This window comes from Ostrinia furnacalis, unplaced genomic scaffold, assembly GCF_004193835.3.
Source record: "Ostrinia furnacalis isolate ACB-3 unplaced genomic scaffold, ASM419383v2 OfSCF2054, whole genome shotgun sequence".
Classification (NCBI taxonomy): Eukaryota; Metazoa; Arthropoda; class Insecta; order Lepidoptera; family Crambidae; genus Ostrinia; species Ostrinia furnacalis.
Window position 1 is genome coordinate 869,850 of NW_021132293.1, and position 204,067 is coordinate 1,073,916.

The 204,067-nt window shown below is 36.5% G+C and overlaps 5 protein-coding genes across 7 annotated transcripts; 2 read left to right on the plus strand and 3 right to left on the minus strand.

Moving 5' to 3' along the window:
• Window positions 1–10,361: 10,361 nt before the first annotated feature.
• Window positions 10,362–15,036, minus strand: LOC114354576 (activating signal cointegrator 1 complex subunit 1). The gene is made up of 7 exons (XM_028307024.1): window positions 14,859–15,036; window positions 14,486–14,588; window positions 14,153–14,285; window positions 13,863–13,991; window positions 11,643–11,803; window positions 10,972–11,144; window positions 10,362–10,696 (listed from the first exon to the last, which is right to left on the minus strand). Exons 1-7 carry the CDS (start codon window positions 14,968–14,970, stop codon window positions 10,410–10,412), a joined length of 1,098 nt encoding a protein of 365 aa, XP_028162825.1. The 5' UTR covers window positions 14,971–15,036; the 3' UTR covers window positions 10,362–10,409.
• A 2,648-nt stretch (window positions 15,037–17,684) lies between these two features.
• On the plus strand, window positions 17,685–23,966 carry LOC114354571 (uncharacterized). 2 transcript variants are annotated; one of them, XM_028307017.1, is made up of 2 exons: window positions 17,685–17,877; window positions 22,158–23,966. In XM_028307017.1, the coding sequence occupies exons 1-2, from the start codon at window positions 17,793–17,795 to the stop codon at window positions 23,450–23,452; spliced, it is 1,380 nt and encodes a 459-aa protein (XP_028162818.1). In that variant the 5' UTR covers window positions 17,685–17,792; the 3' UTR covers window positions 23,453–23,966. The 2 variants fall into 2 exon arrangements, with proteins under 2 accessions (XP_028162818.1, XP_028162819.1); XM_028307018.1 differs by lacking the exon at window positions 17,685–17,877 and adding an exon at window positions 21,778–21,955.
• A 6,273-nt stretch (window positions 23,967–30,239) lies between these two features.
• On the minus strand, window positions 30,240–33,377 carry eIF4A (eukaryotic translation initiation factor 4A). Of its 2 annotated transcripts, XR_003656024.1 has the most exons (8): window positions 33,147–33,377; window positions 32,372–32,741; window positions 32,053–32,267; window positions 31,694–31,841; window positions 31,474–31,605; window positions 31,091–31,314; window positions 30,779–30,983; window positions 30,240–30,322 (listed from the first exon to the last, which is right to left on the minus strand). XR_003656024.1 is itself a non-coding variant. In XM_028306898.1 (7 exons), exons 1-7 carry the CDS (start codon window positions 33,170–33,172, stop codon window positions 30,839–30,841), a joined length of 1,260 nt encoding a protein of 419 aa, XP_028162699.1. In that variant the 5' UTR covers window positions 33,173–33,377; the 3' UTR covers window positions 30,421–30,838. The 2 variants fall into 2 exon arrangements, 1 of the variants encoding a protein (XP_028162699.1); XM_028306898.1 differs by lacking the exon at window positions 30,240–30,322 and having other exon boundaries at window positions 30,421–30,983.
• Window positions 33,378–36,664: 3,287 nt separating this feature from the next.
• chic (profilin chickadee) lies at window positions 36,665–99,469 on the plus strand. The gene is made up of 4 exons (XM_028306881.1): window positions 36,665–36,946; window positions 98,061–98,232; window positions 98,466–98,565; window positions 98,669–99,469. The coding sequence occupies exons 1-3, from the start codon at window positions 36,836–36,838 to the stop codon at window positions 98,561–98,563; spliced, it is 381 nt and encodes a 126-aa protein (XP_028162682.1). The 5' UTR covers window positions 36,665–36,835; the 3' UTR covers window positions 98,564–98,565; window positions 98,669–99,469.
• A 234-nt stretch (window positions 99,470–99,703) lies between these two features.
• LOC114354501 (uncharacterized) lies at window positions 99,704–197,824 on the minus strand. The gene is made up of 15 exons (XM_028306901.1): window positions 197,789–197,824; window positions 170,585–170,642; window positions 158,511–158,566; window positions 155,748–155,805; window positions 132,584–132,805; window positions 130,726–130,854; window positions 129,570–129,687; window positions 128,610–129,263; window positions 126,683–128,256; window positions 126,050–126,198; window positions 125,388–125,594; window positions 122,295–122,424; window positions 121,429–121,613; window positions 109,070–109,141; window positions 99,704–100,868 (listed from the first exon to the last, which is right to left on the minus strand). The coding sequence occupies exons 4-15, from the start codon at window positions 155,789–155,791 to the stop codon at window positions 100,780–100,782; spliced, it is 3,573 nt and encodes a 1,190-aa protein (XP_028162702.1). The 5' UTR covers window positions 155,792–155,805; window positions 158,511–158,566; window positions 170,585–170,642; window positions 197,789–197,824; the 3' UTR covers window positions 99,704–100,779.
• Window positions 197,825–204,067: the final 6,243 nt, after the last annotated feature.

A 204,067-nucleotide genomic window follows, 5' to 3' on the forward strand; every position in this document is an offset into this window, starting at 1 on the left:
TCAAATTATTGATAGACAGGTAATATTCCAATATTCCTTCATTCATTGTTTAATCTACAATAATGAACAAGCATGTTGTAGTACCTACCTCGTTATAACTCATATTGCTTTATTATTATTCAAAATATTCATGCCCGGAGAATGGAGATGAGTAGGGTAAAATCTTATTAGTAGGTATTATCCTGTCTGTAAGGCACTTATGTCTTGGGAGAACAATGCCTATACGAACACACTAGTAGGTACGTCCCTAATCTGAAAACATGACATGAAGTAAAGTTTTTACGTAGGTAAAGTATGGTTATGATGATAACGTGTACACATAATATGTATGTGTTTAAAGTTAGTTTCAGAAGAGAGTTGTTACAAGGTTAAGTAATTTAACAAAACAAATGATTTGATGAAATTCATCTTCAGAAGATTACTTAGTTTAATTTACCTAACATATTTTGTCTTGATGTCAACAGCAAAGGTTCTCCGGTTTCTGTTTTGTTAAAAAGGTGATTTTCCACAGCAATAAACAATTTGAATTTCGTATTGCGTAGCTACCAATTTAATGACCAAGGTAAACCAATAAAGGGAATACTGCCGCGTCCCGAAGGTAAACAACGTCCTTAATCTGGTTATTCGACAAGACTTATCATACTTAAGTATTGTAATGTAGTAGAAAATAAGTACGTAGCTATGTGGTTACTGGTAAGACTGGTTATTTTAATCCAAGTAGGATATGATGTAGGTACGTGTCTAATCAATATGTAGTTAAACTGTCGTGATCCATTTTAGTAATACCTACCTACACGAAATAGAGCTCCAGTATTATAATCAAATGTTGTATTTGTACAACTAACTACCTCTAAAAATCTGTGAGATAGGTAATGATTTACAAATAAAACTGACAACTTTTGAATGATATTATTGTTCTATGGGGAACTACGAGTATGTTAGAATAGCAATATCCTTCGCGAATAAAGAGGATCCACGTCGCATGACTAGTTCATACGAGCCAAAAGTTTGCGGGCATCGCGGATTACGGCGAAACTCTGCCGTTATTGATGCTGATCCATTACGTGCGTGAAATTGAATCACAAAGTCCTTCGAAATTTATCGAATACGGAGAGTATTCGCTTTGTAGATGAATGTTTCCTCTGGAAATGAAATAGTAGAAAACTATTATTATGTAACTTTGTACCAAAGCTAGATGTGACGCAGACATGTAAAAATGAACTCCGATTGCGGAATATGCTGTCAACATTAATATCGAATTGTCTTTATCTGTCCGTCCCGTCTGATAATAACGCAAACACATCTTAGATACAGCGATTAAATTTTTTCAGGATCACTAGAGTAATTTTACGCTGAAGGAATAGTTACCTAGCGCATTGTTTCATAATAATAAATCATATAAAAATCCCTTACCAAATTGTAACTATCTACGAAACAAACGAATTTACTTTAGCTAAGTTAAACAAGCAATCCTTGAAACCCCAAATCATTCGCTATCTGCAAAATCAGCAAAGGTAAGGGATCGTTTTCTCTGTGAACTTAGGTATTACGTATTACGCAAGCTGCCAGGCGCCTTACGGCTACGCCGACCCGCAAGTTGTTTTGTTAAAATATCGCCTATTATAAATGTTGGGTCTGTTCGCTACTACGCAAAAATCTCTAACGAGCCCGCCTCAGCCTACAGCGGTGAATATTTAACGAAGTTTCAGACAGTAAATCCCGTGATGGCCTGATAATTGCCAATAAATGTCGCCTTTATGGCAGGTGAAGTGTAATAATTATTACTGTTGACATTTTGAAAGTAAATATTTTTCCCAGTTGTTTATGAAGAGACAGGGAGAAAGAGAGTGAGAAAATGGAAGTTCGTTAACTAGTCATTCGTTGAGGATTCTTTGAAGGTGGTACTAAATAGGTAGTAGTAGTAATAGCGTCTAACTATTCATATGAATCTAATTTCAGATTCATTGTGATGCATCCACGGAACAATAAGTAGCTAGATCATAATCGTCGCTTGCCTCTCTAACTGACGTATCAGACATTTTTTTCGAAACTGAGTTATCTACACTATCCTATAGATGACCCACGCTGAACTGTCCCGCCAAACTCAATGACAGGGGGGCGCTACCATCGTTCAACTATATGGTTTCCAACATGGCAAAAATCTGAACCAGCGATCCGGTATTGACGGTGGCGCCCCACTGTCAATGTCATCGACAGGACAGTCCAGTATTTTGGAACTATATCAATTTCGCAAGACGAATCAAACTGTCAAATCACCTGCCCCCCTAGACAAAACGCACTTTTTGATCGAATCGAAAATCGAATCCGTCAAATTCCATACAAAAAAGGGGCTTTTCGACCACTTTTCGACTGGTTTGCGATTATAATTGCACTTTGTCTAGACCCACTGAAAATTTTCCAAAATGTCAGTTACGTCAGTTAGAGAGGCAAGCGACGATATGACAGGTACATAAAGACTATTTCTCCGTAACAATGGTTTCTGTGTCGGCGTGGGATGTTTTGACACGCACGCTTATAAGCGAAGGGCTATTGTGGCGCTCGAGAAACTCCGAGCACATTCACAGTGACACTTGACGCGGCGTAAGTGCCTCTAGACTCTCTAATTGGGTCAGCTTTATACGGGCTATGAAAACAATTAAATAATAAATAAATTAATGCGATCCCTCGCGCTTTTAGAATATTAAGTCATAACTACGAACGCGTAAATCTTCATTTTAACCTCAAAAATGACTAGGTACTATTTTTAAATTCAAATAAACACTTATTATCTTGGGTTTATCGCAAGGCTACGAATGCTAAAACAAACATACGTTATACATATATATTACCACATTTCGCTCTCAATGGACACCCATAATGTATATTTTTGGTAGCACGTACAGTAAAGGCAATCATGGTGAAGGCGTGTTCATAACAAAGAATGGCCTCTTTGCGCCCGTCCCGAATACGACCGAGAGTGGATTGCTCTACACTCCCAAAGGCTGATTCAAATCTACCACACACTTTGAGTACGTTCTCGGCGTAATTATAACAGAGAACGTTAAGATCTACAATATTGACTAAGTTCGTCGGCGAATAGAAAGATAGGAATATTTTACTTTTACGATTACAGTCGGCTCGAGTTCGCAAGTTAGTATTATGTGGTAGCTCTACGATTGGTAGAGAGCTTCACGGCGACGAAGGAATGTAGAGAAAAAAGATCCTGATGGGTCGATATGCAATCATGACCCCTACCAAGGATGGAATAGAATATACCTAATATAATAAATTCCATTTTATTCATTTTTAGAACATGTTTACCTGAGCCAAGTTACTACTAGCTTAGTTGGAAACGATCCAATAAGCACGCATTGATCGACCCCTTCATATGCGTCTCAGTTACAGGCTAAGGTTACAGGCGTAAAGTATGGTATGCAAATAATATGCAGTATCTTACATTATTTCAGTTATTCAAAATAGTTTACTTACCTACCCATTACTCAAAAGAAGGAATTGACTTCAGGTACAAAATCGCGTTCATTTCATTTCTACGAGTAAGTAATGCTCCAAACGACCGACGCGAACCCAACTGCTAAAATATATTCCAAGAATTCATACAACACGAATCTTTCGATTACGACTTCCCAGTAAAACAAACCAAGGCTGTTTACGAATATTTATTCAACATTCAAACCGCGGAAAAAGAAGTAAAATGAGTATTAGAATATAATTTTGCATTTGTAGTTTTATTTTAACTAGTTTTTTAAGATTCTTGTCTATAAAGATTAACACTTATCTTGGTAAATGTACATTACATCCCTTATTAACGTTAACAAAATTAATACCTTTTCCTTCTAACAAATTGTTTGTTACACAATGTTGCCGTTACAATAAACAGTATCCCCTCCCAATGGACCAAATTAACCCGTCCCAAACGTTAATCCAGAAAGAATAGAAATAGGCCGTGCCGGATAATTATTTACCTCGGAGCTTAAGCTGGCTGAAACAACCGATTCTTTGCCCCCGACCGCTACCAGGAGAATTTAATGCTTTGATAAAAACGTCATAAAACAGAACCGGATCGTTAAACGATAATAACTTTTAAAAAAAATAAAACCGACTTCAAATGCGTGAACACAAAAAAAAACTAAAAATTAAAATATTGCGTACAAAAAAGTTCATCCCCAATTTTCCACCCTTGGGGGTGAAATATTTTCTTCAAATTCGCATGAAACCACCCTTTTGATAATACCTATTCAACAAAAAAATAATCGTTCAAATTGATTTATAATCGGCGGAGATATTGCGTATAAAAAAGTTCATCCCCAATTTTCCACCCTTGGGGGTTGTTTTTTCCATTATTAAATTTAAATGGGACCACCCTTGAGGTATTACCTATACGCCGAAAAAAGATTTGTTCAAATCGGTTCATAATTGGCGGAGTTATCGCGTAACAAACATAGAAAAAAAAAAAACATACGGGTCGAATTGAGAACCTCCTCCTTTTTTGAAGTCGGTTGAAAACTGAGGCTGGGCTGTAATAATCGCTAATAAAATTGCCAACCGAAAGATACTATCGCCCCAACCCAACTAATTAGGTATTCATGAAATTCACCCAAGACCGTCTTACTAACAGCGGTGTAAGTAGCAACTACTTACTTATTTGATAGACATTATCCATCAATCGTTTAAGGTCTTGATTAAAAATTTATTAGTAAGATAATTTCGGTAAACACTTAAGATATTTTCAGTAATCGCGTTCAATGAGGTGAATAGTTTACAGAATTCACGAACTATTTTCTATCTTTAGTAAGATGACTAAATTGGTGGTTTAAAACTTGGAACTTCTAATGACTAATCATTAGAAGTTCCAAGTTTTTACAACAATTAGAAGTATTCATTTATTGGCGGCCCACGCACCGGCATCGAATCTACGTCAAGGTGGTGTGCGTCATCTTCCCATTTACATAGGTTGTCTGCTGGAAATTTGGAAAGTTGCCCCTCGAGTGAACGATCGATGCCGCGCCGACCATTCATCATCCGACCCTTCTATACACATTAATTTACAACTTTAATGAGACCCATCCTGCCTGCAACATAAGTTTTACCGTATTTAGATCTTCAGTGTCACGTTCAATAAGTAACATAGAAGTTGCTCAGCTTTTTTAAGAATAAATTGCCACTTTACTAAAGAATGGGAAATATTGTTTCAACTGTAGTCAACTTTTAAGTGCTAGAAGGGAAAGCTTTAGGCTCAGTTGCACCACCTTATTTTAACCGTAAAAATAACAATAACCGGTGCTTTTTGTATGGAGTTTGACAGATTTTTGACTTTTTCAAAGTTAATAAGATGGTGCAACTCAGCCTTACTGTTTTCAATTAAGTAGACTTTGTGTTGATGTCGACTGTAATGGAACTCAAATGATATTTATACCTGCCAGCTTTCATATCTAATTAATGAACATTGCAGCGCTATCAACAACCGGCACGCGTTCGTTGTAGGTATTCACAAGTGCTAAAGTTTTATAGCTTTTAAATGACTTCTTTTACCCAAAGTAGCAAGTGAAAGCATCGCGTGACGACCTGACGTTCCCCATTAATCTGTTTTGAGGTGCGTGCGTATTTTCTTGTCCCATATTCGATACAGACTATTTCCATTACCGGGTACCTGCCTTGGTTATTATTATAGCGCCTACTTTGTCCAAGCCTAAGATCATAGGCATTAATCCGGACATTATCTAAAAATACGAATGATGAAAAAAGTTCAAAATGTTTGTTTTAATATTTGCGTAGGCACTAATACTCTGAAAATAGTTCCCATTAGTTCTTTGTTTCTTAAAGGTCACTTTTATCTCGGGAATATACATACATAATAATGAATTATGATGTCAAAGGATCATAGAGAGACGAGGACTCCTTGTTGACATTATGTACATATGTATTTATTGGTATAGCTAGCTAGATCCGACTAAGTTTGTTTTAGACTCCATTAATTACTGGAATCTGTGGTCGCAATCCTCATCAGTGAGCGACCGAGGAAGAAGAAGAAGACTCCATTATGTCTAATAACTTCACTATATCTGTAAAACGATCCGCCCATCAAATAAAATCTGAGTAAATGTGACTTTTTAGTTTTATTTCAGCGATTGTCCTCAATAAAGATCTATAGAAAGATAGATATAGAAAGTGTAGACTTTTAGGTCAGTCTCACGGGACGCATTACATTAATTCGTTAATCTGATTCTGAGACTGAAATGTAAATTCAGGCTTGCGGACTGCGGATTCAGTTGTTACATTTAATGTAGTAAGACTAAATCAAAGAATCGGAGAAAAGTTTGAACAATCAAAATGTTTTTTATTTAAAAAAAATTGGAGATTTTCATGGCAAACATAAACACAATTGCAAAGACTGAATGAATAACAACTAAAGCGATAAAAATTAAAGAACAGCCCAACATAACAGTTTTCTGCTGCAAAAAAAAATTGTCCACCTTTTCTTAAGAACCACTCACGCACCTTTCATGGGAAGATTCCTTTCTGAATTAGGTGAAAACTTTAAGGGATTATTCAAATTTTATTCGTTAAGTTGTCGAAAGAGGAACGCAAAAATGAGAGGGAGATATCTGAACATAATATCTGGAGAAGAAAACTGTGTTTTAAAATTTTCAGCATATGAATGGAGCAATAAAATAATACTTCTTACGAATAGGATAGGAGATATCTGGGGCTTCCAAATAAGTTTTGACAAACATAGACATCCCATTCAGTCCAATCACAGGCAATTTCATCAGAAACTACTCATTGAATAGGCTTGAAATTAAACAAACATGTAGCTTGATGTCAACGTTAAAAGAGGAATGTGTTGTGATTCGGTATGTAGGAAAAGTAAATCGAGTTTGCCAATAGTTTAAAGACAAGCCTCCATGGTCTGCTATTAGTAAATTTTACAGTGTAGGTATACCTAAATACCAATTTTTATTATTTTTTTAATTGCGAATATAACCTGCTACGACATAAAAAAAACGTTCATTGTCGCCGTTCATTTCAGTCGTTACCTTATCTACGTACCTTACAATCCCCGCATTTATACGCAGACGGGGAATTCACGAACGCCGGCGAAGACAGAGGTAAGTAGTTCATTAAGTTGATAAGTAACTACCGCCCATAACTTATCCGTACGCACACACTGTAGGTACACGTCACACACGCGTGAAACCCTTTATGTGAGGGGACATTATGCGATTTATTTTAACGGACCGCCGTCGCTGCAACTCCCCTCCGTTCCAAGTTATCAGACTTTAGTACCGTATTTGGATTACGTGGGCGGTAAAAAGCAATTTACGTCAAAGAGAACGATTAGTAACCATAACGATTTAATTGTTGCTTGAATAAAATCGATAAGATTTATAGGAACAGAAAATTATTATCATCGCATTTTTAAAATCAGTTATTACTTACCTAGTGTACCAAAAGTTAACTAATAACATGTTTATAAAGCAATTCACTAATTAAAAACCGATTGCTAAGAAAATCACAACGTTATGACAAAAATAATTTAAGCAAATAATAATATCATTCAGCATGGTTTTGCCTGTACCTAAATCAGTTTTTAACATTTTAACATGACTTTGTTTCATAAGAACACTAGACAGAAATAAGAAAAATGTTGCATAAACAAAACCAATGAAACACGAATGCGTGGTTATAATAACAAAACAGTCAACCATAATACATAATGACCGATAACATGCAAGCTACAACTGCAGAAGAAAGCTACTTACAGTACAATCCTTTGCCGGCTTTGAAAACACGTAAACGTTCGCGTTACGTTCGTAGCGGAGTAGTCGCTACACGCTACGGCGTAGACGGCACGGGCGGGCGGCGTAGCCAATGCGCGCCGACTGCCGCGGAACCCCCCGCGTACGGCACTTCTGTTGGGCAAGGAGCTACGAATTCAAGCTACAGGGTTTTCGACAACTGAAATCGTTAAAACAATATAGTAGGTGGTTGAACAAAAAATGTAGTTAAAAAATAAAAAAATATTTTGAAAACATAAATGCATATTAAAAATGTATTTTACTGTAACTAAAACGGCGATAGCAATTATAGCAAAATTACGAAACATATTAACCTAGTTATGTTGTTTTTGTAATTGTTTTGAATTGTATTCTGTGGTGTAATCGTTTTGTATTGTGGTTGTGCCTTTAGATAATTAAATAAATAATATAGTTATAATACGTAGCAATGTAATTATAGATAGTATGAACATAGTACCTAGTAATTTTAATTTTAACGACTCGCACCATGTTTTTGTAATTCTGTTATTTCTATCCATTCATTGTTTTGGCAAGTTGCGGTGGCAACCCTGTAGGTTACGATTATAGCCGTAGAATACTGATATCTACAAAAGGCTGAGTGGAACTCTTAAAACTGATATCAATCATATTACATAGATGCTTACTTGAAAAAGTAAGTACAGTCACGGAATGAAAAGGTTCGTCAGTTTTCAAATTGATTCCTTCAACGAATCGCGATCACATATTACCTTTTGAAACTATGTTACAGAATAATCTCGAGTTAGAGAAAATAATCTTTAACTGTTCGTCAGTAAAGTTCAAAATTATTCAGATCAAAGTTGTTTGACGANAACCCTGTAGGTTACGATTATAGCCGTAGAATACTGATATCTACAAAAGGCTGAGTGGAACTCTTAAAACTGATATCAATCATATTACATAGATGCTTACTTGAAAAAGTAAGTACAATAGGTACACTCAAGTTGTACAATTTGCGACTACTACTAAACACACTATCAATATTTGATCAAATATTGATAGTGTGTTTAGTAGTCGCAAATTAAAAGTATCAATACTTTTCTGGTTCGCCGCCGCGGAGCTCCCTAATTTGGTGGTACACGCACACCTTTTTTAACCAAAGGATACCATTAATCATTAATATTTAACCAGACACCACACTTTTTGTGTTTGATACTGTTTTTTAAAGTTAATCGCTTCTTGGTATTAAATAAACCTGTTTTAAAAATTAAGAATAATATTAATTATTATGTAGACATAAAGCCATTTAAATGTTTTTCTTTATAATAAAGCAATCTTCAAGCAATAAAAGCCCATCGAATTTAAAGTGCCACGTGATGCGGAACATAATTTTATTTACGCAGTAAAAATCTTAAATCTGTTAAAAAGTAAATATTCATCAGACAATTCAGTTTGTTTTAATTCACATTTTATTTTATTTTTATTTTAATATTCATTTTTAGGAAATATACAGTTATAAATTATACAATATAATTTAACTTATCTGAAATCTATTGATGTGGACTGTACGCCCAAGTCTGCTTATTCATAGAAAGACTTGTTATTATTCAAACACGACTCAAAGTATTGAAAACAAATATGGCCTAGCTCGAAAAAATGGACTATTGAAACATGAGCTTTCTTTGTCTTATTGGTAGAGGGAAACATCTTTTTCGGATACCTAATCCAATAAGTAATAGGTATTGATTTGCTTCCTTTTACTTCTCGTGTGATAGTGTAACGTAGTTATATCGGCAATCAAGGCCAGAAGCCACAATCAACGGCTTGTGGCGACTGAACTCTAATGCCCCGGGGTGTGGGAATAGGAAAATAAACGTATGGCCTCGAGGTAGTGATGGGCAACAATAATTGCGCTAACTCATTGTTTCAAAATGTGTTGGCGCGCAATACAGGACTAGGAGGACTCGAAAGAATATGTTTTTACACAATTTGTGTAACTAAGTGACTAAGGTCGGTAACAAACAAGTCATCTTGTGGCTTAATTTTAAAATTCAACCAATCAGAAGCTTCAAACTCGAGATTAATTTAGTTTTGAACGTTGTTCTTTATAAAGTACTTTAGTCTTTTCTGCAGAAAACTAGGACTCCTTTTCCGGGAGGATTATTTCCGGGTTAAAAGCAATCTACAGGAATGTTAACCCTTCGATTGAGGACCGCCTAATAAATATTAATTTATGCTCAATGGTTGTGTTCACATTTTTACAAGACGAAGGCATCTACTAATAAAAATAATATTATGTATAAAAAATATGCAATATATTAACGCGCGCGCCGGATATAATTAAATTCCATATTAGTATTTTTAGATTCCACCATACTTTGTGGTTTTTTTTATGTGTTTGTGGTAGGTACATTATAAGAGGTTGTGTATTTTATTGTGTACTTTTCCTTTTTACAAAATGACATAAAATACCTACCTACATACAAAGGACGAATTTCGCCGAATTCCTGTTTACATCATGAAAACAATATTTTAAACTTTAGCTAGGAGGTACTAACAAATAGAGATAAATAAAATGTAATGTTATTATTTTCAACATTTATTATAAATAAATAACAAAATATAACATCGTAATTACGTACTGCAACAAATAACACAAGTAGGTTGGTAAAACCCGTCGTTGCCTATCGAATGGCGTTGTGAGAGATGAATTTCTTTGAATTCTATGACGCCGAAATCGTAATCTGCGTATTTTCGCAGAATCTCAGAGCCATCAAACGTTACTCGCGGTTGCCTCGAGTTTCTAGAAGTAGATGAGAGCGAATCTTCTCCACCTTGCGCCGCCCGACTTCTGTATTTAGAGTTTATTAAAGTTACGTGCAGTTTCACATTATCTCTACCGTGATCTTTTTCCATGTAACCTGGAAAAAGTAAAAGTTATTTTACTGAATTTAATACGGCTTGATTCATTTCTCACATTTTTTTCGGTGTGGTTCTTTTAATCAAAAGAAGATACAGACATATTGAGTACAGTACTCAAAATGAGATACAAAAATTCAAGCAATGAAAGACTAGTGTAATCCACATCTCCATATTTTTAGATGTTACTATATCTGTGTCCGAAAAGGTAGCTAACATGAGTTAACATGACCACCATGAGTTTTTATTATATTACATACAAAAATCTATAACTCACCTGCTTTATAAAAGTGACTGACTAAGCTATCGGCCAACTTCTGAATGAGACCAGTGCTGGCTCCCTCTTCCTGCACGCGACCGTACAGCACATCGATTTCTCGCGGGTCGTCGTTCATGTATGACAGACCCTTTAGTCTAATTTTAAAAGGTAAATAATCCTCCAGCATAGGTCTGAAATTAAATATGGATAAAATATAGAGCCACTTTTTTCATAAAAAGTAGCTCTATATTCTCACTTAGTGGCGTGTGGAACTGCTCAGTGGTCATACATTAAAAAAATGAGAATAAAAGGTTAAAAAAAAATTGGAAAAGAGGGTTTGATGGGATAATACACCACTACTTTTTTATCACCGGAAAAATTTTAACAGGTTATGTAGTAATGTGTGAAAAAGATAAAGTAAAAAAAAATTTAAAATTTTTATATAGTTAATTTTTTTATTAAATTTTCTTTAGTCCCTATTTTACGCGTCACAGCTGGGCCACTCCGCTGCTCGTTCATTCAGTAGAGTACTCGTACGCGCTCGCACATTGATCTGTCTGTCTCGCTCACGCCTTGACCACGCTTCCAGTGTTATTATTACTAACTTAGACTATTTTAATGCAACATTTCAAGTAATTTTGAGTTCTAATAAGTGTTTCATTACACTTACGTACTTCTTACATACTTACAAAATAATTTTCTCTTTAGCTTCAGTCAACAATTTTGATGCCAAAAGTCTTTCCTCATTGTCCATCAAACACATAACTCCCAATGTAAGATGTAATTTGTTGGGTTTAATAAATAGTGATTCATCCAATCCTCTTCCTGGACAATCACGAAGTACATTGTTCTGAACGAAAAATAGTATACATATAACATTAGCAAATAGGGATAACAAAGTGATCATGACATACAATTTACAGTAAGCAAAAAGTAAAATTAGTACTGTACTGTACATAAAATAATTAAGTATTTCAGGTAAAATAGCACCTATGTATTTACAACAAGATGTCACAGAAATAAAGTATAATGTTAAGCTTGATGTGCCTATACCTATACCGTGATCTACATTATACCTTAAAAGTTTCAAAGTTATTCATTATATCTGGACTATTCATTGGTATAGATATAAAATGTGTAGGTCTCTGTTTCATTCTTGAAGACATCACTATAATATTTATTCTGCGTCTAGCTGCTTTTACACTCTGAAAATAAAAAAAAAATTAAGTTGTTTGTAGCAAATAAAACTTATTATTATAAAGTTTAAAATAAAATTGTCAGTAAAAATAATGCATTATTAAGTCATAAAAATGGGTTAATTAATTTAATATGAACTATTAAATGTAAAAAAGGAGTGTAATTAATAAATACCGATGCACTTGACCCAAATATGACGATATCTCCAGTTTGGCCCTGTTTAGGTATTTTAATGTCAGTTTTTGTGTCTCTTTCAACTCTACATTTTACTGCCCCTTTTTTGCCAATTATTGCGCCGATATAATGCCTGAAATAAGCAAGGACTATGTCTAAGACTTCAAACACAATATTATTGCAGCATCTAAATACATTATCATAATAAAAAAGGTATAGATATAGTTTCCGGCTGTCAAACAGTTCACAACGTAAATTGAGGTTCCTGATTACAATCGTAAATACACAGTGCTAAAGTGCGCGATTAGTGTCGTATACCACTGAAAACTATAGTTAACTGGTGTAACTTTAACCACAAGTGTTATCTTCGCTGAATATCAGGCGCAAACGAGAAAATTCCGCGTGTGAAATATTTGAGAAATCATCCAACAACACAGTGACATAAAAATCACTTGAAAACTACCCACTTAGCCCCAAACAAAATAAAGAGCGGTGAACGATTTCCGGCCGACTGTCACAGGGTCAGTGTTGCCACAGCAAAACTATTGCCAGGAACAAAATAAATCTACCAAATAGTAGAAATGGACTTGAAAGTGATACTAGCAAAAATGGAAGAAATGAAAACAAAAATTCGTGTTTTTTTGGTTATTTGATAAATTTCTCCAAAAAATGCCCCTATAACAGGTGGTTTTTATTGTTGTGTATTATTTTCTATTGTATTACCTTTGTAAAACCAAAAATTGCATGTCTCTATCCCTATCACAACATTTGCTATGATCGTTTGAACTAAGCCTCTCCGGGCGCGCCATTCAACGCTTCGTTAACAACGAAACTGAAAATGGCTCTAGATTTGTAATTTTGATAAAGACAAGTTAGATTTCAAGTAAAATCAAAAGATTTCGAAGTAAAATAAGCATTTTAGTTAAAATTAAAATTGTCCCTACCTGTAGAGGAGAATAATGTTGTGGTAGGCCTTTGTTCAAACTATCATAGCCAATGTTGTGATAGGGATAGAGACATGCAATTTTTGGTTTTACAAAGGTAATACGATAGAGAATAATACACAACAATAAAAACCACCTGTTATAGGGGCATTTTTTGGAGAAATTTATCAAATAACCAAAAAAACACGAATTTTTAAGCAGATTTTTTTCAAAAAGTATCATTTTTTATTACTTGTTGGCATTTTTTGTGCATTGTATGTATTTTTTTAGTATCGTCTGTTATTTAGCATTATTACAGTTTTTATTTTATCAGGATATACCGCTTAGTTTAAAAGTTATTACGTTTTCTTTACAATAAGTAATTGAAAGAAAAAAAATCTATAAAAAATTAAAAAAAAATACTCAAAAATTTTTTGACCTCTTTTTTGTCGATAAAAATAGGTCTAGTTTCATCTATTTTCATATGTACACTTTAACGTGACTCACACTGTATATTTTCAGGTAAAATAGCATCTATGTATTTCCAACAAGATGCCACAGAAATAAAGTATAATGTTAAGCTTGATGTGCCTATACCTATACCGTGATCTATACCTTAAAAGTTTCAAAGTTATTCATTATATCTGGACTATTCATTGGTATAGATATAAAATGTGTAGGTCTCTGTTTCATTCTTGAAGACATCACTATAATATTTATTCTGCGTCTAGCTGCTTTTACACTCTGAAAAAAAAAATTAAGTTGTTTGTAGCAAATAAAACTTATTATTATAAAGTTCAAAATAAAATTGTCAGTAAAAATAATGCATTATTAAGTCATAAAAATGGGTTAATTAATTTAATATGAACTAATAAATGTAAAAAAGGAGTGTAATTAATAAATACCGATGCACTTGACCCAAATATGACGATATCTCCAGTTTGGCCCTGTTTAGGTATTTTAATGTCAGTTTTTGTGTCTCTTTCAACTCTACATTTTACTGCCCCTTTTTTGCCAATTATTGCGCCGATATAATGCCTGAAATAAGCAAGGACTACGTCTAAGACTTCAAACACAATATTATTGCAGCATCTAAATACATTATCATAACAAAAAAGGTAACTACATAAACATAGTAATTTGTAAAATTTACTTATTAATGATAATGAAAATTTGGTCGGGTTAAGCAAGTATAATTTTTTTAAATATTTTTCATCACATTTAATATAATAACTTACTTAGATACATGAAAACTTGTAGTAAATCGGCTGTTATCTAATAACACAACATCAAAATTGTCATCATCGTCATCAGCATCATTCACATCATCATATGGTACATCTGAAAATAATTAGAAATATTTTAAAAGACCTGCTTCACGGTAGTAAAATAGATCTTTTGATTTTACCTACTTTAATTATTACTATATCTACGTACCTACCTATATCTAGTCTAGATTTGGTGTAAGAAAAAAACTATTAGGTATATAGTTCCAACCGAAAGCACTTTTATGCTCCAATTAAAGATGAATCGGGATAAATCTACGGACACTACCTATCTTATTTAGGATTAAATGAATTATGAAAAACAATCAGCAAGTAAACAACAAACCATTTTCATACAAATCGTGTTCTTGAAAAGATGTTAATTCGGTATTGGAATCATTTATTCGGTAACACCTTCCTTCTATCCATAGCAAATCAGGTTTTAGGATGTCAGTCATAGTTTAATTGAAATTTTCAAAAATTGGAAACGAAGAATAAGCTGGAATACGCCACGGGAATCCCAGTGACAGTCAGTGACAGTGACAGTGACGTAATACGAAGTCGCAAAAAGTTGTCATCTGTCATTGATGTCTGTCAATCTCACAGATATGGATTAGAGTAGATACAGCAAGTTGCTAGTCAAAGCGTGCCATTCCGATATGTCCAAATGGACATACATGGTCGAGTGATGTTCATGTAATCCGATTACAACAATCGGATACGATGATTTTACGAGGACAGTAGTACGAACACGGTAGAGAGAAGAAATTATTTACGGATTGAGAATTGTAATTAACAGCAACGAGTAACAAATATGTAATTAATTAGAATAAAGTAGAAGTAGAAGAATTATAAAACAAGTTAGATCAGTGATCGCGGAAGACAGAGTGCAATGTATAACGTCGAAATATACAAATCAAGAAGTTAGGTCAGTGATCGCAGTATACACTATTACTAGTCTATGTATACGACGGCCGAGATTTTGTCGTTTAGAAATATCTTCAAAACTAGGTACCTGACTTAGCTTTATGAAAGAAAACGTATTGGCAAAACTACGCATTTTTACATTTATTAAAAATAAAAAACTTGAGTAAATAGTCTTTATTTTATGAAACTAGGTCATTTATTTACAAGGATATTTAAAAGTATTGAATTACTAGTAGTACTATTTAACATAATGGAATAACGATCATTACTTTCACAAACATTAGGCACAACAAAAATATTATTTGCAAATTAATAATGTCGGTTGAGAATTGTAGAATAACGTCTACCACTACACAATAGGGTATTTGACACCACCAATCAATTGACGTACTTTTTAAAACTGTCAAAACGACACTCTCCCATAGATTTTGTACGGCAATACTAGCATGTGACGTCACAATTTTATCAACTCAATGAAACTACTTTTTTCAATTATAATGCAACCAAAAATCGTAATTTACAGGTAATTAAAAAATATTTAAGTTTTTAAGACCAGAAACAAGTGTCTTTTTTAAAAAGTTGTGGTTTAGAATTATTGGCGAATGGTGTCAAATACCCAATTATTTTAATTCACTTCAATCTACTACTAGTCTGACTGACTAGCTATAAATTTAACAAAATATCAGTTTTATCGGGATTAATTAATTTTCGAATCGAGTCACACGATATCATTCGATGACTTTGCGAATGCAGTACGATGATACGATTACTTTTACGTTGCGGCAATCACTAAAATTCGCTAAAATGACACTAATGACGTTTAAAAAGTGGCACGCTCGGCTTCATACAATTTTTGACACATGCTGCATCTATCCATATCTGTGGTCAATCTGGTATGTCGCTTTTTTTTCTTTTGCAGGAAAAGGCCATTACGATAAGCCGTATGTAAAAAAATATTAAGACTGGGTTGTATCCCAGTCTTAATATTTTTTTACATACGGCTTTCAGCTCCTTGAAAAAATCGTTTTGCCTAAGGCGGGATTCGAACCCAGAGCCCCGATTACGGTAACTTTTAACGTTTCAAAACAGCTGACGTCTGTTGGTCAAAACAGCTGACGTACGCTGTTTTGATCATTGCGCTGACCAATCGTATCGCAGAATCGATGAAGCGCGTCTGGATTGGAAACGTTAAAAGTACAAACAAAAAACGCGCTGAGCTTAAACAGTACAAGAATTGCCGTAGTGAAGTGATTTCTGCACAGTACTTACACCAGTACACCAATATTTATATACCTAAGATAATTTATTTTTAGAGCCAGTTACTGATAATTTTCTGGGTAAATAAATTTTGCAGTGCAGCGCAACTACCTACCTAGTTACGTAAATCGAAACGGTATTTTTTGTTCAGTATTATTAAGTAAATATGTAGTTCTCAACTGACTGATATGAGCTGACGTTGACTGACAGCTGACTGTTTTGACCAATCGCATCGCAGAATCGAAGAAGCGTGTCTGGATTGTAGACGCTAAATATTACCGTAATCGGGGCTCTGGGTCCATAAAGTTAATATTAACTTTATGTCTGGGTCCGAATCCCGCCTTAGGCAAATCGATTTTTTTCAAGGAGCTGAAAGCCGTACCAATCGTATCGCAGAATCGATGAAGCGCGTCTGGATTGGAGACGTTAAAAATTACCGTAATCGGGGCTCAGGACCTTTCTCTTGCTTTCAGCTTCGTCCAAAAGTTTTTTGGTAATAATTATTACGGCAAAAATATTTTTATGGCCAAGTAACGTCACTAGTGATAATAGTGAGGTGCAATGATTAGTTCGATGAATTAATAATTTTGAAGAAAAGTTCACTGTAAAAGTTAAAACTATTGTTGACTGATCAAATAAAGCCGGGTCTCCAGCGCGTGTATTGCCCTGCAATCAACAAAAACATTCAATATTATTTTGTACGCAATTTGTAGGGCAAAAAACGTGCTGAGCTTAAACTACAAGAATTGCCGTAGTGAAGTGATTTCTGCACAGTACTTACACCAGTACACCAATATTTATATACCTAAGATAATTAATTTTTAGAGCCAGTTACTGATAATTTTCTGGGTAAATAAATTTTGCAGTGCAGCGCAACTACCTTTAGTTACGTAAATCGAAACAGTTTTAAATTTTTTGTTCAGTATTATTAAGTAAATAGTTCTCAACTAACTGATATGTGAGATAAGCTTATCTTAAATGTTCAATAACATAACTGGTTCGTTACCTTATTATTAGTTACATTCATTCATAATACCTACGTTGTTGTTAGTGTATGATTTATTTTAAATAAAAAGTGCTAACTTAAATTAGAAAAATGAGTAAACCAGATTTTCGGAGGTCTACAAGTACTTATTATAGTACAAATTACCAATATACATTCGTTCAAAATAAAGAAAACGGTAAGTTATTATGACCTATTTTAGTTGTTGTGTTGATCTAACTTCAAAATCAGAACAAACTAGGATGTGGTAGCTACGAGTGTGGCGCCGATCATGGCTCCGATGCGCACCTTGACAGGGTCGACCTCGACCTCATATTTTGTTTCGAGCCCCTGTTTATAATGGTGCAAATACCATATTATGTAGGAAATTGGTCAAGACTAAGACGTGATAGTGTGAACACCATCTCGGTTGCTTTCTCCTTCCCCCACCCGTGCGTCGCCCATACTTCGGTGTGCGGGCTAGCGTTTCGACTTGGACAAAATTCCGCATAGAAATCTTATGCAAAAATCTCACCTAAAATCTAAAAAATAAGTCCAATGTTTAAATGACCATTCGGGATAGGATGACACCACGATGACACCGTGATAGAGATTGCAACCCGGTATGTTACTCAACCCGGCCGGGCCCGGTTGCATTCGTCGCCAACCCGGCCGGGCCCGGCGGACCCGGCCGGGTTGTGTGTTACCAATGAAAACTTTAAAGTATTTTATGAAAATTTTCTATACGTGTTCCTTTTAATTGCCCGCAACTTTAAGGCTATGCTAAGAATAAAAACTAGTTAAAATGTCTTAAGAACAAGATTGTGTTCCTAATCGCATATTTTCGAAGATACTTATATCAATCTTATTATTAGTTTGTTCCAAAATTGACACCCAGTTCTTTCATGCAGTCTTTAAGTAGGTACATAATTTATTGATAAGTTATTTATCTTTATTAAAGTAATGTAAATAATTTATTTATTTAAGTAAAAATACACGGTTTTACATGGTTATTTAACTATGGCGAATTATTTTATGCGTTCAAGGTAGAATCAAATGACGGCGCATGATTGGGAAAGTCGACCCCGCGTAACGGAATATGGTGAGGCAGAAGAGAGGGAATTATTTTAATATGAAAAAATAAGTAAAAAAAAATTGATGAATGATGAATTTTTTATCTTAATATCCTAGGGTTACAGGATATTATCAGGAGCACGTTGTATATGAATGGAAAAAGACAATGACTCAATACCTAAGTCATAAAATCACACTTAATACAGAATTGAGTACTTTACATGAACGGAAAAGTAACATTAGTATTAGTAATTATTCCTTTTTTATAAGTTTATACAAATAACGCAGCTTAAAATACCAAACAAAACAACTTTGATAGATAGATAAACTTTGTTAGATTTAGAAAAAGTCATAACAACTTTGATACCGAGATTTGCGAGATCGAATCAGAAATGAGGAGATCCGTAAACGAACCAAAGTCGCTGACATCTTAACCCGACGTATTAGCAAGCTGAAGTGGCAATGGGCAGAGCCCCGATTACGGTAACTTTTAACGTCTACAATCCAGACGCGTTTCTGATTCTGCGATACGATTGGTCAAAACAGCTGACGTACGCTGTTGAACGACCAATCGTATCGCAGAATCGAGAAGCGTGTCTGGATTGTTGACGTTAAAAATTACCGTAATCGGGGCTCAGGGCACATAGTACGCAGAACTGACGGCCGATGGGGCAGAAAGGTTCTGGAATGGAGGCCGCGTACCGGAAAACGCAGCGTGGGACGTCCACCTACAAGGTGGACCGACGACATCGTAAAGGTAGCAGGGAAGCGCTGGACGCAGGCCGCTACCAATCGATCAACATGGAAAGCATTGGGGGATGCCTATGTTCAGCAGTGGACGTCCTGTGGCTGAAATGATGATGATGATGAAGAANGTCAAGACTAAGACGTGATAGTGTGAACACCATCTCGGTTGCTTTCTCCTTCCCCCACCCGTGGGTCGCACAGTGGATCGAAATTGCTATAAAGTGGACATAGGGATTTTTTCCGGAAAATCGAATTTTATAAATTGCCAATCGATAGTCCTTTGCTCACTCATCACGACATGTTATATCACATTTTTCTCTAAACCTGATACTTTAGTTAAAAAAAATAATAATTTGTGTTTTTTTTTGTATGAAACGAGACATAAAGTACTAATTTTCTCCGAAGACCTGCTAGATCGTGACTTGAAACAACCTAGGTCGGTATAACTGCATTATTTACTAATATTCTAAGCTATTTCCAGCTGCTCCAAACTGCAACTTGGCCTGTTAAACGATTCCGAAAAAAATTTAAAATTGACTCTTCTTGTAATTGTATTTTGGTCCTTTTTTTAGAAAAAGCGTCGATTACGGTACTAGAAAGTGATTTTATCGTTAGGTGACATTGTTATCTATTCAAACCCTTTCTTTCCTATCAGCACAAATGACTTTAAAACAACAATGAAGTTATATATACCTCGTAATTAACGTGTTTTGCGAATAAGCAGATAATGGTCAGGGGTGGGGGTAAAAAACAGATAAGGATTGTTTATTTTTTTTTTTAATTTAGTTTGGGCTGTGTAACGTCACCAGTAAAATTCAACTTTAAATGCCTTTTTAACATGTAATTACAATGGAAGCTATTGTGAATAATATAGATTTGTTCCTAGTCTTAAGAAATACGTTTGAACCTTTGATAGACAGTGAGGAACTTTATAATCACCTTTTGCAGAAAATGGTACATTTGACAGAAGAAAACAGTGTTAAGTTAAAAAAGTTTTGCCGGAATTTTTGTAGTTACTAATCTTTTAATGGACAATGGACAAATTGTCATCTATCTCTTCCCCAATTTTTAAGAAGAAACAGTGATTGGCTTGAACCTTCAATTAACTGATGGGTCATTATTAAGTAAAAATCCACGGTTTTACATGGTTATTTAACTATGGCGAATTATTTTATGCGTTCAAGGTAGAATCAGATGACGGCGCATGATTGGGAAAGTCGTCCCCGTGTAACGGAATATGGTGAGGCAGAAGAGAGGGAATTATTTTAATATGAAAAAATAAGTAAAAAAAAAATTGATGAATGATGAATTTTTGATCTTAATATCCTAGGGTTACAGGATATTGTCAGGAGCACGTTGTATAAGAATGGAAAAAGACAATGACTCAATACTCAAGTCATAAAATCACACTTAATACAGAATTGAGTATTTTACATGAACGGAATACCAAACAAAACAACTTTGATAGATAGATAAACTTTGGAGATTTAGAAAAAGTCATAACAACTTTGATAGATAAATAAACTTTGGTAGATTTGGTATAAATAAGACAAATTGTTTCACCTACCGGGTCCGGTGACCGGGCCCGGTAAGAATGGCCGGGCCCGGTGGGTGCCTAAAAGGGTACCGGGCCCGGCCGGGCCCTGGGAGGGGGAGGAGGGATTGCAACCCGGCCCGGAGCGGGCCGGGTTGCAATCCCTACACCGTGATAAATCCTATCGAAGATTTTAGACCATAAAATGTATGGGCTTATCGCATTTAATCGATAAAATGGCACGATAAAAACTTATCGCGGCACGCATCCTAGGCCTACAGGTCACTACAGATAGGTCCCCATTACGTGCTCTGTGGGTCCTTAGAAACCGTACCTAATAAACTTTTACTTAATATTACTTTATAAAAACAGAGGACTTTATGCCGTTTGTAGATGTCCGTTTTTCACTGGTCGACGGACCATCAAAAAACGGATATTAATATTATCCTTTGTTTTGTTTGTTGAAAATTTTCTAGCCGGGCCGGACCTATGTCCGAAGCATGTGCACACTGGTGCCCACGTTCTTTATAAACCATACGTGCTATGTGCCATACACCATTGCACCACCGCTAAATCCGGCGAAAAAATCGGGCTGTAGTCCGGCGAAAAAACGGATGTTTACAAGTGGGCCTAACGAAAGAAAAAGCCGTGTGAAGATTACGTTTACGAATGATTAGGCAGCATAGTTTTTTTATCTTAGCCAGTTCCAGTAGGAACGAGTGAAAAAATCTACTCTGCGAAAACTTGTCAAACAAATGTCAAAGCAAGCAAACAAATCTTGAAGATGAAGAAGTTTTTGTAAAAATGTTTGTTTAGTTCTAAGTAAATATGCACGTGATGTGATTCATCTCCCGTAAGCTAACACAACTTGCATTTGCCTTCCGCCATGTAAACCCTTAGTTATGTTACGCACATAAAATACGTAAGTGAATTTGGTGTTACACCAATCTTAAAAAGTATAGGATAGAATTAGATACTCTTAAAATTAGAGATTCCTGTCTTTTCAATAAATTCCTAATATAAACTTAAAGTATTAGGTGTAATGCATACTTTTAAAATACACATCAAACAGTTGCATGAAGCTACCCAAACAAACTTAATCTAATTATCATTTTCTGTTACAGATGGAACTAAAATGCGAGGATCCCGGAGAGTAGTTACATTCTGCATTTTAACAACAATAATGCCTACAATACTTATTGTTCTGCCCTTGTATTTACGGAATATTAAGTATGCAGATGTACTGTATAAGATATCCGACTCTGATGTGATACAAATACACAAAGGGCAGTCGTCGATATTTTGTGCTAAACATTCCTTGAAAATGAATACTTCTTTCAATGCATTCCAAATGAGAGGGAGACCTGAATTATCAGATAGGAAGAAACATATTAGGCTAAGAAAGTCTATGACATTGCCTGATGACACTTTAGAATATTGGGGATTTTATTTGTTCAAAGGTGCAACTGTAGAACTTAAAGCATGTTCCCGACATGAAGGTTCTAAAATACTTGTTGTGAAAGGAGAAAAAATACTTGATACCTGTGGAATATTAGAAGGAAATGGTTATAAGAAATCCCCTTCATTTATAGAAAACAAACATGTTTTAGTGACACTTGAAAATCCTCATGTAAAACAAGAAAATGTGTCTGATAAAATTATAAAACCAGTCAAAGAAAATGATGGTTTTAACAATTCAAGTAATGAGCCTAATATTAGAATAGAAAATAATATTATTGATAATGGAATGTTAGATGAAGCACCAAAATTGAATATTGACATAATGGATAAATTCCAGGATTTGGAAGTAAACATAACTTCTGAGGACAGGAAGCGGAAAAGAAGAGATGTAAAAAGATCAACATTACATAACCCAAACACTGTACTAGATGCTGGAGTTAACCATGGAGGAAATGCTTTTAATAATACTGTTAATACACCACAGGAGAGTGCAATATCAAGTTTTGAAAACAGCTTGCATGAATGCTACCATGATAACATGTTGATGAACAATTACTTTCCCTACTCCATACAGTGCAATAGCACAAAATATTTAGAAAAAACTACAACCCTAAAAGTAACACATCAAGTTTTAGAAGATGGTTATTACTATTATATATTTTATAGTGATAATGATATTGTAATGAATGATATTCATGCAATTTTTGACATATACAAGCCAACATTTCAATACATAAATATGTCTGACTCTAAGATATGTGTAAACAGAACTGAATGTGAATTTGATGTTGGATTATTTAGTGATGAATTAGTTATTGTTGAAGTCCCTACCAAAGATGGGTTGAAGAATGATGATGAATCTTCCATTTTAGTATCTATATGCCATCCACGGATGACTGTATACATATTTTTTCCAATTTCAGTCTTGTTACTGATATTATTATTTGCATTTTTATGATATATACTGAAAGTAACATTCCATTATTTTTTAATTAAAATGAACTTTACCAAAAGTGTGATATTATTTTACTAAAGGCAGCTATAAGAGTTATAAGTATATTATACAATACTTTTTATAGTGTAAGATTAATGTAAAAAATGTGTTACAAACTAACATGATTTAAAAATTGTAATTGTGCCTGTAGATATTATGACATTGCATTGTTGTCTATGTGTGTAGTAATTTCTATTATATTCATTGTTGTGTTAAATCGTTTTATGGTATTAAAAGTTTATCCTAGCCATTACATTCAGCTTTTTTTATTCTGTTTGGTAGTACAGTTTTTTATAGTACTTTATTAAATTACAATAGTTACCACATGTAAAACTAGTGACAGCAATAAAATAAGTAATAGATACCATTGTACTATGATGGGTACCTACCACCAGGCATCTGATATCCCACCAAAAAGATTTTCATGTAAAATGGTGCCAACAAGGCCCAAGATCTCATGTAGAGCTTTTAATTCTACACCTTCCTTAGTCAAAAAATATTAATAGTACATTTTAAATAGTAATTTTATTTAAATATCCTTAAATGCGCCATCTAGTGCCAAACTTTGTACTATAATGGGTTAACCACCAGATATCGTTAACCCACCAAAACATTTCCATGTGAAAAATGATTCCAAGAATAGAGAGCCAAGCTTCTTCTAACTGGCTATGGTGGCCAAAAAATAAATGTGATAAAAACATTTCCATTAATATACAGGGTGGCCAAAACAGTGAGGCCTAAAAGAAAAATTTAGATTCCTTATATCAAGGTGTACCTAAATCACCCCCATGTACATAGAGAAAAGTAATACATAGGAAACCCATGTATACTTAGTTTAGGAGGGAGATAGAGTTAATTTTGTGACATTTTAAAATTTTATGACCTAGTAGGCTTTAAACATTTTTATCTTTTTTTTGGGTTGACTTTTTTCAGATTTATTTTTTTCGACAATTTGTTATAAATTGCAGATGTTTGAAAAAAATAATCACCTTCTGGCTCTCTATTTTCTCTCTATTTTCCTAAGTCTGTCACTATAACAATCATGTTAATAGCATTACTGTATTCCGGCATTTGGAGGTAGGAAACCATAGAATCCTTTGTAGTTGAAGTTCCCTTCCACCTTCAGCCTAATCATCAGTTTCCGGGTATTTCGCCGAAACAGTAAATTTTCTGTGTCCAGGCAGGCGAACACATGTTTTTTTATATTTATATGTATAAAACTATTTTTATGGGAAAGTTAATCAAACGTTTTATTTGTTTTTGCTATTACAATAGCAGAAACTACAAATAATACCGTAGAAAAACTTAATCAAAAGTGTCGCCTACGCCTTACGCCGCCACTGGCCAAAACAGTGAGGCCTAAAAGAAAAATTTAGATTTCTTACATCAAGGTGTACCTAAATCACCCCCATGTATACTTAGTTTAGGAGGGAGATAGAGTTAATTTTGTGACATTTTAAAATTTTATGACAGTAGGCTTAAAACATTTTTATCTTTTTTTTGGGTTGACTTTTTTCAGATTTATTTTTTTCGACTGGAATATATCACGGAATTTAAAGCTGATTGTTTTTATACCATTAGATTAAATATCAGACTATATCTTGCAATTAAAAATGTTTGCATATATTAAGGTATAATTGAGAAAAGAAATAAAAACAAAAATAACTAAAATCATTTTTCCTAATCAACTGAATGCGTTTACGAAGCACTTAATACGCTTATTACGTGTAGTTTTAAGAGCTCTATGAAGTATTATAACAATTCTGAATTAAATGTTATTAGTTAACGAGTGAGAATATTTTTGCATAACTTTTAAGTAAAAAAATAGGTAACTTTGAATTTTTATACCGCGAAAACTACTTGGAATTTTCAAACGGGAGTTTTACTATCATGTTTGTATAACTGAGCTCTATACGGTTCATCAAATAAATGAGAATGTCCGATTATACAGTCTCATAACATACTGTGCCCAGTGCCGGATTAAGCCAGCGCGGGGCCTGTAGCAAATTTCTATCAAGGGGCCCTTGTATTCTGTGCCCTTGGTTTGCTTTAGGTTCTCAAGTTTAGGGTATTAAATGAAACAAAACTGTTACAAATGAACTTTTCTTCATTTAATGTGGGAAAATTTAGAGATAACACTTTCAATATCAACTTCTTTAAGCAAATCATGCTCTATATTCAACAAAGTAAGATGATTAAGACGTTCTTGTCCCATCGTGTTCTTTGATTCATTTTTAATACGTTTTAATGTTGAAAAAGAACGTTCGCCACTGCAGTTAGTGATCATGAGAGACATGTAAATGCGCAAGGCAATTTCTAAGTTTGGAAAACACAATTCTAAAGAATTATTTATTAAAAGTTTTTTAAAATGATTAGTTTTTCAAAAGTTGTTTGTAAAATGATCTTTTGTCATACGTTTTTTGTTAAATAATAGTAAACCTCATTTTTTAATTAACCGCTTTTTTACTTGAGACTCTAAAACACCTTGCTCTTAATCTACCGTCACTAGCTTTCAATAATCTCGAAACATGATCGATATAATAATCGATTAAAAAGGTTAGCTATATTCACTCATAAAATGAATCTATATTTTATAACAAATCAACCAACTATAGTAGATTGGATCGTGACTGAATTAATAAATTTTAANATTAAAAACTTAAATCCCTGTAATTTTGCGATAAATGGGTCAAGCCCCAAATTTGAACTACTTTTATCGATAAAATTATCCCTAGTTTTCCCCCTTAAAGTTTGATCACTACAAGCCCGGACACACTGTATATTTGGTCTTATTTAATGCAGGATTAAATGCCCTTCAACCGTCAGAAAGACCACTTTTCGATAGGGTAAGTCATTTACGCAGTATAACCGGAAAACCGAAAAAGCGCCCCTTTCGGGGGCCCCCACCACTTAAGCACAACTCTGTCGAAGTCGAAAACCTAGGAGAGTCTTTATGGGCAAGTAATGAAGCCATTAAAGCACTAAAATCTTTAGTAGGAATTGTTTCAGATTTAATTCATTTTTGTGTTTAATTCTACTGGCCTATTAGAGAACATTCCGGTTAAAAAGTTCGTAAAATACCTACTTACTTATTTTTATGATTTAACGTGATGATATCGAGTTTTAGATTTTCAAGTGAAAGTAAAGCATATCCTAATGCAAAATATTTTACGCTCCTATCTAAATTAATCTTTTTTTATTTCGGTCAGACAGGCTTTGGAGCGCGGGGCCCCCAAATTCGCGGGGCCCGTAGCATTTGCTACTCTTGCTACGTGGCTAATCCGGCACTGACTGTGCCCCGGGACAAACTTGACCTTCATTGGTTGGGTTTTTGTGGCGGTCAAGCTGTAGATCCTGGCTACACAGGAGTTGCATGGTGGGAACGAGAGGTGGGAATAGTCCCGTTAGCCTTCATCACTGAAGAAGCTTCGGCGTTTCGTTCAATGGAATCTTTGAAGAAGTTTATACAGGGTGGAATTTTGTAATGCCACCTGAAGGGAAAGTACCCTTAATACTGTAAATAGAATATTTTACTCAAAGAAAACATTCCTTCATTTTTTAAAAGAAAAAGAACTGCATTTAAAGATTTCCGAAATTCCACCCTGTAGAAGTTCGAAGAGCGTGTCCACACTCTCGTGCAACCTCCGCGCGCACCAGGCAAGGCAACATGTCATTGTGGTGGTAACATGGTATTCAAGTAGCGGTTGCCATTGCAATTTGCACTCGGACAAAATTCTAGAAATTCGGGCGAGGCGAGAGACAGTATTGTAGGTACTATCCGTTCGCTTAAAGTTTGCCGCTGGCGATATCACGTCACTCGAAGGGTAGCGTCTATAACTTTAAGAAACTATATTTAAAATATTTTTTATTTTATTATTATTGACAAAAATTGTGTATTTGGGTATAATAAGACACATTAATTGCGTTTAATCACTTACTAATTGCGTTTAATCGCGGTTAGACGAGGGGACGCGCATTCCACGGACCGGCAAACTTAGCGCGAACGGGTTGTATTATAATTATGTAGTGCCGTAGTGCGCACAATTCGATCTTTCACTAAATCACTGAACCGATTTCGATGAATTTGTATACCAATACATATTTACATACTTACCAATTTATTGAGATGACCCAGGAAAGGATACGTGTGGAGCATGGACCTATGTGGAGAATATAGGATAGTTTTTATGCCGGTTTGAGCCATACCATTGTTTGCGGTAATAATACTGTTCAGACATAAGCGGTATTTGCTACCGTCTGCGGCAGAAAAAACCCAGTGGGTATACGCTCAGGTCGCTCTAGCCGCGGTACTTGATACTAAATACCCGAGCTAAACCCGCGCGGTTGTACCTCTACCCACAGCGGCAGCGAATATCGCTCAGGTTTGAATAGGCCTTAAGCTATACAGGGTGGAAACGATAAGTGATCTCACTCGATTATTTCTAAACTATACAAGATATCGAAAAAATGGTTATTGAACCTAAAAGTGCTTCACGAGCTCTTTCAAACGGTATCAGTAATAGGTTACAGAATTAACTGGATCTATCCGAAAATNTACATGGGGGTGATTTAGGTACACCTTGATGTAAGGAATCTAAATTTTTCTTTTAGATCTCACTGTTTTGGCCACCCTGTATATTTTTTAGCGGCAATGGGAATAAATAAACCCATGTTTGTAGTACCTACTCATTAAACTATGGTGCGGGTATCGAACCTGCGACCTTTGGCTTAGTAGTCCGGTACGCAAAACGGCAGATAAATTAGGAATCAAAGTTAAAAATAGAAACTTACCTAGCCTTCATCACTGAAGAAGCTTCGGCGTTTCGTTCAATGGAATCTTTGAAGAAGTTTATAGAAGTTTGAAGAGCGTGTCCACACTCTCGTGCAACCTCCGCGCGCACCAGGCAAGGCAACATGTCATTGTGGTGGCAACATGGTATTCAAGTGGCGGTTGCCATTGCAATTTGCACTGGGACAAAATTCTAGAAATTCGGGCGAGGCGAGAGACAGTATTTTAGGTACTATCCGTTCGCTTAAAGTTTGCCGCTGGCGATATCACGTCACTCGAAGGGTAGCGTCTATAACTTTAACAAACTATATTTAAAATATTTTTTATTTTATTATTATTGACAAAAATTGTGTATTTGGGTGTAATAAGACACATTAATTGCGTTTAATCACTTACTAATTGGGGACGCGCATTCCACGGACCGGCAAACTTAGCGCGAACGGGTTGTATTATGTAGTGCGCACAATTCGATCTTTCACTAAATCACTGAACCGATTTTGATGAATTTGTATACCAATACATACATACCAATTTATTGAGATGACCCAGGAAAGGATACGTGTGGAGAATATAGGATAGTTTTTATGCCGGTTTGTGAGTCATTAAAAAAAAATTGTAAATAATATAAATTACTATAAGTCCCATAAAGGCCTATTCAGACCTAAGCGGTATTCGCTACCGTCTGCGGCAGAGAAAACACAGTGGGTATGCGGTAATAATACTGTTCAGACCTAAGCGGTATTTGCTACCGTCTGCGGCAGAGAAAACCCAGTGGGTATGCGCTCAGGTCGCTCTAGCCGCGGTACTTGATACTAAAAAATACCTGAGCTAAACCCGCGCGGTATGTACCTCTACCCACAGCGGCAGCGAATATCGCTCAGGTTTGAATAGGCCTTAAGCAATATAATAATATGCTTGTTACGAGCGTCACGACAAGTGGGTTCGCCCCACTATAGTTAGTTCAAGTGCGGGGATCGATCCCGCGTTCCTCGGACAACAAAAAAAACAACCTTTCCACATAATTATATCTATGCTAATATTATAAATGCGAAAGTAACTCTAGTCTGTCTTGCTTTCACGCCTAAACCACTGAACCGATTTTGATGAAATTTGGCATATTTTATTAATAGTACGAGTCCCGGGAGAGGACAGGATAGTTTTTATCCCGGTTTTTGAAACAGGGACAGGGATTTTTCTATGACAGACAAAATTCCACGCGGGCGGAAAGCTAGATTTGTTATAAAAAGTTACATGGCAGTCCCAAAGTTTGTGTTGTAAAAGAGTTGTTGTTTTATGAAGGCAGTCCCAAAGTTTGTTGTAAGAGTTGTTATTTTATGAATTTGTTATGTTAACAGAGCGCGTAATTGTTTTCTACTCTCCTATCTTACGATTAGTAGAACTGGGGTATTAGGTAATCTGTTCAATGCTCGTATAACTAATACGGGTGTAATAAACGTGTAATTTGTCTGATTTGCAATATCCATTGTAAAAAATCTAGCTATGGTTAAGTAACTATGCACTAACGAAATCTGCGTATTATATTATCTGTGGTATTGTGATAGCAGTATCGATCGGCGGCTGGCTTGGTGGAGTAAACGCCCGTCAGTCTGGCGAGAGGCGTCACCCCCCCTGCCCTGCCGCCGTCTAGCCAACCCACCCCCGTGTCTAGCTAGCTAGGCTGTACTAAAGATCGATTAATATCTGTTTGATAGGCTAATGCACTTCATGTTAGCGCGGTACCATATTGGTTTAATTGTTCCATAAAAAGCCTCAAGAAATAGGAACCTTAATTCAAACTCCTCAAAAGTCGCTAAAATGTTTTGAAACAAAATTTATTCCAAAAATATAAATAATTCGAAATGAACAGAAAAACCATGTAGAAAACATTGTTCAAAATTAAAATGCAAAAGCAATGGATATTATGGATACAGGATACAGTAAGGACCTGTCAAAAGAAAGTAATAACTTATTGAGGAAATTTTGATTTATTATTTCCACATAGTTGTGTCCATAGTGCGTTTCAACAGGCTCAGTAGGTAGATCTTCTGTAAAACAAAATTTACACAATTCAATACAATAATTCAGAAAAATTAAGGTTCCGATCGGGAGTGGAGCGCTACACATCAACATAATAACAATACAATTGGGATATATAATTATATTTATTTACCGTATTACAAAAACAGTTACCATATTATGTACAACTGGAAAAAGAGTTACAATACATTGTTTCCGTCTAGTACTTTTGTGATTGAAATAGCCTCTCCAGTACCCGATGAGACCTCTCTGCAAGCGGCAGAGAGGCCTACGCGGAACGGGGGCCATCCGGCCGGGCCGGTCTTATTCCTACCTATGTATATTAAACTTATATTGATACGTCTATTATAGTATAATGTATTCATTAATTAAACTAAAACAAAATATATCGGTCCAAATTAAAGGAGTTCCAATAAAAAAAGTCGGCACAGCAGTAATTAGGAGATTCCTCCTAATACTCACACCTTATCAATATCGCAATAGAACGCAGGACACAAAGTATAAACGGGAAAAGCGCTGACACCTCAGATGAGGTTGGCCACATCACTGGGCATTTCCGTGATAGTAGTGTGGTAAAAGTCCTCAATATCCTTCAGTGCTCGCTTGTCAGCTTCAGTAACAAAGTTGATAGCAATTCCCTTACGACCGAAACGGCCACCTCTGCCAATTCTGGAATAGAACAAAAATTTTTTCAATCAAACCATAAATGAATAAAACATTTGAAAAGAGCATGGTAGATTCTAATAAAATAGATTATAAGCTTAGACAATGCTTACCGATGAATGTAATTTTCACGGTTTGTAGGCAGATCATAGTTGATGACACAAGAAACTTGTTGAACATCAATGCCTCGAGCCAGCAAGTCAGTGGTAATGAGAACACGAGAGGATCCTGTACGGAACTGTCTCATGATCACCTCGCGCTCACGCTGGTCCATATCACCGTGCATAGCAGACACAGTGAAGTCACGCACTTGCATGGACTCAGTCAGCCAGTCGACCTAAAAAAGATTAGCATTAAATTACAAATTGCTTTAATTTTCATTAATTAACTAGGTATAAAGAGTAATGTAGTGTTACTTAGTACTTTTGGACAGTACTCAATACTTTGAACATTCAATGAGGTGAAACTAGAAGTATAATATTATTGTTTTTATTACCTTGCGGCGAGTATTGCAGAAGATTACAGCTTGAGCAATGGAGAGTGTGTCATACAAGTCACACAGGGTGTCCAGTTTCCATTCCTCCACCTCAATGGCGATGAAAAATTGTTTAATACCTTCCAGGGTAAGCTGTAATCAAACAAAACAGTCGTAAATAAATTGTGAAATTAACTGATTACCAAAAAAAATTGAGTAAATTAAGAAAAAGTGTAATTACCTCTTCCTTCTGCACAAGAATGCGCACCGGATCCCTCATAAAACAGCGGGAGACTTCTAAAACATCATCAGGCATAGTAGCAGACAACAGAATGACCTGTACATCAGCTGACAACATCTTGAACACATCGTGAATTTGATCTTTGAATCTGAAAAGCAATAATAAATGTCATTAAACAATAGCATTGACTTTAAAAAATACCATGCTTAAACATGAATGAAAGCTAATACATTTGAATGCTTCAAGGGACCACAATATTAATTGCCTCAACTTTTGGTGTTAATGAATTCAAGCTTCCACTTTTCAATGAGTACGTAAAGAAGGTTTGAAGTAAAAAATAACATGTTTGAGTGACTCACCCTCTAGACAACATTTCGTCAGCCTCATCAAGAACAAAGAGCTTGATAGTGTTAGCACGAAGAGCGCGGCGGGTGATCATGTCGTACACGCGGCCAGGGGTTCCCACCACCACATGAACCCCACTCTCCAGCTGGCGCATATCTTCGCGCACATTCGTGCCACCAATACACGCATGGCATTTAGCATTCAGATGGTCACCAAGGGCTATCACGACCTAAAATATAAAAGCAAAATTAATCACCACTCAATATACAAAAGATTTCTATGTTTGCACTACTACACTAACAAATGCATGGTATTTTTTACACTGAAACATACCTTTTGAATCTGTTGAGCCAACTCTCTGGTTGGGGCCAAGATTAGAGCTTGGCATTCACGGATACTTGTGTCAATTTGTTGAAGAATTGAAATAGAGAATGTCGCAGTTTTGCCAGTTCCAGACTGGGCTTGGGCTATAACATCGCGTCCTTGGATGCACGGCATAATGGCGCGTTGTTGAATAGCCGATGGCTTTTCGAAACCATAGGCATAAATTCCTCTCAGCAATTCTTCTTTCAAGTTCATATCGTCGAAGCTCTCCACGACTTGATGCCAGTTCGTATCCAGGGCTCCCTCCAAGCCCGGGGCTGACTCGTAACTCCCTTGATCCTTTGGCCCATTTTTGGAGTCCTCCGGCCAATCTTCTGATCTGTGAATTTAATAGAGCGTTTCATACAACATGAATCATGTCTCATACATGAGTCTTGGAAATCATTATTGGCTTCTGTCAAAGTGATGGTATTATTCATTTCAAGATTTGAGCTAAACGCCGCGAGTTACACCATTTGATTTAACCTCAGTTAATTTCTAAGCTCAAGTTTCAAAATCAATGGTTTTATTACATAGAAAATATAACACGTGCGTTTAGCCGAACATCTAAATTTCTGCCAGCGCCATGTTGGCAATCGGCGACAGATAGGCGAGAGTGAAGTCGGCAAATAAAACAAAAAATATGTAGTATTTAGCCCACCGCTGATTTTCCCCATGAAAATTTACAAATGTTTACATGATCTTTCATAAAACAAGCACTAAATTACCACCAAACTAGACTTACCTTCTTTCAGGTGATGAAAAAGACATGTTCCAATCGCGGTAGCTGAACGGAAAAGAACTGGCAAGGTCAAGTTGAGTTTAGCAAAAGCTTTTTTTATATTGATATATAAAATTGTTACTTAAACAAGGCAATGGATTTTATAAAAATAAACTATATTTTTATACGATTTTTAAAAATGCTTAGAATTTTGTAAGCGTTTTGTATCACAAGAACGTGAGTAATACTAAATTATTGGGAAATCAAACATCGGAAGTACGTCACAATGATTTTTTCGAATTGTAATGTTGGTATTACTAAGGCACGTTTCACCAAAATATCCAAAAGAGCTATTGGCTATTTTTTAAAAGTAGTGCCTAACTATTTATAAGGATGAGCTACATAATAATAATATTTTGTCATGGAAACAGATTGCTTTCTGTCGTCACAAGAGAAAAATTAAATGATTTTGTATGAAATCAATAGAAATTAGAGAANGGAATTATGACACCCCTTCTAGATATATTAGCTTAGTTTTTACTACTTAATGCAATGGGAAACTAAAAATAGTTAAAAACAAAAATAAAATTCGTGCCAAGGAAATTAGGCAAAATTGACCATTTTTGGCGAAATACCCATTGCTTTCTGTCGTCACAAGAGAAAAATTAAATGATTTTGTATGAAATCAATAGAAATTAGAGAAAATGTTTTTTAATGGTAGGTAAACAGGGTGGAATTTTGTAATACCACCTGTAGGCCTAGGATATTTAAGCATTTATCGCGCTATTTTATAGATTTTTCACGATAAGCCCATACGTTTGTCGTCTAAAATCATCGATAAGATTTTATCACGGCGCGCATCCTAGCCCGGCTGGAGGGAAAGTATTTTTAATACTGTGGATAGAACATTTTACTCAAAGAAAACATTTCTTTATTTTTTAAAAAGAAAGAGAACTGCATTCCAAGATAACCGATTTTTTTTTTAAAATTCACCACCATATCGTTGGGGATAGTCCAAGTAGCACTTGTAAATACCGCGTAAGTGGCTCACACCACTTTTTACAGGAGAGACAAAAACTGATTATTTCAACAGTGGCGGCGTAGCATGGGTTGGCACCCGGGGCGGGCACCCCCCCCCCCCCGTCATAAGTCCTAAGGCACCCCCAGGTACCCCCCAGGATTTCGGAGTTACCTACCGATTCATATCATATCGTATTAAGCAAGACATAGACCGCAGATTTGCCATACAGATGTACCAGTGAGTACNTAAGGCACCCCCAGGTACCCCCCAGGATTTCGGAGTTACCTACCGATTCATATCATATCGTATTAAGCAAGACATAGACCGCAGATTTGCCATACAGATGTACCAGTGAGTACTAATCTGCGCGACTTGTGTCACCCCCTGATGCTTGGCACCCGGGGCGGACCGCCCCCACCGCCCCCCCCTTACGCCGCTACTGTATTTCAACATTCACCAAACTAAGTTATGTTCTAACTAGAATTTTAGCATCCTTTGGGTCTTTGCTAATGAAAATGTGGTTATTTTGTTAAAAACTATTCATATTATAGTTTTTAATATTTTTTTATAAAAGCAAACAAATTTCAGTAGATACGCGGAATTGAACATATTTGACTGGAAAATCTTTTTATTTCGTAAATTATTATCATTAAAAAAAACAAAACTACAACAAATTCTCGCAAATTAAATAAAGAACTAGATCAAAAATTCCAAAACACTGCTGTCAGTAAAAATATGACTTTCACTATCGGAAATAGGCCTACGCCAAGGATTTCAATAAAGACGGGTTCTGGGCTGCCCGCATCCAGGTACTTTCCGCCACACTGATTATAATGTATGTGTGTGTGAAGTGATTGGTAAGCAAAGAGTCAAATAATTTTAAAATTTAATGAAATTGTGGTATTCCTGGTTTTTTAAGACTAGGTGCAGACCACCGATTTTTAGTTGGCCGATAGTTGGATCCGATTTTAATTTCTATGAAGAATCAGAAATCAAATCTGTGTAATGTGCGCACTTCCATACATGCTCATACGGCCATACTGATCAACTGCATGACTAAACTATCGGCCGATGAAAAATCGATGGTCTGCGCCTAGGCTAAGAGTAGGCGCAGACCATTGATTTTCAATAATTCAAATGAAAATTTTAGAGGTTACGTTTAAAAAAATAAAAAATTTGCTCAATGTAGTGGTGATGTAGTGCGACTAAAGATCATGATCGTTATAAATTATTGTGACATTCTCAGTGAGTAATATGGGGTAGAATATGGTGTAGTAAATTGTGTTTATAACTTTGTAAGTATAGTTAATTATTATAACTCAGACCTACTTTTGTATAAGTTGTAAACAGAAAGTGGGCTTATTTTACTGTAATTAATTTTAATTTTGTTGTTCTAGGTCAATCTAGGTGTGTCTGAAAGTAACAGTGCGAAGAATAGCAAAGCAAGGTTCCGAAAATAATGAATGACACGATTGTGTGTGTTGATTTTTATATGTTGATTATTGTCTTAAATAGAAGACCGTGGTGCTCAAAAGGTTAATAAAAATAAGTTATGAGTACAATAGCTGTTTTAATGCTAGTCTACCTACATACTACTGAATTAAAATAATAGTCGTATAATAAATTATTATACTAAAAAAAATTAAGCATCAAAACCAATCTAGCGCGCTATCAGGGTTGCTTTGTGAACGACAATGGTGCCCTCATTTAATTTCTATTTTTTTATGTCGCAATGTAACTTCTGTTAATAATCAAAATAATTTGTGATATCATGGTTTTCCTTTCATTTGATTTATCACGTTTGTTAGAGAGATTTCATCCTTACACTTAAGTCACTTAACCCTTACATTTGATGTATTAAAAATTCAGGGTGTAATTTTTGACAGATTTTATTTCGGTCGATTTCCAGGTGTGGCAAGCAAATTTTTGGAAATCTTTGAATACAGTTCTATTTCATTTCAAAAATAAAGAAATGTTTTCTTTGAGTAAAATTTTCTATCTACAGTATTAAGAGTACTTGCCACAGTTTCCACCCTGTATACAGTGTAAGCACAGTATATAATATGTATGTTATCTACTGTGGTGTAAGTCTTGATAGGACGGTAGGTCTCATAGTGATATCTGTGAGAATAAGTCTCTAGGTAGTTTATAACGGGGAGGTCCCCTAGCTAAGCGTCCACTTGTCGGTACCGTACGCAACGAACGCATCGTACGAAACACATAGTATCGGATGTGCGATGCGTACGATGCGGACAGGTGGACGCACTTATATGAATTTTCATATAAATAATGCTACGATCCGTTGCGTGCGATACGTCCGATGCGTACGATACCGACATGTGGACGCTTAGCTTTACGGCTCCGCCACTAATTACCAGCCATCCTGTATAAATGTACAGAATAAAGCATTTTTAGTTTTTAAAAAGAAAAGCGTTAGTAACTAAATTAATACGTCTCGTTATTTTTTTGGTGGACCCCTCTTCACGAATTATTGTCTATGATGATCATAGACTTTTGGGATATTATGTGGCAGTGTTGGCAGCAGTGCACTTCCTGTCGTGTCTATGCCTGTGACGCTGCCATTTTGATTTTGAAACGGCAGTGCTTTTTGTTCGTGTGGAGCGTTTGCTCGTTGTGAAGAGTAGATTGTGATTTAGCAAAGTAGTTTTATTTTTAATTGAACTTTATCAAAATGAGCTGGCAAGATTATGTCGATAAACAGTTAATGGCATCCAGATGTGTAACAAAAGCAGCGATTGCCGGTCACGATGGAAATGTCTGGGCCAAGTCAGAAGGTTTCGAAGTAAGTTTCTCGCAGTTTTGGCTTTACGTGGTCAGTGATTGAAAGATCCACTCTAGTGCTCATGTGTTTAAAGTGTCTAGAAATTGTGAACAAAGTGCATTTTTATACAGCAAAAGGATGACGAATTTTATCCGGCAAGTTTGACAAGATGGCGACATGTGGTGGCTGGCAGAGGGTGGCAGCAAATTTGGAATACTCCAACTCATTTTAGATTGACTTCTAAACTTCGAACCGCTGAATTCTTCAACATGCAATTTTGAATTGTGTTCAGGAATCTAATATTTCAGTAACATTTTATTGCTTGAGACCCCTATTTTGCCGGCCGGTGATATCGCAGGAACAGGTTGTAGATCTTCATTGTTCAAATTCAGTTATGTTAGTTTATTATTCTACAAATCCCTCATCTAAGTTTATGATGTAGGTAGGTAGATTTTCTTATTGGTTACATTATTAATCTTATTAAAATTCTATTTGATCCTACATAGAAATCTCAGTCAAAAGCAACCGGATCTCCCAATCTCATTGGTCCAACACTGTATGCTTTACTTATTGGCTCATATTTTTCTAAAATTATTAAAGTATGGGTTCTTAGATCTTTGTCTAAACCTTTCACTATTAAAATGAACCTAACCAGATAAAAGACCCTAAAGTCTAGGGCCTTGTAAGTACCTAGATTATCATGAGGTTAAATTAACAAAAGTTAATAACAAGTTAGTAGTATCACATTTGGATTTTTTGTAATACGGTATTACATAATTTGTTTTACCTAAATTGAGAAACAAACACATTTAGGTACAAACCTAAATAACTATTTCCAATACCTGCATGTTAGTAATATTACATTAATATGATTTAATACACAAATAAAGCTAGATCCCAGCAAATAACAATCTTCTGAAAATTGTTTGATTGTGTAAATGTCTTTAACTTAGCAATTCTCTAAATTAGTGCCCTAACTACCTGCCTACTGTAGGTATTATATTTAGTATTTCACAATCCTTATACAAAATAGACAATAGAATAAGATTATCCAGGAACTATTGTTTCTTATTTGCCTCTGAATCACACACATCTGATCCCAGCCAAGCAAGTAGGTAGAACTTACAATAAAATACATAGATACAATAATATAAAAACTACCAACACGAACATGGAATGCAACTTTGCTTTCTCTTCTGGTTATCCAAAGTTATCCTCTCGCATTAGTACCTAATTCTTGACTTTATCATGAAGTTAAAGCCTCTTGGATTTTTCTGCTGGTTATCCAAAGTTATCCTCTCTCATTAGTTCCTAATTCATTTCACCTTTGAAGGCTTAAGCTTACCCAATGTAGGATTAGATTACTCATCTCTAACTGTGATCAGTTCTGATTATGATGAATGTTGACCAATTTCTGTATTATTATTATTATAAGAATGCATTCATGTATCATTTAGTATTATGGGATTCTCATAAATGATTAAAATACTTATTATGTTTATGAAATACTGTGCGATATTGTATGGTCATAAAAGTCCTATTTTACGACAAAAATGTCTTGTTTGGTGTGCTGTATACTGTACCAATGACTTCTGCGAACTTTTAAAATATAGGTATAATTATGTAGGTATCAAACCGGTGCAGCCGATGTATTTTTAAAACATTTGAATAGTCGAATATCTTATACGCCTGGTGCAGGCGACGTATTATTGAAGCATTACAATTCCAATAAAACTTATACGAATTTTCATAAGTCATTACATAAGGTTCGTGTACCAATTGGATTAAAATGCTATAGGTACCCTTCCATTTTCAATGACGCGTTTTATTTTCTGTTTTTGCTTGTATGGTATTGCCACTATTGTTGAGGGTTCGAGGATATATATCAAGGGATATATATCAAGATATATATCGGATATATATCCGATATATATCAAGCCGGTTTTCATGATATATATCAACTTTTAAAATTTGTTACTGTATTTGTACTTTTTGACATAAGATTTTTATTTTTTTAGTTGATTTTGCCGTATTTCAAAAATATTTTATGTTTTTGCTTTATTTGTCTGATTTTAAGTTTTAAAAACATTAAAAACATGTTTATGTAACACATATGCAATAGTATTCATGAATAATACAATAAAATAATACTATGGCTTTCATACAAAATTGATATATATCAAAGTTGATATATATCGGATATATATCATAAATATCCGATATTTTGATATTTATAATAAATATCGGATATTTTCGAACCCTGCTATTGTTGATCAATAACAATATCACGGCCTAAAAATTACTACACAATTGGTTCTGTATCTACTTTTGTTTTAAATTTACTGAGACTGATGACTGAGAAACTAAACATTGTAAGGCTGAGTTGCACCACCTTACTTTGACGGTACCTTTAATGATAACCGAGGTTTTTTGTATGGAGTTTGACAGATTTTTGACGTTTGTTAAAGTAAGATGATGCAACCCCAACCCAGCCTGACAGTCACAATTTACCTACTCAACTTTGTTGAATTTCAGTTTAGTCTGTGAAAAATTCTTTGGTCTATTTTGAAATTGGTCGAAACTGTTTAGCTAAACTAACGCTCGTATTCACAAACTTTACTATGAGGTCTCACAGTGCGCGTGGACGCACAGCGTGGCACATGAACCAATCACAGAGCTCTATTCAACGCTGTGCATTCGATTTGCTGCTTCTCATGAGCAAGTATCGTTTATGAATACGGGCGTTAAGACACCTATGTCTATCTATGCCTACGCGTTTTTAAAATTGACCATCTATGTTATGATTGCGCGCGATTAGTTTTTTCCAAGAGTGATTAGCGAAAAACATTATTCTAAGTTAAATAAACAAAACCTTCAATTCGCGTCAAGGATAGGCTACTGACAATGATTAAAACAATTTACGTTGGCGACGTTTCATCAAGTTTAGATAATAAAGTTGCCTAGAATAACAAGTGTTGTTCACTATGTAGTTAAATTCGTTTGCATTCAAATTAATATTGACATTAAATAGGTTCGTAATCTTCGTAACATTGTAGGTAGGATACAAATAATATGAAACAAAATAATATATTAAATTTATGTTATCAGAGCCCCGATTACGGTAATTTTTAACTTCTCCAATACAGACGCGCTTGCAGAAGCTGACGTCAGCTGTTTTGACCAATCCGTATCGCAGAATCGAAGAAAACGAAGAAACGCGTCTGTATTGGAGACGTTAAAAATTAGCGTAATCGGGGCACAGGAAACCTTTTAACTATATCAGACTCATCACTATTCTACCTCCCTGACTGACGAGCATTCGCGTGTAATGTGACATTATAGATTTGACTTTGAGAGTATTCACGTGTGATTTAATTAATTGATATGTTACGGCTAAAGATAGATGTGAACATAAACTTAAGATTAGCCGGCTAAACTTAAGTTTATCTTCGACGAGGTGTTAATGTTACTTTCTTCTATCTTTAGCCGGCTAAACTTAAGTGTAACCGCAGGCCCTTGGCTAAAAATGTAGAAGGAAATGGAAAAGGAAACAGTGTAATAATGTTTACTATTTTGACACGAAAACTTTATTAAAAATAATCACTTTCATTACACATGCTTTTATGTACCTATGTAGGTATTCAAAATGACAATTATTACAATAACAAAATATTAATTACTTAAAACAATATCTAGGTACCTAATCATTAAAATAAAATAATAAGGAACCATTTGGTCATTACAGAATCTTCTGTAGGTAGGTATTTAAAATTACAAAATAAAACAAAATAAAACTTCTTCAGTGTTAATTACTTAAAACAATATCTAGTCACAATTGTTAAATAATATGGAGCTATTCGTTGTCTCCCCACCGCCCCCTCAAGCCCTCCGCCGGCCTGGCGCGCCCATCGAATACATTTTTAGCCGTATCGTTTTGGCTAATGTGCACATTAGCCGGCTAAAGATGGAATATCACGACGCAAACTAACATGTTATCGAACTTTAGCTGCTTCTCGAAGCTAAACTTAAGTTTAGCCGGCTAATCTTAAGTTTATGTTCACACATATCTTTAGCCGTAACAGATACATTACAAGGTGCGCATTGTAATGCTCGGTTCTTCTCTTTCGCTGATGTTTTCTCGTTTTTTTATATTACTAGGTACGCGTTGTAATGGTCGGTTTTACTCATTACCTCAGTAAAGCTCGAAACTGTAACGTTACATTTCACGCGAATGCTCCGGTGAGGGAGCACCTTTACTTCATTCTNAAAAAAAAATTTATTTACCTTATCGAAAACAGATGACTGTCTCTTCGCTGACATTTTGTTCGCGACTGACAGATACAGTGTTGCGAACGTCAAAGTTCACTTTCTACAAACTTTTTTCAGAGGTTATAAAAAAATAATATTGTAGAATAAAATAAAAATAACATTTACAACACCCCCTACTTGGTTTCTAAAGTTAGTGTCCGCCCTACCGGACAAATTCAAATTAAGGGTTAAAGAACATTTTTTTCCGTCAATTCCGTCATGAACAGGTTCGTCTAAAAACCAATATCTCCTTATTACAAAAAAGTTAAACCCGGGACGAACACTGGTTTCAAATGACATTTCCATACTAAATGTCAATTTAAACCAGAGTTCAACCAGAGTGCAACTTTTTGTAATAAGGCCTTGTGTGTCTAAAAATATTGCCTAGGTTCGAAATGATACGATTCGGTTTGTATGAACAATGATTCCTGACGAACACTTCCTAAGAACTTATTTGATTAGCATTAATATATCACAGTGATACTGAGGTTTTACTATAACCNATTTCAAATTCAGCACTTGCAAATTTTTAAAATTGTGGCTATTTTTAAAGGACTGGGGTGTGTCACACCCCACCTCGTACAGCGAGGGTTAAAGACAACCCGTTGCAGCAAGCTCTCAAACCGAACTAAACTTTTCAGTGGGGTCTCTGGCGCTCCCATAGTTTAGAAACGCTGACTCGGCGCGACAGCGGCGGGTCAGCCTTATTCTATACAAAGACCGGGTATAACACTACGATAAAATAAGTCTCTCATAACATAACTAACGATGAGTGGAGGAGACCTAATCTATGACTCTACTACTAACCTGATGAGTCAATAGATTGATGAACTAAACAGCTAAAACATGCTTTCAAATTGGAAAAAAATCGACTTACTTCAGTTGAACTCACAAAGACCATTATGTACTTGATCGCCAACTTGCTTAGTTCTTGAAATTATTACTTGCTAGCGGCCGCCCGCGCCTTTGTACGCGTGGATCCCGTTTTACCCCCGTAGGGGTGGAGTTTCGTAAAATTCTTTCTTAGCGGATGCCTACGTCATAACATCTACCTGCATGCCAAATTTCAGCCCGATCCGTCCAGTGGTTTGAGCTGTGCGTTGATAGATCACTATGACAGTCAGTCAGTCACCTTTGAGTAATACTATACAATTTATAAGATTATCAACTGACCTACAACGGTCTGCCACTATAAAAAATTATGATTGCTGTCAATTTTCCCTTTCCGTGTGTCCCAAGATTATCAGACATCTGAAAGAAGTTCGCATCATGAAAAAGGGCGTCCGTCCGCCCATGCCGTTCGCCCAAATGAGGCGCGATAAGAGGTGTGATAACTTTTAAGAGTTGTTCCCTTTATGCCACTACGTTTCCTTTGTCCGATGATAACGGACTCGCAAACTATCCTTGAGGTGCTTGATGGACAAACGACTGGTCTTCTTTTTCTGTCGGGGGAACCTGTAAATGTAGAGTCTTCAGTTTAAACAGTGTAAGATTTAATTTTCATTCAAAAGATTATGTTAAAGATGTAGGAAATTTATCGAAACACATTTTAGATAGATAGATCACTATGACAGTCAGTCAGTCACCTTTGAGTAATACTATACAATTTATAAGATTATCAACTGACCTACAACGGTCTGCCACTATAAAAAATGATGATTGCTGTCAATTTTCCCTTTCCGTGTGTCCCAAGATTATCAGACATCTGAAAGAAGTTCGCATCATGAAAAAGGGCGTCCGTCCGCCCATGCCGTTCGCCCAAATGAGGCGCGATAAGAGGTGTGATAACTTTTAAGAGTTGTTCCCTTTATGCCACTACGTTTCCTTTGTCCGATGATAACGGACTCGCAAACTATCCTTGAGGTGCTTGATGGACAAACGACTGGTCTTCTTTTTCTGTCGGGGGAACCTGTAAATGTAGAGTCTTCAGTTTAAACAGTGTAAGATTTAATTTTCATTCAAAAGATTATGTTAAAGATGTAGGAAATTTATCGAAACACATTTTAGGAAGGAGACCAAGACTCTCGATTTTAAAAGTTTAAAAGAATAAGTACCTGTTTTATCTACTTTGCCTAGTTCCGAAGTAAATTATTAAAATAGTAAAGTTTTGTTTAGGAAAGCTATATTTTTAAAGCATGGAGTCAACTTTTTTCTTGATTTGATTAACACTTTTCAATTCTACTAAAATTTTTGAGCCAAACCCAGGACCTCTAGTTGGAGTTTTTGAGTTGTTTCCTTCATAATAAATCTAACTGGCCATTTAAAAGATTTGCAGCAAAGTCAGATAAATACTTGAGAATTAAATTACCCTATAACGCAATTAGAATGATTATCCCAAGCAGATATAAATGCGCCTCATCACCATAACGCCCTAGTAATACTGTTAACAATTAACCGAACACCCCGGAAGGGTTAAGCCCTTGATTTGTGCAGACGATTTGTTAAGCGTGCCTCAGATCGACCCCGAACCTGGGACTCTATTCTGGTGTCTGATCTATTCGAATCTTATATTCTCTCTCTCTCTCTCTCTCTCTCTCTCTCTCTCTCTCACTCATCATGAAGATTTCTAAAAGTCATTTGTCTAGAATATTATTAAACATCATGAGCAACAGCAACTATCGTTTTTTTAAGGCTGGGATGCACAATCTTACTTTAACAAACATCATAAGTCTGTCAAACTTCCTACACTTAAAATAAGGTGGTGTAACTCAACCTATGAGTTTGTTAGGTTGTCGACTACTACATTAACCTTATCAGGTTTAGCGGTACATTATGTTGATCTTATCGCTTTCCTTCAACTGGCAAAGCTACTTTATTACTGTAGTAGTATATTATTTTATAAATATCTTTGGACATAAATAAATAAATATCTTTGGAAAATACGTGTCGACGCAATGAGGGCTATCGTTTTTATACTTAACAGTTGGCACCCCTGGCGATTGACAGGACCTTACTCTACAGTGGCGCCATCTTGATGAGTGCAAATGCGATAGTCCTCCTACCACTTTCGCGCTCACCAGTTGGTGCCACTGTCTTCGCTACTAGCAAGTGACAGGACCTTACTCTACAGTGGCGCTAACTGGTGAGCGCTAAAACGATAGTCCTCATTCGAGGTAGGTACAGATATTGTTGCATGGTAGACCCCTGTATTATAGATGGCTGAACTTAACACTCCATTTAGTTTTAACTGCCGATCGGTTTACGTTTCGTTCGACCTTTTTTGCGTTGTTATGATTTATGGATCGTTGTTTACCTATAAGTAGACTGTAACTATAGTATAGTCGCCAGTATATTAGTCATTTTTACTGCAAAGTAACACATAAGATACGACAGGGTTTATAGAAAACTAGCGGCCGCCCGCGACTTCGTACGCGTGGATCCCGTTTAACCCCCTTAGGGGTTGAATTTTGCAAAATCCCGTCTTAGTGAGCACCTACATTCTAAAAGGAACTCCCATGCAAAATTTGAGACTTCTAGCACTTGTAGTTTCTGAGATTTCGTGATAAGTGAGTGAGTCAATCAGTGACCTTTCGCTTTTATAGATACGAAGTTTAATGGTGAACCACATACAAACTTCGGCTTAATATGTAAACGTCAACTATGGTCGTAGGTTTGTATCTTACTAAGAGCGGATATTGGGTGGAGCTAGATTATTTAATGGGGTTGAAAAGCTTTATATTCGCTAATAATTTAGGAAATAACAAAAAGTAATCATTTGTTCATGATTTTATCATTTTTGTTTACGGAAAACAGAACCATGTGGCAAACGCGTTCCTTTTTTAAGTCAATTAAAGCAACACTTAAAAAGGGCTCTATTTTACGTCCGTAAACGAAAAATCCAGTCCATAACTCCTAGCAGTAAAGCAAACAATGACAAATGCGTGGTCCGCAACCATCCCTTTGAGATTTTTTAACCCTTGCCCAGTGAAGTCAAAAAACATAGAAGTTACGACCATTTAAAATAATTATTATTTGTTGACGTTTTTCTACTAAATACTAATTTAGCGTGGGACGTCCACCCACAAGGTGGACTGACGACATCATAAAGGTAGCAGGAAGGCGCTGGACACAGGCCGCTACCAACCGGGCAACATGGAAAGTATTGGGGGAGGCCTATGTTCAACAGTGGACGTTCTATGGCTGAGATGATGATGGTGATGATGATAATGATGACCAATTTAGCGAGACTCTTTCGGCGGCACATAAAATCTTAGCACGGTTGTGATCGCAATAGTATAACAATAAAATTAAAAAAGTTTTATCAAAAAAAGAAGGTCCAGTCTACACACCTATTCTTATTATTATATGTAGACTAGGTACTTTTAGAAGTGCTATTTCTTTGGTTGATTCCACATAAAACTAACAACGTTGTTTTGGTGCTAGTTGAGACTTCAAACAAAATTAAGAACTGTTTCTATACTTTTGCCGTACGTATGGTACCCAACCGCAATGAAATATGAGGGTCAGACTTGCGATAATTTTTACTTTCACTAATTGGTGACTGATTTTGACTAATGAATTGGTGGAAGTGAACATTTTGGTACATAAATAATTATGATGATAATTTTACATGGCTTCTAAATCCGTTTACTGAGCGTCAAAACTGAGATAAAACTAAAGGTCTTCTTAGCATACGGGACGTGTTTTTTCTTGTGGCGGACGGAACGGGACGATTTCTTGACATTGTTGAATTTAAAAATGGCAATAAAATATACGTGGCGAGAAACACGGACGGAAAGAGACGCCGTCGCTTCGTCCCGTTTGAGGATTTACCCGTTACGTATGCTAAGACCTTCAGCTTTTGTATAAAAAAGCACGAATTACAAAGGATCACTTTTTCTTTCTTTATATTGTCATGTACTTATGCGTGACGACATACTTCAACCATCTCACCTATTTAATTGCTATTTTATCAACCCCAAGATAGCTTAAGATACCTACTGTAAATGTTCAGGAAACCGCCAAAATAGTATTTTACTTTTTCCCAATATTGAGATATTTTTAGTACTTATATCTAAATAAGCACTTTAGCCATATTCTAGTGAGGTGATAAGGAAAAAGCAAATGGCGTATAGCCAATGCGTTATGGGTGTAAGATGCAAATACCTGCCACTTGCAACTCGTGCTAGCAGTGAGATATTGCAGCCCTTGAATGCTTCTCTAGAGCTTTTATGTCAGCTCAAAGGTTGTAGGATAATATAGCATTCGCACGTAATGTTACAATGTGAGATTCAATTTTGTGCTTTACGTCAAAGCATTATGCATTTTTCTTTGTTACACCACCTTTATAATTCCGATTTTGATCTGATCTATAAATCCAAGAGCACATGAATGAAGTAAGTACAACCTACACATTTTGATCTATCATTTATTTTAGTTTAGATCATTTAGATCTAAACTCATTTAACATCCACATAATAAAATGAACAGAAGAGTTTTTGTTTTCCAGCAAACCCTTTTCAAATGTGTAGTGACAAAACAAGCATTACTAAATCTTGTACCCTAGAAAAACTCTCACATATAATAAAAGAGAAAAACACCCTTATTACGCATCAAATAAATACGATGCTCAAGCAAAGAGGCAAAAACGGTATAATTGCGGTACAAGAGCTCGTTCACATTACATAGAGCCGGCAATTTTACCGGTTGTCTATAGCAAGTGTTTAAGTTCCTTAGTTTCAGACAAAGGACTCATGTCCACTGCTGGACGAAGGCCTTTCATGTGATTCCCGCGACCTTCATCATATAGTCGATCACGTGTATTTCTTCTAACGTGCAAAAAATATCGTGAACGACCTACGTTGCCTGGTGCCTATATAAGAATAGGCTCTACGCTAAGAAAGGTATTTAAGTACGTATGTTTTATCCGTTGTCTAGTACCCATAGTACAAGCTTTGCTTAGTTTGGGACTAGAGGCGCAGAGTAGAATGTCCAAGGGTATTTTTTAATATTTTACTTACTCCTGTAAGGTCTGTCATAATACATTTTTATTCGTCCGATAAATCCTTTAACGATTCTCCAACACCCATGCGACATAGGTACGAGTATTTACCGTCCCAAAAGAACTGTCGGCCGGACAGTGTGCACCCGCTCTAAGGGCACTCTTGTAAAAACGACCTCTGTATGAGACATCCTTACCGCAAAACTTGAGGTATTATTTAGAGAGCTCGTTAGGCGTTAATTGTGCTCGTAATCCTCTATCTCTTACTTACTTTGTCATCTGTTATCCGCTTTGTACTGAATTAATGGTGTCAATATTTACTGGGCTTACAGAGCCTAGAAAAAGACCTCTCTCACTCTCACAATTAGAGAGATGGTTAGAATTTACTTTTATCTACAAGGAAAGATACTCATTGCGTTTTAGATAGGTATATTTAATTGATAGCCAGCGCAAACGATCAGAATCGATCAGCGACGATTGTTTTCATTTGAATACTGATATACTATGCATTTCATAATTTTCTCAACTATTCCTAATAACGTATTGTGATAATATTTCTTATTTGGCTGAAATGATGATAATATTTCAAGTAAATTTTCACACTGCATTTTAGTTATGAAAACATGCCGTTTTGTTTGCGCAGGAATTTATTTATTAAATAACTTTGATGCACATAAAACACATAAGGCGAACTTAATGCCATTTGGCATTCTCCTACAGTTAGCCTTAGAACAAAACTAGAAATAGAGCTTCCTACTCTAGCATTCTATTTATCTCGAAATTTGGCATAAAACAACTACATCTCGAAATTTGGCATAGATACTACGCTACTAGGTATAGATAGACCACCGAATGTTACTTGGGCAATAGTTGAGTCGGGCTGTTGATCCGTATGGAGATGTAAGAAAGTGCGCACAATACACCGATTTGGTATCAGCCGTTTTATAATACAAATTAGAGTCGAACCCAACTATCGGCCAACTAAAAGTCGATGGTCTGCTAGGCTTACTGTATCTATCTTTATTATACCTAAGCCGGCACTAGTAATCCCGCGCGATCGAGCCCGCGATTATGCGCGACTACTGGGCCGTGGAATAGTCAAATTGATTCACTCATTCATTCACTGAATGTAGGTACGAGTGTGATTGAGTCGCGAGTAGTAAATAAATGAATTTTCGCAGAAATTTCCTGGGTACGTAAAAGATTATCTATTTGTGGGATAACCACTCACCTGCTCGGGAAACCGAGAAGAAGAGGCTCCAGCAGTCCAGCAGCCTTGGGATCAAAATAATCTCTAAAAAATCACAATCAAAATCAAAATCAAAAATATTTATTCAGTTTAGACCACAAGTGGCACTTATGAACGTCAATAGAAAATAATAAAAAAAGAAAAAGGTAGCCCTTATGGGGCACTTTACATGTCTCCTTATCTTTTGGGCCCTACCAGCGCTTCGAGACAAACATATGGCAAGTGCTGAGAAGAAACGCCGGAACAAACTCAGTCACCACTTATTGCCAGGAATTATCTAACGGTAAGAATAGTCAAATTTAAGTACATCAAATATGTGCAGACTGAACTGACCACGCATCCTTGTCATCAATATAGTCTCGAACCTTGTCGTACCCTTTGGACATAAGGGTATTTTTTATATGTATCTTAAATTTGTTTATTGGCAATTCGACAAGGTTGTGTGGTATTTTGTTAAATATGGTAATACATTTCCCCAAGAATGAATTACCTATCTTATGCAACCTAAATGATGGAACAGCAAGTTTATTCTTATGTCTCGTGTTAAATGAGTGGACGTCACTTTTCTTAGTAAATAAATGTATATGTTTACGGACATACATAAGAAGTATGCATAAGACGCAGAAGGCACGGGGAAACCACTGCGATCACATTCCCAAGAAAGTCACATGAGAGCACAGAACAACGCCTCAACGTGACCACCACCGCTCTGCCAAGAGCAAAACGATGAAGAAGAAGATTTGATGCGAAAATCGTAGCGTAGGACGTCCACCTACAAGGTGCACAGACGACTTAACAAAGATCAATATGGAAATCATTAGGGGAGGCTTCTATGTATATTCAGCTGTGGACATCTTGTGACTGAAATGATGATGATGACGTTGACCTAGGCTAAATCCTTAATTAAAATTTGCTTCTGGCAAATGTAGTCACCTTAGGGGTCGTGCTCCTACAGTAGATAATTATATAAAGACTAGTGGCCGCCCGCGACTTCGTACGCGTGAATCCTGTTTTACCCCCTTCATCTATCTTACGTGGTTTAGATATACAAATGTTTTTTCCTGCTAACTCCCGTTCCCGTGGGAATTTAGCAATATCCTGTTGTAACTAAGCTTTAAGTTTACTAAGATACTTGACTTGTAAATAAAGACCATTTTGAGTAGGTGGTATAAAGGTAGAAAAATAATTCAATACCACCAAAGTTACGCACCTATCAAAAACACTAAATATTAACAAGAAAAGTAACACAAAAGCCATCTCTCACGGCGCACGCTCATTTGTAACAAAACTTGTTACTCCGCGGAAAATGTTCCCACAAAAACTTATTGGAACGGTTCTTCTTTCGCCAACTTTAATGTGTTACTTGTTCTGTAATAGCTTGGAGAAAAATTGCGGACAGGTGTGAAGCTGCTTTAAGAGAATCCAGCGGGATTATGTTATTATAACGAGAAAAGCGCGCGCAAGATGCGTAGTAAGGCCAAATGTGCGTCATTTTGTATGTAAGTTGTATTTCTTAAATATATTGGGCTTAAGACTCTTTGCACTTCTCTAAAATACATTTATAAGTTAGTATCATCACGAATTTTTCCTGTCTAGCCCAAAAGTTAACTGGCACAGCCCATGCCCAATGGCATTATGTTTTAAGTTCGCCTTATGTGCCAACAACATAGCACAACAGCAAAAATAAATAAAAATCATAAAAATTTACGTTATTTGAATGTGCCTTACACTTTTTACTGCCTATCACAGGAGCACATTAAAACACTGTTTAATCTCGTAACTCAGGCAATATAATATCACCTCTATAAACTCATACAAACATCCATAAAGTACACACTGATCACACAAACTTCACGCGTGATCTGACCCTGTGTACAGACTGACATTTGAACAATTTTGACCTTTTCTAAAACGGGTTACAATGGTGTCTCGCAGAGCCAATATTTGGCAGGATACGGACCGTGAATATCACGTTTCTCATTTTTGAGCCTTCCAATAAAGGGGCTAAAAATAAAAGCACTCCGAATCGTTCGTAGAACAAACATAGTGTACCGATTAAAGGCGTGTTCACACTACGGGTTCATGGCGCCATACTTAAGTGTGACGTTGAAGGGTCATGAAAGCTTAGATTAAAATAAATAACCTAAGTACTAATAGGCATAGCTTAACATTGAAGATAAAAGATGTACTGTATGTATTACGAAGTAATACCTACCTATCAAAATAAATAAAAATAGTAAATACGTACCTACGTCGATTGTCGTACGGGCTGGAAGACGTAGAGTGTGGTCGCGGGAAGAGCCTGGATGCGGGCAGCGTAGGACCGTTCATTGTGTAAAACCTTGGGGGAGGCCTTTGTCCAGCAGTGGACGTCATTTATCTGAAACGAACGAACGTCGAATGAACTAGGTATATTAATTTATTGTGTCGCTTTTAACACGTGCCGGCTTAAGTAAATGACAGGTACTAGAACGAACCAAAAGATTTAATAAAAGTAGAATTTTCGAAACGAACGAAACGAAATCCTCATGAATGGCAACTAACTATACACAGTATTGAGATTATTAAAAAAATCTTAGTTGATGGTTGCACAGAATATGTACGAGTATTAATACATACTCACGGAACTTGACTGGTGCACATTAACAATGTTGCCGTCTAAATCATGAATGTAATGAGGGCTATCGTTTTTATATTTAACAGTTGGGACCCCTGGCGATTGACAGGACCTTACTCTACAGTGGCGCCATCTTGATGAGTGCAAATACGATAGTCCTCCTACCACTTTAGCGCTCACAAGTTGGCGCCACTGTCTTCGCTACTAGCAAGTGACAGGACCTTACTCTACAGTGGCGCTAACTGGTGAGCGCTAAAACGATAGCCCTCATTGTGAACGAGCCTTTACAAGCTCAAATGGCATTCGCAACTTTATTGCGAACATTGAATGTTCGTCGTAACTATGCTCGGTTTGTGTTTGTGTTCGAATGCCGGCGCTGCGGTTTACTGAATAGTAAACCTTTTGTTTGAACTAACTTTTCGAGCGTTAGATAGAATTAACAGATTTGAGACGAAATGCTAAATGCTAATTTCTTTTGGAAACTTTCGACTTTCGTGTGTCCTTCAGTGTACTGTGAATGTAATATTGAAGGTTTTTTCATCGGTTTTTACAAAGATTAAAAGTAATGTAGGTACCTAAAAATTAAAAAAAAATGATGATTCATACGACGGATTTATTCCTAATTTTTAGGCAACAATAAATCTTGTCGACCTTTGTAATCAATTCTAATTAGACCTAAAGAATTGGTAGGTATTTAGACTGACCATAATCTCTCTTTTATAACCTGATTGATTTATTTCCCGAGATTTTCCTAGACATTTTACTTGAGTAAAACCAGTAAATCCAAGCTGATGAGAATACTTAAGCGCTCCCAATCTGTAGTAATACCGTGTAGAGCTAACAAACAAAACATCGGAGCAGCCCTATTGACATAGTCAGACACAGAAGTTGACATAGCATTGTGGACGTACTACACAATACAGCCAAACAAATTCAACCTTAAGCCGTCGATATAAGAGCCTTGTAACTGGCCAAGGCAGACAATGGCAGAACGTGGACATGCCTACGCAAAGCCGTACCTCATTTTCTGGTATTGTAACAGTTACGTAAGAGATAAATAATAGTGTATCGGGTTTCAATGTGCTTTAGTGATGTCCCTTCATAAACGTTATCGAAGTGTACGCAAACTATGTAATTTAACTGCTCTTGTTATTAAATTATTAACTTAACATTTATTTGAGACTACATTATAATAATATGTGGTTTTCGATAAATATAAATGTAAATAAATCACCTAACAGCTAAGACAAGGCTATGCCCTGCAGTAAAACACAAATTATCATAAACTCGCATGTCCTGCTGCTTTTAAATGAGTATAAAACATCTAATACATCGTTGTGAAAGATTCCTTGTTTATATTTCCTTTTAAAGTTCATTGATTGAGGTCTCTAGTGTCCTGTCACCTCTTGCACGTCATCCATCGAAGTTTCGTGTTCCTTTTTTATTTCAAATCAGAAATATCGACAACGATATAAGTAACGGTAGCAGCACTATTGCATGGCCGGAAACGGGCGCGCTTTACGATCGCTGCAACTGCGCGCGGATCCGTTAATGCGTCCGAGTCTGCTACAAGCGGTTGTATTGAGATGTGTGTGTACAGTCGTGCACACTTATCGATAAAACTTTATTTTCCGTTTCCGTTTACGTGCAAATGTAGTCTCATCACTATTATAATTGGTTTGTTATTTAGTAAAGAAAGCCTTTAAAATTATTTTATAAGCGATGAATAAAACTGAGCTATTAGGTTCATCTTGACTGAATAAAAATATTTTTAGAATAGTTCTTGTTACTAATTGAATTTAAGAGATTATAATTTCAAAAAACACATTTTAAAGTAAAATTGTACAGTCAAAAAGGAATTAAACGGATTTTCACAGTAGTTGTTAGAACTCAAAAAGTTTTGATTGCAAGCTTTCGACCATCAATTCCGAACCGGTGAACTATTTCCGTTTTTGACCGTCAATTCGTCGAAAATTCATCATTAATTTCATAGTAACAGTTTGAAAGTGGATTTTTAACATCCAAAGCTGTTTGATATTGTATGTTTTTTTTTTAAGTATGAGGTATTTTGATGTAAAATGTAGCTTTCATTCACCACTAACAATCGTGATAATAAGAGACTTCAAGTACTCAACATAAAACACAAACCTCGCCCCAAAATGTTTTATTTGTGTAATTTATAAACCACGCCAATTCTTTCGGAAACTATTCCTTTAATTAGTGGTCGCTTTGCAGCTTTGTGGCGACACCATTAATTCAGGTACCTAACCTGACTTAATGGTGATCAATTTTTAAAGAGTAGGTAAAACTCTTTAATTTAAACATTTCCTTTACGAGTGCACTTCGTATGATCAATCGAAGGCGGGGGTCTATTCAAAAGTACACGCGTTGTCGTTGAAGCTACCCATATTGTGTAGCTGTATTGTATTTGTTACTTGTAGGATGTGTGTTTGTGTATCTTATCGATAACCTAGCTAAGACACAAGAAAATTATTACGATTTATCATGTTGTAATTAATGTAATTTAGCAACTACTTAACAGTCAGTGACACAAGATTTTTATTAGTTAATAATAACAAGCTTACAATAAATTCAGCGTCAACTCACTATTACAAAATAGCTATAATAACAAGATAATGACTCCCGTTGCGTTGATACCTCGTAAGCTTAATGTTTGTGTAAGGAGTGGGTTCATAACTACTCGTAGAATAGCGGTCGACCGCGAAATCAAACGAAACGTTCACTTGAATCGATAATCCATGGCTAAACCGTTGAACTATTATCACAAATGAAACTATTCGCAATATGAGCTAAACTGTTAGTCCAGTCATTTGGTAGTTTGCCTGGAATGTTTTTCGGGAGTGTTGAAAATTAGATATCGATGTGCTCTTTCTGAATTTTAACTTTGCGACCTTCTAACTGAAACCTTTCCAGGAAACCCCATACGTTCGTTCGTTCGTTTCAGACAAATGACGTCCACAGCTGGACAAAGGCCTCCCCCAATGTTTTCCATAATGAACGGTCCTGCGCTGCCCGCATCCAGGCTCTTCCCGCGACCTTTACCAGATCGTCGGTCCACCTAGTAGGAGGCCTGCCCACTCTACGTCTTCCAGCCCGTGGTCACCACTCGAGAACTTTCCTGCCCCAACGGCCATCGTCTCTACGAGCTATGTGCCCCGCCCACTGCCACTTGATTTTAGCTATTCTGCGAGCTATGTCGGTTACTTTGGTTCTCCTGCGGATCTCCTCATTTCTGATTCGATCACGCAGGGAAACTCCGAGCATAGCCCGCTCCATCGCCCTTTGGGTTACCGTGAGCCTTCTTATGAGGCCCATAGTAAGCGAAACCCCATTATTTTGTACCAAATGACTGGACTTATATCGCAGTAAGTAAAATAAATATTCATAAAATGAGTTTAGCTCCCGGTTTCTGAATTGAAATTTTTAGCTGAGCGTGTTCATTTTCTAAAGTCTGGTCGCCGAGAGTTGATAAAAAAAAAATCAGAGGTTCTAAACTCATTATAAATTGCGGCCCGCTAATTATTTTATCGATATAATGAAAAAGTTGGTAGATTATTTGGCCTGGCCTTTCTTTTTGGCCTGGATTCTCGGCTCGGTTACAATTTAATTTTGGACTACCATTTATAAGAATGTTCTAAAAATACCAATTATCTACCAAAATCTATTAAACGATTTCGCACTACTAAATCATCGTTCTCTTTGCCTCAAATCTACCAAAAAAGTAGAAATCTACTAAAAGTGGTCACGCTGTGGCCGCCGCCGCCCGCCCTCTCGGCGAACAGACTTTAAGTCTGGTCATCATAATTATGTCTATTTAAGTTCATGCTTAAGCCTACGAGTCCATACTCAAGTAGAAGATGAGTACATTCAAGCCAAAAATCTCAATTCATAATCTGTGGGTACGTCTGTTAGAAATGTCTTTTTTGCTGTCCGCGTCCTCAAACTTGTACTAAGTCTTAAAACAATTTCCTTTTTCAGCCCATTGAAACATTTTCACAGGATCAGCAAAAAAGGAATGTTAAAACTTAACAATCTGGAATTAAAGTGTTACTTTCTCAAGATGTAACATCGTTAAAAGTTTGTGACAGTTGTAAGTAACGTAACATAACGTAGCAAATCGAACGCATGGGGTTGAATAGAGCTGGTTCGTGTGTCACCCTGTGCGTCCACGCGCACTGTGACACCTCATAGTAATGTTCGTGAATACGGGCGTTACTCTTAAAAACCAATCGCTCTTCGAAATATCCATTCAACTATTTTCTGATTTATCTACAGCCTATTAAGTGTTACACTACCTTTTGGTCTGTTACTTGATAACATTCACAAATGTCGAGACTAAAATTGTACTTTATCATCGTTCATATTTCCAAAGATCATACTCCCACAAGATATGGATATTAGATATACACGATTATACAATACATATCCCTTTTGTTTCCGAGTTTGGTTCATTTATTACTTTTGAAATATTTTCTTCCATATACAGCCTTAACTGCTACTCCAATTGAGCTACGTCAGATGTTAATATCTAAGAACACACGGCAGTTCTAATATCTTGAAAAACAAAACTAATCTTTTGCACAGACTATGTTCTTGTTACTCACGATACTACGAATACCTCATAGTTGTCACGTGCTTATTGAACTTCGTATAACGTATAAAGCCTTTGAGAGCGCTTCCTTGAACTACTAAGCTGTTATTTCATACCACTAGTCCTTGCTACGCTTACGAGAACATTTTGTAGTAAAAATATATTATCAAGCTTGTCACAGGGATTTGTCGAAAATCAAAATCAAAAATATTTATTCAGTTTAGACCACAAGTGGCACTTATGAACGTCAATAGAAAATAATAAAAAAAGAAAAAGGTAGCCCTTATGTCGGATCAAAATAACAAAATAGTATACACTTTCTAGAAATAAGTTATATAAAATAAATATCTTTTAGAATAATCACTAGCATTTTCATTACACTCGTTCGTTTCAGCCGAAAGACGTCCACTGCTGGACAAAGGCCTCCTCCAAGGATTCCCACATAGACTGGTCCTGCGCCGCTCGCATCCAGGCACCTCCCGCGACCTTCACCAGATCGTCGGTCTACCTAGTGGGAGGCCTGCCCACTCTACGTCTTCCGACTCGTGGTCGACACTCAATCACAATAAAACATTTTCACTGATACATACCTCGACATCAAATAAATCGCAAGTCCCGCGACAAGCACTTTCAAACGTATGCATCACGACTTCCAACCAATATTGGCACCATTTAAAAGCCTAGATCTAAACTTCGTTTCATTAAAGGAAAGGTTTTTACACCAAAAATATGTCTTTAGAAGGATCCAGAGTCACTTCTTCAAAAAATAGATAGTTACGCTTGAGCCAACTTTAATGGCTATAAAACTGTTAAGTTGGGATTAATCACTATCCATCTGCTAAAGAGGACACGTGAGATCATTATTTGGTTTTATAACCATAAAAATTGGTCTAATTGATCCCAGAGGTGAGCCCCAAGTGAGGTCTTTTTTCAAGTCACATTTAAGGTACATGTTAATCGTTTATTAAGAAATTAAATGTGTTTTTCTTTAAAGATATTTATTGGGCTTTCAAATAACACTAATATTGTTGGGGCACCATGATTGTGTTAGAAGAAAATCTTTAAAGTTCGCGTCGCGGAAGGTGCGGTTTATTTGATGTTGAGTATATTATTGTAATCTCTAACAATACTATAGGTCTCTAGTAAAAAACGTAAATCATTTAATTTTTTTTCAATACTGCTAGAGCTGGTTTAACTCAAAGAGGCTCTGCTACGACGTAGCACTTACGTTAGAGGATGTAACTACGAGAAGTGCTACGCCCGTAGTTATCGCGAGTATTGGAACTTCGTGACGTAGCTCGTAGCGTCGTAGTAGTGCATAATTTCTTTGAGCGAAGGGATTCCGTGAACTTTGAAAGCTACAGAGAGCTTTTAATGCTAGTAATATTGAATCGATTCAATTTAAGAAATTGTTAGTAAGTATTTCGAAGTATTGTAATTTTCAGCAAACGCGTTTTTAAAATGAAAAATCAAAATGAAAGTTTTTGTTGCTTGCCTTGGTTAGGCTTATATAGCAATTTGAATTTGAATTTTGAAATATTATGTAAGTTGTAAATGTTACATATTAAATCAAAGTTTAATGTGTGTCGATATTCATTAAAGTTTCCATGTTAAACTAGATACAAACATTCGACGCTTAATTAAGCATTAATAACGATGTCAACACCATTAAAAGCTGTCACCAATATTTGCTTTTGAAATTGGAAAGCTTTGCCACAAACTACGTTGCAAGTTGTTCAATACGTTGACGCACGTTCAACGTGGGAAAATAATGAATGAACAGAAAAAGCTCTATCAGAAATAGGTGCAGACAGGATAATGAAGGCTGTATAGTCTACACTATTGTTGCGCTAAAGCTCGACGAGCTTTGTGGGAAGCCTTTAGAAATTTGCTCTTGCCAACAGGCTGCTTTGAAAGACTGTGAATTTGACTTTACTGTCTCACACCCGTATTCACAAACGATACTTACCTATGCAAAGCAGCAACGCTATGCGAAATGAGAGATTTCTCAATGCGTTCCATATGACAAGCCTTTCAATTCATAAACAATACTTAAACGACCCTTGACTATGCAAAATCAGAGTGTTGACTAGAGTTCTGTGATTGGTTCGCTTATGTTACGCACTTCACACCGCTAACTGACATGACATTCCTGTCATTCAAACGGTGCAACGGTTTATAAGTGTCGTTATTTTGTGGATTTGTGAATTAAATAATATAAATAAATATGGATAAAACTACAACTATCAGGTTAGTATGAATATTTCGATTAATAATAATAGTGAAAATCATGTTTCAATCATTATTTTTCAGATAAAAAGCTGCCGTTTTCTTCTTCCGAAAGAGAGCTGCTGATTGTAGCTTAATAAGAGAAAGGCCTATTATTGAAGACAAGCATATTATTATCCTCTCTAAAATATCGAGTCGACGAAGCAGGCCTGGGAAACTCTAACAGTGGCTTACAATTCTCAACCATATTTTATGTTTCACAAAGGCTCACACATCAACTGAAAAGCTGCTGGAATAATTTAAAGACCCAAAGAATGAAAGAACTTTCTCAGGAATCAATCAAACGTTCTCAACACCCACTAGTAAGTAATGTTTTTAAAATATATAGTACGTAGATTTATGAGGAATAACTAAGCAGAATATACCTACTCAAAGGAATTAAATTCATAATTAATTTGCTTTTCAGGTAGGTATCAAGAAATTAAGATTAGTAGTAGCAAGAATGAAGATTAACAGAAACAAGAATCAAACGCACCACATTGAATAATATACAACAAGACCAGAGCCCCGATTACGGTAATTTTTAACGTCAACAATCCAGACACGCTTCTCGATTCTGCGATACGATTGGTCGTTCAACAGCGCACGTCAGCTGTTTTGACCAATCGTATTGCAGAATCAGAAACGCATCAGAAACGCGTCTGGATTGTAGACGTTAAAAGTTACCGTAATCGGGGCTCTGGCTTTGCACGAGTTGGGGCTACAAAGAGAAAAAATATTGATAGAAAGAGAAAACAATTTGTTAGAACATGAAAAAAAGCTTTATGATTTACAAATACATACAATTAAATTAGACATTGAAGATTGATGAAAATAAAACTTTATTAAAAATTTTATGTTTTATTTGCCACTAGCAACTGATACATTATGTAGGTGGCACTGGAAGGCCTCCTCGCAGTTAATTTCCTCAGGTCTTCTTTTATCAGTGGTAAAAGTATGAAAAGTAGATACCCCATCATTGGAAAACCTAAACTAAATTCGTCTGAATTGTAATAATCAAAGGGATTTTGGTAATCCCGTATCACTTTTCTGGTACTTATTCTACTTTGCTCATTGATATAATTATCAAATTCTTCTTCACTACTGTAATCCATTGTAAGATAATATTACTCGAATACAACCATAAATAAAGCAAACAAACCTCAAAAACGAGAATAACCTAAAAATTTTGACGTAAATAGACACTATGCGTTGCGTAATACAGCTCCTTAGCTTTGCGTTCATTCTAAGGGACGCATAGTGCTTGTCACCACTGAAGTATTGTCTATGAATAGGTTTTTGGGACCCTGTGCGTCCACGCGCACTATGAGGCCTCAAAGTAATGTTTGTGAATACGGGTGTCAGTCACATTTGATCGTCACACAAATTAAGGAAGCTTAAATTGAAAGACGAAGAAGAGTCTAAAAATATATTGGCACAGTGTTTTTTTTAAGGGTGCAGATGCGATCTATGGTAGAGCAAGATAACGAAGAAGATGCCCATTCACTCGTGCGTGCTTGTATAGTTCATTTCATCCACGAAGACGCGCCCCACCAATTTTTGGTCGAGGGAAGCGCGGGGTGCGGGGAGTTTGATCCGAGCAATCCGAGCGTCATTATTGTAGTGTGCGTGTTCAGTTTCACTTATGGATGACTTACGCTCCTATTCACAAACATTACTATGAGGTCTCACAGTGCGCGTGGACGCACAGGGTCACACAGGAACCAATCACAGAGCTCTATTCAACGCTGTGCGTTCGATTTGCTGCTTCACTTAAGCAAGCATCGTTTGTGAATACGGGTGTTAGCGTGTATCGATAATTTATTTATTTAAGGATAGTACACAGAACAATATCAATCTGTAATAACAATGTTTTAGTAGATTTTGTAGGCCAATTATGACTAAATTATAATACTCAAACATTATCGGAAGAATGGTGGGGCGCGTCTTCATGGATGAAACGATCTATAATTATAAAGTGACCCGATCCGGTCTGATATCAGTCTAATATAATTTTGAATAGCTTGCAAAAACATTTGCAGTTTTCCGCTGAAATTCCGCCTTGAATAAACGTGGAACACCTCCACACAGAAAATGCAGTAAAAATCGTCCATTTTGATGGGGCTGCGAAGTGCGACAGCATTGTAGTCGGTTGACGCGACACCTTTGTGCTGGCGACACGTCAGCTGCATGCTGCATTCTGTTCGTCACTTCGTTTGTATGCTTTGGATTGGATTAAAAAAAGGAACGTCAACTTCACATGTTTTTTTTTTTTGTTTTGACGTGATGTTATTTGCAAAATACACACAAGAATTTTGCAACTTGGACATATCATATATCAACCCAGAAAGGGATCGTAACCGTATCAACTCAAGGCGGTCAGTATTCTTTGTATGAAACTCCATACTGCAACGCACACTTATCCGCACCGTAACGTAAACGCCTCGCCTCGCGGTAGACAGCGCACGAAAGGCGATACGGTGTTGATCTTTTCCAAGTTGATAAGTCTGCAATGACCTTTATGCGTAGGTACTTCATTTAATTTTGTGCCTTATGTTTGCATTGGTTCACCTTTAGTCGCCTTTTCCGATAACCACAGAAAAATGAGGGTGGTTCTATTCTTGTCTACCGGAACCACACGTCTAGTGGTTAGGTTGTGGTTTTATTTAAATGTGTCCAATCCAAAGCAATCGTAGACTATGTTGATTCGTCTTTTTGATCGAGTTACTGTCCAAAAAATCTGCTTAGAACGATTATTATTACCGTAAAATACTATTATATTATTTAGTTTTTAAGAGAATTTCATTAATCTTATTAACTCTAATTTCATAATATCATTATAAAGATCTGAATCTACTCGTTATTATGTTTCAACTCTATTCTTGCTCCCGGCTCAGATTAAACTCCTTTGCTAACAAAAAGAAAGGATAAACAAAATTATGAGTACAATTTGTTAGACATGATACTTTTTGTTACTAAACCAGCTTAGATACAAGTATTATTGCTTTTCCATAAGCTTCACACACAAAAAGAGTGCGTATATTTCTTGTATTCGTATTTTATATCTAATACCGCAATAATACCGTCTAATTGAACTATACAAAAAGCTCTGTGCTCTTAGTAAGTTTCTTGTGAAATAAACCAGACTTTTAAATTTTTTTACATTAATCATTTTGAATTAATATGGTTTGTGTATCTTAGATGCCATGGTCCATGATATCCATTGGAAGAGTTAACCTCTAGACTTTTTTTTAATTGACGCAAAGATATTTTGATATTAACAAGTTTTGCAAGATATCATCGCACCATCTTGTTGTGATACATAACTCAAAACTTTAACTTTCTAAACTTGCTTAACTGTTGATAGAAGCATGTGTTCACACCTTTACCTAGGGATAAAGGCGATATTAGCTGTGTAGTTAAGTTAATCTTCTTCGTCGAAGTTCAAAACTTCACGCGGGAGTTAACGAAATCATTCATTTGTGTCGACTTTAGCTCGACAGTAGCTCGGAGAAGTTTCAGGGTTGACAAAAAAAACTTTCTAAAAGTTAGGTAATTGATAATGGAATAAATATGAAGTTATTAGGTATTAAAAACTTCCAAATGGTCAGAAAAAAATGTTTTTTATTCATTCCTATTAAATATTTTGTTACTTTAACCCATTAACCAGTTTCTAGTTACTTTTTCTTTTTTACGCTAGGTGGTTAAAATAAATATTTATTTGTCGAATTGATTTATTTAAAATATGGTGAATATTTTTTATTTAATTTAGAAGGTAAATCGTTTCACCACAATTCATCTAGTATACAAAACTTCAGCCTAAAAATATCTCCCCTCAAAAATTAAATTAGTGTTTGTCCAAGCGTCTTATGACGAAAGTTCGTCTTTTCGTCCCCATTTTACGGCTTTTTAAGTGCCTACCCTACCCAGGGCTTTAAATCTTCCCTGTTATGCGGCCAAGTTGCTTCGAGGTAAGTTTAATAACGTGTGTCTACACCTTCTTACTAGCAATGAACATTCTTCGATGACATTCTTGTTCTTTGGTACTTGGATTATCCAAGAAAACATTAACGACCTCATTGTTTTGTTCTGAGGTGGAATTGTGTAAAGCAATCGTTATCATTTGACAGTTCATAACGTACGATTACTCTGTCAAACGCTTTGTTTAACTGACTTTATCGTACATTATGAACTGTCAAATGATTACGATTGCTTTACACAATTCCACCTCTGATGTCCATATTAAGTATATACCATTAAAAATCAAAAATCAAAATCAAAAATATTTATTCAGTTTAGACCACAAGTGGCACTTACCAGTACTCGTGTATACCAGGTAAATAAACTACATATTTATGTACCTGGTATATAGGAGTACTTAAAAGCGATTTAAATTAATAAAGGCGAAGAACACGGGTACATGTTACGTAATTAAACTATAAAATAAGTAGTCGTTTTATCTAGTTAAATAACTTATTTGGTTGTTCACTTGAATAAATCTTTTATTCTTCGATATTATTAAGATTTCGTGAATAAGACAATACTTTAGTAGGTATCTACTTTAGGGTCCGTATATCTGCTGACGTTTGGTCATCATCATCATCATTTCAGCCATAGGACGTCAACTGCTGAACATAGGCCTCCCCCAATGCTTTCCATGTTGATCGATTGGTAGCGGCCTGCGTCCAGCGTTTCCCTGCTACCTTTACGATGTCGTCAGTCCACTTTCACTGGCACTGACGTTTGGTAGTGAAATGCAAATCGTGCATTATTCGTTCGCGATCCTAAAATTACTCACGTTCATTCGCCGACGTACGGCGAATCCACGTCCCGTGATTCTCACGTACCTACACTCCTAGGAATCTTCAGTTCGATGCCCGTGCACAGACAAGTATTATTTTCAAGTTTTTTTTTACCAAATAAAAGTTTTCCTTATAGCCTTAGTCCATTAACGTTGTTCATATCAAAGTAGGTACGTCACAAACACAAAATCATTTCATGCGTATAAGAGATGCAGTTACACGATAAATGCAAGGCGCATTCAAGATGTCTGCGGTGGCTTCTTGGGCAGAAATTGGAGCAAGTGCATAGCAGGGCTTATAAAAGAACGTCTATGCAGTAACATTTTATCTAATAAGTACCTAAACTTCTTCCTTCTCCTTCTTTTGTAAAGTTAGGAAAAAACACCGATTTTGCCGAATTGTCGGATGTGAAGCAGCGTAGATATATGAAACGTCACAAAAACGTGACAGGCGTGATTTCAGTTGAAATAGTGACGCATATTTAGGTTTTATATTTTACATAACAAGTTTTTGTTTACCAAATTTAGTCAAACATTTGGCTTGAAACTTTTTGTTTTTCATCAAAAATGTTGGTGTCAATTTACCCCCCTATCTATTTATCTACGACATACTAAATACTTTGTCACACGAGAAAAGTATTATGATAAAATATTCATTTTTATCCACAAAAAAGTATGTTCGTTGCGTAATTAATGTACTAGGTACAATCGCGACCAAAAATAGCTAACAATTCGAACTTTATGAACCAAAAAGATCTTGTAGAGACGTCTCATACAAAAGAACTTGAGTGTCTTAAAGATAACTACCTACTTTATTACCCTTTCTCTTGAAGTAAACATGATTTATCATTCACTCTCCTGAAAATTTTCATCATTTCGCAATATTCCTTTCTTGCTCTATTAACTCAGCACTTTGCTTGTTTGTGCACACTATCTTTGTGCCGATACGTAATTCGATTGAAAAGACGACACACGCTTTTCCGCCCGTACTCGAAACGTTCTTTATTTTGCCATCAACTGTACCCGCAGGCACCTTTGCACTGCGACCTGGGATTATACTGCGGATCACGGAAAAAGCGCGTTCATTTTGCGCCAGAGGTCGTTGTGTATGTGTGACTAGTTTGTACAGACAACCGCACATGCCTTTTTATAAAATAACTCTTATTTACATCTAGCTAAGGGCAGTTTAGTTTAGCTTGATTTGCTGATGCTTGTACATGCGCGTAATATGAGTGCTGAGATGAAATGAAATCGCATTTTTCTCTGTAAACACGTTTTTACAGCGGCATTGACGGAATGTGCTTCCTGAAAAATTTGTAAGACTTTTATATAGGATTTCAAGAATTTACAGTGACATAAAATTTCATTTATTTTAATTTACTTCTTTCCGGGCAGCAAAAAAGTGAATCTAAGGTTTTAATTTATACGTACGTATTTCATGCATTTATTATGTCCCTTTCTGAAACTGTAAAGTTTTGAGTTTGTATTAGAGGTTACCCAAAAAATCTATTAGTCTATGTTCTGTTCTTACTAAATAATGTCATTTTATAATAAGTTTACTATGTCACTATCATCATCCAATCCATTGGCCATCACTGCAGGAGCACGATCCTATTTTATTTACCAGGGCAAATAGTCCAGTCATTTCGTCCGAAAAAAAGGCAAATAAAAGAAAATGAATTTGCGCTTCTAATTTTTTAATATGTTGTAGGGGATACCTAGAAAAGCTTAACTTGAGATTGTCGACCAAGCTTTCCTAGGAGCTTTCGCCGCCATCTTGGAAAACGCTTAAAATTTGTTTTTCGGCAATAACTCGGCTATCCGATGAGATTCGAAAATTTTTGTAGGACACTTTTTGTAGCTTTCTTTGTGCTCTACAATAACGCCCGAACCATTTTTAGCGTATCATGCATCGTTATCGAGATATCGATCGATAAAGTCAAAAATTTTGGACACAATTTTTGTTTTTTTCTTTTTTTTTCTTTGGGTCTTAATAAATATGAAAAATTCCGAAATAATTAAATAATTAATTAAAAAGTAAAAAGTAAAATTTAATTACTTTTAATTACTTTTTAATTACTTTTTTTTAAGTAACGGCAAAGCATTTGTATTAGTTGGTTCTTGTTTTGATCCCTTGTGAGAAACTTCTCCTGGCTAACTTTTGGAGTAGTTGTCTCATCGAATGTGAACTCCGGCGATTGGTTTTTTCTCGAACGTCGTACTCTTTCCGAAGTTTTCGTTCCAGCGAGTGTCATATCAGTCGGATAACCGTCGAATATGATTGCAACCTTTCCTTCGAAGTTATGTTGTACGTATCTGACGTTAATTATTTAATTATTCCGAAATAATTTGTGTCCAAAATTTTTGACTTTATCGATCGATATCTCGATAACGATGCATGATACGCTAAAAATGGTTCGGGCGTTATTGTAGAGCACAAAGAAAGCTACAAAAAGTGTCCTACAAAAATTTTCGAGTCTCATCGGATAGCCGAGTTATTGCCGAAAAACAAATTTTACCCCTTTTTTCAACATGGCGGCGAAAGCTCCTAGGAAAGTTTGGTCGACAATCTCAAGTTAAGCTTTTCTAGGCATCCCCTACAACATATTAAAAAATTAGAAGCGCAAATTCATTTTCTTTTTTGAATGTACGTAATGACTGGACTAAAAGAAAGATTTGGCCTACACAAAACTTAAGATATTATTTTACTCATCTATCAGTCTCTAGTGGGCTCTTTTAATTTAGCTATGTTTACTATTCTGCAAAAAGTGAAGTGCTTTACTCTACATTGTAACTTAAATTAGTCACTCTTGTTTATATAAACACTAGCTTTTGCCCGCGGCTTCACCTGCGTGAAATTTACTTGTGCCACAGATTCGCATACATTATAACCTATATGTTAATCTGGGTTACAAATAATCATACTGTAAAGTTTCAACCAAGTCCGATCAGTAGTTTTTGCGTGAAAGAGTAATAAACATCCACACAAACTTTCACGTTTATAAAATTAGTAGGATAGTTCCTTTTCAGGACTTAGTAAATGTACATAATATACACATAGCAAGCCTGGCGACATTATTTTTGCGTCCTGCGCCTGACAGATAGCGGCTTCGCTTAGGATTCCGCGGCAGAACAAAGGCGATTTCACGCGTAGCGCGTCCAGTGTCGTGAATGCACGACTTGCCTTTACAAGTCACTGTTTACATGTCACTTTACAAGTCATAGAATTGTTTTATAAGATATATTTACGAAACAAAGACAATTTTTTTTAATATTTTTAAGGGATCTATAAAAAATCGTTAGTAAGTATACTGAAGTAAATCGCTATATGTCACATTGTTTAGCAATGGCGGCAATTTCAGACGACGGCATTATCAAGGCAGACACTGTGACATTTGAAATAAGTCTTCATCATAATGGTAGGTATGTCATCTTGACAGAGCTCCTTAAATAAAGAGAAAAAAAAGGTTAGTCTCCATAGACGCACGCTCTCTCTACTTTATCAAAAGCAAAAAGGATTTGGCTTGTACTTCTCACGCTATTAATAAGCTATTTGCTATTTTGCAAAGAAATTGTAGTCTGATATTCTTCTTCATTGTCATCATCATCATTTCAGCCGTACGACGTCCATTGCTGAACATAGCCTCCCCCAATGCTTTCCATGTTGATCGATTAGTAGCGGCCTGCATCCAGCGCCTTCCTGCTACCTTTATGATGACGTCGGTCCACGTCGGTGGACGTCTCACGCTGCGTTTTCCGGTACGCGGCCTCCACTCCCGAACCTTGCTGCCCCATTCTTCTTAGCTACAGAATAATTCAACAATCTACCCTCTCTAAAATCCGTTTGCTAGTACTAAAACTGCTTATATTCCTAAAATGTCGGCCACAATAGAATCTCCAATTCCCAATTACCTGGCTATCAGAAATACAAACTCCCGCTAAATGCGCCTCAAAGCCTTTCAAATAGGCTCGTGACGGTGTTTTATTTACTAGGAATATCGATATTTTTATAGACTTGTAATTGAGTTTAGGTGTACGCTTACTAAGACTTGGAAGTCTATTAATAGTTATTAAGATGTATGGAAGAGATGAGATGCTGTTGTTTTTAATCAAATTATTAACTTACATTTTAAGTTTTTGGTATAATTTCATTTCAATGTCAACCTTTTTTAGGAAATCAAAAGCCGATGGATAACTTCAAATTATCAAATTAACTTTAAATACTCTCTATTATGTCCTAACCTTAGATTAATGAAGCCGTCTCAACATAACTTTGAATCATCGTATGAGACTGAAACGAAAGTTTTTAAAGGGTATTCATCATAATCCTGATTGGCTTACTGCTGGATACTTCCAGGGGATTTATGAATAGGGAGGTATGAATTGGGGGAACCCAATGCATACCTCTGAGCTCAATCCTTGCAACTTAAAGGAAGGAGGAACAAAGTTACAAACTTATCAATCATTTAAAAAAAATATTTTTTGCTCAATATAATCCTTAAGTATAAACTATAAATGAATGCACCTTTTTATCGATACCACCCCATAATCCACATCCCTACTCAAAAACTTGGCTCTAGATTCGCAGTCGTAAGCGGCCCTACATAAAATATCCCGCCCACTTGGATGCACATTTCCGCATATAACCGGATGAAAGGAGATTAAACCGGCAAGGGTCCGGGCCGCATGTTATGTGGGAAAATAATCCCCGGAATGAAACAAACTTTGGGGTTAGAGAGTGAGATTTTAAAGGGTTCGTCTATAAGCTGTGTGAAAACTTTTATGATTATTGTAACCACACTAAAATAGTCTTAACGCTAGTATTCACAACGCACACGTATCGAACGCACAGCGTTGAATAGAGCTCTGTGATTGGTTCGTGTGTTACCCTGTTCGTCCACGTGCACTGTGAGACCTCATTTTTGAATACGGGCGTTAGATTTTTTAGAATAATTGGAAAGGATCGCGAATATTCGAACTTTGGATGAATCGTCAAAGATTTGAACCCACCACTGCAAATATTGTAGCCAAGATCTGCAGTTAAAACAATCCGCTAACTAGATTGCTAGGGCTTTGACTGTTGCAATACTAAAATCTGCATCTCAAATAAAATGTGACTAATGAAATCGGACTATCGATTAGAAATACTAATAAAACAACATACCTACGAATTACTTTAGGGAAAGTTGAGAAAACTAGATCCTATATAGCCCACAAAAGTAAAAAGTTATTCTGTAACGTCAGTCACGTTTCCAGTTAGATATTTATTTATCAGATTATTATTTCATTATTCGTTTCACCTATAAAATAAAACAAAATTAAATCATTTTACTCTTTACTTGGGCCATAAATGAAACGCATTTTTAAACAACTTCCTTATCTGTCGTGGGGTAAAAATAGTGGCGCCGTTTACCCTTCATTCAATTTGAGCAAAATAGCGACTTTATTGAATTCTGATTCCATTTTATCGCTTTGTTTGAGGAAAATATCTTGTGAGAAAAATTGGGTAGAGTTTACTTAAAACTAGGTGTACCGCTACTTCTTACAAAATTAGGATTTCAGTATAAGTATTTAGGGTAGTAGTCAAGACCAAAATCTATCCATCAAATCTAAAAAAAACCGGCCAAGTGCGAGTCGGACTCGCGCACCGAGGGTTCCGTACAAACCTGCAAGGTTTACAAAGTTCGTTCATTACGATAATCGAGTCATAACTATGTTTTTTTTTCACGGGTTAAAGGCAATTAGATCTAAGTATTTGATATGAATTTCTCAACTTCATAGCTCTACGCGTTCATGAGGAAAAAAGTAATAAGTTTATGTTTATTAAAAAATATATATTTTGTAATGTAACTAAAAATTAAAGGTTTTCGGAATTTTTCCTTTATGTGTGCTATAAAACGTTGCTTCATGCCAAATTTCAAGATTCTAGGTCGGCTGGAAGTACCCTTTAGGTTTTGATTCCCTTGCGAGTACTTGCGAGTTTCAAAATATGCAGCTTAAATTGCTGTTTCTTTTGATTGCGTTGACATAGAAGTTTGATTTTGTTACAGCTTAAAGGTATTATAGACCTGAGTATTTGATATGAATTTCAATTTAATACCTCTACGCGTTTATGAGGAAATGGGTAGTAAGTTTAAAATTATTAAAAAAATATATATTATGTGATGTAACTAAAAATTTATGGTTTTCGTAATTTTTCCTTTATCTATGCTATAAGACGTTGCTTCGTACCAAATTTCAAGATTCTGAGTTCACGGGAAGCACCCTGTAGGTTTTGATTCCCTTGCAAGTGTCGAAAATTTGCGGCATAAACGGCTGTATCTTTTGATTGCGTTGGCTTAGAAGTTTGATTTTTTCACAGCTTCAAGGGACAGTAGACCTGAGTAATTGATATAAATTTCAGCTTCATACCTCCACGCGTTCCTGAGAAAAAGGGTCTTGACAGACGGACGGACGGACAACAAAGTGATCCTATAAGGGTTCCGTTTTTTCCTTTTGAGGTACGGAACTCTAAAAATAATTCTAAGTAGTCAGAAATATACTAATGAGTTGGATTAGGGGTGTGCATTTCAAGTTACTTTATTTTAATTCATTTAGTATTGGTCCCATTCAAAACGTTGTGTGTGTTGGAGCAATTTAAAGGAAGTAAAATAACAAAACTATATTCCTATAAGTATAACGTTCAAGGAACTATCACCCCTCAGTCTCATGTCTACCACAGAACCACAAAAGAAGTGCAGAAAACTCGTGAGCGCCGCAGTAAAGCTGAGTTCATATAGACGCACATCAACGCAACGTGTGTAAAGACATCATCATCATGGCCATCATCATCAGATCACTTTAATCCTCTGCAGGAGCTCGGCCTTTTCGAATTAATCAGAGGCAAATTAAGATAGGCCTTTCTTCTTTTTATTCGTTACGCTCTTAGCAGAGCGGTCGTGGTCACGTTGAGGCGTTGCTCACATCGGTTGTAGAGGCGGATACAACTCTCCGCACGATCTCCCGCCATCTCTCTCTATTGGCAGACTGTCTGGTGCAGTCACATACGCCATCTCCCACTGCTGATTTTAGATAGGCTTTTACTCCTCTCATTTTGGCCAGTCAGGTAGAGGAGCTCAGCTTAGTCGCCTTTTACAACATCCACGGAAAAATTGGGGGAGGGGGTAGTCCTTACTTTGTCAGAATTCAGAAATTGAGAAAAGAATCTCAGGCATACAGTTTGTATTGTGCGTTTTTTAATCCGATAGCATGTAAATGATCTACAAAATATATAATCTGTTTTTACAAGCATTGACGAGTGTCCGTGTGAAACGAGCCTAACTCTAGAGCGGTTTTTAACGCCGCATAACAATTGAAGCTGCAGATGGAATCGAAATTAATGGTTGGTTTTCCATTGCGGTTTCCTTCACTGTCCGCTAGCTGTGTTTATTTAAATTATTTTCCACTAGTCAGCCAGCGTAAATAGGTATATTTTCTAACTAATTATCACCGAGATGCATCTTTAGAACAGAGAAATATTTTAAGAAGTGTTTTGATAGTCGTTGAAAGGTTATTCATTATGCATCATTTCAAATTAATTTCAATATTTGATACTAAAATGTACATTAAAATTTTATAAACTTTTTCCTTCAAATGCGAGTACTTTCGAAGCTCTTTTATTACCTTAGTACCTTTAATATTCCCACTTTTGTTTTACCATAAACTATTTCGACGATACAATCTACGTAACTCAGCAATGATGCTACATATCAACTATACCAACGAACCAAAATAAAATAACAAATCTCAATTGCGATTGCACCTAACCCTCGAATGCTCACGGCGTATATCACACGGCAACTGCCAGCCGCAGGTTTTCCCGTCACGGCTCACTTCACAGGTGCCGGGAACCGGGAAATTCCCGGACCCCGGCAATTTTTAAAGAAATACATCGCGAACGAAATAGGCAATCATGTGTTGTTTTTGACATTTGCGCGGTCGCGTTGGGTTAACTCGGTATTTTATGGATTTAACGGTTGTCGGTGCTCGTTTCTGTTTATGGCGTATCGATGACATATTGAATGTTTTGTTTATCAGAAAAATACAGTGTTATTATTGGTAACAATACGTATCTACTTATAAACAAAAGACAATTATGTAGATGGTAACATCGGCTACCTTAATGATCAGTTTTTTATCGAGAATATCGTGGGCTAAATGGACTACTACGCTTTGCGCTATCAAACTTTTTATCTTACTATATGGAAAGGTAATTTATTTCAACTCTCTAATCTTAACCACATTATTCAAATCCATGGAATTATTTCCAGCGCAAGTCACAAACTACAAATTCAATTTGATATTGTATCGGCACAGGATCCGATAACAAATTGAAATTGGCATCCGGGAACATTCGATATGCAAAATGTGCAACAGATCGATGGCATTGAGACATGCAACGCGGCAACGTGGTGTTCTCTGATTAAATTGTACTATGCATAACTGAGGGTTAATTTAGGAGAGGAGAGCAAACTTGGTAATTTGTAAGTAGTTTAACATTAATACAATCAACTTATTTACTTTGCTGACAAAAATAAATCTCCCACTTATGCAATAGGTATGTAAAGACTTCTTTAGGTACTATTCAAATATATTGATTTTTAATAAACTAAGGCTGAGTTGCACCACCTAACTTTGACCGTAACTATAACGATAACCGGTGTGTTTTGTATGGAATTTGACAGATTTCTGACGTTTTTCAAAGTTAAAGTAAGATGGTGCAACCCAGCCTAAATAAAGTATGAACAAATAAATTAACTATTTTTATATTGACATCTGCTGTACCGTTTATCAAGCAAATAAATGGATTTTGATTTAATTTGATTAAAATTCTGACAGCCTAAAATTACGTTCAATAACAAAACTTTTGTGGTTATTTTACTACAGTACATATTAATCAAATTGAAATGTGAATTCATTTATAGATCCTTATAAAATACATCTTCAACGCCCCCCTCTTAAGACTCGGCACTCAATACCCTCTGTAATAACTTCTAATGCAACTCTTACGGGTCCAGCTTCCGCACTTAGTGTTATTGTTTGCACTAACCTATTGTAAAGGTGCAGCCATACTGTGCGAAACTGAAGTAGAACTCGAGAAGTTAACGGAAGCGCACGTTATAATGGGTCTTCAAATAAGTATAACTGGAATAAGTATAGTCTTAAGTACCGCACACGGAAAATTGAACAAAAATGTCTTATTTATTATCAACAGTAAGTGAGAGAGTTCTTGGCCTATGGTAAAATGTCGGTCAAAAGGGTCTTGCTCCTGTATAGGAACTGATGAAGATGATGATGATTAAGCGAGTTATCGAGTCAATCATTAACTTTTTTGACTTATGGTCCTACGTCCCCTAGATGGGGCAGAGGGTGTCCACAACAGTTCTCCATCGCGTTCGGTCTTGAGCTTCTTGAGTCAGTCATGAAAGAGTTTCTAAAACAGGACATAATATTGCCATAGTAATTTAAAAAACAGCTTGTCTATCACTATTCTAGATTCCATAACATATTGACTCTACTTACCACTGTATCAGTGTTTCGCCACGCACCGTGTACTAGCTAAGCCCTAAGCAAGCGTTTTCGCATGTAAAATATGAAAATGTTATATTTCTCAACTGAATAATACATGGCGGTAAGCATTTCCTGAGTTGTTGTCCGAGACGATGTTTCCGGGAATGTTTGTAATATTTTATGCGACTTGAAGAGATTGTCAACCCGTTAGGATTTTCATTTTATAGTGGCTATCTTCGCTATTTTACGAGTATTTTCTGTACACCTAAATAATGTTGGGGAAATAGATATTTTAAATTTAAATAACTTGGTTTTTTAATAACCAATAGATAAAAAATGAGATTTTCTCAAGAGATATTATACTAATTATGCTGAAAATCATGCAGTTGTTTTTCCAAACTTAAACTTCCATCTATTTACTTTGGAAAACTTTATAATAACCGAATTTTCCATACTATTTTAATATGGATAATTTAATCTTGATGATTATTATCAATACATAGAACCAACATTCAAATATAGTCTAAATAACTTATAACTTATTTTGTATGTTTGCTATTTCAATTAAAACTCGTTCTGCTTTCTATCACTCACACCACCTTCAATTAAAAATAGTTTTGCAAGAATAGTGTGTAGGGGAGACCTAGGAGAGTTGTGACAGAGGTAAGTTGTGACAAGGACGATTTCTCCTTACTTAATATAGTTAGGAAGCTGGTAAAAACGCTTGTTTGTCGCTTTTAAGACTCTTTTCTTGACTAAGTACCTGCGGGCGGCGCAAGAGGCACGGTTACGTAAATATGACGTCTGTGCACAAAAAAATGCGAGAAGTAAGTTTTTCTTCAAAATTTTGTTTCAATTTATATCATGTTTTAGTATATGTGCACAGTTCTGTTATTTTTTCTCAAGTTGCATGGTTATTCAGGTCTCGAAATGTAGCACTGATCTTTTGTGTGCGCATCGTGTTTAGAAAATAAAAATTATTATTCGAATTAAGTCGTCATTTTAAACACCTAGGAGAGTTGTGACAGGCTGTCACAACTCTCCTAGCTTACTTACTTACTACTACACGATGTTTTAGATGTTTTTTTAGTAGGTGCATAATTTGTATAATTGCATGCTGTTACTTTTTTGATTCAGGATGCCTAATAACTATACATGAAAGCCATATTATTATAGAGGAACTGCTTGCTAGAGCCGAAATCTAGGACGTGGCTTATGATGTGATTAGGTTAAAGGGTTAAAGTTTAAGATAATATGCTGCGACCTCTTACAATCTAAACTTGTCAAGATATATTAGGAATAAGAAAGAGGCATATCAAGTAAACCCAGAAGGCGAAGCTCCGTCTATGGATTATACCACCGCGACTATTTTATTTTTACAGAAGAGGAGGAAATAATTATATTAAGTGACTATTATTAGTTAAAAATATAATTTAAAAAAATCCAGTGTCGTGGGGAGATGAGATGAGAGATGAAGATGATCCAAAGCGAGAAATGTGGCTCAATCTGTGTATCGACATTCTATAACACAGATAATAACTATTTGTTTTAATTAGTACTAAAGGACGATTAAAGTACTTTTTTGCTAAAAAAATCATAATTGATTGAGTATAATAGTATTTTTATATCTAATAGATGAAATACAATGCTGTCACAACTCACCTCGGTACCTGTCACAACTTACCTCGGTGCTAGGAGAGTTGTGACAGAAGGAGTGGTCTAAGATTTTGGTGATTTTCTTAGAAACCCTAATACTTTAGTTAACTTTGGTGATTGTTTTGAAAACAGAAGGAACGACGCTTCATTAATTTGTATGATTCATAGCTGTGGAATGTTTTTTGACCGAGATATGGCCCCTAAAGTAAAAATTGTCACAACTCTCCTAGGTCTCCCCTACGTATAGTCACAGAATACATAATGTATAGTGTAACTAACCTATACGTACTTACTTAACCTCTATGTATCCGATGTCTGTATTATTTTAAATGCGACCTTATTTACTGTTTCCATAAATAAACAATCTTCCTTTAAAGCTTCAAACTTGAAGCACTTTTGGGAATATTCCCATCTAATGACACATTTTTTGATGTCGGCATTACCTTCTTTGTTTGTTTTAGTGTCAGATTTTACAGCCAATCATAAAGAACGCTATAAAATTGCCGTTTTACGTCGCTTCACGGTGTAACTCATTTTGTAAATCTATTTTTAGATCATCTGCAGATAATACACAATCTTTAGTACCTACTCGAGATAAAAATCTAAAGTGAGTTTTAAGTGTATTTTTGAGCAATAAATGGCCCTATTCTAAGAGTAGATGCTCGATTTTCCTCAGTTGAAAAAACTTAGACACTATTAACTAATATTATTTCAAGACACCTTTTCCAAAACACTTCAAAGCCTGAAAAGCGAATTAGCATTTATTTATGAAGAGTAAAGTTGAATTTTCGTTGGTGGGTGATGAATAGTTATTATTCAATTGAATTGGAGAATCGTAGTATAGAAAATCCTAATTGAAATGTTAAAAAATAATAATAAAAATAAACTTTTTTAAAAACAAGCTTTTATTCTGAATTTCGAAAGCTAGTATCGCGCATGGAATTTATTCCTCTTTTTATCTGTTTGCGCTACAAGCTTTCGAAATTCAGAATAAAAGCTTGTTTTTAAAAAAGTTTATTTTTATTATTATTTTATTTCACACTTTTTAGTTATATCTTAATCTCAGGACCCTGGACATTATTTAACACTAAAGTGCTCGAAAAGACAAATCCAACGAACTCAAACACTATGAGTTTCCGCCGTTTTGTTTAGGAGTTCCTATGGCCACCTCCCGACTACATCATCAGACCAGCTCAATGGTACCATAATATTGCATTGTCATCGTACTTACATAAGTATACCAAATTTGATATACAGAGAACTGGTCTTAAATTCAGTTGCAAGATTTGTCCCACACATACTAACAAGTGAAGTCAATATAAAGCTTGTAATAAAGCTTGTAAAAAAAAATAAGTTGATTGGAGAAATCAACTACCTAATTCTTCTGTCATAAGTTTCAGCATTGAGCATTTACCATTAGAGATTTTTAAAGATTTTATCAAAAAACAGTCCCGCAGTCGGGTAAATTAAGATTTAAGAATCACTATGTAATATTATGTAGGTAGGTCTCTACAAACGAGTAAGTAGATACCTACTACAACTCGAACATCCTTTCTTTAAAATCGATTCTTAATCGAATTAATTACGGGTACGCTAATTTCGATGCACATTTCAGCGATCGCGCCCGATCCGCCACTACATCTGGTGCGGTCATAAAACTTAACGACCGCTGGCGCGTGTCCCTACAGCTGGTACTAGCACCTTACACTATACATGGCTGTTGCAATATCGCACCTATTATATCGACATTAAGTGCCAGTGTTTATTGGACAGCTATTAGCTGTGCTTACACGGTCAGTATTGGATACAAGGTCTGCGATGAATATTCAGGCTTGGGGAAGATTGAATCCGATTTGATATTACAAACATCGAGTGACTATAAAGTTTGAGGAATTTAAATTAATTAAACGTGTTAAACTTATATTGTTTCCTAGACATAAAATAATCTTAATTGTGGCTTTCTGATTGCTATAGATATATGACTGTACGGTAGCTTAAACCTAAATTGAACAAAGCCTATTGTGGATTAAATTGTGAGCAAGAGATTGGGTTATGTTTATGGATCAACGATTCTACGTTTCTATTCTATTTTTTAAATCATTTGCATTAACATCAAGAATAACTAACTAATTACTAATCGAATGCTTGTAATTACGGGACTAATCCAGATGCATAACCCACTACATCTGGAGCGGTCGTAAAACTTACGAGCTCACGCGTGTCCAGCTCACGCGTGGTACAGCTGGTACACCATTAGTCAGCGCTGTGTGTGCTACATGGCCAGCATCGGACGCACAGCTTGGAAAGCAGCATAAATATTCAGAGCTTGTTGTAGATTGAATTTGATAACATTCGATTGGGGAAAACTTTAAGGATATGATATCGGTTTAGCAGAGCTTTTTTTGTATTTTTTTATTTCTTGACAATCCTCTCTTTATTGTTTACAGTATGGGGGAAAAAAGAGCAATTTAAAATATTTGTACACAATCATAATGTTTCAAAAGATTTGCGAGTAGGTAAAACTAGTCACAACACAATTACAACGCTTGGTTCCTAATAAGAACATTTATGACCGACCTACTAATCGAATGATTTAATAATAACACCAATTTCAGTACATATGTAGTAGGCATCATGCAGTCGTAAAACTTAACGAGCTCACGCGTGTCGGTACAGCTGGTACACCATTAGTCAGCGCTGTGTGTGCTACATGGCCAGCATCGGACGCACAGCTTGGGAAGCAGCATGAATATTCAGAGCTTGTTTTGAATTGAATTTCATTACTTTGACCAACTTAGATCGGGCGATAGTTTCTGGGTTAGCAGCCTTGCCAAAAGCTATGTAAGCTATGTAGCGATTGTAGAGTAGGTAATTAATTTTGATCTGATTATCAAGACAATACTATCGAGTATTGAATATCACGGGCTATATCTTTTAATTTGTTTACCATATTTTCTTCTTGTGAGTCAATATCATTATATTGACCCGGACTTATGTGTTTGCGATCCCAATTCTTTCTCTGTGGAACTGTCTAGACTCTAGATATTTATAGGAAGACCACAGATTGTTCTGTTCTGGAAGAAAGTAGACGTTAAAATATCACAATACAATTACCTGAAAGACGCGTAGCTGTTGAGCTAGCCTCAAGTTTTGTAAGATCTTCTAAAATCCTATCCTACTAATATTATAAATGCGAAAGTTTGGATGTCATGATGTCTGGATGTTTGGATGTCTGGATGTCTGGATGTTTGTTACTCTTTCACGCAAAAACTACTGAACGGATTTTGTTGAAACTTTACAGTATTACTGTTTATAACCCAGATTAACATATAGGCTATAATTTATGACGATCTGTGACATACTAAATTTCACGCTGGTGAAACCGCGGGCAAAAGCTAGTACATCATAAATTGATTTAGCTATTTGTATAATGCCACAGTTATGTAAGTTCTAATTCTCTGTGTAATCACAAGTGTATTGAATACTGTTGTGCCTAGGTACCTATTTATTTGTGACGTGTGAGGCACACATTGCGTCATCACTACGCTTTGAACCTATGACCCTGGCTGATAGACCAGGGTAATGTTCTACAAGCTATCTTAATGTACCTTGTTGATAAAAAGACTTCTGAGAAGAACGATAATAAACCGGTAATCATGTGATCAAAGAATTGGCCGATGATTTTCGTTTAATGACAATGATGTTATTTTATTATCTTTTTTTATACAATGACAAGCTTTTTATTATAAATTCTACACCTATTTTCGGCATGCGGCTTTGCCCGCATTGATTTTATGTAGGTATCACGCGTTATGTTTACTTAATGATTAATACTTGCCAGATTTTCTTTTTCAATAATAACATCTGCTATTAGCCCCAAGATTTTATGTCTATCACATCACGCGTTTTGTTTACTTAGGCTGGGTTGCACCATCTTACTTTAACTTTGACAAACGTCAAAAATCTGTCAAACTCCATACAAAAAACACCGTTACCGTCAAAGTTACGGTCAAAGTTAGGTGGTGCAACTCAGCTTTAATGATTAATACTTGACAGATTTTCTTTTTCAATAATAAAATCTGCTATTACTACCTAGTCCCAAATTAATTCCCTAAATTAGTGTTATATTATATTTATGTATGTTTTTATCTTATCTTTTCCCTAATCGTTAAGCGAAAAATATTACACACATTTTTTTTGCGTGATTCCCCGATGTATGTAGTAGGTAGATTTATAATACAAGAACGTGATATCGAGGACATTTATCAAGCTTTGTGAGTGAATCATGACTGAATGACTTAGGGCTACCAATTTTTTGGACAAATCAGACAGTAAAAACGAATTAGCATTATTATTTTATTAGCCAAAAAGTTTCATTCGATAATAAATAAAATCAGGGTTATTACTTTACCACTATTGCTGAATCTGATAATCATCCAAGCAATGTAGGTAATTCATAGTTAAAATGAAAATTTTATAAAAGTAAGAAATTATAAAATAATGTAAATTATAATTTTGTGTGAGCATGTAAACCTAGTTGAACGAATTTGTTTCCAAAGTATAACGTATGTAACCCTACGTGAAGGAGACGCGTCACGGGAGCAAAGGTGACATGATATGAACAGATAATTTCTACATTAATATAAATAGTATGCCGCGATGCTCATATTAATTTAATTAACTGTTAAACACGTGACTGGCTCTCCATTTATTTACATGGCTTAGGATTTGTAAGGCTTAGCTTTGTTCTTTGTTACCTATGAAACTAAAATAATTATAATCTTCAATATCTTATGTTGATTTATCAAAATATTTAGGCTAAAGATGTCTTTTCAGAATGTGACTCAATGCTTCCGACTTAAGATTTCCGTATAAAATCGTATATCTGATTACTCTTTATTTTTTTCAATATTCAATTTGGTTTCGGTATAAGTAATCGTGGTAAATTTTAATAGAGTTGATAAAATATCTATCTTAATACTAATAAACAATAAGATCCATGTAGATTAGTTTAGTACTAGTTTGAAGAATTTTATAATGTTCAATCAAAGAACTCTTGATCTAAATTATGAAGTAAATATTACGCCATTTCATGCCCCTCAATATCGACTCGTTTTAGACAATACTAACTTAACTTTTTCTTCTTTACAGATAACTTTCAAGGCGACATCGCAATCCCATCCTCAGATTACTTCAAGCCCACAACAAAACCCCCACCACCCGCCTCAAAAATAAACAAATCATTACAAGAAGAAGTGGAAAGACTGAAAAAAGAAGTCCTGCTTGAAGGCCTACAGGTAGAAGAAGAAGGACTCACTGATATTCTTAGGAAGAGAACGAAGCAGCCAGTGCCTTTATCACAAGAGAAACCAAAGAAGTACAATGATGCAATAATATCTACAAAGGTATACATTTTTGTCTGAAACTACAATCAATCTTAAAGCAGGCTCTTAAAAGATTTTTAATAACAAATTGGTATTCATTTTAGGTTCTGCCAGCGGGCTTGGATAAGTCACTTCTGATGAAAAACGGAAGAATACCGCCGGGAGAGATGATAGAAAATATTACTTATGTTCCTAGTCAAACCAAATTAGATCATACTAACCAATCCTCAGTAGATAACCTAACTGAGTACGATAGCTTAGAACAAGATGGCGTGTTAGTTGTCAACGTATCTACTGACAACATTCTTAACCTTGACGAATTGTACTTAAATTTTCAAGTAGCTAATCTCACTAATAAAATGGAAGACGTCACTAACAAAATACAAAGTAATAGTAGAGAGATCACAGGTGATTCCAAAAATATAAGAATAAAAGACATTCCAGACAACATAACAGTAGCCCCAGCACCAACTAATGGTGTTCTGTCGACTAATGAACAAGAAGAAGAATTAAATGCAAATAAATTCGTAATAAACAAAACGATTCCTGACTTAAGTCTAAATGTAGAAGCTAATGATTTGTTGAAGCCAACCGAGAGCCTACAGAGTTTAGTAGAGGAAACAAACAGTAGAAAGCGTAGAAGAAGACGAAGGCATGGAAACGGTAGAAGGTATGTTGATATTAATTAGAATAAAGTAAGTACAGTAAACCTAAAATACTTCTATCATCGTGGAATAGTCTGACAAATTCCAAACATTAAGTAGAATTTAATGTTTTTTTTAATAAAAATATTGATTTTTTACCTACAAGGTGAACCGATGACCTGATAAAAGTAGTAGGAAGGCGCTGGTTGCAGGCCGCTACCAACCGTGCGATGTGGAAGTCATTGGGGGAGGCCTATGTTCAGCAGTGGACGTCCTATGGCTGAAATGATGATGAATGATGATAGATGTTTTATGCATGACAAGGCAGGTATTTGACCGCAATTGCACTTGGTGTTAAGTGAGATGCAGTCTAGGATGGTACATATCTGCCCATAAATGCTTTATAGCTCATTTCAAATGCCAGACTGCATGTTGAAACTTTTACATTTTACGAGACCCAGATATGTCTAACTAAAAGTCTGAAACTCGGGACGTCGATACGCTCTTGAATGAGGTTCGTTATTCGGTCCGTAATTGCACTGGAAGCCTTTTACTCGCTTTTAGTCCTTGCAGTTTAACTAAACGTTCGCACCTTCTAGTTAGCAATGATTCGGGTCAAGCCGTCAGACAGCTCGTTAAGCAGGACTTTAACTGCGAACGATGATTCGTTACGTAATTTAATTTTAATTTAAAACTTTAGAGGAATTTAAAATATCTTTGTAATTAAAAGCTTCAAGATGTTTGTTTGGATTAAGAAGACTTGATGAGTAGATAGGAAATGAAATTGTCTTTATGAATAAAAAATGTCTTATGTGTAAAATAAGTCTACGGTCTTGAATGAATAGTCGCAAATGTCATCGTTACCCAATGTATTCTTCCGCGAAAATGAGATATCTTTTTACTCGAGGAATTTTATTTCATGCTACGTATCTCTGAGTAGGTATTAAGTTACATTTGAAGCAAGTTTTAATAACTTACAGCACGATTAAAATGAAATGATATTTGCTTCAGGTTACGAAACATACATTCCACTGAAAGACTGTCTCAAAACACACTAAAACATTCCGAAGAGAGTACCAGCGAATCCCATTTTGAGAGAAAAAAGTTTTTTCGTCACCACAAGAAATATTCCAGTAGAGACCATAGTGAGGCACCAAAAAAGTATGAGATTCCAGTACATGAGTTTGAAGAAAAATTTGATGTGAAACCACCTCCGAAAGATAATGAAAATAGTACTCAAGAGAGAAGCCCGTTTGCTGGTTGGTACTACCGTGATACATCTGATGATTTGGATGCAATGGAAAGTCAATTGTATGAGCAAGAACATAATTATACAGAGGTAAGTTTCAATACTTAGGTATCATAAAAGAAAGATATATCTTGTTTTACGTTGTTAATCTTTTAAGTCTAAGTAGACGCTTCTAGTACTGAACCTTAGTGGAAATGTTTTCATAATTTCTACTCATTTATTGGCATAAAACATTACTTAGGCTGAATTGCACAACTTTATTTTAACAGTAACAATAACAATAACCGTTGCTTTTTGTATGGAATTTGACAGATTTTTGACGTTTTGTCGAAGTTAAAATAAGATAGTGCAACTTGTGGTGCAACTCAGCCTAAAATCTTGATAAAATGAATATGTCAATCGTTAGGCAAATTCTCTGTTGTCTTCAAACTCTATACTTGGAAGAGATCAGCTACTGTGTGGACACTAACTAGGTTTAGTCTAGCAATGTTTAATTAATTACCTACTATTTTAAATGCAACAGACAACTTCAAGACACCGCACTGCCCGAGCCGCTACCAACCGCAAGGAGCGAATCTGGGAGAACGGTGTGATTCCCTATGAGATCGACGGCAACTTCAGCGGCGCACACAAGTCCCTCTTCAAGCAAGCCATGAGGCACTGGGAGAACTTCACCTGCGTCAAGTTTGTGGAGAGAGACGCTGATCTGCACAAAGACTACATAGTGTTTACGGAGAGACCTTGTGGGTAAGTCGACTTTTGGAAATACGGCAGCTGCTTAATCTTCTTAACTTACCTTTTATTTAATTGTGCAGGAAAAATGACTACGGTTCCATATGTCTTGGCCACTTTACAACGAACTGTATAGTAGTAATGCCCGTTTTAACCATCAATCCCTAATTTTTAAGTAACACATAACAGGAATTTTGTTTTCATATGAGGATTTTATATCCTGAGGGCCTAGTGTGAGTTTACATGACATAAATCATCACATTGTGGCGATGTTCTGTTCGATTAATACTACAACCGAAATAATTATAAGTTACGAATAAGTTGATTGATTTTACTAAGCTCAAATTAACCTTTGTTAGAAAAAAAGTTAGGTCAAGAACCAGTTCGGTTGCAAAATTCCAAAATTATTCAACAATTAGCAAAAGATTTGTCTTTCAGTTAGACGAAAATTACAAGCACGAGATTAAGCAAAGGGATTGATACAAACAAATAGAGTCAATTAACGTAAATACTAAATAGTTTAGCCAAAAAGCTTGCAGCCACTAATGGGCGCAGCTGGGCACGACGTTAATCGCAGTAGTATATTTTACCGCATTTTTATGGGTTTTTAAGCGGTTCACAGCCGTTTTTAATGCTGATGTAAGCGGGTAGACGATATCTTAAGAGTTACAATGATAATTTTGATACATTGTTGCGATTTCATACTGAAATTCTGACATTCTTTTGCAGGTAATAAATTAAGTTTTCAATTAGACTGCTACTATTGCTATTTTTCATTAGCCATCTTGGTTTTAAAAATAGCATAATTATGACAATTTACACTTTTTCGTTGCATCAATAAAATATCTCGTTACCTATTATCTAAGCTAGAGATGAAACGGATAGTTGTTTGGCCGGATACTGGATACCGGATATCCGGCGAGCTGCTAGGCCGAATAGCCGGATATCCGGCGGCCGGATAGTTGGCCCATTTTCTCATTGCATGTCGCGACGAGTTGTTAGCGCCGCACAGCAGTACCTCTAGCATGAACAACTTTCGTCTTCGAATCGTTTGCGTACTCGATAAAATTCGATACTCAATCTTCGAATTAAACGATAATGTGAATTTCGATTCTCAAAATAAGTTTCGTGGTTGCACACACACATCTCATACTAAGTTCACTTTACGACACTTTCACAAGGGCGCTGTTGTAGTTTTTACCCGACTACGGCAAAGCAAAAGGAGGGTTATGATTTTGACAGGCTATGTATGTATGTATGTATGTATGTATGTATGTATGTATGTATGTATGTTCATCTGTTCCCTCGTAACTTCTAAACTACTTATCAGAATTCGACAAATGACATATAGTTAGAAGCGTCTTAATTGTCCGCTGGTTATAGGCTATATGCGGTTTCACAAAATCTAATGTGGCGCCCTCTAGCGGACAAAACATACAGAGTAAAAAAATAATGTTAAGATAAATATGCCGTGTTTGGTATCATTTGAAAGCGCTTTACTTGTACGTTTTGAATATATATATATTACTAGCATTAATTGCTTGTGACTTTACCTGTATTCATAGGCTGATTGCATATAATTCACATTTTTTCGTTCATAGCTTCTTTACTACTTATTAGTTCATCAATTTAACTTTAGTTAATATTGCGCCACAAATACACTTTAACACCAAAACAGTACAAATAATAAATAAAAAGTAAAAAAACTAAAACCCAACTACGACAAAAAAACGACGCTGCAAAAGTATAAAACAAGATTTTCAGCATACTGAACTGAACAAAGTTGCTAATGTAGTTGCATAGTAATTTTCATGTTTGGAAAGGCGTAGTCACACGTTACATATACCTACCTACCGTAGCACTTTGACAACGTGTGACTGCGGTTTTCCAAACATGAAAATTACTATGCAACTACATTAGCAACTTTGTTCAGTTCAGTATGCTGAAAATCTTGTTTTATACTTTTGCAGCGTCGTTTTTTTGTCGTAGTTGGGTTTTAGTTTTTTTACCTTTTATTTATTATCTTACTAAATCTTTTGATGGCGATTCGAGTACGTAGGTAGGTACTACAAACGATTTGAACTCGAAAGTTTTTCGTGCTAGCCGTACAGGTGCTCCGAACGCGATCAGTGGGTCGAGTAGACTAGACAAGTCGAAAATCGAATCCGTCCAAATAGAATATCAGATTTTGCCACTTGTCTGAGGGGCAGATGAATTCGGGCGATTTCGGTTGCCATCGTGAGTGTGTGATTGAATAGCGAAAATTAAATTATTTTACTTGCTGCGTAATCTGACTGAACTGCATCATCACAGCATCAAGACCATCAGTGAAAAAAAGATCGGCTATTTTAATTGGTACCATTTCGACATTAACAGATATTTACTATTTATGTATTCGTCATTAGAGTGAATAGCCCAGAAAAAGAAATCAGTTTTTTGAAAGGCCTTAAATGGCTTTTTTTGCAACTTTTGGACTTTAAATATAAGCCGTCATTATTATTAAGCCATTTTATTGATATTTACCTCAAAGATTAATGTATTTCATTTTATTATAGGAAATTGTCGTAGTTTTTTAATATCCGGTATCCGGCCGGATAGTGAGTTACTATCCGGTATCCGGCCGAATAGTAAATTAAGGCCGGATATCCGGCCTACCGGATAGTTAGTTACCGGATATCCGTTTCATCTCTAATCTAAGCTATCACAGTATTTAGCTTGAATTAATTGCAAATAAATTGGAACCTTAAAATCGTAACGTTAGAACTAACTTCTTGGAACTGATGGACACTGATGTTTCAAGTCGCGTATCTAAAATATCACTGTGACTACGAGTATTTCCCTACTACCACAATACTCTATTTCTGTCTTTTTCAGATGCTGTTCCTTCGTCGGCAAGCGCGGCGGGGGCGCCCAGGCCATCTCAATCGGCAAGAACTGCGACAAGTTCGGCATAGTGGTCCACGAGTTGGGCCATGTCGTCGGCTTCTGGCACGAGCACACCCGGCCTGATAGGGACAACCACGTGCAGATCATCAGGGACAATATTATGACAGGTAAGAGTTCTAGTATAAAGTAGCACTTTCACAGACTTATAAACTCTTCCAGATTACTCTAGATGTTAAGTAATTGTAGAGTCGACAACACATCAGACTTTTCGTCCAAAATTAATTACTAAGGACATAAAAACCATCGCGCATCGTGTTTTGTTTCACATACTGTGTCACGTAGCTATGCGAAAAAAAATCTATACCTCAATTGGTTTGAGTAAATCTACATTGATTACAAAGTGAAGTAATATTGAGGGTACTGGGACAATTCAATCACAAAAAAAATCATAATAATATGAAAACACATTTTACAGGACACGATTCAAGACTTGTTTTGTTTTATTTAGAAAACAAACAGCTTACAAATACATAAATTGCATAGATATAACAGTGTAGTCAAATCCTTTAATTTTTACCTCTACAAAAGTCTTCGTTAATGTCCCACACCACTCTACATATTACATTTCATCAAATACCTGCACATTCGAAACGTCAAAGAACGATTCAGCCTCATAAAAAGTTTCATTCCGAAATTAGGACGAGACCGACGTATGACACGTCTCGTTTGGTATAATTTATTGCTTTATTTATAGCCTTTGCGTGCCTGGATCTGTGGCACGCAAGTTAGGAAGAACTAACTAGGTTTTGTGGCTGAAATCCATGTAATTTTGCTACAATATACTCTAAATCAATCAAGTGGGTGTAAAAGAGAGTATATTGATCACTCGGATGGGTGTAAGAGTTAACTTTACATATTGCGTGGGACTGTGGCTTGTAGCAACTAAGGCTTGTTTGCACCATCTTATTTTAACTTTAACAAACGTCAAAAATCTGTCAAACTCCATACAAAAAGCACCGGTTATCGTTATAGTTACGGTTAAAGTTAGGGATTACAATTACTTTAGTGCTAGACTTGCTGTGGCGTCTGACATTGCTAATTACAGATATAGATATTTTTAAAGAGTTTAGATAAGTAGGGCAATCAAATCGCACTAAGCCTCTTTAAATTTAATTAAAGCTCTTTTTTTAAAGAGCTTTGAGAACTCCACCAGACTAGCGAAGGTGTTAATATTGTATCTAAGTTACTCAAGTACCTAAATAAGATATTATTAATGTCTCCATCTCCTTAACTATGTCACTGCCATTCACCATCTCCACATGTCAGAGCATGATTGAAATAGCACACTCAGGATTAACATTCGAAGCGGTATAGAGAGTTACGTCTGCACCCGTGAACTAACGCGCCATACTTGACCCGAATACAGCGTCTTCCCAAATCTTTACAAGAGCTCCTCAATCACACCGTAGAGAGCAAATAGTTTTTGAAAGGACATTAAGTGATACGCTTTGAAAAGCCTAACAATATTTATCTTATGTACGAGTAGGTACTAAAGAACAACAACTTTTGAAAAAATACATTATCCCAAGTTTTGAGAGAAAGGAGGTAGTAAGCCGTAATTTTAAACGGTTTAGAGACGTGAAAATAAATAAAGCTTAGCCGATTTTGATTAGAGTAAAACCCGTTAATCCCTCCCTAAACATAATTTTATATTTGTGAGGAGTGGGTTTCATTAGAATAGTTCAGTAGAAGTGGAAATTAATGGACATCGAAATTGAAATCTAAATTGTCTTTAAATAAATTTAGAAATCGCTGAAGAAGACTGCATTATTAATCTTACTTATACTCCAACTTCTCAGCACGAGTATTTAGGTACTGTTTTAGAGGATAAAAAATTATTCTGAGAAGGTAGATTTCGCTTCAGAATACAGCATACGGGACTATATCCAACTTCAATTCGTTCCCATCACTGTAACTCCTATGGTAGCCAAGATCTACAACTTGAACTCCAAAACCAGTACAGTGTCACCGTGTGTCATCAGAGAACACGTCGTATTGAACGCGTCACATCACCATGACATCTGACGCATAATCAGCTGTCGAACACCCGAAAGAGCACGGAGCCCGCTTCCTGTCCTTTGGGGGGTTAACAATATTCTTGACCTACTTATATTTACTTACAGAAATCTTTCGGTTGATATCTCTTCCCAAAAGTAAAGTTTAAAGCATTAAGTTTTATTTAAATAAATAACGATTAAATGGATTTTTCTGAGTATACGAGTAATAACTTTATTTATCGATATACACCATCAATTCTAAGTATCGATGGTGTCTACTAAATTATAAGAACATACTAAGTATGGGATTACAATCAATCCGTAAATTAAATTTTAACTGTAGTCTTACTGAAGAAATGAAGTAATGTTAGTAGCTAAATAAAAAAAACTTTGTATTATTTGGAAAGAGCTCTAAAAGGAAAGAAACTTTTTTGCACAAATTACTAACAGTACCGTTAACCCATTGAAAAACTTAGTTACGTATTTAATTTGGTCATTTAGCCCCATAATTAAATATTTGACTGCGCTACGTAATCAATTCAAATCAGCTTCCTCTAATATTAATTTATGCCTTTATCATGCCATTATTATACCAAACCTATAGCCAAATAAAGCCAAATTCAAGCGCATTATTAACAGATCCGTGAACTCATAAATTAGGAAGGCATTACGTGATTCAGAACCGCGTAGGTCAGAACTAGCTAATCCGCTTGCATTTGGTCCATTGCAGTTTAAAATTGGGTCAGTTCAGTGGTTACCTAATGAACATTCGAAAAGTTTGTGTAATTTTTTTGTTTGCTCTGATTTTAATTTAATTTCGTCCTTGACTAAGAACAAAAAGTCCCTGTAGGTAAGACATGACTTGCAGTTTTCACAAGTACATAGGTACTAAAAAGTAATGATTAACTCAAACATCCATATGAATTGAAATAAGCCATAAGTGTTCTGTTTTATATACAGTGTGAGTCACGTTAAAGTGTACATATGAAAATAGATGAAACTAGACCTATTTTTGTCGACAAAAAAGTGGTCAAAATTTTTTTGAGATTTTTTATTATTTTTTTATAGAATTTTTTTTCTTTCAAGTACTTACTGTAAAGAAAACGTACTAACTTTTAAACTAAGAGGTATATCCTGATAAAATAAAAACAGTAATAATGCTAAATAACAGATAATACTAAAAAAATACATAAAATACTCAGAAAATGCCAACAAATAATAAAAAATGATACTTTTTGAAAAAAATCTGCTTTAAAATTCGTGTTTTTTTGGTTATTTGATAAATTTCTCCAAAAAATGCCCGTATAAAAGGTGGTTTTTATTACTTTGAATTATTCTTTATCGTATTGCCTTTGTAAAACCAAAAATCGCATGTCTCTATCCCTATCACAACATTTGCTATGATCGATTGAACTAAGCCTCTCCGGGAGCGCCATTCAACGCTTTGCTAACAACGAAACTGAAAATGGCTCTAGATTTGTAATTTTGATAAAGACAAGTTAGATTTCAAGTAAAAACAAAAGATTTCGAAGTAAAATAAGCATTTTAGTTAAAATTAAAATTGTCCCTACCTGTAGAGGAGAATAATGTTGTGGTAGGCCTTTGTTCAAACTATCATAGCACATGTTGTAATAGGGATAGAGACATGCAATTTTTGGTTTTACAAAGGTAATACGATAGAAAATAATACAAAACAATAAAAACCACCTGTTATAGGGGCATATTTTGGAGAAATTTATCAAATAACCAAAAAAACACGAATTTTTAAGCAGATTTTTTTCAAAAAGTATAATTTTTTATTATTTGTTGGCATTTTTTGTGTATTTTATGTATTTTTTTAGTATTGCCTATTATTAAGCATTATCACTGTTTTTATTTTATCAGGATATACCGTTTAGTTTAAAAGTTATTACGTTTTCTTTACCATACGTAATTGGAAGAAAAAAAAATCTATAAAAAAATTAAAAAAAATCTCAAAAATTTTTTGACTTCTTTTTTGTCGATAAAAATAGGTCTAGTTTCATCTGTTTTCATATGTACACTTTAACGTGACTCACACTGTATACTCCGATGTACAGTCTGTTTTGCTTTTAATAATGACTTTAGCAAAAGCATTTAATGGAATAATACTCAATAATTTATTGCTTCCATCACTAACTGAAATTAACGCCCGTATTCACAAACGATGCTTGCTTATGTGAAGCAGCAAATCGAACGCACAGCGTTGAATAGAGCTCTGTGATTGGTTCGTGTACCCTGTGCGTCCACGCGCACTGTGAGACGTCATAGTAATGTTTGTGAATAAGGATGTAAGACCTATCTCTACCTCAATTTTATTATGGTTATGGCTTTTTTATGCACACCCACGGTCAAACCAATTAAAATATTAATACACACTGCATCGCATGGCATTTTTTGCCAGGCATTTTATATGCAAATGGCTTATTTGCATTTGCCTATGACCTATATGTGGCGAGTTTGCCCCAGTTAAGTGGGCAACTATTGTACATTAAACTACTCAGTAATTAGAGCTTACAAAGTGGTGGTGCTTTGCGAAACTTTTACAATTAAACTTGTAAGTTTTCATGTTGATTTTACGCATTACAAACTTTTGGACGCAGAGGGAAAGAGTTTTCAGTTTCAGATTGGTCTTGGCTTTCGTTAGTCGCAGGGAAATTAATGTTGAATTCTTAATTCTTCAACTTTTAGTTAGCCACCAAACTTAGCACATAAATTCATGTTTTCCAACAAAACCATTTGATGAAAACGAACTAATAATCATCGTAATCCTTTTTTTCAGTCTGATAGCAATAAAAAATAATGTTATAATGCATTTTAATAAACTCGTTAACTATGGTCCTTCTTTCTCGTGTAATTATGTCCAAATCATTAAAATTGCTCTAAAATAATGCCAATCCTATTATAATGTATTTTTAGAATTAATTTACTCAAAATTAATTATCTAGCTATTGCCCGGAAATCCAAACATATTATAGAGCTTAATCAAAGAGTTTACAAACAAGTTATTAATTTCGAGCTTCACAAAGTCCACTATTAAACCGATTCACGTTTAAATGAATTTCCTTCTACCTACGTAAAGTTTGTGTTTTATGTCCACGTTAATTTCCAGAGCAATATTAACTTCCAACCCTTTCAGAGGGCTTAGTGTGAGTTTATACCAAACGTCGTCACTAGTGAGCGCGTAAAAAATTACATTAAATGTATTACAGATTGTACAGCGCCCCTAGCAGAAACTTTCGAGGACAAAATTTTTCATTTATTTTTTTATCGCACTCACTAGTGGGGACTTTTGATGTAAACTCACACTAAGCCCTCAAAACAGCCAATAACAGAGACTTCGTGTTCAGAAACCACTGTGACATTTAGCTGAGCTATTAGATTTGTATTCAAAGGTTTCGTCAATAGAATTTCTCATGGCTATCAAACGCATGAATGATTAGTTTATTCGGCGAATAACGTATTTATTTTCATCTCAATTGCCACATTACTATAGGGTACAGTGACCTCATGCCAGACAAAATGTATTTTAGATTTAAGTAGAAAGATAGGAGTATCTAGAAAATAATTATATTATGTCCAAAACTCTCTTATTCCTATTCCTTACATAATCAAAATCCAAGACATTTTATAAATGTAATAACACTGTTTGAAATTAGACACCCGAATACCATCCTCCGTCCTGCAATCCACATAAAGACGGCGTTTTATTAGACGAAACACACAATTTGAGACAGGTTGCTGCAAAATAGACAACAAACATCCAATTTGTTAAAAGCCTATTCACTAAGGCTGGGTTGCACCATCTTACTTTAACTTTGACAAACGTCAAAAATCTGTCAAACTCCATACAAAAAACACCGGTTACCGTCATAGTTACGGTCAAAGTTAGGTGGTGCAACTCACCCTAACAAATAAAAAGATAACAGTTTACAATTTAATTACCTAAATCATTATTTTTCTTTTTTGTTTCTATGTTCTGATACCAATGCTCCTAGTTTCCATCAGCTTCAATATCCCCCTCATACAGTTTCTTACAGCCTACTACAAAACATGCCAGATATCTAATTGTCGACGAATTCTTTAATCCAGCTATAGCTGTACTCACTCAGGCTCTATTTAATCAAATGCTCGATATTGCAGGAACGCTCACAGGGAGGCATTTAGGCGAGCATAATCAGGTCATTGTTACCTCCAGACATGAATTACTGGGATAGCCAGGAGACTGCAAATATTCAACTAACTATTTAAATTATATGGCTTCGTTCAAAATCATATTAAGCAACTTAAAGCTTTAATAACCGATCATAAGATTGAAATTCAATTGAACAGGAATTTCAGAGTGTTCAAATGAAATTAGACTTAAGTTGTAGGACATGAAGTTTGGGATTGTCTTGAAGGTTTTTATTGAGGAGACAGCCAAAATCGAAAACGCCTTAGATTCTCGAATTCCTGATGCGCTAAGATTTGGGTATGAACATGACGCTATATTTCCGTACCCAATACTGTTATATACTCTAGAATATTCTTCACTTAAGAATTTATGTAGCTTATAAATTTTCCTTTGAGTTTGAATTTTTCTTTGAAGAATTCAACTAGTTTTCATTAGACTCGGGGTAGTTCCTTTTATAGAAACTCATCAAACTTAGCTTCTATTTTCTCAATGAAAATTAAGAGCCCTGCATTTTCTAAGTTAAATACGAGTATAAAATACAAATTAACTGTACAAGAATGACGAAAGTAATCTCAAAAAATATTTAACTAGGTAATATACCTAGTTTACTTGTGACGTATTCAAATCTACGTAATCGTAGTCACTGGGATATACCTATCTACATAAAACTCAAAGGTGACTGACTGATCGACTGACATAATGATCTATCAACACGCAGCCCAAACTACTGGACGGATCGGGCTGAAATTTGGCATGCAGTAGATGTTATGACGTAGGCATCCGCTAAGAAAGGATTTTACGAAACTCCACCCCTAAGGGGGCAAAACGGGATCCACGCGTACGAAGTCGCGGGCGGCCGCTAGTACAACATAAAAATGAACATCGCAAGTATTTTCTTGGTCGGTACTGTCAATCCACGTAAAGATGTTCCCGTGGGAACATGGCTGACAAGAGAAATAAATTCATTGCACGTATATTGGAACAAATAGTTTCGTTGCCGCTGTTCTATTGATTTTCTACGAATTCCACGTAAAGTATTATTTTAAGCTAGATATTTTTATCTGCTAGTTCTAACAATATTTTTGCTATATTAATACCTGTATTTTTATTTACCTTGTCATAATCTCCCGTGATTATAAGACGTTGGTTAAGGGTATTTTATTCGTCGTGCGCGGTATGAAGATACATGTAGGTATGTCTGTATACATACAGACATATTTTTTTAATGTTATGTAAGAAAAAAAACGTATTGGATTCCTAGTACCAGGTACAAATACGCAAATAATGTATTCGCTGCTCAAGGGAATCATTATAGATGTTCATAACTAGATCAATTTATGGCCTGTGTGTATATGTCACCGGAAAATAACAAGACTCGTAAGTTGATCAATTTTCTAGGTAGTTGATCAACTCTCGGAAAATAAGAAACGGCATTTGAAATGTACTATTTAACGTATGTATTTTAGTAAGTTGATTAATTTACGGCGTCTTGTCGTTAAATCATCCGACAAAGGCAAGGTGTACGTTGATTGGTTAAAAGACTCACGTGCTTTTATACCGCTCCCCGCCACCCGGCAGCCGCCATTATCGGTTTAAACGTAAACAAATAAGGTACTTGATACAAATAAGGCCTACCTAACTTTAAATGCTTATATTTCAATAAATATTAACGCCAGTCAACAAAAACAAGGTTAATTAACTTCTTCCATCCTTTAATTTTAGCAATATNTTCACTTTTAAACATCATCTGAGAAAATATTTAATGGAATTGCAAAAGATTGACAATGATGGGTTACTTACCAACGGGTCATGCGCGGCAAGCGTAGGAGACCTATCAGGGCGTCCTGGCGCCGGTAAGCCGCAGTAAAATGATGGACAGAGGCCGTGATCATGATCATAGAGCGCTGGGTTCTTCCAAGGTTGCACCATTCCCATTCCTATTCCCCATTTTCATTCTCGGGGCCCTCCCTGCGCATGAGTGCATCCTATGGGGGAAAGTTAATTAGTATTATTTTTATTAAATTCGATGTAACGAACTAAACTTTATGTAAATGGTTAGCTTTCTCACCAAGTTACTTCGCACTTCATGCCANTAATTTTATTTGCTATCGCATGATATAAAATTTTTGCTTATTAAAATTAAGTTGCCCACGCTTTCACTTGTTTTTGAAGGAAGAGGTGAAAACTTAAAATTAAAAACTTAAATCCTTGTAATTTTGCGAGAAATGGGTCAAGCCCCAATATTGAAGTATTTTCATCGATAAAATTGCCCATAGATTACGCCCTTAAAGTTTGATCACTACATGCCCGGACACACTGTATATTTGGTCTTATTTAATGCAGGATTAAATGCCCTTCAACCGTCAGGAAGACCACTTTTCGATAGGGTAAGTCCTTTAAGTGGTATAACCGGAAAACCGAAAAAGCGCCCCTTTCGGGGGCCCCCACCACTTAAGCACAACTCCGTCGAAGTCGAAAACCTAGGAGAGTCTTTATGGGCAACTAATGAAGCCATTAAAGCACTAAAATCTTTAGTAGGAATTGTTTCAGATTTAATTCATTTTTGTGTTTAATTCTACTGGCCTATTAGAGAACATTCACGTTAAAAAGTTCGTAAAATATCTACCTACTNTACGCGTTGTAATGGTCGGTTTTACTCATTACCTCAGTAAAGCTCGAAACTGTAACGTTACATTTCACGCGAATGCTCCGGTGAGGGAGCACCTTTACTTCATTCTTGGACAAAAGTACATTGATTCGAAAAAAACCTACCTAAGAATTTTTTGTTTACACATAGTTTCGACATGAGATTTAAGAAAAAACGAAAATAACCCTTAGCATTAAATCCTGAATGAAAAATGTGTTAACCCTTCATTTGGCAACGACATAAAAAATGGAAATACATGAGTTTGATGAATGTAAGGCATCAAGGGTATGCTAAGAACTTTTAAAAAAATATGAAAAAAAATCCTGCATTTCCCAGAGTTGGGAAAATTCGTGTCCGTCACAGCGGACACTGCCAAAGACGTCATAAATAACGAGTAGATTTGAATGTTCGCCGTGGCGGACATTGGCAAATAGGGGATAAATAAAAAAACTTCGTTGTAAACTAATTTTATTAAGAATTTTTATAGTATTGAGAATAAAAGACCTTGGAAATTGGTGTTTTGGCAAGAAAAATTAAGTAAGTAATTAAGCGTAACATTAAAAACGAACACATAAAACAATCATTTGGTATGGAAATCTAAAAACAGTTTCTTGCATTTTTGCCCATCACAAAGCAAAAGCGCGTTTGAAACTTTATGTAGAACACCACTGTCTTCTATTGACAATACCTGCAACGTTATAAGAGAAGCTAAAGCTAAAATGTTAAAGTAAGACGGTGCAACACGGCCTAACAAATGTATCGTAGACAGTACTTTTTATTTTCTTCATAAATCTTTCTTTTCTTTGTAAAGCTATCTACAAGCTTGCTTTTATTTTCTTTGACATCTGGAGTTGTAAAATCTTGCAACTTAAAATTTACAGGCATGCAAAATTTCGTTTCATTTCGCACTAAATAATTTAATTTACACGTGTTTTCATGATGGCCAAGTCAATATATTTATGTAAAACGTTAATGATTTCCTGGACTGGACTTGATATTACATGGATCTCACAACTTTTTACCGTAGAACAACTGAGTAGTGACACTTGGTTTTTTAAAAAGTATTGTTTTTGATGGGTTTGTATTACAGAACGCATGTGTACCTAATGGGATAACTGCTTAAAAAAACGATTAGATAAATTTTGCTCTATGGATAAAAATCTTAAAGTTACCTCTGATTTTTTAGCATTATACGACCGTGGTTTATAATAATAAATTCTATAAAATCACAATGATATCAGTATTTACCTCTTTGATTTCCTGACTTGTTCAGATTTACAAAAACTAAATATTTATTATTAACTTTTAGATAATAATTTGAATGGCGCTTACGATGTTTAGTTACGAGCTCTTTGATGGACACAGATATTATAGATAACGTTTAAAAAATGGCACGCTCGTTTTCATACATTTCATTCTATTTAATTTTTTTTCTTCACGTAAACGTAGTTTAATTGCAAAACTGACCAGTATAATTTAAGTTAAAATACTGCTAAACAAGCAAAAATATTATTTTTCCCAATTTGAAGTAGTTTTGCAAGATTTTTTTTCGTTTGAAAATAATAGTTCTTTGCAAGGAACATTCGGTCTTGATGGTGAAAGTTTTATTTTTATATATTTTTTCTATTGAGATGGGATTGAGTATTAGACTTTTAAAATTATGATATGATTGAGAAAATTTACCATGAGAACGTTCTGATTTTTAGTTTAGTAAATATTATAATTAACATGAATATTCACTTTACTTCTTGTACATTCTAACCTATCATTAGTGTATGTTATAAAACCGATAGTACTTTTAAAAGTACTAATTATGAAACATTATATAAAATTAAATCCGTTGTTCCTTTTCAGTTATATTTATTAATATCATTATTGTATCTTTATGTAGTATTAATTTATTAATTAGGTTACATTTATGTTTTACTTTAAAGTATAAAATACAATTTATTTACTTTTCCTTTTGAAAGTCTGTAATGCCGAATGTTCTTTAAGGAGAAAACATTTTTTTATTATTTTTCAACTAAAATAAGCTCTATGCACCATTATATAGGGCCCCTGAAAATATGAATGCAAAAGAAAATCTCTAACATAGAAATTTTTTTACTCGAAGTGCTCGGCGTTTACTACTACAAATTATTCGTTCTTCTGAAAGCACATTCGGCGATACTTAGAAGTCGACAAAATTTACTCTTCGGTCTTACGAGGATAATGGGTCTTACACCTTTTCTTGAAATGTGTTGTAAATCAATCCTGAGGTTATAATGAACCAGTGGAATTTTTATTTCAATTTTAAAAGCCTATTGAATGCCTTAAAAACTTGAATGTAAATATGATTTTGACTTTTCGCGCGGAAACGCTAGTCGCCATGCTGATTCTTCTCGTGACGTCACTCCGTTAGTTTTTAACTTTACTCTAACTTTCTGCTTACACAAAACCGTCTTTCACGACGCATTTTTAATAAAATAAAACTTAAAGTCCATTAACGTGATATTATCACAAAAAAAATCAATATTTTACACATAAATCAAGCCAAAATCTACTTGTTTACTAACAGAGTGACATCACTGCGGATCCGTCATGGCGGTTGGCGTTTTAGACATTTGAAGAACAGATTAAAAAAGATGATTTTTAAAAGTGGATTAAAAATTATATTTTCACTTTTATGTAAAAATATCAAAGTTTCCCGTTTACTTTTTATGGAATCTATTAAAGACATGCATTTTTATATTTTTTTCTTACATGGAGTAAAATACCGTATTGTATTGCACGAAAGTATGAATATCGACGTGAGAAATGTTTTGTAATTTGGCTGTTGAAACCAAATCGTTAATACATATGTAGGATGGAACGGTTTTTTTAATACCAAACAATATAAATTAGAAGGAAGTATTTAATAACGATTGTAAACAAAAAGCGAATGTCTCTATTCAACTCTATTGATATTGATAAAATGCTATAATGATAAATGATTAATGATATTAGAAATAATATCGAAAAGAAACTGAACGACACAATATTCATTTAATATTGAGTCGGTTTTTTTAAAACTCGGTATTATTTACTTATATCATAATACTTAGGCTTGTTTACTTATTTCTTGCTTGTACATTACCCGTACAACCCATTGTGTTTGGTGTCCAATTGTAGCTTTAAAAACCAATGTTTTGATGGGATGTCAAGTCATTGTCTTAGGTGGTCATTCAAGTTGTCGTTTTTCATTCGCATCCGCGAATATTCGCCCATTTTTGGACATTCGCATTCACAAGAAACGATGTATGTTTGGGGAAAATTATATGAACATGTATTTTAAATATTCAACTAATAGCTGTTGATTTTTAAATAACTTGAAAAAAATCGAAATTGTTCAAGGTGGGAACCGAAGTCCGAACCCGCGAGTTTAAAAATTTCGACGGGTTCATCCAATGTTTAAGTAGCTCATTATGGTGAGAGCAAGCGAAAGGTCGTGGATTCGATTCCCCACCATAAGCAATTCGATTTTTCACGTTATTTAAAGATTTAGTTTGAGATGAGACTGTTAACTCTGCCTACATTTTTTAATAACAAATGTCGATGTTTGATTAGATTAAGCTACCAAATAATTTCGTAGCGCTCTATTGGAAAGACAATATTCGCTTTCGCGAATGTGAAAATGTCTTATTTTTTCCACCGCCAAAGATTAATGAACTACGGATGTTCAGCGAAATGGTCTTCATATACATAAAATAGGATTTTAAATAAACAAACAACTTGAAAAAATCCACCTGCCGAAGGCGGGAAATGAACTCACTCAAGTTGTTGGAAAACCCGCTTTTAATGCTTTTCAAGTTTTTTTGTGGAAGGAAATGACCTTGATAGCCTGGGATATTATAAATTGTAAAATGACTCCAATAGGTATCAGTCACTGTGACTGAACTTTATTTATTTACTAGCTTTCCGCCCGCGGCTTCGCCCGCGTGGAATTTTGTCTGTCACAGAAAAACTTTATCGCGCGCGTCCCTGTTTCAAAAACCGGGATAAAAACTATCCTATGTCCTTTCCCGGGACTCAAACTATCTCTATGCCAAATTTAATCAAAATCGGTTTAGCGGTTTAGGTGTGAAAGCGAGACAGACAGACAGAGTTACTTTCACATTTATAATATTAGTATAGATTTTTTTATAAGACAAAGATAAATGTATCATTTTAAGCCTTGACTTGTCAACTCCCTAACTCGCACTTGTCCAAAAAGATTGTAACTGCTCTGGAGTTGGGTGTTAAGTTCATTAACTACGTGTGATGTATGTTATTCGTAAAAACTTCTGTTTCAGTATCCTTGATTGCGATGTTTTAATTGTCAACAGATATCAAAAGATGAGGTTGCGAAGATAGTAGCGGGATTCGAGAATGAGTCACTCCTCACGAGCGGCGGAGTGACGATAGCGGGCACGCGGTACATCTACCTCAGTGGCACAGACCTCATCATACGCGCAAAACTTGGCAAAGTCGGCGTACACTGCATGAAAACGAAGCAAGGTAAACAACTGTTAAAAAACCCATAAATCAATCTAATTATGTATGAATTTTCTGAGCTTTTGTCTTAATTTTCTCTTTTTTTTGTCAGCATGTAAAATTAATATGAGTTTTTTCTTATTTTATCATTAACGTAGGAAACATTGAAGTTATTCACAGATATTGTGCTTATTTAGGCCCTACAGCTGTTAAATGTAATAGATGGATGTGGAATTTACGTCTCTGTTTTGTTCCAGCCGTTGTCATTTCTCTGTACGAAGAACCCATCCAGCCCCAGCAAGCCGCATCCGTAGTGGAGAAGTTAGGAGACTATTTAATTACCTGTGGTTATTAGAGGTAAGTTGTAATACATAACTTTATATTTTTCTGGCTCTTGCACGTGATCACTCGTCGGTTTATTGTTGGTTGGAAGTCTTCAACTCGTTTTTCTTCTTTGCAGATCGAAGCGCGCCGTGATCTAAGAATACTATAAGATAATATTTTTTCCACAGGGAAATAAGTAACTGCATTTTGTATATTCTATAAAGTGATAAGGACCGTTCATTTGTTTTGATATTTGATAAATTATGGCGTCATCAGTGTCTGATGCGTTTAGTAACTGCAGATACAATTACTTTGCGGATTCTGGACCCATTTTTTATACCGCTCACCGCTTCCACAGAGTGATTGTTACTGTGAACTGGTTTAAAATTGTATTTTAAAATTTGCTTTCCTTGACCCGTATAGTAAAGCATAATCAAAGCTTTGCAAGCAGGTCTCAAAGCATGATGTATAGAGATTTTTTTTAGGTTTTCTCTTCAAGCATCTTGATACGTGTCTCTTAAAATCACACTTAATATTTTTATGAATTTCTTTGTAAATCATCAGATCATCTGGACATGCGGATGCTTGATTAGAAGTATAATAACCACGTAATGAAATTACTGTAACAATATTATACGACATTATATATAATTACAAAATAAGCATTCGTGTAGTAAGGGCTTGTTACAAATGAAAGACACTGTAACCCAAGTATTACAATTTTAAAAAATCTCTAGTCCCACTGGAACCATCGTGTGAGTAATATGTCCCATACACCGGCGAGGCGCGGCCCGCTGCCGGGCCCCGGCTCGAAGGCACACGCGCCCCCATATCAGAGTTCTGCTAAGCTTTCTTTTAATTGCGTCGCATTTATAATGTTGTGTAGTGAATAATAAACATTTTGCATTCTGTTCTTATAATGTCTTGGCTACAGAAACTAGAAGCGCTCAATTACCCTGTATCCTGAAATAAGGCTTGCAGTAAACGAAGGGTGCATATTGTTTATATTTGATATTACTACTATAGCTTTGTACATTGTTTCTGATAAGCGATGGGAACTGTGTCTATCTAATAATAAAATGATTTGTATTATAAAAAGTGTTTTTTCTTACAAAATTACCTATCTTATCAAGGGGTTTAGAGGGTAAAGTTACCAATAATACGAAGTAGATATTGCTAATGAACATAATTTATTTTCTTTTGACAAATCTACAATATTATTGAGTTAAGTACACTCGAATACAAGGATTGGTATAAAATGTTAAACTTGTAGCAATAGCCTATCAAGTGGTTCTTTTAAAATTACAACACACAGAACCATCCCTAGTACTACAACCATGAAACCATATATCCACCTGGATCAATGGGGCCCAAAAATTTCCGCGTTCAACATAATAATTATTGCAATAGCACAACAATCACGTTTCGACGCGTGAATAACATCACGGTGTATCAACGCCGTGTCTCGTTGTGCAATATCGCCACCGATATGCGTTTCGCGTGCTTGGCTGTAACCAGGTGAATTATGTGGTTATAAAGAAAACGTGGAAAATTCAGTGTGTAAACTCTTATCATGTGATATTTTTATTGTGAATATAAATGTAGATCCAAAACTTTTATCTGAACTCTAACTGACATGGGTTTTATAACCGAAACTTATTGTACGTACATGCTACGTGGTTATCTACATTTCTACACTTTAGCTATTCAAAAGGAAAATTTAGTTTTTGATTGAAATACATGCGATCTTACAAATAAATTATGCGTTGAATACAATAATATTAGACAAATTAATGATACTGCTATACATTTCGATTTAACACAAACATAACACGCGATTTCAACAAGCTAACACGTCAATCTTGATTATTTGTTGATCATTGAACATGCAAGCATACAAAGCCGAGTAGGCTTTATTTATCTCAAAAATAAATTTGTTATTTTTTTCTTATAGGTAATTCATTATACCCAAATCCAACGCCGTATTATTCACAAATATGTCCTAAAGCTTAATTAATGAACTTGGTGATTTGAAAGTATAAAATACATTATGTGTGACACAATGCCAGAAACGTTGGTATATTCACTTACAATATGTGCATGGAACGTTCAGTTCCTATCTCACTTGCAGCTCTATAGTAAGAGGTACTAGAAGAAGTTTAAGGTTGTCCTATTAGCATCATTTTCCAAAGGTTTCTTATGAAATATTTTTCCGATTCGTATTAGTATCAAAAGTCTGTTAGCGCATCATGGATGCTCTAATGAGTAGTGACGAGATTTTTTCCATAGGCTCCTGAAGAATCCTTTCCGTTGTTTCTGGCCGGGATGCTCCTCTCCTGTGACAAACAAAGAGTATAATTAGTTACGCGAGGATTCTGACATGTGATGATAACAAACTTCCGCCAGTCGCCTGTATAAAACACGATAGTACTAATTTTCCTGTGTATTTTGTACTCAGATAATGTAAATGTTTGCAAATCGTTTTTTAAACTGAACTTGTTTGTATAGAATGGGTTAGTGAACCCTTTCAAGGGGAGGGCCGCTGAAAAGCGGGGGGTTGGGGGCGGACTACGTATACGCGAATGTCAAGTGTACAATGTACGCATCTCTGTCGCATCGGATGGAGGCGGGCGGCAGCGATCGATAGGAACCGACCACGTGCCGTGCGGAAGAAAACAGACCAACAACACTATCCTTGGTGAAATATAACTTCAAAAAAGTTACAGATGCTTCTAGTTCTTACATAAAATTGCGGTTCTTTAAAATATAAATTAATCATTTCTGTGGCATTGCAACTCGTCACTCACGCTGACGACGATTTAGCCAAGTAGAAGCTGCATAACCAAACAAGCAATTACTTAGTTATATTAGTAAAAGTACCGTTACATTTAGTAGAAAAAAGGCTAGATTAAGCCCGTTCTCTTGCATAGTTGGTGCTCAGCACAGCCAAACCTAATTAACTGCACTTTTTACTAAGTTGCTCTGGATAGAGACATGAATTAATTTAAAGCTCACGAGACCGTGAATGATTTCTTTCGAGATTCAATTAAACATCTTTTAGAAAATCATGCGTTAGGAGCATGAAGATGTATCTTTACGTGAGTGCGTCAAAATTTCATCCAGACAGTATAAAGAGACAACCAACAAAACTGAATTAGTTCACTGGTAGAAAGTAAAATTGATATTGATCTGGTAACTTTTCATGTTAAATATTAATATTTCTTTCTAGGACATCCGAGAATAGATCAGTAGGTAGTAATTTTCCAGCACACGTCCCAAATGCCACGCGTGCTGCTCAAAATAGTATCTTGACGCTGACCCAGTATTTTGAAATCCGACTCCGGTTTTAGAAAACAACGTTTTAGTCGATTTAGTTTTACGTCACTGGTTAAAAACTAATTAATAATCATGTCATAAGTTAGTAGGTACGTAATGTCCCTAATTAATTTCTGGGAGATTTAAAAAGCTCTGCAAGAGCTTTGAATGTTAAAAATTTGGAATGCGCTATTTCTAAAAAAATATCTTTACCTACTTGTTACGAGCGGAATTGAGACGAGCTTCCAAATTGAAAGCTTTTCCTTTTCATTCTTTGTTCATTCTCAGTTTTATGTTAGGTGTCACTGTTTGAGAGATAATACTTTCTGATTCAAAAAATCTTAACGTTTAACGCTGAATCAGCACCTACCGAGAAAAATATGAGTCATTAATTTGTCACTGATGAAATCAGGATTTTGTTTGGGATTGGTATCCGCGGGACATAAATGACACTTAAAATAAACGGGTCACGAAGATGGTTTGGGAAGTGCGTAGGGCTGTTCGAGTTGGGGAGCGTGGTGCGGGTGGGGGGGAGGGGCCGCGGGGTCCAGGGGTCGTCGACACAGCGGTGAAGGGCAGCGAGGTCGGTGCGTTCGCTTTCGTCGGCGCGCGGCGGTGGCGGGTGGGACATATTGATCGCAGCCTCCGCGCTCTCCCGCGGACGGCCTGAGCCGTCAATGATCCAGTCGTATCTAACTTTGTATGTTAGAATATTTTTAGATTGCTATAATAGTCACTTTTAGAAATTTACGTGACTTGAAAATTTAAATTTAACGAAAACACCCTTTTTGTGCTTTGATTTTCAGTTCTCGGTCTGTTTCACTTTATATTTATAAAATATATTTTAAGTAGTAGAATAGCAATTTTTGGTTCCAAACGGTTGGTTGAGTAAGACCGACCGCACATGACGTACTTTTAATTTTTTTTAATCAGTTTTTATTGTTAGTTAGTAATATTGAGAATAACCTACCAAAAAGTACCGCCACAGCACAGCATTACACATACATAGTGCATTTTCAGACTGTTCTTTCGGCGTAATTACCTACAAAGTCCTAACTAAGTCGGCTGCGTGCGTCGTGCACTGTTAACCATGCTTTATTTCAAATATTCAACCGTCACGTTAACGTTACATACTGCACCTAGTCTTATCTTTTTTAGGTTCCGCATAATATTTAACTTACATAAATTTATCACCAAGGAAAATCCCTAGCGAAAGTAAGTTTCTTCGCAATACTCTACTTTCGACTAATTCGTAATAAATTCGTAGAGTTAGCTAGTAGAACGTCAGTTTTTCCAGGACTTAATGTCATCGCTCTTTTGCTAGTCAGGCTTACATCCAAATGGATTGGGTTGGAAATTGACTTGGCTAAGCTACGTTGTAGGTATGTGCAATTCCATTTGGAGAATCGTCAAGTTATTTCCTACACAAAGTTCCAGCTAATCCAGTGCAAACTGCGCTCCATGCTTCAGAAACTGCAGATCCGGCATAGTGAAAACACAGACAGAATTTAGTTTACATACATACTGAAAGTACTGAAACATGTTAAAAACTACCTGCTTAAAGTACACGTTCAAATTACGTTACCACCAAGAACGCGCTGAAATATTGCCATATTTTATGTTTGATTTTGCCGACGCGGGACGCCCAGTTTTATTTTCCGCGATTACTGCTTGTCGCCCACGTAGATATTACGAGTGGGTTTTGGTCGATAAAACCTTTTATCTTAACTACTACCTACAAAACAAGATAGACCAAATGTGTCAAAATGTGTTTAGTAAGCACATCATACCTACCTAGTCAGTAGAAGATTTTTTATATTCCTACTGTTAGAACTGAGGTTAAGAATAAGAAAAATTAGAAAGAGTTTTAAGAAAAAAGAGAAAATCCTGTAGCAAGATAGCCTAAAGGATTTTTTGAAAGTATAAAATAGAATAGTGACTGAGTTTCTTGCGCTGCTTCTTCTCAGCACTGGCCCATTTATTGTCCCGAAGCAGTGGTAGGGTTAATATTGGGACGTGTAAAAGTGCTTTTTAAAAGCCTATTTGCAAAAATAAATGAGTTTTATGAGTTTTTATGAGAAGAACGAAAGTTCGTTGATAATAATTATGCAGGACTTATCGTTTACTTAACGGATTGTCATTTGAGTAATCCAGGTTATCCGGATGGCCACAGAGACCGCGGCGGCGCGCGGGCGCCGTCTCTCGTGTCCGCAACACGATAACCTGCTCTTGCGCTCAATTCCCACATTGGACTCGATTTCGTCAGTTTTCACTGTCTCTGTTAAACTTTAATTAAAAGTCGGCAGTTAATGTAAACCATGTTAACACATGGGTAAAAATCTTCTCGTGTCAGACGAGAAGACTTATCTAACGGAGGCCTTTGTCTTTGTCCAGTGGACGCGACGTCAGCGTCATTTGGCTGAAACGAACGATTATTATAGAACGTTCATTGGATGAAAGATATTAATCATGTGTCAACCTTTATTGCAAACTACAGTATCATAAATCTTCCAGGCCAATGTAGGTACGTGATATGAAGGTCTTGACCTTTTTTATCAGTATCATGCAGGGCGTTTATACCTACTCATACTGCACATTAATTATCGTGTTAATTAAACAAAGATTTTCTTGTAAACAGTTTACTTTCATGACATTTATTATTAGCATTACATTTATGTATATTGTGGCGAATACAAACAACCCAAAAGTCTTTAAAAGTAGGAGTGAATGGTCATCTTCTTTCTAACAAGATTGCATTAATTAACGGTGCAAAGCCCGACATACTTACCTACTATAAAAATGAAAGTTTCTATGCAAGTCAGTTTCCTAATTTATTGTTATTAAATCTGGAAAATAGTTTACTGATAATATCTCATTTAGGGTGGATTCGACCAAACAAGAGTAAATATTAATCTCAGAATATGAGTATTTCCGTATGAGACCCTATTTCCCATACTGAAACTGTCAATGTGCCAGTTAGTTATACCAGGAGTTATTCTCGGATAAAAGTTTGGTCGAATCGGGCTTTACAATGACTTCTGAACTAGCCTAGCGCTATACCTACTTACCTACCTACTTATTCAGTAAAGAAGAGTATCTTCGGGTATACAGTTTATATGTGAAATTTTAACAAAAAGTTACTTTAATTGGGTTCATCTATGATAGAGTATTACCAAAACTGTTGTATTTGCTAACGTGGGTAGGACTAATACATTTAATACCTAGTCTCTTTCGAGCACTGTATGTGGCTTAAAATTATTAGCTAATGCACTAATTAGCAATGGCGTACTGAACAAGTGTAATAATAACAGACTATTCAAAGGTGCCTACCGATGCAAATTGCTAATTAGTTAATTGGACTTTGTATTAACGTATGTAGGTAGGTTATCGTGGAATATGTTTATGACCGGCGACCGCACAATCTTAGTAATGAGCATTGGTGGAACTAGACATTACAAAATTATGGTTTATTTTTAAAGCCAATGTGCCGCAGATGTGAACCTTTCAATAACGAGCAAATTGAATGAAAGAAAAATTCGGCAGCATGTTATTGAAAAGTAAGAAACGTAGAAATTGTATTCAGTAGGTACTCTAGATACCAATAACTCTATGAAAATGTAACTTACAATGGCTCTAAACTCTAGACCCAACCCAACGCGACTCCACAGAGATTTACGAGTAAAATGTATTCGTATTCGAATTCAAATATCATCGGTAAAATTAAAAAATCGAGTCCCAGGTCGAAGCGAAGCGGTCGTAGCCGTAGGATGGAGCGCGTGGGTCTACTTTCTCAGAATAACGGGCCCGCCAGACCAGTGGGATCCGCCCGAGGCCACCTCTCGCCACACTTTTGACGAATAAGTATTAATATGTTCAACATACTTAACCAACGTTTAATATATTATTAATATACATATTTTAAATTGATTCTATCACCATTTGATTGGTGTCCTCTTCCTCGTCATCGTGAAGTTTGCATATCATTAGTAGGTATTTAATAAATTTTCTTCTAAAGTCCTACAAGAAATCATGTTTTAAGTATGAACCATCTTTCAGAAAGCATTGTCTATTCTATTGGTCTCAATAGAATGAAATGTCTGGGGTAAGTATTGATTTTATTTAAGTAGGTAGGTAAGTGTAAGTAAATTATGTAAAAGTAATTTAACTTGTCGAATCAACTTTTTGAAACAAAAACTTACTGTGACCGCGCATATCACGTCGTGTTCGGTTAAAGCTCGCTTAAAAATGTTCCAGCGAGTAGCGTGTATGAAAAAGTGTGCTCGCCAAATGTGTCCGCGGTCAGCCGCCAGTACAACATGAATTATTAATTTATTGTAGACCAACGGTAGGTATAGTTCAATGACCCCAGACTACTTAGGCAAACCACAAATAAGCTAGCGCGTGTTGTTATTATTATTATTGATATAATTATTACAACGAAGAGCATCTTGGCATAGCATAGTAGCACTTTAGTTTAGATTTTAAACCTTCTATGAAGTTTACTGTGGATTAAAATAATTGAAACATTAATTATAAATAGGGATTATGTAGCGACACATGTATGGGGCAGGAAAGTTCTCGAGTGGCGACCACGGGCTGGAAAACGTAGCGTGGGCAGGCCTCCTACTAGGTGGACCGACGATCTGGTAAAGGTCGCGGGAAGAGCCTGGATGCGGGCAGCGCAGGACCGTTCATTGTGGAAAACCTCGGGGGAGGCCTTTGTCCAGCAGTGGACGTCATTTGGCTGAAACGAACGAACGAACGAACGATGTAGCGACACGTTGCCCAATTGCAACTGATAATTAATCGTTTGAGTTGTAGGTAGGTATGTACAGGAAAATTGCATATATGTAAAAAGCTTAAGAGCATAATACATACGTATTATGTATAACAAACAGTTCAATTTAGTATACTAACTATGTAATAATTACGTAGAAACATTGTTATTAAAAACACTTCCTTAAAATCACATCATTTCCAAAAATACGAATCACTGATCAAGTATTTTACATGATATCAGAGTGACTTGTAAATTTTCTGAAAATTTTACATTCTTATCGGCTGTTTTACGTAGGTATATGACTGGAATATGCGAGGTATTCGGTTACACATCGTAGGTCTACACTGGAACCGATCCAAATGTTGCATATGACGTGAGTGTTTACCAGTAAGCAGCTGTAGGCTAGGAATAAATACGAAATTGTGTGGGAGTTACGAAGGGTGTAAAAATTAGAACAGTTCCACTTTACGTAACATTATAACCATGCCATGGGAAATTGGGAATTTAATAAAGACTCGTGACATGAAACATGGTGGTTTTAATGGGTTGGTTAGTAACTGTAATAGAGCCCGGCGCTCCTAAAAGTTGAGGAAAAAGGAATTTAATATTAAATATCAACTGTAGACAAGTAAATAACTAATTAGTATTCATTATACATAGCGCTATGCAAAATAAAGTAAATAATTAGGTTTAAGGATACACCATAACCACCATGTTTGTGTACCAGGGAAAATGTAGAGTCATGTTAAATGAGTATTTTTCTTATGCTTTATGTTAAAATGCTATCAAACTGAAAGTGGTTTTTACAATTGTCCAAGTATCTACATACTTACATAGTAGTGGTATGTGATGATAATGAAATACCTGGCTTTCTAAAACAATTACCCATCCAAAGTTTGTTATCTCGGTCACTGATAACGAAGGCGAGTCAGTAAGTACATCAATTAACGAATACCACGACACTTGGCTCACCCAAACATTTTAATGGACATGATGACTCTGACCAATTAAGTTCCCATTCGACCGTCGAAGACAAGAGAAGGTGGCATCTGACGTCATCAAATACTGCACTACTTTTAAAAATAACAGTAATGTTGCAATGTTCAATTCATCTCAGTTGCTTGCTAAAAACAGATGAACGCAACGAGAATGAATCGAGTTCATTAGCTTTGTGCGCGCTAGTGTAGAGTATTATAGGTTGGAGAAATTTCAGTTGGAAATGGCGATAAGTTACACATCATGAATTTTGCAAACGTTTAAATAGGATATTGTCAAGATTTAAAAATACTCGTAAGTACCTTTGTTTTTTCAGTTTCTTAAGAGTTTTTCCTATTTTCACAATTAATGGTACCTAACTGAAAAATATACATAAATGTTTCTTAGTTATATTATTTGTAGGCAAAATGATTCCATTAACAACGGAAGAGGGACGTTCACGTCCTGCTTTATCTACATTCGTCATATTGATATGTCACGTCTCATGATATGGTGTGTATGATGATTACCATTATCTTTTTGCCGGTTCCGAATGTTACAGGCAACAATAATGTGTTTTAAATTTATGTAGCTCTCAAAATAATTAGGTAATTTAATATGAACTGATCAATTCTCAGCGGGTGGTTAAGTACCAGTGGCATGGCGACATTAATGTAAACTGTGTTGTTAAGACAGCCTTTTGTTTTGCTTCGTATCGTCACTGTATATTATATTGCCATAATGATTGACGGACAGGCGTTGATCAACACGGCATGCGCGTTAAACTAAATATTCCATTGTACGAAACCTGACCAAAGCTCTACCTACTTTATCATGAATGTGCAGTTGCGATTTTTAATTTGCGTGTTAAAAGCGGGATTTTTGAGGCAGTGAAATGTCTGGGGAGGATTCCAATTTCCGCAAAAATACGGCAGGATGGGGTATCCTCCCGGCCAGAGTCGTTGTCGCCCCTGCAGAGAGGGGCCCGCGGCGCGTGCGGGGGGCGGCGGTGAGAGACGGGAGGGTGGGCGAGGGAGCTGCGTAGCCGCGAGGGTGGCGCTGCGCCTGCGCGCTGGCGCCGCAGCCCCCGGGGACGCCGCATGTGCGCCGTCTCCCCTCGCCTCCGATACATTTGCTCCACGCTCGATTATATTAAGCACTCATTCAAGCCCTAGCACGCGATTATCGTCATAGCAACCATGCTCTTGTTCACTGTTGAATGAGCTCACCATAATCAATTTCTAGTAAACCGTACCTTATATTATGAAGTAGTTGAGTGAGACTACAATCTGTATTTTATTGATTCTTTTATCGGCTCTAAATTGCACCCCACCCATAATTAGCGACTTGAGTAGTCCGGTTAACGTATTAAACTTTTCATCGTACATTGATTGATGCAATTAGATAACGAGCTTAGTAGATTTTCTTGCGGAGTTTTGTAAAAAGTAGAGAAAAAAAAATACTGACCGTTGGCGGAGCGGGCTGCGGGCGATGTGGCTTCCTTGCTTCGTGCGTTTTCTTTCTCCTTCCCGTTGTTCCCTGCGACAAAAATAATGTTTATTACTAAAAACTAAAGGGTAAGGTGTACTCACTTACGCGTAGTAAGGATTCAGAATTTACGTCGCACTTTTCATAAACGCGGACGACCACGCCAGAATGCGAAAATTTGTGGTCCTACGAGATCACCTTTCTCTTTTCTCATAGTTTCGCTAAATTCGATGCATGTAGAGGCAATACAGATATTTATAAAACGTATATGAACTTCAATAAACTCTTATTAATTTAAAAAATGAGGGTAAGATGAAGGATAAGGTAGAGCTACTCAACTTACAGAAAAAGGATTAAGTATCTACGACAGCTTTAGCTCTAGTTAAGATAAGATAAAGATTAGATCTCTTCAAAAACAAAAAATATTATCATAATGTGGTAGCTATAATCTAATTTGGTTAGGGATTTACACTTTGGGATTAACAATTACAAATCAATACTCAGAAAACACCTTATATTGTTACATTTCTTATCCAATGACTTAAAACCTATGCCAGGCGTTGGATGATAAACGGCCTGATAACGTTGCTGGAAAATTTATCTAAATTGTTAACTCAGCTAAATTCGCGATAATGTACAAATTATTGCAAAGTTTTGGTCACGTCGAAAATATTATGCGTCGGCCGATTGCCGGTTTTGGTACAGTTAACAAATATACAGTTACCTAGTCGACAGACGTGTTTCTATAGGAGCACGGGGTGGGGACTGAGGGGTGAGACGAGAGATCTCACCCCACAATCCTTAGTTACTAAAATATTGACCGGTTTTATTAAATTGTACAATAAAAAAGATTAAACATGTAGCTTATGATTTAATATGGACTTTGGACGTTTGTAAGTAAGTAATAAAAGTTATAGGGGTATTTTTTGCCTCATTTTTTGTCTTCTAACTTTGAGCTCTACACTAATAGCGTAAGCTTTTTGAGTTATAATAAAAATGGAAACGGTGTTATGAAAGACTAAAGTAAATGTTGTAAAACATAAATCTTGTAGGTAGCATGAAAAGATAATAATTTATTTAATATAGTCCAATAAACCTCTGTAATTTCAGGTTTCAAAGTGCTATTGATGTTTATATCACCTTACCATGTTTATTATGGGCGAGCGTGATATCGATTGCGCTTCAGCTACATAGTTGCTTTCGATTTACTAAAATGGGTTCTCGTAAGGCTCAGTTGGCAATAACCGACGATAGCGAGACACGTCGTGAGAGAAGTTGCATTCCCGGGAGGATCCCTTTTGCGTCGTAGCCTGTGAGGACCGGTTACGCGAGCGTTCACCCGGCCGCAGCACCCTCGCGAATTTTACGCCGCTCACTCTACATTGTCTCGATCGAAGCCAACATGAACATTTGAAATCATTCAAAATTTTTACCAGCTTATAAATCTAGCTTGAATTAAAATGACTACAAAATTATATTGAAATGAAATGAGAAATCATGATGTTTGCCGTCATCATTTTTGTAGAGTTCGGATTATCCTTGTTATGTTCGGCCGGCTATCGCGCGATAAAAGGCCAAATATTTTTATCGTTTATAGAGAAATGTTATCTTTATAATAAGGTAGGTATCGGTATTATCGATTGGTACCAACGTAAAAGGTTCGGTATATTGCATTGGAGCCGAGTGCGGTTGTTTGACGTCGCCGGACGGCGCGACCTTGGCAGTGGCGTTGACTCCCGCGGCCTCAAATCGCAACCGACCGTCGCGCCATAGATTTAACACATGAATCGTATAGCATCTGTAGACGGTTAATGTGGATATTTATGGAACTTACGTTAAATGGGCGTGTAACTATATGCTCGCTTGCTGCAGGACTTTGAAAAGTTGTTTGTCAAGAAACACGAGCGTGTATTCAGGGATATCATGCTTGTATCACTTTAAATGGTCACCTGTGTTTCGCGGAATACAGTACCAGCTGAAATTGCGGGTTCGAGGCCCACTGGGGGGCAATTGTTATCGGTTGTTTTAATCACGCTCATTTATAACCTGCTTACTGGCTCGAAGAGATTAAGCCCCTATGACTGACGGTTTAGTGAATCTGACACTTAGCACACACGATAAGAATAAGAAGACTAGACCAATTTGTCTAAATGTTTATTTACGCTCAGTAAATTACAGAAAATGATCAAAAATGCGCGCCTGTCATATGCAGGAAAAACGCCCATCCTTTATCCTGGAGCACGATACGATTTCTTATTTCTCCGACCTATAAATAGCGCCCGGGGCACGGAATCGAAGGCAGGGCGCCGAGATAACTGAGCTTGAACAGGAAAACCAGTATCTGACGTGGCTGGTCATGTAGTTTATGTGGTGTCGACTGACCAACCACAATCGAAAACCGCCAATCGAGGAAACAGTCTTGTAATAAATCTATAATTAGAACTGACGTAAAGTTTTCCTACACTAAAATTATGCGANTATGTGATATTATTGGGCTGTGGTGAGGAACGATACCGGTAAAGCTAATTGGCTATGCTATGGCTTCACTGTTATTGTTTGCATTATCAATGTGTGTATTAATTATAACTTGATAAAGTTAATATACCTACCTATTACAGGAAAATGACACAAAATGTACAGCAAATTACCACTTGTATTGTAATACATTGGTAGTTGGGTCGGTTTTTAGAGATTGTTTTCCTTCCTTTCTTTTTCAACTTATAGACGTCTACTGCTAGACAAAGTCCTTTTACAACGACTGGTCCAGTGTTTTTATCAAGTATCTACCTACTTATAACTTAATGAAAAGATTGAAGATTTCAAACAATGACCAGAAAATATATCTATCATCGGCATCATTCTTCAGTTAAACCTTCATTTCATCATTCCGGTCTAAGCTTCAATGGTTACCTATACCTTTTCGACGAAAAGTCAGAATCCTTCTAACACTTTTTTCAATCTTAAACAATACAAATTCTCCTTCTTACCTAAAATCCCAATATACGCTCCTCAGTTCGACTCACTCTCGTCAACTACGTTCCTCTAATACGCTTCTTATTTCCACTCCTTCTCATCGTACAGGTTTTCTTTCCAACTCTTTTCTTCTACATTCCATTCGTCTTTGGAACGGTCTCCCTGAAAACGTTAGGCAGGCTCCCAGCAAGTCCACCTTTAAATTCCATGTGCGCAAACCAACATTATCTCGCTAGTGTTTCATCTTCATAATTTCTGTTCAACCTCCTTTTTTTTCCCATTTTTTTTCCTTCTCTCTTTTTTTTTGTCTCCCTTTGTCATCCATCCTATTATTATATATGTATGTGTCCATGTATGTATTCATATGTTATTTATGTAATTATATTTTTTCTAAATTCGTAATTATTCTATACCGCCTACTTTATTCTCAGTTTGGCCCTAAGGTTGACTGGCAGAAAATTCCGAAAGGCATTAAGTCCGCCTTATGTACACCGTTCTATGTGCATATAAGTTTTAAATAAAAATAAATAAATTAATAAGTCTTATACAATTGTTATCATTATTGCAATAAATCATCATAACTTTCTCTTGCTTTTTTCGTAGCTTAATGATTTTGTTTTATTGTATGCAGGGTGCAATAAAATCATCGCAACAATAAAGAATACCGTAAGCTTTATAAAAATTGTATCTAAGTACCAAACTACTGACATTGCGTGGGTTTTGAAGTGCTCCAAATTCATTGTTCGAAAATCTGCTGTATAGAGCATGTGATACTGCATGTAACGGAAAGTTTAAAATCTTATTTATTGAAATATTCTGTTTTGTAAGAATTAAAGTGCTTAAGGTAGCAAGACTAATTTACAATTTCCAGTAAAAATTGTTTATCTTCTAGGGCCCTATCTAGGCTTAAATTGTTGCAAATCTAATGAACTTTTAAGTGGTACTGAATCCGTTTGCTAAAAAATTTATACTTTGTAGAGCAGAAAGTTAAAAATAACTCAAAATTTAACAGTTTCTAGGCTCCCAAACTCAGACCACACACAGTCATGTAGGACCAAAAGAAAATAAAAAATATTTTCCAGCTTGCTGGGAATTAATTCCTGAAAACTTTAGTTTTGGTACCAATTTTATTCAACTTTCAATATTAACTCGCACTCTGAAACATTAACTATTTAGTTGGGTTATTTTGGAAAATCGCAATATTCTATGGAAAAACTGCAACTGCCCACTTATGTCTAAATGTAGAATTTGCTAACAAAGTAGCATGATACTGTGAGCTAAATAATATTTCCAGAGAAGCGCTGCACAGTAGCCGAAGTGCATTCGCCAGTTGTGTGCACAGGTGGCCGCCGGTATGTGGGTGACGGCCAAGCACTTGCGTGTCGTCTCGCTCGCTTTTAAATAAAAACGACAAAACACATGCGCGAGCAAACGACCCTCCTTCGAGTAATGTCTAGACGTTCTGGATAGGTTTTTGTAGCTTCTATAACTGGAATTGGTGGCGAGATTTTGTTGCGGGAAGTGCAATCATTAACGTGTATCTTTGGCCATAAAAGTTGAGTTAAAGTTCTCTTTTACGTTCGTTTAATCTCTGTGTTCGCGATTTATTACATTATCTCTTATCATAAAGGCGAGGCATATTCAATTTATATAAACACTATTTTGTAATTACTAATTGTACTGGTTTACTTATAAAGTCAAGTGTCACCAAATAGCAATCGTAGTGGCAGTCGAGCTTGGCGCCTTGCCATATCGGATTACCACGAGGCCTTAGTCGAGCGTGATGCGAAAGGATACCACAGAGGTTAACCTTAGTGATCTCACGCACAATAGTTCTAAGCAGATTATGAAAAATATTGCTCTACATTTCACGCTAGCCCGATAGAAAGTGCAACATTTGCTCAAGCGAAAACGTGCAAATCGACCGAATTTAACTTAGCAACACAGCGTGACTCAAAGTTTTTGTGAGATGCGCCCCAGTTCAAAGATAATTTATGTTTCATTTTATAGATTACTTTTTTACGCGTCTGTACTGGACCATATGGCACTGCTTAGTTCCCGACAAAGTCATATCCATAAAAGGCTTGTGAAGTTTTAATTCACTGACTTGTAGAGCTCGACCACACGGTTGTAGTATTTATGGATATTTTGCCTTTAAAGTATGTATTAATTACATACAAACGCAATCTTTAGTAGGTACCTACCTAGGGTTTAAAAATATTTTACAAAGTACACTACATATTATATGTTTTGAACCACAAACGTATTTGTGATGTATTTGAAATTCTATGTATTTACTTGTATGAGTCTTTTTCCTTTAGGACCAGGGTAAACAATATGGCAAACAGGATTATCTTTGTGTTTGTCACAAAACTCACAAAAAACCTAAAGTTTACAGGATAAATCAATCAGGGAGGAAATAATATTATACTCGGAATATTTTTGGTGCCATATTATGTTTAAACAATGCCAATTTGTTGTACCTACAGGTAATTTGTTTTTTGTAAAAGGATAACTAATGGTTACGGAATTATCCCTTTCTGGATGTTATTTTACTGTAGTCATTATTTTTTTATACTTTAATAACCATGAATAGTAGTAATTCTTTAACAAATGTCGGTTAGGTGTGCGTTTGCGACTATAATTACAGAGTGCCAGTACAGTCATCCCTAGAGTCATTGAAGCTCGCAAGCACGTGGGCCTCCAAGGTTATAACGCAAGAGTGCGATTGATATTCAACAGATACCTACCATAGAGCCCGATGAAAAACTACGTACGTAGGAAGCACTAACTATTTCTCGTTACACGTACGTGTTCAAATAGGTAATCGCTTAGGTATTCATCGCATCATTACCCAGAACACATGAGTAAAGCAACTGAGTTAGTATCCTCTTGTTAGTAGGAAGTTCATTAAAACTCACAGATAAATATAGTTTTAGCGTCAAATGACTAAGTTGCTAAATAATTTCAATCCTCATGCATTTGATGTTTTTTCACGATTTTGTCATTGACCCCATACTAAAACGTGTTTGTTTGTCGAGCGCATTCGTGACTTGGATTAATATAAAATCTATAACCTGAATGTTTAGAAAACCTGTTTAAGAGCTTCGGCTATTTTGTTGGAATTGCCTAAGCTCCTGCTACCTGCTAGGTCAGCTTATTAACCACCTCTACCTTTTCGACTTAATGAATAAAATAAAAATATCAGTCGATTAATTAATCGACTCTATAAATCCTAAATATCTACGAGTACCTCTACATAATATAAAAGTAAGAGCATCATATAGGAGGCTTATTATTCCGGCTGGATGTGCGAAACACGTTCCGAGTTCCAGACATGACTATTGATCCTGTTCTACCACAAACGCCTGTAGGTAAGTATAGTTAAGTTCTTCGTATTTTAGGGGTTGTGGAAAGTTTAAGACACCATTGACATTGTATTGTGTCATGGTTAACGGTCGTAAGTTCAAATAAGTGATGGAGCTCTACGTCATGGTTACAGAAATGTGCAATCATAAAGGTGCTATGTGAATGTTAATTAATAATTACAATTTAAGTATGGAATATCAATAATTTCGAAGAATCTATCTTAGATTAGGTATGACGAGGACCGGACATGAGATTGGGCCGCGGGCGGATGCCCGAGCATTAGCATGCGCGCCGCGGCGACGGCGACACTGCGCAGGGAGCACGTTCGCTTGCCTCCACAGATCGATACCGTCCCGTTACCCTATTCCCTTATTTTGAACTTTACGTTCCCGGGATAAGGACAGGGTGTGTCCACCAAACCAGGCGCGGTATACGCGTAAAACATATAGACGTAATGAATTCCTATTCAAGGGGTGCTTACTCACTGGTATCTCGCACTTCCCATGGCTTCTAAGTAAGTAATGTTGGGAACTTACTAAGCACATGCTTGTGCGAATTTCAAATTGGGATTCCATAATTGGCTGTTTAACGTACGGAATCTTCCATCCATTGCATTTTACCATTCGAAAGTTCCGTTAAAAGCCTGTCCAATTATTTTGTAGTTTGATTTAGTACCTACATAAATTACAGTAAAAACATCTGCAATTATTATGGCACTATGAATATAACTCTATTAATTTATTTAGTTGCCGTTATTGCAGTTTCCTTATTTTGAAAGTGTTGTTGGGCGCAGGAGCAACTAACTTGATTATGAAGTCAGAATAAAACAAAATATTTTCCTAATAATGCAGTATTAAAATTGATGAAATTTATAAATTGCAGGTGTATTGTATATACCTGCCCATAATGCCAAACATAAGGACTCTAATCTAGAAGTTGCCGAGATGATAAGAGCTGATATCTGCCAGTTCACATAACATCGTGATAATGATACATTTATCAGATTGTATTATCGGCTGGATATTAACGATGACGGTTAAAAGAGCATGCATGAAAATAAATATTTAAGTAGGTAAGTATTCCAGTTTTACCAAGCGGTTTAGTGTCATGAAATATTTTCCAGCAACGATTGTTTTAAATAGCTGTGGGAATTTTTAGAATACGCCAATGTTGGCATATTTCCAAATTATTCGGATTGCAGTAACACACAAACTCAGTTTTCGGTACCGTTTCTTAATCGTAAAATCTGAATGTAGAGACGAAAACCCGCTCTAGTATCTTTAACTACATGANTTAAGTACATGAGGTAACTTCCTAATTCCAGGGTTTAAGTTTAATAATACTGGGCGTTGATAAGTTTTGTAAATATATCTCTTAATGTGTCACAGTTTGCTTAAAAGAATGTTTTTCGAAAGTCGCAAGTCCTCGGTAAGTAGATACAGCCGACTGTTCGAGTATCTAGGGCGATGTGCCGGCGCGGTACTTCTGCGGCTGCGGTCTTGGCCTCAAAGCCGGCTGCCATCTTTGGTAGCGACCGGTTTCATACCAGACCGGCTTTGGAGCTAACAGTTCAATCTCTATAACATTTATTTGCATAAACGTATGTTCAAGAATAAGAACCTAGAACGTACAGCGATGTTTATTTGTTAATGTTCGCGATTGCGACACAAAGGGCATTATGCTTTCTGCGCATCAATTATTTATGCGAGCAATAAATAACAGTTGAGTCAGAAGGCGTTATTATCTACTTTCGCGTCTCTATTAATCACGGAATATGGGTGTATTGGCATCCTCGGGGCGACGCGAGTGCGGCTGAGTCACGCAGCGACAGGAGGGCGAGGATGGCGATGGCGGCCAACGTCTGAATCACTGCAGCGCGCCATGCCTTACTATTATGCACATACTGATGTCGCAGGTAACAGAATCGCCATTGTATGCTATTCACTATTGTGCAGCCAAACTTTTTAGGCCCCGTGAGCGATTGTTAGCGCCTTATTGTTACGCAGCTCGAATGGGCCGGTTTATTTAGATTGGAATAATAACAGGATTTTAACTCAACCAGCAGTTGTCTGTTAATGTTCACAATCGCGATTGTGAATTGAATAGGTAGGTACCTAAATGAAAAACATATGGTTTAAATATGTAGGTACTGTACATCGTTTTATTTATAAAATATGTAAAACAGTCATCAGGAAAATATTTAACAGGAATAAACTTCCTTTACCTAATAGCCTATGTGTTGAAACTTTGAAACGTACCTATCTACGTTTCAAACGTTGTCGCGTATCTACGTGAGCAAATTATAATTAATTCTAATAATTCGTTTACTACGTAAAATGCCACACCACAGTAATGGATGAGTCATACTTTATGTACTTAGCTTTGTGATATTACATACCGGCTGCAGAATACAAGCAAGATACGTACTGCTAGCGCCATCTGTTGGCGTTTGAAGGAAGTGAAAATTTAAGGGGCAGTTTCGTTGGGTGCTGACATTGCATAAATTGCTAACCATACTTTAGGAAACGAAGATTTTGTCGACGACAAATTCATTGATTAATAGTTTATAATAGGTACAATGCATTTAATTACATGCGCTTCATGCACATGGGTATCTTTATTTAGTTTTTTCTCCTTTGTGATTTTAAAAACTTAATTCCGCAATCTATGATAATAAGACCGTTAACGAGGTAGTTCTTTATAATTAGTACTTTGTTAATTGACTTTTATATTTTATTAAATTATGTCTTTATCTGCGGTCAGTCTGGTTTGCTTTAATTATAAAATTTTCGGTCATGGAGACTTGAGTTACTTTTATGCAAAAATTTGGTAAGCTTAGTTAGCTCTTTTAACGCTCCTCGTTAAAATTAAATACAGTGTATGATGATGACTAACAGTAAAATTAGTGTAAAAGTTGATTTAGTTAAGATACAGCGCAGTCGAAGACGTTTATTTAAATAGCCAAAAAAGAATCAGGACGTACGAGTATAGCGTTGATTTCTTTGTTGCAGTAATATAAATTTATGTAGGTTCTACTGTCTTTATTTAAAAAGTAAACCTACCTACTACTACTGTCTTTATTTAAAAAGTCATAACGAGACTATCTCATTATAATAACATTATAAACATTGATAACAATACATACCGCAATTCCTTTGTCTCATTAATGTTAAATTAAATAGGTGTACCTACATTTACTATTACAATGAGGGCTATCGTTTTTATACTTAACAGTTGGCACCCCTGGCGATTGACAGGACCTTACTCTACAGTGACGCCATATTGATGAGTGCAAATGCGATAGTCCTACTACCACTTTCGCGCTCACCAGTTGGTGCCACTGTCTTCGCTACTAGCAAGTGACAGGACCTTACTCTACAGTGGCGCTAACTGGTGAGCGCTAAAACGATAGCCCTCATTCTGACGATTCATAACTATTGTATAAAAATCTATGTAGGTAGTTATAGGAAAGTTCTCAAAATTTCAGTTGACTGCATTATTTTGCTTGTGCTTTCGATTATGCTTTTTCGATTAATTATTTAAAGATGTAGAATGAATGATTAATTGGTTCAGTGGACGCGAAACAATGTAATGCATGATTCAAGGCAGGTCCCAGGGCCCGACGCATATGTGCTGAACTCTTTGATATTTTTCGACGTGACATTTAGGGTATGACGTGTCCTACTTTATGACGCATAGACTCACCTTTTACATGGGCACATTCGCCAGTAATATCAAAAGTATGTTAGAAGAAATATAATTATGTTAAAGCACCTGGTTTTTAATAAAGAAATGGGCATGCTCATCACCTTCATACTTACTCAACATCAAACTTCACAACCTCTACATAAGCAAAAATTCGACGGAAAGCGTCGAAGCGTCTATAAACTAGGTATTCCCTATGTTAGGTTCATCATCAACTAAAAATAAACGCAATTTCCAAACCCTACAGTGAAGAATGTTGATAAATAAAGATAGATGTGACTGATACACCTGGCGAAATGTATCCTTAATTACCTACATCAAATCCGGTTTTCCTAACAGGTTGTTCTTCGTTTCGGGCATAGCCGTTTGTGATTTAAAATCATCATGTTGAACAAAGCTTGCCAACAAATTAGATAGGCCTATTGACATGCGTTTTTCAAACATAGCTGTTTCAATATTGCTTATTATGTAGCTACGATTAGGTATGACGCCATAGACGCGATGAAACGGTGGCTTAACATGTGTGGCGATCATGTGAGGTGAGGTGATAATCTTATCCGTAACCACAGAATAATGGGCATGGACCGGTAGTTAACTTGTACAGCGGGGTATACACGCAACCGTCTAAGAATAATCTGGATCTTATGCCATTTAAAACTTTTATGGGCAGTTGTTTATTTTACGAGTGTTTATTTTATCACCACATGTTGTTCGCATGGGGTCGGACAGGCCCGAGTGATGACTTCTCGCTTGCTAGTTTACGGATAGTCGTTTTGGCGTACGCTCAATTCGTTTGATCTGGTAATTTTATCCGGCTTGTTGTAGGTATAAATATGTTCTGGTGACCTGAAGTCTAAACAGCTAGATTTTGATAATCAGGTACAGTAAGCTATGTCAACTGCCATGAGGATTTACGTGTCGTGTTTTTTTTTAATTAAGGGGCTGTTTCTACTTATCGTTGTATGTTACAGTGGAAAGTAAAATATGCTAACTTTTGTAGATCGATCCAATTTACCTAGATAACCACATACCTATAGTCTTTTGTATTAAGGTAATATCAAACCTATTATTTTAGGGATCCGTGCTTAAAAGGTAGAGTTTCAGGTAGAGGTTTCCATCTGCCTTTTTGCCTGAAGTGAATAGTTTCGTTAAACAGTTTTCAAAACGTGTAGGCGATGGTAAAACGATGTCAAGATAAAGTGGGGATGAGATGAAATAGAGATACCGAGTGAAGGTAAGGAACCCTCATACCGCGGGGGTAGCTCACTCATAATAGTTAATAACATGTTATTTTTTCAGTAAGATCTACTTAGATACGTACCTTCTTAAGCATTCTAGATCGACATTAGGATTCACTAATGTAAATTAATTCAATTAACTTAAAGGGTGGGTGTATGTGTGGGTGGGTCGATATAATTGTAGTCACCATCTAATTAAATATGTAGCTAGGGTACCTAATCGTAGTTAATTAGTTGAGGCATCCTGTGTGTACCATTATGAAATTATATTAATTAATAAGTACTGATGTTCATTTAGAAATGAGCAAGCGTGTAAATAAACAAAAAACTCTATTATTTATGACTAAACTTAATTACTTACTTACTAAGTCTGCAAGCAAATGTATGGAAAGTGGACATAGTAGTCAATAATCCTGATATTTCTCAACTGAACCATGTAACTAACGGCTGTATTTTTTTAAATAATTACTTATGTCTGTTTCTAAACAATACTAACCTGTAAGTTGATTATCTGCATAGGTTGTCTGGAAGAGATCGGTTTATAGCGAAAAGCCTTAGTTGTGCTGTCTCTTTTGTGTACTTATTTCTTTCTTTTCTTGTTTTGTGTGGAGTATAATAAAGTTTTAATTATCTTATCTTGATCCAGCTTGCAGAGAACAAATTACATAAAGTGACTCTACCTATGTAGTATTGCTGTGTCATAGCAGTGCCTCTCTTTGAGTATCCACAGAAGACCAGCGTCGTGGTTTCCCTTACGACACCTCGGCATGATGCTGAGTGGATTCCGTTTCGGTGACACGCACATTACCTAATAACTACTCTATTTAGTTCTATTTTCATTTTTCTGATGTTGTTTTGTGTCGCTGAATAAAATATTTCATTTTCATTTTCTATGTTTTTTTTATGCATAACAAGGCAGGTATTTGACCACAATCGCACCTGATGTTAAGTGGGATGCAGTCTAGGATGGTACATTATGCCCTGCCGTGCCATGTTACGCCCTACAACTACATTCTTGGTGCGTTCCGAAGATAAAATAAATTGTTAGCTCACCTTTTCGTATTAGTAAGCTGGTGACCCTCCTGAGGGCTTCCCTCGGGGACTTCTGGAAGAACTTGGGCGTGAGGTTGGGCGGCAGCGTCAGGGGTTTGCGGGAGCCCGGGCCCTCCCAAGGCGCCGGGTGCTCCGCCGTCGTCTTTGAGGCCGTTAGTCTGTCCAGGTGCTCGATAGAAGCCGGCCTGTATGTAAGTAATGTAGGCTGTTAATGGCGGTGTCATAGGAACTTTAGAGCAGAACTGTATTTGTAAATTAAAGCTTTAACTTAAAATTAGTTGAATAGTTAAAGGAACGAAGAAGAGTTCGGTAAAATGATGCCTATTTAATTACGCGGTTGTTTTAAACTATTTCCCTATTCATGCAGATAGTTATTGTAAGATAATAAATAAGAGAAAGACGTTAGTAATGGAAATTAAGGGTAAAATAGACGTACCTAAGTCTGAAGAGAACCTTTGCCCATTAAGCTTAATTATTTCATCCAACTATGTAGTTTTACCTACCTCGCGCTTAAATTTTAAAATCAGCCGGTAGACGGCCTTGACGGTACCACTAGAAGGGCATTTTCTTACCATTTATTCCAGCGCATACTCGTAGGTTAATAACATCGCACACTTGTTCACTCCACAAGTTTAGGATGGATGGTTCGTTCATTTTTGCTTGTAGCACTCAGTCACCAACAGAAGCTGCTATTAGTGGCCAATCCACTGGGGTAAAGGTACTACTCGTACTTATCCGGTGTTGTTGTCGAGGGTACTAGTCGTAGAAGGTCAGCGGCCGTATCTACATACGCCCGGCGAAGCGGTGCATGAACTAGTGGCGGCGGCTTGTGGCCAATCAATCTACTGGGGTAAAGGTATACTGACCGGTGTCGTTGTCGAGGGTACCAGCCGCGTGGAGGTCCGCCTAGCCGCAGCAAGTCAGCGCCTGTGCATACGCCCGGCGAAGCGCCCATGAGCGATCCGCGCCCGTAACCTCCGAGAGTCGCACTGCTCCCTGTTCGACAAATGGCACAAATCACATTCCATTCATCTTTATTTTAGTTTAGACTGATCATACCAGTTGCAGTTCAGCCATGATAGTCGAATGGTGAAGGGGTCGGACTCGACATCCGAGGAACGCGGGTTTAAACCCGTCGCCGGTCGACTAAGTATTCTGGTGAGCCCATTTGTAACACAAGTATGAGGGGTTAACTTTTTCTAGGTTCCTAGTACTGGGATTTTTTTTATTTATTTATTTTATTACGTATACAAAACAGGATTACTTCATAGGATAAATTATTTTGGCTCGAGTACGACGGGATAAATAATAACTCTTCGGGAACAAGTCAAATGTAGGCAGCGCACCACAAGAATATGTTAAAAAAAATCTGAATTCAACCTAACTAACTGAAACTGGACACGAAAACATACAGGATTTTTAAATGCTGTTTTTGTAATTTTATGTCATGAAAATTACATTTCATTCGATATTTAATTGTTGTACTATCTGGAATTCTCAGAAACAACAAATAACAAATGAATTCATCGTAATATAACAACATAATATTTTACGTGGTTCATGCATTTTTTCATGTTGAAAAATATAATGCATACTCCTTTTAACCCTAGAGTAGTCGCGCCTTTCCGTGAAACGTGAGTGCTCGCGTATGAGCATTTTGCCGCCCAAACTTAAAGTCCGGTTGTGTGTCAAATAACAGTTTAAAAATATGGATATCAGTTAAAAATGATAGAATAAAGCATACACTATTAGAAAATAACGCTTGTTAAAGATTTGTGGTAAAAATTTAAAGAAAAAAACATATTTTGGAAATGTTAGGAAATATTTATAGAAATCTTCATCAAATATTAAACTTATTAGCACACTTAAAGGTTTTCCTTACATATGACATGTGCTTCAACAAAACAGGCCTGTCACATGTGCATTTAATGTGCGTTGCACAGTAAATTTGCACAACTATTGCACCCTTGGCACATCATCTTCAGATTCTGCCGCTGATTGTTCTATAACAGTATTGTAATGACTATGTTTACTTTCTTCATAACTTTAGTATACATTTTCCACTAATTTTAGTGCACCAGCTTCTTCGAAATCCGACCTCTTCCTTGTTTTTTCATTTTTTGTATTTTACGTGAATTTTACCGAAAACGACATGAAATAAATTAAGCACTTATAGTAATTATCAATGTTATGATGTCATTAAGGTCAAAACAACATTATACGCAATGAAAACTAATAATCTTCCAACTACACTAAAAACCAGACACACAAATTTTACTTACGTCAGTAGTCGCGCAGTGAGCAATTTGCCGCAAAACGTGACATACGTTCAACAATCGTTCTCTATTGCAGTCACCTGCGCACTAAATTTATTCTAATTTCTAATACATGGAGGTGAAGTATGGGGAGGCAGCTACTGAAACGCTTGACTTTAACAAACGCATCGTGTAGAAAATAACTCGATTTTTTTGCCGAGGGCGGCAAAATGCTCATAGCGCGAGCACTCTAGGGTTAATAGTGATAAAACGTCATATCAGCACCTAAATAAAGCCAGGATTCAGATTATCGATGCTAAGCTGTTCGCTGATAACAAAGAATTTATATTTTTATAAAGATTATTTACCTAGCTAATATGAGAATGAAGATAAGTATTCATAGTGCATAATTTTATTGTACCTAGAGTACTTTTAGGTAGATTATAGAGACGAACCGTTGACCGACAAACGTTCGTATTTTTTATACAAATTTGCGTTGCAAAACCTTTACCATAATATTTACTGAATTTACAGCAACGTCGTCTGTACGCATTCGTTTTGCAATGCCTGCTAAGAATTAGTTCCACTTCAAATCGCTACTTTATGCACTTACCATTGCTGTGTATGTAGGTAATCGAATATCTATGTCCTTGGAGAAGGAATTGAAGGAATACTTGGAGAACATAAAAAAGCTGCACTACAATACAGTCCACAGTCTTCTGAACTTAAGCGGAAACAGTTTTATCTCTGCTACTAAGTACGTACTGTACGCAAGTTCGTGCTCGTAAAAATAGCTTGAAACCATTTTCTTTGATGTTCATCTCCTATTCTTATTACCAGCACTTTCATATTAATTTATTAAACAAATGCAAAATGCATGAAACTTGTGTTTCTTTGACCCTTTGGATTGTTTATTTATAAGAGTTGCAATGCATAAATGCAAAGCATGCAGTAGCGTACCTTAATTATGACTTTTACGAATATCAATTACCTACTTAAATTCGTAAAAACAGTGAATCGTATTCATGATTATTTCCACTTCAACAAAGGAGGCCGTGAACATTGTGCCCCGTATTGTATTTGTGAGACACTAATCGGCAAGTGCTCGAGTCTCTACTTTCGTACAAATACTTAACTATTGAAAATGATCTTGTCTCTTAGTTTTCTCTGCAGGAGGATGACCCTCTCAAATTTATCAGAGGAAAATGCAATATTTGTAGCCTGCATATAGTATTTGGGGAGAATGCGATGCCGTAGCAAAAGGTTAAACACTCTGGAGAACCTAAAAAGTGAGCCTCAAACTAAAAAAGCTGAGCATTGTATTGTATTAGATACCATTACACTAGTACTTCTTCTGTGAACTTATAGAAAAAGTTGTTGAAAGTTCTAATCTCTATTTAATCACGGTAATGTCTACAGTTATTAGTATTTTTGCATTTAATTGCGTTTAAGATGACACACCTGATACGATTGCGGTCGAATATCGGTCTTGTTCTGCATAAAAAACTTCTTTCATACTTGAAAAATATTACTGCCTCGGGAGTCGTGAGGAATTTGAACCCACGATCTTTTGCCCGACGACAGTCAGTTGTTTTACTTTGAAGTAAAATGTTTATGTCATGAACCAGGTTTAGAAGTGGCGTCTATTCAGGCAGAAGCACAGAGTTATGAATAGTTAACTAACTTTTTCAATAATCAATTTACCTATTGATTGTATAGAGTTCATGGTGTTGTTTCTCGGCGGCCCCGTGGAGGAGTTCCTAGGAGGAGTCCTAGGGACGTCGCAGCCTCGTGCGAAGACAGGTGTTTCGGGCAGGCTGGCCGAGGTCTGTAAAGGGCCCCGGCCGGCGGCCGCCGCCTCCCTGTTTTGTCGTTGTAGCGTTCGTCGTCGAGCTCCGCTTGCACCAATATCTGTAATGAAATATCAATTTTATGGGGCACCGTTTCAGACGGTTTGTCTGCTCATTACAAACAGATCTTAAATAGGCATATTATGTGTGCTTTCAAAAGGAGATTCAAAATAATATTTATTAGGAAACTTTAACCCGCTTCATCAATATGACACAATGTAGTCTTCGTAATGTCCTCCGTTACCTAGAGCATGTAATGTAACATTTCAGATCCGATTGTTATAAGTTGTATCAAAATATTATTAAGTTGTGCACTGTCTTGCTCGGTTTCCTTCCCTAACCAATGTAATGCTCGAATCTGTTAACATTACATTACAGGTTGCGCACTGTACTTAATGCTCGGTTCTTCTCCTTTACTGTAATGCTCGACGTTACGGAAAATGCTCCAGGTACCTCTATAATATGAAAAGACACGTTTTGTGATAAATACTTAAGTTTAGATTAGTAAAATCGTACCTGTAGGTAATGTTCTTCTATCAGTGGACCCGCTCTTGAAATTATGGTTACTACTTCTCCTATTCTTATTGTAACTTGTTTCCATAGACCGCGTCTTGAGGCTGTTCGTAGTGTCGCGATGCGGTGGCACCGCTGGGGGTTCTGAAGGCCTGAAAATTTATTACAACCACTTAGAAATTAATACGCAAAGGAAAAGGCATTCAAGCATTAATCACTTCTATAGATACTTTTCAGGAAATCAAAACTTTCTTTGTGATTTATTGAAATACAATGTATCTCTAATAGTAATAATGAGCATGTAGGTGCTAATCTACTATCTACCATTAATAAATCAGCATCACATCGAGGTCACCAATGTAAGCTAGTCCGGGTAGAGCCACCCTGTATGAAATGAGTGGTACCTTACTGGTAGGTAAGCTTCTATTTAGTACATGACTAGATTGACTAGACTAATAAAGATGAATTTGTAAATTTTTAAGCATCTGTGGTCCGAGTTAAATGTTGATAAATTATCAACATTTAACTCAGTATAAACGCAATTTGATGACTATACGCTATAGATACCTAATTTAATTAATTACTAGTCTCCGAAATGAGAGGATTTATAACAATAAAAATATTCCGTAAACCTACCTTCTTCTTGAATCCATGGTAGGTGTTGGTAGCGTGTCAGCTTTCTTTGAGTGCCGCTTTTCTGTAGGTTGCATGATTTCTGTATATTCATCCTCAACCTCTTGCACAGGCGATGGTGGAAGAGGAGGGAATTTCGGGGACTCCGGTGTCTGTGGCAGTGGTCCCATCTCGTGGCCCATGTTAGGCGACGGAGGCAAGGGGTGGTGTCTGTATGAATGCTCAACTATTTGAACATTCAGAGGGAAGTCGCCACCACTCGACACCGCAGAGTCTGATGATGAAGGCTGACGCATTAAGCTGACGGGCACATCCTTCGCACTCGTCGATTTATGCATACTATTAGACCTTCGCCCTGAAGACGAACGGTCGCGACGCTCTATCGACCTCTGATTCTGAATCTCATTATGACTCGAAGATTTTTGTATATCATGTCTCTTTTGTCTCTCTCTAGAACTATAACGGTAATTGTTATCTAATATATCTTTAGACACATCATCACAGTATTCATCCTTATGGATATTCCAGTCTTTAGGTATGTATGGGGTAAAATGTTTTTGGTCCCGACCTTGACTAAGTATAGCGCTAATATTGTTTTCAATTTTCCGCAAAGGAGATGTCTCCCCGCTAGATTCAGGTTCGCCGCTTTCTTGATCCTCTTCCTCTTCGACAGTAGTTATGAGAGCTTGTCGACTAGCGCTGTTGCTCTCTCCTTCTCCTCCTAAACTTGGCAGTGAAACTACTCTCACCATGTTCGGAGGCACCATTGTCAGTTCATTGACAGTCTCGTTACATTCAGGCGGTGGCGCCTCCTCAACCTTTCCTTCTTTTATAAGAGATTGTATATTATCGAAGGTCGAAGAATATTTTTTGAAATCAGTGAACCTGTTTTGGGGTGACAGCTTACTTTGCACCACATTATTTTTAGAAATTGCGCTCTTATCACTAGGTACTTTTCTACTTTTAGGGCTATGGCCGAAATATTCCTGTGTAATGTATCTATCGGGTCCATTGTTAAGATCTAAGCTAAGTCTTGATTTGGGCGACGTTATTTCTTTGCTCAGTCTAGAATTTGGTGTGCAGAGATCTATGCTATACCTAGAATTAGGCGTATTGAGTTCACGACTTAATCTCGAGTTGAGATCTACACTGTATCGAGATTGAGGTAAACTCAAATCCGAACTAGGTCTCGAGTTATATGAACCTACGGAGCCTGATCCACTTATTGATATACTAGAGCCATCTATTGACCTCTCTGTGTCTAAACTTCTGTTTAGGCTGTGACTGTGTGTTAGATGACTGATATTGGAAGGTTTATTGGATGCGTTTTTATTGAAACTGGGTAACTGTTTGCGATTCTTTCCCTTTCGTATGACGTAGGTCCCGGAGGCCAGATCTTGTGCGCGCCGAGAGTCTTGCTCGGCGTCGGAGGAGGGGGAAGCGAGAGGTTCGCACGCGGCTATTGGCGGCGGAGGAGGCCAGTATTCTTCGCCCCAATCATCATCCACTCGTTGTGGTATTGAACTTGTACTTGAATGTGATTGGTCACCTGATTTTCTTCTTCGCCTGCCAATAACCTGGAAATATAGGAATAAAAAAATTATTAAAAAAAAATAACTAAAAAGAGTTTTACAAAATATGGTTCAGACAGACTGATTCTGTTGAAAATAGAGTGTAGGTAGACGGATACTAGAGTCAATAGTAAGACGGAATAAATATGGTCAAAACTCATAAGCTCGGGAAGCTCATTTCACTTTAAGCGGATAACTAAATAACTGACGGACTTTAAAACATTAAGCTCTTCCTGTCCGGTGGTTGTTATTTTGATAAGATTTCGTATCTAATTATTTAAGTGTAAATGTAAGCCAACACAAAAATGTAGTAGGCTAGGTACTTAGGTACGAGTATACTTGATTCAATATTTTTTTACCTTAGTGCTTCCAGGAGTGAGTAGAGGGTCATCACCATCGAGGGAAACCTCCCAAGCAATGGAGTTTCGTTTCGAAGGCGTGGTCGCGGTGGGCGGCGGCGGCGGGAACGACTCTTCCAGCGAGTCGTCCGAGAAGTGTTCCTCGTCGGTGCCTCTGCTCCGGCAGCCCTCCATGACATCCTCCGAAGAGCCTCTACACACTTCTCTATGCCTCTCCATAGAACCGGCGAGAGTCCGCGGAGGTATCTTGCACTTAGGCGACAGCATCTCATCGGACCGGCTGTCACGTTTCATGCTACCTTTCTTTGTGTTCGAAGGTGATATCTTTTGAATGTTGTACGTCGGAGAATGTGACTTGTTGTATTGGATGTTCGGTCCGGGGTATATTGTGACGGGATGTTCGTTATACGGTTTGTCGCTGAATTCGCTGGAGAAACCCATGAAGGGGAAGACTGGCGGTTTCTCTACGCTGGGCGATATCTTTTGGTTTGGAGGTCTTGGAGGGAGCCACGACGGGGCTTCGGGCGGAGGCGGTCGCGCGCCGTGCTGGAGGGAGGCGAAGCGGTACGCAGTTGCTGGTGGCTGCTGCAAGCGGAACCCGTTGGTGTCGTCATCTTTCTCCCAGCCGTAGGGACGTTGATGCCTTGTTTTTGGCTGAAATTATAGAACGTGAATGTTTAGCATATTCTTTTAAAGTTGATGTGTTAGATATTATTAATTATATTGTAATTCCGTTAGCAGTGATTTCACCACAATAGTCCGACATAAATATTGAGCAATCAATACACAATATTTTACCTAAAACGAGTGTTTAATTCACAGTAAAAACGATTGTGAAATAAAGAAAAATCGATTTCCACATGACAGAGCATCACATTAATTAGCACAAATGCTGCTTGAGAAACTCAAAGCAATAGGCCTTTTTAATACGTTATGTTAAAAATATAATAAATTACTTACGAATGTAGTTTGCGTTGCGGTTGTGATTCCATTGACGCTGATGATTGAATCCAGTTTCTCTTCCGCTTCTCGCTGTTCAATTGAAATCATTCGCTTAGCTGAATTCGCTGGAGACACCCTGAAATATAAAAACAGCATATTAGTTAAGTTTAATCCACTGTTGGGTGTATTTCAAACAGAACAGTAGAAAAGGATACCGGTAGTACTATTTTTTTAAATAAATTGATTAAGGGTTGGAATAAGTCTCCTGAGAATTGCATAGGTGAGCTAATTAATTAAGTGGGGCAGTTATGATGAAGTGGAGGGTTGTATTCGAGTGAGATAGTCCCTACCGGGAACCGTATTTCTTTAAGTTACTGCGTAATCATAGGCCTCGTCAAATACTATTAGGTTTGAGGAGTTGACAAGAAAACATCGTCCAATTTAATTTATTAGTAAGTAGTCCGGTAAAATTAGCATAAAAACAGGGGTAAGGTTGCAATATTCGCACACAGCTGAAAATTGCTACGATTGTTCGGAAACACCATCCTAGATGAAATGTGAAAATATAATATGATGTAAAAATACAGGTCCTGTGAGCCAGTGAACATGGACAATATGGACATGGCTATCGAGTTTGACATATTATTCGCTTGTACTAGGTAGGTACTTATGTGATCGCTCTTGTTAGTCACTTAGATAAAATTACCTACTATGACCACGAGTCTTTATCACATTTAGTAGGTACACGTTTTATTAAAGTGTTTGAGTAATGCAATTAACCTTATCACCCTTGAAATGAGTAACGGACTACATGCGGCTAGGTGATGTATTTTTAAATTATAGTTTTTAACTGCTACTTAGTTTATAACATCCTGTTTTAGTGTATCTCGTGTATTAGTATATCGAGGAGAATTGTAACAGAGGTCGTTTGTATAGCCATAGCCATTCTCTAAACCTCAGACTGTTTATCGAGCTAGCAATTTCGCGAATTCGTTGCTCTTTAGACACTCCAGAGTTCGCGTGAAATTGTCACAGAGAAATCGACTTTGTGACAACTAACCTTTGTTACAACTCTCGTCGGTCACCCCTAGTTACCCATAATTAATTGTCAACGGGTGTTATGAAAAATGAACATTTTGTTGCGGATTGATTAGATAGATAAGGATTTACGTACTTTGGGAGCAGTGTAGAGATGATCCTCTCCGCCTCCTCGGGCGGTGGTGGCGAGCGCGGCGACGGCGGGTCCGGCGGCGACGGTTCCTCGTGCTCCTCCGTCGGACGGAAACCCAACGCGAACTTCGCCCTGGAACCACAAAACACCTGCATTTAGTTTTTTTTTATCTTGAATTATATGTAAGTAGTTTATTTGTTTGGACCTGATCTGATTCCAATTACTAAGTTTAGTATGTTTGGAAATAGACGTTCAGCAAAGACAATAAGAACAATGTTGTCGCTGTTCTTGACTACTGGAGACTGGGAGTCAGTAGGTAAATAATACAAAACTTAGCTCTGATCTTAGACTTAGTTTAACTATACCTAGATGTAAATTAATCGAAAGAATGATGACCGAGTGATAAATGTATGCTCACTTACTTACAAGAGGAGTGTGGGTTTCTCTAAGCTTAACTTTCCAGTGTTCCTGTATCATTCAACACCTATGAATATATCCACCGTACCTCTCACAGCTGTTGAGGTAACTGCTAATGATTCACTCGTTAGTTATTTAATTGTTCTAACCTTCTGACACAATAAGCCCCTGCAAGTATTATGAGCCATGTCATTCACGATGGCTGGACTGCCAGTTCTAACCGGTAAGCGAAGTGGGGGAGTAATTTTGCCTTTAGCAGGTTCTTTCAGCTAATCTTTTTATGCTCATATTTTTAATGTAATGGATCGTCCCTTGATGTGTGCTTGGAGAGAGTTGAGTTGTCATTGATGACCGGCGAGGTAGATGATTTCATTATAGGTACGTACCTCGAGAGTCATCTTCTGCTATTCAAAATAACATGTTTCTTGGAGCATTGCACATGAAGTCATCAGTGACTGGTTGGCTAGGTCAGGGTTACTTGTAATAATATGTATAACTAGCGGCCGCCCGCGACTTCGTACGCGTGGATCTCGTTTTACCCCCCCTTCATCTATCTTACGCGGTTTAGATTTTTCATACAAATGTTTTTTCCCGCTAACTCCCGTTCCCGTGGGAATTTAGCAATATCCTGTTGTAATTAAGCTTTAAGTTTACTAAGGTACCTGCATGCCTTTCAAGCGTCTAACTTAAGCGGTTTAGATTTTTCATACAAATGTTTTTTCCCGCTAACTCCCGTTCCCGTGGGAATTTAGCAATATCCTGTTGTAACTAAGCTCTAAGTTTACTAAAGTACCTGCATGCCAAATTTCAAGCGTCTATCTTACGCGGTTTAGATTTTTTCATACAAATGTTTTTTCCCGCTAACTCCCGTTCCCGTGGGAATTTTGCAATATCCTGTTGTAATTAAGCTTTAAGTTTACTAAGGTACCTGCATGCCAAATTTCAAGCGTCTAACTTAAGCGGTTTAGATTTTTCACACAAATGTTTTTTCCCGTTAACTCCCGTTCCCGTGGGAATTTAGCAATATCCTGTTGTAACTAAGCTTCAAGTTTACTAAAGTACCTGCATGCCAAATTTCAAGCGTCTATCTTACGCGGTTTAGATTTTTCATACAAAAGGATTTTCCCGCTAATTCCCGTTCCCGTGGGAATTCCTAAGTATCCTATAACCTGCCCAGGAGTATGAAGAATAATTGTACCAAGTTTCGTTAAAATCTGTCGAGTAGTTTTTGTTTCTATAAGGAACATACAGACAGACAGACAGACAGACAGACAGACAGACAGACAGACAGACAGACAGACAAAAATTTTACTGATTGCATTTTTGGCATCAGTATCGATCACTAATCACCCCCTGATAGTTATTTTGGAAATATATTTCATGTACAGAATTGACCTCTCTACAGATTTATTATAAGTATAGATAATAAGTGTTGTTAGATTACCTTCTGCCGTTCATGCTCATGTATCCATCGTCCTCGGAGGTGTGCCCGGCGAGCGGCGAGTCGTCGTCGGTGGCCGGCGTGGCTGGCGTGGCCGGCGTGGCAGGCGTAGCCGGCGTGGGCGGCGCCGCTCGCGCCTCCAGCGACGGCGGCTCCCCGCCCTCGTCGTACTCGCTCAGCACCTGGTCCAGCAGCTCAAGCGACCGTTGCACGTCATCGCACCCTCTGGAAGACACAAAAATGTCGTTTAACTCATGCCAAACTAAAAGGACGCTACAGACTAATTGTTGTTTGTACATGAATAAGCTCATTACGAAGAGGGCTTACAGAAGCCAAAGTATTTAACGCCTAAGTTCTTAGACTTAAATAACGTAATAAGGATTTTGTGTCTAGGGTTGGATGTCTCTGTTAAATTTTGAACGAAATGAATTTTTTTTTGCATTTGTTTTGTTTTAATGAAGACATGTCTTTCTTAGCCATGCATAAATTCAATATTACCGAATTATGGGTATTACGTAGGTCCTATCTATCTACCTATGTATAAATATAGGTTATGTCTCCTCATATTCATGCGGAGTGCAAAAGTGTTCAAACAAATGTAGTTAACTTTTATCCCAACTTAATATTATAAATGCGAAAGTAACTCTGTCTGTCTGTCTGTCTGTCTGTCTGTCTGTCTGTTACGCTTTCCCGCTTAAACCTCGCAACCGATTTTGATGAAATTTGGCATAGAGATAGTTTGAGTCCCGGGAAAGAACATAGGATAGTTTTTATCCCGGTTTTTGAAACAGGGACGCGCGCGATAAAGTTTTTCTGTGACAGACAAAATTCCACGCGGGCGAAGCCGCGGGCAGAAAGCTAGTTTTTAAATAAATTGGTCTCTCTTGTGTGCCGTTGTCCGACCCAGTAACCCACTATTGTCAACAGGTGTTATGCAAAAATGAACATAAATCTGATGCGGATTGACTAGTTAAACCCAATTTGCAATCCTGCAATTTCCGCAACGGTTTTCTTGTCGGGTTGTCATACTAAATAAGATGGTAACAAGTAGCGGCGGCGAGCGAGGTCGAGCCAGTCAATTCCCCGAGATAATGGTAAATTGAACTCATTTCCTCCATGAACACCACTTGCCCCGCCTGGAGAACATTTCCTTTAGCTGCACCATTGGAACTGAATTAGAAAATAACGACATCATAGTTAGATTATTCTTCGTTGACGATATTCTATCGTCAAATATTTTATCAGCAGAACATAAACATTATTTATTTTCCTTGTTTGAATAATTCTACTAATAAAAATATTAAAACGTCTATGTTTAGAATTTCGACATCTTACGGCTGCAGATGCTATCATTTATGTCTGACTGCTACTGATATTGAAACGGAAAGGTCAACATTCGAGAAGGAAAGTAAGATTTTCCAACGTAAGTGATTGTATTACACGCTTACGGATACGACATTAATCAGATTAATTGTTGTGTAATTTTAAATTGGAGAACTCAGGAAATAAAAGTGTGAAATTCTGAAAACAGCAAAATAATATTCAATAAATAAAATAAAATAGAATTAGTAAAAAAGGACATTCCACTCTGTGCATAACATCTCCGTGAGTCAGCCAGTGAGGCGTGCTGGTCTAAGAGAATTCATTATGTTTAAAGGCAGCTTGTCCTCAGCGCTGCAAAGTGGTTCTAGTGGAAGGCACAAAGCAACCCTTTTGAACGAAGAGGTGCTCGCGCCATCTCTCGATGAGCGCTCGCCGCGAAATGGGGGACGCTCTCTATATTTGTTCGATGAACTGCGACTCGCTTGGCATTTATAATATTTGAATGAATTACATTTCCTTATGAAATCTTTTGACTAGAACTTTTCGTTGAAAAGTTTTACACTGCACAGGAATATTTTGCCAACACACAAAGGAAATACGAAATCGAGTAAATACCTACATAACTACGAGTATACACAGTTTTTTTAATTTGTTGGTGAAACACAGTTGACTTTTGTTTTGTAGAGACTTGTCGCAGCCGAATTAGTGTTGTTTAGTATTTATGCATTATTTTACTGTCTCTAGGTCTGCAGTTCTCATATTATGGTGGTATAGCTAAGTAACTTCATGCCTATAAGATCATGCCCATGTTTATCAGTTTAATAATTCATATCGGGTTTCTTGCCACAAATAGCGCTTGTTCAGAGTAGATACCTTACATACGATAACTGATCAACCGATAGGAGGAAATTTCTATCTTTGGATACAGATTTAAACCTTAATTGGACTCTCATGTAATTTTCAAATAAATTATATTAATATTTTTCGCAGAAACTCAAAAATATCGGCAAAGATGTTTTAGGGCCGCGTAAGCATCTATTTTAAGGGTCACTTCACTTGTCTTGAACTGAAAAAATCCTCTCGTTTGAGGGCTCTCGGAGGTGTATCGCGCGCCGCGTTAGAAGCTCCGATATCTCGAGAGTGTCCTATCGCGAGCGCGACCGACTTGTCTCCGCGGCGATCTCATCGAGAGCTTCATTAGAGTCCAAACTAATGATCCCGCTGTATCACTACGACCTGGGGCTTTCCTTTTTCTCAGTATTGTATATTTTCCGATAAAGTCAAAGACCTATATTGCGGATGAGGATTGAAAGTTCGAAAGGCAATTGAAGATTTACTTTGATTATGTATTTTTGTGTTTCTCATGTACCTATTGAGAGGAAGCATTAGTTACACATCTATCACTTTTAAGAAATAGAACTTGACTAAAGTTATCCTTTTACATTCTGCATGCCCGCGCCCTGCAGCAAGTAGAGTGTAAACGCAGCACCGTTCTCCAGATGCGGGCGCTTTCGAAAATAAATAAAGCTAGCAAGACGAAGCCATTGCAGGTTAGTGTTTCTTATATCGCCGGTAACAANGCTAAAAGTCTAATCTGAGAAAAAATCAAATAGGTAAATTATATATTATTTCTTTATTATTATGTATGATGTACTGTCTTAGGTACGATACAACTACGGATTAAGATCGTTTAGTCGACGCAGCGTTGAAATTGTACAGTACCTCTAGTAGGAAAAACTTTCGAGTTCGTTTCGTTGCGTATTCAAAGTGTCATCGAAAAATTTTGTATGAAAAATTAAACAGCGCCCCCTAGGGCGGCTATAATATAGGGGGCGCTGTTTAATTTTTCATACAAAATTTTTCGATGACACTTTGAATACGCAACGAAACGAACTCGAAAGTTTTTCCTACTAGAGGTACTGATAAATGCAGTTTGCGCACTCACTACGCGACGTCAAGCAATAAAAACCTAAAATTCGAACGTCATCTTTTTGCTACAACGCTCTTAAGGGGGACTTCAAATTGCGTTTCTCTCGACATGAGTTTGTTTTCTGATGATTAGTTACAATTTAGGCTATTCTTTTGCATATTCGAACGACTTGTATGGTTACAGTCCTGCAAACTTTCTCTTAGCTTACCTACTATTGGAAATATTGGAATAGGACACAAAGTTTATTTCAATCTTTGCTCAAACAATAATAGATCAATATCGTTGATTGAAAATTGAGTGGACACAAGGTAGAACGTGCTTTATCTGGAAATAGGTTAATCCTTATCTCAGGATAAAATTGATAGCAGGTTCGCAGCGTTTTAGATAAAGCAACTGAGTGTTTAGAATACATAAAGAGGGGGTTTCCCAGCTGTAGACTATTTAGGACGTTTTCTATACTTATCTGAATATGTGAGCTTATCAAAAGATATTTATTTTACTAATTGTAAAACAAATGTTATTACTAACAAGGCTACTTAATATTTGAATATTGTTTCAGAATTACCAAACATTACATCGAAGCCATAACCGCTAACCACTTAAAGTGCCAGACGGAAATAACCCGCGTTCAAAACGGCCATACTATTTCGTACCGCGAACTATTCCCGCTACACTAAGAAACTTCCGCTTGTTCACATCATCGCTCGTAGGCCTACATCTTGATATGGCGAGGTGGGTACTATTTATGCGGAAATGAGTGCTGCGAGGCGGAAGTGCAAAGCCTCCCCGCCCTTGGCGCGCACCCCCGGCCATCGACCCCGCCCGCCTACGTCATGCCTTCGGCTTTGGCACTGCATCTCGGAAAAATCACTCGAAGATCAATCAACAGCGAGTACATATGCATGGATGGTGACTGGGCGATGTGTAAGTGATCGGAACTTGGCAACAAACATTTGGCTAGCTTGATAATGTAGGCCAATCGGCCCAAATCCCAATATTATGAACGATCACAACAAAACAAAATATCTACAAATACAGTTGAATTTCAGTTTGAATTATCGTAACCGTTTATCTTGATGACTTCGAGGCTTTTCAAATATCTTTCAAAAATAAAATCATTATTATCACTGTTATACGTGTGCGTGTGGATTATTACACTACAAATATGTAGAGATAGAGTAGTGTGCTTAACTGTTCACAGCACCATCAAGAAGTTTTGATTAAGTTTTAAGTAGAACAACATTTTCGTGGTTTATAAAATGAGTTTAATCATAGACTCTAATTCAACTCGTACAAGTGTAACCCCAAACTTCGCTCGAGCTCCCAGCACGGCCGTAACTCAGCTAGTTTTTAAAGTGTACAGAACTTGCCCAATTAGTTGATGCCAAAACTTTTATGTTGTTAGCGTTGTTCGGTACAGCTCAGAGATTTAACGGTCACTAACTGATTTAGGTGTTTCCTTTGTACATTGTAACAAACAAGTTTTAAGGAAAAATAACCGATTTATCAATAAAAAAGGATGATGCCATAGTGTGCGTAGAAAATATAAATCTTTATTACAAGGATCACAATATGACATGATACGTGACCGAAATTCAGCTAACATTATTAGGGAAAATGTTTCCTCTAAAATGGAATGGTTTGCGAATATTGGTACCATCTACAATACGGGCGTACCGGTCAGGAAATTGGAAAATACTATTGGGTATAACTCTGAAAATGACTGTTGTGGACTATGGATGGGCCATTTTCACCTCCGAGAGGAGGAAGGTCTCTATCCCTATCTGAAGTTTCGTTATGGCAGATTCTATTAATTTTCTACGGGCAGGTACGCACGGGAATGCCGAAAACAGAATAACTTTATTAATAATACTTTCTCCTATTTCGACAGACTATCAGGCTCGCTCCGAACTGCATTAACAAGTCGGACGTGGAGGTAATATTGTTATGCTGTTAATTGTAATCTGCCGTGATGGTGCAAACTAAACTTCGGCAATATGTAAAAGTATTCTCATTAACCTTTTTACGTCTCACGAGCCCGCGGCCCCATCGGGGTGGAAATCGTTTTTCCTTTGATGAAGTGGTATTTGTGTTGCTTTTGTTGAAAAATAATGAACTAAAAAATTTTAGTTTAGTTCTGTTAAGTATTTTCAACAAAAAGTTAAGCGTAATAACTAAGTACAAAATAAAAATAAACATGAGAATTCCCACGACCATTCCTAGTTGACTTTTACCGGAAAATCCTAACCATCTTTCATGTGTCGGAAGGAAGCTCTAAGGACATGCCAATAAGCGGCGGGCTGTAACAACACCTAGCTCAAACAAGCCCCGGAAGCAATTCCACTCCTCAGCACATGCTCTAAGGTTGACATTCCAAATAAGCTTTTACTATTATCGGCTGCACCGACTTAAAGCAATTTTGTGTGTCAATATTGAACCTTCAGCTTGTGGAAACGATGTTCCAATAAAATGAGTTAACTATCCACTGACGTTATTGCTGCAATTCTTTCCGTCGTTTATTTACCGTAGCACCGTAGTGGTTAAATGTTTTTTAAAGGAAAATATTTTGTAGAGAAAACTCTTTCAGTAAATGGCAGTCTGTAATTTGATTAAGTTATCTTGGGAATGGATTTGCTAACTATTGTAATTTAATTTGAGTTTAAATACCTCTCAAATCGTAGAATATGCCAGAGAACGGACCAATCAGTCTGATTCCAATTACTTAGGTATCCTAGATATTGCCGATGTCAATCTCTCTGTATTAATAGGAACTGGATAAAGATTAAATGAGTTAAATAACAGTTTGTTTTCCTATTCAATATTTACAAAATTGTGAGCCGTTAAGGGAAATATCAAGACCATATAAACAAGAGATGAAAATCTTGGTCTCGCAATGTTTTAAAGGTAACATTCATTATCCTTAAAACTTTACTACTTGTTCAGATAAGTAGCTCTAATAACGATATTGTTTTATAATTATTATTTATCTTGTCAACACCTTAATAAGCTATTGAAAATACCTAAAGGACAAAGGAATGTTGACGGTTATTCAATAAGTGACAAATCAGTTCCTTAAGATAGGTAAAATACTTGGTACACATTGAAATACCTACTTTCTATTTGAGGCTTCATTGCGTCTAGCCTCTAGCTTGAGTTAAACAGGAAGGCGTCTACAGAAAAAGTGGTAAATTAAGATTGTTGTAGCGCTCGGAGAAATCAGGAAGCTCTTGCTAGTCGACCTGTTAGTGAGCTTAGAATAAGATGAATCACTGTGTGTTGACATCATCAACGGCTGCAATATTATTATTATAAGTTTACGTAATTATCACCTTTGTTCGATCTACATAATAAAAACAGGTCATTATATGACGTCAACCCCTACACAACTATCATTCGTTGCTAGGTATAAGAAATTTTTTAATGCTAAAAATACCAGTACGATATCTTCGATGTTGTTTTTAATTGCGTAATACTCGTTGTTCAGAGGTCCATTCTGGGAAATTAATTCAAAGTTTTGACTCATTCCTTGTCGACCTATTTTCATAGCCTTCGTCCATAAATATGCTTAATTAAGTACAATCTAAGGAAGTGAGTTATTAAAATTTTATTTCCTTACTAAGTTTTATCAACAATTTGCTTTTGTAACATTGTTTTTTTTTTAATAATGATTAAAAAAAGCTCGAGCTACAAAAGATGCCCCGATTTTTTTATCTTATTTGCTGAAATTCGTAATGTTTTTACCCAAAATGGGATGTGTATACGAGGAGAAATAAAACCCAAAAGGTGCAACATGTTTTAGCTCTTGTGGCCAATTAACGAGAGCCAAGGGAACATTTTATTCGCATTCTAAATCATGCGGACAGTCATCGTAATTGCGCCAACGAAATGTCATTAAAGGGGTGTAAAATTCGTTTCATTTTCCACATTTGCGATGGAAATATAAATTATGGTATTAAAAGCCAATGATGATATGTAAAGCCCATCAACGACTGGTTGTGCTTTGAGCTGATAATTTAACTGTGCTGAAAATAGACATTAAATAAGTAATATTTTAATAAAAAATCATTTTTGATCCTTTAAGAATATTTTTTGATACGGTATTAAATAATTGGTATTAACGTTATCGGTAACATTACATTATACATGAGATATTGAACACCAATCTGCCATAAATACTTGCAGCAAATGAACAGATTCCTACCTGTCAGTCCGTCCAATAATTTAGAAGCCGCCTCTTGTACTAAGATTCTCAATTATTATGACGTCGCTCAGTACGTAGATTACTTACCTATGTAAGTATAATTGACAGTAAACATTCTGTGAGACATCTTATAAGCCTTTGTCTAATAAGTAGTAATACAAATTCAGCAAGTAATTAGGTGAACATTAATTGTGCCATAATTCTTAATGCATACAAAATGTTTCTACTCGCACATTTTATCTATCACATTGATTTAAATAAATAATGGAATAGTATTCTAAACAATCACACTCAATTTGCTGACGACATTATTTCTATAATTGGTTAATAATTTATTTCGCCTATGTGCGAACATTGTGTGTATGTATCCTAAGTCTTTGACCATCTGTTATCTCAAAGTATCATACAATATTCTGAAATTTATGAGTTTTCCTAGAGCATTATATGGGGGTATTCCGTTCTAGGGACCATGTCTATAAATTTTCCCGCTTTCGTGGTGGCGACACTTTATAATCTGGGGCCGTATTTTTAAGCTTTAAATGCTTTAAAATACATTACATGCAGTACAAAAACTCGAGTTCTAAAATTCTTAAATGTAGTAGAAATCCAGGATGAATAATATTGACAGACAGTAAAACGCGATAGTTATAAATGGTATGTTTACTATTTCTACTTTTCAAAGATTTTAATGAGAATACTGCAACATGTAAAAAAAATCTTAAAATCGTGAAATGTAGAGATCAATGACACACGTAATTTATTCTCGAGCACGGATTTAGAATTCGAAGGCTTCCAAAATACGTCTCCCAAGCAAAGACGGGGTCCAAGGCACTGGCGTGCAGGCGCTATCGATCTCAAATGCGGCGAGACGTCGCGGTCGTGCCAATGAAAAACTACGGTTTTTGTCGCACTAACTTTGTCCGTTAGTTCGCTTTGTCGTTGCCCAAAATAACGAGGCGCCCATTGAAGCCGAAGTTAGCCCGTGACGTCGAGTTTGCATGCCAATGTGTTAATAAATGAATGTGGGAATCTGAACTAGCTTAGTTTTGGCAGTTAGAGTTTTAGAAATTTTTGGAAAAGTCATTTTATCTCTGTTTTGATGGATGGATAGTGTTCATTATTTTCAGTTTTCACGCCTAAACTGCAACAAATAGGAAGAGTTTTATTTATGAATTCAGTTCAAGAGAGGATCGACAAAAATAAATGTAACTTAACTCTAAGTAAAGAAGACTTCGTTTGTGGACTTTATAAGACAATCTATTTGATTCCGTATAAGGTTAGAATGTATAATACATAAAACAATTTACAAACATGGGGAGCACAATATTGGGTAAGAGAATAATCGTTAATAACATTGAGGGTTGCCAGCATCTAATACCCGAACCCTCGCGTACATGCGCAATCCTAATTTTGGCACTTTATGGCCACGGTATTGGGTACATTATCTTTGCATGTTTAGATATTGTAAAATTAAATTTTCATAAAATATGTACAATCCAAGCCGAAAGCAATTTAAATTAAGCGGGAAAACGACATCGCATCCTGTGGTCTTAATTTAGGTGAATACTTCGGATAAATGTAACGGGTTCATCACCTCACAAATTATTTCGATACAAAAGTTATTCGTAACATTAATGTCGGAGCCAAAAATAACAGTCTTCCTGTATTATGAATTTTCCGGACGCTATTAATTTTACCGGTAATCAACGCGACGACAACTGGCAGGCTATAAGCAAACAGAAACAGTCGTGCTGTGAAAAATATAAATCTCGCGAAATTAATAAATTACAACGGCGCCCTTCTTCCGCCTGTCGTTGCCATGACGCGATGACGCGAGGGGCCGCGTACCGTCAACGAGAGCAATGGGTTAGATTCGTGCCAATGTCAGAACAATATATTATTATATCATTTAGACTGACGAAAAATATACTTTTTTAAGTTGAGTTTAAGTATAAACTTAATTGCTTTACGAGGGTCTGTTTATAAAATAGGTACTGACTGCTGAAAACTGAAACTACAATGAGCAATCATAAAATCTGTGATTTGAAAAGCTACTCTACCTATGTGTTATTACGTAGGTAAGGTATTTTATCTCGAATTTATTCATCTCGTGATTATACCTACATAGACTGTTACTCGCTGACAATGTAATTAAGTACAACTTTTGCCAAGTTTGACCAAAGGTTACTTTTTCAAACAAACATACGATAGATCTTCCTTAGTACCTACTAAACTTCAAACATGTAGTATCACTTTTAGTTAATAGTTAACGACTGTACCTACAATGGGGCTAGCAAATGTGGCGCGATTCACAAGCGAAGTCGGGTCCGGATGCTGTAGCATTAGTCGCCTGATTTATACGTCTGGCGGGGTCCGTTCATTCCGCCAACAATGCCCGCGCTAGGCGCTAGGGGGCGCTGAGCCCGCTGCCAATAAACAAAACTCTTTTCACTTGTGTAATGCAACACTGAATGAAACTCCATAAGTATGCAGATTAGCTCGCACAGACTGACATATCAAAAGATTATTCTGATAGCCTCATTTGAATATGAACGACTTCAAAGTCATATTTCGAGCTAAATTATGTCAGATATTCGAAAATCAGGGGTGAACGCGAGCCGAAAACGCCGGATAGTTATTTCAACTATTCCACTATCGGAAGTAAATTCGCGTCAGTATTTATTGTTGTTTGATTAATATCAAAGGCAAATAGAATAACAAGGAACGATTTAATAAAGCGCACTGTTCGCGGACTTCAATAAAGTTGGTCCATTGTTTCCATTTAAACAGCACACACACACAATTTTCAGCTGTAATACTTTTCTGATATTTAATACATTTGGAACCCTTGAAAAGAGTTTTGTGTCAAATAGGAGGACTTTGTTTATGAAAAATATGATTACCTATTATATTTAAAGTGAACGTTTTTCCAAAACAATCACCAATGTTTTGACGAGGTGACAACCGCAATTGATTCTTGTGCTTGCCTGGAGCGTAAAAAGGGTTACTGACAGAGATGTCTTTTTAAAAATCGATATAATCACGGTCGTTTACCTAGCCACCCCAACAAATTGTCCCAACCCTATCACAGCAGCCGCTCTCGAGCCGCTTTTTAAAGAGCTGTGGATAAAATTTGATCCCATACACACCCCTGCCCTGTGGGCGTACCTATCTGCAGTTAATTATCTGCGTGAGGGGAAGATTGGGGGAAGTCTACGCCGACACCAATTTCTCCCCATGCGCTTGTAGGACCCGAGATTCGGGGAAGCAATCGAAAGGTAACCCCTTGTAATTAGTTTTAATTAAAACTGATAGGATATAAATGTGACTGGATATTAAAAGACGTGCAGTATCTTTAATAAAAGAAAAAATAACTTAGTAAAGCCAAGTCCTCTGACGCGATAAAGGAGTCCGTTGAAAATTAAGCGACGAATAAAATCATCATTTGGAGGTGCTAAAACATTAATGTGCTGTAAACCATTAAGTTGAGTGACGAGGGCTGCAGGACGTAGGCGGCTCGAAAGAATACCCCGCTCCCTCTGCGTTTGTTTCAAGAGCGTAATTACCGACATCAAACGGATAAATTAGATTAATCGCACTTGCTTTGGCGGCCAGGTGCTAATGGAAACTCACATTACGACCTCTAAAACGTTAAGTGTTGACGTGTTCCGCTAGCTTATCGTTAAATTGAACGCGATGCGACCCTGTCACCGGACCGGGATGTTCGTTTGTATTTCACTTACAGCGGAATTGTAAGCATTCAGACAAAACAAGCTTCATGAGCGTACAAGAATGCTTTTGTAGTCCAGTAGATTGCATTGCATTTTCCAGCAGCTGTCATGGTTGTTTTACCTTGTTCGGAAAAGCTTTATTTAATGACCTTTACTAGTTTAGTTCTGGCTTTTATTGGATTGTGTTTTTGTTATACGTGGAAAGAGATTTTAAAGGATCAATTACATAAATACGGAGTATTTCACATTAAATGTTGACCTTTGAGTTGAAGCTTGTGGGCTCACGAGAGCGCTCCAGCGCCCCCTCACTAATTAGCAGTGAACTATGAATGACGGCGACTCCTGTCGGCTCGTGTGATCACGTCACTACCTCCAGTGAGTCTTTATCACTGTCAAATATCAGTCATTTGGGGACTACAATGGTTTAGTAAATTAGTTCTCTACAGGTTCTTTTTAGACTTCCGAATTTATTTAGTTGGATTAGAATTGCTTTTATTATTCTCTATTTGAGATATTACGCTATGAATGTGTATGATGAGATGTACTCACACCTAACTACGATGGTTGTTTTCTTTTATCGGATATCAAATTCACAACAAAATACCTCATCATCATCATCATCATCATTTCAGCCATAGGACGTCCACTGCTGAACATAGGCCTCCCCCAATGCTTTCCATGTTGATCGATTGGCAGCGGTCTGCGTCCAGCGCTTCCAAAATACAAAATACCTAATTAACTTTAATGCTAAAATGAGTGACGTGTAACAATAGCGTTCTGAGTTACTAATAGGCTATTCGCTTCTCAATTCTAAGCTCTCCTCTACAATGGTTATGTCAAGTACTTCTGAACAATTCCGCTAGGCCCGCGAGGGATGAAGAAATAACACAGCAAATGTAGCGCGCTACGTATTACATTGACGGCACTGTAGGTGTAAGTCAGTGGTCTCATGTTTAATCACAGTAAAATCTAGTGCTTCGATGTGCAAGATACAACAGAGATTACAGAATTAGAATATCTCCCACACATACTTACATCGAGGTTGGGTCTTACCTAAACATTTTTCCTCCTAGTTTAGTCTATTTATAGCCACCTGTTTTCATATATCATATCCTTCGTTGGGCCTTTCACGCGTGGGTTTTAGCTTGTCACGTGGTGCGTAGCTCATATGTCATTTTCACTTTTTCAATTTCATTAAAAAATACATAGATTAAGGCTTTGACTGGGTCGAATTTTAGTAAGTATTTAGACCAATACTATAGGTCAGAACTCAGAGCGTCGATTTTTAATACGAACATATCGACGCAAAGACTCGTGGCAGGTGGGGCCATTGGTAATTCTTGAATTAGAGATGCACACTCGCCAATATTTTATTCATTATTACGTAATAAACAACGCTATGCCTGCCTCTACGTCGTCACCCATAACCAGCGTAAGTGCAAGAAAAAACGTGATATGCACTGTTTTATTATTACACCGCTTGCCACGAGTCTTTGTGTCGAGTAGGTATAGTTATGTCCGAGCATTGACTGATGCTTTGAATGCTGCTGCTGATGTGCAGAAAATGGGCCCACTGTCATATCGCGCGTTGTGAACGCGGCACGCACAATAACAATGCGCACAAATCGCACAATATCATGCAGTCTGCGGGACGATGCGCCACTCGAGTGCCTGCTCGTTAGCGAGAGAGCACAAATTACGCCACAACTACCGTGCTCTTACATGCGTAAGTTACTTATAAATTACCAGCAGCGAAATTAAAATCATTTTTTTAAACTCGCACGGTCTGTAAGGCGCTTAGGCGGTATCAGTAATGTTTTTTTTAAATTGAATATAGTTTTTGAGGGAAAATTATAATTCAAATATTATTTTTCAGCTGCATGACGAGGCTGAACAGTTAAGATTCTTTTATAATCTTTTCTAGATCAAATGATCATGTAGCGAACCATATAGGTTCATTCATTATGACATAAACAACCATGAATATTAAATTCAAAAACTTTAAGAAAACTCTTCTTAGAAGTAACTCATATTTGAGTGTGCCGATACGTTGGCATTTACAAATATAGGATCAACCCAACATTGAAGGTTTTATATTCAGAATGTTGAACTTTTCAAAAGGCCTCGGATTCCCCCTTCGAGGAAGTGCGTGACAATATATTGGGCTATTTTATTATATTTCGCAGCATCGTAAAAAGATCGTGACTTTGGACAAAAGATGTTAATGCAAAAGTGCGGGGGTGGGTACGTCGGTCCCGCCGTAATAATATCAATATTATGTCAGGATTCTCTCTGGAGGACTTTCCCTGACGTCTGCGGTTCGTTCTGAGGCGAGTGGGGGAGGGACCTTCACTTTCGTCGGGTGCATGCCGGCTGCGGGTTCCGTACCTCCGACCTTCCAGGCTGCACAACTTTCCCGATCGATCCGACCGTTAACGCTAAATAACATCATCCGAGTGGAAAACGAAAAAGGCGGCTCTGAACAATATAACAAAACTTTATTAGCTTTCTTTACGGTACAGAAACTTGCGTAAAATGCTTACAATATTCGCAATATTACGCAGGCTATTGTTTTAGGAATCATATATTGGTAGCAGTGATGAGTTTCTTTGAAACGAAAATAGGTTTTTTCATGAAATTAGAGGGCTTTATTGAAAATATACGTAGGCGGGAGGAAAATAAAAACATTAAATCCAGGCAGATTTAAATTCAACACAAAACATAAATTAATGTTTTGTCGACCGTTGATACCGCCCTCTTGACAGCACATTTATCATTTTAACGTTGATCTTATTAAATTCCAGTAGAATTACCCCAAAATGGCATGTAAAGTTGGTGGGCATTAGATTAGGTTTAGATAAACCACAGTACATAATCCGTTTACAAAATCTCATTCGGCTGGTAGTGTACCTAGGTTTATTCAAAATTGGCTACGCTAACAATAACAGCATTAACTAATTGTTTAACGTTCTAATGACTCGCCTAAATTAATAATTGATTGAATCGCCAAACAAACCACATTTTGATCGTAACAATAGCTTTCAGCATTGTTCGCGCAACATTATCAACATTAAAGGCTTATGTAGGTGTACAGCATAATAACAGCTGGTCAGCGAAAAGCCGTCGTTCCATTATGGAAATTGACAAGTGAGGGGAACACACTACGCATATTTTTACATCACTTTCATAGAATTTTATCGACTCAATAAAGGTGAGCGTGACATATTGTGATAGATGGAATCTATGTGTGGTGCGACAAGAACTAGCTCTTATGTAAACCAGCCACCGTCTGGGTAAATGCTTTGTTATGAATACATAGACAACTCTACTTACACACACACTGTGTAATACCAGTACCTCTAGTACGAAAAACTTTCGAGTTCGTTTCGTTGCGTATTCAAAGTGTCATCGAAAAATTTTGTATGAAAAATTAAACAGCGCCCCCTAGGGCGGCTATAATATACAAAATTTTTCGATGACACTTTGAATACGCAACGAAACGAACTCGAAAGTTTTTCCTACTAGAGGTACTGGCCTGTTCATCTCCGCGAGTTTACATCGAAAACAAAACACGCACGATGGCCCACCTACAGGATACTATTCGACAAGGCCTCACATACGAGCGAACATTGACTCACGCACGCGTATTCTTGTGTATTATGGAAGAAAATAAAGAAAATGGTGTACTAAATACTGTGCAGTATTTAACTGCCTAAATAATAATAAAAACATAGAATGTACTTTTTTAAGTTGCCTCAAGACATTGAGAGGTAAATAAGTAGTTAATATTATTCATGATAAATCATGTATTTCCTCCGCCATTTTCCGCAGTTTGGCACCTCACGTCACATCATTTTACCGAAGTCAGCCCTATAGCTTCGGCGCAGTGCCGATCACTGACGTTTGTCAACAAAATGGTGCTTGACTCTTGAGACAGGCTAAATTACACCATATTGTTAATAACATTGAGCATATTTTTTTTTAAATACCTTCGCGAAGTAAAACTTCTGTACGTAGTACTTATTATTATTCTGTGGTAGTACTTATTATTATTCTGTGGTAATACGACAAATATGCGAGACTTGAGTGCCAGACACAGACTTGCAGAAGTTGTCTCTCGATTCCCCGCCTCGCATCCGACATCGAACGCTGCGTCATTCATATTCGGATAACTTCCATCTATTCATTAAGAATATGTTCATCCATTATAGTCCAAGTTCGAGTACACATTGTTAAAGTATGGTCTTACAGAAGATAGGTATTTGTATAACGCTTTAACATGGCTGCTTATTTGGGAGTACAAAAGGAGAGTAGGGTACGCACATCGGCGTCGTCAAGTGAGGCAACATCTGAGATCCTAAACAAATTGACCAACCCCTCGCTGCCAGCGAATATTTAGATTTTTATTGCCCTTTTCCTTTCTGTGTAAACAGAAATTTCCTTATTTTCTATCTCGCCCGTCGCGACCTTATGAAAACGCGTAGCTGCTGTGATTCTGGCCTATGTAAAGCTTCCTTTTCCCGAATGTAATATGTAAGCGTGGAAATAAGAAGTTATTTTCAGTCTAAAGTATTAAATAACTTACCTCTAATGAACAACCTGTTGAAAACGGTACGAAAACATAAATCAGGTTCAAATTAAATCGGACTAAAACTAAAATAACCAACCTACGAGTACCTATGTACACCTACGCAATGAACAATGTAAAAAGTTACCTCTACCTAATTATATGATAAGTTTATACGCGATATTAGATAGGTAGTTCTTGGTATGTACTTGCATCAGAATGTCCTATAAAAGGCCATTATGATATACGATAAAAACGTGATCATACTTATCTGCCTTGTTCACACTTTTTATAGTAACTACTTAACCTTTAAAAAGAGGTTGTCACAACATAACAGTGACTGAGTTTCCTACGATTAAGGTATTGAAGAGAAAATGTCAAAATTAAGCATAGATATAGCAAAATGTATGCTAACACCCGTACCAATACAGTAATTGATAACGAAAATGCCATCATACGACGGAAATCACTTGTACGCCATGGTGGTGGAATTGGAATCGTTCGGAAACGATGATTCCAAGAGATCATAGATTTTGCGCTCTGTTTTCAAATTGACTGTAATTCACCAGCGTACCTTTGAATAAATGTGTTGTGAGTGACATAGTAAACCTACTAAATACTAACAGACACAGAATCATACTTCTATTATGACTGAAAAAGATATAAGTAAGAGAGTATATAAAATAAGTACCTACTTACTAATTTATCTTAACATCTTAATGCGTTCTCCATTTATCTTCATAAGTTTTTATATTATTTGACTTGGAGAAGTCTATTTTTGTTTTGTTATAACGTATCGTTAAAAAAAACTGGATACTTCATCATTTCAATTTTAACATTTTTAACCTACTACGGATAAAATAGTCTCAGTTTTTATTCAAAAACTTCAGGTTTACGGTCCAATCTATCTCCTCTTATAGATTTATGAAGCGCAGGCTATCAAGAGACGGAGTACGGTGGCCCGGCAGTAATTGCTTTCCGGGTGAGTCGGCGAAATTTGCATTTCCTGTCGTCGCCGTCACACTACATGACGGATACCTTACCCGACACGGGGGATAAGCGGAATGTTATTAAAGTAATTAAAACTTGCAAGTTAACTATGAAGTTACAAAGCTCCTTTAAGCCTGATTTAATTGCTCAACGATCGTCAATATTCAAGGCTGTGTTTAAAATAACTAAATCCTAATCCAATACTGGTGCAGCTCAAAATAGTTTTGGTGTAGGAGTGAAAATTGCTGATAAGTCGACACTTACCATAATTAAATGATAAAGCTTGGGTAACCATTAAGTGCGAATCAACAATATCCATTCCATCTGCGGTAACATCATTAAATCATTACAGCCACCACAGAATATAGGACTCTCCATTTAATTTCACTAGTAGCATTTGTGAAATGTACCGAAATAAACTTTATGGACTACAGTTTAAATGATATTAGTTAAAATAACAATAATTTTATTATGTAAGTAACAGCTAAACTGAACTTTAGCCACATTTGACAATGCATTATTTTAAGCCACCAACTTGACTGCGTAATATAACATGTTTAATTTACACACTATATTAAATTGAATACAGTAATAAAGTTTACTAGCGCCTGTGAAACGTAAAGGAAGGCTCGCTTATGAACTTTCCACACGCCTGCTTTTACGTTCATACGTTTGCTGTATTTGTTTTGTGTGGAATGTGGAGTAAGAAATTAAACGCTAAATTATGCACCCTACGTTACGTTCCGCGCTGGATTAGCCAAATTCATAACACGTCACGTAGGCTCCTTTGTTTTGCAGCAACATCCATTATCGTTAAAACAAAATAATAGAGATGCGGCAGGAGCTACGCTTTAGCGAATGGGCAATTATTGATCTTTTGTTTTGTATGTCGTATTTAATTGAATCCGATTGAAGTAGGCTTAAAGCCTTTTTTATTTTGAAACAGCAAAAAGTGTCCAAAATTATACTAGTTGTTTTGAAAAACTGAATTTCATGCAGGCCAAACTACGACTTTTTACGAAAGTAAAGTATTTATATCGTTTCATAATAATATTTTAACCGAGACTGGCATTCTCTGGTATCACTTGACTGGATGAAGTGCATTCCTGGTAAAGGGTCACTACGCTAAGTTGAAGTGGTTACGTATGTAAATTGCTAATAGCGCTACCCAGATAGGTGCCTACTTGAGCTCATTGGTACTGAAGAGCGGATAAAATACCCATGTAAACATAACTTATGTATGGTGGAAAAGGATTTTTTTTTGTTTAATATTGCTTATTATGTCATTTTTATAAACATTAAAATGTTCATTATAAATACTTAATTACTTTTATCAATAACTAATTTCATCAGTACCTATCTCCAACTCTACAAGACGTCGTGGTTATTTTCGTCTCTTAGAAATCAGAGGTGAATACACCTGCAGGCTGCATGCCTCGTTCAAAGTTGGCTGTGCATACGTCAAAAGGGGCAGACTGTAAATAGCCATGCAGCCGACTGTTAAAATCTCTGAATACTTAACACTAAGTTTAGCTAAAATGTACAATGCTTTAAAGGTTATTCGATATTTTTAGTACGTTAAAGGTACCCTTCAGATCTATTTATAGCAGATCCAATGTTATTTCTGTCATGTTTGGAAGTCGTACTTACTCATTTATTACAGACCGTTGATATAAAGGTAAATAATGAACAATTGATTCTGTTTGTTTTTTTTTTCTGTGTCTCAAAATACGTGCACGGTGCAACACCCGTAGCAAAATGGTTCGGTTTGACAACTGATTTTCCACGACTGTAAAGTGTGCTCTCGCGATAGCGTTTCAGGAGGTATTACGAGGTAGGTACGCCGGAACGCGATATGTCAATAATAAGAGCTCGTGCTCGTGACTTCTGTTGACATTTGGCTTTACCAGGTACGTCACTAATCGGGCAGCTAAGCCTAAATTTAGAAAAATAGGCATTAGTGATTCGTGACCTAAATATAATTTTGGGATTGAAGATATTCATGTATGTATCAAAAATAACAACATTGACATAACTAGTTGGCGTAATTATAAACCAAATAAAAAATCTGGTAACTTGAAAGAATAATTTTAGTAGGTAGGTATTTGTATAGTAATATACCTAATAGTTATTAGCCGAAAATCATTGAATTAAATCATTCTAAAAAATTTACTTCATCATTGTGATTAGTTTAATCCAAAACCTTATCAGCCACTTATACATAAGTGGTGGCTATTTACTTAATTTGATTATGTTTATCTGATTGTATGACCTTTTTTCCCCGAGTAAGAAAGAAAAAGAAGGAAAATAAGCAAATAAACAGTCTTCAGAGATATTGTGTCTTTCTTAATCTAGGAAAAGTAACACCCTTTGTATTTTTAATTATTTGTAAAAGTTAGGGATTATACGGTATTGTCTCTTTACAAGTAAACACAACTGAGCTGATACTAATTACACCTCACCTACCTTACTGAGAACTGTCACCGCTAGCAGACATAGGTTTACAAATATCTACTCGTAAAACGTCGAGTAGCACAATGGGTCGCATTAAAAAGCCCCGTAAGAACGGCCATAATTACTGTAGCGGATACGGTAATTGAGTTAGAGGATAAAAACAAACGCATGGTTTTCCGAGAGCCCGCGAGGACCCTCTGCTAGAGGGCGCTTTGATCGCCTAATGGCCGCCGGACCACATTCGCGGAAACTTTTACGGGACACTAACCCACTTCTGAACGACTGAAAGTAATCTATAATGGAACCCTTCTTCAAGGAGCCGCGTATCAATATCGGGATAAATTGTCTATACTTAGTAAGATGGTGCGGGCGATTCACATGTGCTCGGTCAGAGGGAAGGAAAGAGCTGGGCGAAAAGTGAGGCGTCTGTTTGATTAATTTCTGTCCATTTTGTAATTTTTGTCCAAAACCAGAGCCTACTGTGAAATAAAAATACAGACAAATTAATAGAGTATCTGATTACTTAATTCACTACAGTTTTCCCACTAATTCTAGTAAAGTATCTATAAATTACTTCTACAACAACAGTGGCAGTCTTAATTAAATTAATTACTTTGACCTACCTAACTCGGAACTACTTTAGACGTCTAATTTTAGGTGTTCCTGTTGTGAGACAGAATAAGCAAAGCGAATTCTGAAGCTTCATTATTGTAAGCCTGTAAGACTCGGTGGAGGAAATTGACGTTCCGTTCCGTTGATGACACGATTTGATAAATTATATAACACCAGTGTTAATCTAATTAAATATGACTGTAACTTGTTTTGTGAGCCATAAGTAAACAAACAAATAAATTAAATAGGTAAATTCGATGCGTAATATACCGAAAATAACGTGCCTTGTAATACTTGTACTCGTAAACCACCTATCCATTTTTTTAAATTTTTTAAATTAATTTTTTTTCAGTAATTTTTAAACTGAAAAAGTTTGTTGTTTTAGAATGAACCTACAATATTATTGCCTAACAGTTTATTTCTAGCAATGCTTTGAGTGTCTGACGATCCACTCTGACCCACACAATCAGGTCGTGCGAAGGCTCGACCTTGTGGCCCGAAGAGGCCAATCAAAGTTATGAGCTATTTCCTTACGTATAAAAGCAAGATACTGATTTACGGCCGCGCTCGACCGTAAATAATACTGCCCGACTATATTACACTGCACTGGATTGATGTTTGCTGAATACTGCACTAAAACAACCGAATACCATCCAAATACGATGGGCATATTTATAGGCTCCCGTATTCCGGCTTCCATTTATAACGTCGGCTATATGGAGTAGCTATACCTCTTGTGTACTGTAACGTATTATTACGTGTAGTAAGAGGCCTTGGGAGTGACGGATCACCGGCGGAGACGAAATCAAATATCGTAGGTATTCCCAGTAGACCGTTCACGTTTGCGCCCGCCTTGGCAACACGTCGCCGCGCGCAACATTTAGGCCCTAATTTGGTATAGGAATACATTATTCCCGTGATAACACTAGTACAGTATATGTGGTTCTCGGAGTTCATATAAACTAATATTAATTTCATTTTCTGCTTATGAATACACGTGCTTCATAAAGTACCCAAACGCTGCGCGCCAGACCGCGATAACAATCTTAATGAAATATTTAAATTGTATTCCTGAAAACTGTCATCAGAAGTTGGAAGCGGTATGTAATGAACAAATAAAGTTCACCCGAGTGGAAAGAGAAGTTGCAACTAACAATTTAAAGTTAGTCTAGGCGGTTGAGTGCGAGTGAGGTGAGAAAATGCGGCGAGGACGGGGAAGGGGCAGCGGACACCAGCGGCCTCGGCGCGGGCACTCCGAACAATGATAAAGTTGCACCAACTAGAGGGCGTACTTAACCAGACATAGTTTAACTTCCAAATTCTAATATTAGGATGCTCATGAAAATGCACACTACGGATCAAAGCGAAGATGAATTGTTGTAGGTAGTCAGTAGACATTGTTAAATATAACAGCGTGGTAGAGCTTTCAGAGGGCGTGTTTGAAATCCGTCAGTTTATATTAAGCTATTGAATAATGAAGTAGTATGCCTGTCTGAGTCTCGAAAATTGGCCGTGCTAAATTCCCTAATGTATAGCGACCACAGCAAAGGGCCCTAGAGCTCGGGTCGGTTCGAAGTTCGACGCGACAAGATGGATGGCTTCGCACACGGCACACTGCGGGTCTCACGCGCTGCAACTAACTTGCTCTGCGACTATCCGCCCCATTCGTAAGACACGCTTGAAATCGACCTCCTTTGTTTTATGTGCAGGTTGTTTCTTGAACAGTTTTTGTTTGGAAGTTTCTTGTAGATACAATAAAAACTTCCGCTTTGTACAAACAAAGCTTACTAAGCTTCCTGTTTCAGTTTAAATAATAAGTTACCGAAGAAATTGACATACTTATAATATTGCTACACCAGAGAATTTGTTTCTGTAACTGTATTAGTATCATGACACTTGAAGAATAACAGCTTTATTTGAAAGTTAAAGGAGCCGGCTACCCGTGGGGGCTGACATTAAAAATATTAAAATAAGTAATTGCCCTCTCACGGCTGCACCTGACGCCCGCGCCCGCGCCCTTCGCGCGCCCACCGCCCTAAGTACTTTGCGATAAGGGCAATCGTGCGAGTTTCTGCGCCACCTCTGTTTTATACATGTACTAGCTTTCCGCCCGCGGCTTCGCCCGCGTGGAATTTTGTCTGTCACAGAAAAACTTTATCGCGCGCGTCCCTGTTTCAAAAACCGGGATAAAAACTATCCTATGTTCTTTCCCGGGACTCCAACTATCTCTATGCCAAATTTCATCAAAATCGGTTGCGAGGTTTAAGCGGGAAAGCGTAACAGACAGACAGACAGACAGACAGACAGACAGACAGAGTTACTTTCGCATTTATAATATTAGTTGGGATCTCTATTTATGCCGGTATAATAAGCTCTGAGAACACGTGTTGTAGAAGGGTTGTATAATAGATGACTACTAAAGTTTTACTACCCAGTAAATATTGAACTATTCAAAATTACGTCAATATTGACGTGGTATCTACAGCTAACGTTAGAAGTATGTAGCGAGATCGGTCACATTTAATGCAAGCTAAAGAAACATTAACCTGTAAGTACATGTGTGTTATACGTCAATTAGGTTAAGTGCTAAATCATGTCAGTCTGAGAAAGCCGGACGGACGTAGGACGACAATTTTGTGGAATATTATGTTATTTCTTGTCCTCGCCGCTCGGGACAATGCTCATTTTCCTCCGGAATTACCGACAACAATATAAACGGACAGTCTTCTCCTAATTCATAAGGGATTATGAAACCGTAGATTATTCTATATTAAATTGTCGTTAGTAAAATTGCTAGAACCTTTTTTAGTTAGGTATATAATTTTAGTCGAGCTGTTAATTTTATGTCACGGCTAAAACATAATATTACAAGTAACACGCAGAACACGTTTCTGTTAAAATTAAATTCAATATAACAGTGTAAACTAGCTGGTTTAGCAGCAATAATGGTCGATTAGCATGCGAGTGGCAAATCGAAACACTGATTTAAGCGCAGCATTATTGAGCAGCGTGTATTAGAGGATGCCGTTTATCTGCGGTAAAAGCTAATTACACAGAGTCCTTTCCATTATCAAACAATTGAACTTTGATTCCTAAAAATATATTTTCATTAATTCTAATAATAATCATTCACAGTCGGCAGCACATGTCTGTTATAATAGCATTTGTACCACAACTGATTGAGGTGCTACAAAGTTTAGGTTGATATATGCTGTCGTTAACTTAGCTCGTTGATTGAAAAGTATTGACTGCGAAAAATCTGTATTATTTGTACGCGTAGTAAATTAGTGCCGAACACAACGCAGTAGAAACGGCACCCCCTAATTGGTGGAGGGTTCAAGTAAAGGCCAAATACTCACTCTGCTCCATTTTTTCCCCTGTGCAGCATGCCCGCGCGTGCCATCTCACGCCCGCCGCCTGCAAAAACCAGTCCATCCATTAATGTCGACGCTCACGAGCCTTTTCCGCATCCTTACACCCACTAAATACGGAAACACCCTTATTTATTAGATAGATGATTCACTAAATTATATTAACCGCTCTCGTCATTTGGTGATGCCGCAAAAAATACACTTATAAATTCGAACTAATCGCTGTAATTACGCGCGAAGACCAACTCCGCTGAAGACTGATCGTGCTCTCTGGGGATTTCAATGAAAAATTGCGTTTGAAACTTGACCTTGCACGAACAAAATAATCTACGCATGTAAGAAATCAGGAACAAAGCCGTGTTAACACTTTTTTAATATAAATTAATTATGAATCGCTTCACACCTATTAACTAGCTTGAAACAAAGCAGTTCCAGCACTAGACAGCGGATATTCAATTCAATACATATGAATCGATATAAAAGTTCATAACGCCAGACAAACGCTCGTGATAATCATCATCATCATCATCATTTCAGCCATAGGACGCCCACTGTTGAACATAGGCCTCCCCCAATGCTTTCCATGTTGATCGATTGGTAGCGTCGATTGGTAACGTGATAATCATATTGACATCTAATTTTGCCTCCAGTGGAATTCAAACCTGCGGCTCCCGGTACGATGCAAACTACCAGGCCAGACAGCCGTTATTTTCAAGTGGTTAATTAAGGCAATAAATTAAATTTAAAAAGGAAAATAATATTCTAGAACTTCTATTTATATTCTTTACTGCGTTCTAAAGAAATCATGTAAGTTAACTATTTAAACTTGTTAAGTTACGGGTAAAAGATAAACTAAAAGGTCTTTTGAATAAACGTAAATATACAATACAAATAAATACAAATACAAATATTTTATTATGAAACACAAATATCATGTCACCGGTGCCGTATAAAAATCTGTTGAAAATATCGTTTATCGCTGCAACACGATTTATAATCGCGTCATTGTGTTCGCGCGCTTTCCGGACAAAAGCAGCAGTTTAACGAATTAATCAACGAGCTATTTACGAAAGCACTTGATAGATGACCAGTTGAGAATATTTCACGTCGAAGGAAGCCTCGCAGCGTCTAAATTGCGACAGCCACTGCGATAGGTACACAATGAGGAGCCCCGATAAATTTCAAGGAAACTTTGGAGCGATTCGTCTCGCCAAATTACACTGAAAATAACTTATTTGCCCAACGATTTATTTAAATTAAGCGAAATATGCGCGAAGCTAAAGAGCTTTTAAACTTGGTACGAGTATTAGTAGGAACGAGTAAGTTGTCTAACTTGTTTAGCTCTCTATGTATGTATATTAAAACAGTCTGTCATGTACACAAATATTTTTAGGATTCATGAATTGAATTATGATGATGATGATGTCATGCCGAACGTGCCAAATCCTTTAAGATACAATCAGCTACTACTTAATTAGTTAATCTATTGTGCCTGCAGACGCCCACTCTATTTTTATGTATAGTTAACTAGTTAATATTAATTAGTAATCTTCAAACGTCCTTAACGACATTAAAATTTAACGGACCTCTAATGTAACAATTTGCTTTTTAACATCTCGCGTGACTTTTAATGTTCATTACTTAAACATGTATTAGGCATAGAGAAAAATATGAAGTTTTAAGTGGATTACAAGCGCGGTTAGTCGCGGGCTTTCATTTGGGCAAGTAATATCGCGCAGTAGTGATAATTTGGAGGCACACGCGATCCGGCCATTACTGCACTTGTCGACGCGAGCGTACGATACACGCTGATTTACGCTGATACAACGTCGAAATTGTGTATGAAATTAACATTCACAAAACATCAAGTTTTTGTATCGTGAGCAAAAGTTTTTAGAATGCGAATCATCATGTAAAAACTTCATGTGAAGATGGTTGCATCATGCCTCCAAAGGCAAATGTTTACTTATCGTATTCATCTAATTTCATCGTCAAAAATAAAGTCATCTTGTTTTTAACTTTTGAGTTCGCTTTTTACGCAGTTGGTGTCGTATTTTTTACACATTTAAAATTAAAATAAAGTCCCTTCTATAAACCTATACTCATAAAGTAACGTAATATACAGTAAGTAGTATTTGTATGTACATGATTCTGATTTATCTTTTGAAAAATAATACGTACCTATCTATAATTTTATTATAAGCATGGGAAACCTTGCGCATAAACTGACATAAAAGAAAATAGGTACACAAAGTCGTAAAATGCGGATTCCATTATGTTTGTGTGAAAAACAAAAATTGCACAAACCTCATGCAAATGTTACGAAGAGCCTGGGACCGCACCTTGCCTGATATTGCGTATCGTGGCAAAGATTTTCTTATTGTATTAAAGTTTTGATTTCAAAAGAGACATCATTTCACAAACTTAAAATATTTATCATGCATGGGCGGTTCAAGGCATTTTAATGACACATTTCACACAGACGAAATGTGCTCTCAATTTACAAATAATACCTAGCTTCTTTCTGCCAAAGTTAGGTAATGTCATCAGAAGCTACAGTTAATTTTAATTTCACTTTTCTCAAATTTTCACACGATTTTTATTAATGATTAATAAGTAAGTAATTATACTAAGTAAGTAGATTAAGTTATGCTATCGCATTAGGTTTTAAGTACCAGTAAAGATAGTGAAAATGTGTGTGGAAAAAAATAAATACTCATACGTTAATTAAACAAAAGTTTAAAGTCTTACCTAGACATCCGATCAGGAGGTCGGTACTGTTTAGTAGTTTGGATCATTCCAGACTCCTGTAACAAAGATAAATCGATTTGAATATTTATATCATTAACACTGGATACATAATAATTGATATAAATGGTTTGAAAGTACATAAGTATTTGTATAAAAGTAGTGGTAGGGATAATATACGATTTAACAAAATAAATATTTTCAGCATCTCGCTGATCTACAAGCACTACAACTTCAGTCAGGCACTCTATTCAACTTTTATATTTCTTTCATCGAATCACTGAAAACGATGCGAGCACCAACATAAAAAAATTCAGGTTTTCATCGAAAATTCTCGTGAAAAAATTCAAAGCTTTCAAAGGTTTAGTATAGAGGAACATAGGTAGAGAAAACCACAGTAGGTAAGTGGCTTTAATGGTTGTACCGGTTTATATGAATAAATACAGGGTTATTTGTAAAACACCGGTAACCTCGCAGGACTAGATAGTTTACATCATAAGCAACAACATTTGTTCCACGACCTTTACCAGATCGTCGGTCCACACTCCACAGAGTGGACCTGCCTCGTCTTCCAATACGTGGTAGCTGGATTTTTAGAGAGTAACAGTACCTACAAACGTAAGGCTGTACTTAATGTATAAATTTGGAAAGGCGCATTGTAGATGTGTATAGTGACTGTCAGTCGGTTTAAACTGCGACTGGAATTAACTTTATTGGCCGTTTAACTATTTACCATGATGGGCACGCTATAATGCAAAATAATCCGTATTTGGGGAGATTAACTATTTGCGGATCATTGCGCAAGCTTATTTCCCAATAACCGTGACCAGTCTGCGAACTAGTCGCTTGTCAAATCTGTGCCTCTACCATGAGTTTACCNATGAATCGGTTCGCACTGTTAGGAGTTCGTTCGATTCTAGGGCCGCGGGATCTGCCACATAAAAGCCCGTTTACGATCACATGGAATTGCGGCTTTTCACGTCACACCTGTGGCTGTAATAAAACACTTTATAGCCAACAAAACAGCCAACACCAAGTTTTGAAGTCGGCCTTTCGGGCGATAAACCGTTTACAAGCAAAGTATGTTTTAGATATTTTCAAGAGACAATTTATGTCCTGGTAATTTTATGAGCTTTTATTTAAAATGATATTTGTATAACGAGCATCGCGTAACGTGAGTATAACATTTTTTATGACTCTTACATGTCGTTTTTATAAAATTCAGGCTGTTTGTTTTACAGTTGAGTGCTCATCAATTACACACAACTAGGCTGTTGTAATTAATACCTATTACATTAAAGTGTGAATTTTTTTTTTATAATATTAAAATGTGTTATTATTACTCGTATACATATTGTAAGTTAAGCATGTTAATTATTATTTATTAGCTGTTTAGTCAACAAGTATCAAATTAATTTCATAACAAAACAAAATATTAACACCCGAATCAGCTGAAATGCGATGTTATGTAAATAAAAATTTCGTAAAAAACCACTGTCACTATAAAAAATCTTGCATCCCAACCGAAAAAATTCAGTGCACTCGATTACAAAATAAACATCGCCGCCGCTAGATCAATATGTAGTTCAAACGACTATAAAAACACGTTTTCAATTCCATAGGCACGGGTGCAACAATGGAAAATATTTTTTCATTTCTATTGCGACCCATACTCTGTTTCGATACAGAGTTATGAAGGAGAACAGGAATGTAGATAATTTACAGCGGCAGTCGGAACAAAAGCATCTCCGGCACGCGACCTACATCCTGTGCCCATTCGATATAAACCCACTATAAAGTAACATCCCCACTATTCGTTGAGTGAAGCCTTTAACATGCTCGCTTTGCTGAAAGTGGTCCATCGTCGTTCCTGAAACTTGGAATCGGGCCGTTGTTGCCGCAGGAAGTTACGGTTGCCGCATATTTAGTGCGGATATGTTAATAATTTACTGACGAACATCAGTAACATTTAGTACAACAATTCAACTCTACTGAAAACATATTATTTAGGTATATTACTCTATAATTTTTCCGGAATCTTGGTTTGATTAACTGACTTTGATTAATTTTGAATAATCATTGAAATAATGGACACAGATTTATATAAAATTGGAATTTATATAATTTTATAGTGAATGTGTACTTACATACAAAAGTCATAATAACCGCTGCTTCAATTGCGATTTAAATTAAACTAAAGTGAAGTAGAGTTTGAGAAGTCTGTCTAAATTCCTTCCAAGTTAAAGCGATCTTCAAGTAGTTAAATGGATTATGTGTTAATATAATAAGGATTACTTGGGTTATTAGGTTAGTTTGCGAGAAATTCGTAGCAATAAAATGTTACATGAGTTCTTATGTTTAATTTTCTCAAATGTGGAGATATACTTAAAATTCCGCCGAAGTACGAGTACTATACCGTTTTGGTATAAAATGTTTATTTAAAAATGATAGTAAACAATAGTCGACAAAAATATTATCTTATTTAAAACCTTCAGACCTCGTTAGAGCCACAAAGCCACAAACTATTACTTTAACCAAACCATTTGCAGTATAAATCATATGTGTCTCTAAGCATCCGGCTTCGTATTCTAAAACAAAGGCCGGTGTGAAAGGTGTTTAACCCTCACGAGCCACGTCCTGCTGTGCAGTGCCCTAGTTACCGACAATGGGCTGGCCTATTAGACCCGACCATGTGTGTTAACCAGTTTAGCTCCTGTTGCTCGTCTGTTGCTCGTTTTTAAACCGCTCTGTGGCTGAAAAATAAAATTTAAACGGAATCGGGACACACCAATGACGGCCATGTGACCCCGACTGATCCACACGATCGACTTCAATTAATATTTTGAATTGCTCGTTATCTGACGGCACCCATTTTGTGATGTTATGTTGGCGATTAATGTACAAATAATTTAATGTTACAAATTGCCCGTATCTGAAATCGGATCATCGTATCGAATTAGTTGAAGCCTTAATTTAGTTGGTATTAGCGTTACATAAATCGTAATATTATGTACATTAACTATACAATGTTCCTGTCGTAATATAGGTAAATAACGTTTAATCAGACAATATAATCAATATCGATTCAGAGCTAAAAAGTGTTTCAGCATCAGGGAGCTTCAAAAAGCTCTATAAACGTCTTAAAATATATTTGTTTTTACTTAAAATCACTTTTTCAAAAACGTTTTCATTGGATAAGTAGGTAACTTATTTATTTAAACTTTTACACAGTTACTTACCTATTTGAAATCCAGTTTTAGGAATTAGAAGTTTAATTTGTTTTGTTAGATAGTTACTTGTTTATGAATATCTAATTTGGGAACCTCGCAACATCCTTGGCTACGGCTTACGAGAAATAGGCCGAGGTCAGGCTCTCCGGATGGCCTATATCGGGTGATATCTTCATGCCTATGCAAAGTATTGTTCCTTCGGTAATATCATTATTGATGACAATGATGGATAGAGTAACCAACGAAAGACATATTATCCCAGTTTACCACCAGATATTTATAATAAAGATTTTAGTCTCCAAGGTAGTCAAAGTGTTCTAATGGGTAATGAAACAAAAAAATATTGCTTTGATGTTACTAATGCCTGCTATTAGCTTGACTACAGCAGACTCTTTAACACACTAACTACTACCTACACTAGTCCACATGTTTACGGACAAATAAGCTTACTTATCATGTTTTTTCATTTCCAATACAAAAATCTGTTTGGTTAATGTAAAAAGCAATTGCAAAAACTACGGACATTTACGGTATTATCCCTATTTATAAACCGGCTGGAGACTACGAACCAAAACAAACAGCGAGTTGATTCTGGTGCATAGGGTACAAATGAACGTTGTTGGAACTCAATGCTGGCGCTTATTTGCGCTTCCTCATTACTGCGGTCGGCTCTTGCGCTTCATTTAAAGACTGGTTCACATCAATAAACTGTTTGCGAATTTTGAAAACTACTTGCTACAAAACGCAGTTTTCTATAAGTATTATACCCACATAATGCTGCTATGGCAAGAACTACAATGCATCAAAACCGCATTATGTAAAGAAGGTACGTACATTCGCAACACTCGGTCGTTAAAGATACATCCGTCTAAAACCTTGTGAGGATCACGATTTCACGATCACCAAAGCACTTTACATACAATTACTTAATTATAAAAACCAGATCTCTGAATAATCTGGAGTAGGATAATGCTTGAAGTATTTTTTCTATTAGGGGCAATTAAATTAATAGTCCTATCCTTTGAAATCCAATTAATTTTGCGGTCTATTAATGTAAATCAAGCCTTAGAGAGCAGACTCCCGCGCCTCCCTTATCGCGAGGCTGGCGCGCCCTCCGCAATCTGATTGTGGGCTGGCGCTCAACTGACCAGAAATATGCACGTAATGCAACAAACAGCTTAGTATAACAGGAAAAAAAAACTTAAACGGACAAAACACAAAGGGAAATTGTTTGTTTTTATCTTCACTTCACAGTCCCCTATAAACAATACAGCGAAATTCAGTAGAGCGTAACTTAAGTACACATAAATTCAAGCTTATTTCTCAAACAATATGATTTCAGTTTTTATATCTTGTAATAAACCTCCTAGCTCTTTCACTATGTTACTTGACTTGATATAGTACACGTTTTACAAACTATTAAGTCATTCCTGCCTGCATTTTTCAGTAGTTTCCAATCGCGGGATGTAATTTAACACCTCACAACATAATAAAGCTGAGTAAGCAGTGAAGTTTATATCGACAGTTGTACATCGATTTTCCTTTGAAAATAAGCTTTCAGCTGTCGTAAAGTAAGACGTTATATCAAAGGCGGCACGTAGAGCGAGATAGTAAAAGTTTTTATAGTCCTCGGTCGAGATGTGCGTGCGACGGGCCGGCCACTGGCGGAAGCTGTGCTTGTTTNCGCAGAGGGTGCACCGCAGGTTTTTAGTGGGTATACTTGTCGGGTGACAGCCGCTATTGCTGCCACCCGACAAGGGAGTCCCACATAACCCGTCGCTTCCCCCGAGGCGGCGGGTATACGCAAAGTATTTTCCTGCGCAAAAAAAAAAAAAAAAGGTAGTATCTAGGTAATTATGTCTGAAGTGTATGTTATGTTGGCCTCAGTTTCATAATGATCTGTTACTAAAGTTATTCAATTATCTCCATTATGTGTGTCTGAAAACAAATAGTTAAGTGATTCATTCAACTGCTTGAAGTTATTTGAGTTATACGATCTCGACAAAAGTTTAAGTGTATCTCTNACTTGTTTGATAGCTGTTACATGCATTTACTACTTAATTATTAGTCCCGTAACGAAGGGAGCACTGATAGTCCGCTCGTAATCGTTATCTATAATGTCATGGACCAGCACCAGCTCGCTGATAGAGCAAATGACAGAAGAGTAATTTCCATCACATTAAGCAAATCTTGTCCCGTAAATTAGCTGTAACAAAACCAGGATATGGTCCATTAATGTTAACATAGTCATCAAAGATGACTGACTGATAAACGAATTTATTTTAACATGAACGTTTACGATGAGATGATTTATCTTTGGAGATCTCATTAAAAAGTCTATTTTGCGAATAGATGGAACGCAAAGCAGTTTCAGGTGCAGATAAACAGTGACATTGTGCCTCGCAGAGCAAACATCAAAAGGCAAGTATCAAAGACGAGTGCCGCCGCGCGGCCCCTTCAATAAGCGAGGGTGATGCTAGTTCAAATTTTACAAGCGGTAGAGCCGAAAATATGGGAAAGCCTTCCCTGTTATGATTAGGCGGGCTGCAAAATAACTTTTACCGCCCCACGTAAACAAACATGCCTAGTTCAGCTACGTCACAAAAACATGCCTTGTTTGTTGTTTTGGAACACCCTTATCTAGTATGATTAAAATGTATTTTGCAGCAGCAACATTTCCCAGTGCAGTTTACTCGTTTACCATATTATTACCAAGCGAGAATAATTTGTATTCCAGAGCATATTTTATTCATATGAAGTGATGAGAATTTTTTAACTATTTCAACAGAGCTGAACTATCACAAGTTCTACAGAACAGGATGAAATGCGGAATACTTGTGGGAACTTTGAAGGAGCTCCCTCGATCGAGACCTTTTAAGAGAATTAGTGCTGAAAGGAATCGTGTTGGAATTAATGAAAGTAAGATATGGGGAGCTCACCACATAAATTCGCAGGAGTGAATTTCCAAGTGATAGATAACATTCGTAGGCATTACCGGGTCTGTAAGATATGAAAATGTGCCCGCTGAGATTAATTAGGTGTATAAAATTTGTAAAGCTTTCCCTTAATTATTGCAGGAAATGTTTCACGGAAATTGTGGTACGTGTTAAGAATGTTAACATGCATTTTTCTTGCCATCCATAATGAAAATGTACTGTAATTTTTGTATGGCTGAATTAGGAGTCGCATTGAATAAATAAAGGGCCATGAGAGCCTCGTAAGGCAAAAAATGGGAAACTCTCGTAATTCATAGTGAATAATAAATGATCAATTTTTAGGTGGGGCTTAAGTATGGAAGTGTGTGAGACAGTGCAGCCCTGGGAGCTTACCAAATAGGATTAACCAAGAATTTGACAGTTGTACGAGTAATAGCCACGTGTCAGTAATAGGTAGGTAGTATCTAGGTAATTATGTCTGAAGTGTATGTTATGTTGGCCTCAGTTTCATAATGATCTGTTACTAAAGTATCTCTGGATTGCCTTTTCTTGCACGTACACATTCCCAGATCCAGTTTGAAAAAAGGCTACAAAGACATCTTGACCTCGGCCCTCGGCCGCGCGGAGCCAGCCAACTTATTCTCAAGAAACATAACAAAGCTCCCGATACACATCGCCTCTACGGCGAGAACTTTCGTTTCGCAGTGAAAGCGGCAAATAAATCGTGGCAAGAAACAATGAATGCATTGTTCACTCAAATTGGACGAAATAATTCACCTATACCATACTCTGAAACTTTATAGTGCTCGAAAGTGAAACGCTTGATTAAAATTGTATCGCGACAGATCAAGGTCCGCACGAAATATGGTCCGGCGTTGTCTAAATTAAAATAAAAGCACGTATTAAACTTACAGTTATTTGACACTGTAGACAATGTATTTGCAAGTCTAGACGTTTAAGAGCTTTTACTTCGCTTTTTAATCTCAAATGTGATCAAGAAAAATGCACAGTAGCCGACTGTTGTGTTTTGTTCAAAAAAAGTCGAACACACTTTAGCAAAACAATAACAAAAGCACAATCCTACAATTTAATCCGTAATCCAATCAAATCCAAATCGCGGCCCGTTATTACAAAGCTGACTTAAGACCATACCTACCAATAATATTATTTGCATAATGAAAAGACTAATCTTTGCGTTCCGAGCGACTTGTAATTAATCGACGCCATTTTTCCTTAACAACGATCGTCAACTGGTGGAAAGTGCCTGTTAAGAGTTTGGCATGGAATCGAACACTCGAATACTGGTATTGTATAATTCGTTACGGAGAATAAACTCAATTAGCGTTACTTTTAATTAGGATGAAATTAATCACCTTAAACGCTAGATATCAGTGTCAATGTAAAGAAAGTTTTAGAAAACTTTTCTATTGATGTTGTTAAATACCGTATTGACACTTTGAACGACTTTCATCGTATCGAATTTAAAAATGGGTGTATATCTCCTAGAAAAAAAAAATGCTAAACAGATTCTCAATCAATTGAGATCCGAAGAAGTGAAAGCAATTACATCTTTTATACAATACATAATTAAAAAGATGTACATACCAAGCTTGAAAATAAATAAACGTTTATGTAATGCACTATTTTCGCTTTTAATTCATTCATAATAAAAAATACGGATTACGTTTAGCTTTATATACTCGTAGTTTCGCAATCGTGTCATACTGAATAGGTAAGTTAAATCAAAGTCCTTTAAATATAAATAACTTATGTAACAGTGTTTATCATATTAAACAATAAGCAAATAAGCTCATAAAATATGGGTGTTGTGTTGTGGCGGAGTTGAATAGGCATTGTGAACATTATATCGATTCAACAATAGGCCAGCCGAGGCTGCAGCGTGACCCAGATAGAACACAAGTGACCTGTCATGAAAGGCTGTTAATACTGTTAGACAAATCCAGTCAGCTTAGGCATTAGGCGGAGCCTGGTGTGAACTAGATGCTCACTGCATTATGTAACTCTGTAAGACGGGAATTGGGTAGGTATTCATAACAATACAAAATGTTATTTCAAGTAGTTTGTATCGTTGATGGAAGTTGTGATGGAAGTTTGATGGAAGATGAGTAACTAGACATGTATAAAGGTTCAACGAGGCATGAGATACAAAAAAATTAAATAAATTCTGAGGCAGTATTTTAAGCGGTGCCAAATTATTTTTGTAAGACTGAAAGAATAAATTTTAATGAGACTTAAATGCCAATAATTTTAATAATTAACGGTGATAATTAACACAAAAGTTTGAGCTTATTTATTATTGAATTTCAATATAGTCCAGTCAAATTAGACATGAACCCTGCAATAATTCGCATACAGCTGAAAATTGGTACGAATGTTCGGAGCACCATTATGAATTAACTGTGAAAAGTCCCCATCGATCCGACATGTGCTAAAAAAAAAATTCAAGGTCAAACTTAAAAAAAAAGGGTTTTTGAGATTTTCAGCCAAACGTTAAGTTTTATCACAAAAATATGTATGACAAGGTTTAAGACCATACAATTATCTATCAAAATTGTCTATACACTTTCTCCTAAGAGTCAGCGTTTCTGAGATTCGATGATCTGAAGAGAGAAAAAAGTGTTTTCTTCGTAATCGTCTTACACATAAATCCAATGTGATATCGCCTCGTGCCTCGACTCAGTATTGTATCATGATGTGTTGTCGACGTCGAATATAAAATGATCAACCTCAATGTCGTCTGTCATCTTTAACTATCGAAAAATGGGTGCAACTTTGACGAAGGACTGCACCGTGAGTTTCTAAGATACGAAGTTTTCCTGTCTATTATGTTTAAGAGCTCTCATAATATGCACACGTCACTACTCTACTTGTAACTCTATGGTCATTCTTTTAGCCCGGTCAAGTCAGAAAATCCAGGTTATAATAATTCGCATAGAGCTGAAAATTTGTGTGAATATTGAGAACACCATCCTTAATGAAATGTCAAAAGTCCACAACGATCCGTCATTTGAAAAAAAAAATTACGAAGTCCAAGTTTCTTGCATTTTTCCGCCAAACAATAGACTTATCATAAGAAATGATAAGAAATAGTAGTAGATTATAAAATTATCTATTAAAATTGTCTTTGCCCCTTTTTCCTAAGAGTCACCGTTTATGTGGTAACGATGCAAAAAGTTGAATAATTCGCATTCTGTTAACTACTCCACAAGTCCACAACTTCAACTCTATTAAAATAGTTTTGAATTGAACAGGATAACAAATACATCTTAAAAAAGGCCTACTGGGGAAACCTGGTAAAAAAAATGCGCCAAATAACCATCATAGGTGTTGTGGAAACATATGCGTATAACGAGAACATCTTAACTAACTTTTTGAATCGTTCTACCTTATAATCGGTGACTCTTAGGAAAAAGGGGTAAATACAATTTTAATAGATAATTTTATAATCTACTATTATTTTTTATCTATTTTTATGATAAGTTTACTACTTGGCCAAAAAATGGAAAAAACTTAGGACTTCGAAAACTTTTTTTTAAATGACGGATCGTCGGAGACTTTTGACATTTCATTTAGGATGGTGTTCGCAACATTCACATAAATTTTCCGCTCTATGTGAATTATTATAACCTGGAATGGAATGTCTAACTTGGTCGGGCTAAAAGAGTGACCATAGAGTTATAAGTAGAGTAGTGACGTGTGCATATGAGAGCTCTTAAACATAATAGACAGGAAAACTTCGTATCTTAGAAACTCACGGTGCAATCCTTCGTCAAAGTTGCACCCATTTTTCGATAGTTAAAGATGACAGACGACATTGAGGTTGATCATTTTATATTCGACGTCGACAACACATCATGATACAATACTGAGTCGAGGCACGAGGCGATATCACATTGGATTTATGTGTAAGACCGTTACGAAGAAAACACTTTTTTGACTCTTCGGATCATCGAATCTCAGAAACGCTGACTCTTAGGAGAAAGTGTATAGACAATTTTGATAGATAATTGTATGGTCTTAAACCTTGTCATACATATTTTTGTGATAAAACTTACCGTTTGGCTGACAATCTCAAAAACCCGTATTTTTTAAGTTTGACCTTGAATTTTTTTTTTAGCACATGTCGGATCGATGGGGACTTTTCACAGTTAATTCATAATGGTGCTCCGAACATTCGTACCAATTTTCAGCTGTATGCGAATTATTGCAGGGTTCATGTCTAATTTGACTGGACACATGTCAAATCTATTCCTATATTTTACAGCGCAATTTCAAATTCTATCCATGTCCCGAACTCGATGTTATTAGGTAGTCTTAATCCCGGAAATGAAAGCCAAATATGTACAACACGTTGTTTCCGTTGTGCGACCGTGATTTACAGTGCTTAGTTTATTAATTCATCATTCATCAATAATATTTTATGCATTGGAATTAATATTCATAGACAAAGAAAGGAAAACCTATTTTTTTGTGAAATTATTTCGTTTTAATCGTAGTCAAAATAAAGCATTTGCACTATCCAGGGCCACAGTATTAAAGTTTTTGCCCATTTCCCTTAATGTTATTCTGAATTTATCATGATAGGCAATAAATACGATATCGGAACGTGTTCATTTATTTGTAGATAACAAATAATATGAGTTCTTTCAGCATCAGCCTGAAAATTTTAAAAAGAAAATGCGTTCGCGCTCGCAATAGGAAAATACAGCAACGGTATTTTTATTTCAATGGGTTAACTTTACCAGATTATTATCCCTTAGCAAACTTGGTGGTAATAAAAGCTAGTGTAGTCTCCCCTTTAGATCTAAAACTCTTGGTTGGTGATATTAGGTCTCCCGAGCTCTCAAGTACCCGTACAGATGGCATCGCAATTTATATAGTGGCGCCATAACAATGCACGAGGACTCGCTAGTTACGACTTGATTTGCGAATATATTACTTCACTAGCTTTCCGCCCGCGGCTTCGCCCGCGTGGAATTTTGTCTGTCACAGAAAAACTTTATCGCGCGCGTCCCTGTTTCAAAAACCGGGATAAAAACTATCCTATGTTCTTTCCCGGGACTCAAACTATCTCTATGCCAAATTTCATCAAAATCGGTTGCGAGGTTTAAGCGGGAAAGCGTAACAGACAGACAGAGTTACTTTCGCATTTATAATATTATTAGTTGGGATCTACATGTTTTTGACTGCACTCGAGGTACTGCAGCCGGTGGTTTAGGCAATAATTAAATTATTAAACGTGTTGATTGTGTTTACTTTTGTAATTATAAATAGTTACCTATCCATTAAAAAACAATTCATCATGATAACTGGACCGAAACTGAGCAAAGAAATCGATTAAAAACATAATTACAGGTAAAAATGCAACGACGTTATAATTTAAAAAACCAATAATAAATACAGACAATTGTGTTTTTAATACCTAACTTATAAAACGTGGACAAGATGTTAAAAGGTTTAGTTTCTAAGATTATGAGATTAAAAGCGAAAGCGAAAAGACAAGTTTTTAGGTAAGTAACTTGAAATAAATCTCGCTTTAAACTTGTACGAGACGACGAAAGTTAACAACCTGAAAATAATGTACAATACGCCAGCCACGTTTATTGTACTTACAGACGTAACATGAAGTTGGTTCGTTTAAGAGAAACTAAGGAGACCAAGTTTTAAAAGAATGTAGCTGGAATTAACAGTTTGTGTAAGAAAAACCAGCCAAGTGGGAATTGTAATTGCGTAGATTTATTATTGTACAGTTATTATGTATAAATATTTTTTTTATTCCAGATTAGTTTCAGGATGACATTTGATTTTATATCTCATTAATACTAACCCTAAAATTGCTTTTGTAGCCATGAAACATTATGAAACCTTATAAAAACAGTAATAGAAGTACCTAGATATGATTTTCCTTAAATTGCTGTTTATGTTGATTGATCACACTGGCCCATAATCTGAAACAATTATAAAATACTTTAAGCATAATTAGAAAATAAAATTAACATATTAACATCTCATTTTATTTCAATAGGCAATTATAAAAAGTAAATATTATATCAAACGTTTTATTTATATGTATCAGTTTTATTGTATCTAAGTGTGTTATCCGTATAAAGGCGAACTAAAAGCAATAAACTCAGACGTGGCCGCCAAGTGGAGGTTTAATCTCCCTTTATAATTTGACAAGGGTTCCCTTAGTTTCAATTTTATACTTATTCAAGGAATTAACTATGATAAGAGCTTTCGATTTACCTTTATTATTGTGCTTTATAAAATATTTAGGCTGAGTTGCATCACCTATCTTTGACTGTAACTATAACGATAACCGGTGGTTTTTGTATGGAGTTTGGATTTTTGACTTTGTCAAAGTTGAAGTATTTAAGATAGTGCAACTCAGCCTTAATATTCAAGTAAGCGAGCAATAACTGTCTATTTATTAGAAATACATGAAAAAAGAAAGTAGGCTTTAATTATAATACATGCTTACTTCGCCTGTTCAATAATATTTACAAGAATCGGTTGATTGAATTCGATATTGGATGTTTCATAGAAATTGGTTTGTAATCGAATGTGTCCATTATTGAAATTCGTCTTGATATGTTCACACACACGACTGCACTTTCCAATCCCGATTATTCGCACGGCCTAAAGGGATTCAATTTTGACGGATCAGCATACCCAAACATTCGCTTTTAACTTTTAGTCGGGGTAAAAAGAGCAAAGGTGTAACAGGCGCATATTGAGTGTACAGAAACAAATTAGCATTTCACAGACGTGTGACAAAATGCCGGCACTCTGTCGACTTAATGAACTCGGAACATCGTCATTAAACGGCTTTACGCGGATGTAAACGTTCCTTAGATGGGTTCCTTTGCCTAAATTTAGCAATTAGGGGTGCACTCCAGGTGCTGGTATTGATTGAGGGGATCCCGTGCACTGAGCTCCCCGGAGGATGTTAGTTTAGAATTCGTTAAACCTCGGAGCACAAACTAATAGTTTGTGGTGGTCTGATGAGTTGTTTATAGATTTCTGAACATTAATTTTGTATATAGCGATGCAACTGCTTGTTTGAACTTTAATAATTTTAATACGCTGCTTTATGATGGGATAAATGCTTTGTGTAAATGTACACTTAAGTTTTCACTTCGAATTGTTTAGCTGTGCAGTTCAGAGAACGACTGTAAAATTCTATTTTCTTTCTGTAATTTCAATTCAAACAAGCAGGTACAGAAGAGGTCGTTGTATTAAATATTTTATCCAGGTTCATGACCCAGGTGTAAGTTAGTGAAGTGAAATACCTACAGTTAGGTTCTAACAAACAAACTTAAAGGTTACTCTATAAAAAGTAACGACAACTCGAAAAAGATGCTTAGCTTATTTACGTGCGAGCGGGCTGTATTTTTCTGAAAACAATTAGGTTTTTATAACAATCTTTTATGGATGATACTAGTGCGTGCATTGAAAGTTACACCACAGAATAATAATAAGTACCTACTACGTACAGAAGTTTTACTTCGCGAAGGTATTTAAAAAAAAATATGCTCAATGTCATTAACAATATGGTGTAATTTAGCCTGTCTCAAGAGTCAAGCACCATTTTGTTGCCAAACGTCAGTGATCGGCACTGCGCCGAAGCTATAGGGCTGACTTCGGTAAAATGATGTGACGTGAGGTGCCAAACTGCGGAAAATGGCGGAGGAAATACATGATTTAGAATGAATAATATTAACTACTTATTTACCTCTCAGTGTCTTGAGGCAACTTAAAAAAGTACATTCTGTGTTTTTATTATCATTTAGGCAGTTAAATACTGCACTAGGGCATGAATATCGGAATCTCGGAATCTCGTAATATCGGAATCTCGGACTGCGAGATCCGATATTTCAATTCCGATATTGAGCGACCCAATATCGTAATATCGGAATCAGATAAAAGTTTTAATTGAGATTTTAAACAAAGCGTTTAAACTCGCCACAACCTGCCACAAAGCCCAAAGTACATGATTGGCAACGACCAATGATTTTCTCATGTCTCTCACCATCACTTTTTGTTCCACTGCAAATATTTTAATATCTTTACTATTTATGGTTAATTTAACTTGTTCTAGATCAATTTTAGCATTTGCCATGGGTACTTGGTCAACAAAGAACAGTGTCTCAACTCCCTTTCAAACATTAATTTTACTGGACTATGGACCGTCAGTTCTGCGTACTATGTGCCCTGCCCATTGCCACTTCAGCTTGCTAATCCGTCGGACTACGTCAGCGACCTTAGTTAGTTTACAGAGCTCCTCATTTCTGATTAGATCTCGTAAAGAAACACCAAGCTTATCCCTCTCCATAGCACGTCGTGCCCTATATTCAAAGGCCACGTTTTCGAGCCGTATATCATCACTGGTAACACACACTAATTGAAGACTTTCGTCTTCGTATTGGACGATTTACCTCTTTCTCGAAATTGCATCTAACTACCTAGCTGATCGTTTGTCCGAAATAGACATACTTACTTGTCAACAATCTCGAGAATCGAGCTCCTAACCGAAACTGGGTAAGGAGCAACATGGACATTCGACATAAGCTTCGTTTTTTCCATATTCATCCGAAGGCCTACCTGTTGGGATACTCGATTAAGGTCTTCAAGCATTGTGATATGATAAGGTCTTCCAATGGTTCTGCTTTAGTACGCAAAACAGACGGACGATGAGGCAGAAGGTTCTGAAGTGGAGGCCCGTACCGGAAAGCGCAGCGTAGGACTCATAACCACAAGGTGGACCGACGACCTCATAAAGGTAGCAGGAAGGCACTGGATGCAGACCGCCACCAACCGGCCATTGTGAAAATCAGCGTCGAAGCCTGTGTTCAGCAGTGGACGTCCTATGGCTGACATGATGATGATGATGATGATGGCTCGTGGTTTTGTGAGTTGTACATCGATAATCAAAAAGGAACAAATGCTTGTAGCATTTTCAAGTTTTTTACCACTCTCTACAATTTTTGTAACACGTGATTTGAATGACTCTAAAATTCGTTCCGCCAACATAAAACAGGGTAATAATAATGAAGGAGTAAAAGTTTGTTTGATACCTGTGGTTTTACAAAAACACTTTAATTATTTGCTAGTCCATATAGGCTCATTATCAGTAACCATTTATTATCAGGTGATCCGTCTGGTCGTTTGCCTCTTGTCATATAAAAAACCAAATGCAATGGATACCCATAACGTAAAAATGGTTTTAAAATACTTCAATTTTATGAAGTGCTGTTTTGTACCAAATAAAATATTTTGATTAAAATCATTATTTTATTGTAAACAATCCAGAATTCTTACGAATATAACCAAATATTAATTTTATAACACATGAACTCAATTCCGATATTAATATCGGAATTCCGATATTGAGATCTAATATCGGAATCCAATATCGGAATTGAAAACCTTCCGATATTACATGCCCTATACTGCACGTATTTAGTACACCATTTTCTTTATTTTCTTCCATCATACACAAGAATACGCGTGCGTGAATCAATGTTCGGTCGTATGTGAGGCCTTGTCGAATAGTATCCTGTAGGTGGGCCATCGTGCGTGTTTTGTTTTCGATGTAAACTCGCGGAGATGAACAGGCCTGGTTACACCTACTTAGTGCTTGACTGGCAGAAAAGGCTGTCAGACATAACAAGCTCCAAATCACATAACTTCTAAAAAATTTGAATTTTGTTTGTATTTCCGAAATATTTCGTATTTGATATTTATGGGCGTATAAATAAACTTCGCTAACAATGCTTCGAACAAAACATAGCACACAAAGTCAGTGAAATAAGGATATGAATAAATCATGTGTAAGTGACGCGCGCGTCGAATACTGATGTAAAATATAAATAGCGAAAAGTGTGTCGTGACATGGAGGCAGTGTTCGTGAAATATTCGATATATGTCACGCGGCCATTCCCAATCTACGGACTGTCGATACCGGAAAAACGACAGAATTTGGGTAACTGCCCGTATACATTTTTTATTCCAATTTGCGGAATGTAGGATGACACCACCCGGGACTAACGGCACAACACACCACATAATATGTATCGATAGCGCAAGGGTGTAGCGCTATCGATACATATTATGTGGTTTAAAGTACCTACACTACCTATACCCTCGGTTATTCTTGTATATAGAATGTTCGAATAAGATCTCTATTTGGTTCTAAACAATACTTGGCAACCTCGGAAGTGATATTCTGTATCGTAGCTATAAATCGTAGTTAGAAATATGAGTAGGAAACATATTATTGCGATATCCGTAAATTCCCATTAGCTTCGAACACAAATTGTCAGTAGTCTGGTTTAATGGATATAAAGTATATAATGCCATGATAAGGATATGCTATCAGAATGTCCTGACTCTGAGCCAGGATGGCTCTCCCTGGCGGCTGGCCAAATTCCTCCGATTCACATTCTGTACGACCGAGTAAAAATTTTCACGATTTATTAGCATCGAAATCTCATCTAAGAAGTAACTCAAGAAACAAATAAACTACAACTCCAGTTGAGAAGACCACTAAAAGAACCGTGAAGTTAGTGGGAAAAGTTTAAATTAATAAAGGCTAGAGTCAAAATTTATTTTAAACAAAAATACATACTGTATAAATAAGCTGGAGAAGGCGAGCACAAAGTTAAAATAAGTATTTCGACAATTCGATAAAGTTTTAAGTTGGCGTATCGTAAACTGGGCTTTCTTGGAGTGCTCTTCGCGAGTGTCTAAGCATCCTGAAGCGAGGGGAGTGGGGCTGGATATATTGATATTTCCAGAGTCCTCAAGGGTGTAGCGATCGCAGTCACTCCGCGGTTCGAGCCTCCTCGACGGCTCTACCGCCGGCTGATTGTAATCCCGCTTTGTCAGAATCCGTAGCGGAGACAGGAAGTGGTTGAGAGCCATTCAACTTTAATACGGATGTTACGCCCAATGCGCCCTCGCAAATATCTCCGTTAATATTTTATGCGTCAACGCCATGTTACATTTCAGCCGCTTTAGTCCCCCAGTAATCTATTGATCATATTACTGACGAAACAGTTCTACAGTAAATAGTGCTGTAAATTTTCTTCGTTTAACTTGTTCTGAAACTTTATAATCTTAAGAGTTGGTATTTAGAAAATTAAGTAAAGTATTTTGTAGCTTTATTGATAGACCTTTAAGAAACAATCTCGAGATTCAATTATTTTTAACTGTTCATTGTACGGGCAGCAAACATGTTTATTTTACGCAATCATAATAATATTTCAAATGGCAAACAATGTGAGTGTTTCGACAGTTTTATTGATCACTGTTCGCGGCCGAGGCCGGCTGATATATGAGCAAATGTTAAAATCCCTAACATATGAACTCCGCCACATAACCACGTTGTAATAACTACAAATGGTTTAAGCATTCGCAGGGAGATCGGATATCCAGATATCGAAAGTTTTGCTAAAAAGAAAGGCTAAGATGAACTTTTCATAAAACAATTTTAGGAAATTTAAAATCTGATCACGTTGTGTGTGACAGAGGCTGTGAAAAATGTGATTATGTTTATTGTGAAATAGTTTCCGCACTCGTCTAAGCAATCTGCATATACATATACGATATTTGCAAATAAGTAAACTGATGATGACTGCGTTGCTAAGTATTTGCATGCGCAATGTTTGAACACAGATAAAAATATAGGAACCATACTGTAAACCAGTATGTACCTACTTATTATTACATTATCACGTTTGTCAACAAACAGTGACTATGGCGTCATCCTGTAAATAACAAAAAGTTCTTCATTTTAATTTAAAATATCCGCGAATTCTACATTCTACGTCAACAACAAGGACTTTGTATTCACAGTCAAAATAAAGAAACGATGACATCATTTTAGTCAAAAAGTCACAAGACTACACTGTCTTATATTACGCCAGTGTTAAAGATGGTAGGGTTGTTTAGTATTGTTACGGACAAAAGAATCAACACGAAACAGTGAATTTTCCAGACTTAATTCAGTGCTAGTACGTGATAGTCTGGCTTATCCAACATTCAATTTATAGAGCCCAAGTTGTTGCCAAAATTTCTTTCACTGTTTATATTTTGTTTAGGTTCAATGGCACGATACGTGGAGCCTAATGGCTCTTTTGTGAAACCAGTTTTAACTAACTTATTATAACACTAATTCAGAAACCATTACGTGCTGCATTTAGTCGTTTAAAGCCACAGTAGAATACACACTGTTTGAAAATAGTATAGTTAGTCAAAATATGTAACAAAATTCGTACATATTCATTAGCTTAAGTAGTCTACACAATCTGAATTTTGAAAGTGTTGTTACGAAATCATTAAATATTGATGAAGCTATTACATATTAATTATATGGTGACACAAATTTGAACTTATAAGATAAATCACATACTACTTAGATAAAAATAAATACAGGTATTTATTTCACACTACGACCTAAAAATATTTTGCCAGTGTACTGTATGTAGCTAGGTACTAGGTAAGTAGATGATCTCAGACTGCAAAGTTTTGGACTTAAGTGATTTATGTGATGATGTATACTCTACATCTGCTTATGAACTTGCATCATCAATTTCCATGTTATCAAGTTCCAGGAAAATGATCGATCTATGCATCGGAAACTAATAACGGAAGTGGCGCTCTGTATGTGGCGTTGATGACGTCACGGGCGCAGCAGGACGCAGCTGCCGGGCCTGGGAAAGCGCCGCGCCCCCGATCTCTCACCGCCTGACATTGAACGCCAATTATTACGAACTAATAATATCCTTGGACATTTTAATAATATCAACTTACTTAACTTGACTTACTTTTTATTATTCCACAGTCAACACCACCAACGAAGTGTCAGGCGTTGCGGCTTTTGAGAAACGACTGCACAAAAATGCAGTTTCAGTGTCACTTTAATGATACCACCCTCATTAACTTTACAAGCTGTATCAGTTAAAATACTTGTACATTTTGGCTGGCCTACATTTTAACATAAAGCTCCAAAAGACCTTAATTTATGACATACTTGTACATGAATGCTTTCTCTCGAATTCGCATCGTTGCCAGGTTATAAATATTAATATTAAATTTAGAGGGCACCTTTTACCATTGTACAGATGCTTATTCACGATAATGTTATAGATGAGTGGCTTCGGATCGATACAAAGCAAGCGATGTCAATATTGTTCGTTTTTGTATGTTCGCGTGATAGAGCTCTGAGCTGCTATACTAACCTACAAGATTGAGCTTTAGTGAGTATTTTAGACTTATCAAAGACCGCGAAAAACCCAAAAATGTGTTAAATATGGAGGAGTGTCGTTCAGAATTTATATTCAAAAATACTGTGAAGTGCCGGCACAACAGTTTCATTGAAATCGCTTGGGGATTATGGAGATTGAGCCACGAAACAAAGAGGTGTCGGATATCCAGAACAGACGCCTATTGTCTGATCGGATATCTCGAGAGAGCAACAATGCCCATGAACTAAATATAGCCAATCGAAAATGTTTCTAGTATGGAAATAGAACTCCAATAAATACAAATCTAGGAAGCAATATTGCTTGGACGGTACTCTACATGCACGAAAATAAAGATTTTTTTTAAAAGCAATAATAAAATAAACTTTTGTATACAGCTTTGTTCATGCATTTGCAGTTTAAATCCCTTTGCTTGTGACACTTGAAGTGGGCTAGTGCTGTAAATAATAATGGACGCAGACTTACTTATTTGCACCTGGTATTCTAGTTGCTAGTTTTCTTATAACTTTTCAGTTAGTTAAAGCTGCAGTTAGCAGTTAATCAAATGTAAACCAGAGCTTTACGGAGGCTAAAATTACAATCTAACATTTTACCACACTATGAATAAGACAATAACATTGTCCTTTTATCAGCACAAAAATGTTTTTTAATATTCCGCGATTTCCAGGAAATAGTACCTAATACATCTTAATATTCCATATCTGCAGTCGCGGGCTTTTGTGGGCGACGTGAGCCGAGCTACCGAGCCCACAGTCACGAGCACCGAGCCTTGCGGATTTCAATTCGCTTTGTCAAAAGCTGGCTGAGACGTTGGGAATGCGTTTAGAGACAAGAGCATTCGCTGCACCGATATCTTCAACTGCATGATAGGGCTGCTAATCTGCTGGAGACGTCTAACCACAAAAGCCTGAAGCGTGTGTACAAATGGCGGCACATACAGGTCAGAAGTAGTAATAAATCCTATCATAAATGCAACAAAAAATATTGTTTGAGTGCTGCATAATGTAAAGTACCTACGAGCAATGTTACTCGTATGCAAAAAAAGTTCTGTTGTTAAAAATAACTCACCATTTAGCATACCTATCAGTTCGATTGAAAGTGTCAACAGCGGACTAAATAAACTGGGATGTTTGAAATCAAGATCATTGTTCTCTGATGACACATCAAACTGCTCTCCAAAAATACTGGTGTAATTTATGCACAGTTTGTTTTTTTTCAACACAATGCGGTTAACTAACATTATTTATTGTAGTCGTACTAAACAGTCAACTTTATTTTTCCAATGGCAGCCCTGCACTTCAAGTGGCCGCTGCGGTGTAAGCCTTTTTAACGCAACTTGGCAACAATATACGAGACAAACTTTCTTGTATTTTTCTTTTAAAGCTTGCTCTAAATAAGTAACTGTCGTTAAATTAACCGAACTAAGCGGGAGTTTCCCATTATCTAGAGTCGTTTCAGCGAGCGTATAGGACTAATTGCATTTGCTTAAGTAATAGTGCCGTGTGTCTTCGTTGTACAAGTACCTCGACGTTAAATTGAAAATGTGTATCGGACGTGGTCCGTGGTCGCGGCCATGGGTCGTCGATGAAACATTTTAAAGCGTTGCAGAGTGAACGCACGTGTAATGGTTCATTGTTTTTGTGGTAAGTGGTCTGAGATTGCACAAATTGATGCTTGTATTTGAAGTGAAAGGAATTGTTCAGTTCCAGATAATGGCTTTACTCGTTTTGTTCTGTAACAATGATGTACTCGTAGCTCGGGCAGACCTATTCACCTATGTATGCTATTTTGCACATAGGCACGTACGATACAATTGTATTGCTTGTTCCGTTTATAGAGTTAACTTTACACGTAGTAAAACAAATCCAGATTATTTATACGATGACCTCAGTCGTCACATCACAGCGAATGTCATTTCAAGGATTTTTTCAACAAACATCGAGGTTCTAAAATACACACAGTTATGATAAGCGCAAGCATTGCTTAAATGACGCATAAAAATTATATTAAGACGTTACATCATCCATAGTTCAAGGTTTTCGTTTCGATCTTTGTGTGTTTATTTTATTGAATGCATTTGAATCTTCTGCTGTCACGAATAAATCTCTGGGGACATTTCACGCGCCGCCTACTCGCGATCGTTTTCTGGATGCCTGATAGCCTGTCAATCTACTTTAGAGGATGCACTCACGATTGCGGCACTGCGGCGTCTTCAGCGATCCCATTGCTCCGGGGCGCGAGTGCTGCCGTCTAAAATCACACCTTAGTTGCATTACCATCTCCGTTTTTCCGTCGGATTTGTCGGCGGATCGATCGGGGAGGCGGCTCCGCGGCGGGCGCTTAGCGGAGTGGTTGTAAAACCAGTCTAGCGCGGCTGTCGCGTCTAGACGGCGCGTCGGGATCCCTATCGGCTGCCGTAAAATTATGTGACGCGGGCGGGCCATGCACCGTTGGAGGATGTCCGGGCAAATCCTATCTTTAGATACCTACTCACTCCATTAATTTATTGTCAAGTCGTTCATCTGACCGAAAAGCGGAAAATTTTCGACTAAAAGATACCTCACCAATTTTTCAGCAGGTTTTTGTCGTCGTTTTACAAAGTACAAACGTTTTAGGTGGGTACTACATGAAGAACATGTAGGTATCAACCTACATACATGTTTTTCACTTCTACATCGTTAATTATTACATTATAAATGTTTTCAGTAATTACGACCGCAGGAACTGTTATGTCCCGTTATTTACTACAGCGAATAACCTGCTCGGAACATGTTTTAATAAATGACATGTACCTACGTAACACTTTAAAAGGAAGTTGCATAATTGATGAAAATTACGCGTGTGATTGTTTAACTTCGAAATTAAATTATGTTTGTGATAAAATATCAGCCATTAGTGGTAAATTATGTGGTAATTACTTTTTTGTGCTTCATCGTTATAACTAACTTCACTTCGATGCATTATGAAAAGAAATCGGTGCGTTAATACTATTATATTAAGTTCATAAATACAGAGCCAAGTTTATTACCTTTTTTGCAATTAATACTTTCCAATTCAATTCTTAGCGCAATGATTTAATTAATTATTTAGCAGGAGGCGTTCGAGCGATTCACGTGTGCGCCGGGGTTTCCACATCATGCCCGCTAGTGATGTGACGATGCTTTACCTAATTTGGTATAGAATTTACCTGCTTCATAATATTTTGAAGATTTATTTAGATTATTAGAATTGTTTTTATCGAGACAATGTCGGTATTGTCCGAGTTGACAACAACTTTCATTGGCAATTTAATTTTGTTCTAAGCTTTGACTCGAAGCAAAAGTATAAACTAAGATTTATAAATTGACTGAAGCCTGACCTGACTGAATACACCTGAACAATTCTTAAGCTATTAGCTTTGTCAAGTTAATACAATAAGTTACTAGCAAAATTCTATTAGATTCAGATAAACTCAACTCCCCAGGTACAATGGCGAAAAGTGTGTAGGCGACACCATTAGGCGGGTTCGGTTTCATGCAAATAAATGTTGTTTAAAAAAGTATTATACGCTCTAGCTCAGGTAATACCCATTCACCCCGCAAGTTTCAGGGGGCCAATGCCGTAATTACCCCGCACAGTAGAGCGAGCGTGGGCGGATTGAGCAGCGCCCACAAGTTTTCTTTAGCTTTGCCATTTCGTAAGTGATATTGAATTAGGTGCGTGGGCATGTGTTGGACAAGAAGTTGCAGTACATTTCTGTTTACCTACTATTTTATGATAAATTATATAGTAGGTACTTCATTGGGAATAGTGTTGTTTCGGTGTTTTTTCGTAATATTTAGCTTAACTCCTCCGCTTAACTCCTATTATAAGTACTTGCATTTATTTTTAGAGCATAACATAAACGCTAAGTTATCCAACATAATTACGTTTTTATTTTTGATCTTTATCTTTAAGTTTCGGCTATGCAGAACCGTAAACTATTTCAAGTTTTGCGCCACTGTATGTACATTATTTATTACCAACACGAGTATTATCGTACCGCTCTATCAGACTGCATTTACAAATCTTACTCTAGATAAACAGTGCGTTGAAAAAATTAACGTCAGTGCAACAAAGGAATCTAGAACATACGGACAATGCGGTCTTTACGAAACTCGTTAGTAGTTTGAGGTGTTAGCGTCTTTTCTCTGGTGAGAGTCTCGCTAAATGGCGAAACTGCTCGACAATCTACAATGGCGCAAACGCAACTGATACAGCATGTAAAGAACAGCCGCTGCAGTCAAGGTGATGGTAGTAACCATTATGATTATGAAACCACCTTCGGCCTGATCATCACTTACCATCAGATGAGATACAGACCAAGAGCTTCCTCGTTGTGGATAAAAAATAGTCGGTCCTGCAATGGTATGTATGTTTAGATCTATATTTTTTATGACATTAAAATCCTGTATTAATTCTGACATAGTATAAAATCAATAGTCTCTAAAATCTATTCTAAAAGTTGCTCTACAACTTTAGTTTCAGCCAGCGGTGTTAAAACTAAATATCTGACAGTGACTATATACCTACTTTTCTTTTAAGCAAATAAATTACGTGGGTTGTTCTATCTCCCTACGCTGTGCTACCGAGTTGCGCCGGCGCAGTGTATCGCGGGTCATCGCGCACAACCTTTCACCGCGCCGCCTAACTCATGGGAGCCAGTGATTAATCATTCACGATTGTAAGCTTTTTAAATTGGCTACCAATCGTAAAAAGTACGTTATTATAGCTAATAATTCCGGTTCTAGTGGTAAGTGTACCTACATTTAGAATTTAAACGAGTTGCAAAAAGATCTATATCAGGTTCTCCATACTTCTCAACAATACTATGAAATGCTGTAGATGATAAACTCCATTCCGTATCAATATTCGTCCGTCTGGACTCTTCGTCAGCCTCGACATTATCTTTGGATTTAATATATGACGCAAAGATATACAATTGCCTCTCCTCACACCATTTCCAAATACGACGTGAAATTTCATTTAAATGGGTGTATTGAATCCCACCCATCCTGTTAATATAAGAGATGGCAACTGTATTATCAATTCTTAATAAAATTTCGCAATCACGCATATCATTTGCAAAACACTGCAGGCCTATGAAGGCTGCCTTTAACTCCAACAGGTTAATATGGTATTTGGACTCGGTTGAATCCCAGAAACCGTTTGACCTTTCGCCATTGCACATCACACCCCATCCGGTTAAGGATGCATCAGAGTAAATTTCTAGTGAGTATTTACCGCTGCGAATTGAATTTGTAGCCATCATTATGTGTTGTTCCCACCAAATAAGATCGCTAGTTACAACGTTTCGAAGTTTCATTTTGCAATCGTAATTGTCATTACATTTTTTTAATGCTAAATACTTTTCTCTTTCAAGAACTTTAGTATACATCCATCCATATGCTATAGCAGGACACGCAGCGGTAAGTACCCCTAGAAATTTGGCAAAATCTCTAATGATGATAATCTCCTTCTTGACAATGTCCAAAGTGAAATTTAATATTTTATTTCGTTTTTCAATAGGAATACCTATGNCTTGCTATCTGGGTAATGACGCTTTTACCCAACCACAGAAAGGTGCGCAGTGACCTCGTATTTTAATAAGGTCTCCAGTCACATGATACAACATATAGTATTTTTGTTGTTATATTTACAAGTATCATTATACTCAACCGGAAAATACTATTTATTTCAAGCTTCGGGCTTTCTTGTTTCCTTTACGTCGTTATTCTGTTCAACTAACATAATTAATACATATTGAAATAGATACTGAATAGAAAATCGATCGACCTAGAATACTGAAGTTACATACAATTCCGCTCATGTTCTATCGCCGCCGATGCATTGCTAGTACAAAGGACATCCGACAACAATGAGTTATAGCACAATACTACATTTCCGTTATAAAATATAAACTTAATTAAGTGCAAACGGCTCCTTAATTGAATTAATTTAAAACAATATTGACGTTAACGGCCAGCCTTAAACGGGACCAGGAACAAAGGAGCGTTCACGCTGTTCTATCTCTTAATTATTCCGGTGTACACCGCAAATGGACGGAAAAATGAAAGCGCGAAGATGATTAAGAATCATGAGATTAACTAATTTTTTTTCGGGAACTAATGACATACTATAGCATTTAATGATGGTCATCAAGGCCTAGTTTTATTTAGAACATTGGAACATATTATACAGATTGGATGTAAATGAATGAAAAACGAAGACCAATAAATTTTTTATTTAGTAATAAAAGTAGGAACGATAGTAGAGTGAATAAAAATTCATATACACGTACATAACGTAACCTACGGTTAACTGCGCTGTGAATCGTCGCATACTCGTAATTTAGACTTTTGGTATTTTCAGAATGTAGGTACATTAATGTTTCGTTTCATGATTCTAGCAAGCATCTTTAAAATTAACGCAACGTATTAAGTCTGTCTGAACCGGCTGTGGTTCTTGTACCTAAGTTTAGAGCTAATGGCAAGGTAGACAGTAACAGCGAAACCGAGCTAGCTCTTACGTCCAAGGTCTGTGGTTGACTCACTGCGCGTGCACGAAAGCCGGTTTGTTGGGACCTATACGTATAATTTCAGGTAATTACTGAGCACAAGTTCATTGACAACACAATTACACAGACGTACTCGTAGTAGTATGACAGGTATGAATTACCTAAGTGTAATTGTAAAAGCTTTGGTAATAATAGCAACGGAAGTTAATTAATCTATTTTTATGAATGATTTTTATGCTAAGTACAATAATTAAATTAAAAATTATATTATTGCCTACAGTATTCCAAAGGAAGTATTTATTTGACTAAATATCTATTATTTTCTTCTCGATTTAACAAATAGGTACAGCTCGAGCTTTGAATGCTCTTATACTCGTACGAGTATGACATGTACTAAAAATGTAGAGCTGAACATTTCAAAAGTAATTCAATTTCGGACATCAAACTAATAAAACATTTTTATACCATTGTAGCAAGTAATGGTAACTGAAAATAGAGTTATTAGACACCAACATTTTCTGTTTAATGATGCTCAACGTTTAACCGAAAGGTCAAGAGAAAGAAGAGAACTTGAAATATGAACAGGCGAATTACTTTTGGAAAGAAACATTGTCATAACCGTTTCGTCCAGAAATTCTTGACAAACAGCGAAGAACACGGTACGTAATGAAAATCATTGGAGTGTACGCTAAGCAATCTTTCAGCTATATTGGGCCCAAAGTTGATAAATTACACGGCCACTGCGTTTTGATTAACGATTGTAATTATTTTTCCCACTGATTGCGGTTTAGTGCCACATACGTATAGGGAATCATGTGAAATGGAGGGGAAACTAACAATATTGGTTTTATTCGTAATCCTAGATTATGTAAGTACCTACTAATTTACGAAAATGTAGAGACGATCTTTCTGCAGTTTTATGGACTTGATATACCTATCTACTGTTGTGTAACGTAGGACTAGGAAGAGAGTAAATGATAAAAAGATGACCTTGTTATTTAAAAATATATGATGTATCCTGTCCCATTTTTATTCACGCAGGTTTATACCGAACCACGTGTATCAATTCCGAGTAAAACGGCTTTTACCAAAAGTGATAGACGTATGTATTAGGATTAATATACATATGTATTTGATGTATAAATAATTCACAAAAATAGAATTATTTATACATCAATCATAATATACCGGCTTTATAATTTTGTTATTCACAAAGAGATCAACCAATAGTACCTGTTCCTTTACATACTCTACTTGTAAGCATTTAATACGCAGTATTTTTTCAGTAAAAAAATCCACCACAGAAAGAATTCATTTGAATCAAGGACATGACATACACCAACATAAAAATCTATCCGCAAGAGATGGAGCGCCATTATCTTTAGAAGAAGATGATGATGAGCCTAATCATGAACCAGGTTTATTATAACATTATTACGTTAATACTACATTTTAGGTATCATTAAAAGTTGTCATCAAAAAGTTGTCATGTTTTTTTTGCAGAAAATGCGAAAGCATCTGGAAGACCTCTGTCGGTTGGTAAGTTATTAGACTTATTACTCGTAGTATCAATCAAAATGAAATATTGTGGTCATTCTATCTTGAACGTCTTGTTCGTGGACTTATGTCCAGGTAACTAATGAATATTTTATAATCTGTCTACATTTAATCCCTATATGATTTTGTTTAGGTGATACCTTCACACCGGCGGAGTTACTTCCGATTACTCGGAAACTCATTGATAAAAGTGAGTCTTTAATGATTTATTCGTATTATTCATGTTCGTATTTTTTTACATCATGCAAATATTTCTTATTTCTAAAAAAGATAAGTTCCTGTTTATACAGTGGGTTCGATTTTTACTGAAAATACGAAGTGCTAAAAAATTACTGTGTTGTTTCGGATAGGTACCACTTTAAACCATTTCTCTGCTTACAGAGAAATAAAAGTAAAAATTATGAAAAATAATTTAATAATTCAGCACGATATGAATGAACATCATCTTCAATTTTGCTTTCATTTGGTACTTCTGGTTAACTTTTCAATAAGTACTTATATAGTAATTTGTTTCGATTATATTATAAGCTTTTCAATTGGTAATTTCTATGTAATTATTTGTAAAAATAAAAATAAAGTATTTCTTGGATATTGAAAAATATTAATAAATTATTTTGATTCGCAGTTGAAAGGCCGGGAGGTAAGTAGGTACATTATACTTTATGCTCACGGGCTCAAATCTCAAATAAAGAAACCTTGCATATATCAGCAATCGGCCTCATTACCACTTTACATCGGGTGAGATGCAGGCCAAGAGCTTCTCCCTTATGGGCAAAAAAAAACCTTATAATTTTAATTACAGAAGGAAGAGGTATTGTCAGTGCATCGAAGAGCCCCGAAGATTTGGCTGACAAATTATTTTCAGCTTTCTGTGAGTTACTGGCTTTATAAATTTGAAACGTTTTATATCACTTCTGCTAAAAATAATATCCTTTACAGTTTTCGGTTCCAAACGAATTGTGACATTAACTGGTAAGAATACCATCCCTTGAATTGTGGTAAAATAACAAGTGTTTGATTTAGGTATATGATTGTTTTTTTCTGTCAATTTAGAACAAGATATTGTCGGAATTGACGCTCTCCAGGCTTTGGCACTAAGTGGAGAAGGTAGGTACTATATGGAAAGTGTTAGTGCGTATTGAATTAGGTACCTAAGTTAAATTTTAAATACATTACGTTTCATTTTCAGTGACCTATCTCAGACAACATAAACATGTAACAGAATCAGAGCCGGCAACGGTCACGATGAGTTACAGAGGTATCGCATACGAGTATAAATGCATTTTATACATATTTGATTATAACACATCATACGAGTAAAAGGGATATTTTTTTATAGGTCAGACTATAGCTGTCCCCAGTGAACCTAAGAAAAGTAAATACCTATGTAAGTTGATGTTCCTTTCATGCACATGAATGATACTTTTTTCATCTTCAATATTAAACATATACGGTTTTCAGTGCTGAAAAAGAATGACAACAAAAAAATAGTAAAGAGATTTATTTTCCGGCGAGGAGGTAAATAATTCTTATTATCGTTAAAAGTTTTATATTGTAAAAAAAACCACTTTAACTAAAACTCATAAATATTTTTTAAGCTATTAAGCTTGCTCAAAAATTAGGCAAGAACCGTCACTTGATTGTAAAGCGAGGACGAAAATTTAATTCAGCTAATAAGGTCAGCACAAACGCAGACACAAAGAACAGAAGTACCAGCACAAGAGTACCAGTAACTGGAAATGAAGGTAAAAAGCAAAGTAAGAACATTACGGGGTAAGGCATTCGCGGCATGTTGCTGTACGATTCACTTCGCAGCTGACTATTCTGTGTGCATTCGCATTTTTTCCGCTCAAAGGGAGCTCTATTATTTCAATGAAAACGCTTTTCCGCTGTCCATCTGACACCTTGACTATAAACTCGCTAGTAGGCTTTAGGTGCGAAGCATGATTTTTTGTCTGGGTTTAGGTGCCTTTTACTTATGTTGCGTTGACGACTAATACTTTTTTAAATGAATACCACGTTCGTTACTAACTTTCTTTGCTTATAACTAATCTAGTATATCTTATTTTCAGTAACTTCTAATTCGACAAACAATAAATTTTGCCACTGGCAATATGTGTGCTCAGTTCCAAACGATTTAGACACTTGTCAACTAAAAACCGACTGTACCAAAAATACAACCGACGTTGAATGTAAGTTGCCTTCGATTTAAATCTACTTATAGCTTGTTTGTTACTTGAACCTCGAGCATATTTGCTCATTAGGATTTCAGGGCAAGAACAGAGTTTAAAAGACTCGGAAAATTGCGCTTTCCCATTTTTGTTTTTTGTTCAACGTAGGTATCTAATTTTACTCTCTTCTTTTTTAGTCCACGGAATTCCTCACAAACCAGACGAACACAGTTCATCCGTACAGCAATTTCGTAAAATGAGTATGTTTTGTTGCATGCTTTTTAGAACTTTTTTAATAGCTCTAATACTTACAATATAGTCTAATTTAAGCTTTCTTCTTTAGTGGGAATAACACTAATTGATGAGGAGGTGGAAAAAATTTGTAAGTACTAACCGATTAATTACTTACTCGAGGATTCGCGCGATCTCACTTTGTTAGAATTATTTGATTTCGTTAAATATGCCTCCAATATGGTACGTAAGTAACTCGTTCTCGTGTCAAAAATATCTCCAAGCGTTTGAACTATTAAATTTAACTATTAAACTGTATATTTAGCACTTATATTGTTATATTCAAAGTGGAAAGGCGTTACCTCAAACTAAAACCGAACCGCGGAAGACCTGGACGTACGTAGAAACTTTTTTTTTTATTAAACTAGCTTTTCTCCGTCACGTTTCCTTCCAAAATCTTACTTCATTTCTTGTATCCAGCATTCAGCTTGTCAAAACTCCTGCTTAATTTATTGTATATTTTTTAAATAAGCAACACACAGTCAGTATAGGTAAGTACCTACTGGGCCAATGCTATATTCTATTGTTGCATGAATTTCCGAATTAATAGTTTAAAACTTTGGTAGGTACCTATAACATATTTACATAAACAAATTGTATTTTCATTCAGTTGTACAGTCTCTAGCTAGATAAATGCTTGTACGTACTTACCATCAATCTTATTCTAGCGGACATGGAAAGACTGGAGTCTCTGACTGAATATTTCAACAATATTATCATGCAAACTTTTCGTAAGTAATAAATATTTATTCTGACGTCTACTTACTCGTAGTTTCGGATAAACTATACGTTTTTCGATATATTCAACGTCAATTTATTATATTTGATGGACTAAAATGATTCTCAACATTTTTTAAATATTTTTTTAATGGAATTTAGTTCTATTATTTTAAAATGTTCATCTGCATCTAGAATCAACACAACCCTACAACGACGATCATGTGGTAACTGAAGAATATCAGAATCCAGGTGACGAGAATGAAGACGGTGAACATGACGTCCAAGAGCTTGTAAGAATATATTATTACTTATTTTAAAATTCTAGTTCCACCTTAGTATGCAGTTTTGCAACCGCAAGTGGCAAATAAATCCATGGAGTTTCCAGGAGTTTCCACCTAATACTTCGTTCCTTCGTTCATTTCAGCCAAGTGACGTCCACTGGCTTAATACTTATCTGATGACAAATATTAAGTAGTATTACTCCTTTATATCTACTTGATCACAAAAGCCTTTTCCTCCAGACTCCGGCAAACTACAAATATTTTACAAATTCAATTAGCAAGCAAGTGATTTAGATTCAAATAATAAGTTAGTATTTCAGTTGTAACTTTTATTGATTTTTCAGCCTGAGGACGAAGATAGACGAAGAGGTTAGCAGCGCCGATTAGACCGGGAAAACTCTCGAATCGACAATTGTAATTATGTCTCAAGTGAATTCAGCTAAAGGTTTCTCACAATCATTATTGGTAAATAATAATTTAATTAAACGTGCCTATCTAATGTAAGTTTCAGTGAATACTGTGAATAAACGCTACAAACAAAATGTTGTTATTTGACATCTCAATAAAATCGGCCTTGCGGGTCCGAATCTAATAGAGGACAGAACTTAACGTATTGTTTATTAATATTTATATGTTACTAGCTTTCCGCCCGCGGCTTCGCCCGCGTGGAATTTTGTCTGTCACAGAAAAACTTTATCGCGCGCGTCCCTGTTTCAAAAACCGGTATAAAAACTATCCTATGTTCTTTCCCGGGACTCAAACTATCTCTATGCCAGATTTCATCAAAATCGGTTGCGAGGTTTAAGCGGGAAAGCGTAACAGACAGACAGACAGACAGACAGACAGACAGACAGACAGACAGACAGACAGACAGACAGACAGAGTTACTTTCGCATTTATAATATTATATAGTTGGGATTCAATACTATAGTACAACTCTACATAATATGAAAAAGTATAAGTCCGAAAAAGAAACTAGAAAACAAAAACATACGTGCGTCACCATCGAGTACAAAGGAGGCATATCACAATAGCTTTCCGATGAACGAGTTACGAATAGACAGTGGCCGGTTCTTATAGGTAAAAGGTTACACGCGCTCGAGCGGCGAAGCGGCCATAAGGCGGGCAAGGCCGCTACGGCTGGCCATAACGGCCGCTACCGGAACCGAATGACACCCACTGTCCGTTCTTACAACCCTTTCAATAGCTACTTACGATGCCGCAACCACAGTGGACATGTGATCAGTAAAGCGAAACCAATTTTCGACTGAAATGACGTTGTTCATTAAAATAGAGCGCTTTGTTTTTAGTTCGAAACATACGCATGACTGTGCTTCCTATATGGGTTTGCGTAATGTCATATTGTGTAAACATCATAATTAATATTTTTATTTTATACAACTGCTACGTTGTACAACACTCCAGTCTCCAAGACACAAATTGCTAATAGAGCATTTTATTTGTCTTATTACAAAAATTTTATTGACAAAGTAAACGCCGTTGTACCTTTCTTTTTGTGCTACAACGCTTTCTCTACCCGTTGGTTTCACGCCCTTCCATAGATTACCATAGACATTAAGTATAAAACTTCAACGTAACGAATGAGAAAGCGATGGAGTCCTCTTCTGAATTTCAAATGAATAGACATAATCCATATTTCAGTGGAAGTAGCGACCGCAAGCCGCGCTGAATCGGGGATTATGGTTGCCCCAGAATCCAGATTTTAATGAAAAATTAAGACATGGGCGTCTTGTGTACCAAACAAAGTTATATTTAATTACAACGCAGTTTTCAGCTCGTAGGAGATAATGCAAATCTAGTTTGCATATTTCTGAAAGCGTGCAGGGAGTGCGGAGCGAGCTTCAAAAGGTTTTAATATCTCATTATGCAACAGTTCCGCCCGGGGCAATATCTAAGGTGAGATGCGATCTGCATTTCTTTTATGTGATTAATGACGTGAAATTAAAGTTTTTCACCAAGACCTAGAGTTTTAGACGCAATATTACCTGTCAGGATCAGGATGCGGTATTTAGTAGATCTGCATTAGTCGCACAAAATCGCTCGAGATATGCTTAAATACCTTTACGATACAAAAAAGGCTGTAGCACATCTCGCGCAATCTTTTAAACGTGACGCTACATTTTCAATCACAAATCGCAACCCTACGAGTGTAATCACGGGATTTGTAATTTCAAGAACACGTAGCAAAGTTGCAGACAGACGCTTGCACTACACATTTACAAACACATGCGGCCACGTAGTGAAGGTGGGTACCTATCTGTGAAATTAACCTAATTATTTATCTATCTATTCTATACTGAAGCGATCACATAGTAAAGTATAAACAGTTTTTAGAGAAGCTTTTGCTTTATATTCGAGAAAGTTTGCTTGGTTACCGAAGAAGTCATGGAGGAACAGAGTAAACCTTATAATATAAATTAAAATAATGCGCACGAGAGCTTTTAGCGTCTGACCACGATTATTTTTCATTTAACTGTGTTAATTTAACGCATATCCGTAATACTCGAATTTAAATGCGTTGTTTGTGCGCAAGAGTGACATTTCATTTTGACTTTGTAACGCTCGGTTTCAAACAGTTTAGTCTGAGAAACGAGTTTGATCGTTGTGGGAATTGTGTATGACAGGTTACAGCTCGAATATAGCTGTGTTCGCGCATTGTATGTTTTGGAACGCCCGTGACTCTAACTCCATACAAACTTTAATTGTAACTTCCTCCTTTAAAGCTTTAAGTGAACTTTTGGTCGTTTGAGACCGGATACCTTTAGTATTTAATTAACAAACTCATATTTAAAAATTGCTATAGTTTTCCTTACGTACACCCAGTTTTCCTATACATCACATTAAACAAAGGTTATATAAGTGCTCGTAAGTGATGTAATTAAACTGTAAACGCAATCCAGGTAATAAAGATGTTGGTATAATAAATAATAGTAAGTTAGCAGCATACTTATTGCTACAACGTAATCGATTGATAATTACAGGCCGTGTAACCCGTAGGTATTATCCACGCCACGGATGATTTATTGTGTGTTCAGTGAATAGGGGGTAAAAACGAACGTATGTGTGAGGCTGTTACAGAATATCGTGTAAGCAGTAAGCACCATAAAAATATGAAGATATCTTCTATTCTGCCTCGAACTGGTATCGACAAGCCTAATTACTAGGAATAGGTGAATAGGGCAGATATGTACCATCCTAGACTGCATCCCACTTAACATCAGGTGCGATTGTGGTCAAATACCTGCCTTGTTTTGCATAAAAAAGGTATGATATACGATTTGCTGATGGTTTAAAATTGTACCGGTGTTAAATATGCAGTTGCATGCACTTATAGATGTTGTTCTATGCTATCGATTGCACAAAAGCAGTAGATCAGGTTAGGTTCAACCAAAAAAACTCGCTAGTTTAATTGCTGCGTTTAGCTCTTTCCATTCTTTTAATTTGTACAGAGCTCCAAACGTAGGGTTATTTGCAACATGCCCGCAATAAAATATTTTAAAATTTGATATTTAAATTGCGAGCTATTGCAGCAGTTTTATTAAACATTTAACCTTATATTTCGTAAGGCTACACTGCCCTCCAATTTTCTACTTCGCGGGAAAATTCCATTCGGGGATACCGTGAAATGTAATCCATAATTTATATTATTACGGACAGATATTATGACATTAGACATTAGACGCGAAAGAAAATGTGTCTGGCATTGTCTGTTACGATTATTGGAAATAAGTTTTCATTTCGGCGCAAAAACTGGACTATTACGAGAACCGTATATCTTTCATGACACTAACCACATTTACATAGCTGAATAATTATCTAGTTAAACTTCGCAAATTAACTGGCAATTAAAGCTAATTACGTAGTAGTTAGTTGGTGAGTCAACGCAATATTTTCAATGAAGACAATTATTTTTTTATACGAAGCGTTGTGTGATTAAATTAATTTAATGGATAGTTCGTGAAAGATTTTCTATAAGTGCATACTGATTACTGTCTAATTGATAATTATTTTTTATGGTAGCGAACGTTCAAATACGTTAGTAGTTATCTAGAAATCTCTTATTTATGATACATCTATCGTTCCATTTTTATTGCATGTTAACGCACTTGTTATAAAGTCACTTTATTTTTTCCATCTTCCCCCTAAGTTTATTCTAGGTACCTTCTAGGTACTTAGCATCCTAGGTTACCTGTTAAAAGTCAATGGGCAAATATTTTTATTTGTAGCTTAGATTAGAACATTTCTGTCTAAATTACATTAAAGACTTTTATTTATGTAATACTTTCAGTGCTTAATCGCTCAAGGGCAATCATTATTGTCCTAAAATGTATTTCGTAAAGACATCAATTTGTAATTGAGCTGTGAGAACCTTTAGAAGCGAATCTTATTGATTACGCCAAAGACATCGTAAATTCGACACAAGTGCCGTTAATATTAAATTTAATTTGCGATGACGCCATAATTTTATGGTCCCAGGTGCAAAAGGAAAGCAAAGAATACTCCCGTCATAAATTAGCCGGTACTTACCGCAGCTAATAATACATTAAATTTTTTGATTGTCTGCAAAAACAGAACAACATAAATAGTTCGGAATTCTTGATCATTTCTTTATAAGAGATAATTACGCATAATTACTCGATTATAAAATAATTTTATTAAAAAAACTTATATTAGGTACGTTATAATTATCTTTTCTCTTATTTCAACCACAGAAATTCGTAAGTAGCATAATTGAATTGTACCTATCTAACAGTATCTACGATTATTTCAAAAGTTCACATTTTTCCAGTTAAAAAAAGTTAATCGACAGGTCCACCCTTTAACGAAGTGAAGTCTTACTAGAGCGTGTTGATAACCGATTATTTTATTAGGTCTGCGGTGCGACAGGTGAGCGCGGCCAATTAAGTTTCGATCAGGCGGACGCGGCGGCGCATGCGGTCGCCCTAACTGGATTACGCGCGGGGCAGCGTGTAGCGTAGGGCGGTGCGCGCGCGCCGCCCGCCCCACCGCGGGCGCCAACGCCATCTACCGTGTAATTTGATTGAGCTTCATCAGCGTCTGGACGACCTGTAACCGGGCAGTGAGTTGCAAATATTGCGGTGTTGCGATGCTGTGAAATAACATTTGCGTTGGTTGTGTTTCGTCGTTTTTATGTCGCACAATTGTAATAAAAATCGATGAACTGATAAAAAGGTATCCGAAAATCCTTTTATATTGACTTTATCTATCACAATAATTGAAGCCACAGCAAATGTAAAAGACTACCTCATATTTACGAGGACACGAGAGACGTCTGATTCGCTAAAAATTCTGCAGCAGACAATGCGAAGCAGTTAAATCAACTGTCCCAAAATGGAGCCGTCGGCAAAAAATGGTTGCGAATATTGTTTATTTTCAAGAGAAAAAATACGTTTCCACTGGCGCGGAAATTGATAGAGGGTATACAATCGTCGAAATGCACCCGCGACCGTTCCGCTCTAAAATAGTGTAGTCAATATTTTCGAAACACTAGCTTTAATGTCAGTAGTCCCATCTGCTCTATAAATAAAGGGAAATAATTCATAACCATTGTACCTACTTGTATAGACAATTTGGTAAAAAATAAACAATTGATTCAGATCAGTCACTGAAATTATCATGTCATTGAAAGAATGTAAAGTTTTGTAGGTACCTACATTTACTGCAAAATAGCACCTACGAGTACAAGAACATAATATGATGCTACAGTGTTTTCCACAATGTGCCGTGTAGTTTTGGTTTCCAGTAATAAAAAATAGAGTAGTAGAGTAAACATTTAGAATAAAGTCATATTCTTTCATTTTATATTAATGTAATTTGATTAATAAAGTATATATATTATTATTTTACAATTATTTCTTTTTTCTTTACTTACACAACAGAAATTAAGCTGATTGATTTGTAAAATTATTTTTAAAAACATCTCGAGCTTTACTTACACCAGAAGTCATAAATTAACCTTTTAAGTAAGTAATTTTTCGTCCGCGTTTTAATTTAATGAAGCGTGATAAAAATAGCAGATAAGTTACAAAGACTTTATACCTTTCACGGCTCGCAGAATCTCCTTATCGCTTCAAAGGATGCTGACCTAAATACTAATAACAAGGCCAGCGTAACCTAATTACGTAGATAGCGGGTTATTTATATTTGGCATAGCTACAAGGAGCTCCACACATTGCTATTCAACTGATCTCTAATTCAAATTACTCTTATTTTCTTATTTTGGTGCAGAAAATTACGACAGTCACGCTTATATGATTATCCAATTAGATGACTTCCTTCAGCTTACATGCTCTGATGGATTTATAAAAGAAAACAGGGACTACGAATACCTTGATAACAAATAGAGATGTAATCCCTAACAGGTGAATAAAAGTTCCAATATCGGGTATGGTAGGACAACGTATGGCACAAAATCCTTGGCAAAGCGAGAATACAATATCCGTGCGGTTGATAGGCTTGATTGATTACGCTCTCCGGCCGCGGCCGCACGTGTATTGTATCAAAAACGCTGAGCCACTAACCCGTCTGCAAAAAATCAATCGGCACAAGCTTAACCATCAGTTCGAATATACACCTACCTATACATTAACAGTTCTGTTCTTCATTCAGTTCAAACATGAAAATATTAAAAATGAACTAACCGCTATCGAGCCGGGTTAATTAAAATCTGAATGTTATAAAGTGCAAACTTCATTCAACTGGACGTTGAAATTCCATTCGTTTATTATGAACTGCGATCCAGTTATTTACTTAACCTGTTTCAGAGACAAACCCGCCCTCATTCGACGTGACCACTGCAGCGGAGCGGACAAAGAGAACAAATGATCGTCACAACGGGAAATGGAAGTGATCCTCGCCCGTTTTTAACTCGAAACGTTTTTTTACGTCAAAGTAGAAAGAAGCCTATCTCGGAAGAACATTATTTGCACTTCATTTTAAAGCTTGTTTCAATTTTCGTCCCGTGAAAGTATGTGCGGCAATCGCTTGGAAGGCGCATAAAGGGACGCACCTTAGCAAAGTTACGCTGCTTCTGAAATATTCAAATCTCGAGGGCGACTTTCCCCGCGCACCCGTAAAATGCAAAACAAGGAAAGTTTCCCCCTAAATCAGCGGAGTCAGCAACGCAGTGTCCCGGCGAGCTCCGCAAACATGCCCGGACAAGAAACAAACTTTAATTTAGCTGCCACGATGGTCGCCTCTTAAGAATTTCTTTGCCAAAGCATTCAAACGGTGGTTACTTTACTCGGGAATTTCATAATTCAATTTACTCAAACACAAATCAATCGGAGACTGGGATAAATCATAAATTGGATTACAAATGGTTTTATAAATAGACGGTAAACAGCTCGAGCCAGACTGATCCATTAAACCGCATTCGGCCAATTGAAATGTTAGACTGATTGCTGTACGTAAACATCAGATGCGTTTGCATCCGCAATTCACTATTGGCATTGCAAATGTTCATCTCTTGGTAACTATAAATAAATGATGGACTTGTCATATTTACTCGTACTATGCTTTTCATACACATGTCTCACTTTTCATAGCATCCACTTTCAAAATAATTGCCCCTTTCTAATTGTTTTTCTGCAGTCGTTAACTCCAAAAATTAACTTTCATTGTAAATATTGTACGCTTATTAACTTCGTGAAGGTTTTTCAATAAATTTTATTCGTAACTGACTGTGCCAGAGAATGCAAACATTGGAGCAAAACACCGGGATGGGTAGCCATTATCTCGCTATAGCCTAGTTCTTCGTTGTGCGCGAGAAAAGCAAAACGGGGCTAAATTGCCGGCGAGTTGTAAATTTAAAAACGATTCGTATTCCAGAAAAACGTACGGGACCAACGCAGTCACGCTGAAACAACGATAGTGCTGGCGCATGACCTAACGTTCATAACTGAAATTCATAAAAGACATTTCATCGTATAAAATTTTAAATTTTCACGTTCCATTTGAATCTAGGAGCAACGTGCAACGAGACTCGAATGTGACATTTATTACGTACCTATTATAGGAGTACTTACAGCTTCATTTCCACCATAACCCCACTTTTAACTGAGCATTTGAAGCTATCGAGTCGTTGATATTGCTTACTTTTTTTCTGTTTTTCCATTATTATAGTAATGCTGACGCTACCGAAGCCACCAATGTGCTAACTTATTTGGCATTAACAGGTGTAAACTTAAAAACTAAGTTGATGTAACTGAGTTCGTATAGGTACCATACCTTCAATAATATATTTATGTGATGCCAGCAATCTGCAACAAGGAAAATGAAACTATTAATTTTACTCTAATTAAATAACAAGGAAGAGATAATCATTTTAATGAGTCTTCATTAACACATGTTATTTTATTTAACAATGGCAGAGTAAGTAAAGCGGATGTCAACGATACAAGTAGTGCCAATTTCCGGGTCTTCTTTCCCCTCTTTCTTTGCTTATTACCCGTTTACAGTAGAATCTTTATTAATGTTCACGATATATTTATTAAACTGTCATTTTAGTATGTAAAGAAAAAGAATAATAATAATAAGGAAATGCGAAAGTACTTTAACATTATTTAATGTTATACAAACGTAAATAACCAGCGAACCAATTAGAGAAAACAATTGAATGAATTTACATATAATGGCCATGCATATGCATTTGCCGAAGTTTATGGCGCAACGCTTGCGGCGTTGTGTTCGATCCCCTGGGTGAGGTAATTAATAAGCAGATTTTTAATTTTCCGGTCTGCACGAACTCCTCGGGGAGCGGTACATTGATATGCGCTCTCATACACAAAGAGCCACTTTCGGCCGTCTTCACTTCTCTTCTCTCTTAGTGGAGTGTCAGGACTTAGGATTGTGCAGGTATAATGAATATTGTATTCAATTCCTCGCATAGATAGCGACGGCCTGCCGACGCCATTGTCACGTCCGTGTTCAAGAGGCGCCGCCCCGCTGTTAATTGTCAGCCTTTTAACTCATTTCGTGTCGCCAGATTCGAGGGTCAAACTCTCGGTGACAATGAAACGTTTCAAAATTAAACATTGTAACAAAAGCCGAAAAATTCTACTCGTTTTATTATGGCAATAATTATGTTTTCACATTTCCCCCTTCCGCAAACAAACAAGAAAGTTTGTTTAGGCTGTCTGCCCCTCGATTAACACGGGTCCAGCGAAGATCTGGGGATAGGAGAAACGTAGCAAACTTAGATTTCATTAGTGGGGAACTAAGTTATCGAATAGTCACATTAATTTCGATCATATTATCGTCGATTCCCTTTATGATGCTGTCAAATAAATAAAACTCCCGGCCCATTAGCTCTGGCTGCGGTCGGCTCGGGCCATATTAAGGGAGCTTTCGGAAGCAACAGACGACCCCATCAATATCTGTCATCAGTCACCGAGTAGCCAAATAAAATTATTATGAATGGCCCACCGATGGGCGGCGACGCGGAGGTTCCTGTTTCATTCTCATATTACATGAGATGACCCAATTCCCGGAAAATATGTAGTTTCCTCTTATTAGTAAATATGTCATTAGGGAGTTGAAACGTGACAGTAGTTCCGGGCAATTTGGAAAAATGATAGAAGAAAGGATTTTATTAAAAAACAATTGAAGTTCTAAGTGATTGCTTCAATAAATTGGACAATGTCGACAACACTTAGGTACACAATAGACAACATTAATTGGAAATAGCAGATTACATATTATGCTAGCAATATTTTCAGTAATTTTATTTAATATCGCAACGTGACTTTTATACTACACGCGAATTTAAATTATAAATGCTCACCAAAAAGATCGTGTATTTTAAACCCGCAATAATCTCCACAATGTTTACCGCACTTATGGGCTCATGGTGTGTTTCTGTGCCGGGATGTGCGGGCCACGGGCATAATCCTGAACCCTTACAACTGTGTCAAGGATGATAAGCGGAAAATGTTCATGTTGCTTGAAAACGCGAGGTAACACGACGCGTTTGCGCACACGTCTGTTCCGTAACTGCGGAACGCGCAAAAACGGATAAAATTGACAGGATACACCAATAACTACGTGGCAAAACGTCTCTAGTAGAACATTTTACTCGATCCCTATATACCTACCATAACGTATCTTATTATTCACTTATCTTGTCCTCACACACAACACAAAAAAATGCACTTAATTACTCGCATAGAAAATGTTTTATGATCATGTTATCTTATACACATCGATAACACAATAATTTTGTTCATTTTAAAGCGCTTTGGGAAAATCCGAGACAACCAATTAGCGGAATGCAATAAGCTTATGAAAACTTGTATTGGCATAACTTCATTTGTTTGGCTTGTGGCATGCGGCCAGGGATTACTCCCCAAAGAGAACAGCCACTTATTTTGTCTACATATGACCGAGACGCTTTTAAGCCCTCTCTAACAACATTGTTCTATTTAAGCGACTAATCACAAGTTTCAAACCTAACAAAACATTGATAGTAAACTAGCCCTTTTAGCAATATCTAAATCCAACTAATATCATTGAATTCTGTTAATTCTATAAACGTAAGTTAGGGGTTCTAAAACGGGATTATTCCCACCGCTCTACAACTCCTGTGTAGCCATGATCTACCGCTTAACCGCCTAATGGTACGCGTAATATAGAACATAATTGTTCTATATTCTTCTGATTAATTTTGTTGTGGGTTGACAGTTTCAATAACTTTACTCCGGGATATAATTTACCTTCACTGATGGGTTTTTATTGGTGATCAAGCTGTGAGTAGAGGTTCAAAAAATATAAACTTTCTGTAGTTCTTTATACATATAACCTGTTAGCTCATTTCAGGCTATGACTTGCGGCTCAACGGTCGCTCAGCTGGCAGCGCCACATGGCCGGCTTAATGCGTCGGCTCACTTTCATGAAGGCGCGATAGGCTAATTACGACCGTTTGTGACCTAAAATAGTCTGCTTATCGTTTAGGCTGCGGTCTAACGTCGTTTTTAGTAGCGCGGTGCAACGCCAATAGTACATAGGGTGGTTTTTATAGCATGCAACATTGAATCCTAGTAAGAAACAGCGAATAATACTAAAAAGACCCTAGAGGCAGATTTTATTGATAAGTATGATTTCAGTTTTCACGTAATCTACCCCGAGATACCTTTTTATCATTTCCGGATAAATAAAACAACAATTTTTTCTTTTTTTTCTTCCTTAATGTGAAGGGATTTTGTTCATCGATAAAAAACTTTAGACTTAAATAACCATGCTTACCATGCACTATCAACCCTTTCGGTAGTTACCTTCTTTGCAAACTACTAAACAAGATGGCTGTTATTACAACAAAGAGCACAAATTATTGCAATAAAAATTCGTGCAAGCAGTTTGCAAAGTTCAAGGAGACAAAGCGAAAGAGGCGCCACGGGGAGGCACAAAATACATAAATACTTATTACTTAGACAGTTTAGTATAAACGCCCCATTCGTTAAAAGTTTTTGCATTATTAAACGAGTGGGGGAAATTGTTTCCTATAACGGGACAGCGAAGGTCTGCGGACACTGCGCGAACCGATCTTAGACGCAGATGTGAATACCGAGTTGGACTCCCTTCACTACCCTATTGACAATGCTGAAAATTATAAGGATACATTAATTTACGGACTGCGTGTGTGTAAAATTCGAATGATACTCGTATGTGATTTTGATTCACAATTGATAATTTTGTTTTCTCTCTCACTTTATATTGTTATAGGCAATCGATTCGTAGTTTTAGTCCTCCTCAATCACTGAAATGACAAAAAAAAATAGTATAGTCTACTCTCTAAAAGGCTATACGAGTTAAATGCATTTTGTAACTGAGATCTCAGAGTTCTACTTTTTTTTTAATTCTGATAGGCTTCGCTTTTAAATCAGTTTCTCATGTAAAATCTGCTTATACAGTTAGCCTAAGGCCTAGTTAGGCCATTCTGGCTCTTATGGCTTAAAATTTTCCGGTGATAATACTTAGTGGAATTTTTAAAGTGAAAAATCATGACTGAAATACCATTCAACTTTATAAATCAAAATCCTAATATTCAATTCATTTGGCAGTAAAGAAGTGAATGAACACTTACAACTACAAATCGATCAAAAAACATCACTGTCACAAGTCGCGTGTCTGTAATGTGTATTACTCAGTTTTTATCGCTAAAAACGCATACTATGTTTACAAATATTATGAGTGCGAGCACGTGCTGAGGTAAGGGCCGGTCATTGACCGCGACTTTCGTAGTCCCGTTAATTACTTTCGCATGGGACGGAGTGGGACACTGCAGCTCACGTGACGGCCTCAACGCGTTACGCGCCCGATTAGCTTATTAAAATACCTACTGAACTGGCCATTTATATGGCTTTTCGTAAGCATTATTAATTGGATATGTTATAGTTGTTAAGTTTGCGTATGGTTGCCGAGCAGCACAACGTCTATCATGGGAAATGTTGTTTTTGCATGAATTATCTACATTTGTGAATTGAGATTTAACGATAGGTAACGGTGAAAATATAAAATATTTACCGCAAGATTTTACTGTTTAATATGTTATGTCATCATAACTCACTATTAATTAGTGGCAAGGAAGATTAAAAGGTTGTAATTTTATAAAATTTACCGTAACCTAATAATGGCTTATCCTCAACGGGATCCTGTGAATTAAAACGTTTAAATCATCCGTGTATAAACATAATTTACGTGTGGATGCTTTGAAGTACAAAATACACGTGTAGCAAAAATAGGGTTACATATTTGCAAATACATAACAATAATAATAATGAAATATGCTCCAAGGCGCCTGCCGAATTACCGACCTATGAAATGTGGGCACGTTTTCCGTAATTCTATTTCAGTCGGATAGAATATTAACCTTGTTACGGCGTAATATACCAGTCGGTGTCTGCCACCATGAAATACAAAACGTACATCTACATAAGTTAGTAACTAAATTGGGCCTTTGCAAAAGTTTTGTATAAGCTTAGAATTTTCGTGACCTTTAAGTAAGACGCAGTAAGTGTTAGTTATTAATTTTTTTTGGGTATTCGTTGGTAGATTAGCTAAAGTTACTCGACCAACTCTACTCAGTCGGTAGTTTTAAATACAAGTATGTCAACTATTATCTCCATGTTTTTAAGGTAAGATGTCCAACGAGCCGCCAAACCGTTGGCAGGCGGGTCAGCCGCCTCCGGTCCTGATTATCTTCATCTCGAAGCGCGTCACGTCCTCTTCCCAAACTCGTCTCACCTGGGGAGGCCTGGACGAGGGACCTATTTATACGAGCTACAGGCTCTACGGCTAAGGAGGGTTACTAGGGTTGCCACAGTTGAGTTCAAAACTTAAGTGGTTTGTAGCAAATGGATGAAGTTTTGCCAAACCGTAAGATGTGACACCTTCCCCAGACAGGCCAACGTAAAATGGTTGAGAGAGAGCTAAAAGGTAAAAATATTGCGCCGGTAAGCATGCCATCTTAACGGTGCAACTACTCGAAGTAGGTATAGCTGAGTTTATATGGCTAAACTTATACTTATAAGTTAGTTTGAGTACCCACATTGTAAGACCATTTCAGGAGTAGGTACCTTCACGTGAGCATAGACGACTGAATGAATATCAAGCTATATGATATATCATAAGTGTGACTGCGACAAAAATGTGTATGTCAGAATTGTGTTTTCGACCGCATTTTGCCGGGGCAAAATGGGTTACAAAAGATAGTAAAAAGAAAATACATAAATACATAATATGTTTCTTTCTTCTTATTTCATGCATTCCATAGAAGCTGATTTCTTGACTTTTATTTTATTACAAGTATCGATGGATACTCTTTGTCTTCTCAAGTGCGTTCCATCCCTCACCTATAAGGGACCCGGCAGCTTAACCGGCCTCTCACCTGGGGTGGCACTTCAATATGACGTATGGTCAGCTACAAAAAATGTGCATTACATTTCGAGTAAGCTTTAAATCTGAAGTAACCCTTATCCTTTTAGGAAAGACCCGCGAATATTGTGACTTAGGGGGTTAGCAGGGGTGTCTCCATATGGAAATACGGACTTGTGAGACGTATTATAAGATACAATAAACGCGTTAGTTTACTAGGTCTCGGTGTTTATGCGGAATTTAATTTCGAGAGCAGTCGTAAACATGGCGTAATGGTCTAATATTTCTGTTTGTACAACATATTTTAGTACTTGGCCAGTGTTTTCAGGCCAGTTTTAATCGTTATGATAATTATAGCTGATACATAAATTACATTAATAACTAATTATTATAATTACATTGCATATTTATTAAACGCAGCTTGTAGAGTCGATATACATTATTGATATCTAATATTTATATCTCGATGATCTTTAATTTTTTAATATTAAATAATGTCATTTTAAAATGTATAACAAGATAGGTATGCAACCCTAAAACTGTGTTAAATCGGGGATTCTGACGTCTTATAAGTTGAATTACTTATTTGTTCTCATAACTGTGCCGCCCACCTACATTAAGGTTTTGTGTTAAACTTTT

Coding starts and splice junctions, on each gene's coding strand:
- eIF4A (XM_028306898.1), bottom strand. CDS start 33,172: ATGTCTTTTTCATCACCTGAAAGAAG. Junction 31,606..31,693: donor TTCTTGTGCAGAAGGAAGAG/GTAATTACACTT, acceptor GTTTGATTACAG/CTTACCCTGGAAGGTATTAA. Junction 31,315..31,473: donor TCTGCAATACTCGCCGCAAG/GTAATAAAAACA, acceptor AATCTTTTTTAG/GTCGACTGGCTGACTGAGTC.
- LOC114354501 (XM_028306901.1), bottom strand. CDS start 155,791: ATGGCACGCGCGGGCATGCTGCACAGGGGAAAAAATGGAGCAGA. Junction 129,688..130,725: donor ATCTCTACACTGCTCCCAAA/GTACGTAAATCC, acceptor TTTATATTTCAG/GGTGTCTCCAGCGAATTCAG. Junction 121,614..122,294: donor TACCCTCGACAACGACACCG/GTCAGTATACCT, acceptor ACTTACATACAG/GCCGGCTTCTATCGAGCACC.
- LOC114354571 (XM_028307017.1), top strand. CDS start 17,793: ATGAGTAAACCAGATTTTCGGAGGTCTACAAGTACTTATTATAGTACA. Junction 17,878..22,157: donor CGTTCAAAATAAAGAAAACG/GTAAGTTATTAT, acceptor TTTCTGTTACAG/ATGGAACTAAAATGCGAGGA.
- chic (XM_028306881.1), top strand. CDS start 36,836: ATGAGCTGGCAAGATTATGTCGATAAACAGTTAATGGCATCCAGATGT. Junction 36,947..98,060: donor CCAAGTCAGAAGGTTTCGAA/GTAAGTTTCTCG, acceptor AATTGTCAACAG/ATATCAAAAGATGAGGTTGC. Junction 98,233..98,465: donor CTGCATGAAAACGAAGCAAG/GTAAACAACTGT, acceptor GTTTTGTTCCAG/CCGTTGTCATTTCTCTGTAC.
- LOC114354576 (XM_028307024.1), bottom strand. CDS start 14,970: ATGACTGACATCCTAAAACCTGATTTGCTATGGATAGAAGGAAGGTGT. Junction 14,589..14,858: donor ACACGATTTGTATGAAAATG/GTTTGTTGTTTA, acceptor AATTATTTTCAG/ATGTACCATATGATGATGTG. Junction 11,145..11,642: donor GCTAAAGAGAAAATTATTTT/GTAAGTATGTAA, acceptor ATTTAATTTCAG/ACCTATGCTGGAGGATTATT.